The 288,358-nt window shown below is 40.3% G+C and overlaps 2 protein-coding genes and 1 pseudogene across 3 annotated transcripts; 1 reads left to right on the top strand and 2 right to left on the bottom strand.

Annotated features, from left to right (window-relative positions):
- Nucleotides 1-9,451: 9,451 nt before the first annotated feature.
- On the top strand, nucleotides 9,452-10,314 carry LOC131400443 (nucleophosmin-like; annotated as a pseudogene).
- A 48,773-nt stretch (nucleotides 10,315-59,087) lies between these two features.
- CBLL2 (Cbl proto-oncogene like 2) lies at nucleotides 59,088-60,405 on the bottom strand. Its single transcript, XM_058535171.1, is given in 2 exon segments — nucleotides 59,088-60,134; nucleotides 60,136-60,405. Coding segments are annotated over 2 exon segments (1,302 nt in total). The 5' UTR covers nucleotides 60,391-60,405.
- Nucleotides 60,406-78,497: 18,092 nt separating this feature from the next.
- Nucleotides 78,498-263,174, bottom strand: PHEX (phosphate regulating endopeptidase X-linked). Of its 2 annotated transcripts, XM_058535572.1 has the most exons (22): nucleotides 263,057-263,174; nucleotides 257,331-257,399; nucleotides 250,436-250,597; nucleotides 226,990-227,076; nucleotides 226,032-226,258; nucleotides 215,805-215,873; nucleotides 212,764-212,880; nucleotides 209,867-209,950; nucleotides 208,480-208,625; nucleotides 199,252-199,345; nucleotides 196,701-196,829; nucleotides 177,120-177,221; nucleotides 141,371-141,448; nucleotides 132,576-132,679; nucleotides 123,561-123,619; nucleotides 103,061-103,115; nucleotides 98,776-98,843; nucleotides 96,445-96,575; nucleotides 89,759-89,824; nucleotides 88,616-88,720; nucleotides 84,431-84,507; nucleotides 78,498-81,862 (listed from the first exon to the last, which is right to left on the bottom strand). In XM_058535572.1, the coding sequence occupies exons 1-22, from the start codon at nucleotides 263,172-263,174 to the stop codon at nucleotides 81,760-81,762; spliced, it is 2,250 nt and encodes a 749-aa protein (XP_058391555.1). In that variant the 3' UTR covers nucleotides 78,498-81,759. The 2 variants fall into 2 exon arrangements, with proteins under 2 accessions (XP_058391555.1, XP_058391556.1); XM_058535573.1 differs by lacking the exon at nucleotides 84,431-84,507 and having other exon boundaries at nucleotides 81,789-81,862.
- Between the last annotated feature and the right edge of the window lie 25,184 nt (nucleotides 263,175-288,358).

Here is a 288,358-nt window from a genome sequence, read left to right as displayed (position 1 = left end):
GCTCAAAAAAATTAAAAATAAAAAAAGGATTAGGGCATGTTGAAAGGGCATAGGAGCCAACCTGAAAGAGCTTCCAATGGCCAAAGTTGGGAACAACTTGACCAACAAAGTAAATAATGATAGTTTTGGAATATAAACCAAGAATAAATAAATTTTCATGAGTCCATGCTGATATAAATAAATAACTAAATGTGTAAATAAACAGAGAGAAGGGACTGCTCTCCCATGTAGAAGAATTCAAATTAAGTAATACAGAAGAAATGAGGAAAATAGAAAATAACCATTAGAACACCACAGTAGTAATTGCTGCAGGCAATATCCACCAATGGATGCTAAAATTAGTTTGCAAAAGTATAAGAATAAACGATATTTGCTTAGTCTCAAGGTATCTCTCCAAAATATTTAGTAATTACAGGAGAAAAATAGTAAGTCTATAGTCAAGAATACTGGTAGACACCACTTGGCAGATTAGCTGAGTGATCAAGATTAACATCACCAGTAATACACGAACATCATGTACCCTCTGATACGATGTACTGAAAAGGGCACATCACCTCTGCTGTAGCCTTCCCAAGAATGCATAACCTCAGTCTAATCGTGAAAAAACATCAGACAAACTCAAACATCAGACAAACCCAAACCGAGGGACATCCTACAAGATGACTGACCAGCACTCTTCAGAAGTGTCAAGGTCAGGAAAGACAAGGAAACACCGAGGAAATGTCACAGATTGGAGGAGACCAAGGAGACACAATTAAATGTAATATGGGATCCTGGAACAGAAAAAAAGATATTAGGGGAAATAATTGGTAAAATCCAAATAAATTCTATAGTTTAGTTAATAGTACTGTATCAAGGTTAATTTCTCAGTTTTTATAATTGTTCTATGAGTGTGTAAGATGTAATATGAGGGGAAACTTGGTGAAGGGTATATGGGAGCTCTACTGTTTTTGCAGCTTGTCTGTAAGCCTAAAATTACTTCAAAATAAAAAGTTAAAAAACAACAATAGAAAAATCAGAGGTGTAATTCTTAAGCTCCTGTGGCTGTCTTTTCCAACAATGGCCCCATTTGCTCTTCCAGACCCTTGGCACTCTCCTGTCAAGAGGTGTAGTCTATTCCCCCTTCCCCTTAAACCAGGGCAGGAATTTATGACAACTTCCATGACTAGAATAGACACTGCATGACTACCGAATCTAGGTCATAAAAGATGATGCAGCTTCTACTTGGCTCTCTCTGTCTCTCTCTAGATACTCACCCTTGGAACCCAGCCACCATGATGTGAGGAAGCCCAGGCCACATGAAGAAGTCACACGTAGATGTTACAGCTGAAAGCCCCAGCTAATAGCCGAGCCAACAGCCAGACCTCCGAATACGCCTTAAGATAATTCTAGCCACAGCCTTCAAGCTGTCCCATCAGTCACTGAGTGGAGCAGATATGCTGTCCCCACTGAGCCCTGCCCATATTGCAGATTTGTGAGCATAACTATTGTTATTGTTTTAAGCTACTAAGGCTCAGGGTGATTTGCTATGCAGCAAAAGATAACTGGAACAGCTGCCCTAAGCTGATATGATTAATTGCTATTAGAAGATACTGGATTATATCCATTTCATCCCTTAAAACAAAACTTAACTCACAACAGTAAAAAGAGAACTTATAGGTGGTGTGAGTTTGGTAGCATTTTTTGCCATTTTGTTTCTACAGTGATTTATTTTCCAACACAGCATTCCTTTCCAAAAGAGATCAATATGACATGGAGTTACTGGGACATATCCTAAGCGCATATTAGGCTTGTGTTTTGCTAGGTTTTATTCTAAACACATCCATATTAATGTCTACCTGTTCACTTTCAGAACTAAGTCATCCTGTTTGTCAGTGAATAAGGAGCAAAGTGATCAATGTCTTCAATTTCTCCCTTTCCTCTGTGCCCTATACTCACTCTTGAAATTCAAACCTATAATCTCCTGCTTGATATGGATTCTTGCCTTCTGTAGAGCTGAGACGACACAAATAACCATCATTTACTTGCAAAGAAATGTTTTAATAGTCTTCAATAGGATTTTTTCTTAAATTCATCAACTTGCACACTGAGAATTATGCTGAAAATAGAGAAGCAAGATACATCAACTTATCAGTAAAATATGCTTATATCAAAGATACCAAATAATAGGTCAATAATCATTTTAGGAATAATTGAGAACTTCTTTTCCTTACATAGCTCTTAACTCTTAATTTTCACAATTAGGCTAAATTACTACCTGATCTCAAAGAAATTGCAAAATAAATTGTACCATCTTTGAGAAATCAACGTGGAGAAAATAAAGCAGGAATTATCAATGCTTATTTTTCATCCTGATATAATTAAGGAACACACTAATATTCTAGAGCTGTATCTTACAAAATTATTTTGTTCTCATCTATTAGATTAAAGTGAAGCATGTTTCAACTAACTTCTTTGAAGTCACTGTTACCATTAGAGCTCACACAAATCTTTTGCTTCTTTCTACTTTGAGAGCGAGGGAAATAGCATCAAAAAACCATTCAGTTTTGAGTCAGAAACATCTGAGTTTGAATCTTGGCTTTCTGTCACCTACTTGCTATGTTAGTGGTTCTCAAAATTTTAACGTGCATCAAAATCCCTGGAGGGCTTGTCAAAACACAGATTACTAGGGCCCAACCCAAAGGTTTTTGATTCAGCAAGCATGGGATGGGGTCTGAAATTTGTATTTCTTACAAGTTTCCAGATGATGCTGAGTTGTACACGTTTGAGCAAATTACTTCTTGTTTTGAGTCTCAGATTCTACAGCTGAAAAAAATCGGGCAGTTTTACCAATACTGTAAATATTCATTTCCTTTCCCTATATCAGTTAATACCTATGAAACAAGTTCAAGATCCCTTTCCACAATTCTGAAACCCAAACATTTCAGAAAACAGAACTTTTGCTTTTTCTCTTAAGTTTGGTTCAAATTTGTTTGGCAGCAAACCTGGTCTATTAACGGTCTGCGTTTGTTACATGTTGTTTTTATTTTATATATATTTTATTATATATATTGGTTGGTTATTAGGTGCCATGGCCCTACCCTACTAGAGACGTTTTGTATTATGCAGGCTGCAAACCATATTACCTTTCTAAAATGAGGAAAAATGTCTGAATCCTGGAGTCCTGGCTCTCAATGTTTTGGATAAGGAACTGGGGCCCTGTCTTTAGCACTTCAACATATTTATATATTTTCTTTAACTTATGTAACTGTTTTCAGTTTTCTCAGCTTGATTATAAACCCCTCAAGAGCAAAATCCTGTCGTGTGTGGCAACCCCCATAGGACCTAGCACATACGGAACATGAAATATGTGCTAAATAAATAACCACTGGTTTGAATTTTTTGACTCCAATAAGATTTGAGTAAAAGATTGACGTGATTCCATAGTATGAGTTTTGAGACAGAAAGATGAATCAAAAACATTGCAAGGCTCCCAAAATTGCAATTCTGACTATAATCCCCATAATCCCAAATGATTCTAACAAGAGGAAAATGTGACAATGACATTCCTGCTCTTCTTTGCACTTGTCACATCATATCTAAAGTACTGAAACTGGACCTTGTTTCCTCTCACCTTCTTAAGGACCTGTGCCCTGTTACTCCCATATTTCTATTTGACCTCTCTTTTCTAATGGCTCATTTCCATTAGCCTTTATATATGCTCAAAACTTTTGTATCTTAATAAATTAAAGAGCTTTTTCAATAAAAAGTGCTGCAGCAATTAGACATCCATAGGCAAATGAAAAAAAACCAACCCAAACCTTGACCTAAACCTCACACCTCATACAAAAATTAACTTAAAATGGGTCATGGACTTAAATGTAAAATATAAAACTATAAAGCTTTCAGAAGGTACATAGGATAAAATCTTTGGGACCTAGGGCTAGGTGAAGAGTTCTTAGAATTGACACAAAAGCATGATCCATAAAAGGAAAAATTGATAAACCAGACCTCATTGAAATGACAAACTTATGCTTTGTGAAAAGGATGACAAGACAACCTACAGATTGAGGTAAAAAATTTGCAAACCACATATCCAATAAAAGGCTAATATCTACGATACATACAGAATTGTCAAAACTCAACAGTAAAAAAAATCCAATTAGAAAATGAGCAAAGGCATAAATAAACATTTCACCAAAGAGGATATATAGACGGCAACTAATCACATGAAAAGATGTTCAACATTAGTCTTTAGGACAATGAAAATTAAACCCACAGTGAGATATCATTACACACCTATCAGAATGGCTAAAACAAAAAAATAGTGTCAACACCAAATGCTGATGAAGATGCAGAGAAATTGAATCACTCACACACTGCTGGTGAGAATGTAAAATGGTACAGTCACTCTGGAAAACAGTTTGACAGTTTCTTAGAAAACTAAACTTTATTTGTAATAGCCAAAAACTGGAAACTACCTTCAGTAGGTGAATGGCTAAATAAACTATGGTACATCCACACCGTGGAATACTATTCAGCAATAAAAAGGAATGAGACTACTGATACACATAATAACTCGGATGAATCTCCAGGGAATTTTGCTGAGTGAAAATGGCCAGTCCCAAAAGGTTATATATAACATTTTTGAAATGATGAAATTATAGAAATGGAGAACAGATTAGTGGTTGCCAGGGGTCAATGGTGGGAGGAAGGTGAATGTGGTAATTAAGAAGCAACATGAGGGATCCTTGTGATGATGGAAATGCTCTGTATCTTGACCATTGTGGTGGATACCCAAACCTATACATGTGACAAAATTGTATAAAACTAAATACATACATACACATATGCACACACAATTACAACTAAAACTGGGAAAATCTGAATAAGATTAGTGGATTGTATCAGTGTCAATATCCTGGTTGTAATATTATAATATAGTTTTGCAAGATGTTACTAATGAAAGGAAAATGGGTAAAGAGTATAGGGATCTCTCGGTATTATTTCTTACAATTCCATGTGAATCTACAATTATCTCAAAATAAAAAGTTTAATTTTAAAAAATGAAAATAAATAAAGGAAATCATCCTTCAACCCCACCTAATTATCTATTTACCGCCCTATTTCTCTCTTCCTTTTGTCAGCAAAACTTCTTCAAGAATGGGTCAGACTCTGCTTTTATTTCATGACCTTCCAATCACTACTCGATCAACTTCAGTCTGGCTTCTAATCCCAATACTCAATTTAAACAGCTATTGTCAAGATGCTCAAGAATTTCCTGGTCACTAATCCCAGTGGACACTCCTCAGTTCTTATCTTGATTGACCTCTAGCAGCATTTGACTGACGCTCAGTTAAATGCTTCTGCTACTTCTAAGTCTCTTACTTGGCTCTCCATGACACCCCATTGTTCTGGTTTTCTTCCTGCCTCTCTGATAATTCTTCTCAGTTTCTTTTGTAAATTTTTCTTCCTTCTTAAATGTTGATAACATCCACATTCTTTCTGCCCCAAGTCCTCTTCATTTTTTGCTTTACTCGTTCTCACTGATCATCATCTATAGGCCAATAACTCCCTTATCTCTATCTCCAGGCCAGATCTTTGGAGCCCAAACTATTATAACTGCCTACTTCTGTCCTCTCCACAATTAAGTCGTATAAACATATCCAAAACTGAATTGTGATCACTCCTTTCTTCACCACTGATATCTGTTCCTTTTCCCGTGTTCCTTTTTTGGGTTACCCAACCCCAAATCCTAAAAGTCATCATTGACTAGTCTGGTGGTTCTCAACCGAGGGTGATTTTTTTTCCCTGTCCCAGGGGACGTTTGTCAATGTCTGGAGACATTTTTAGTTCTCACAACTTGGGGGACGGGGGACAATGTGTGTTACTGACATCTCATGGGCAGAGATCAGTGATGCTGCTAAACATCTTACAGTGCACAGGACAGCCACCCACAATAAAGAAGGATCCAGTTAGTGCTATGTCAATAGTGCCGTGGTTGAGAAACCCTGAACTAGTCCTTCACCCTGACCACCCATGTCCAATAATTGCCGTGTCTACTCTATTTCCTAAATATCTCTTGAATCCACCCAGTGTTCTCCAGTCCTATTGCCATCACTCTAGGGCTGGTCACCATCATTTCCTACTGGGATTACTAACAGTCTCCTATCTCATTCCCCTTTTCACAGTCTTATCCCTTCTCCTCACTATTATCAGAATGAGCTTTTGAAAATACTAATCTAATCTTGTCACTCCCCTAGTCAAAATGTTTCAGTGTCTTCCCATTGTCCTTAGAATAAAGTCCAGACATGGACAATTCACAAAAGAAATACAAATAGCAAGTAAATATATGAAAGAGTTCAGTTCTTCTAGAAATCAGTGACGTGAAAATTTAAATAAGATATTTTCACCCAATCAAATTGGGGAAAATACAGAGAAACAAGTGTGTCTTTATACTGATGGTGAAGAAATTAATTGATACAAACTTTCAGGAATTAATTTGGAAATATATAACAAGAGCTTTGACAAAGGTCACACCCTCTAACCCAGTAATACAATTTCTAGAAATTTATTCTAACAAAATAATGAAGGGTACAATAAAAGATGTATATAGAAGAAAGTCCACTGTTGCATCATTCATAATTTGCAAACTATTGGAAATAAACTAAGTGATTAATAATACAAGAATAGATAAACCATGCATATATATACAAGTATATGTATATATGCACACTCACACATACACATACACACATATATCATGGAATACTGTGCATATATTAAAAAGCATCTTTCTGAAGAATATTTGATGATGTGAAAATGCTCTAAAGATGATTTTAAGTGAATAAATCATGTTGTAATATTATATATAGTATGACCCCAATGCAATATGTATGCATGAAAACATTCTAAGAACATACACTAAAATGTTAACAGTGTTTATTTTGGAGTAGTAGTGGTTACAATTTTCTTCTCTACACTTTCCCGTAGTGTCCTAACTATGACAACAGACAAACATGATATTTTAAATATAAGTTACTAAAAATATTGTTATATGAACTACGTGTGAATGCACACATGCATGTGTATAAAGGATAAAAAGATGAAGAAAGAGAAAGAAAGCATGTTATACACAGAGGAACAAAGGCATTGTGACTTGAGATGTAATATTCACAAGAAGGTGACAGATTCCATTTGTGATCCAGGAAAAAAAGTGAGGTTGGCAAGCAGGGTAAGGACAGTCAACAAGGTCATCTTATAGACGCTCACAAAGAGGCTGCAAGGGCTGGTGTTCTCATCCAGATGGCAAGCTTTGATGGGAAACTGGATACCAGGCACCTGGACCATGGCGGGGGCAGTACGACAAAGCTTGATTGCCCAGGTTTCCTGTATTGGTTGGTACATATATAGAGATTTTTGCCCTCCATGGTCTTAAGATCACTACTCGTTTAACAATCCCTCTAATACTGCATCCTCACACGCGGAAAAGTCCCTTTGAATCTGAAAGCCCAAATAAAGAAAAAGGCAACGCTATTCACATGCAAGGATGGTGGCACAAACAAAGTAACATTCTCATCAGAACTGGTCCATTCGGCAGGATCAAGAAGTTCACATGCCGTTGCTTAGGCTGGACCATATATCTTCCCTCCAGATAGACGAAGTGCATCAGTGAGTTTTCAAATTAACACTTACTGAAATTTGAAACATCTTCTTTTTCTTAATTTTTTCCCAGTAATATCTATTGACCTTCACAGCTGGTATTCTGGGTAATACACACGTACTTGCAAAGGCAAGAACATAGAGAATGGAGCCAAGAAAAGAGACTGAGAGAGGCAGAAAACAGAGAGAGAAGGGGGTGGGGAGGGGGAGGAGATATAAAAAAGATTAGAATTAGCTATATGAAATTGCCAGTACTCTCATTTATTAATGTACGAAAACAGCAATTTCGCATGGTTCAACCTCAATATAAATAACTATCATCCCACATTTTTATAAGAAAAGAAAGAGAAAGAGAGAGAAAAGAGAGACGTTATACATAAGAATGATCTAGATGTATACGGGTCCTACATCTCCATAATGCTAACTCTGATCATCCACTTTTGGAGATGAAAAATAAGTGGCTCTTATGTACTGGGCCATGATTTAGAGACACACAAGAATGGAAGGAAGGCCTTAAAAAGAGCCACATCAAAATGAATGGCTAACAGGTCAAATGCTAGACCCGTGTCCTCTGAGTTGCCATTCTCCTTTTAGATTCTTAACTTGATAGACTGTTGATTGCCCACTTTCTCAGAGACTGTGCTAAAATCCGCCACCGCAACACGGAGCATTTATTCTTAGTGCCGCCTTTACTGCAAAAGGCCCAGCTTTCTCCTGTGGTATCAGTCAGAGTGCCTAGGTGTCCACGGACTGATAAAAGCACACACTTCCATTTCTGTTTATTTCTTTGTTTCATGGGTGAGGCTAGACTGCTTTTGATTTTGCACTTGACAATTTGGCTTTTGTCAGAGTCAGTGTCTCTCACCTCAGGGAGAGGGAAAAGAGGAAGGTAAATGGCAATAACTTCTTTTCTCTATTTTTCCTCTACGTGTATATTTTTGACACTCCACTTTCAGTTTGTTGAAAACTGATCCTCTCCAGGACCTTGGAATGAGGAACGTGTTCTCATCACCAGGGAGAATAAATTGGGCAGTTGTTCTCAACTCTGGCTGATTATCGCACTTACCTGAGGCAGCTGTTTTATAGCACACATTCTAGACCTCACTCCAGGCCTACTGAGTCAGAATCCCTGAGTCTGTCTTCTTGGTTTAACTCAGTAGTTCTCAATGCCAGGATTATTTTGCCCCCAGGGGGACACTTGGCAAGGTTTGGAGACAGTTTTGGTTGTCATAACTAGGAGGGAGGTGCTACTGGTAACTAGTGGGTAGAGGCCAAGGATGCTGCCGAACATCCTACAGTGCACAAGACAACCCTCACCACAAAGAATGACCCCGCCTCAAATGTCAATAGTGCCGAAGTGGAGAAACTCAGGTCTAACTCTTCAGGTAGTTCTGATGATTCCACAGGTTTCGGAACGACTAGAATTAGACATTCCAAGAAGATGGGTAAGACTGAAAAAGATTATAAATGGGTCATTACAACTTACTGGCAAGAATAGTTGCTAATTACTGAATCTAGCCTATAAGAATATTCCAATTATCTAAAGTCTTGAGGGAGAGAAAGGGTTGACGGTAACAGAAAAAGTCAGACAAACTTTGCCCCTGCTGCTTCTTACATTTGTGTGTGTGGGGGGGGTATATATAATACTTATTTTATATATATTTCTTTGTATTATATATACATTTATATATATTAAAAATACACAGTCCCTGGTGTGATTCCATCCTGCGTGGCTGTTCTAAGGAAAAGTAGTCGTTTATCTCCATCTGCCTTCTCTCCCACCTAAGTGCGTGCCACCACCCCGTGGAAGATTCGATGGATATGGACATGAGCCCCTTGAGGCCTCAGAACTATCTTTTCAGTTGTAAACTAAAGGCTGACAAAGATTATCACTTTAAGGCAGAAAATGATTAAAATGAGCAGGAGTTATCTTTAAGAAAGGTCAGTTTAGGGGCTGGTGCAAAGGATGAATTGCACATTGTTGAAGTAGAGGCAATGCATTATGAAGGCAGTCCAATTAAAGCAACACTGGCAACTGAAAATGTCTGTACAGCCAACGGTTTCCCTTGGGGGCTTTGAAATAACATCACCTGTGGTCTTATGATTGAAGTGTGGTCCAGGGCATGTGCATATTGGTGGACAGCACTTAGTAACTGTGGAGGAAGATGCAGAGTCAGAAGATGAAGAGGAGAAAGATGTGAAACTCCTTAGTATATCTGGAAAGCACTCTGCCCCTTGAAGCGGTAGCAAGTTTCCACAGACAAAAGTAAAACTTGCTGCCGATGAAGATAATGATGACAGAGACGATGATGAAGAAGATGAAGATGATGATTTTGAGGAGGAGGAAGCTGAATAAAGAGCTCCAGTAAAGAAATCTATGAGACACTCCAGCCAAAAATGCACAAAAATCAAACCAGAATGGAAAAGACTGCAAACCGTCAACACCACGATTAAAAGGTCAAGAATCCTTCAAAAGACAGGAAAAAATTCCTAAAACACCAAAAGGACCTAGTTCTGTAGAAGATATTAAAGCACAAATGGAAGCAAGCATAGAAAAAGCACATTGAACAATCCTGGGCACTACTGGTGAATTAAGCCCAAAGATGGGGAGAGAGGAAAAGGAGAGACAAATATAGTCCATACTGAGTATCATCAACAATCCAGACTGAAGTCTTCTATGTTAATCTCAATCCCCTTTCCTGACTTGCCACCCACCCACACCCCCTTCCAGGATGCAAGCAACCTCACTCAATCTCCAAAAGCACTTTCTTTCGACTGCTGTCGTTGAGTGAACCTTATACTTTGCTTTCTATAACCTGTGCGTTCGTCTCACCTCTTTGATCATGTTTTAATCACATTTGTATCTCCCTAGTTGCTCAATAAATATTTGAATGAATAAAAAAAAAACACGTACATATAATCCTATTCTTTAGTTTATGTATGTGAAAAAGTGGCATTATTGAAAGCAAGATGTGTGCAGGTGGCTTGCAGCACATTCAGGGGGAACGAATGTTAATAACAGAGGCAAGGAATGCTTGTGTTTAGTTTTATGCCTTGCCCAATCTTCTTTGTAAAAGTCCAAAGTTTTATGGTGAATACTGAGATTAAAATATTGATTCAGTAGGCAGAAACAGAGAGCCTCTACTATACCTGCTAGATAACAAATGTTTCCCAATGAAAGTGGAAGGATTCGATCATTGTTATTATTTGTTTCAAGCTTTTCACGTGGCTTCTAGGAACAGCAGTTGCTGCTGAGGAGAAACCATCACCACAGGCTTAGAGGTAGCTCAAAAGTCCATCTTTTTTTCAGAGCCCTATAGCTCATGATCTCTCTCCTCACATGCAGGTTCATTCTGGGGAAAATTTATATAAAAAGAAAATAGTAATGTGCCTTATTTCCATATCCATCCATCCCTTTGTTCATTCACATATCCAGTATTGCCTGAGAGTTACTATGTCAGGCACTGTGGTACGTGCTGAGGCTCCAGCAGTGAAAAAACAGACAAGACGCTGCCCTCATGGAATTGCCCTTTTGGTGGGAGAGATGCACACACAAAAACCAAAGAGCCACCCTGTATAGAATTCGGTAGATGGGGCTAAGTGGTATGAGGAGAACTGAAGCAGGGACAGGAGAGAAGGGAGTGTCATGGGGGGAGTGAGAGGACCATCTCATAGTGGGTAGCCAGTGAAGGCCTCCGTGAAAAGGGGAAGTAAGAGCAGAGAGCTGAAGGAAGCAAGAGAACAGGGCTAGCCACATGGTTATCTGGATGAAGGGCATACCTGGCCATGCAACAGCAAGTACAAAGGCCCTGGGGTAGAGATGTTCATAAGGAGGAGAGAGTGACTATCTAGTGGATCTGATTGGTCTCACAATTTTGAAATTTGTTTCATGGGTTTCTGGGGAGTTTGTAAAGCTAACTTGGCTACTGCGACTCTATTCACTCCTTTTCTTTCCACTAGAAAATAAAAAATAAAGTACAGTCAACTAAGGTCAGATAATTGTTAATTATGCAGTTTGCACAAAACGGAGGAATTTGTGCTCTGCATCCCTTTCTGAAAGGAAAACAGAGTGTGGTCCATGGTTAGGGAAACACTGTGCTTCTTGGATAGTGGAGTGGCAAGACGGCATAGCAGCTTCCACTTTGCAAATGACTAAGGGTTTTGGAAAGAGGCAAAGGAGAGCTGAGTCCAAAGCTAGGTCCTACAAAAATGCAAGTGGATAAACAGAGACCAGGACACGTGGCTAGTTGCACAGATGGAGTGTCACCAACCCTGGAAAATTATTCACGCTTTGGAGAGAGTCAAAAACCAATGAGCGTTACTGTTAAAATGAGGAATGTGCTCAAGGCCTGTGAACTCTCTTAATTAAAACATGCTGATACCTCTTCAAGGTGGATCAATGAGCAGGCACCTTGAGGGCCCTTGAAGAGCAGGGGAAAAGCAGCCCTCAAGGAAAGGGCTCCCTTTAAGAGGTCTCCTAAGAGGGAATCCAAAAGATGCCAGAAGAGCCAAAGAAGGCTGGTTCCAGCCCTTTAAAAACTCGAAACAGGAGCAAAGCCTGATCCCTCCCTAGCGAGTGCCTGTTGCCAGATGTGGTCTTTGCATCCTCAAAGCCCCAAGCAAACTCAGTCACCTTATGGCCATGAGATGTCACGAAAAAGAGCCTTGTTTTAGAGTGTTTTTTCTTTTTTCTCTTTTCAGTAGTAGATTTTTCTCCCCGAGATTCACACTTTGTCCAAAAGCTTCTGACTTTCTGGGATTGTTGCGGGGGGGGAGCCTAATTATTCAAATGTATGGATCAGTGGTTCTTAAACTTATGACTGCAGAAGGATAACCTGACAGCTTGTTAATAATTTCAGCGTCAGGCCCCACCCTCCCCCCAGAGGTGGTAAATGTAGGTATAGGATGCATTTTTACACACGTCCAAAGCCATTTTGAGGTTTGTAGGTCAAAAGACCTTACTTGGAAAAACATTAGTCCCTCCCCTCTCCCTCCCACCAAAATATCCTTTTCCTCACTGATAAGATGTTGTTGTTTGGGGAGAGGTGAGGGAGGGAAGTAAGACATAAGACATGGAATTGCCCAAATTGCCTTGTAATTGTCTCAAATTTTGGCTCCTGACTGCAGAAAGTTTGTGTTTATGCTCTTCTCCATCCCCAGATTCAGGCACTTCTTGACCCAGTGCATAGCTGGCTACATGGCATACGATGAAGAGTGGTGACAGGTCTGCCTACTCAAAGTTGTTGTTCCTGGCGACCCACCTAGAATTGCTTTTCACCTGGTCAAGTCACGGCATTCCCCCGAGAGGACAGGGAGGTGCATCAGCCGTACCTTGTAGCTGGCAGAGACCCTTCAGAGAGCACTAGAGGATGCAATCCGGAGAAACAAATTGGGAAGTGCATTATTGCACTCCTATTTTAAGGAGACCAATCAATCTGGTTCCTGTTCTTGCCCAGGCAGTTAGCTTGTATTTCTTTTATTTGGCCAAAAGTAGTGAGTGAGTAGAAAGAGAAGAAAGCCGGGAGTAGGAGCCCTTGGCCATAGCCCCCTGAGTGGCTGTGAGACCTTAGCAAAGTCACTTCTTTTCTTTTCCTCTGAGAAATCAGAAGGTGAATTTAAAAATCTTCTGAAGGCCCTTCCTGCTCCCACTAGCCGTGATTCCACGAACTGAAGAGCGTTTGTGGTTAGCTTTCACCGTGGAGATTAAAACCAAGCACGTGGTGCTCTCCAGGCAGTGGGGGAAACACAGCAATTGGGCCATAGGACACAAGTGACAAGATTAGGTTGTGAGGACCAGGGTATCAGAAGACAGGGCAGAGGAGGGCCTGGGGAGGAAGGCAGAAGAATGTGTACACCAGGGCTTCTCAACCTCGGCGCTATGGACATTCTGGCCCCAAGAGTTCTTCGTCGTGGGGACTGTCCTGTGCACTGTAGGATATTTAGCAGCATCCTTGGCTTCTTCCTACTAGAGGCCAATAGCATCCCTCCTCCCCCACCCCCAGTTGTGACAACTCAAAACGTGTCCAGACATTGCCAAATGTCCCCTTGCAGCAAAGTTGCCCCTGGTTGAGAATCACTAGTTTAAATGAAACAAAACACTATGGCTTTATCCTCTTAATAATTATCCCACACTCAAAAGGAATATATGTAATTTCTACCATTGTACCCTAAAACTATCATTGCCTGAGTGTTTCACTTATTAACAATGCAAATCTGAAAAGTAAAGACCACCCCTTCCCAATGCCAACCTCCAGTAAATTAAGACATGTGTAAATAAAGGAAGTGCCGGGGATGAAAGGGTGAGACTCACCAAACAAGTGGAAATGGAGGATGAGAAAAGGCAGAAGACAGGGCAGAACCTGGGATTATTGAGGGTCATTCTGGGTTGAAAGAATGAGCAGACCCTTGAGGGTGGAGGGAGAGATGTGAGGGTGAGAGAGAAGGAAACCGGAACATACAAAAGCATGAGGAAACTTGCAGGGCTGGAGACTGGCCAGAAGAGTGTGTGTGTGTGTGTGTGTGTGTGTGTGTGTGTGTGTGTTAAGCAGGTTTCCCAGGGTGGAGGTAGAGAAGTCTGTAGGGATGGAGAGTCACCACATTCTGAAGGAAAAGAGACTGGATGGAAAGAAAGAGAACAGCTGAACACAGCAGAGAAGAGAACCAGGGGCTGGAGCCAGAACAAATGGAAGCACGTGCTGAGTAACACCCCAGCACAGAACAGCAGCAAGCAAGACAACAGCAACGCCTGCTACGGAAATAGACTCTGCACAGCCATTACTAGCTCCGCCCACCATTCATTTAACATCCATGAGAATACACTGAGGGTCTACTAAGTGCCAGGCGCCATGTTAGCTACTGGAGGTATAAAGAGAAAATTCTCTGGCCCTGTCCTTAAGAAGATTAAGTCTATCTGGTCAAGTTCATGAAGAGCAAAACAGTCCATGACTGCCTTTCCAAGAGGAAACGCTCTGAGGTTCTCAGTTCATGTTGCTCGGAGGATGAAACAGCATAATCAGGAAAGAAAAGCAGCTCCCAGCACGCTCCCTACCATCTTCACTCGGCTTGAAAACAGCCATAGGGATAAAAGTCTTATATAAGGTTCCAGAAAACCTCTAGCCACCCCTCCCTTTGAAGAACGATGCTCTGATTTACAGCACTGATTTTCAGGGAGACCCTCTTACTGTCAAGTCAGCTGAATTTCTGTGAATTTTAGATGCCCAAGGGTTGGGTTGCTGTTTTGAATTAGTTCCTCTTGCCAAGGGATATAAGAAAAGGCTCCCGAAGGAAGCCTGCAAAAACAGCTCATTACTGTGCAATCCATTCCCCCGCCACCTCGCAGAAGATTCAAGCGGAGAAGCCTTGTTGCCACCGTCTGATAACAGAGGTGGTGGCCTGAATACTAACCAGAAAGCCACAGAGAAGGAAATGTTTTCTGAGAAAATGTGTCTCTTCTGCAGGTAGGAAAACAAGACAAAAAAACACAGGTCTCAGTTCACAAATCCCGTGTGAGCACTGCTGCACGCGTCTTGGGAAGGATTGGGAAGGGTAGCTCTGGGGGTCTGGGTTGGTAGCAGCCGTTTGCAATGCCTCTCTTCTGCGTGCTCACATACGGTGCAGTCAGTTTGCTCAAAGGAGCGCAAACAAAGGAATAAATTTGTTTGAAAGGGCAGGCTTCATTATACTCTAATTAGTGTAAATCTCACCCACAGAGAGGAACCAAAATAAATAGCTATAGTAATTAAAGTTTAGGTATTTTGTTTTGTTTTGTTTAGGGGGAGATAGTTCAGAAGTGCCTGAAAAGGATTCGGATTTGATGGAGTTTCAGGAAAGGATATCTGTATGATAATTTTTCAGAACAAACTACCTAAAACAGCTGGGTGGTTGTCCCTAATCCAGGTCAGTAGAACCCTTCCCCTCTCGGAAGGGAGTACACCATGTTCCCACAAAGGGGTTTTGGAAAACAAAGAGACCAATGTTAAGTAGCAAAGCTCCTAAAAATGTTAAAAAAAAAAAAAAGCCTAAAACAGTGAGAGGGAAGAAAATGAAATCATTAAGGCACTGTCATATTGAAATAACCAGACCAGCAGAGCTGAAAGATCAAAGCTGAATTTATTGCTCATCAGGCAAGGGGAAATCGCATCGTGCCAAAGTGAATTCAGTGAGTCTCCCCACGTCCCCATAAGCAGAAGGGTTGCATAGGGTCAAAAGAGGCATTTTTGTCAAATAAGGCAAGATTCTGAAAAGCATTATTTGATTGGTTAAGGAGGGAATTATAAACTCTCTTTGGGGATTGATCATTGCCTGATTTATGTCACAAAAGCACAGCCAAAATTCTCCAAGTGGTCCAAGGTGTGTTGCATTGAGGTTCTGTCAGGTTCAGAGTCATGTAGCAGCCACCTGAATAATAAAATCCCAAGAAATGGCTAGCAATTTCCAAGTTGTATTTTTCAAGTTGCCCTAATGATCTAACACAGGAATGCAGTAAGGCGAGTCCAATAAATATACACATTTCTTTGACTGACATGGTGATTAATGCCGTGCTTGCTTCCATCTGTGATATATCCACACTGCCTGGCAGGGGAGCCAAACATGCAAAGATCTCAGATGAGGAGGAATCATCAAGTGCAAAGGCCCAGGGGCTGAAATGAGCCTGGTGTGTCTGATAAACAGCAAGAAGTCCAGTGTGGCTTGAGCAAAGTGAGAGAGGAGGAAAGTAATAAGAAATAGATTAAGTAGGGTCCGGATCTGCCCTGGACATGATAGGACATGGACTTTTACTCCAAATGTGATGGAAATGCATTGAAGAATTCTGAGCAGGGAAATAACATAATCTGATTTACAACTTTTAAAAGGTTATACTGTCTGATGTGTGAAGAAGATCCTCTAGGCAAGTAAAAGTCGAAGCCAAGAAACCAATCAGGAAGCTTATTGTGGTAGTCCAGGAGATGACGGTGCCTTAGACTAGGGGGAAGTAATGGATAGGGGTCAGATTTGTGATCTGTTTGGAAGGTAGAGCTGACAGGACTTGATGAGGGATTTAGGGTGGGAAGAAAAGAAGGAAATTAACATGACTTCTGGATTTTCAGCCAGAATACCTTTTTAAATTTATAGGAATGGTGAACCCTGGAAAAGTAAAGGATCTAGGAGGTAATTGGAAGTTTAAATTTGACATGTTAAGTTGGAGATGCTGGTGAGACATCCAAGCAAATATATATATATATGTTTTTATATATATAGCTGAATATATGAATTTGGAGCTCAAATGAAAGGTAGAGGTATAAAGTGGAATCATTAGTATATAGATGTTATATAAAGTTATGGGACTAGCTGAAGCTATTTAGAGAGTAAATATTGATAGAGAAGGTAAAGAGGGGGAGGGAAGAGAGAGGAGGAGAGAGGAAGGGAAAAGAGGAGAGGAGAGGAAAAAGCATAGGACTGAGCCATGACAATATGTAGAGATGGTGTTGTGGTTGTTCGTTTAGATGGAAAATATTACAACATGTTTATATGTTGATGATAGAGAAGGGAGAATGTATGATGCACAAAAGAAGGGAAATAAGTGAAGGAACAAAGTCCTCGGGTAATTGAAAAGGGATGGGGGGTGCCCAAGGGGACAGGTTGACCCTAGAGAGGAGTGGTAAGAGACTAGTTGTGACAAGATGGATGAGAAAATATAAGGTTAAGGACGCTTACAAGTAAGATAGTGGTAGTAGGATGAGGCAGTCTTTTTCTGAGTACTTCTATTTTCTCAATGAATTAAGAAACAAGGTCATTACGAAGAGTGAGGTTTGAAAGAAGGTAGTACTGGAGTTTTTGAGGAAAGAGGGGAAGGTATGAAATAGTTGTCTCACAGAAGGCGAAAGCAAACTGACCAGGAAAATATTACAGGATGATCAAGTAAGCTGAAATTTACAGTCATCAATTTGAAGTCAGGCCAGTAGCAGGATTGTGTGTTTTTGTCCAATGACATTCAGCTCCTCAGATGCAAAATGGGCAGAGATTTGAGTTTAACCTAAGTCAGGAGGATCGAGTAACTTAGAGGCCAGAGGTTTGAGCAGAAGATCTTGGATGTCAAAGTTGCAGGAGAATAATCACCAGGGTAGTAGTGGAGAGGGAGGGAGAGAGCGAGCCAGGGCTAAAATCTTCATCAAGAGAGGGAAGGTTGACTAGGAGGTCAGCAGATGCAATAAAAGGTCCGTAGTAGAATAAAAGGCTAGTAAGATGGCAGCACGGGCTTCAGAGGAGCTTTAGTTTTTGATGGGGAGGGAGGAGCAATGAGGACACAATCCCAGCAGATCCAGAAGTAAGAGCGAGGGGAGCTGCAGGGAAAGCGGTGTCATGAAAGGAGATCAGTGGTTCTCAACAGGGGCAATATTGCCCCCCAGAGGACATTTGGCAATGTCTGGAGACATTTTGGGTTGTCACAACTGAGGGCGTGTGGGGGTTGGAGTGCTGGTGGCTTCCAGTGGGTCAAGGCCAGGGGTGCTGCTAACCATCGCACAGTGCATAGGACAGCCCCACAACAAAGAATGATCCCGCCCACGGTGTCAGTAGTGCTGAAGTTGAGAAACCCTGAGTTAGATCAAGAAGGGAATGGGAAAGTTCATAGGAGAAGCGGGGTTTCCAAAGGGCAGAGTGGAAGGGCTTGAGGAGTGAAGAGGCAGTGAGAAGTTGAGGGGAAGCAGGAGATAATAAAAGCCTTATGGGGAAAAGGTCTGGGCAGTCAGAGGGACTGACTGGGAAGACTGGCTACTTGGTGATGACGGGGGATGTAAGATATCACAGGCTTGGTCCTGAGGAGGAGATGTAAGAGCAGTTCTACTTACAGCCTTCTTCTTTGGAAAGTCGTGGACAGAGGTGAGGCAGGTAGGATGGGAGGTGGAGCGGAACCCCTCGTGTGCTCACCAAGCACAGAATCCCATAGGCTGCTCCTCTGTCCTGCTATCAGTCCGTGGCAGCCAGAGGAGTGGCAGTCTTAACAGGAGCTTAACCTAAGTTTCAAATCTAGTCCATGAAAAGAAGACAGCGTTTTGTTGTACAGTATCAAGATAGATGTCTATAAATGAGCAAAAACTCAAAGTCATAAAATCCTGCATTAAAATGTCACATTTTGAAAATGATGGAAACTGAATACGTGTGGCGTGATTAAAAAAAAAATTTGTAAAGTGTTACTGTGCCAGATGAATGTACCTTAAATGTGTCATTTACATTTTGACAGTTTCAAATGCTCCATTTTTATTCCCTACTTTGTGCTAGAACACGGCAAATTCAGGAAAATTTGTGGCTCTTGGTGTTCAAAGACGTTCCCCCCTATTATCATAGAGTTATCAAGTTGAAGAAAAAGCTACAGATTTCTTAGAAATGATTTTTCCCAAAATAGATGAATAATTTCACCGAGATTTTTTTAATAAAAATAATGTTAATGAATACCCACTCTGTGCCAAGAATTGTGACCCAAGAGAATATAGGACTTTAATTATAGCATTTCTAGCTATTTCATTAAAACAGATTTTTAATTCTCTCGGGCCAAATCAAAAGGCACAAAAGTTTAAGATGATTATTCAAATTCAATTGTAATGTTTTAAACTTCACAAGGATTTTAAAATTTGCCCATAAAGGAAATTTCACGTTTTAAAATGTGCCACTTCAAATTAAAAATATATCTGTGACTTAAACCATTGAATAAGATTTCAATATTAGGTATATTAAAATTTAGTCAACAGTCAAAACACTATTTACAACGCAGATTATTTATTTCAAGTACCAACTTATTAAATCATTCATTCTAAATCCAGATTGTTCAAAGATATTTTCATGATGAACAAATGACCAAATGGTATCGATATAGCTGTTTGACTGACTGAATTAAAACTCCACGCTGGTGATTTTTAAGCGGTCTTCTTAGCTTCCTTTTTTACCCTTGTTGGGATGTATCCTTGGCCCCAAGGGGAGCTGAGATGCACCTTGTGGACAGATCAACACAAATGTAGCAGTACTTCTGGGAAAACATCCTAACATTGATAACGAGTGTAAGGAAAACAGTTGAAATCTCGCTTCAAAACACTGTTTAAGTGTCATTACAGTGTTTTGCTCTGTGTGAATGATAGTGGGTCTGTAAAAAACTGTTTCTGAATAACTCTATTATTGAAGTTGTTCGTAAATTTTGGTGCAGGTAACCTCTTGCTAGGACTACCAAGAAAAGTATTGTCTGTAAGTGAAGTTGTATCCAGCTTCACTGTTGCCACCCAACAAGTAAATCAAGATGGAAAGGGATTGAATTGGCAAGTTAAAAGGAATAAAGTCATTTATTGCTTTAGAGAGGGAAAAAGAAAAGAGCGTGGGAAGGAATGTGAAAATTACTCTATCCATCTTAAACACCTTGTGTAAGACTTTTTTCCTCTTCTTTTTATTTTCCTGCCTAGTGGAAAAGTAAACAAGAAAGAAGAAACAGAGAAGGGGAAGGGGGTGGAGGGAAAAGGGAGCAACAGAGGAGGAGGGAAGGTGGGAGCAGAGAGAGGAGGAGGGGGAGAAACAGATGCAAGGAAAGGAAATGGAGAGGAGATGCTGTGTCATTCTCTCCCACCCCGCCCCCGACAGGACTCCTCCGGTGGCTGATGGAGACAGAGGCTGAGAAGAGGAGCTGCAGTCCTGTTGTGAATGAAGAAGCTATGCGGGCTTGAAATCAAAGCAAAGGCACAGAACAGTAAAGCCAGGAGGAGCTCACGGAGTTCAGCACCACAGCAAGCAGATGAGAAAAAGGAGCCAAAGGTTTCCCTTTCTAAAGATGTAAAAGTTAAGAGAGAGGAAGACCAGGCATCATCATAGTTACCAAATGGTAAACAAAGGAAGTGTTTTAACTTAGGCTGGCGAACTTTACAAGCTGCAATTAAATAGCCTTTTTAAATGTTGTGTCTTTTATAATACAAGTTTAATAAAGAGATGCACCTTTGATAATTATAGTGTAGAAAATGCACAGTTATTCATCTTTTGGAGAGAATTTAGGCAGAAAATACTATCCAAGCTTCAGGAAGACTCTTGTCCCAGCCACATGAAACACAAAGGAGGCATTGGCACTCAGTTGGTATTCAATAAATATTTGTTGAAAGGATCAATAAACAAATTGTTAAAAGGTAAATCGAGGCATATTAAAAAGTTTAAGTTTATTTGAGCAAAAATCGATTTGAATCGAGAACATCCAATCTAGCAGATAGAAAGGAGCTCCGAGGAGCTGTACAAAATGAAAGACTTTTATAGGCAGAAGGGAGCAGGAACAAGGAGGTTATATTGGGCAAGATAGTGGGTTGGTTGTGGCCTGGTCACTTTCCTTTAGGGAACAGCAGGGGTCTATCAGGCAGATTACCTCACTACTGCTGATCAGGCAATTCCTGATTGATTGGTTTAAGATTCCACTTCTGGGAGAGCCGAAAATGTGATTAAATTAAGTCTGGTTTGGTGATGTGGGGCTTAGCATAAGCGACTCCATTTTGGTCCTGTTGTCTTGCTTTTAACAGAATGAATGGATGCATGAAGGAGTGAATGAATGAATGAATGAAAGCTGGTCACAGAATCCTTAAAATTTCAGGAAATTTGTGTTAAGATTGAAAAAGCAAACTCTGGAAAAGAGAAAACCAAAGTTACGAACTAACAGAAGATGCCTCCTCCTGCATTCAAGAGCATCACTCAGCTTTTAATGACATAGTATATGTATATTTACATTGAACTAAACACATGGACTTGACGGCTTAATTTACAGTGTTTTCTCCTCATGACTTCGTTTCTCCAGAAATCTGCTAAACAAGAACTAAATGCCCAAATGTATGTACTGTGGCACTTCCGATGTTGAATGACAATAAACAACCTCTGTGGCATAGTATGATAGGCATTTTCTCCCAGGAAATCTTTCCAGGTTGTAAAACTTGCATCCCATTTGTGGTGCTTGAGACAGAGTGATTTGTCCCCCATTAAACATGCTTTGCAGTTAATCCTCTCCAAAGTGTGTTCGTAAGCCAACCGAAGAGCTCTGTGCATTAAGAGATTTGGTCAATGACCATGTTTTAATGACCATCAGATCACCAGGCAGTGGAGTTCTTTTACCTGCAATTTTCCTCTGATAGGCCCTGCTTTAAATATGCAGGCACTGGGACATGGGCTGGGGAGCCAAGCCAGGAAGAGAGAAGGTGAATTATAAGCACATCAGAGCCTTGGAAATTGGCAAGCCCACTTAATAAGTAGAAATGTCCCCTAGCAGAGGCCATCTGTCTCACATTCCATGTTGAGTCTTTTACTTTTACCTGTTCTGTAAAGTGACAAAATATGGCACAGCAGGAACTTACCACTCAAAGGACACATCTTCAAGAATAAATTAATGAGTCCATCTAAAAAGCTCTCAAAATAATGGATATGAGTCTGAGGAACAAGCAAAGCTGTCCTTACCATGCCCTTGCAACCTGATTTAGCACTTCCCTCACCACACGTGCTCCACCACTACAAAATATCCAGTCTCATCTTGGTCTCCTCTGGCATTATTTTATAATTTTTATTTAGTTTTGGTCAAATAGTCAAAGATCTTGAGTCAGGTGACTTCCGGATTTGAACCCAACACTTTCACTTTCTGGCAATGTAATCTTGGAAGAATGGGATAAAACTAGTACCTCTTTCATGAGGTTCTTATGAGACATGAGATAATGCACGTAAAATGTTTAGCAGAGTAGCATACAATACACACTTACTGGATGTTCACCATTAATAATAACTGCTGTCTATTATTACAGTTATAGCTATCCTATGGAAGTGTCGAACCTTAAAGGTAGTAGAGGTTTAAAGAGCATTTAAAATAATAGCTCCCCATTAAAATACTTTGTTATTATTGTTTAATTTTGTTTTTAGTACCGCTAATCCAGGTCCTACCCCCAGAGATTGTGATTGAATTGATCTGGGTGGGGCCTGGGCACTGGGTTGTTTTTAAGCTTTCCTGTGATCCCATGTGCAGCCAGAGTTGAAAACCACTGACATACCACAACTCCCCTCATTTTACAGATGGTGAGACTGAGTCCAGAAAAGCTGAATTGACCTCCTCAAGGTCACGTGGCTATTTGGTATCATCAAAGAAAAACCAGAGCTAGACAGTAGTTAAAGCAGTAAAAACAGATTTTATTCAGGATTATTATAATATAGGAAAAAGAGATGTCAGTATAGAACCAGGCTCAATTCTGAATGCAGCATGGACAAGTGGGAATTCATAGCCAAGGTGCAGGGAGGGAGTCAGTGGATAGAAAATTACTAAGAGGAAACATCAGGGGTAAGGATGATTCTGGCTAAACTGACCTAACAGGATTCTTGCTGGTCAGGCCAGGGTGACCAGGCATCACCTGGGGCACGGTGGAAGATGAGGAACCTTGAACAGATACCGAGGGGGATCAGATACGGAGGATGGAGGACTCTTGCTAAGCTGATTTAGCAGGGTTCTTGCTAAAGCAAGATTTTACAAGGAAGTGCCCAGATGGGCCTAGGAGAAGGTTCAGGAGACTGACTACAGTTTGGTCAAGCAAAGAATCTTTGGCAGTATGTCTAAGCTTCAACCCCAATATTGGTATTCCTGTCTCCTATTTATAAGCCTAAAATGTCTCCTCAGTGAAGTTCTACCTGGCAAGACATTACTTATCTTCTAAAGTATGTATTTTTCAAGGAGGCTTTAGAATAAAAAGAAACATGCCCAGTCCTTGGGCAATAGGTAGCCCCAAAGGGGCAGCACAGTCTTTGGTCTAGGGAACCTAAGAGTTCAGGAGTCTAGGACCCAAAGATGATTTCCGGATCCTAGCCAGTGAAGCACAAGTGGTCTGGATGTCACCAGAGGCATGTGTCACCGAGGGCTGTCCTGGTGCAGGCTTCCCTGCCTGGTGGTCACATAAATGGCAGTTATGAAATGGACAAGAGAGTCATGTCTAATAGAGTCTGTTTAATATCTAGGTTATGGCTTTGCATACTTCTGTTTCTCTTCATTCTAAATTATGGATGTCTAAGTATGAAATCTAAAACCTTAAACAACATAAATTCGGTTATGCAGCAGCCTTACGCCAACCCAAGCCCATTTCTGCCTCCAGGTCTTTGACTGTGCTGCTCCATCCTCCAATAGTGCCCTCCCTTCTCCTCCTTTCTCTCCATGCAAAATTCTACCCATTCATCAAGGTCCACCTTTGTCTTAACTAGCTCTACCCTGAAAAATTGCTCTTGCCTGTGAACTATCACAAGTCAATATCATACAGTTCAATATTTAATCCAATTTAGAGACTCAATTGTGAGCTCCTAAGGGTAGAGAATTGCAGGAACATTTTTCCGTATCTAATACAACACTAGAATATAGCTGAGCACATATCAGATTCTTGATAAACAACTCTGGTTTGGTTTATTTTCAGTCTATTACTTCTTACAGGGGAGGCAATGTGTGAGATAGCAAAGAAAAAAATATTATGGATAAGCTAGGAATAAAAAAACCTAATGGACAGATAAACATTGTAGGAACAGATTGAGGAGGAACTAATATAATAAGGAGGAAACAAACATGTAAAGAATCAAAACCTCTACTCCAGAGAGCAAAATTGTGCCTCCTTGAGATAAATGGAATGGAAGATGTCCCCTTAAAACCTCGTTCTCCATTCACATAGAAAATTTACAAGGAGAGCGGAGGAAGTGCTTTCTTCCCTTTGAAATCCAGAGGGACAGTTGGTATACCTTCTGTAATAGTTTGGATTATTGTTCAACAAATATTCCTTCTCCTCCCCACCCCCACTGTGGATACACTATACTTCCTTGCCCCTTGATGTTGAACTTCACCAGGTGACTCACTTTGAACAATGGCATGTTAGAAGACTTGATGCAAGCAAGGCCTTAAATGTGCTCGTGTAATTGGGCTTGGCTCTCTCTTTCCAAAATTCATCCATGAGAAGACCATGCCACAACAGCCACTGCTCCTTCAGCCCAGGCCCTATAAAGAGCTACATGGAGCACACATGAACCCAACCCACAACTTGGAGTCAAGTCTTTCCAACCTGCAGCTTGAAGAACAGCCACTTAGCCTTAACCAGCCAAACCACAATCAACTTACACACCTGTGAACAGGAGAATAGATGCTTGTTGTTATAAGCCACTGAGTTTGGAGGTTGTTTGTTATGCAGCATTACTGTGGTGGCAGCTGGTTAATACACCTTACACAGTCTGAAGGGGAACATTGGGTTGAATGTGTTGAAAAGTAATAACCCAGATAAATTCATTATCGGAATCTCACACACCTGATTTTATAACCTACATGACTCATGGCTTCTAAGTTAGAGCCAGCTAGAAACACAAGGTCTATGAGGGAGAAAATATCCCCCTACTCACACAAGCATTTTCTTCAATAGTAGTTCCAGAACTCCCACATAAAAGGAGCTTTGGAGAGATAATAGACCGGAGGGAGGGGTGGCTGCAGAGAGCTTAAATCTCTACTTGCATAACACTTAATTGAGAAATGTCAACTCACCTCCATATCAAAGAAAGGAGGTGGCCAATGACAATTAGGAGGGAGCTCTGAAAAAGCCCTTAGGCTACCCTTTGGTGTCATGCTTTTTCTTCATGGGAACCCATGGAAGGAGGGAAGGTAAGTATCCACAGGTAGGTTTAAACAAGACTCATCTGATCCCAGAACAAGGTACTAAACTAACAATATCCTATTTGGAGGTTTGAAAGAAGCTAAAATTCATAGGGACAAGAGGGAAAGAAAAAGAAAAGGTAAAGACAAAAAGCTAAAGTATTGAGGACCTTAAGATCTCTGCTCAATAATATACCACAGTATCTTTAAACTATACATATAAAAACTCTATATATATATTTACTTTTTCAAAAAGTAATACATTCATGTGATTGAACATTTATATATGTATTTACATATCTGTTTATGTATCTACATATATATATATAGTGAAAACTCTCCCTCCCACCCTGGCCCACATTAGTCTAGTTCCCTATGTCCTAAAACCCACAAGTAATTACTTTTATTAATTTCTCAAATATATTTCCAGAATTTCTTTAGTCAAATAGAAATATGGCACTACAATTTTCTCATTTTTAACACAGAAGATAGCATACTATACCCACTGTTCTATACTTTTTTTAACTTTAATATATACTGGAGATCTTTCCATCTCAAGACATAGAGACCTTGCTCATTTTTTTTAATAGCCACATAATATTCCATTCCTTGATTATTATTGTGGCCTTTTAAACTTCCAATAAGACTGTGTTATTGCTTGAATGATTTCAAGTTTTATATTTCTTACTAACAAATGGTTTGTCACTACATTTATTATAAATGGGATAATAATGATTCGAACCGAAAATGTGCTAATTACAGGATGAGTTTTATGGTGTCTGAAAACAATCTCTGAGATGTCGGGAAACTTAATAAAAAAAATTTCAAGAATCCCAGAGACATCTTGTCAGAAAATGTGAATTTAGGAGTAAGAAACTCCTCTGAGGGAACCATCATTACAAAACAGAAGAAGAGGGGACCCATATGAACGAACCGCCTACAAGATGTGAGCTAAGAGATCTCGTCCTTAGGTGTTCATGTTTTAAAGCTTTTCCTGGGGAGGAAAAGCTCTCACTTTCATAAAATCAAATTCCTTGCTTTTCAAATACTGTGGGTTTTTAAATCTTATATAAATAAAGTTCTTTCTTTTGCTGATTAAATCCTAACCTTCTTTGGTCTTAAATAAATTATAGCCATCATTATAGGTGTTTTAGTTATCAAGTGCTGCATAACAAACTTCCCCAAATTGTAGTGGCTCAAAACAAAGATTTTAATTTCCTCAAGATTTTGTAGGAACTCAAGATAGGCTTGGGAGGGCAGTTCATCTCTGATCCACGTGGTATCAACAAGGGAGGAGAACTGGAGGCTCCCCTTCCAAGAAAACTTCATTAGTCACATGTCTGGAGCTTGATAGTGTTGGTCTCTCTCTCTCTCTTTCTCCCTCTCTTTTTCTCTCCATATCATTCTCCAAGACTTCCCATGTGGCCTGTGCTTCTCACAGCATGGCAGTCTAAGGGTAACCAGACTTCTTATTTGGCAGCTCAGGGCTCTAAGTGTGTTCCAAGGGACAGAGTGTGGAACTCGCCAGTCTATTCTGGCCTAAGCCCAGAAACAACCATAGTGTCACTTCCTCAGTATTCTTTTGGTCAAATCAGTCACCGAGCTTGCCCATATTCAAGGAGAGGGAAGCTAGAGCTCACCTCTTGATAGAAAAAAATATCAAGGGGCCGGCCCGGTGGCGCAAGCGGTTAAGTGCGCGCGCTCCACTGCGGCAGCCCGGGGTTCGCTGGTTCGGATCCCGGGCGCGCACCGACGCACTGCTTGGTAAGCCATGCTGTGGCGGCGTCCCATATAAAGTGGAGGAAGATAGGCACCGACGTTAGCCCAGGGCCGTCTTCCTCAGCGAAAAAAAAGAGGAGGATTGGCGGATGTTAGCTCAGGGCTGATCTCCTCACAAAAAAAAAAAAAAAAAAATATCAAATAATTTGTAACCATATTTAACCTGTCACGATGGGGATATAATCCATTCCATTCCCTAAAAATTTGCCACCTTTTAAAGTTTCACACAGAAATTAAAAGTCTTCCAAATCCCATGTGATCCCACTTATATATGGAATCTAAAAATGTCTAACGCACAAAAGCAGAGGGTTGAATGGTGGTTGCCAGGGGCTGGGGGATGGGGGAAATGGGGAGCTGTTGCTCAAAGGGTACAAACTTCCAGTTATAAGATGAATAAATTCTGGAGATCTAATGTACAGCCTGGTGACTGTAGTTAATAATACTGTATTAGATACTTAAATTTGGCTAAGAGAGTAGATCTTAAGTGTTCTCAACACACACACACAAAAGGTAACTATGTGAGGTGATGGATGTATTAATTAGCTTGATGGTGGTAACCATTTCACAATGTATAGGTATATCAAATTATCACACTGTACACCTTAAATATATACAATTTTACTTGTCAATTATAAAAAATAAATAAAATATATTAAAAATAAAAAAATAAATTTAAAGAAATTAAAAGTTTTTATTACACTCACTTGAATTGTGAGATGGTTTTGTTAATTTGTATACTATAAAAAGCACAAACCAGCATAGTCTTGTGGAGGACAAGGCAGATATGCCCCTATCACATAGCACTGTACTCCTCTTCAGTGTCTCAAAATAAAATCCTCATGACGGATAGCAACTAGACTTTTGGTGGTGAACACGATGCAGTCTATACAGAAGTCAAAATGTAATGAAGTACACCTGAAATTTACATAATGTTATAAACCAATGTGACCTCAATGAAAAAATAAAGTAAAATCCTCACAAAATGTTCCAACATCCAGGAGTAGGGAAAAATTATAACTGTTTGGAATATGAAACAGTATGACATGTGAACTCACCTTAAGAAGTTAGGAAACCTAAGTGGCAGTTGTATTTCTACTGGGATAGTATGATAGTGTGCTTAGAAATACAGGTTCTGGAGAGGGACTACCTGAGTGTGAATCCACGTTCAGCCATTTACTTCCTGTGTGACATTAGGAAAGCTACACAACTTCTTTATTTCTAGTGTCCTATCTATAAATTGAGGGAAAAAATATATATGTATGTTAGGGATGTGATGAGAATTAAAACAGATAATGCATATAAAAACTTAGTATGTGGCATACTTTAAGTGCTCCATTTAGTTAAAATAAAACTGGGTGCTATTACAGATAAGCCCCAAATTCTCAGTGGCTTTACACAGAAGTTTATTTCTCATTCATGAGAAGTCCAGTCAAAGGTTGAAGGTGGGAAAGGATGATGCGCCACTCCAGGTAGTCATTCAAGGTTCAAGGGAAAAGGAGGTTCTTCTACTTTGTTGAACAAGCAGCTTCCAAGATCACTTTGGGTATTGACACCCAGCTATTAGATGGGAGAAGAGAAAGAGTGGAGGATCCCTTAAGAGTGTCTAAGGATTAGGTCCAGATATGGTATAGATTAATGCCATTTACATTCAGTTGGCCAAACAGGCACATGAAAAGATGTTCAACATCATTAACTATCAGGGAAATGCAAATCAAAACTACAATGAGATATCACCTCACACCCGTCAGAATGGCTATAATTAACAAGACAGGAAACAACAAGTGTTGGAGAGGATGTGGATAGAAGGGAATTCTTATACACTGCTGGTGGGAGTACAAACTGGTGCAGCCACTATGGAAAACAGTATGGAGATTCCTCAAAAAATTAAGGATAGAACTACCATATGATCCAGCTATTCTGCTGCTGGGTATTTATCCAAAGAACTTGAAAACACCAATGCGTAAAGATACATGCACCCCTGTGTTCATTGCAGCGTTATTCACAATAGCCAAGACTTGGAAGCAACCTAAGTGCCCATCAAGGGACGAATGGATAAGGAAGATATGGTATATATACACAATGGAATACTACTCAGCCATAAGAAACGATGAAATCCAGCCATTTGTGACAACATGGATAGACATTGAGGGTATCATGCAAAGTGAAATAAGTCAGAGGGAGAAGGTCAAATATCATATGATCTCACTCATTAAGTAGTAGATAATAACAACAACAAACAAACACATAGAGACAGAGATTGGATTGGTGGTTACCAGAGGGGAAGAGGGGAGGGAGGAGGGCAAAAGGGATAATTCGGCACATGTGTGTGGTGATGGGTTGTAATTAGTATTTGGGTGGTGAACATGATGTAATCTATGCAGAAATAGAAGTATAATGATGTACACCTGAAATTTATACAATGTTATAAACCAATGTTACTGCAATAAACAAAAAATTAAAAAAATAAAATAAAATAAAATAAAAACATTCAATTGGCCAGCACTCAATCACATGGTCCCTCCTAGATGCAAAGGGGTCTGGGAAATGTAGTCTCTGGCTGGGCAGCTGCTTTCCAGCAACACTATTATACCATGGAAGGAAAAGCACAAATATTTGGTGGACAGCTAACATATTTACCATGGTGCTCAATAACTCTCAGCTTTTATAACTCATTCTTACAATGCGAAGACCATTTCCCTTGAGCCAGAAACTTAAAAAAAAAACACAAAAAAGAGATGAAAATGCCATCTCATGAAGAGACCTACCACTACTATGTCAGATTATTGCCAGGTATTCCCTCTCCCACCTTTCTCCCATGCCCCACACCCCCACACACTGTGAGCTTTGAATCCCAAATTTCAAATATTTAACTTAATTCTCAGTAGTTTGTTGTGTTTAATAATGAAAGTAAATTCTTCCGGGCCACTTCAGAATGAATCAGTCGTCTTCCGGGGGCAGGCCAGAGATATGAGCATATGGTGGCGTTAGAGAGGAAGGGCAGGAGGCTGACTTGAGGCTAGGACAGGCTTTGATGACAGGTGATTTAGGGCAGGCCAGGAGTTTTCTCATGGGAGAAAGACGTTTTCCCACGAGACAGTGAAAATTAAAACTGTTGGAGGAGATTAACACCTCCTGCTTGAGTGGAACACTACCTAGGGATTCAAAATCCAGACGTATACACCCATTTGAGTAAGTGGAACAAACAGACTATTCCTGCTATCCAAATTTATTATTAAGTCTTCTTAGGGGAAAAAAAAAAAAAAACAACTTCTCCCCACATATGCATTATTAACCCAGATTTGTGTACCCTAGGAGGTCCATGGATGGTCTTCAGGGGGTCTATACATCTCCTGAGGTTGTTTGCAAATGCGTGTATGTGTATATATGCATGTATACACATACACATCCCATCATGGTCACCACTTTCATACATGCTGTTGAAACCACTGTCTGAACCACTGTTAGTCACGTGCCAGAGTTTAGCATGAATTCCACAACGTCACACGGTATGAGTCAAGGAATAGGCTTTACCAGGAAAAGAGAAATTTCAAACCAGGGTCAGGAGAAAGGGAAGCCACCAGTCCCCCATCCTCCCATTTTCCAACAGAGAGACATGCTGAGACTTGGACAATCTGTTAGTCATGCAGCACGGGTTTGTGTTCCTCCAAAGCAGTGGTTCTCAGCTGGGGATGAATTGCCCCTTAGGGTCATTTGGCAGTGCCTGGAGACAGTTTCAATTGTTACAACCTGGAGGGGAGTGCTATTAGCATCTCGTGGGTAGATGCCAGAGATGCTGCCAAACATCCTACAATGCACAGGTCAGCCCCCCACAGGAAAGAATTATCGGCTCCATAACGTCAATAGTGCCGAGTCTGAGAAACCCTGCACTAGAGGGACTTTCCCAATATGGCGATCTCTCTCCAAGTAGGTTCAGACTTTCAAAAGATCTGCTCTGCTACCCTTGCATCCTAGAGCAGGATGGGCATATCGCCACCTTCTGATTTTAGTTCTTCCAAAGAAAAGAGCCTGAGACAAGGCTCCCATGACATGGCTTGCATGCAGGTGGTTTATTGTGGAATGTGATCCCAGGAAACAGAAATGGGGCTACGGGGAAGAGGGAAACAGGGAGGATGGAAAGCCAATCTAAGGGTACATTATTAAGCTGTCGCCACTGTGAGCAATTGGAGCTCAGTCCTTCTGGAGATCCCCTGAGGGGCCGTGTAGAATGTACCTCAGAATTGTCTGCCCTAGGAACTAATATTTATCTACTGACTGCCATTCCCCAAAGGTCAAGGATTTTCCCATGGGGGTTAACTCCCTTCAGGTTTGTACATACCCTCAGGACACAGAGGCCGCAGGGAAGCCTTGGTTCAGCTCATCAGTGTAGGTAAGGTAAGGCGTTTTTAGTTTCCATCTGTATATAGCTGGTGGCCACCACAGGGTATGTGTGGGCCAAGAGGACACGAAGCTGGGTACAAGGTATGTCCAATACACTCAGTTTCGCAATTTATTTTGCAGCAGGGGGCCCTGTGTTAAACACTTCCTACTGCCCACCATTCAGCTCTACAGATAGAAACAAGCAATCAAGCTTCTGGCAATTTTTCTAGCCAAGAGTGAGGCGCTAGCCTGGAGGGAGCCTGATTCTCTTTCCTGGTAATGTTCCATTTCTATCTGTACCGGATGTTTTCCAAACAGCTCCTAAGTGGTATGCTTAGGATGCCCCAACTGCCCAGATAGCATCCTGGGGTGAAGTCTTTCTCTCTATCCTCTGTTCTTAGGGCTCAAGGCTTTCAGACACTTGAGGGAGGAGGGTGGGCCGCTTCAGCCACCTGATGCCACCCCTCAGCGCCCAGGATTCTGCTCTCACAGTGAGTCCACCACTCCAGGATTTCCAAATGGCCAGCTGCTGCATGTCCTAGTAATATTCAGATGGACAATAAAGCCACTGGACCACTGGCCACTCCTGGGCTATGTGGCCTGGCCTGCCCTCTCAGGGGACTCAAGATCACCATGGTCATCCAGTGGCCTTCCCTCATCCCAAATGACCCTGTCTGCACCTCCAGGAGGGATATCTTCCAAGGTGGCCCACTGGACACTCTTGTTAGACAATAGAAATTCTCTTTACCTGATGTGCCAGGTAGGTCCAATTTGTGGTTATCACCTCTATGTTAAAAGACTTAGAACAAATTTCACGGTGTGGCACCATATAGAGAAAGTGAAAACTTACAAGGCCAGGGTCACAAGAGAAGAGAGGGCATAAATGTTCCTCCCTCCCATCAGCTACATGGAGAGGCATCCCAGGGCCAGGGCATGGGTTTGCATTCCAGGAAAAAGACTCTGGCCCTTCGTCTCTCAATCTTAGAGCAAATATGAGAGAAAATGGCCTTGTCAGAGAGGACACAAACACTCTCCTGGGCACCAAGCTGGCTGGATTGGGGTCCCAGCCGTTTGCAGGAATTGCCTGGGACCACGAACTGGCAGGTATCTGGGGCCTCTGAGGGCCCATGGGAAGCTACAGCCACTTTTGTCCAGGTATGGGAGCCACTAGTTCCATGGGAAGCTGAACTCGGGTGCAGCCACTTGCACTGGGAGAAATGGCACTGACTAGGCTGAATCCAGTATTACAGTTAGTAATGTAATATTCTGTCAGAAGTCTCTCTCTCTCTCTCCCCCATTTCTGAGAAACATAGTGACTTATTTCACATATTATACAGGCTGTTTCCACATTTATGTAAATCATATTATTAAGAAACAGATAAGCTGCTTTTTATTTGGCTGCCACATAGTTATCTTCATTATTTAGGGACTGTTATAGCCCATTTACTTTTAAGCAAATGAGATGACAGGATCAGATTTATCTTTTAGAAAATAACTTTATGAGCAAGAATAGAGAAAGGATTAGCAAGTAAATATTAAGTACCCAGACACCTCTGCTGGGAGAAAGAGGGGCCCGTGGGTCCAGTCAGCTCATAGACCATGCCACCCAGAGTGAGCCACCTGGGTCACTGTTGTACAATCCAGCTCCTTGCATCCCAGAAGCACTGCAAAATACTAATGGCTCAGCAATGTCTCAGTGAACTATTTCAGCTAGCAGTTCTAATTTTACTGCAAGGAACGCCCTCACAGTTGTGTTCACCATTCACTTCTCCTTCTTACAACATTTCCCTTGCTCTGCACATATACACCAGCTAAAAACCTCAGCTCCCTATGCTGATTACAGAAAGGAATGTGACTCCAAGTAGACAGATTTCCTAGGCAACTGGCCATATGATCATCCAATCCCTTCAAAAATAACAAAAAATCAAAATAAATAAATAAGAGAGATTCAGCATCATTGCATTAAAATTCCAAAGAAGTAGATGTACTTGATTGCTTTTTACAACCTAGAAGAATCAGAAGGGGCTAATGCTGACTTTCAGTATCGGGCTAGCAGATGCCGGGGATATATTGACAAGCAAAACACTGCATCTGTCCAGATTCTCTCTCCAGCCGCTACTGCATCCATTCATTTCTGCCCGGATGACAGCATGCCTCCTAATGTTTGCCTTGACACTTTTATTTTTCCCAATCAGCTGCAGCAATCCCCTTGCAAAAGAAAATAAAAACAAGTGCCTGGTGAGAAAAACACAAACAAAGCTTCATTGGTCTGGATAGACATGTGCCCTCATCAGCTCTGACAGCAGCCATAGAAAAGGAGCAGCTGCAATGCTTTCCTTCCATTCTTAAAAAAAAGAGAAAGATAAAATTATAATGCCTATTGGGGAGGTTTTCTCAAATAAAGGAGGTAGTAAAAAATATTGCCATTGTGTTTGAGCACAGTTGATTTCCAGTGTGTTTCTAGCACAGACGAAATAAACATAAGGAACTGCAAGTAAACAAAACTGCAAATGTCATTTGGTCCTGAGGGGCGCAGCACCTGAACAGCACGTGGAGAGAATCCGTAATCACGTTTTCCTTCAGCCTGTGGTTAACAAATCAGATAGCGGCACAGGGCTCTCTAGGTATAATGGCGTTCTAAAAATAACTGCCTCGCCTCCTTATGTAACCCGGAGGCAATCTCATTCACTTTCTAAATTTAGAGCCCTCAGCAAAGGCCAGTCTGGTGGGAAGGTGGTTGGTGGTGCCAGTTAGCAGAATGACTCATAGAGCTCAGCTAATAAAAAATTAAATTTATCTCTCTGGAATAATATATGAAGGGATACAGGTATGGGAAGCATTTTTAAGAGCCCCAAATAAGATCAAGTAAGCTCCGTTATTGCAACTGGGGAGGGTGAGGACGACTCAAATTATCTTGTAATAGAAACAAAAATCGTGTTACGTTTATCTGGTCATCTTAGAAGGAGGAATTCTGAAAGCATCAACCTTAAGCTGCTGCTTGCAGACTGTTTATATGTGTGGGTCAGCAACTGGGGTCGCCATGACAATTTCTGAAGCAAAAACAAGATTTACCGACTTTGAAGTTTTCCATTAAAGAGACACACGCTTTCCTTCTCTGACCCTCTCGGCTGTTCCTCTCCTGTATCAGTTCTAACAGCAAGTTTACAAACAGAATACACACACACATTACAAAAGCGTTTCTCCCTCATATTATAGTAGGATGGTTAAGTTAATAAAATCAGCTTTGTTTCTAGTCTCTAATCGCAAATTATTATTTACCCTGGTAAAGCTTCCATTTATCCAGCATGTACACCACCAGAAAATTCTAACAGCCAAAACTGTTTTGCAGTAATGTTCCACAATAACAAATGCTCACAATGGTGGTTGAAGCGTTACAATATCCTGAAGCATCTTTCGAATTATGATAGAAAGACAGTTTTCTGGTTTGAAGGAAATATATTAAGATTCTTTGAAAACTGTTTATCTGTAGATGGATGAGAGGAATTTTCCATGGGCTTCAGGGACTGAAAACCTGAGTTCAAGTCCAGACCCGCTGGCAATTCACTTTGGGATAATTCATTTAAACTTTCTGAGCCTCAAAACTCATCACCTGTAAAAAGGGGCTAATAATAATGTTAGCAAAGTGCCAGAAGCATCAAATGAAATAATATATGCAAGAGTACTTTGGAAATTAGAAACTCCATAAAATTGTTCAGTTTTGTTTTTCATGCTCTAAAGGCTAGGTAGAATATAAAATTTATCAGCATAACCCTTTCAATAACTGTTCTAGAGAAATATACATCATTATATTTAATTTATGCATTTGTACAGTAACAAAATTGGAGAAATATCCACAATGGAAGAAAACATTTATCAAATTCATAACTTGTACTTTTATTTATACATCCATTCCCAAAGCTAATTATTTATTCAAATATGAGCATCCTCCCTGAGTAGAGCCTGTAGGGAAATGAGATGCTGGAAAAGAAAGAAACATAACAATAACAGCTAACACTTATATTGCCCTTATCTTACGCCAAGCACCTGTTCTACGTACTTTACAAATACCAGTGCATTTAATCCTCCTAACAACCTCTGAGTAGGTACTACTATTGTCTTCATTTTTTATGTGTGTAAGGAAGATCAGCCCTGAGCTAACATCCATGCCAATCCTCCTCTTTTTGCTGAGGAAGACTGGCCCTGAACTAACATCTATTGCTAATCTTCCTCCTTCCCCCCCCTTTTACTCCCCAAAGCCCCAGTAGATAGTTGTATGTCATAGTTGCACATCCTTCTAGTTGCTGAGATGCCACCTCAGCATGGCCCGACAAGCAGTGCGTTGATGCACGCCTGGGATCCAAACCGGGCCACCAGTAGTGGAGTGCGCACACTTAACCGCTAAGCCACGAGGCCGGCCCCTGTTGTCTTCATTTTATAGATGGGGAAACTGAGGTGCTGTGAGGTTAAAAATAAGTGTCCTGAGGTCTCTCAGCATCTGAGTGACAGCTGAGAGATTCAGAGTTCAGCCCTCAAGTCTGGGTATTTAACCACTACACTACACTACACTGCTTGGACCCAGAATCTTCTTTTCCCCATGGTGAGGATGCAGCCTGCTCACCCTGAGTTTGATTCAAGATCCAGGAGGTTCTCAGATACTTGTCAGTATTTCCTGTGGAACTTCTTCCTGAATGCTCACATTAGCCAGTTATAAAATATGAAGTCATAGCACAAAATGAAACTCTCTCAGGCCAGCAAGACCAAACCTTATCTCAGAATCAAAAGTATCAAAGGATGCTCTGCTGAGGTCTCCTTTCTACACCTGCAGCCCCTCTCTTCTGTGAAGATTCCCATCCTTGACTAAATAAATCAGGAATTTGCAGCATGGTGTGTGCTTCCTACCATTTCAGAGCTGATGAGGAACTCATCACAATAAGGCCGCCCTGCACTTTGCAAGTGTGTTTCTGCCTCCGCAACATCTAAAATTCACAAGGAAGAGCCCGTGTGAGTAAAGTACTAAAAACAATAGATAACAAAACTCATCTGGGGACCCAGTCCTGTCTCACCTCCATTACTAACTAACTAGGGGTTAGGATTTGACTGGATCATTAATCTCAGAGCTCCTTTGTCACCATCTGTAAACTGTGCTCATTGGAGAAGAACTCCAAAACCTTTATATAAAATTTCACTGCTCTAAAGACATGCACTTGACATAAGCAAACAAAGAAACCTAAAAGTAGAAATACACACATAAGAACAAGTGTGGGTGATTGTAATGGACTTTCTGATTGAGTTTTAGGGCCCTGTTTGCCTCTAGGGCCCAAGAGAAACTCCCAAAAGTGCTTGGACCTTGGAGATGAACAGGACTCTAACACCCAACCAGAAAGTCCATTACAATCATCTCCTACTTTCAGGTGGGTCTGCCAACTCAAAAAAAAAAAAAAAACATTTGCAAAGTGTTAGCCCGCACCAGCATACAATACTCTGTCAGCTACACCATCTAAAATTCCAGCCAGAACCACAGAAGCCACCCATTTAGTGAGCCAGACTTGGAGGGCTTGGTGAGCATTAATGCTTGAGAGAGGGAAATGCAACGGAGAGCCAACTATTGACGCACTGGAAAGAACTGGTGCTATGGTCCCTAAATTCAGGGTAAATAATTTATGAGGGAAGTACAAACACACACACACACAGAATATGGTCACAATTCCCTTGTCTGTAATTACCTATCTAGCTAATTCAACTACAGAGAAAATAGGAAATTACAAGGAAAAAGAACTCTGAGCAGCCAAAATAGATGGCGCCAAGCTCACGTGCAAAGCTCATACACTTTACTCATAGAAAAGAACCTTAGGTCTTCATTCAGAATTTATGTGTTCTGACTTTACATGCTATTCCAACAAACTTTGTTACCTGATTGCCATATTAAAACAAGAAGAAGAAGAAGAATAGCTGTTAGTTTGAAGAGGAGATTAGTAAAAACAGACACAGTGACTGGGGTAATAGACAGAGAGAGAAAAGACTCAGCAACTTAAAAAGGGAAACCATTTGAAGAATCAAAGCCCCTTGATTACATCAGTAGGGCCTGAAGACTCAGCACAACCATTGCTATTCATGGTGATCCTAAATCACCCAAAACATTTAGACCATGTTCAGAATTCTCGAGTGAAGGAATCAAAGAGGATAGAAATACATTGTTAAAAATTTCCATCAAATAATTAAAATAATAAAATGTTGACATGCACACAATTTTTCCCTAAATGAAAAATTTCTCTAACTGGGCCATATCATTTCCTCATAATGTCAGCACATTTATTAGTGATTATCCTGAAGAATTTTTGCAATGCACCATACTAAGAACTTGAAGCAACAGCATGCAAATTTCAACAGTGAGAGAAAATAAAGAAATAGGTTTTAGGGTTTATTCTCCAGGCAAGGTTAATGGAGAGGCTGAATGTGATAAAGAAGGTCATAAATGATGAGACAGGACAGGAAAGAGCATTTACAGTTGGAAAGACATTATCATTTTAGATACAAAACCCCTGAAGTAGTGATAACATTATGAAAGCTCTGAAATCCTAATCAAAATCCTTATCATATGTGAAGAGACGCTATCTCTGAAATTTAAATCCCAGGACCTGTTTGCTTATGATTTCTTGAGATGGCAGCACCAACACCTAGGTTTCCAAGGGATGCTTACAAGTCTCTGGAAGACAACAATCTTCCGCAAAATCTAGTTCCATGCTGTTTCAGTGGGAAGGAATCCCACGTGGGGTGCTTGCTGTTATGCCAGTACCTTTGAAGGTACGTGATCGAATGAAACAGCCAGAAGAGGTTTGGGGTGTGGAACTTGGCTGAACGAATCTTCTTTCTCCACACTTCAATCTGGCCGTGAAGCACTAAACAATATGGTGCTTGTTTTGTGCCACCAGGGCCAGGAAGCTCAACAAATCCTAATATATATACACATTTAGCTGAGTCCACAGTATAAATGCTCTTTATTTCCTCCTAGAGGCACAGAATATTGATTCGACTGCTATCCCTGGGCAGAGAGACAGAATTAAGATTTCATCTATTTGCCTTTGTACAGAAATCCTTTCCATCCAATGGGGCATGGAGGAATGACCTACACAGGCAGGGATTGGTATGTTTATCTTTCTTTCTCAGATATTTGTATTTTCCCTATATATGTGTGTACATACACCATAGCTTCCCCCACGATTACACTGAACCAAAAGAAGTTGGAATAAGGTGATGGAAAATCCCCTTACAGAAATCCCTACTGTCAAACAGCATCTCTTACTGAGTCATTTACTCCTCTAACTGCCTAGAAAACGGCCTCTTCCAGTGAACTAAATGGCATCTCAAGTTGCTTGAGAAATCTAATGCACCTCCTTCTACCAGCAATCTGTTCTCTTTTCATATGTAGCATTAGGCTATTATCCTTAATTCCACGCCCACACAGGCTGTTACCTAGGTAACAACATCCCCAGATCACAGATTGGTCAAGCCAAAATTTCCATTCATCTTTGTGAATCAAATGGGTGTCTAATAAGATCAAATATACCAAAATTGACTTTCAAACAGTTATAAAAAGAAATTGTAAAAATAGCTAGAGTCTCGGCAGTCAAAAGGAAGGTTGACTGATGTGTGCAGGGAGGTGTTTAGATGGTTGTCAAGGCATAACGAGAAGGTCTCTACAGGCCAGCTCAGTCTTCCCAATTCAAGTAGCAACTGAGAAGGTGATGGTAGTTGTTTGGGGGATTGTTTTTCCTGTTCCTTAGAGGAAAATGTGTGATGTATCAGTTTGGGATCTCCCAGAAGCAGATCCTGAGTCAAGGATTTGAGCATGAGAAGTTTATTTGGCAGAGGATCCCAGGCAGGCAGAAAAGGGAAAGAGACCAACAATGGATTAATGAGCTGGTTGTTGCTGAGGGCAATTGGGACACAATCCCACTGGAGACCCTCTAGAGAGAGTATGGAGCACAACTCAGAATTCTCTGACTGATGGCAAGGAAGCTGAGGTATTTATCCACCTATTCCCACACCTTCTTAGTTGAGGATCACTCCCACGCACAAACTCCCAGGCACTTTCAGCAACTTTCCCAACTTCTCTGTACTTCAGTTTCCTCATCTGTAAAATGTGGATAATACTAATACCTACACTGGGATTGTTGTGAGAGTTAAATGAGATGATTTTTATAAGGTGCTTAATACAATGCATACCCTGAGCACTCACTAAATGGGGGGTTTGGGGAAGAAGAGGGCTTGAGTGGGTTTGTAGAATGAGAGTATGGAGGCTGTGGAAAGTGAGATATTTAGTGATAAAGGTGGAAAACAACATCCTAGAGGAAGAAGGCGGCGATGGAATCAGGAATCAAAAGTATTATATTCCCTAGGGAATTCTGTTTAAAACACTCTAACAATGATTTCTTCTATTGTATTATAACTAGTTGTTTAGGGGTCTAAATTCCCCACTAGACTCAACTCCTCCGTGAAACTATACTTGTTGAGCTCAACCTATGTGTCTAGCGCTATTCTAGGCACTGAAGTAGTGAACTAACAAAGTGCTGCCCTCCCAGGGCTTATGGTGGGGTAGGGGGAAACAGGCACAAATAAAGATATAAACAAATATGTGACAGGAAAAGCAGTCGCGAAAGCAGAAAAAAGAGGATGAGGGCACCAGGGTAGGGGGTGAGGATGATCAGGGAAGACTTTGCTGATAAACTGGCATTTGAGCAAAGAACTGAGGAAAGTGGAGGAAAGGGTCACATGGATATCCTGAAAGGAACATTCCAGACAGATAGGATAGCAAAAATACAAGACTTGAGGCAGCAGCAGCATCACTGAAGCGTATGGGGAAGATCATGGAGACCAGCGGGTTGGTCAGTGGGGCTGGAGTGGAGAAAGCAGTGGGGCAGCTGTCTGAGCAAAGGTTCAAGAGGTAGCAGGAGGGTGAGGGCACATAAGGCGGGGAGGGTGGTATCAAATTGCAATGCACAATACAGTCACATGGCGTGCTTTGAAAAATCCCTAATTCTGGGCTGCAGTGCAAATAATTTGAATCAGAATCTGGGGGTAGGATCCAGGCACCAGATCCCCAGGTGATCGATGTGTAGCAAAATATGAGAAGCACTGACCTAGGGCCTAAAGGCTATTTTAAGAACTCTGGCTTTTACTCTGAGAAGGGAAGCCATTGGAGGATTCCGAGCAGAGAAGGGACATGATTTGTATTTGGAAAGGCTCACTCTGGCTGCTGTATGTAGAAAAGACCAGAGGGGAGAAAGGAGCGATACAGCTAGAGCAGTTAGGAGGCAAAACACTGTCCGAATGATTTTCTGTATCCTCAGTGCCTAGGACAATTGCAGACATAAAATTAACATCCCAAAGACATTCCCTCTGCCTGAAACCTCTTCCTCCAGAGGGGTGCATGGTTTATCACCATAGTTCTTTCACAGGGTTGTGAGATAAAACTCAGGACATCCAGTTAAACTTTAATTGTGGATAAACATTGAATAAGTTGCAGTATTACATGAGACAGACTTATCCTAAAAAAATATTAGTTGTTTATCTGATATTCAAATTTAACTGGATGCCCTGTTTTTTTATTTGCTAAATCTGGCAACCCTACCTTGAAGACTTACTCAGAGAAGGCTTTCTCTCACTATCAAAGATGAAAACAAAGCACTCTTCCCCCAGGATTCTCTAGCTCCTTTATCTTACTTCATTTATTTTCAAAGCTCTGATCATTATCTGACGTGATATATATTGATTTGTTTCTCAGTTGTCTCCCCCACTAGAGTGTGAGCTACAGAAGAGCAGGAGCTCTGTGATAGTCACTGTGGTCCCCGCAGAGCCTAGAACAGTGCCTGGCATATAGCAGATACTCAGCAGATACCCACAGAAGGAAGAAAAGAAGGAAAGAGAGAGGGAGGGAGAAAGGAAGGAAAGGAGCAAACATGGGAGGGAGGGAGAAAATGAATAAATATAGGAGAAAAGAAGAAAAGAGTGTATGAAACTACAGATAAGTTATATGGGAGAGAAAAAGGAGTTTAGAAAGCTCAATTCTGATTTTGTTCCTCACGTCACAGGAATTGAGGTTATCTGCTAATACTGTGGGAGGCAGAGTTGGGCAGAAAATTCGATGGGAGAGACAAATGTTTAGAAAGTCACAGTGGGGAAATGGGAAAGCGAGAACACAGTGGAAAACATAAAGAATTGTTAGAGTAAGAAGGACCTACCTGAGGTTGACAAGTATAATTTGTAATGAAGCTCATCTAGGTAGGCTCGCAATTATCTCCAATGGGGCTCAGAGGCCTAGGATTAGGAGAAAGCAGTTTGGGCCAAGGGCTGAGCTTTGAGAGAACCAAGTGACGAAGGAACCCAGAAAATTGATTCATCACATAAGATAACCTAAGATTCAGGCTGGGTTAGGAGGTGAGAGGATCTTGGGGGAGGTTACTAGACTTGCACCTGAGGAAGAAGCTGAAAACCAAATCTTGGTGCAGGAGGTGTAAAATTAGGACATTGTAGTCAGAGAGAAGAATTTGAGAGTATGAATCGTTGGAAGAGGTAAAGTGGTATCAGAGAAATGAATTGCTCAGCCTCTGAAGCTAGACTGTTGAAGTTTAAATCTCAACCCTGCCACTTATTTGCTGTGGAACTTTGGGCAAGTTATTTCATACTTCTCTGCCTCAGTTCTCCCATCTGTAAAATAGGGATAATAATCATACTTACCTCATAAATAGTATTGTGATGATTAATTGAGTTAATGCATGTAAAGCACTTAGAATAGTGCATAGTAGATAGTTTGTGTTAGGTAATATAACCATGGGTGTGGGTTGTTACCATTTAGTAGAAATAAAAGTGATTGCAATATAGGAGGTCCACAGTGAGACAAATAAATCAGATGTGCCATATCAGTTTCATCTTAAGAAAAAGGAAAAAATAACTCCAAGGAAAATAACAGAAAAGAAAAAATAGAAATAAAACAGATAATTAGAAAACAAACTTGAAAATATCATAACAGAACTGATCAGTTCAAGACTTAGTTCTTTGGCTAACAAGTGTTGGTGAGGATGTGGAGAAAAGGGAACCCTTGTGCACTGTTGGTGGGAATGTAAACTGGTGCAGCCAGTTTGGAGAAAACAGTATGGAGATTCCTCAAAAAATTAAAAATAGAACTACCATATGATCCAGCAATTCCACTTTTGGTGTAAATATATGAAGGAAATAAAATCACTGTCTTGAAGAGATATCTGCACCTGATGTTCATTGCAGCATTATTCACAATAGCCAAGACACACAAACAACCTAAGTGTCCATCAACAGGTGAATGGATTAAAAAAAAGTGATATAGGTCCTGGCCTGGTGGCGCAAGTGGTTAAGTGCGCGTGCTCCCCTGTGGTGGCCCGGGGTTTGCCGGTTGGGATCCCGGGCGCACATGGACACACTGCTTGCCAAGCCATGCTGTGGCGGCGTCCCATATAAAGTGGAAGAAGATGGGCACGGATGTTAGCCCAGGGCCAGTCTTCCTCAGCAAAAAAGAGGAGGATTGGCATCAGATGTTAGCTCATGGCTGGTCTTCCTCACAAAAAAAAAGTGATATATATATATATCAAATATATATATACACAAACACAAAGAAGGAAATCTACCTTTTGCAATAACATGGATGAACCTTGAGGGCATTATGCTAAGCAAAATAAGTCAGACAGAGAAAGATAAATACTACATGATCTCACTTATATGTGGAATCTAAAAAAGTCGAACTCGTAGAAACAGAGAGTAGAATGGTGGTTGCCAGGGGCTGGCGGTGGGGTGGGAGAAATGGGGAAACGTTGATCAAAGGGTACAAACTTCCAGTTACAAGATGAATAGGTTCTGGGGATCTAATGTACAGCACGGTGACTGTAGTTAATAACACCGTATCACACACTTGAAAGTTGCTGAGAGTAGATCTTAAATGTTCTCACCACAAAAAAAAAAGGTAATTATGTGAGGTGATGGAAGTGTTCACTAATCTTATTGTGGTAATCATTTCACAATATATACATATATCAAATCATCATGTTGTACACTTTAAACTTATACAATGTTATATGTTGATTATATCTCAAAGCTGGAAAAAAAGACAGTTCTTTGGAAAATTAGCAAATCTATTTTTTAAAGATAAAACAAATAAAATTAGAAATAATGCAGGCCATAAAATACAAGATATTCATATTTTAATAATTATAATCACAGATGAGCTACTAAGAGCAGGGATTTTATCTCTTTCCTCTTTGCCTCGGTTGTGTATTATACTAGTGTCTCGTCAAATAAGTAAATGGAAGAAATGTTTATATTCTTTAACAATTATCTTCTATGATCTTACTTTCTTTTTTAAATTTGAATGGGCTTCCAGGTATGAAGGAATAATTGACAGCAGATCAAATTTTTGCCAAGAAACACTATATGTTTTTAAAAAAACAAGAAAGAAATGAGAGAAAGGAGGGAGACAGGAACAGAAGGAGGGAGGGAGGGACAGAGGAAGGTCTGTTCAAAAGCATCAGAGAGCTGCTAAGGCAAACAAAATGCTAAAAAGGTGAAGCTGCAGAGAAGCGAGCTGGTAATTCTAGCCATGGGACAGCTGGCAATTCTAGCCATGGGACAACAGACTGAGAATACAGGCTTTTCCCAGGGAGAGGACTTCACTAACAGGCAGACAAACAATCAGAGCTTTGATGGTCTAGGGTCCCAATGAGACGGAAGGAACAGAGACCTGAGTCTTGCAAAAAAGAGGATTCATAAATCAGAGGACAGGTCAATAGAAAATATACAGACTGAAGCACAGAGAGAAGTAAAGAATGAGAAACACTAAAAGGAATATAAGACATATGGGAAAAGTAAAATATCTAACACACAGTTGCAGAGAAAAAGGAAAGATAGAATGGGGCAGAAATAAGATTTGAAAAGATAATGTCTGAGAGTTTTCTCATAGAAGAAAAGCACCAACCCACAGATTCAAAAAGCTTAGTATATATACTTCAGGCAGGATAAACACAAAAACAACCAAAGCTAGGCACATCATAGTAAAACTTGTAGAAGTCAAAGATAAAGAGGAAATTTTAAAATCAGAGGTAAAATGATACATGAAGGTAAACCATGAAGATCTATAGCTGGCTTCTCTAAAGAAGTGATAGAACCCAGAAGGCAATGGAAATGACACCTTGAAAGTGCTGAAAGAAAATAACTGCCAACCTAGAATTGTATATGCTGTAAAATATTCCTCAAAAAGGCACATGAAATAAAGATGTCTTCTAGCAAAAACTGAGAGAATTCATCACCAGCAGACCTGCAGTACAAGAAATACTAAAAATAGTTTTTCTGGAAAGAGGAAAGTAATCTCAGAGAGAAACATGGAAATACAGGAAGGAATGAAAAGCAACAAAAAGGTAAATATGAAGGTAAATCTAAATGAGTAATGAATATATACAATAATAAAAATATTTTCTTGCGGAGTTTCAAATATATGTATAATTAAATTGCATGACAACAATATCACAAATGACAGAAAGGGAAGAAATAAAGTTCAACTCTTCTAAGATCTGGCATTGTCAGGGAAGTGGAAAAGGTTAAAAACTTATATTAATCTAGCAAATTAAGGAAGCATGCCGTAGTCTTCAGGGTAAGCATTAAATGAATAGTAAAAGGACATGTAACTAACATGCTAATCAAGGGGAGAAACTGAATAATAAAAGATATTGGTCATCTAAAGGAAGGTAAGAAAGGAGAGAAAAAAGAGTACAAAATAGGTAGATCAATCAGAAAACATATAGTAATATGGAAGAATATATACTCAGATATATCAGTAATTGCATTAAATGTGATTTGTCTTAGTGTAAGAAATCAAATCCCAAATATGTGATGCCTATAAGGGAAATATGTTGACTATAAGTATACAAAAAGGTTGAAATTAAAATCAGGTAAAAATGATATACCATTCAAACAATAACCGAAAGAAAGTTAGTATTGCTATACTAGTATCAGACAAAGGAGATTTCAAGGCAAAAAGCAATATTTGAGATTAAGAAAGATATTTTGTAACAATAAAGGTGTTAATATACCAGGATTAAAAGTCAATAGCTATATGAACCCAATAACACAGCTTCAAAATAGGTAAAGTAAAAATTGACAGAACTAAAAGTAGTAGATACATCCATAATCATATTAAGAGGATTGAATATAATTGGCCATTTATGTACTATAAAAATTAGATCTTCAAAAGTAATATTTTACTTAAAGCATTTTCCTAATCTATTTTTTCTTTTACTCCCTATGTGTATTACTTATATTCTGTCCTTTTTAATAGCTCTATGTGAAATGCTACTGTTTTAAACTAAAAAATTAAATAATAGAAATACATTTAACAGTCTCATGATAAACACTAAGAAATATAATGCAAACAACTCAAATCAAGTGGTAGAGTGGGGTGAGAAAGAAGGGTACTAATTTTATCACTTCTCAAAATAAAAGATTAATAGATACTTTCTGAAAAAAAGTAGAGGATTAAAAGCATTATATGAAGCCATAATTATAAAGCTAGCCACCAAAACAAATAAATCAGAGTAGAGTCACAAATCACAAGAAATAAAACTGACCAAACAATAAAGGACCTTTTAAAGACATAAAAACAAGCAAGTACAACCAAAAAGAAAATGAGTGGGCTTCTGCTTCTGCTAATGACAGATTAGGTAATTTGGTCACCTTCTCCCACTAAGAATCACTATAAAAGTATGACAAAATATTTTTTTAAATCTGCCTAAAGGCCTTCTAATGTTAACAAGATAGAGAAATGTTACCTAGACAAGACTCGGGAGAGAATGGACACTGTGAGATATGAACTCTGTGTTTAGAGTCTCTACTCCTGGGAGTGTTTAATGGTCCTGGTGGGGACAGCTGAGAGGCTGAGAGGCTAAGCAATAGTTTAGTCAACAAGGTGGAGCTAAATGAATAGACACTGGCGTCTGGGAGCCATCAAAAGAGTGGGGGTGGGGGGATGGGGGGCACAAGTCAACCTTCCTCACTTTGGGTTGAATCTGCAAAGGTCTATACCCTAAAGTTAGTGTGAACTGAAAGTCCATGGACTACTGTAAGTCGTCTTCTAATCCTCTCAATCCCTGAAATTGGACTGAGGTGATCAAGATTGCTAGTGTCTCTGGGCATCTGGCAGAAGCAAATGGGAATCGTCTCTGGAGGAAAATAGCATCATCTTAGGCCTCAAATTATTTCTACAAACAATTTTTCAAATACAATGTCTAACATGCAAACAAAAGCAGACAGTCTGGAAACAAGACAACATGAATTAAGACCAGCAGGGAAAAAAAAGAGAAATAGAATAACAAGGAAGGGTGATAGAGTTACCAGACAAACACTTTAAAATAAATATTCTCACAAATTCAAAGAGATAAAAAGCAATTTTGAGAATTGCAGCAGAGAAATGGAAACTATACAAAAGAATCAAGGTCCTTCTCCCAGCACCAAAAATCTACATGTCAAGTCCAAAACAAGTGGACATCCCTTGTAGCATTGGTATGTGAAATTATTGATTCATTTATTGAGCTAGTTTTCTGTATAAGCCACAGTTAGATACTGAGGGAGATAGGAAGATAAATGAAACATTGGCACCCTGCTATCAAGCACTTTATAGCTTATAGCCATATTTATCACACATGTTATCCTATTCAAAAAAGCACTGACTGGCAATGCCCTAAGGTTCTATGTTGTTTTGATATGTTATCCAAAACATAAAGAATATGTTTTGATGCTTAAATGGCCTGGTCCTAATCTATTCCATAGGGAAATTGCTAAAGATGAATGGATGGAAGGCCATCATCACTGTGTGGTATATACAAGTGTTGGTCACCTTAATCTGGAGCCACAATCATTCATACCCCACAGCACAACGACTTCTATCTAAGTATTATAATCACACAGAATTTCAGGTCAGCACCATTCTTGAGCCCACATAAGAAGCACAAGAAATTTGGTCCCATCTATATTTGAAACTGTATTGATTTTGGGGCTGCTGAAAGCAATATATTTCTTTTCAATTTCTTTAAAACAGGAACCTGCTAGGGCCTCCTGAAGAAAATAACCTATTCTCAATGCTGAGAGGATACTTGAATTAAAGTGTAAGTTACTTAACTTCCATGATAAATATCCCTCATAGCAAATATGGCCTTGAAAAGTTTCCATTTGGAGCCTGAGAGGGAACAAAGTCATTTCTTAGAAGCGTGAACTACTTCTCTAAGGCAGATTCATGAACAAAGGGGATTAAAGCTGGTCTGTTAAAAGAACAGACGTTCTACAAATCCCCTTTATGAAAGGACTATAGGAATGTGGAAAATCAGTGTCCTCTTATACCACTCTCCTAATCTATGCTCCTGTATAACCAGGTGGCCCAAAGTCTAACTCAAGGTAACAGTTCTCAAGTGGATAGGTAGATGTTACCTGGGTTATTATGGACACATTCCACTTCCGTTCCATTTCCAGAGTGAATATATAACCACGGCTCCTAACTTTCTGCAATTATAATGATCACGTGTGGTTCTAGCAACACATGCAAAGCAAAGCCAGAAAGTTATCCAAGATAGAACAAAACAACCCGTTGTCCTAAAATAAAAGACATATGAGGCAAAGAATTGGGGGTTTTGTGCTTAGATTGGCCGAGTTATCGTCTCACAACTTCTCTCCCTTCAGGTAAAGAATCACAATACTTGCTATCTCCCACACATTTAAACTGAAGGAAATTTTGTTCTGGCCACCTTCCGTGGATAAGGTGCTGTTCGCCAGGTCTTTCCATTTTGATGTAAGGTGGTGACTAGAAATGTTGGGTGGGTCCTACCTAGTGCACATCGTTCTCCTTAACAACATCTGAAGGGAGGCTTTCAATTCAGGATTTGTAAAGATTTTCAAAATTAAACATTGAATTCACAGTACAGGATAAAGTCAGCTTGATTAATAGTTAATCATATTCTATAAACAGGGCAACTGCAGATATTGGGCGTGCATAGTCACAGAGAGGTTCAGAGGAATTCTGGTTTGACTAGCACTCCTTTCTCGCTAGGAAATAGAGAAAAAGACTGGTTAAGGATAATTAAAGCTAGCAAGACTTTCCTGGCTGCAATTCACTTCCTCTCTCATCATGTTACTGGTGCATTGTCCACAAATACATTTCTGTGCTGCCCAGTGCTGGCCCCAACTGCTCCATATTGGACTGTTCCTGCCCTTATATCAGAGGGGACACATATCGCATTTGGAAAGTATTCTGTTTCCAAATGGCGTCTTATCAAAGTTCAATGTTTAGAATTCACAGCCTTCATCAAATGCATTTCTACTGCTCCATTTCCATCGCTATTTGCTACTGCACAGATCTGTACAAATGAAAGACGTGAAGGCTGTAACTATTCCGCAGTAGAAATGAGTTCTATAATACCATCTGCCAAATCCCTGCAAGGCAAAGCCTCCTATAATGTGTCTGCAGAGGTTCTGTAGATCTCTCCATCTTCAGGCAGGAAGGGAAAAAGTTATGGTTTGAAGGTTGCCTACAAGTCTCCTCATTACTCAGACCACTCTTATCTGTAAGATTGCTTCCTGTTTCCCACTCAGACAGCTCCCTGGAGGCAGCAGCTGAAGTTAAGAGCTGTTAAGATATAGCTATTAAAATGTTACATTTACTTTATTTAAGTAAATGAAGAGGTGAACACCCCTCTTTCGAAACTGGGGACCCAAGATTCCAATCTGGATAAGATTCTGGAACCCAGAGCTGGGCACAAAAATGGGATGGGGATGGCTCTCAACTGGGAAGCACGGAACTGCAGCTGCCTGACAGACTATACTCATGGGTGAAGGTAGATTGAAGAACACACAGACAATTCAACAGAGTCACCAAACCCAAGCCATATGGAGAGGTGAAAACCAATATAGTGACAAGGCAGCTACTGTCCACATGATTGGGCTCAGAAGATAGATGAGAGGCAGATCTCAGCAATCACCTAGGACTCTTACACATAAGGAACTTTTTACAGGACACCTCTGGCCTTAACTGGAGTGAAAAGGGATACTGAGAATGAAAGATGTGGCAAGTTTGATCTAAAACCAGGCTCTTGAGAAAAATTTTAAAAAACATTCGCCTGCCCCTTCTCCAGAAATATATTATTTGATAACATTATTTTTCTTAAATATTTTAATCTGATTTATTTTTAACATATTGACACTTATTTTCATAGATCTCATGCTCTCTAGCTGCCAACTGGGACATATTTTCCTGGGTAATCTCCAGTGAAGTTCAGATTTTACATTCACAACTATAAATCCTGGGGATGGGGTGTCTCTTTTCAATAAAATGCTCTAAATCATCACAAAATTTTCAAACCACTTTCTTCACAAGAAATGACAATGAAAAAGGGAATCCTAGATCTTTCCAAAGAGCCCGTGCATTAAAGCAAAGGCAATATCAATTTCATTTAAATCTCCAAAAGTCAAGAATAAATGTCATGGTAGGCAGGATAATGCCTCTACCCCAAAAACGTCCACATCCTAATCCCTGAAATCTCTGAATATGTTATGTTACACAGCAAGATGGAATTAAGGTTGCTAATCAGCTGACCTTAAAATATGCAGATTAGCTTGGATCATCCAGGTGGGCCCAATATAATCACACACGTCCTTAAATAGGAAAGTTGGGGGGGGAGCAGAAGGTCAGAACCAGAGAGATGGCATCATGAGAAAGATTCAACTAGCCATTGCTAGCTTTGAAGATGGAGGAAGAGGTCGGAAGCCAAGGAATGCAGGTAGCCTTCAGAATCTAGAAAAATTGAGGAAATCGATTCTCCCCCAGAGCCTCCAGAAGGAACTCAGCCCTGCCAACACCTTGATTTTAGCCAAGTGAGACCTATTGCAGACCTCTGACCTCCAAAACTGTAAGATAATAAATTTTTGTTGTTTTAAGCACATACATTGGTGGTAATTTGCTACAGCAGCAAATTAATACGAGTGTTGAAATGCTTTGGGGCATTTGGGACTTCTGTTGCCAGTCACTTTAAGAAAAGCTGGCATGGAAGACAGCACTTGTGCAGTATTCATGCATCTTCCAAATAATTCCCATGTTTCTTAGCATGCCGCTATGGCCAGCCAGTCTTCTAAATGATTTGCCCCCAACACAAATTTCTGGGCTCCACTCCAGACTTTCTGATCTGAGGCAAGGACTGAGAATTTGCATTTCTAACAAGTTCCCAGGTGAAGCTGATGCTGCTGGTCCGGGGACCACACTTTGAGAACCACTAGTCTAGTGGAATAGAAAGGCATGCAAATAAACAATTAAAATACAGTGTGATAACTGGCATGATGTAAACATACAAATGGTACAGTAATCACAGTGCAGAAGCATCAAAAGCATGCACTTGGTTGGAGAAAGGTTTTAGAAAGAAGTGATGTTTCTGCTGAGGCTTGAAGAATGTATTTTTAAAAAAGCAGAAAAGATAAGGAAAAGTGGGGGAAAAAAACAAGGAAAGGAATATCTGGCAGAGGGAAACCTGTATGGGAAGACATAAAGGGGGAAACTGCTTTTTTTTTTTAGGAGGACACTGAAAATAAAGAACTAGAGAAAAGAATGCCCATGGGCAAGTGGTGGAAAATGAGGCCAGAGAGGGCGACAGGCCAGATATGAGGGCCCTTCTGTGCGAAGCAAAGGGATTTGACATTATCCCAAATGCTAGAGCTGTACATTGGTGTCTATAGACAGACTTACATGTTAGAGGGCTTACTTGGCAGCTGTGTTGGATGAGTGAGACTGGTGATGAGACCAGAAGCAGGGAAAGTGATAAGAAGGTGCTTCCAGCAGTCCCCAGAGAAGCGATGAATGCCTGCACCGTGGTGAAGGCAATGGCTTGGATGGCATAGCTGTGAGAGAAGCATAAAGATAGAATCTACAGACCTTGGTTACTGATTAAAGATGGGGAGTGAGGGAGGAGTGTGGAGGGCTAAAGGATGACCACTAGGGCTCTGGATTGTACATTTAGTTGACTAAAGGAACCATTCACTAAGAAAGGAAACACTAGAGGAGGAGTCTGCTGGCTGGGAGATGATGATGCAGTAATGGATTCACTGGAGTTGAGGGCCTGGATTACATCCAAGGGAAGTTGGCCAGATGATAGTTGTAAACTATCATAGTTATAAACAGCTATGAGCTGCTAGTATATCAAAACAAAAATGAAATTTAATGTTCAAATCAAATAAAAATGTGTACTTACAGACCTTTCAAAAATAACAAAAGGAGTTTTATTTTCAACAGATACTTTTCGCAGAACAGTGTGCAGCGTCCTCCCACCCCTCCCTGGCCTAATGTGTGGCCAGCCCCTTTCAGAGCCAAGAGCGTTGGAGAAGAAAAAAGAGAATAGGAGAGGATTTAGTAATTATTTATTTGTGATAAAATACACCCAATGGTAATTATACTGACTGAGGTGGGTGCTCTTTCTCAAAGCCCCTGTTCTGGAGCTGGGTACTACTTTGCTCCTTCTCTCCTATAAATATATATGGACTTGTGGATATGTTCTATCTTTACGCTAGAGAGAGAACCAGGTATGTTGATTGCAATGAAACACAGGCAAAGTGTGGAGTAAATCAGAGTTAATGTTTTCAGTTTTAAGCGACCACATAGATATTGCATTAAGAAGGTAAATAATTTATATATATTGAGCCCTAACTAAAACATATCAAATGCTATTGTATGTTAAAATGCAAATAAGTCATGTGGTTTTAAAAGATAAAAATTAAAAGTTGACCCTCTAACAAATTTAGTTTAATTAATTATTAACAAAAGACAGAGATTGTAGAAAAGGTGGAAACTTGGAAACATTTTTTACAGAGCACCATATAAATCTATATTAAAATGTATACAAAAAAATGGCCAATAGAATTACAGATAATTTTTATTTATCTTTTCCTATACTGTATACATATTCAATAATGAGCATGTATTGCTTTTTTAAACTAAAACACAAAAATTATTTTAAAGCTATTTTCCCTAATACAAAGTAAAAGTATTTTTAATTACGTTTTTAAGTATATTCTAAACTGAAAACCTAAGATTATGCAGACATCTGTCCCTAAAACAGATATTTGCCCAACTGCATCCTCACTGTCTAAAATGCAGCCAAGTGGTATCCAAAGTGATGTCAGTCTTGGCGACAGACATCTAGGCTTATGCAGGGCTGAGGGGCTAATAGCTTGCTCATATGTGATTGATATAGAGAGAAATGGGAAGGTTGGACTAAACAAGGAAAAGAAAGTTTTAGGACTTTGATTTAGAAAGCCATTTCAGATTGTTGAGAATCATGAAAGGATGGGGTTAAAAGGAAGATTTTCCTCCAAGGTAGCCCATGCTAACTTGAGCCTCCTCAGATGCAAAGATAAGGAATATGCGTCATAGTGACTATGGCTCTATATACTCCCTGAATACAGATCTGTCAGTCATAAAGCATAGAGCTAAATCTTCAAGGTTAGAGCAAGCCACCATAGCTCAGCTATTGCACAAATGGCTTCCACAAACTTAGGAGATCCCTAGATACCAATTCAGAAGAGAAAATCTGGAATAAGGATTTATGCTGATAAGCACAAGACTTTGCATATAGTCTTCAGTAATTTGATCACCAAGACTCTAGGAAACACCAGCTGCATATGTAATATCTGCTTAAGCTAAATCTTCCACAATTTGTTCAAGGTTACTTTGCAGTTTATTGAAAGTTAATCATCCTTATAACTTGGATATTAATAAGAAAACTGGGAAATGAATATGTGAAGATGACAAAACTTGAAGAAAATATTTAGTATATTAAAACATTTCAAAAGTGAACTCTTCTCATGTCTTAACATCAGATATTTATAATTCATGCTTTAAAAATACCTTACATTACATTAAAGCAAATTTTAATTGTAAAACTGGACAGTGTGTAATTCTCTGATTACAGGGTGAAAGTGAGGGCAAAAATGGCTTGTATGAGTTAGCTATCGCTGTGTAACAAAGCATCCCAAAACTCAGTGACTTAAAACAATAAGCACTTATATTATTGCTCACAAAACTACAGGTAATCTGAGTGGTTCTTCTGGTCTCAGATGAGCTCCTGTATATGTCTGCAGTCAAGTGTGGGTTGGGTTGATAGCTCTGCTAATCTTGGCTGGGCACTCTCACATGTTTTGAGGTTGGCTGACTTTAGGCTGGTCTAGGATGACTTTGAATGAGAAAAATGAGCACTCCTCAATGTGTTCTCTCACCTTCCAGCAAGGTTGGTCAAGTTTTTTTCTCTGGTGGCAGAGCTCTGAGACAGAGTGAAAGGACACAAGGCCTCTAGGCTCAGAACTGGCACATTGACACTTCTGTCACATTCTATTGGCCAAAGCAAATCACAAGGCAAGCCTATATTCAAGGGGCCAGAAAATAGACTCCACATCTTGATAAGAGGAACTGTGAAGACACATTGAAAGGGTGTAGCTATAGGAAGGAGTGAAGAATCGAGGCCAATTTTGCAATCAGTCTACCACATTCATAAACCAAACAGAAAATCCAAGTCAAATATGAGGAAAAAAGTTAAAACACAGCGAGCAATGGCCAACGAAGTAAGCAGTCCATCTCTTTCCTATTGTGTAATGACGTGATGAAAAAAACTAGTTTCGTTTAGCAGAGAAAAAAAGGGTTCTGCATCCCCACTTCATCCCAACCAAATATGAACTCCATCTATATCACATTTTTACCTAGGTCTGACCTTGAAAGATGCTGAAAATAAAACTGAGTTCTTCCTATTGGAAATAAAATATATCTATTGACTATTTTGTCAAAGAAAAAAATGTATTTTATTAAACATAATGTTGTTGGAACTGTGATAAGATGTGCCAAATTCTGACAGTTTTCAGAATGATTGAGATAAAACTTTGCCAAGAAAATTCCAATACCTGAGGCATTTTTTCCAAATTATCCATTTAATTACCCACTTTTTCCCCTTCCTTAGTTTTCGCAGACACAATTCAAACAGACTGCATTTTCCCATCTGTGGTTCCTGAGCCACTTGAAAATCAAGAATAGTTGGATCCAGAGGAGTAATAAAAATATTTAACATACAGTATGGCATGGCACTGACCAATCAGAACATAATCTGGCACTGGATTTTGCTATGCTGTGAGTCCCACCACCACCTCCATACTTGGAAGAAGGGATGAAAGATGCCTGGCACTTCACCTCCCAGGAGAAGATCACTTTAATGAGACCATTGAAAGGGCTAAATATGTGTTCTCTGGAGTATTAGGGACACTCTAGACTGTTGTCTGGAAAATCTAAGTTGCAGGAGACAAGCTGACTAATTTCTCTGACAGCTGAGGAAGAGGGAGCTGGCAACGCTGGGATTGGCCAGCCCAGCCAGAGATTATTAAGGAAAAGGAAGTGTTCTCTTGGGCCAGATATTGCCCCTCACTAGAGGGAGCCAGTGCGGAGGTCATCTTAGAGGACCCCTGGAGAGATGAACACAACTCAGTGCAGAGAAGCTGTAGGTAGTGCCAGATTCTCAGGGGCTAAAGAAGAAATAAGGAACTAACTGGAAAAAAGATGCATTCATCTTCATCAAGGGAACTACAGGGAGAGAGATCCAGAGCAATGAGAGCAATGCTTATCAACTACAAAAGTGCCCATGAAAGAAAGGGTCAATTCTTAAAACTGTAGTCAGGCCCAGAAAGCACTAACCCAGTTTCAGATACTACCGATCAAGTAAGACCTTTTCTACTTCCCTCACCTCTCCTCCTCCAATCCCTTGTACTCCAACTCTGGAGGACCAAGACTTCCATCTAGTGAAATAGGGGAGAAGAAATAAAAGCAAATATGGGTAAGGCAAGAAGTTGACCACAACATTCTCCCTCAACTGCTAGTTTTCCACCAGCCACAGCTGGGAAAGGGGAGAAAGGCCTCATCCTTAAATCAATTCTAAAGTTTAAACATCTTATCCAACAGAACATTTTAATTATGGACCACAGGGCTTTCTATGATCTAAGAGTGAAGAGAAAAGTCATGAGATGGCCCCAGTTTCCACCTGGGGAAAAACAAAATGTAAAAAGAAGAAGAAGCAAACAGTAGGAAACAAAAATAAAATTGTTTTATAATTACATATCATTCTTTGTCTTTCTTTGATGAACCAGTACAAAGACCTCTCTTGGAGATGACATTCTCGTGGAGGAAACAAAATAAGGAAACAAAAATAAGACAGCGGTTAGTTACATAATAACAGGTAGTGATAGCGCCATGAAAAAAAATAAAGCAGGGTTGGGAGATACAGAGGGATGGTGGGGGATGGTGCTTTTTCCACAGAGTGGCAAGGAAGGCATTTGAACAGAGACGTGAAGTAAGAAAGCCAGCCGTAGGAAGATCCGTGTGAAGATGGTCCTGGTGGCAAAAAACAGGAAGTGCAAAATGCTGAGGCAGAAATGAGCTTGGTGGTCTGAGGATGAAAGAAAAGGCTGTGTGGCTAGAATAGAGGGAGTAAGGAAAGAATGGTAGGTCATAAGCTTGGAAAATTCACTAGGAGTCTAATCAGATACAGTCATGAATAAGGAATCGGGACCTGAAGAGCAATGCAAACCCATCTGAGGGCCGATTTCCATTCTCAAATGATTACCTTGGTTGCCGTGTACAGGAAGGATGGTAGGCCACTGAGAATGGAGACTGGGTGACCAGTGACTAAATATGTCAGGCAGCTGCTTCCAAATCACCTAAGATACTTACTGAAAGGACAGAGTACTAAGCCCCATCCATCCTGCAAACCTGCTCAATTAGAATCTTGTGGAAATAAGGCAAAGGCTGCTATTTTTGGCAGACTCTCCAGGAGGTTCTCTCTTGCTGTCAGAATCAGGAACCACCACCCTGTATTACACAGTGACCATTTTATGGGCACGCACAAAAAAACTTTTTCTCAGTATCAGACTTATGCTCCCCGCGGAATGGACGTGTTTTTATTTTGCCTCTTTGCTGTAACCATATTTCATCCATTATTAACAACGGTGCAGGATTATCTGGTTCTAATTTTTTTGGTTCCAACTTTAACTTGGGTTTGATTTTACTATTCATTCTACCTTCATTTTCCCTTTCCCTGATATTTATTTTTATTTTTTATAAATACTCTTTTTTAGTATTTATGCATCCATTTTATTGTTTTTAAGAATTAAACTGCCACCGCACTGGTCTTCAGAGTAATATAATGCATTGTACACACATTTAATTTAGACCTATGTCCATTATAGCTTTCAAAGCCTCCTCTGATATAAGGTAGGATTCACATTATGTTTTTCCTTAAAGAAAGAAACATTAAGAGTAATTTTGTTATCTTTCTACTCACCACAGTCATTCAAACACTAACTGGATGAGTTCACGCCTAATGCTGTTTAAAAATTTTGTCTGCTACAACATCTGATCTGCTTTGCTGCATAACGTGTATTTCCTAAACCTAACTGAAAACATCATTTTTTAAAAGTCTACCTCTTTTTAACATGTGAAATTTTATCACAATACTGATTTTTTGATCCAATACATCATCTAAGTGGTTTCATGCCACATTCAACCCTAGTGAATTTCAATAAATACAGGAGGGCTCTTCATAGATAGTTGAGAAGACTTAAAGTGAATTTGGCTATTTTTTATTAAACAAAACAAAGAACGGTATTGTATCTTAACGGTAATATTTTAACAGCTTCTAAACTCAGGCAAAAAAAAGGAATCAAGTTGTACCAGTCCAAGTGCCTATAATAATATGATAGAAGCATGTACCACTAACATTTCACACTATTACACTCTGTACTTCTAAGAACAAGGCTTTCTCACTAGAAATATTGCATTAACACTGGATTCTCAAATTGCTAGGTGTGAAAAATCACCTGTTTTTCAAACAAGTGTATTAGTTATTTTAGGCTGGTCAAGGTGAAAATGGCCATTTATATTATTTCTAACTTCAGCTCTAAGCTCAGAGATGTGTTTGCATCTGATCAGCCAAAATAAGAATTTGGTTTTGCCTGTATCCAACAGAACAAAATGATAAATCAGCAATCAGTTCATCCTTTGCCAAAAAGAAATATGTTCTAAATTTATATACTATAAACTATCTAATAGGTTATATCCACATACTAGACATTTCATGTTTATATTATGTACGATTTGGGGAGGAAAAACTTCATGAGGGTTTATTCAAATGATACATAATAATATCTTAAGAATGTCAGTTCATCCATATGAATTCTGTATAAAGTGTAGGTGGTCATCTTAGCAGGAATATAACAAGTCCCTGTGATGCAAAAGCTGATTCTAAAGGCACCTTATAAAGCAATGAAATTCATATAATTTAGTCATTACTTTTCTCTTCTCCAATACAAAGTCATCTGGTAATCTTCACTGTTAACTTCATGCTAAAGTGTTCCAAGTTTAGAATCCTTCAGCAATAAAAGAAACAGGAAAGAATAGTTTCTTATTTCTAGTTAGAGGGAAAAACACTTATCACACAATAATGAATCCCAAGCGAATGCGAGTCGTAACTATAAGAATGCCTGTCATTAATACATTATTCAAATTCCTCCATGGCACTTAAATTGTAGTTTAAAACCCAATAAACAAGAAACCATAAGAACAGGACTAAACTCTACCATGAAATGAGGAATTATACTAAAGTCTATTCAGCCCTAAATATTTAGTTTAAGACAATGAGCAGAGTAGCACACACTTCATCTAAATGACACCATTTAAACAGTGCTATAACATAATGTTACTCAAGACTAGGAAGTGTGGTGCATCGTGTGATTCCAACCATCCTGAGAAAAGTATTAGCAAGTAACAGCATCCCCACCAGCTTGGAGCTTACAGAGTCGATTACTTTGGCCACATCTTTCCAAATGATTTAGTAATGCCTTTTAACATTACAAACATAAATCTATCATAGTACTGGAATTCCAGTGTATTTTGGTGCGTCTGGAGCTGCCTTGAAATGGAAAGGCATCCAAGTGAAATGCATTACACACTTACTATACCTCAAAATTTCAGTGCCTAAAATGTGAAATAATTCTCTACCATTTAGCTGTCTGCCTTGCAATATATTCTAGATTTTCACTTCTAGGCTTCTTATTGTACTTTGGGATATTAGTGGTAAAACACGGTTTTTTAAAAAACAGTATGTGACTATGCTTAAATTCACATAAAAATGGCATTTTTACAACCGTATTGAAATTTAAACCTTTTATACAGGTTAACAAAATATATCCCCCAAAATTAAACAAAAACAATACTTTTGAAAGCGGAACAATGCAAATTTATTTCAGGAACTCATATTACAAAAAGTCACTTCTGGGTCAATTTACCACACTAAGAGAACAAAGTTGTTAAAATACAGCTGTGCTCAACTGAGCCATTTACCCACACTACATTATAGGACTTGAAATAAATCGTAAAGTCAAGATTTAAACCATTTTAAGAGATAAGATCCTAAATGTTTTACAGCTATCTCTGTAAAAGGTGCTTTTCCTTCCCAAAACAATCAAAGTTTAATTAAAAAGTTGACAATATTTAAGTTTTTTTTCCTTAACAGCTCTTCAGTTCAAAATACTATTATCATTGTTAATATGGTCTATATCTTGTCTGATCTGAATGTGATCCAGGAAGTGGGGTTGGGGAAGGTGGAGCTTGCATTGGTGGAGGAGGTAAACGTCTTTTTGATACGTGCCATATACCAGGATTTGTTCCATCTGGTTGTGTAAATGGAGGGCTCAGAGTTTCTTGTTTTTCAGTGAACTGGGGTAAAGAGTTAGTATTATAATGGTTAAAAGAGAATTCACTTACAGGTAGACCACCATTTTGAGATAGAGGAGATCTTGGAGGAGGAAGAGTGATATAAGGTAGCACATGGGCAATAATATATCCAGGGGAAGAAGTTATTGGTGATGGATCAGAAGTCATGGGTGGAGGTGGCACTTGACTACAAACCAGGTGAGGAGTACCTGAATTCTGGAGAGAATATGACATTGGATGGCTTATTGGTGATGGAGGAAACGGAAGTGGTGCATGTTGCTCTGGAGGCATATGACAAGGGTGTGAGACCACCGGTTGACTTTGATATTCAGGATGATGGTGAGCAGGTGCTGGGGCAGGAGATGATGGTTCTTTAGCACCAGAATTTGAATCATCCTGAATAGGGATGATTATTAAATTGCTGTGTTCTCTTGTTGAAATAGTAACGGCTTTCTGATGAACCGAAGGAGGTGGGGGTGGAGAAAATTCTGCTAGAGGAGCACAAAGATCCACACGTGGCTGATTATCATGCTTGTGTGGTACATGTTACACAGGAGGTGGTGACATCATGGTGTGCTGCTCTAGTGGAATATGGCTCATATGGTTCTCGTCTAGCAGCGCTTCAAGGATTTCAGTTGTTGGTGAGGCAATGCAAGGATGAACTTCTTCAAGTGGAGCACAGGTAAGTTTTTCAGCCCTCTTGTGGCGGTGGTTGATAGGAGCTTGTAAGTCTCTTTGAGACAAATATGTCCTCTTGCATCCTTGGACAGTGCTACACATGAAGATAGAACCTCCTGTATACTCCTCAATTTGCAGCACAGGAATACTACAGCCTGGACACATCTTATCTCCATTTTGCTTTTGTTTTGTTTTGTTTGTATAAATTAGTACAGTCATAGCAAAAAGCATGCTTGTATGGAATCATTCGCCCATCGATTTTAATAGGCAAATCACATTTGTCACAGAAATTGACTGGTGAATCATCCTTTTCACCCATAATGTTTATCTTAAAGTCCTCCCAAAGGCATTTGGGAAATTTTTTCTTTTTTCCCAAAGGTTCACCTCCTTTACAGTCATAGTGCCCTTATTTGTTATATTCAAGTTCTTCTTCACCAGCAGGCATCCCGCTCATAGTCCTTGGCGTTTGAGACACAGACTTGCCTTTGCTAACTTGCTTTGAAATGAGCTTTAAATGAATTTGTCTTCAAACATCAAGGCCACCTGATGATCCAGAACTCTCAGGACCTGGTAACCCATTAACAGCTTCAGCGTGATCCGTATTTTGGCTCTCAAGGCACCTGGGAGTGGAAGTCAATGACTTCGCATGAAAAGCACAGCCTTCCTGAGCGCAGGAGGCGGAAGTGAGATCAGATCGCTGCCTCGCCCCGCGTAGCTCTGGCCTCCAAGGGCTTCCTCTCCTCTCCCCTGCCCTATCCCAATACTCTCAGGAGGAAGTCAGGCATAGTTTGGACAGGGAGAGAAAGAGCTTCAGTGTTGAGGTTGCTAAGGCTGCTCTTCATGTGCCATAAGAGAAAGTGGCCTTGAACTGTGGAAAGAGAGACTGATGGGAATGAGGAAAGGGAGTACAGCAGTAGCCAAAAGAATAAGCACCAAGCAGCCCCCATAGAGTGTTGCCTTCTGGGACTGCCTTATTTATTTTTATCCTATTGTATTTTTGTAAACTGCCTTAAATCCCTCAATGGTGGATGTGTGTGTGTGTGTGTGTGTGTGTATGTATGTATATAGGCATATTTACGAACACATATCCCTTTAAGATTTTGTCATGATACAATTAATTTAAAATCACCTTTGTCTGGAGGAAGGGAGCACTGTATTTATCTTATCAAGGAAGAATCATGTAAAAAGTAGTGAACATGGTAATTTCACAGGGGTAGACATTTGCTGTTCTTGCTTAAAGAATGATTATGGGTATTTAGGCCAAATTTCCACAGGTCTTACCTTCCTGCAAGTAGAAACTAGACCACAAAAATAACAACAAACGATATTTACTTGGGTCCACCCCTACCCATAATTGTGGCTCTTCTACACCTCAGGGGGTCTCTTCTGAATGTGCAGACATTTACCCTTTGGCTACGTCAACTGTCAAGTCTCCCAACAAAACACCAGAAAAAACCATTGATCAATCAAAGCAAAGTTTTTTAGACTTACTGCGGTATAGGAGAACACTACCTTAACAGAGTCTGAATAGTGTCTCAGAAGGGGGATGGCAGGAGAGGATATTAGGGACTGGCCAGGTGATTTTAGGGCAGATCCTGCAAGGTGAATTGGGTGGATTTATAGCATGACAGCTATGGATTGGTAGGCACAGTGAGGTGAGAATATTGACGTGAGTGTTGATGGGGAGTATGTTATTCCTGTTAAGTAAATTCTTTTAGTTGGCTCACAGTTTTATCTTCAGGAAACAGTATTTCCTGGAACAAGTAGCTAAGTTTGCGTATTCTTAGAATTAATGTAGGAACAGAGAACTATTCCTAGTCCCATTATTGTTTTACATGGTGACTGGGAATTACGTGGCTTTCATTTTCTCTGGTCTGGCTTGTTGGGATGTTGGTTCTTGGCTACACCAATGGTGAAAACACAACAATGTCCAGATAATCACCAAAGTCACCAGTGCCCACCAATGCCCAAAGTCATTGCTACCCCAGCAAAGAAAAAATATTCACTGAAGCTGCTGCTAAGTCCAAGAAGGTAAGTGGACTTTTTTGCCCTCTTTTCTTTCACTCTATTATATGAGCTACAAAGCACTTCAGACTTAACACTCTGCAATGTGTTAAAGAGATTTTTCTGAAATTGCTCTTTTAGTTTTTACTTGCTCCTAATTATTGCCCCCCACCTCCTGCAAAGACTCAGGCAGTGCAAGCTCATAGTAGCTGGTTTCAGTTTGAATATACAATGTCACTCACTTCTGACACCCTTCCCTAGTTCTTGAACCTTTTCAGTATTCCAGCAATGCTATCCTCTCTTAGGATTCATTCACTCCCAGGAGGCAACTTCATCCCTCATGCAAATAAATTCCTTATGGGCCCATCTCATAGTCTCTCCAAACACACCTAACCTGCCTAAACACTAAAGCGAACACACTTTATTCTCTCCAACCAGGCCTCCCATTACATGTTGATTTAAATTTTAAATAATTTGAAATTTTATTGGCTTAAAAAGAAGCTGTATATTTTAATAAACCAAAGTGGTTCTTACAAAAGCATAGGTATTCTGCCCCTATATAAACAGTGAAGCAGAATCTAAACAAAAACTAAAACTTACAGCATTAAGACATATGCAAATATTCCTGTTTTACAATTACAATTACTTGTTTGCCAGGCTCTTTATGAGGGCTCAATATTTTTTTTTTTTTAGTGATGTGCATAAAATTCAAACACCTTAAATACAAAGGGGAAAAAGTCTGTCAAATATAATGTCCATAACTTATTTTCTCTTCTTTCCTGGAACCAGTGTTTTTCCTTCTGGGACATTTCTCATGTGACAGAATGTTGTCCTTACACATGACCCTGAGTGAAAAAAGCCAGCTCTCTTCCCTAGTTGGCTAAATTTGCTTTTGTTGCTCATTGAGTCTACTTCAAATTATTTTAGAAATAAATTCTAAGTTCAGTTTTTGGGTCATGAAAGCATGCTTTACCACAGACGAGCAATGTTAACTTCTAGTCTAGACACCCCACACCCAGGAGCTGCTCTGCCTTGAGTATTTGCTTGTTTATAGCTGAGAAGCCTGACCTGAAAGCCCTTAATAAATATAATTTGGTGAAATTGTTGATAAGATAAAAGGTATTGACATTCCATTTATCCCCATCAGATTTAAGAAGCTATCTTGCTACACTTGAAAAGCTGCCTTTACAAATTGATCCTTATTTAGTGCCTTTAAACAAAAAGTTAAATGGGCTTCCATCCAGCCACCTCCTTTACGGCATAGAGACTGTCCTTCAATCTCCTTGCTCTTAAAAGTTGCTAGACTTACGTTCGATTGACAAAAGAGAGAGTCAGTGTCTGTCAACCTGTAACAGTGATTGGATATAAAAAGGGTTGGGTCTGGAGATTTAAAAGAAATGGGGCCTTTTGTTTTTTGTATTTTTTTTAATTTTTTGTTTATTGCAGTAACATCGGTTTATAACTCTGTAAAAATTTCAGGTGTACATCATTATACTTCTATTTCTGCATAGATTACATCATGTTCACCACCAAAATACTAATTACAACCCATCACCACACACATGTGCCGAATTATCCCTTTCACCTTCCTCCCTCCCCCCTTCCCCTCTGGTAACCACCAATCCAATCTCTGTCTCTATGTGTTTGTTTATTGTTGTTATTATCTACTACTTAATGAAGGAAATCATATGGTATTTGACCTTCTCCCTCTGACTTATTTCACTTTGCATTATACCCTCAATGTCCATCCATGTTGTCACAAATGGCTGGATTTCATCGTTTCTTATGGCTGAGTAGTATTCCATTGTGTATATATACCACATCTTCTTTATCCATTCGTCCCTTGATGGGCACTTAGGTTGCTTCCAAGTCTTGGCTATTGTGAATAACGCTGCAATCAACACAGGGGTGCATGTACCTTTACAAATTGGTGTTTTCAAGTTCTTTGGATAAATACCCAGCAGTGGAATAGCTGGATCATATGGTAGTTCTATCCTTGATTTTTTGAGGAGTCTCCATACTGTTTTCCATAGTGGCTGCACCAGTTTGCACTCCCACCAGCAGTGTATGCGAGTTCCCTTCTCTCCACATCCTCTCCAACACATGTCGTTTCCTGTCTTGTTAATTATAGCCATTCTGACAGGCGTGAGGTGATATCTCGAAATGGGGCCTTTTGAAATTGCTTGGATTCATGCAGGCCTGCTAGAATTCAGCTGCCTCAAAAAAAAGTCTAAATGATGTTGACGATGAAGAATTATGGACTGTACAATGAAGGAGTATCAACGTGCACAATTAATGCTAGGAAGCAGGTTGAGACATCTCCGTTTAAGCCACATGCCATCTGGCCCAGAAGCAGTCATTCTCCAGAGTGACACCAAAGGTCAGCGGGAGTGAGAGCCGTATGTCCTGCTGCCAGGCTCCTGGATTTTATTTCTCATTGAAGGGAATCTGATCTGTCATTCCTCTGGCTCCTGTGGGCTTTAAATTCACATAATCAACATATCACTGCCAGAGACTTAGTAATAGCTGAGGCAGTTTAAAGGTGAGTGGAGAATAATCACGCTTCCAAGCCAGATGCCTTCACTTCTGCAAAGAAAAAAAAGTCCATCTCAGGTTCCAAAAAGTAAGGCAAATTGCCCTGTGTGAAAAAGACCTCAGCTCTCCTCCCAAGTGTGCTAGAAGCTATATTTTCCGTCCTACGAGGGCTGGCCCTTTGCAAAAATTTAGAGCAGTGATACTCAAAATGTGGTCCACAGACCCCTAGGGATTCCCAAGCCCCTTTCTGAGGGTCCTCGAGGTCAAAACTATTTTCATAATAATACTAAGATGTTATTTGCTTTTTTCACCATTTGACATTTGTGATGATGGTGCAAAAGCAATGGTGGATAAAACTGCTGGCATCTGAGCACAAACCAAGGCAATGGTACCCAACTACTAGTAGTCACTGTATTTTTTACCGCCACACAGTAAAAAGAAAATGCTAGTTGCGCTTAAGAACGTCCTTGATGTCACTCTAAAAATTATTGATTTTGTTAAATCTCAACCCTTGAGTACACATCTTCTTCATATTTTGTGTGACAAAATGGAAAGTACACATAAGCACTTGTGCTGCGTAGTGAAGTACAATGGCTGTCCCAAGGAAAAGCGTTTATGCCATCATTTGAGCTGGAAGATGAACTATCTGCTTTTTTTTGTGGGATACTATTTTTACTTGAAAGAGCAAGTGACAAACTACTGCTACTCAAACTTGCGTATTTGGCAGACATTTTCTCAAAAATGAACAAAGTTAGCCCATCACTTCAAGGAAAACAACTGACTTATTGCCAATGATAAAATTCAAGCTTTTGAATGAAAATTAGAATTTTGAAAATCTTGTATCTGCCATCATGATCCTGACAGTTTCCTGGTATTAAAGACTCATCTGATGAGATCAGTGGTAATTAATAATGAACATAATTTTTTGAAATTGTATAATGAAATGTGTCAACATTTTGAAGTTCTGCATAACTCAGTGAGCCAATATTTTCCAAATGACCAGTGGTTGATGTTATAAAATCATGCATGATTAGAAAACCCATTTAAAATCAAGACAGCAATGGATTTTGGTGTAACAGAGTATGAAAACTTCATTGATATGTTTCAGATTCCATATTGCAACTAAACTTTAAGAAACTACCACTTGTTGAGTATTGATTTAGTTTTAAATAATATTCACAATTATCTGAAAGGCTTTTCTAATACTCCTCCTTTTTCCAACAATATATCTGTATGAACCTGGATTTTCTTCCTATGTTTCACCAAAACTAAATATCACAAAAGACTGAATGCAGAAGCAGATATGAGAATTCAGCTATCTTCTATTAAGCTATCTTCTCTTTAGACATTAACAAGATTTGCAAAAATTTAAAACAATGCCGCTCTTCTCACTAATTTTTTTTCTTTTGGAAAATATATTTTTCATAAAAACGTGTTATTTATGTTAATGTGTAACAGTTTATTAGTTATTTTTAAATGAAATAAATATTTTTAAAGCTTGCCGATAGATATACTCCACGTAACAAAATCTCTTTGGGGTCCTCGATAATATTTAAGAGGGCAGAGGAGCCCTGAGAGTAAAACAGTTGAGAACAGCTGCTCTGGTGATCTGTAATACCTTTCCACCTTCCCTCTCAGAGACACTGCCTTCCCTCCCCACATTCACTGCCCCAAATTCTGTCCCGTCCAAATCAAATTGCCCAAAAGGTCCCAGAACTTCTCCATCTTCAAAATTAGCTGATGGTGACATGGGGAGGGGAAAGAAAGAACAGTATCACTTAAATGCCAAGCACTGAGCCATGCACCTAATATATGAAATCTTATTTAGTCCTCACAACAGCCTGATGAGATGCGAATAATAATAATATGGGGCAGCAGGACACATGGGGAGCCAATGTTATTGCAAGGGTCAGTGAAACCACATGCTAAGAATTACCTGTAGACCAAATAGATAAAAACATCTTACAAATACCACACTGCTAATTTTCAAACACATGTGAGTGTTGCTATACTTAAAACTTCACTGTAAAGCATTATCAAATTCACAAAAGCTTCTGGTCATTATGGCTTTTTTTTTTTTATTTCAATTAGTGAATCACGACACTTGTGGGAGATAAAAATTTTTTGACAATGAAAAGGGAACAGAGGGGTCCTCATTTTTGAAATATATTGAGACTCACTGCACTGTAGCATTGTAAGTACACTGAATCCACAGCAAATTCAGTACGTTCAGGACAATGCTAAGCTGTTTAGAGTGATATCCTTATCTCTAAAAGCCCACTTTTGCCATCAAAGTATTTAAAACTCTAGACAAGGAAGCCAATGCACACATATGAAAGCCAACTAACAGCCCAGGACAGTACAGGGTTGGATGAGGGAAATGGAAAGAAAGTGCTATAAGAGTTCTGGGCACATAGAGAACTTCTGGCCAAGATGATCTTGGATGAACCAAGACTGGATCTGCATCTTTAAAGATAGAATTTAAATGGGCAGAGAAGAGAATGACTAGCCTTCCAAGTCAGGGGAACAACATGGACAAAAACAGATGTGGAAAGCAGGTGTGTTCAAGGGCAATATGCTTGACTCAACAGAGGGCTCATATAAGGAAGCAGCGGGAGATACAGTTGGGAAAGGTGGTTTAGGGCCAAATATTGGAGGGTCTGGAAGGACTAATGAAGGGTATAGACATCCCTATAGGCAATTCAAAATCATTGAGTAAACATATAAAAGAAAGGGAGCAGAGCGTAGTGTAGATTGGCAAACTAAGACAGGAATCAGAAAGTCCTGTGAGGGAGCAATTTACAATTCGGGACTGAGATTATTCAGGTCTGAGTGGGGAAATAGAAGCCAAAAGGAAGGAGCATGAGGGAGACAGTTTGGTGACTAACTCAATGGGAGCAGGCAATGGAGAGGAAGGAAAGAGAGAGGACTCCAAGTTTTCAAGCCCAAAAGACTATCACAAGGTCCAATCAGGGAGGAACCATTTGGCCTGGGGCACATGTGCTTACTCAACATCCGAATACGTTTGGTTCTCTTCCACCAGAAAGTCTGAGGCCTATGTTTAGTGACAGGGAGGAATTTTGTCTTGGTCTGAGAAGGTAATCAGAACAGTATCCTGCACTCACTACTGATCAATTCTTCAGCAGTTTGGGAGACGCCTGCCCCTCCCCACCCCATGACAGTAAGACTTGAATTTTAAGGCTGCAGCTGCCCACTCACTGCCCCAACCCATGTTCAGGCTGCTCCGCTCACTGAGCAATTCTGCTGGCTTCTCTCTGGGCTTTTGGACTAGCAAGACCTTTGGACTTAGCGTTATTTTTGGAGGATGCTACCTTGGATTGGGGGCCTTGGTTTTGTACTGACATCTGCGCTTTCTGACCTGTGACTCAATTGTACTCGGCTTTCCTCCACAGCTGTGGGCAAGAGGCGCCTGCCCCAACTCTCTCTGTTGCTTTCCCAGACCCTGTTTAACTCTACCTTTTCCCCATCAGCTGGAGAGCAAGATCACTGGGCTTTCTGCATAGTACTAGGTCCAGTTCTGAAACATGCTTAGCAATAGTTAAAAGGAAGGGATTCATAGACATGACAAGAAGGAGAAGGACAAGGAAAAAGCTAAAGATGAATATTTTCAGTCTGGAGAAGGGGAAGGAGGGTGGCATGATGATGAGATAATTGTCTTCAGGTACAGAAAGAGCTCTGTTGGAGAGAGAAAGCCTGGCTGTCCTCCCATCCAGCCAAGGGCAAACCAGGGCTTAGTTACAGCACGGGGGATTTACGGAAGATAAAAGAATTTCTTGGACAAATGCGGAAACGGATTTCAGAGGGGTTTTGTGTAATTACCTTTGCAGGAGATGGCTAAGAATAGCATAGCTCCTCCGGCAGCCGGAAGGTGAAGAGCTGTTCTGTGGACAACCAGGAGATGAACTTAGGTCTTTTCTTGTCGCCCCTTTCATACCTCCCCCTCTTCTTCTACTGTAGGAATAGAAATTTCCACACTCTGTTAGGCCCCCGTGGAAGAGCTGTGAACCCTTCTCCAGAGCAAATGCCAATTCCTGATATTTTTAGAATAAAATCAGCTAGGAAAGCTGTTGCCCCAGTGGTCACCAGAGCACTGCGGTGGTGATAATTCCAAAAGCCATAGAGGCAATTTCTGACTAAATGATATCCTAGGCAGACTAAAAATTGTTTCTTTAACTGAAGGGTTGCATGGCTGGTTTTTAATTAGAATAGATTAATACAGTGTTCCCATTTATAAAAACCAAAATTGAAAGGAAGGAAATGCAATGAGGTAATTAAAGTAAGGGAAATATCCTCCAGATCCTCTCTCACCCAAACATAACCCTTAAAAAGAGAGGGGAAATTAAATAAAAATTTGTTATTCTTTATATACCTAGATAATCTCTGAATCTAAAATCTCAAGGGTATCACATAGCTGTATAAGTATCCAGTGTGTATATAAATGTGCATGTGTATATATACATATGTGTATGTTTATTCATGTGTGTATACATATTTTTGTACCTATATAATCATATAAACACATGCACAAATTGTTTTTTGTTTACAATAATATATGACAGTGTATATAGGTTCAACTTTTTTTCTATTTCCAGAATGGCATTAACACAGGGCTTCTCAGATAAATTACCTTTTCCCTCTAAACTGATTCATTTGGCAAATTCAACTAGTTTGTGTGCTAGTGCATAAGATGACCTATAGAATCCTCCACTGAAAAAATATGAAATGTGTCATTGAGTTTTCATTCTAAGAAACAATGGGAAGTAATTGATAAGCTTTCTCTTGTTTGTCACAGAAATATCCTTTGACCTCTGCCACTGTAGAAAGGTGTTAAAGGGGGAAAGACAGACAGGAAGAAGGCTAGATGTGTTTCAGCATTTATCAAATTAGAAGTTCTACCATGGATTTTTTACCAGAAAAAAAAAGCACCATGCCTACGTATCAATTCCAAACCCATCAATTACCAAGTCCCGTCAGGACAACCTTCTCCTCGATAGCTCTCATACCTGTCCCCACCTCTCCATCCCATGCCACCAGCACATCGTATCTCCCATGAATTACTGCAATGGCCTCTTAACTGGTCCCCCAGACTTCAGTCTTATCCATCTCCAACTGGTCTTCACGCCATCACCAGCTTACTCTTAATTAAAGAGAAATCTAATTGTGTCACTGGTTCGATTTAAATTGTTCAGTTGCTCCCAGATGCCTACAGGATCAAGTTCAAACTCAGTAGCATAACTCCCCAAGGCCCTTCTCAATCTGTCCTCTGCCAGACTATCTTGCTTATCACTACTAACCCCTCCTCGGCCACTCTTCAAGCTCTAGCTGTAACAAGCCATTTCTGGATCCTCCCAGTGGGTTCTTTTTTTTCCCCCACCACATCTTCATGCCCACGTCCCACACCAAGTTTTCTGCCTGGAACTCTCTGCTCTCCACTTGCTCCTCTGGCTGTCTCAAATGGAGGCTACAAAATTCAGGTCCAGTTTCATCTCTTTCAAAAAGGCTTCCCAGACAGACCTCACACCTGGTCTAGTCTCTTCCCTACGTTCCTACTACAAATGCAAGATTACCCAAGAGTACCAGCAAAGCAAGAGCTCAAAAACTGTGCAGAGAAAAGATTTTTGAAAGATTTGATATTATTTCCCTCAAAAAGCATCAAAGTAGTTATCATGTGGAAAAAAATCAGAACTTATGTGGGCTTTCTTGTATTTATTTTACTGTTATTTTTTAAAAATTTTATAGTGAAATATACATATATAAAAGTATTCAAATTATTAATGTAAACAGCATCCAGATCAAGAAACCTAGTGTTACCACTACCTCAAAAGCCCCCTTGTGGGACTTTAACCCTTAAAGGGCAACCATTTCCCTGACTTCTAATAGCATAGATTAGTTTTGCATATTTTTATGTTTCATATAAATAGAATCATAAAGTATGTTCTCTTTTGTGTTTGGCTTCTTTCATTCAATATTATGTTTATGATAAACATATATATATACTTGTAGTTTGTTCTTGTTGTTGCAGACTAATATTCAATTATTTACTTACTCTACTGTTGACGGGCATTTGGATAGTTTCCAGTTTTGGACTATTACAAATAGTGCTTCTGTGAACATTCTTCTACCTGTCTTTTGGTGAACGTCTGTGTGCATTTCTGTTGGGTATATACTAGGTTGAACAATATGAAATTGCCAATATTCAACCATTTGTGACCTACTAAGATGGCAACTTAATACCTAGAAGTGGAATTGCTGAGTCATAGGATACATGTATATTTACCTTTAGAAGATACTGCCTAATAGTTTTCAAAGTAGCCATACCAATTTATAATCTCACCTGCAGTGTATGAGAGTTCTGCTTGTTTAAATCCTTTTTTATTTTAGCCATTCTGTACGGAGGGTATATAAATGAATCACATTGTGGCTTTAATTTGCATTTCCTTAAAGACTAGTGAAGTTAAGCACCTTTTCATATACTTATTGGCAATTTGGATATCCTCTTTTATGAACAAGTTCAAGTCATCAGCCCAATTTCCTATTGAGTTGTCTACCTTATTCATGTTTTATTATTATATTGATTTCACAGCTGAGGGCATTGTAATTCTTTCATTGCTTAGCTCTATAAATATTTTTACCCAGTCCTTTTCCCAAAGAACCCTGTGTTCACCTCTATACTATGATATATTACACTGTTGAGATTGTTATTTACATATCTACTTTTCCTTATGAATTGTTAAGTAAGTTTTAAATCGTTAAATAATTGGGAGCTAGAACTCTTATTCATCCTTGGATTCCCAGCCCTAGAATAATATCTAGCAAGTGGTTCAATAAACATTTGTTCAGTTAACTGATATGCATTTAACATTGTATTCTTCCTAAATTTGTGTTAATTTTTTTATATTCCTTTGTACAAAGTTTATTCCAGCAAGCCAAATTGTGTGAAGTAGAGCATTCTGCCCATCTCCACTATCTTACAAAAGAACACTAGTTGCAAAAGTACAAAGACAAGGATCAGAGAATAGCAGTAGAATTTTTCCTATTTAAATAAATTAGTACAAATAATGAGCAATAAAAATCTCATATAATTAAAAAGAAAAATCAAGATCTTAATAGCTTAATGGGCAAAGAAAATTAATTAAATTGAAATTAATAACACCTAGAGCTGATCAGGTTTTACTAAACGTGACAATTTCTTATATTGTTCTTCATTATGCTAGATATTATAGTTGTTGGCTTGCACATCTACTTCCCCCAATATACTGGAACTTTCTTATGGGCAGGACCCTTTTCTGATCCAGTTCTGTTGTAAAATGATGCATGTACCCTCATACATACAACCTGGTTAAAGAGAAGTTTGTCAGTATATTTCAAAAAGCTTATACATGTTCCCTTTGCTCAGGTAAATTCACTCAAATATTTATTCTAAGGAAACAATCAAGAGGAAAGGAAAAAAACTCTACACATTAAGATATTTATCTTTGTATTATTTATAATAGTCAAAAATGAAATCAATAACAAATTTCTAACAATAAAAAAATATTGAATAAAATATGTCAGGGCCGGCCCGTGGCTTAGCGGTTAAGTGCGCACGCACGCTCTGCTGCTGGCGGCCGGGGTTTGGATCCCGGGCGTGCACCGACGCAAGGCTTCTCTGGCCATGCTGAGGCTGCGTCCCACATACAGCAACTAGAAGGATGTACAACTATGACATACAACTATCTACTGGGGCTTTGGGGAGAAAAAGGAGGAGGATTGGCAATAGATGTTAGCTCAGAGCCAGTCTTCCTCAGCAAAAAGAGGAGGATTAGCATGGATGTTAGCTCAGGGCTAATCTTCCTCACAAAAAAAAAAAATATATATATATATATATATATATGTCACAGAAACTCTAAAGAATATTACGCTGCCATTAAAATGGAAGATTACGAAGCACCATGGCTGCATGCCAATACTATTAAAGGAAAAAAATCATGCAACATCATATGATGCTCTTACTAGAATAATACCACATAAGCAACATGGAAAAAGACAGATACAAAAGAAATAATTGGAAATATTAAGGTAGCAGGATTATGAAGGAGTTTCTTTCTTAAATTTTGTTATTGTTCATTCGTTCATCACCTCCCCTGCTACCCTCCTAGACACAGCCACTGTGATCTCTCGCCTGGATGATTGCAACAGCCTCCTAACTGGTCTTCCTCCTTCTCCTCTTGTTCACCCACAGTCTATTCTCAACAAACCAGCATCATCCTGGAAATAATGAGTCAGATCTTGCCACTTTTCTGCTCAAAAGTCTCCAGTGGCTTCCCACGTCACACAGTGAAAACAAGGGTTCTTACAATAGTCTCCATGACCATAAACGATGTGACTGCCACTTGTCCTTCTGACAGCATCTTGTTCTGCACTCTGCCTTGCCTCCCTCTGCTCTAGCCATGCTAGCCTCTTTGCTCTTCCTCAACATGCTAGGGACGCTCCCACCTGAGGGAGAGACAGAGAGAGAGGAAGAGGAAGAGGAAGGAGAGGAGCAAACTGGCAACTGCAGTTAGACGTAGGGAGGTGTAAGCTAGGTGAAGTGATGGACCGTAAAGTGAAGGGCCCTAATTTCCATAGGGTTATATGAAAGACATGCAAAAATCATTTCAGGCAAAGCAGTGAAGTCCCTGAGACCGAGAAGATAGGAAAAAGCTTAGTAAATTTGAGAAACAAAAAGAAGACCAGTGTAACTAGGAGAAAAGCAATGGAGACATGACAGCGGAGAAGTAGAGAGCCAGGTCATGCAGGGCCTTTAGGTCAGGGTAAGTTGTTTGGATTTTATTGTAGATACAATGGAAAGATCACTGAAGGATCTAAAAAACAGAGGAATGACAATGCTGTTATTATAATACTGTTTGTGATGTTTGGGATTAAAGTCGCCAAAGTCCCAGATCAAAATGGAATATGACAGCTAGCATTCTGCCTCATGTGTTGTAGGCAGACCTAAATGACAGTCGATTTTTTTTTCTTATTCTATAGTAAATATTACTTCGTACATATCACCAATGGACCTGGGTGAGAGAGTAGTTTCATTATCACTAGCATTTGTAGAGTAGTTATAATATGCTGAATGCTTTACAACTACTTTTATTCAGTGCTTACAATAAAATTGAGGCACTGGGCTTTCAGTTCCTAAAGAACCATTTATGCTTTAAAAAGGCTTTTGACTGATTTCTTCCCAACAAGCTATGTGCATTAACTCAAACTCAATCTGCACCGGAGCCTGTGTGTTTGTGCAAATGAGAGTTGAAATGTCAGTCTCCAAGGACCGAGCTTGGTTGGCCCTTGTTGATAAGTAAAAATTTCCTCTGGAGCATTTGTGACAAATCCACTCCAGCATTCTCCTAGACGTATTCCTAGGCAACTTTGGAAGGTGGACAGAGATACATTCCTTTCATCTCAAATGAATTCTCCAAAGACTAAGTTATACGTCTTCAGGAGAAATGGAAAATACCAAATGTTCATGAACGCTTGTTTTATTAAAATAACTAAGAGAAAACACAATTGGCTTCTGTGTAAAATAAAACTCCGAATATTCAGCAGTTTAAAGGAAGCTTTAGATTCTTTAGTTACAGATATTGCTGGGTAAAGGCAATAATTCAGTATAGAAATATACCTATGGCAGCATTTCTTTAAAAATAAATTTTTGTTATATTTTCCCATTAGAAAACAAAATGTAGACTTCCAGTTACTCAGATATCGATCTACTCTCCTCCTCACAAAAAGGATACTAAAAATATAAAGAGGTATAAGCCCACATGGGCAAAAATAATAGACCCCGCCTCCCCCTACTAGAAGCAAACTGAAGTACTCTGTAGAATACCACAAGGCCTCAGGCCTTGGAAGCTCTAGGTAACAGTGCATGTCAGTATGTATGGTGGGGTTAAAAACAGATTGCTTAATCTGTAACGAAAGTTACAGGCTCCCAACCACCCACAGGCAGGGTTGCAAACCCTTTGTTCTCTGGAGAAGGTGACCTGGAGACATTCCGGTTTCAGAAGAGCGAACAGAGAGGGCACAGGTAATACAGGGCTGAACACAGGTAAATTTAGGGGGAATCTACCAACTGAACTGGGGGGTATCCTGGCCCAGAAATCGAGGACTTGGGGTCACCATGGCTATAAGTTTGCCTAAGGAAGCATTTGGATACAACTGGATTCAAATCTGGTCCTGCTGCTTGCTAGCTAAATAATCATGGGTACGTTATTAACCTCTCCAAGCTTTGGTTCTCTTACCTATAAAATGAGGATAATAAGAGGTATCTAAGTTATTGTAATGATTAAATTAGGTAATATAAATAAGGCATTTAGTGCATGTCTGGCACATGTACATGCTCACTAAATGGTAGCTAGCATTATCAGTGAAGGGCACGTTCTGGAGAGCTTTCTGAAGGACTCAAGATGGAACTACCATCAAGTACAAATACTTGTAAACTGACCCCTTCCTTCACATTATTTTCTAACAGATAACTATGGAACATAACCTGAAATCTTCAGTTAGTCACAGGTCAAAATCAGGTTTGTGAACATTGTTCCATATGCCCAGTAGAGAATTAGAGAATGGGCTTTGAAATCAGAAAAAATTGACTTTATTCCTGGCTCCTCCAATTACTAATGTGGTGTTTCCAAGTCACACAAGCATTCCTCCCCTGTGAAGTGGAAACAATAACAAGTATTTGCAAGACTGTTGTGAGGATTGGCTATAATGTATGCAACAAGACCCCAGCAGAGTGCCTAGAACTTAGTGGGTGTCAAGAAATGGAAGCCATTTTCATCATGATCATTATTAGGCAAAACAAAAAAAAAATCATTTACAAATGCCAATTGAAAATCTGGTCAATTTTGGAATTAATTTGCTCTGGGCTATTTTTTTTTTTTTTCATTCATCAAATGCCGTTAGGGTGGGAGGGTTGTGTAACTGTTACCAGGGTACCAATTCCGCTGACTTTTCTTCTGAATCAGTTTGGAAATTGACAGAGTATACTTCTAAATGATAAACTCTACTTCTCTTTTTGCCTAGGACATTTGCAGACACTTTAGCCCAACTGGCAGCATAAATGATACTCAATATTTTAGGTAGCTTTTACACTGTGGATTTTAACCTAATCACTTAGTTCTTCTTTCTCTGTAAAATGAAGCCTCAAGCCAGAATAAATTTGAACAGTACTCTTGTGGCTTGTACACAGACACTCATCTTGGTTTCTTGGACTCTGAGCCTCAATTTCTCTTCAAACGGAGAAAGCATAAAACAAGGAAACAAGAATATGATGAGTAGCATTTCTCATCTCATAATCAATAGAGAAGTAAAAATAATTTTCATATAAACTCTCTAAAAATACTAGAAGATACAGCACATATGTTATTTTATAGGATATTTTATTTACTGTCTTAATGGGATATATTTTAAAAGCTTAGAACATATTGTAAATCCATAGCATAGCCACAGAGTCTCATATTCAGTTATCTTCCTAATTGAGACAATTAACAAAACAAAATACATATTCAAATGAAACATGTATCTAAACCATTTAGAAATAATTAAAATTATAGATCAGGTTTTCTTTCACTGATCACAAATTATAGTAATGCTTTTGTGGTGCTCATTTCCGGCCTCACTTTGGTGTGTTTATTAAAGCACGATATTGTCAGATCACAGGGATATCTCATTTTCATTTTCATATCTCCAATTCTAAAGGGAATTAAATTATCCAATTAAGCTGTTAATTAAAAAGACTCCTACAGAATAAAGTGCAGGCTACCAATGGCATTTTAAATTTTCATTGTGCTGCGCTCAAAAGCAATTTCCTAAACTCAGAAAAGCTCCAAGTTATTGCCCTGTATTTCACTTTAGAAGATGTGGCTGGGATTGCTAGCTGATAGCCGAACTCATTTCCTCTTCTTTTTGGGCACACAGCTAGACTATATATCCCAGCCTCCCCTGCAGTTAGGTTTGGCCACATGACTGAGCTCTAGCCAATGGAATATGAGCAGAAGTGACATAGATAACTTCTAGGACTAGACCAAATCTTCTACTCAATATCTTCCATGGGCACTTCCCGTCCACCAGCTTCTTGTAGATAAGCAGGTCTTTAATTGTATTGAAAATGGCAGAATCACAATATGGAAGGAACCTGGGTCCCTAAATCACCAATTGGAGAAGCTCACTGATCGTTAACACCCACTTTGTATGTGATGAAAACAAGAAATAAATTTAAATTGGGTTAAGCCATTGAGATGATCTGTTTTAACAGCTAGTGTGACCTTAATTATTAAAGCAAGCAACTGAGGGGCAGCCTCGCGGCTTAGCAGTTAAGTGCGTGCGCTCTGCTGCTGGGATTCCAGGCGCGCACCGATGCACCAATTCTCCGGCCATGCTGAGGCCACGTCCCACATACAGCAACTGGAAGGATGTGCAACTGTGACATACAACTATCTACTGGGGCTTTGGGAAAAATAAATAAATAAAATTATTAAAAAAATATTATAAAGCAAACAACTGAACTTAAAGAATGTGCAAATAGCTTAAACCTAATTGGAAACATTAGCCTCCTTCAAATTTTGATCAGGTCCACTTAGATATATATATAAAAATTGAAGCAGATTCAATACCTCTTGGGTCTCATAAAATTTATCATATAGACCATAGCAAGAGCGATTCTAGACTTCTTGCCTCCATTCCCCCCCCCAAAGGCCCTCCTTCCTGTCCATGCCCCAGAGACCACTCATAAACTTTGTCGTTTCTATGCATATTTCCTTCTGCTACTACCTAACACATAAAAATTCTTATTTTAAGGATCAGATCAGAAACTAGAGTAAACTCTCCAAGAGGGGCACTAACAGGCCGTACTCAGCCACTTACTACCCACCAACTCTGTATCCCATCTGATGTCTATCTCCTGTACTTGGATGCTATGGCACACGTACTACAGACCGGTACTTTTCCAGATCTTAGAACATATCAGTGCTGGAAAGATGTTTAAACCAATCAACAGGGGGGTCTACTTGCACTGCCAGCCTAACGCCAAAATGCCCCATAGAGAAGTTAGAATGAATTCTATGGTTGCCTCTGGATTTGTCTGGACTCAGGCAAGGCAGTCAGGCTTTCGTTGTCCTGCACCACTCAGTCATTGTCCAAAGGTCGCCAGGGGATATAAACTCCCAGGCACTTCCAGTTCTCTGCAAGTGCATGGGGAAAAGAGGCTCTAGTAGCATGAGGGCAGACATCCTAGAGAGCCATAGCCAATTAGAAAGAAAAGCACACAGAAGGTGAGGTTAGGGTGCCCAGTACAAGGGATTTGCTGGGATCTGGCCAGAGAGCACACTGACAGCATCCACCCGAAAAGAGTTGAATTATTCCTTCTCTGTGCACCAAACCACAACCTGATGTCCTTGTATATCATCACACTTGTCACGAAGTAGGGTGATTGTAACAGTTCACATATCTGACTCCCATGGTAGACCAGACTGTTCATTAAGGCCCAGAGATTGCATATGGTCTGCCTAAATATAGCTAGTTCAGTGATTTAAACGTAATGGGTGCTCAGTTATTGTGTGCTGAATGAGGGACTATAAATTGACTAGATTGTTAAAGCAAGGTGATGGCACAAAGAGATTCCTTGGTTTGATAGTAACTGTAACTTCCACTGTTCCTTTTGCAAGAGCAGCCCTAGTGTGGTTGATAATTTCCTCAGAAGCCTCCCTTTTCCTCATTTGGAATATTATTGCATAAGCAACAAACCACATCTGCTGATTTATATTCTAGAAGAAAATACAATGACCACCTTGCAAATTTCTCATTGTCTACGGAGAAAGTTACCGTATTCAAATCTCACTTTCCTAAGCCAAGAAATCTAGGCTACTACAGTGCTCTGTGTACTTTTTGGGCAAATATTATTGTCTAAAACAGAACTGAATATGTTAACAGATGTAATCAATTTTAATATTTTAAAAAGAGAGGAAACAAAATCTTCAACTTTTTATTGTCCTTAAAATGACTGTTCACATTGTTTCACAAGTAGGGGAAGAAAATACAATGACCATTTAGATCTAAAATGCATAATCCAAGAACACCTTACTTCAAACCAGTGGGGCACAGCCACTAGTGATGAGAATGTTGTTGCATGAAATAATCATATATTCTTCCATAATTTAATATGCAACTGAGACATTATGTTAAAAATATCAAGGAAGCAGCCTATCAAATGCTAAGTGATTACAGAAATACTGATGGAATGAATGTATTTAGAAATGGGGTAATCTAAGGGATGAAGGTTAACGCAAAGGTCAGCAGCCCAAAGAACAAAGACTCTACCCTTCCCTGACTCTGGGATACTTGATAAGTGACTTCAAACCTCTCCACATCTCTGGCACAAGCATAATATGTGTGGCAAGCCATAGTTCCTAGTTGCTTCTTAGCGATGCTCCAGGGCTAAATAAGATAAAATTTATGTGCTATGCTTTAAGCTCCATTGAGGAAAGGCACTGAATAAACTTCAGGATAATTTATGAATCCTGAGCTTGCATTAGTCATGTCCAGGTCCATCTCATAAAAGGAGAAAATGGAAATAGGAAGCCAATGCTGTGTGGTTGGTGAAAAGCTCAACAAACTTTGGGCAATGGCGATAAGCCCAAACAATACCACTTTCTATACATAAAATCCTTGACTAATCCAGCAGAATTTCACAAAAAAACATAAGTCCTTCCAATGGTCAGACAATAGTTCACTGGCAAAACATCTGGTATATGAATCAGAGAAGTATGTTATGGTAGTCGTAGTCTGAGATCTCATATCTAATTTCCTTTTAATTTACCATAATTATTTTTGTAAAACTTTATGGCTCTACTCCAGTGGATGTGCTTAGCAAGTATTGCCAAAATCCTGTCTTCTCTTCAGAATCACATTCTTAAGCCAGCTTCTCCCTACTTTTTTTCCCTTCCCTTCCAGATGCATTTTACCTTCTTCCCTCTACCACTTTCAGTGTCTGCTTTTTTTAGTAATCTGCATTGAAGAGAAGGGACAACAAGAGTGCAATCTGAAAATTTAAACATGAGCATATATTTGGAAATCCAATCCTACTAGAAAATTGTTCCAGCTAGTAGTGATGATTTGGTATTGTTGCTTTGGGTTTGTTTTATTTTAATAATGGCCATCCTATCTACAAGTTGCAGTATAACCAAGTTACATCAAGTAAAGTGAATCAGGACAAGGCAGCCCCATCATTTAGAAACTGTGATGGTCCCAACTGATCACCAAGCAGCTTTTCTAAACCAACAGGCAACTGAACGATTCCCATTTCCAAAGTCAGAACTCTATGATTTATCAAACACTTTCTCTGACCTGCAGAAATGTGTTTATTTGGAGTTTAAAAAGAGAAATCTAGAAGGAAAATGCTATTCATACAAGCATAACAAACCTCAGCTGATTTTAAATGTCCAAGTACAGGAATAAAACAAGGAGTATCTTGTATGTCTAAACCAAATCAGAATGATTCCTCCAGAGAAAAGGCACACATGTTTCCGGCACCCCTAACCTAAAACCATTTGCTTTTAAAAAGAGAAACTAAGATGACATTAGGCCATGGTTAAGAGGAGGAAAAGGTAGCTGCCCTTCAGAAGTTGATCCATTCGGAGAGGAGGTCAAGGGGAAAATCACTCTCCTCTGACCCACGCAGTGTAATTGTTTTCCTCATGATGGTGCCCCTGCATTTTGCTTCCTTCAGAAGTTCCCATGGTTACAAAAGGACATGGCACACACTTATATTTTTAAAAAAGATGACAAATCACAGGGATGCAGAATGGCCTCCTATGGTTAGTCTGAATTTGTCATTTTGCTTTTGAGATTCTCCTATTTGCCCACTTACCCCAGAACTGTATGTACAATGAGTAATGTGAAGGAGGGACGGCTATTTTAAGAAACCAGAAATGCCAGGTAACCACTTTAAGGCCATCACAATTTTATCCTACACACACACACAGTAATAAGAGATGGAGGAGTTCACTGGAAAGGACAAAGTTCTGGCGATCAAAAATATAGTACTGCTCTTTCTTACAGACTCTTCAGAAGAAGACTTGAAAAGTAAAAATTATGTTTCTTTGGACTATGCAGGGAATTTTAAATTCAACCAATAGGTTCTAAAATGTCTTCAATCAAGAATTTTTTCAAAAAGGTTTTTTAAAAGAAAGGTAACATTAACTGAGCCAAAACAGAAGGGCACTTTGCACCCTCCTCAATGTGGTGTTCGTCCCTTTGCACTAAAGGGGAATGAAAGCTACACATTCTTAATGGGAAATTAGAAAATCATTTTCTCAACCCCTGCTCATTTCAGAAACAGGAGAATGCACATAAATGAGGATAACAAGACAAATAGGAATTGGACTAAAGAAAAATGTCTGGCAGACAGAGGTAATCACTGAGGTTTGGGCAGACTAGATCAAATTTTGGAGATTTCATCTCCTAGTGTCTCTGCTGTTGTGTGACTAGGAGTTTTGACTTCTTCTGAGACTTAAAGATATATCCTTTTTTTTCTGTTTGATGAACTCAAATCCTTTACCAAGTAGCGTTTCTGCCACCTTTGTTCATGCTGATTTGAACAGGGCAATCGGCTACATCAGATACAAGCTGTGAGGCACATTTTCATTCAAATAGACTCCAAAGCTGAAGGCAAGAACTTCATCAAAAATTGTACAATGAAGATCCAACATATTTCTAATTTAACTACCCTAAAGTTAATAAATGACGTGGAAGGATGATATATAAAATCTAGCACTGCATCCCACAGAGCAGTAAGACCTCCCAGGTATCCACGCACGTGTCCTCATCATCGAGGGTTACAAGTTTAATAGACTGAATTTTTTTCCGGATACATTCTACTTAGGGACCCTGCAAAGCCGTAGATTAAAATGGTATGTACCACTTAGCTGTGGCTTACACACTAAAATGGACAATAGCAACAATTCAGCAGATAGCGTTTTAACAAAAGTAGCCTAGGGATTTATTTTTGTTGGTTTGGTTTTCTAAAGAAACATACTTGGCTCACTTTTTATATCCCATTTTTTAAGCCCTACAACTTTGAATAGATACTGTTTAGATCCAAGCAATACCCAAATAATGAAGATGCGTTAAAAATAAAAGTCCTCAGGGGAATAGAGGCCTAAAGCAGTAGGCGATGAGTGCTCAGTGCAGCCTCTGCTGGCACTGTACGGCTCTCTCAGGATGGCGTAAACCAGCAGTCCCGCTACCAGAGTCGGCAGGAGTCCATGCCTCTGTTCATCGTGGAATTGGTTGGACAGCTAAAAGCTTTCTGGAATTCTTCAAAGTTGCTAACTGCACCATTGACCCTGAAAAAGATATGTCAAAGTCCATGTCATTTAATTCTGACACATCAACAGGCTTTGGATAAAACTGTAGAACGCATTGATTGAAGGGATGTTGCATTCATTTAATCTGTTTACAGGGGAGACAACTGAAGGCCAAAATGGTTTAATAAATTTCCAAAGAAATTAACAGAGCTGAGACTAAAACCACCACCTCCTGAATGCCAGACAAATGCTCCTGTTAATCTTCCAAATATCTTCAAATTCCTATAAACTGTAGGATTTACAATTCCTATAAATTGTATATAGGGTTGTATGTTCCTATAAATTTACAAATTCCTAAAAACTGTAGGATTTACCAACACTTAGCTTTTCTACTTTTTTAATTTAACTTTTTATGGAAGGTATAACTGATATAAAGTGCACACATCTTAAATGCAAAGCTCATCGATTTTTTCATGTGTATATACCCATGTTACTACCACCCAGATCAAGACATGGGATATTTCCAGCACCTAGAAGGTTCCCTTGTGTGCCCTACCAGTAGTACCTCCAAGGATAACTACTAGTCTGACCTCTATCACCGTAGATTAGTTTTGCATGTTTTTAAACTTCATATGAATGGAACCACACAGTATGCACTTTTTTCTCTGATTTCTTTCACTCAATGTATGTCTGTAAGATTCATCTATGTTGTTGCTATCTTTAAAGCATTCATTCAATCTACACTGATTGAATAGGAATCTCTAAATTCCTATTACGTTTGAAGGCTCATATTTACCTAGAATTTGGTTCATGCAACAATAAACTAATGAATGGTGTCTAGTTGTTATTGATGAGTAATGCTTTACTGGAGTTAGCTCCAAAATATGGTGTTCTTGAAAGTTGCCTGACTGCAGTCGAGACTGCAGATTCCTACTCAGCATTTTGATTGTAACTGTCTTTTGGAAATGGTATTTCCATTGTGTGATTTCTGCGGCACTCAAAATCTATAGTTACTGCAGACATCACTAACAAGCCAACAAAGAAACCTCCCCCTCTCATCTACTTCTTACTCAACTGCATGTTCAAAGGATTGACTAGAGACTCAGCATTCTCGGTCACTATTTCTTCCCTAATGACTTTGTTACCTACAGGCATTTGAATGAATGTAATGGCCTGTATCCAAAAAGTTCCCATAAACCTCTTGTGTTTTAGCTGGGATATATTGGTAGGGAAGCATATTTTATAGTGTGATTCACCATGGGCAAGTGTTAAAGATAGAATTTAGCTGATAATTAGTAAGTATTCTCTGCAAATTATCAGCTGAAATCCAACATTATAGGCAACTAGTTAGAAAAGGAAATTAGTTTCTAAAAACTTATCTGTTGAGTAATTAATCTACTGTGTGGTTTCATCTGCACCATTTGTCAGTGGGAGCACATTTTAGTCCATTAGAGGCTGTCAGCACTCTTGACAGTTTAGCCCAGTGGGGGAGAATTTCTAACACAGTGATTAGATTTTTATGCTATTAGGTAATTTATAGTCAATTTCTGAAGCATTTCTAAGGCAAGGTTTTAGGAATAAGATTTTAAAATATAGGAGAAATTTTAGATGACTTTCCTGCAATATGCTAATGGATTCATTTAAACATTAAATATAAAGATATCCAGATATAATATGTTCTAAGCAGAGAATGAATAAATACAAATTATTATGATTTCTTGGATTTCCCATTAAAATTCTCTGTACCCTACTATAGAAAATTTCCCTCAAACTATGCTAGAAACTTACACATGATAAGTAATATTAACCTTAATTTATTTTTACTTAATATTTTATACATTCTGATAATTAAATAAGATTGTAATTCATAATCCTTTTCCCTTCATATATAAGCAATTATTTCAAAATATGATTCAAACTAAAAGCCAAAATATATAGCTTTTGACTCTAGATATGAATTATAATAGCTAAATATCACCATATATCCTTCTACGTGTTCAGAGCTATTCAGAGAGTGGGCACTCATTCATGTCTGTTGGTTGGCTGCATGAAAGAATAAGAGGCATTAAATAGGATATTCTATAACATAATATAAACCAGAGCTCTACGTGTTTTAAGGCACAGAACATAAGATCTTATTCTTGTTTAAGAAAATAGAGACTTTTTTTGGCCCAGACAAAAAATTAAGTGGTTGGATAAATAAAATATTCCAGTTTACTGAGCACCTATGGACTTCTACCTTTCAAAAATTGGAAGATAACATAAATGGGAATCAATACTAAAGCTATGATTTGGATTCTAAATTCCCTTTGGAGTCTTGTACAATCTCATGGCTCTCTTGATACAGCACTATACTAGAGGTGTGTACAAGTGCTCACCACAGAAATTTAGCTGAGAGAATGCTGATTAAACCAGCTTCCTACTAATGAAAGAAAATATGCTTAGTTTCTGTTTGGCCAGATTTTTTTTTTGTCTGTAAAATGGAGATATCACACTGTTCACAATCCAGGCTTTTGTTCAGATCACCTATTTGCTAGAGCACTGGGATGGCTGGGAAGCAGTGGAGGTGGAGAGATGCACAGTTAAAAACTAGTGTTACCCATTTACCTAAACTGAGGGGGGCTGTGAGCACCAATTTGGACTTGTTCCCGGGCAGCTTCTGGTCTGTAGGAATTGCACCTCACCTAGAAGAGAAAAGCATCTCAATAAATACGTTTCCATTCCAATTACACATTTTCTACTGCCTTAACTGCTCCAAATTATACTGAAGAGTCATTTTAGAATAAATGGATGACAAACAGTTTTAGTAGATCAGATAAAACCCTCATCAGTAGTAGTATCTATTGTTCTACTCCCCAGAGTAGAAGGTTTTATCATTGTGAATAATTCCACAATTTGAGTAAATTACAAAGGTTTCGAGATAAATCAAGAGAAGAGTATATGTGCCCAGGAATCAACCAATGTATTCATTCAATTACTATAATGCTTGGAATAGCCCTTATCAAATTTAACCATACTCATTTGAATCAAGAAAATGAATCAACCATCATTATCGAGTATGGTCGTGAGAAGTTAGTATTTTGCACCCTGGGTGCCTTGCTTGCCTCACCCTAGTCCAGGCCTTGGATATGAGGACACTTCTCCATCTCTTTTGAAGTTAGGCATGACTATACGACTTGCTCTGACCAATGAAATGCAAGCAGAAGTAATATATGTCACTTCCTGGAGGATGCTTTAAAAACCTGGCAGAAGTTTTAAGAGCCTTAAGAACAATTTAAGATGCTACATTAAAGGCCAGTCCACATATCCTCGTATTTCTTTGCAATCCCTGTGATGCCCATGGAAGCATATATCAAGATACAGACTCTAAAGCCAGGTCCTTGAGTAATAACTATGAGCACAGCCCCACTGCTGACACATGTTGGACATGGAGCCTGAATATGAAATAAACTTCCCTTGTGTTGTTTGTTTCCGCACCATAACCTACTTAATTCCTGACCTGAAGTGTGTCTTGAAATATGATCCAGTCTTGAAGTAAGAATAGAACCAGGACACATGAACATGATGCGGGGAATTCCAAGTGGAGGAGAAAATGGAAGCAAAGACATATTTGAGAAACAAAAGCAAGATATTCAGCTTGGCTGGACTGTGTGGTGCACAATGGGCAGCAATGGGACACCAGGGCTGAGAGAGGATGGTGCCAGATTTCTCAAGTCCTGAGCAACAGGATAAAGTGTTTAAACTATATGTAAACATTGTTTTTGAGCAGGAAAATTATAAAATCCATATTTTTAAAAGATTTATCTGGCAAGGGTGTATAGTAGTAGGAGGAAATTAGAGACTAGTTAGAAGATTATTTATGGACACCAGGAAGGGTCTCAATGAATGTCCACTAAATAAGTAGAAATAGGAATGGAGAGAAGTAGAAGGATATCTGAGGGAAAAATTGACAGGTCACAGAAACTACAGGGATACAGGAAGCAGGAAAGGTGATTATGATGCTATTGTTTTTGATGAAGATAAACCGTCAGTCACTGTGGTTCTGAATTTGACTTTGAAGATGTTTTCATAATGTGATTCCTTAAATTCCTCAGAAGCTAGCTAATGTGAAGTTGTTTCTAGCATTCGATTTTACCTCATTTTTTCTTATGTTATTTCTTCTTGTATGCCTACATCACTATATAGCACTGTCTTTGCTGCATATATTATTTAAGAGATTTCTGAAAATACATTATGGTTGTTACTGTTTTCCTGGTACCTTCTCAGGAGAGAAAATAATTTTATTCCCTATAAACAGACTTATTCCAATGTGCAAAATGTTGAAAATCTCCTCAATCCATCAGTAGGAAAAGCTCTAAGATAAATTTCTCATTAGTGATATAAAATAGCTTGCCATTTTTTCCTAAATCTCTTTAGTTTAAAATAAATCAGATACAGTTTGGAACGTTATAAGGAGACATTTCAAAATTATGACTATAATACATTGCTATCAGTTAGTTTACTTCACCTACAAAGAGATATTGTGGACTAGGACGTAACTAAGATAGACGCACTGTAAGTAAGTAAGAACCTAAGTAAGAACTGATGGACCTTGTACTTTGTCCTCTAGAGTAGGGGTCAGCAAACCTTTTCTGTAAGGGAACAGACAGTAAATATTTTCGGCTTTGCAGATCATAAGGACTCTGTTTCGACTGCTCAACTCTGCTGTTGTAACACAAAACCAGCCACAGACAATACGTAAAGGAAAAGACCATGGCTATTTTCCAATAAAACAGTATTTACAAAAATAGACAGTACTCCATATTTGGTCCATGGGTCCTAGTTGGCCAACCCCCGCTCTAGAAAGTTCTAACTATATTGCGTGTGCTCATTTTAGATATCTGACCCAGTACTGACCCAAAAGAAAGTCTCCTTAATTGAACTGTTAATCTTATCCTTTTCAAGCAATTCATCTAAAAATGTCAAGCATCTTCAATATACCCAGCATCTTTGCTGGATTCTATGGAGATACATACAAAGTGTAAGGATCCAGAAGATCAGCTATGGAGATAAAACTAAAAGTCTTCAACATTTTGAGAACAATTAAGTACTCAACTGCTTGGTGATGAAGATAAGTGTCAAGGAGTTGGAGATTTATAAAAAAGAGAGAGAGAGAACAGGAGTCCTTGGGAAAGTTTATGCAAGACGTGGAGGAGGTGGAACTCAACATGGATTCTGAAGGATGAAGATGAGACTGAATAAGCTGAGGGGGAACAGTAGGAAGAGGGTCACATTATAGATGGAAAATCAAAAGCAAAGCCATAGAGACAGTAATGGGCATGACAGTGTGGGGTGGAAGTGAGGACGCCTGCCCAGCTAAGAGTGAGTCTGGTGGAGCTGGGGGAATTCAGAGCTGGTTGGGTAGAGTTGGGTAAGACTGAGGAGAACTTTGAAAGCCAGCTGGAGCTGTTTGGCCTCGATGTGGTAGGCTCTTGGAAGCCACTGCAGTTCCTTCAGCAGGTCAATGATAAAATAAAAGTTGTAGTCCAGTAGCAGGTAAGACAGACAGTGGTGGAAAGATGTCAAAGTCAGGAAAACATATCATAAGGCTATTGGGATAAGCCAGACTAGAAGAGATCAAGGCCTCACCCAGAGATGCAAAAAAGGATAACAGGGAGAAAAAGAGGTTGAATCTGAAGAGCAGTTAAAATGATGAAACATCTAGCTTTTGGGACAGGTGTCATAAAAACGAGGATAGATAAATCAAATAAGACCTAAGAATCCAGGCTTTCTAACCAGGAAGACCCAAAGACTGAGGGTGTATTGATAGAAATGGAAAAAGTAAAAAGAAGTCATTTTGTTGATGACTCCAGTTTTGTTGACAACCTGTTGATAAATGATAATTTATTTAGTATTGTCATGTCAGCTTTAAGAAATAAAAGACCCCAGACAGGTGAGAATCTTTTAACCAGAGTCAACCAAAGAAGACATGAGGACAAATGAGCTTACTGAGGAGTGAATGCAAAGACTTAAGAACAAAAGGTTGTACTGATGAAAACTTTTGTCTAGTTTTGAGCATACAGATACACATCTGCCCACGGTGAAGCCATGTATCAGAATCTTCATCAACCTATCCCTGACTTCTTTGAAAATGAGGCCTACACATTTGTGACATAAACCAGTGCAATAACCAATAACAAAGAAGAATTGGCACTTGCCTCATTAGCCAGAGACTGGAACTCAGAGCTGTGCCTTATTTAGTGCATGTCTTCTTTCAATTTCTGCTCAGAGAGCCCATTGAACTCTCAAAAGAGTGGCATGACTCTCCTTGCCTTTGTTGTTGCTTTTTTCAGCTCTAGTAGTCTTCACATATTCATTTGACAGTTGGGAACATAGCCTTGAGGTTCCCCCCCAGATTGAGAGTGATGGGATAAAGTCAGCAAATGAGGCAAAGGAGAAAGAGAAATGCAGAGAAGGGCAGGACCATGAAAGCCAAAGAACGAGTCACTAGAAATGGTTATAAATGGTATCAACTTCATTAAGAAGTCAGGATATATTAAAGAAATATCAAGTGGGTTACCATAGGGCTGATAACCCACTTGATAAAAAATATCAATAAACTTTGATCAATTAGTTAATTAATTATGTCCCATAGAACATTAAGAAGGTGAAATTTATCCTGAAAGTAAGCAGCAAGATAAAATCTCAGCTAAAATCAATTATGCCATTAAACTTTTGTCCCAAACCTTTTGTCAAGGGAGCAAGCCAAAGTTCCACATTTCATCTTCGATGCCCCTTCCTTGGTCTACTCACGTGAGCATAACTCAGGAAGAAGAGCTGGTTGTTGGTGAATGCGATGCCTGGTAGGAGAGGCTCCTCAGCTCCCTGCCTCTTGTCATCTATCCATTTCCTGTAAGCCTGGTGAGAGAAGCAGAACAGATGATCCTCTGCAATGATGGCTTTTCTCTTCTCTCATCCAGAGCAGAGATATTAAATATGTCCTCCATCATGTGCAAAATGCATCCTGTCAAGTTTTCTTTTAAGAAAACAGACACCTGGAAATGCAAGTCAATGTCATATTGCTCAACAGTGAGGCCAGGTCACCTGTAGAAAGATCTTACACTCAATAGATACCAAAGCAGCTGGGCCAAAGTGTTCACATGTTAAATAACTTCCCCCTCCCCCAACCCAAAAAAGGTTGTTCTTTCTATTCCTACCAGGGAACAAGCCAATCTAACACAATGGCAAGGCCTATGCAAATATATTTTGGGGTCAATGTATTGCCAACTTTTTACTTTGCCAAGTAAGAGGGAAAACTCTCATCTTCAATCACCATCACTTTATAAAATAAAGTATATTTTAACTAGAATAAAGGAAGGATATAACCTCAGAAGAACAGCCTGGTCTTTACATTGAATGCATTTAGCTTTATGAAAATCTTTCCACATAATCCTTATGTTTCTTGTTTAACCACGGATCAGTGGATGATGAAAACATTATTATGGACTCTTACCTGGCCCACTATATGAGAACCACTAGCCTCTGGCCATAATTTAGTAGTTTGGTATTTTAAGAGAAAATTATAAGAAGGGCTAAAGAGAGAGTGTACTCAAGGAAAACTCATATGAACCTAGCCCTGAGGACATTTCTATAGCACACTTTGATATTGTTGTGAATGTATCTTTTGAAAACTATCCTTTCAATACATGATTCTTAATAACAAATATTATTCTTTAGGGTGACTTTACACCCTCTAAAAAAAGAAAGAAATGCAGCTCTAGTAATATAATAGAGTATAATAAAGTCAATGGGGAAATATAATTCTATTTACAGAAATTCACAGAATTTACAGAAATCTAACTCCTCAAGAATATGTCTGTGTGTAAATTGAGGTATATTCAATATGGTGTTTTATAGTTTAATTTTAAAAATCAGAGCAAATGTTGCAGTGCATACCCTAAAAGCTTCACGCAGACCTCCATTATCAGCAATATTTTCTCCCAGGGTCCTCTTCCCCTTCACCTAACAAAAAGAAAAAGAAAAACAGAGTGTTTCACAGCCAACTATCATTCAGCAAGAGGCATAAATATGATAGCAAGAAAAAGTGCCATATTTTAAAGAGAAAATTACATTCAATAAAAGAAGTAGTCGTAATACATTGTGAGATAGCAAACTATCCCCAGCAAGGTGCTCCTGAATATAATGATTTCTATTTTACTATGCTACACATTTCTTTCTCACCCACCTCTTTACTCTCACCAATTTAGCCAGCTCCAATAAAATGTTAACAATATTCTGAGTGACTCTGGTTTAATGGGGAAAAAATAGAAATCAATATACAGATTACTTTCTCTGATTAACTCACATAATTTGAGTATTCTTTTCAGTGTGCTTGTGTTTCCCAAAATTTACCATCCACACAGGAACAAGATTTCAAGACCAACCATCACCATTTTATCGTCAGCAATTTTTAGGAAAAATTAAAAGGAGGGAAGTTCTCATGGGGAATAAAAATCAAATAGAAGTAGCGCAGACCACAAGGTCACAGTCTGCAATATGTATGACAACCAGCCAAGCATGGGAAAGAAATTATTCCCAACATTTGAAGATTGTTTCCTAAACCCTTAAATAGGCTAAGTGGAAAAATATTCTAAACCAATACAGTCTACAAGCCAAAACTCAACTTGGCACTTATTTTTGTACACGCTGTAAGGTAAGACTGGATTTAACATTTTTCAATGGGGGGGGGGATCGAGAGGAGGATAATATTTTGTGGCATGTGAAAATTATATGAGATTCAAATTTCAGTGTCTATAAATCAAGTTTTATTGGCACACAGCCATGCCCAATCGTGTAAATTTTGCCTATGGCCACTCTCTTACTACAGTGGCAGAGTTGAGTAAATAAAAAAATGACCTTAAGCCCACAAAGCCTAAATTATTTACTATCTGGGCCTTAACAGAAAAAGTTTGCCAATCCCCGCATAGGAGGCAGAATATTGCTCGCCTCCAAAGATGTCTATGTCCTAATCCCTGGAACCTATAAAAATGTTACCTTATGTGGCAAAAGGGACTTTTAAATTATGATTAAGTTAAGGATCTTGAGATGGAGACATTAGCCTGCATTATCCAGGTAGCTCCAATGTAATTACAAGGGTCCATGTAAATAGAAGAAAAGGAAGTCAGGAGAGTGAGTGTGTCAGAGTGACACAAAGCGAGAAGACTTGACCAGTCATTACTGGCTTTGAAGAAGGAAGGTGCCAGAAAGCCAAGGAATGTGGGCAGTCTCTAAAAGCTAGAAAAGACAAGGAAACTGATTCTCCCCTAGAACAGCTAGAAAGGAAGGCAGCCCTGCTGACACCTTGATTTTAGCCCACTGAGACCTGAGTCAGACATACAGAACTGTAAAATAATAAATTTGTATCATTTCAAGTCACTAAATTTGTGATGATTTGTTATAGCAACAGGAAATGAATACACCCCGCTCTAAACTTTCAAGCCACAGATCCTACCAACTCTTTCCTTTCAAGCTAGCCCAATCACCCAGGCATCAAGCAATACCAATGAATAAAAACAAATCTTGAGAAAACATTAATCTCTGTAATCACCCAGAACCCTCCTAGCTTCAGTCTCAAAAAAGTTACTACTCCTGCTTTACCTACATTCTTTCTTTTACTACGGTCCTAAAGGGTAAATGCTATTATCACCAACCTCGCTTAACAAACAGGGGATCTAAAGCTCCGAGTGTGTGGCAGATGTTGTTGGTGCCACACCAGATCCCTTTTTGACCAGGAGTGTGCACCCATTCCTGCAACTGCCACCAGCTCTGGAAGATTAGTCTCAGCTCAGGGGAGTCACCTCATCTGGAGATTCCCGGGAGGTGATACCCCACCTCTCAGTAACTGACATGTGGTTAGAATAGCCCAGCCCTTCACCTGGGGCTGAACAATTTCTGTAGTGTAATTCATGCTCCAGAACCCTCTATGGGATCAGGCTGAGGCTAAACTTTTGAAACCAACATGTTTTCCTCATTCTCTTACGGGTCTCTCCTGAAACTACTACCGTAATCAATCATTTACCTAAGAAACCCCTTCTTGGGCTCTGCTTCTAGTGAACCTGACCTAAGACAGAGCGATTAAGTGAATGCCCACGCTTCGCAGGGATTCAAACCCAAGCAGTCTGTCACCAGAGACTCTGCTCCACAATATGCTACCTTCTTAAGTCTCAACTCCTCTTGACTCTGGTGTTTCTGTTTATACCCACTCATGCTCAAATTTAATCTCCTTCCTTGTTCCTCTAAGTTTTATCTAAATTAGAGGTTTGGGGAGTAGCCTCACCCCTCTGGCTCCTCCCACTCTGGACCACCTCAGTAGACCATATGGCCCTAGGTTTGCCTCTCAGGACTCAACAGCTGCTAACAGTCTGCTTCTGTGGCGCTCCATCGGAGCTCCCCTCCACTGCAAAGAAGGATTCAGGCACAAATGACCGGCCTCCACAAAAGGAGCCAGAAATATAAAGCGTGGCCCTTTATATCCACAAAGGAAGCCACTCCCTCTCCTCTGGGAATGAGAATGAAGCTGTTTTCTGATGGCTGAGTGGATTTATGCTGAGATAGGCATGCCCTTTCTATCGCCCTTGTGACAAAGGTACACATTTGTCAGAATTCAATTTCAATATCTGACACTTTGGCCAAAATGAATGTTGTAGAATACTCCCCCCAACACATTGCCTAGGCATAAAATGCACTTAAACTAAGAGAACCAGAGCATGATATGGGGGGAAAAGTATGGATTTTGGAGTCATACCAATCTAAGCTCTAATCTAGACTCTACCATGAGTTTTAATCTCTTTGAGCCTCAGTTTCCTCATATGTAAAAGAGGCTAGTAATGTGTACACCTCTCAGGACCAGTATGACGATTAAATTTGTTTCAATTAAGTGAAAAGTCTAACTCTCATACCTGCATAGAATAATCACCAGGAAATATGCATGCCCTTCCTCCAAGAAAACTGCTCTTGTTTTTTGGGTTCTTTTCAGTGCCAAAATCTTTGGCTTTGTTTTCCCCTAGGTTGGCATACCTATGAGTATGTCACTAAGTATTAGGAATATTAACTACAATTTATTGAGCACTTATTGTATGTCAGGCATCATGCTGGTGCTGTACATTATTTCAGTCATTTAATTCTTACTGCAAATTAACGAGTTCAGAAATAGTTACCCATTTCACAGATGAAGACTCTGGGACTCAGGAATGTTAAGTAACTTGCCCAAGTTTAAAAAACTTGTAATTGGTTGAACCAAGATTTTGCCCTAAGTCTGACTCTAGAACCCTTCCCCTATGCTTTTCTTGAAGCAACATATATTCTAGATGGCTTTTCACAATGTGATAACCCCTAAATTAAATACAGATACACAGAAGCACCCACTTTAGGTCTTCTCATGACACAGCTGTAGATATAAAAAACAAAATATAGGCAGTGAAATGGCTTTCCAGGGCACTGATGAAAGAGCTAGAGACACTATTCAAGGATACAGACTCTGGTTTCTCCACGTGCATAAGGAGTGGTCTCCCTTGTGCTGAATATGGTTTAAGAACCAGGAGAACCAAGTCAATGTTTATCAACATTCCCTTTTAAAGTGCATAGATTTTTACCTAAATTCATCTGGAATGGTGAAATAAACCCCAAGTATAATAGACTTAAGGCATAGCAAGGATGTCGGCGCTTTCGCAGCCCCAGTAAGGTATCAGGATGGAGTACATCCCTAGTTAAGGGATAAAGAGACCCTGGGGAAACCACCTGAAGACACCCTGATCTACTCCAGTTCTGTGTGCTCCCTCGCTTCTTGTAGGTGTTGTGCCCTTGACTAGATGAATTAGGAGCCTACAGTGTGTGCATGAGTGTTTTAGAGGAAGGTCTTCCTGCAGATCCATAATCTAACAACAATTCTTCATTATTGGTCTCTTATTGTCAAATACAATGAGAGAAATCTGTGTCTTATAATTGTGAAAGCAGGGACAGGAAATGCAATGGAAAACTACAAGAAAAAATTAATAGTGGGCGAAGGGCATAAAAATTAACCTGATGAAACCAGCAAAATAAGGAAAAGGAAAAAGAAGTTTCAAAAATGTACAGGAGATAAACTATATAGTTAAAACTATAAAATTGTATTTTAAGACCTAAAACAAACCAAACAGATGGAAAGGCATACCATGTTCTTGAACAAAAAGACGATATCGAAAAAATGTAACTTCCACACATTTAATGTGATTTAACTTAGAATCCCAATGGCATTTTCTTTGCAGATGCAGGGGGGAGAAAGGGTAAAATGATCTTGGAACATACACAGAAGTACATTTGCCTGAAAATGGCCAAGTATATAAAAGAAGAACAGTGAGGAAGAGCTTGTATTGACAGACAACGGAACAATCCATAAGGCCACAGTAATAAGGCAGTGGTATAGAAATCACCAGAGATCAGCAGAATAAAATATATAATCCAGAAATTTATCTCAGTCTATATGAGATTCTAACATTTGACAAACGTTCAATTCAGTGAGAAAAAAATATGTCTTTTAATCAATGATGCTGGATCAATTGGCTATCCTTTTGGAAGAAAATAAGAGTGAACTCTCACATTAAACTCCATAGAAAAATAAGTTTCACATACACTACATAAATGTAAAATAACAAAACAACAAAATCCTTCCCAGAAAAGCTAGGAGACTACATATATGATATAGAATGGAAAGGCAGAAACTATTTTTTAAGAGAGATAGGTATCAGGGCCAGCCCCGTGGCTTAGCAGTTAGGTGCACACGCTCCACTACTGGCAGCCCGGGTTTGGATCCCAGGCGCGCACCAACGCACCACTTGTCAGGCCATGCTGAGGCGGCGTCCCACATAGAGCAACTAGAAGGATGTGCAACTAAGACATACAACTATCTACTGGGGCTTTGGGGAGAAAAAGGGGAAAAAAAGGAGGAGGATTGGCCATAGATGTTAGCTCAGGGCCAGTCTTCCTCAGCAAAAAAAATGAGGAGGATTGGCATGGATGTTAGCTCAGGGCTGATCTTCCTCACAAAAAAAAAAAGAGAGAGAGATAGGTATCTTTGACTATACAGAAATGTTTAATTTTTATATGTCAAAAGATACCATATACAAAGTTCAATGGAGGAGTAATATATTGGGGGGAAAATACTATAATGTGAATGATAGATAAAATTTTAACATCTATAATAGTAAAACAAAAGTTCTCATAAATTGACAAGAAAATAACTCAAGAGAGGGCCGGCCCCGTGGCTTAGCGGTTAAGTGTGCGCGCTCCGCTACTGGCGGCCCAGGTTCGGATCCCGGGCACACACCGACGCACCGCTTCTCCAGCCATGCTGAGGCTGCATCCCACATACAGCAACTAGAAGGATGTGCAACTGTGACATACAACTATCTACTGGGGCTTTGGGGGAAAAAAAGGAGGAGGATTTGCAATAGATGTTAGCTCAGAGCCAGTCTTCCTCAGCAAAAAGAGGAGGATTAGCATGGATGTTAGCTCAGGGCAGATCTCCCTCACAAAAAAAAAAAAAAGAAAGAAAATAACTCAAGAGAAAAATGATCTTTCATACATCACCAGTGGGAATATGAAATATTATAACTTGTTGGTGACAGTAGGAATCTATCCTACAGGGAAAAAAAAATATGTACATAATGAAAGTGTTTATCGCAGCAGCATCTATTGTGGAAAAACAATTGGAGACAAAATGTAACCCCTCAACAAGAGGTTAGTTGAGTATGTTATAGCACATTCACACCTCGGACTTTTAGGCAGCCACTGAAAACTATGAACTAAAAGGATGTGTGTGTTTAGTGTGTGTGTGTCTATCTCTACATGAGCATGGGAAAAAGTGTATCAGGGTGACTAAGATGGATTCCAGGTAGGGAAGATGAGAGTGATGAGAGGGAAAGGGGAAGGAGGGTGAGGTGAAGATAAAAAAAAAAAAAAAGGAACAAAATCTCACACATACAAACAGCATGTATAAAATTTCATTTGTGCCTTTATGGAAATTTATATATGTATATATAATAGAAAATAAACATTTTAAGGGTATATTTCTTTTGTTCAAACTTCTATAACTAAGAACTCTTAACCAATTCAGAGTCATTAGTTCAAATTAGTGAGGTTTTACTTCAATAAATTAAACCTAAGAAGCAGTTTGGAAGAAAATTTTTTTAAATGATATGGAATATAGATTTATAAGAATGTTATTGTTTGTCTTTGCTACAGGGTTTTCTACATTAATCTGAATCTAGGAAAACAAACTAATGTTTAGGCCTGTGATTCCCAAACTTTAGCTTGTATCAGAATCACCTGAGAGCTTGTGAAAAGACAGATTGCCAGACTACTAACCCACCCCTGCCACCCCCACCCAACCCCTTCTTCTCCCCACCCCCCCTCTCCTCCCCACCCCCGAGATGCTGGGTCAGTAGGTCTGGAGTAAGACTCAAGAATTTCCATTTCTACAAGTTCCCTGGGAGGCTGATGTTGTTGGCCAGGGAACCACACTCTGAGAACCAATGGTCTAAAGCAAGCTAATGTCCAAATGAGGGAAATGACTCACGAGATACCCCCTTCACAACAACTGTACTCACATTTAAGCCAGCTTTCTTCCAATAATAGTTGCTATACTGGTTAACCATGCACTTTGTTTTTTCTTTAAACTTTTCTTCTGAGTCAATGGACCACCAAGGATCCAGGTTTCCATTTTTATCATATTTTCTACCTAGCAAAAAGGAAAGTTAAAAGATATTTGTATTATTTATGGAAACTAATTTCTTCATCTTCCCTATCCTTCACCTCGACAAGCCTTGAAAAAGCAGTCCCAGCATCGGGGACCACTCCTAGGAGCAGCTCCTGCCTTCTCTCCAGTGTTACAGGTTAATTGTGAAAAGTAGGGAAAGGAGAAAGAGGTTTGAGGAAGTTCTTTCCTGCTAAGCAACAAAGAGCATTTTAAAAATGAGATTCATCAACTTATGGCATGCACCACTGTTAACCAATCTTGGATTCTTTGTTTTCACCTGATCTGACCCAAAATGTTCTCTGGATTATGAAATGAAATGGCTTCATTCAGAAAGCCCATGGAGGGAGTCAGAGCACCACTACCAGCGAAATTCCAAATGATCCATACGAACAGCCCGGGTGAGTCGTTCACACCCTGCGACCACAACCCCTGACTCAGCCGTATAGGAACGTGTTTCCTCCAAGTTGCCAGGAGCCGAGAGACACATAAAACCTCTGTTATGAATCATTCCGCAGCCACCAGTGTGGATGGAAGGCCCATCTGTCCTGCTTTGACAAGGAAAGTTGCTCTAAAAGGAGAACTTGGAAGAAGAATGGAAATCTCCAAAACATAATGCAAAAAAAAAGATTAGTTATACATGCTTTTTTGCTACAGGCTCACTCTTCATTTTCTCTACACCCTTCAAAAAAAAGTTTCAGTGTATCTGAACTATCTTCTATACTCAAGGTTACTATGGGTTTAAATTTAATTATGCAGAGAACTCTTCATTGGGCTTACAAGCAAGTCCTCTAAGTAAAGGTGTTAATAGGAACAACCCAAAGCTCTTTAGCAAGGCCAGATGACACTACCACCACCCCCTGGGAGAGCACGGAGTCACTGTCCTCCACCCACTAACCAACCAATCATTAAATAGTACTGGGCATGTACTTAGATCTGCGACGCACTGTTCTAAGTATTGGTTACAGAGTGAAATTGCCAGCATTAGATTCTGTCCTTTGAGCGAGAATCCAGAAGTCCTCCAGAAGATTCTGGGGGAGAACTGTACTTAAATTTTCCAGGAAGAAAGGCCCAGAACCAAGAGATCACTACCGGCTTTGGTTTCTTAGCTAACACTCTCCTCTCAGATAAACCTCCTCTCAGACAAACCAAACATGCAAAGACAGAAAGTGCAGCTCTGGGGATTCAAGATGACTACAAGGCAGTTACATTTTAACAGGGAGGGGAGATCAGGGGAACAAAAAACCTAAGTGATTAAGGAAGGGCTACTGTGAGTACAGGAAGAATTGTCCAGAAAGAGAAGAACCAAAAGGTCTCTGGCCCTGGGGTAGGCATCTAGGAAAGAATGTTGGAGACACCATGGACATGGAAGAAAGAGGTCCCTCTATACAACGTTGCCTTGGGCCAGCCAGGTCCCTAAGTCTGCCTGTAAATCACTGCATGGATGTGGATGTGATTGTAATTTGCTGCTAATTCATAAGTTTCAGAGATTTCATGTGGCTTTCCAATAATACTCCAAAGTTACAGGAGAAAGAAATGCTAATTAAAAATGATGATGACTCTCAAAAGGCAATCATTTCTTTAGTTTATGCCATATTCTGCTCTTTCCTTTTGCTTAAATGTCATCACGATACATAGCATAGTCTATATTATGCATTATTAGGAAAGCACAGCCTTTTAAAAAAATTCTGAATATATGCCAGCATAGAGAAAAATAGAGATTGAGCATTGCATAATCCTTGAAATAGTATAAAGGAGCCAGTCAACCAAGCTGCAGAGTCCTAACTTGGCAGCATGTATAATCATCTTAGGAGCAGAGCTCACACCTCCAGGGAAAGCATCTCGAGATGGTGAATAAAGAAATAAAGACAAAGGGGAGAAGCTATAAAGCAATTCCTATAACTATGGTGGCAGCTACAGCAATCCTGATCTAAATGCAAAGCTAATTTAATTGAAATTACAAGGGCTTTTTTCATTCTACCCCATCACCAACGGGAACAATTATTTATTTATTGGAAGCTATCACAGCAAGACATGGGGAAAGGTTTTCAATCAGCAATCATACTGCTTTGGATAATCTTCAATCTATGATGATGCCGCTATGCAAAGATAATAGCAACAATTAACATCCATATAGTCAACATTATCATAAAAGCAGCAGCTTATAAAATGAACCAGTACTTACCATTATTATCAAACCCATGTGTAAATTCATGTCCAACAATTACTCCTATAGCGCCATAACTCAGAGATCTATGGCATAAATATATAATTTGGAGAAAATTACAAGCATGAATCTCAGAGCATAATCCTTTAATTTTTTTCAATGAAAAGCTAAGATAATCTGTTTTCTAGTAATGACGATAATAACAATCTAATAACCACACTCACAGAATTCTAAAAAAAACTAAAACTAAACGCACCCTTCTCATTGAAATGGACAAAGAAAAATATAAATTCTAACATTGCCATTATGACGATGTATGGGCCTTAGCATCCTACCTTGTGAAATCAGGGATGTGAAAGAGATGGGTTCTCAAGTCCCTTCCAGCCCTAAGGTTTCTATGATTCTAAATCTGCTCTAGCTGTAGTTGATATTTATAAACACCCAAAGCAGCAGCAGGGTTTGAAAAGATCCTGTCAGTAAGCATACCATTTATTTTTTATCTGAGAATCTGTTGAAAAATCGCTATAGACTTAGAAGTTAGATTGTTTTCCAAATGTAGTCATAAAAAAGAAATAGAGCAGAGATCAAAAGGGATCACTCTGCTTTCAAAGGTAGTCCCGTTCCTCTGCTTCTGTGACAGACAAGCTCACAACTGAATGGTAAAGACTGTGAAGGCTTAACCAGATTTGGCAAAGGTGTTATATTATTTCTCTTCACCTCTGAAGGAGCATGTGGTAGATTACCTACAAAAGTGACCACCGACAGTTCCACCCACCCTGAATGCATGTGCCCCTTCTCGCATCAGGAGGCAACCTATCTCCTTCCGCTTGAATCTGAATGGGCCTCGGGACTTCCTGTGACCAACAGAATGCAGTGGAAGAGGCCAGGTCTGGCTTCTGAGCTTAGGCCTTGAAAGGCCTTGTAGTTTCCATTTTTTGCCCCCTTGGAAGTCAGCTGCAATGTAAAGAAACTGGACTAACCAGCCCTAGAGAGAGAGGCCATGTGAAGCAAGTGAAAGATGTCAGAAGTCGAGAGACTTCTAAAGGAAGAGAGAGGTCCAGCCAAACCCCAGCCATTCAAGCCAGCCCAACTAGGGCACCAGACGTGAGCGCAGTCATCTTAGATCCTCTGGCCCCAGTTGAGCTGCCCCAGCCAACACCACACAAAGCGGAGACAAACAGTCTCAGCTGAGTCCTGCCCAACTTGCAGAATCATGAGATGATAAGTGGCCGCACTTTGTTACACAGCAATAGATAACCGAAACAGAACATATTAATGATATCTGAAGAAATCAATAAGGGGGCTTCCATATGTGTGTGTCTGGGATCTTCTCTCTCAACTACAAGTTCCATGAAGGCCAAATCCTAATCTGCTTGATCACTGCTAAATGCTCTGTACCTAGTACACAGTAAGAAAGTAACCATTTAACTAATTCATTAATTAACTTTACCATTTCATGCAAGTGACAGATCTACATGTAACTTCTTTTAGTCATTTAACGTGTGGATGAGGATTATAGACAATTTAAAACCCTTGTTATGAGGATTCTTCCTGAGATTTGCAATTATGCTAAAAATATTTCACAATTGGTCCCTGACATGCAACATCAAAGTCACCCAGCAAATAGCCAGGACCCATAAGTGGAAGGAAGGAGAATTTTTGAAGCAACATGTTATTACAGGACATAATGATCCTTAACATGCTAATTATTTGTCTCAACTATACCCAAGCAAGTTCTATAAGATTTAATTTTTCCCCTTGGTGGCAATTCTTTCCTTTGTTATTTCTTTTCTGCAAGGTAATTTGCATTTGAAAAAAATGCTTCTTACTGTTTTTCCATCATTGCAAACTTTCATTAAAGAAGTAAGAGTAAAATTATGCATTTCAATCATAGAGCTATCATAGCAGTGTGGGACAAACTTGTAATTTTACATAGTGCTAATTTTTGCAACAGTAGCTATCACTGTGCAGCCTGTAACATTTCATTTTCCCAGGCCTCTCAGCCCTGAGAATAGTGCTTGGTCTTCTACAACCCTCGGTTGATGCTGTTGACTGGATAAATTTAAGGGATGAACAATGGAAGCTTATAGGAATTGCTCTGTAATAAAGTCCCTTAAGAGGGACCGCTCCAACAAGCTTCCTCTTTGCAAAGGGTAATAGAGAATTCTGAAAATGATTAAATCATTGTAAGTTCCAATTCTCAGTTACATAATCACAATCCTTTGGACAAGAGACAAAGAAAAAGTAATTTTATATGACTAAACCTTACAATGATAAGGTTCCATAAAACTAAATTCACATTTTCCATTTTATCAATGGACATTATTTAAATTAGCATGTCATAAAAATAAATAAATAAACTCTTACAATATTTGTCTGGCTGGCCAGAAATAAGAAGACTCCTACAGAGAAAATCTAGACTTGCAAAAATAAAATGGGGAAGACAATTTTTCCACCTATTCAGTTTCTCTTTTGTTCTCATCACCCAATGGGTTTAACATGTGCACAAGATTTGCTGTCAACCACAAAACAATCGTACTGCCATCTGGAGCAACCATGATCTCACACTGTCATCAACTAAAGGCTACTCTGTGTCTGAATTGGAAATTCACAAAAATCTTAGAGTTGGAAGCAACTTTAAGGTCATCTAGTTCAACTCCTTAGCAGAGGCATGAGACCCCTCTACAAAAACCTATTCAAATGGTTTTAAGACTTCTCCTTGGGCATTTCCAATAACCAGGAGCTCACTCCCTTCTGAGGTAGCCCATTCCCTTTTTGGGTGGTTCTAAATAAAACAGCTCTCCCTAATACTAATCTAGAGTCTCTTTCCTATGTCTTGTATTGGTCTAGTGTAGTCTCTAGCCGAACGCCTTCTGAACCCCCTGAACACAGTAAATCATTCTGCCATCTTAACTTTCCCTCAAAAATGTGGAGACAGTTATGAGGTTCTCCCTCAAGTGTTCTTTTTTCAAGTTCTTTCAACTTTTTTTCTTCAGTTGTGAATTCTAGATCAGCATTTCCCAAAATATAGGGAAAAGAGGAGTTTAGGAAACTCTGGGTTAAAAATATTAAAAAGGGGGCTGGCCATGTGGTGCAGTAGTTAAGTGTGCAAGCTCCGCTGCAGCAGCCCGGGGTTCGCAGGTTCGGATCCCACTGCTTGCCAAGCCATGCTGTGGCGGCATCCCATATAAAGTAGAGGAAGATGGGCACAGATGTTAGCCCAGGGCCAATCTTCCTCAGCAAAAAAGAAGAGGATTGGCATCGGATGTTAGCTCAGGGCCGATCTTCCTCACACACACACACAAAAAAAACATTTAAATAGGTTTCTTTCTTGCAGAACTTCTTGGGAACTTTTATGCTGCTAAGTATTGTGATTCTCCAAAGTAAAAGGAAGGGGAGGAGGACTTGCCTCTATCACTACTTTACAGAATACACACTTTAGGAAATGTTGTCTTAAGCCATTTACGATCCTGATTCTCTCCTCTGGAAACAATTCTGCTTGTTGATGTCCCATAATTAGACCCAACACTCAGGGGAGGGTTAAGCTGACCAGTGTGAGCAGAAAGGATACCCACTCACTGGTTCTGGAGGCTATCCATCCAGAACAGATGGAAGTATGGGAAGCCATCTCACTAGACTGTGATTCCCATGTCTCCAGCATCTCCATATTTCTAAAAGATACTTAATAATTATTCATTGAGCAGATATCTTAATAGAGGATGGATGGATTCACTGAGGACATAGAACTCTTACTTCTATAGCTACCCAGGTTCTATTGCAAGTTTTTGAGCAAGTAAGCTGTAGCCTATTAATGTCCAAGCTCCTTACCTGGCATTCAGAGCCCTCCAATAGCAAACCTCCACCTTCTTTTCCACTACTTCCCTTCATATACCACTTGGACCAGCCACACTTCTCTTTGCTATTCTATAAGCATTTTTTCTTCCTTTTATCACATTGTTTCTTCCATTTCAAATGGCTTTAGACCCATCACCATCAACTCAAATTCCAACAATCCTTCAATGCCCAAATATTTGTACTATGAGTCAACATATAAGTGAATAAACAAATAAAAATGAAAGCTATGTATAAGTTGGCTTTCCTGTCCAGTCACACACCTTAGAACAAGAATTAGAAAACAAATACCTAAAATGGTGAGAGTGGGGCCCACCCACGCCAGGCTCCATGCCCTCTTTTTGCTGAACAACCGTTGGCTTTGTTTTTTTGAATTTATATTCTGTGCTCAGCCAAAGCAGCATGTTTTTCCTTACTTGTCAATAACTGGTTTCTTTACTAATTTACTTACCGAGGATATTCTGTTCCCCAAAAGAAAGGCTTCTGGAGCTCTCCTGCTGGAAACCCTGGGAGAAAGATGAACAAACAAATAAAATTGTAAGGGATGTAGAGAGATTGATTCAGCAACAAGTACCTGGTTCCAGCTGTAGCCTTGAGGTTTCAAAGGCCCATCTGAAAGGTACTCCTTGCGGAGTGGAGAGCTCTTTAAGACATCCAACTGTCTGTAAGATGATATTAATTCAACTCAGTTCAAAATAAGTGCATTACATCAGTTTTAAGGAACCCATTTTGCAGGGACACACTATTGGCAGTGCCCAGCCCACTGTGACCTGAGTTCCTTCATACACAGCATGTGCAGGAGGCCTCCAGCTGACCAGCAGCTTCCCCGATACAGACAGCGCCAGCTTCACGGGCACGCAACCTGTGCAGTCACACAGGACCCCCCACGCAGAAGGACCTTGCACTCGGTGTAATGCTCTGTCACTGTCTTGAAATTCTTAGTAATTTTATCTTTAACTTAATTTTGTAAGTAGAGCCCAAGGGGACAAGGAAGCATGTGTGTGAGCAAAGGAGCCGAGCATGATATGCGTGCTCGCAGTTCCTAGATGCCACATTTGCATACAGCGTTCACCACGCTCTCCCCAGGAGCACAGAACTCCAGTAGACCCACAATGTGTGGGAGTTCAGTGAGACTCCCACGGTAAGCATGTGAGTGCAAGGTAAGCATGTTACATCTAGGACTGAGTAGGCGGGGGCTCTGACAGCCCCGAGAGGCCATTCTTTCCGTTGGAACCAGAATTGGCTCTGATCACCAAAAGAAGGCAATGGCATTCTAAGAAACACGAATAACCAAGGAACCCTATCATATCCTTTCTTACTCCTGTTACTTGCCTGCATTAGCCAACGATTTACACTGAAATTGAAGACATAGAAGGAAAGGAAGAGATAGGGTGACTCATGGTTTCTTTTCCTTTCAGTCCTTCCTTACTCATCAGTAAGCCAAAGACAGAGAGTGTTGGCAGAACGTACATGTACTAAGAAGTGAAATAAAAACAGCTGAGTTAGTTTTGTGCAGCATTTCCACTGTTCTGGTGAGAACAAAATACATATGCATGTACAGCCTACAAAATATAAACTGTATGATTTTGGTGACTCCACCTACAAGTTAAATGCTCTTATATTTACATTTAAAATGGGCATTGCACAATATAGAGATGAATTTGGTAAAATTATGCTAATGATTTTAAATTTTAATTTTTCTTACAATGGTATTAAATAGTAAATAAAACTACCATAACGAGTCTAGAGACAGAGAGGCCGTGGAAGACAGGACAAAGCTTTATATTCTAGGACCTTTAACAGCACTTTCTCCTGCTTTCTGAACAGGGGCCACCACATTTTCATTTTGCACTGGGCCCTGCAAATTACATAGCTGGCCCTGGGTGCAGATGAGTGGGAGAAATGCTTTGCTCTGCCACTGCAACTCACCACTAAATTTTGCACCCTGGGTTGATCCTAGGAGCTGCACTTAAGTTATCAAGCTTGGAAAGCAAGGAATAGTAACAAAAGAGAGACAGAGAGAGATAGAGACACCTTCTGCAATGTCCTTGCCTGCTCCAGAGCCACTGCTCAAGGACCCTTGAGACTGAAAGCTCTTTTACGAGTTAAAATGTTTTCTCTTCCCTCTCTCCCTCTCAACATTCTTTCTACCTCCCCTCCATGACAGGACACTGCGAGGAGAAGTGAGGGTAGGAAAGCAAGTTCTTAATTTAGAAGTGAAATGTTAATTCTATATAACTCGTATATATATTCTATTTTCTTAATAATATCATAGTTTGAGACTTCAAGGTGCAAAAACCTAATTGCAAAACAGAGATGGATCCAGCTAGTAGTTCTCTCTCTTCTTGCTGATTTCACATAAAGGAAAATGCATCTGACTTTGAAGGGGTAATGCCGTATTAATCTCCATAATTTGTACATTTTCTTAAATATCTTTGTTACCTTTACATCAATACTGCATCCATTTTTTTTTTTTTTGCTGAGGAAGATTAGCCCTGGGCTAACATCTGTGCCCATCTTCCTCTACTTTATATGTCGGACACCTGCCACAGCATGGCTTGATAAGCGGTGTGCAGATCCACACCCAGAATCTGAACCTGCAAACCCTGGGCCGCCAAAGCAGAGTGCACAAACTTAACCACAACGCTACCAGGCCGGCCCCCCATCTTCCTCTTTTTTTGCTTGAGGAAGATTAGCCCTGAGCTAACATCTGTACCAATCTTCCTCTATTTTATATGCAGGTCGCCACCACAATATGGCTGACAAGTGGTGTAGGTCCACACCCAGGATCCGAACCCGCGAACCTGGGCGGCCGAAGCAGAGCATGCCGAACTTAACTGCTAGGCCACAGGGCTGGCCCCCTCCATCCTCTTTTTTGGTGATTACTTTTAGTAAGTCATTCTGACTTTTATATATATGCAAATATATATTACATATATATGCAAATCACAGTGTTTATATGAAAATTCCATCTCACACAATATATCATCAAAAAGCAATGATATTCCCTAATAAGAACAATGATCATAAACCAATATGATTTAATTATTAAATCATTATGGCTTTCCTGCTTGGTAATGTGCCCAGCTGGAAGCATTTATGCCCACTGCCAACCTCTTTACAGAAAAACATCTGACACCTGCATGAGCCTCATTCTGCTGCTGTTGCCGTGCAGGCCTCAGACAGCACACTCCCCTGATCAGCTGTATCTGCTCAGCTTGTTGGGGCCATGGAACCCAACACTGATCAACAGAAGAATCTGATGCCCTTAGGACTATTTTGCTAAAGTGAATGGATTAACGGTTTAAGCTGCATTTTTGGAGACGTCAACTGGCAAAAATGACAGATGGAATCCCAACAGGGCCAACTCAGTATCTTATCTCATAAAGTGGATAAGCTGTATTTAGCAGAGGTAGAAGTAAGAAATAATTAAATAAATGGAAAGGGAATTCTTTCTCTAATAGGCTTTTCTTTCTTGCATATCCATTTTATTCCCTTTTTTCCCCCATTTCAGCACTGTCTCACCATCTGTTTCACACCTTTAAAGCTCCTTTTTCTATCAGTGTAGTATATTTATGGGAGGCATTCCTCACAGTGTAAATGTGTGTGTGTGTATATATGTACACATTTACATACACACATATACACATATAGATGAGCGATAGGAAAGGGGGGAGAGGGAGGAAAGAGAAATTAAACTATTAGATTGGCACACATTAATAATTTTGATAATAGGTAATATTGGCCACGGGAGGACATTGGTGGGAGTGTAAATTGTTGCAAGCATTTTGAAGAGCAATTTAGTCATCTCTTAACACTTTAAATGCCATTTTAAAAATTAGTAACTACGTGTTGATATGGAAAAGGCTCTAAGAGATATTCAGTGAAAAAAAATTAAGTGAACAAACAGTATTCAGTCCCGGATGGGGTCCTCTTATGGGTGATATATGTGTAACTCTATGTATAGGTATATACAGTCAGTTCTGCTATAACACTTGTATTGAAAAGGCAAATTTGTTCCGATGTGATTGATATATTAGGGGGAAAACTGGGGCATAACTCCAATTTCACGTTTGCTTGTGTGCAGTTTCGTCCATGAGAAATGCTAGGTGAAAGCAGAAAAATGCACCCAAATGTACTGAGCCACATAGGAATACACAAAATGCACACATCTCAACACGGACCAGCTACCTCAGTTCACCGCATGTGTTAGAAGTCACATCCACCCACATCTGGTGTTAAAATTTTCCTCCCAATTTCAGACAACCCGCCTTCCACCACTACACAATAACTCACAAACTACAAGCCCTCCAACGCCCACTTCCACAAGCAAACTTCATGTCCTGTGAAGGGAAAACACTATATTTACTGTTGCATTTATGTATTTACCTATTTAACACGTGTAAAAACTGTGCTGCCAGCCCTGGTGGTCTAGTGGTTAATATTCGGTGCTCTCAACACTGAGGCCCAGGTTCATTTCCCGATCAGGGAACCACACCGTCTGTCTGTCGGTTGTCATACTGTGGTGGCTGCATGTTGCTGTGATGCTGAAAGCTCTGCCACCAGTATTTCAAATACCAGCAGGGTCACCCATGGTGGACAGGTTTCAGCAGAGCTTCCAGACTAAGACAGACTAGGAAGAAGGACCTGGCCACCCGCTTCCGACAAAATTGGCCATGAAAACCCTGTGGATAGCAGCGGAGTATTGTCTGATATAGCGCTGGAAGGTGAGAGGATGGCGCAAAAAGACTGGACAGGGCTCTGCTCTGCTGTACACAGGATCTTTAGAAGTTAGAATCCACTGGAAGGCACTAACAACAACAAAACTGTGCTATCATTTTTATTAGGCTCCTAGGTTTTGTTTTCATGTGTCACCGATAAAGTTTTTGATTGTTGTGTCCCTAATTTCATTTTTCCCATAAGCCCTGTGGCTTTTATGGCCCAATTTTGCATAGTGCAATGATGTTTAGGAACACATATGTCGCATTATAGCGGAACTGACTGTATACGTACACGTATGCATCTACGTGTATATGTACACACATACATTCCTGCCGGCAGTTCTCAAATTTTATCATGCATCAAATCATCTGGAGGGCTTACTGAAATACAGATTGCTGGGCCCCACCCTCAGAGTTTCTTAGTCAGTAAGTCTGGAGAGGGGGCTAAGAATTTGCATCTCTAACAAGTTCCCCTGTGACGCTGACGCTGCTGGTCTTGGAACCATACTTCAAGAACCACTACCCAATCGCTGGCTCATGCACACTGTGAAGTCATGACTAAATATGTTCATTGCTGCTTTGCTGTAATTGAGAAGAGTGTGCAACAAACTAAATGTCCAACAGGAGAGGAATGACTGAATTATGGTATAACCATATTATGGACTGCTGTGCAGCAAATGAAAAGAGGTAGGTCTTAATATTCTAGCATGGAAAAGTTTCCAAGACATGTTGGAATAAAGCAAGGCATAGATATAGATCTATAAATATCATTTCTATTTTTTAAATAACTATCCTATCAGTGTGAGTACATGTATGTAAATGCACAGAAAAGGTCTGTAAAATACCTATCAAATTGATCACAGTGGCTACCTCTTGGAGTTAATTGGGATTTGGGGTGGTGGGTGGTTAAAGGGGCTTTGGGAATAAATGTAATGTTTTAAATTTTGGTTAGTCAAAGGTAATCAACTTGTGTAATTAAAATTAACTCAAAGAAATAAATGTGTGTGTATTATAGAAAATTCTTCTAAAGGTTATCCAAACATAGTTTACAGGTAACTAAGCTTACATAGTAGTATTTTGTTCTTGCTTTTGTCAATACCAGCAAATTTCATTCCTATTTCAAGCAAAAATACAGATTGTGGTTATACTATTTCAAAGACTAAAATTCTGACAAAAGAAAATACTGGTATCTATATGTTGTAATAACCTCATTATTTGCTAGTAAAAATTTATCTTTTTCAAATCTGCACCTGGGAAAACCACTAAGGCCTGCTTTTGGTTTTCTCCTTGGATCAACCTTTCGTTTTTACTAGTTTCTCATAACTGTCATATCAGTGAATATTGACTAACCTAGTTGGAGTCTTAGCAAAATGCTGGCCATAAAAGACATAGAGTGCTTTTGTTTAGGACACAGTTGTCAAAGAACTGATCACATTCAGTGGGCAATTAACCCAGGCAGGTTCATCTATTTGACGCTTATAGTCATAAAGTTATATCCTGACTGCAGTTGCAGCTTTCCAGGAAAAGTCAAATGCCTTGATGTGTCTGGATTTCAGTACCCATTTTATTATTGTACTATCACATTAATTAGGTTTTTTAGTATAGACAAATCTAGAGAAGAAAACAAAATTAGCTCATTACCACACAGCTCAGACCTAAGAACACAAACTCAGGAATAGCAAATTCACATTGCACAGAGAAATGTGAAAAAAATTAATAATTTCCCTTTCTTCCCACTCCTCTCTCCCCAACCTGGAACTTTCTTTCTACTACTGTCTGCATAGCTTGCTTCAGATATTTACTCAAATGTCACCTTCTCGTTCAGGCCTTCTGTGGGATTTTTTAAAGGAGAGGGGTGTTATCCTACCCCCCTTTCTTGCTTTACATCTCACCATAATACCACCATCTATGATACTCTACATTTTACTTATTCTGTATAAATTATTGCCTGTTTTTCCTCAACTAGAATGCAAGCTCCATAACAAAACAGATTTTTATTTATTTTTGCTATTCTTTCACTGTGATATCTCCAGAGCTAGAACAATACCTGGCACATGGTAAGCACTCAATAAATATTTGTTGCATGAAAGGAATCTGCACTTTGTGAAACTCAAAGGGGTGACTGGGGTTAAGCATTACCTATAATTATGAGTACATCTTGTCAGCCAAAGTCTGAAACATTACATGGTACTATGAGTATTACCAACGTGCTACTTCTTGAAGTTTCCATATTCAATACCAGAACGGGGATATGTCCCATTATTCAAATTCTGGTTTGCATTTTCCTTCTAGATTAGGGACTTTGTTAGTTCCATTCTCTTGCATTCATGGTAGAACTAGTGTAGTTTTGAGGTCAGCACGTTTTTTCCCCAATAAACTTGCAATCAGAATGCATATATTAACAAGACAAAAAGGCCTTCCCAGCTCCATGCCAGTTCCGTCACCCCTGCGTCCTCTTAGCCCTCCCTACCTCCAAGGAATAAAAGTAGGATATTCTCCCTTTTTATGTCTGTGGCACATGCTGGAAAGGGAAAATCAGACAAAACGTTGATTTGGATCAGAGTCCTTTGGCCCTAACAATACTGAACAAATATAATCTCTTTTCCCTACATTTTTTGTATGCTTTCATGTAAATGCCACATTAATTTTAATTTCCATATCCATAAGTGTATGATTCCAAAAAATTATATAGCAACTATTTTGAAAGCATTAACTTCCAAAGTTTTATGTTATTTGGAAGTTTCTGTGGTTTTTTTTTTATATTGACACTTACAGATGGTGATTATTTTAAGATAAATGTAGTCAGACTCACACATCTTTTCCTGTTGTTTCCACGTTTGGTCAGATTTAACAAAATGGGAGGTCTCCAACTTTCACTGCCAGTCTTCAAAACCCACAGCGCCTGCTTCTTCCCTTTCTCGATAGCAAACTTTTGTAAATTTACTAATATGACGCAAGGTGGCTCAAACTCCGCTAAATTTGGGAGCAGTTCATTCTTAAATTCAGTCTCTCATTTGACTCTTTTGAAGGAATTAGCATTATTGAATTTGTTCAGTTAGGATCCCTCCAGCACCCTCTGGGGCAGAAGTGGCACAGACAGGGACAAATGACAAAGTAAGTTTTGTCCAAAAGGTGACAGAGGGGAAAATTCTAAAGACTCCACTAGGGTTGAGAATGTGTGGACCAAAGTACGTGCTCAATTGTTTAATTAAATCTGTTTCCATATTTGTTATAGCTGCTTTCTCCAGAGATATACTTGGGTTTTCCATTGAGTGTGTATCTGTGTCTGTTTTCTTTCACTATGAGCATTTGTGATATTTTTGCTAAGAAGCTGACTATATCAATACACTGTATTGTACTATAAGTTTTGTCCAATAATAGGATGTTTGGTCCTTTGCATTTATTTATTAAAGTATTAATGTGGCTTTACTCTAGTACATGTTATGACAGTTATTTTCAAAAGCTTAAGTGGATGTTTACATTACTGATCTAATCCATTTATCAATGCACATTTCAGAGTTTATTGCTGATGTATCAACATACATTATATCAGCAACATTATTATACTTCTTGGTGAGATTCACTTTTAGTTGCTTCTGCTGACCTATTTCATTGTTTTACTTGTCCTGTGCAATAGCTTCTAGTTCTATATTTCACTAAGTGAACATATCTCATGACTCTAATTTTGGAGATGTTAGTATATTTAAATCCGATTATAAAAATTACTGGGAATAGTTGGGTTTGGTTATGATGATGCAATTTCTATACATAATCATTGACCAGTAACATTTACTGAGGACCTGTGATGTTCTGAGCAACACGGGTAAGCTTTGAACATACAAACGTCCTCAAAGAACCTACAATCTAGTGAGGGAGAAAGGATTTAACCGGAAAAAAAGTATCCTCTTTTGCAAGATCTAAAGAGGAAAGTGAACTGATATCAAAGCTCTCTAAAGAATATTTTTTTAATTGAAATATGTTTTAAACTCAGTAGAGAAAACAAATACTGGATACATGGGAGGGAGCAGATGCATAGAGGTGTTCTGGGAGAGCGGATATCTATACACATGTCTACACTAATGGGGAAAAGATATGGTTTGTGAGATCACTTGGGCTTTGAGGTAGGAATGGTTTAGGACACTGGTTCCCAAAGACGAGCAGCATCAGCCTCACCGGGACACTTCTTAGAGATGCTAATTATTGGGCCCCACTCCAGACCTACTGAATCAGGAACTCTAGGGATGGGGTCCAGAGTTTTCAACAGGCCCTCCAGGTTAATCTGGTGCATGAATCACCAACTATCACGCTAGTTGAGATCCGCTGGTTTAGGTCAGGATAAGGATTCTCAACTCCAACTGCACATTAGAACCCTTTTTTAAAATATACCCATGTCAAAATAAAATTAAAAATATACCCATATCCAAGCCCCTGCCCCAGCACTATTAAGCCACAATCTCTGGGATCGAGTCCTGAGCATCAATATGTTTTAAAAGCTTCCCAGGTGATTCTAATGTGCCAACAAGTTCAAAACTCTTGGTTTAGCGAAAATAAGGAACTGTTTATATTTAACTTAACTGATGTATATAAGCAGCCCTCCTGTCTCTTTCTCCTCTCTTCACTGCTCCTCAACACCATGCATATAACATTGGATTAGACATTTTTATTATAATTTTGCAGACTATACTTTCGAAACTGAAACTTTACATAGCTTGTAAATTATGATTGTGCAAAAGGACAAAAATAGTTTTAAGTGCAACTGCCTTGGAAAATCCAGGATGAATGCTCACTTAAGAGAGAATGAGTGTTACATCTTATTCAGGATTAGTTCTTGTAATCAGATAAGCCAGATACCATTCTTCTAGAATCTAGGGGGCCATCAGTTGGGACATGGAAATTGCTGCAATTACAAAGCACTTTTGGTTATGTTTTTTTGCTGTTAAGGGATTTCTTTTTCATCACTACTAAGATTAATAGTGGCTTTTTTTTTTTCAATTTGGCATCTTGCAGTAGTTTGGTGAATGCCAACCTTCCTCTTTCCAGAAAGTATCAAGTTCTAACAGCTGTGACTCATGTCAAGGGATTCAGCAAGATGCCTTAGCCATCTGCTGGCTTCCTGCAGGTAACCTCCTGCCACCATATCTATCAGCCTAGAACTGACAAGCAGAAAGCAGCTTCTAAAATCTGCCCTCCATCTTGAAACCTTCTCTTCTGGCCCTTCTATTCTTCTTCTGCCATAATTACCTTTAGGCTGCAACAAAAAGAACCATCTCTTCTTTACCAGGGTGACCAACCACCCCTGTTTGCCCAGGACTGAAGGAGCTCCTGGGATGCAGAACTTTCCATGCTAAAATTGGGATAATCCCGGGAAAACCAGGATGAGTTAGTCCCCTCACCTTTACCCAACCAAATTTGACCTCTTTTGCATTTGCTGTATTTTTATAGCTCAGTGGTTCTCAAACTTCAGCATCTAGCAGAGGCTTGATGGTTAAAATCTCATTACAACATAAATTGCTTGGCCTACCTCCAGAGTTTCTGATTCAGTAGGTCAGGGATGGGACCAGGTAATGTCCATTTATTACATCCAGGAACCACACTTTGAGAACCACTGCTATAGTTCAACATCTGTCAGAGAAAACACAAATTTCCTCCCACTCTGAAGCTCAGTATCTCATATTCTACTCATATTCCAACAGGTCCTTTCATACACACAATTGCTGTCCTAGGTATTCAAAACTGACACTAGAGGCAGTGATGGTCAGCCCAGGCCTGGGAATATAGTAGATGCTCAACAAACGCTTATGTGGGTTCATTGATCCATATCTGCATATGAGATATGGTCTCAAGAATGAAAATGTGACGAATATTTTCTCCCATATCAACTAGACAGAAAAACCCTGAGTCTCTTTATTCATAGCCCCCAACAGCATCTTTACAATGCATAACTTGGTAAAAGAAAACCATCTCATTTACTGTTAGTGGAAATATAAATTGGTACCACTTTTCTCAAGAGAAACCAGGTAAGATGTATTTTCAAACCCTTAAATTTCAAGCATACCATTTGACTCAGCAATTCCTCCACATCTAGGAATTTACCCTAAAGAAATAGTCTCAGATATGTACAAAAACTTAGCCACAAAACTTATCATCACAGAGTTTTGTTTTTTTTTTTAATAGTGAAACAGCGTAAATGTCTATTGGCAGGAAATTAAAAAAATTAAGGTGCTTGTATTTGGTGGAATACTATGCATGATGACTTAGGAGAATATGTAATAATGGAAAAAATATTCATGTTACAATGTTCAGTGGGGTAAAAAGCAGTATTATTGGATAAGTCCATATTTAATTTCAATATTAAAATACGTCCGGGTCCGGATCCCGGGCACGCACCGAGGCACTGCTTGTCAGGCCATGCTGTGGCGGCCTCCCATATAAAGTGGGCACGGATGTTAGCCCAGGGCCAGTCTTCCTCAGCAAAAAGAGGAGGATTGGCATGGATGTTAGCTCAGGGCTGATCTTCCTCACATAAAATAATAAAATAAAATAAATAAAATAAGATACGTGTAGACAAACAAGTTTGAGGAGTAGTCAACAAATTATTAATGTCTATTTTTAAATGATATTAACAAGTTTTTTAGCTTATCTAAAAATTTTCTATATTTTCTACAGTAAATATGAACTACTTTTGTAATAAGGGTCAAAGACAATTGATTTTTTCAAGGGAGGACAAGTGAGATTGCGGCCATCAAGATCGATTAGTGAGACTGCTCCCTGACTTCCTGTGTCCCGGCACCACTGCTCTTTTCCAGCTTCCTGTGCTCTCCTCACTCTGCTCACATCCAGTCACTCCCAGTGAGTGTCCCACTCACACCCCACCTCTTTAATCAGATTGACCCAGATAACCATTCCATGCTTTCTGCTGCCAGCACTGCAGTAAAGCTGCCCAGTCCTCTATGTCTGGAAAAAGCATTTGTCCAGCCCCATGAGTGTGTTTTCAGAAGTGCCCTGCAGGTGGCAAATGTGTCCCTCCAGGCATTGGTCCTGGGACTCACCACAGCAATAGGAGACCTCAGAAAAGGGGGGCGGGGGGTGCTGCATTAGGACCTCCAGAGTCCTCGACTAGATCAGGACAAGAACGTCTTAAAATAGTCGTAGCAGGTGTTCCACAACCTTGCTAAGTGCATCATCTGACAATTTTGCAAAGTATTCCAAGTTTGTTCCTGACTTAACTTCAGCTCACTTAACAAAACTTTTTAAATCTCAGAGTAAATTTTGTGAAGTAAAACCTTTTTGGAGAGTACATCTAAATATTCTTTTTAAGGTAGTTTATGGCATCTCTCAAATAACCCCCCTCCACTCTACCCTAATCCAAGGATGCAAGGAGATCACAGGCACAGCCAAAGGACTTGCAGAGAGCAGCACTCTTAGAGGCAGCAATAATGAACTGCTGCTCGATGCCACAGCCCTTTGGGACATGGAATCAGCACGACCTGGGGATCATCTGACCTTCTGACCCTCACCTCCTGGCTGTCTCCACATCCTATATCTTGTTTCCATACCAAACAGAAACAATCCCCCACCACATAGGTGAGGGCATGATATAATAATGGTTACTCTAACGTACATTTGTATCATGCTTTTAACCTTTTCAGAGTGTGTTCACACGTATCATTTAATGTAATTCTCACATTTCTTACCCAGTATTGAACAGTGTAGGGTGAAGATTAAGAGCATGCAATCAGAGAAGCTGGGTTATACTTCCAGCTCTGCAATTTACTAGTCATGTGGTCTTGCAAGTCACTTAGCCTCTCTGAGCCTCAGTTCCCTCTTCTAAGTCAAAGTAAAATGGGCCCACAATGCCAAGTGTATAGAACTACTGTGAAGATCACAGATAATATATGTTAAAGTATCCAGTGCAATGCTTGGAACATTAATGGTTCTCAGTGAAGGGTAGCTACACAGAACACTTGTGATCTCCATTTTACAGGAGTCTTTTAAAGCATCAGTGGGAAAGTTGGAAAACTGCTAGCTGTATTATCACTACACAATTATTTAGGAACCATCCCCTACTCTCCCTCACCACTGTCACTGCCTAAGTTTAGACTCTCCCCATCCTTCTCTTGAACCATCTGCCAACTCCTAACTGGTCTAAGTGGCCTCAGTCTTCTTCCTCTCCAAGCCATGATCTTTAAGAGTAAGACTAAGGAAGCAAAACTTAAGTTTCTTGCCTCCCAAAGAAAACTATACTAGCTCCTTATGGCCTTTTCCTTAATATGGCTTACAAGGCCCCCATCTACTTCCTCCACATATCACCTCCCATCATTCCTTCTCCCCCTCCACCATATGCAGTCTGTGCCCCAGCATTTGTGACCATCTCACCATCCATTCCTGCGCCATGCTCTGCTTTGTCTGCTGCCTTTGTACCATCCAGTCCTTCTTCCTGCATGTCCCAACCTACCTTCTTTGCCTAGAGAATTTCTTTTTCCTTTCAAAGCCAACTCAAACATCACTTTCACTGTGAAGGCAATCTTGACTCCCCCAGATTAATTACCCCTCCTCTGTGGCTCCCAGGATACACTGCACACTCTTCTGTTGCACACTCATCATGATGTCTTACAAATGACTGGTAACAAGTTTGTCTATCTCAACTCTTCAAAAGAAAGGACTCTTAATAGCTAAGATTTATTAAGTACTTACTATGAACCAGTCTCTCTTTCAAGAATTTTATATACGTTACCTCCTTTAATCTTCATGACAACCTTATAGGATAGTCACTACTATTATCTCCATTTTACAGATAATTAAACTGAGGGTTAAAGATGTTAAGTAACTTTAAGATGTTAAGGTTACAAGTTATTAGTGGCCAAGCCAGGATTCAAAATCAAAGCCCACACTCTTAACCGCTATACCATACCATATTATATACCCTAGCACTGAACTCAGTACCTGGCAGGTTGTAATGTCTATATTAGTTAGCTCTTGCTGTGTAACAAAGTATCCCAAAACATAGTGGTTCAAAACAATAAACATTTACTATCTCACAGTTTCTCTGGGTTAGGAATTTAGAAATAGCTTATTTGGGTGGTCTGTCTCAGGGTCTCTCATGAAGTTGCTGTCAAGACGTCAGCCTGGGCTGCAGTCATCAGAAGGCTTGGCTGGACTGCAGGATCTGCTTTCAAGATGGCGCACTCCAATGGTGCTGGTTATGGGGAGGGAGTCTCAGGTTCTTCACACGTGGACCTCTCCAGCAGCTTCTTGAGCAGCCTCACGACATGGTTGCTGGCTTCCACCAGAGCGATCAATCCAAGAGAGCGAGGCAGAAGCCACAATGCCTTTTATGATCTAGCCTCAAAAGTGATACCCCGTTTAGGGGCCGGCCCAGTGGCGCAAGCGGTTAAGTGCGCGCGCTCCGCTGTGGTGGCCCAGGGTTCGCTGGTTCAGATCCCGGGCGCGCACTGACGCACTACTTTGGCAAGCCACGCTGTGGCAGCGTCCCATATAAAGTGGAGGAAGATGGGCACAGAAGTTAGCCCAGGGCCGTCTTCCTCAGCGAAAAAAGAGGAAGATTGGCAGATGTTAGCACAGGGCTGATCTCCTCACAAAAAAAAAGTCATACCCCATTCATTTCCACAGTACCTTACTGGTTACAGAGATCAGCCTTATTCAGTGTGAGAGGGGACTACACAGAGGTGTGACTACCAGGAGGTGAGAATCATGGGCGGCTCTATAAATATTAAGTGAATAAGTAGAAAAAATTACTAAAAATTACTCCGAGTGTCAGGATCTCTTCTAGATAATGAGAAGTTTAGATTAGGTGGTCACTCAAGTTTCCTTCCTCTAGCTCCAAAACTTCAGAAGACTATTACCAAATTGTCCCCAAATAGAGCATCAAGTGGATTCAGGACTTAATTTCATTAAATTCCAGTAGAGGCCGCAGGCGAGTGAGTATTTGCTAACTTGGCTTCCACTTTACGGTTTTAGGCAGAGTCAATGAAGTATGAGAAATTCTCCCAGTTTGAAACACAATTATTTCCTTAACAGCAACACAAACCTATGTTTGATTTCAAGATTAACTCTATAGTTTGATGACAGCATAAGTGCAGCCTCTGGACTAAGGCTTATCTTCTTTAGCAGAGTATCTGTGACTAAACTGGGGCAACCAAATCCCTTGTGTATAACAGCAAAAATAATAAAATCATTGGTTTTTAGCCCTTAGGCCTTGCTTGTTTTCGAGCCAAGGTTTTACTTGCTTAAAATAATTCCTTAATATGCTTTGAGATGTATGAAGATAAAAACTAATACTGAAATCAGACATTTTGTCGATACACATTGATACTGAATATATGGAATGAATTTTATTATAAACACCAGTCCATGTTAGTAAAAATGAAAACGAAATGTGAGCTGTTCACTCCACCACCCTCCTACCCCTGGTACCACCACCTGATTAGATCCAAAGTACTTTGGAAGCTGGGTCAGAACACTCCTCAAGGCTCCCTGGATCCCATCCCCTCACAGTGCTCTACACCAGGGATTGGCAAACTACAGCCCACATAAACAGTTTTACTGGAACACAGCCATGCTCATTTGTTTATGAATTGTCCATGGCTGCAATGACAAAATTAAGAATTTGCACCAGAGACCATATGGCTTGCAAAGCCAAAAATATTTACTATCTGGCCCTTTACAGAAAAAGTTTGCTGATCCCTAGTCTATGCCTCTAGAGGTTTGGCCTGAGGTAACCTGTCACAAGCCCAAAATGCCTATGCAAGCTATATGCTGTTCCAAAAATTTTTGTGGGGGGAATGGGGTTGTTACTGTTTATGTGGAAGTACGACATACGTATGGTAAAGGCACCGATTTTAATGGTAGAACACAATGAGTTTTTACACATGTATCACCAGTGCAACCACCTCCCAGATCAACATAATATTTCCTGTGCCCCCTTCCAGTCAATACTCCCAACAAAGGTAGCCATTATTTTAACTTCTATCACTTAGATTCATTTGCCTGTTCCTGAACTTGATATGAATGGAACCATGCAGTGTTCCACTGAGTATTAAGTCAGTGGCATTCTTACATACTGTAGCATGGAACAGTTTGTTCTTTTTCATTGTTGTGTAATATTCAATTGTATGGATATATCATAATTTATTTACCTATTCTTCTGTTGATGGACATTAAGTTCTTTCTAGATTTTTGCTATTATGAATAAGCTGCTATGACCATTTGTGTCCCTGTCTTTTGGTGGGCATAAGGATCCATTTATCTCATCAAGAGTGAAATTTCTTGGTCATAGGAGAGTATCAACAAACTGCCAAACACTTCTCCAGATTGGTTGTACTTTTTTAACACAAAAAATATTGTTTTAATTTATGAAATATTTTGAGAGCAAAAATCCAAAATATTTCCCCCCCAAATCTTCATATTCTGTTTCTCTTGTGACAGACTGGCTGTCCCAGGGACTACTGACAGGCCAGTTTTAGATACACAAACCCTGACCTTGGTAGTCTGCTGGCCCTTTTCAAATTCATCTCGTTAAATCCTCACCAAAAACTCTGTGGGCTAAGTAACCTCAACATGTGGCAGATGAGGACAATAAGGGTCACGAGGGAGCAATACCTTGACCAAGGTCATACAAGTAAAGCAGTAGCACTCAAGGTCTCCCATCGAGGTTCTCACTGTTTTCCCACTAAAAGCAGGAAGACCAGTTTTGCAGCGATCACGAAGTTAGGGAAGCACAAGCCTAGGCACCAATAACTTCAGCTCCTTGTTTTCCTCTTATATTTTTATATTTAATTATATTTTCCCCAAATATAATTAAATTCCGCAACAGCTCCTGAGTATAACTCCTCGTACAGCAGGTTTAAATCATTATTATTCCTCATTATACTCTGTGTCTGAAGATATTGCTACCCAGCTTGACAGGGGTAGAAAAATAAGAAGCTATAACCACCTTGCAAAAATCTAACAATGAAAGATGGTCACAAATCATAGGGTTTCACACAAAGGCATGGATTTGCAAAAAAACCTACAGGTTTTCTATTTTCTACACAAGTCTCTACTGCATGCGGATGCAGACTTAAGCGGCATAAATCAGAAAATGATAATGGGAACTGAACGAAATTCTCATACATCACGTTACTAAGTATAGTTACATCTTAGATGTGAAACCCAATTAAACAGATGGCCACATGCTGTCAGAATCAGCCCCTAATCAATAAAGATGTTCATTTTAGAAAATCACCTCAATTTTTCATTTCTTCAGTGAAGCAAAAAGAAGGCAGTCAGGGGCTGGGGGAAGTCCCAGGAAACCCAGTGGGGAAATGTATAAGAAGGAACTCCACCTGTCTTAATTTGTAGTCCAGAAAATCAGAAAGGAGAGAGAGAAAAGAAAGTCACCCAAAGGATTCCTTGTCATCTTGCCTGGGAATGTAATTTACAATGAGAGCAAGCACTGGTCATCAGGAAAACAGAAACAGCTTGAATCTCTTAATTAAAATACTGCTTCAAATTGTTCATTCCAAACCCCCTCTGCTCATGAGCTTTTGAGAAACCACTAGGTCACCCTGAAATGGCTATTTCTTCAGTAAACCTCTGATAGGATCAGCTCTTCCTAGACAAGAAAAAGTGTGAGCAGGGGTGAATCCTGGAGGCAGAATTACTATTAGACATACTTAAATCCCCAAAGGAGCAGTAAGCATTCACTGGCACTGGAAAGTGCGTGTGGACACATTAGTGAAGAGTCTATCTCAATGCCTTTTCTTGCATAAGAGCTGATCTATTACATTCACTAGATTGATGAAAATTAAGTCTACTAATGCCAAGAGGTGATGAAAATGAGAGTTGATGAAAAAACTCCTGTACTTTGGAAAACAATTGGTGTTATCTGGTAAAGTTGAGTGTTTGCATACCCTACAAAGCCAGTAATTCCACTCCTAGTATATACCCCAAATACTTTTTCAGAGGAGATGTACAAGAATACTCAGAGTAACACTGTTCATAACAGCAAAAGACTAGAGAGGAAACACATAAGTTTGTCAACAGATAAGGTCTATAAAACAGATAAGTAATCTGGAGTACAGTCATGCAATGGAATATTATATAGCAGTGAAAATGAAAAAACCTACTGCTACATGCTACATGAATGAATCTCAAAAACATGTTGATTGGGGCCAGCCCAGTGGCATAGTGGTTAAGTTCACTCACTCCTCTTTGGTGGCCCAGGGTTCGCAGGTTTGGATCCTGGGCACGGACTTACACGCCGCTCGTCGGGCCATGCTGTGGGGTCATCCCACATATAAAATAGAGGAGGATTGGCACAGATGTTAGCTCGGCGACAATCTTCTTCAAACAAAAGGAGGAAGATTGGCAACAGATGTTAGCTCAGGGCCAATCTTCCTCACCAAAGATGCATGGTGTACATGCACTTTGCACTTAAGATTGCATGCAGTACCATACCATTTATATTATGCTAAAAAAATAAGCAAAAATAAACAATATATTGTTTAGGGATATATAAGTGGTTTTAAATTTATTTTTTAAAAATAAGAAAATGATTAACACAAAAATAAGAACAGTGGTTACCTCTATGTTGAGCAGCACAGACAGATGCAATGATATCAGGAATGTTCCAGTTGTTGGTTGGGTGGTGGGTTCATAGGCATATATTTATTTTATCATACGTCTTCTTATATACTTTACTTTATATGTTCTAGCATGTTATATATATTCTTTTGCATGTACCAAATATTAAATAAAACATTTTCTTTTAAAATGGATAAAGAATTTTCTATTGCCCAACAGGTTGTTCCAAATAATTATAATTCATATCATATAAATATAATTCATGTTATTATACATAGTAGATATAATTAATATCTCAAATAGCATATGTTCCTCTGTAAGACGTGCAGCTTAGTTCTCATCTTGGAGCTATATCAAAACATCATGTTGTACATTTTAAATATAAACAATTCTTATTTGTCAATTATACCTCAATAAAGCTGGGGGGAAAAAAGAAAGCAATAGTATTTTCATGACAATAATGAATATTTTATAGTAAGGAGTGACATTAGAAATATTCAAAATATGTAAAAACTTATCTGGTTATATAAATTAATGTAGAAATCAAAAATTACCACCATCTGCTGGTTTTCCTTCTGTACATAACTCAGACCAAAGCCCTGCAGAGACTGCCATTCCCAAAAGTGGCCACATGAGGGCGACTCTAAGGAGATGTGCCTGGTGGGAGTGGGCAGCCACAGCCTTCCAGCTGTCCTCTCTGGCCAGGGAGTCCTGTTGGGATGAGGGCCAGCATGAAGGACCTACAATGGGCAGGCAGGACACCTCACTGAGAAGGTGGCATTCAAGCAAAGATTTGAAGGAAGTGGGAGCGCAAACCAGGCAGATCCCTTGGGGAAGTTTTTGAAGGTAAACACAGCCTGGAGCATGCCAGGAGGGAAGAGTGTCTCATACTCCAGGAACAGAAAGGAAGCCAGTGTGGCTGGAACAGAGGGGGGGTAAAGGCAGTGTGATAAGAGGCCTCTGGGCCATTGCAAATAATTTGGCTTTTATTCTGAATCAGACAGGAAGCTGATAATGGGTTCTAAGCAAAGGAGGGACATGAGATGACTGTAAAACATCTTAAAATGGCTGCAATATTGTATTTAGAATAGACTGAAGGGGGATGAGGGCAGAAGCAGGGAGACCAGTGAGGAGGCTATTACAGGCATCCAGCGGGGAGATGGTGGGCATTGTCAACGGTGGCAAATGTTTATAAATTTCATCCCTTGCTTTCAACAAACAGCACAGAGATGTGCTTAAAACCATGAGATTAGATGTTATCACCAAGGAAGGGGGTGAAGATGAAGAAGAGAAAAGGTGCAGAGGGGCTGAGAAACCAGCAAGGGCTTGAGCAGGAGCAGCCCGCCCTCCCCACAACAGGTCACCGCCAACCTGAACTAGGTGTTTGTCATTCTCGTGAGAGTCTTCACACTTTGACTACATATGAATGTACCTCTAGGCAATATATAGAATTGTTCTGCATGCTTTTCAATTTTCTTTATATGGTATCATACTCAATATATTCTCTCAAGTTGTTTTTTTCCCCACACAACCTAATATTTGTGAACTTCATCCATGTTATTACATGTCACTCTAGGTCGCTCATTGTTCACGGCTATATGGCATTCCTTTGTGTGAACATGCCACATATAATTCATTTTCCAGCAGAAGGACATACAGGTTATTCCCCTTTTCCTGCTATGAGCATTCTCATATGGGCCTCCCCACACGAGACTTCTCTAGGGCAGTGGTTCTCGAACTATGTTAGAGTCACCTGGAGGGCTTAATAAAACAGATTTCTGAGCCCCATGTCCAGGGTTTGTAAACAACAGGTCTAAGGTGGGACCCAAGAATTTGCATTTCTAACAAGTTCCCCCATGATGCTGTTGCTCCACAGCATCTCAAAGTGTGATTCTCAAAGTGTTGGACCACACTTCGAGAATCACAGCACTGGGATACATGCTAAGAGTGCAGATGATGGTCACAGATACGCATGCACATCTTTGGCTTTTCTAGGTGTTGCCAAATTGCTCTGCAAAGTGGGTGAACCATTTTACATTTCCACTAGCAGTGAGTATGTGTCCCTGGTGCCAATGCTTGGCACTGTCTGATTCTTAATTTGTGCCCATCTGATTTTTAATAATTTTTTAAACTTACCATGGCATTTATAATTACATGTACCCAAAACATGTAAATACAAGAAACTCAAGGCTTTACATCCTAGTGTTAATTAGAACATTTCCAAACTTTTCTTATATACAGATAGTTCCCTCAATTCTATAATCTGCCCATTTACTTGCCTGTTTTTCCCATCAATCCTAGAAATAAACAAAATGATATGGATAAAATCAGTAAGATCATTATGAGAGGAAAGTGGAAGCTTGCTCCTTTTCATGGCCAACTTCATTGTAATTTTATCTATTGTAGTTGATTTTTTTTTTTTTTTACTCAATGGTGATATAAAGCTTTAAAAAAAAACTTAAAAGGTAAAGGGAGTGAGGAAAATTGGGCATATGTGTAGGGAAACAAACTACCTTCACCAACATACCTGATCACTTTTGGGGGAAAATAAAGAGTGCCCTACCCGGTCATGGGAAATCATGGTAATGGGAAAGTTCCCTCCATCTTCTACCAGATTAACAAGGAGACCAGAAGCCAAGTACTCACGGATCTGGTTGGTGGATGCACTGTAGAAGGCGTTGACAGTCGTTGGATTTGTAAACCACCTGTAGAAAGGGAAACAAACACCACCAAGTGATCATCACTATCCAGGCAGGAGGGCAACAACAAACACAATGTGTTGGGATTTATTAGCAAATAACCAGGGAACAGTGGGGACATGGGGCATGTGGGGAAATTATCACCTCAGTTTAGGGCTATTGCTCTGATCAATGAACAATCTCATCCTGAATTGAACATAGTTCAATGAGAATATATTAGCATGCCTGGTTATTCGCTGTTACTAACTTACTGGAAAAAGCTCTGAAACAGCTTTAATGAGAAATTCTAGAAGCTAAAGGGCTCTCCCTGCAGATGGAAACACAGCAACAAGCTTGTTTGCCAGGCCCTGTTCAATGGGTCCATGGGACAGCTGAGTTTCTATGCTGCTTCACCTCTGACCTGTTCATTAAGAGGTTTTGGATTGATGACAATACAGAGGTCCATGTAAAGAGAAACAAAGTACACCCATGCTACCCAGAGGATCTGCCTACTCTGGTGGAAGTTTACTGATTTAAGCACCAAAAGATCAAACGACTCGTCCTGCCTCTATCAGAAACTAGCTGGATTGTGTTGGAACAGTTGCCTACCTTCCTGGGGTTTAGCTTTAGCTATAAAATTAAGGTATTGCATTAGGAGATTTTGAGAGGACCTTCCAGCTATGAAGAGTCTACACTCCATTTTAAGCGCATAGTAGGTTACTTAGATCTGGGTTCAGCAAAATTTTTTTCTGTGAAGAGTCATATCATAAACATTTAGGCATTTTGCAGGCAAAGAGGCAAAATCAAGGATGCTATGTAGGTATTTGTACAGTGAGAGAAAATGTTCAATTTTTATTGACAAAATTCAAAAAATAATAATTGAGTACAATGTTTTATAATACAGGCCCATTAATGAGAAGAATGGAATTCTTTGGGGGCAGGATAACATTTTGTTTAATTGGGGTTCAAAGTTAGTGCTTCCCATCATAAAATCAATGGCAAACATTTATCTCTAAAAATCATTCTTAGCTCAAGAGCCATACAAAAACAGGCAGCAGGCAAAGTTTAGCACACAAGCTGTACTTTGCCAACCTCTGACTTAGATGGCTGTGAGTTTCGGCCACTGTGCCTTTATGATTAAAACCAAGCAATTTGTCTTAAGCTAAATTCCTTAAAATAAGCTTGTATAAATCCCTTTTGAGAACAATCATTTCGCTAATTAATGTTTAATAGGATAATTACATCAGACTAACAATTTCTGTTAGACTAATATGAAACTGGCAGGAAACCCAAGTGTTGATTCTAGTTTGTCCACCCATACCTTCTCCCCACCTATAAAGAAGTCCATGAATATGTCATTCTATTATTATTATTATGATGATGATGAGCTAACATTCACTGAGCACTTACTATGTCCTAAGCACTTTCTATTCAGAGGTTCTTCCCCATAGGGAATTATTAGCCCATTTCACACATGAGGACAATGAGACTTACAAGCATTATATACTTGTACAAGGTCTGGTCTGTCTGCTTTCAAACCCGTTCTCTTAAGTATTATATTACACTGGAGACATTACTGGAAATCAAGAGAGTGTCCCTTCTCTTGTCAAAACTGAAACCTATATGAAACCCATTTCCATAAATGTATATCCTTTTGCTTCAAATTTAGAATTAGTATTTCAATAAGCCCTAATGTTTAACACAAACTTACTGGCTGGCCTACTTTTCTGAGGAAGTAAGTGATGGGAAAGCACCATTATTGACCAAATGTCACTACCTGTACTAGGTAGAATTATGGTCCCAAACAAGATGTCCACGTCCTAATCCCTGGATCCTATGAACAGGTTACATTACGTGGCAAAAAGGACTTTGCAGATGTAATTAAGTTTAAAGACTTTGAAATAGGAAGATTATCCTGGATTATCCACGTGGGCCCAATCTAATCACAGGAGCTCTTAAGAGCAGAAAACCTTCTCTGGCTGGAATCCAAGAGATGCAACAGAGAAGGAAGTCAGAAGAGATGCTGGCAGAACAGGAAGTCAGAGAGATTCCAAAAGTGAGAAGGATTTGACACGCTGTTGCTGGCTCTGAGATGTAGGGGCCATGTGCAAGGACCACAGAGAGACCTCTAGGAGGCTAAGAGTGGCTCCCAGCTGATAGTCAGCAAGTAAGTAGGGACCTCAGTTCTACAACCACAAGGAACTGGATTCTGCCAACATTTGAATGAGCTTGGAAGAGGATTCTTCCTGATCATTCAGAGCCTCCTGCTAAGATCCCAGCCAGCTGATACCTTGACTTGAGCCTTATGAAACGCGGAGCTGAAAAAGCAGCCAAGCCAACCCACACTCCTGACCTACAGAACTGTGACATAATACATTTATGTCGTTTTGAGTTGCTACGGTTGTGGTCATTTGTTACAGCAACAACAGAAAACTAATACACTACCCAAAGAACCAAGCATTTGTATGTCTGTTGTTTGGGTCAAGAGGGGAGAATCCAAGTGCCTCTCAACTTGGCTTCTAAATGACACCGGACTTAAACATAATATGTAGCAAAGATTATGTGTATTCCTAGAGCTCATCCTTTGTCTTCCCATCCCTCCCAACTCCCCTCCCTTTAGCAACAAGTAAACTTCCAAAACACTAGGGTAAGAGCCACACAAGGAAAATGTTTCTAACTGCTGATGGACAAAGGTGGATAAAACAAAGAAATCAAACAACCAGATGGGGCCTCTGAAGCGTCGGCAAGAATACCTAAAACATCTTACTTCAGACACACAGTCTCACCTTTCCTGACCTCCCAGAGCTCTTGCTGACTCTAGGGCATGTTTGGAGCCTTGATTATACCCAGAGCTCAGATTAAGTGGCTGCACCAGTAGATTCTACCAGTTGTGGATGCTATTATTTCTTCTTACTGGTCAGTGCCCACACCAACCAACCGTTAAATATTCTGTCTAGCACCCTGATTATATCCAAGTTTATTATATATTTAGTTTCATTATTCTGTAATGTAAGACTACCTGTGCTGGTTTTAATATGTGTTTGCAATTTTTTTCCACTCCTCCCATTAAGAGGTGGAGTCTAAATTCCTCTCCTCTTGATCATGTGCTAGCCTTGGTGACTCGCTTCTAAAGCATAAAATGCAGTGGAAATGACATGGCATGACTTCCAATGCTAGGCAGTTAAAGCCGATACAACCTCCCCCTGGTGCGCACACGTGCACCCACCCTTCCTCTCTCTTTCTCAGGAAACATGCCCTTGGAAGTTTATTGCTCAATCAGCACGCTATAAAGAAGCCCAGTACACATGGAGAGGCCATAGCAGGACTTCCAGCCAAAAGCCAGCACCAACCACTAGAAGTCAGAGAGGAAGCCTCCCACGTAACTCCAGCCCCAACCACTATCTGACTGCAGCTACATGAAAGACCATGAGCAAGAACCACTCAGCTGAGCCTAGTGACCGCCAGAGCCTCGAGAGAGAAGAACAAAGAATTGTTGTTTTAACCCTCTAAGTTGTAGGGTGGCTTGTTATACAGTAGATAACTGAAACACTGAAAAGTTGCCTGTCCCCAGACGAAGTCCTACCCAATAGGTTGAATTTTCCCATAAAAATGTTTCATTTGCCCAACACAATGGTTTTAAAAAGTGCTGAATTGGAATTCCTTTAAACGAGGCAGGCAATCACTAGTTCTCCACAGTCCTCACAACTACCTATCATTTACACCTGTCTAGGTCATTTGTTAACTGATTGGGCACTGACGGCATATGAGTTTGTACAACTTATCTCCCAAAAAGATTTTAAGTCCTTACGGGCTAGGACTATTATCCAAGTAGTATGTGCTGAGCAGAAGATCACTAAATCTATTTAAATAAATTTACTGCTATGTATACATCTACTTGAATAAATAAAGAATGTCATTCAAGTGCTTTAAATTCTTCTTACTATGTCTTTAGGGTTTTCCTGCAGTCTGTGTTTGGGAAAGGATTTAGTGGATAAGGTAGGAAGAGGTCTCATATAGATTTCAAATCCCAAAATATATGGGGATGAAATTATACTGGACAATGGGATACATAAAAGGAGTGTAATACTGAAATACAACAATCTAAAGGAAAAGACATTAGTACCCTGATTTCTGTGGACCATATGAAATAGATATATGTCAGGCTCAAGTTTTACATTATACCTATCAACTCTTAAAGATAGCTCAGGGAATATGGAATAGAAAAACCATCAAGTATTAATTGATTTCTAATATCCCGTAGATTATATCCTTCCCATTCCATGCTATAGATAGTGCTTTTGCAAACAAAAATTCTAAGCAGAACCATAATTTGTATAGACATTTGATGTACTTTTACATATTTTTCAAAAGATAGAGAAAGAAAATCCAGACATGTTTAGTCACAGTAGAAAGAGAGTGAGTTAATAGGGAAGCTGGCTTAAAATCATTTCTGTCAAAGAAAGGGGATCCTGAGGGAAAGAAATTACTTTTGATTCAAGCCTAGCAGTGAAGTAAATCCTCTATTTTTAAGCAAGCTGATGAAGTGACAATTCTGAGAACCAACCCCTAAATATGTACCTTCAGGGATGACCACCCAATTAATTTCATTCTTGCTGACATTTCCCATCGCGTTAGAAACTTCTTAATGCACATTAGTGCAGCTAAAATGGATTCTATGAGAATGAAAGATCAAGGGTATTTATCTGCTATACCCACAAAGAAGCAAAATGTTATTTCAGGGCTTTGTGGAAATATAATCATGATGTGCTGTTCAAAGTAAACTAGTGTCGTGGAGCTACTCCAGAATCATCCCCTCTCGATTAACTTATGAATTTTCAAACCTAAAAGATGTCAATTAAAGCCAATGGGTATCATGAAGCTAAAATTCCCTATAGTGCCTGAAAACCACCAGCCTGAAATTTCTTTTAAAAAATGGACTATCATATCACTTACTGTGCAAAGAGGACCTTAAATTTCTTAACGTTGCTTTCCCTGAAATAGACATATAGTCTGAGGAAACAAGAATTTCTAGCATTGTACTGATTTTCATTCCTGGAGAACTTTTCCAGAAACATTAACCAATTTAATGTCCTTGTGAGAAAGGTATTTTTTTATTGATGTTTTAATAGTTTATAACATTGTGAAATTTTGGGTTGTACATTTTTGTTTGTCCATCACCATATATATGTCTCCCTTCACCCCTTGTGCCCACCCCCTACTCCATTGCCCCTGGTAACCACAATACAGTGAGAAAGGTATTTTTCATTGACAGAGAAGTAAACTACACAAATCACAGTTTGCCTAAGCTCACAAAGTCAGCCAGCATTTTTCTAAGGCATGAATAAAATATCAGAAATACTCAAGGTCATTAGAATCTGACAGTGCATCAGTATTTTAGGATGATGCTAAAGATGACACATTTAGGAGCTTTTCAATTAGCAACCCGTGCCTTGCTACACACCTAAATGAATAACAACATTTTGAAATTGAAGAATTAACTTGGTAGCATCTTCAATACGGAGGAGTCCCTGAGAAGACCCTGAAAATTCACAAAAATACTGGTGAGATTCTTGAAATTTCCTCAAGTTGCAAAAAGAAGAGTTTGAACTAATCTGAAGTAGATCTGAAAGGGCAGGATGATTTACAAAGATCTGTGACTCCTATACTATATGTAGATGCTCACCGGGATATTGGAAACCATTTGCTGAAGTCGTTGAATTTGAGAAGCTAGTTTTAGAATCCTAAGTCTAAAATTTCTACCAAATAACTTAGGCTGAGAATGAAGCAGGAGAGATGGACTGAGAGATACTGCAATGAGAGAAGAGAATCAAGGACAATGGAGCAGATGGCTTTAAACCAGTTATCTGTCATTTCCAAAGAAGTTCTAAACCCTTCTGCTTTCTTCATCTGTGCTTTTGATTGGAATCAGGAATGCGTAGGGGAGTGGTTCAGCGTTAGGCCTACTCCTTAGTAGTTCAGCTTAGGCCTACTCCTTAAAGTCAAACACTTTTAACTAACTTTATGGGTGTATATTGTAGAAAGGTTTGAAGGGCAGAGAGCAGGGATGGCTAAATGGGAGTCACGGCTAAGAGAGAGAGGTGGTAACCACAGCTTACACCAAGGGAGGGTATGAGGACTAAAGTTCCTAGAGGCCAGAACCAGAACAAGGAGTTGGAAGGGAGAGTAACAAAAGACCCAGAGAGCATAAAAAGAGCCAGCCAAAGATCTGGAGACCAGAACATCAGCCAAGGTTAAAAAGTGGGCCATGACAAAAAAAAAGTGAGTCTTGGAAGCCAAGCTTCCAGCCACTATGACATGAAAAGGTCAACAAATCCTTTCCACAAAAATCAAGTATAAAACTGGACATAACTGCCAACAAACAACCATTTTAGAGCTCTAGGAATTGATCAAAGGCAAACAACAAATTGGAAAACATTTAATTTTGAAAAACTGCTAGAGCTTGGGAGTAAGTAGAAGAGGAGTCTGTGGCCTTCTTGCCTGGGACTGCTCCCATCCCTCCCAGCTTGGTCAGTGAGAACTTAGTTTTATCAGGATAAGGCTGGCTGGAAAATCCATAGCTTTGCTGCCACCAGGGGTGGACTCAATTGGGGGTGGGGGTGAAAACCTGCAGCTTCATCAGCTAAAAGTGGCGAACTTGGTAGAAAACAAATGAGGAAAACCCACAGCTTTGCTAGCCTGAAGTTATGGGTCCCACTGGGGAGAGTGATGGACTAGCCAGAAATTTAAAAGAGAGAACCTGGAACTGAAAGAGTCATAGAAGGGTGAGATAAGCTCTCCACACATCCTTGGTTAACTGGGAAATTAGGCACATGTGCAGGGGACACCTGAGAGAGCCCGGTGGAAAGTAAACACCAAGGCCAACTGAGAACTAGTTGTGACTTAGAATGCACTCCCAATCTCCCACAGATCAATTGGCAGAGGGCAGAAGCCCTACAGGTTCAAGGTGTTTAAGCACAAGCTCTGCCCTGATCCCCAGCTGAGCACTAAGCTATGCAGACACAGGGACACCCACTAGGAAGTGAGGCTAAAAGATAAAAATAAGAATTAAAAACATGAGCAGAGACATCCATGACCACATTCTGTAGGGGAGACAGATTCTGCAGTGTAAGTCCAGGAAAGTTACTTTTAAAAAAGCCTCAGAAAAATAAACCAGAATCCACAGTTGCTACAATACATTATCTAAAATGTCATTTTCAACAACAAAAAATTATGCTATGCACAGAAAGAGAAACGTGTAACAGAAAAAAAAAGCAATCAATAAAAATTGACTCTAAGTGAGCCCAGATGTTGGATTTAGCAAAGACTTGAAAGTAGCAATTATAAATTACAGTCACCCATCACTTAACGACAAGGATACATTCTGAGAATGCACTGTTAGGCGATTTTGTCATTGTATGAACATCATAGAGTACTTACACAAACCTAGATGGTATAGCCTACTACACACCTAGGCTATACAGTACAAATCTTATAGGACTATCATTGTATATGCAGTCCATTGTTAACCAAAACGTCATTATATGGTGCATGACTGTAGTCCAAAGAATTAAAATGAACTATATTCAAAGAATTAATGGAAAATATGATGACAATGACTCAACAAAGAATCACAACAGAGAAATAGAAACTATAAAAAACAACCAAATGGAAATTCTAGAGCTGAAAAGTATAATAATAAAAATGAAAAATTTGTTAGATGGGTCAACAGCAAATTTGAGAATGCAGAAAAAACAATCAGAGAATTTGAAGTTAGACCAATAGAAATTATCCAATCTGGAGAACAGAGAGAAGAAAACACTGGAGAAGTGGACTATAGCAGAACAGAATCAAAAGTGCCAGCAGGCAGAAAAAGCAATCTAAACCTGAGCTGAAGAAGTTCTCAATTGTAAGCCTCTTATTCATTTGTAAAACAAGGATAATAAATAGTACCTAGAGGGGCCATCCCTGTGGCTTAGCAGTTAAGTGCGTGCACTCCACTACTGGCAGCCCGAGTTCGAATCCCGGGCGCACACCAACGCACCACTTGTCTGGCCATGCTGAGGCCACGTCCCACATACAGCAACTAGAAGGATGTGCAACTATGACATACAGCTATCTACTGGGGCTTTGGGGGGGAAGAAAAAAAGGAGGAGGATTGGCAATAGATGTTAGCTCAGAGCCGGTCTTCCTCAGCAAAAAGAGGAGGATTAGCATGGATGTTAGCTCAGGGCTGATCTTCCTCACAAAAAAATAGAATAAAATAAATAACTAGTACCTAGACCTTATAGAATTGACGAGAGGATAAAACAAATTGAAATATGTAAAGCACTTCCTGGCACACTGTAAACACATAATAATTGTTAGCTGCTATCATCATCATCATATATATTTTGCTAGGGAAGGAAATCACGGCTGGCCCTGGCCCCAAAAATTCCTGGGGAAACTTTCCTACCTGTAGGGAAAGTTTCTACAGGCAGCTGGGAAGAAGAGGAATAAATCATAGCTGCTATTGGAGGCAAATAATAGAGCTATCAGTTCCTTGACACTTATTACCTCAACAAACACCTCCTAGTTACTTCATAATTATACAATTACTTCTACATTTGTAACCATACTTTATTTTTAAAATATTTGTTCTTTTTTAAAATCTTCAAAAGTTTCTGAGTGTGAAATTCTAGAGAAATTTGTTTTCTATAAATATATTCATAACTAGATCTAGAAATGATTTGAACATCTGCATCCTAATAGGCCGTCTTTTGCTATGTTTTGATGCTGCGGGGGGGTAACTATAATTCAGTTGAAGAACTGACTCATACAAAACCAGAAATAAGAGTTGCCAAAACATAACACAGATGTTGCCAAACCAAGATAACTGGTAAGCCAGCTACTCTGACTTGAGGGGAATTACAAAGTTTGATCTAAAGAGACTCCACTTCCCACCAACATATTTATCTATTTCACTTTTTTTTTTGTTGTTACTCACTCTGTTTTTGGAACAGCTTTTCTCAGCCAGAAGAAATCAGACTGTGCTAAATACTTGCGAGTTTGCAGGACGTTGCCAAAGTAGTCAGATTCTGAAAACTTGATCTGAATAAAACAAACCACAACCATCATTGTTCTAAGTGCAGATAAGAGATGGCTCTGAAAAAAAACTTGAGTGCACAAATGAGAGACCAACGGAGAAGCTGCACTCCTCACAGAATCTCTCAGCCGTCACCGGTTAACCCAGTATTCACAAAGCCATGAAATTTAATCTCAGTGATTTTCTTTTACAATAAAAAGCTCAAAAATCAATATGGTCATTTCTGGATCACAGTGAAAAACAAGAGAAGCTGCAGTAATTTACAATGCATTTCATTTCCTTTATAATTGAAAAATCTACTTTAAACTTTACAGAACATATTATCTTAGGTTTGAAATTTCTTGGCCCACATGAGTCCTTCATCTTTTCTAAAATGTGTACTTTATTTATTTGTCACATAGGTTCTTCTGATAACATTCAGTTTAGTCAGCTGACACGTCATTTAGCTTATAGATGATGATTTAGTCAAATGTTAAAATCCAATTTACTGTAATCAGCATTTGTTCATGAAGGAAAAAAATGAAGGCGATTCAGAGACTTATTTTCCACCCTAAGCACAATAGAGTCACTAGAATAATTATTAATAGAATTTATCTATTAACACAAAAAATGCTCTGATCACTAAAAATTAATAAAATTATAGAGGCAAATCATAGATTACAGCTTACATGGAAAAACAGGAAGTTGATGGCTCACAACAGTGTTGCCTATTAAAATAGGGAAACAGACATAATTGATTCTTGAGTTCCTTTGTTTTTTCGGAAGGAGAATGGCAGACAGTTTCAATTCTATAGGTACTCTATTTACAAAACTAGCAGTACTTAACCTAAATGTTCTAAATAATATCTGTGTAATAGTAAAAGCAATGGCTTTTAGCGATCTCTAATGCTTTGGTTTTAACATATTATTGTGGCAAATAAAATAAGAAAAATACACATTTGAATAAGCAAATAAGCAAGAGTAATCAAATTCTTATTAGCTGTAATATTTTTATAAATTTAAACCATGATACTCTTTTAAAAGAAAACATTAAAATATAGCAAATAAATGTATATGAAACCCACAGGCATTACATTACAGATATGAATATACATACAACTTGACAGTTGTAGACTTGACAGTGGACTATTTGTCGGCCAATGTCTGACTCAGGTTTATCTCTTCCCTAACATATATAGTGGGTACTCATTATGTCTGTGGAGTAGCTGTTGTTATTGATTAATCATAATCTTTCCAGGGGGCCAGGCCAAAATATAAAGAAAAGAGTAAAATAATTAAAGGCACAAGGAGAAAGGCAAGAATAAAAGTACCAATTCCTAGCATCCTTGGTGTTCTACTTGTCCAACAAGTTACAAAGATATGACTTTAAACTGTCCCTCCCTTAATCCTCTTAGGGGTGTGGCTAATAAATAAATCATGGTACAGTCACATAATGGTAAACAATACAGCACTTTAAACAAATGATCTGTATGCGTGAACATGAAATAAGCTCAAAAGCAATGCTGAGTGAGTAAGGCAAGTTGTATGTACAAGAGAATTTAAAGTTTTAAACCATGTAAAACAATACTATATGTTGTTTATGGATACATACCTATGTAGCAAAAGCATAAAGAAGTGTATGGGAATGATAAACACTGAATTCAAGACAGTATTTATATCTAGGGAAGGAGGTAGCAGGGAGGAAGGACATTAGGTTTACAAGAGATTCCACAAACAATTTCCAATGTATCTGTTTTATTCATTTAAAATGTGTGTGTGCATGTATAAAGCTAATATGGCAATATGTTTAATATTTGTTAAAGCTAGAGGTGTTCAAAATATGATTTTATATACTTTTCCAATGTTTAAGATGCTTCATAATAAAAAGAAATCTTACAATCGATTGTATTTTAAGATAGACGTTTATACTCAGCCTCAGAAGAAACAAAGTAAGCTCCTTGTTTTAGGAAGCAACCTTAACTAGCCATCCTAATGCACTCCTGAATCATATATTTAAAAGATGTGTCCACTGTTCAATCCTTAGCCTTTTTTAGCTTTTGTCCCCAAGACAGCTCTGCCAGAACTTTCAGAATATGATTATAACTGAAGAAAATTCAGATATGTTCTCGGGTTAAAAATACTTTCCGGGAAATTCTCCCAAAGGAATTTCCTTCAAAAATATCAACTATTATTTTTGGTAATATCACTGGGGTCAGTTGTTACTTTTAGAAGAGTTTGCTAATCGTGATACTTTCCTGTTCCATTTGAAAAAAAAAAAAAAACTTGACATTCAGGTTGTTCTACAGACATTACATGGAAAACCACCTAAAAATTTCCTAAAGAAGAGTCCCAAGTCTAAAAATACTTTAGATAAGTTCCTACCACAGCTATGAAAACAGTCATGGGGAGCAAAACTCAGAGGAAAGTAATTACAATTTGCCAACAGTTTATCTATGCTTAGAAGGACAATTATAAAATTGTTTTAATTATTAAACTGAGACTATTTGCTATTTCTTAGCCCAGTTTAATTGATCTATTCCATTTATTTGATGGAAATCACAGGTAACAGGAAACAAATTTTACTTTTTCCTGTGAGACAGGCTAAGTGTTCTGAGGTAGGGAGGGTCCAGCCATTGTCATTCCCATACGATAGATGGGAAACAGAGCTAGAGAGATTACGGAACTCGGCAAAGCCATACAGTCCAAATCACCAGGCTCCTACTTCATTGTTATCTTCATTGGTCCTAATAAGAAAACCGGTGATTCAACAGAAAGAGTACAGGGAAGGAGGAGGAGAAGGTAAGAATTATGGGTAGAAGAAGCAGCAGTGATGAAATAAATCATGGTACACTTTACTTAATGTCATACAGCTGTTAAAATAATGGTAATGAAGGCTATGGAAGACAAGGAGAAAACATTACATTAACTTTCAAGGTCAGTGTACAAAATTATATATAAGCGTCAATTACAGCTATACAAAAATAGAAAGACAAAATAACACACTAAAACTGAAGCATGTATTATTATTTTCGAGAACCAATATTATGGGTGCTTTTCTGTTCCTTTTCTCTGTTTCCCAATTTTTCCATCATGTGCTGATACGTCGATAATTTCAAATTTCAAATATTATCAAAATTATTAGGCCCTCAAGTGAGAAAAAACTAGGAAGCCCAGCAACCACTGGGAAAGTTCCACTTGTTGTAGAGATAGCAACAAGAATGAATGTGCATGAATATTTTAAAACCACTTGTAATCTTCCAAAAAAAAAATGGTTAAACTCTGCAAGGGACAATAATTGGATTGAAAGCCTCTTGTCCTTTCAGTTACTGGTGAAAATCGAGGTCAAGTTAATAATGACTTTCAATCAATTCCATCTCCTGACTTTTCAATTGAGTGACCTTTTGAGAAGTAACTGGGCCTCTCCTGTCATTTCCTAGGAATAGCTGTCCAGATCATAAAATTTAGGGGAATTAGAATTTCTCTTCTTGGAAGTCCTACTCTGGATGCCAAGCACCAAATGCCACAGACTAAATGGAAGAATAAAGCTACTACCCCCCCAAAGGCGAGGAACAAGTAATAAGGGCAGAACAAGGAAATGTGTTCAGCTTCTCTATAGGATCAGTAAGTACATGTTGATAAGACACTTCATAAGCCAATAGGAAGTATAGATTCTAGAACACTTTTTGTTTAAGTTAAATCCATTTCAAGATACTCAGAGTTATATCCAAATACCTAAAAGAAAGATTTTGTTAGGCACCCAAAAATTTTCTAAATACTTAATGGAATCCAGATTTTATATTTATGTTTTCCCTTATTTAAATAGCTAATATGCAAGATTGCTGTGTTTAGATAGCTTTGCCCATAAGTAGTACGTGTGTATACATATATACATATGTACATACAGGGGTGGTGTTCAAAATGTTTAACAACCTACATATATGGTACACTGTGGAAGATGCAGTTCCCACAAGCAGCCACATAAGGGTGACTCTGAGGGAGTGCCAGCTAGCACAGCAGCCGGAAACCGGAATCCCTGTTGCCACCACCAGCGGTAAGGAGAGGTCCTGGTCTGCTCTGGCCAGTGGAACACTCAAGATAGAGGCCAGTGTGGGGGAGTTACAGAGGGCTAGCTGGCCACTCTTGGCTCTCCAGGGCCATGGTGGCCAGATCACTTGAGAGAGCTGAGGACAATGTACTATTTTTTTTAACAAATAGTACAGAATAGTTTCAATATTTTAACAACGTGTTTTTCTGGAGCATTCCACCTAAATATCACCATACTCTTGCGTAGTGGCAGTAGCACTTTCTGTCGTTTATACACGCACAAAACATACAGACAAGTGTTCCACTGGCTAGAGCAGACCAAGACCCACCCCAGAGAATATTATGTGGGTTCACACATCTATGTATCTCTACGTGCATATTTATATGTTTATGTATGTGTGTGTGTATCATTCACAGAAACATTGATCTTCTCTGAAATTCTCCTAAGTAAATGGAGGCCAGCTGTGATTCTGACTTTAGCCCCTACTGCAATTCTCCATTGGCTTTCACAAGAATGAGTGAAGTGCCTAATGGTACCAATTATTTATCTATTGTCTCTCAGCTATATGTCTACCCTTTAACTCTGTTCTATAAGGCTGGGGCTGGGAATCTGAAAACTACGTTTCCCAGGCTCTGTTGCCAGTTGGTTTCCTGCCAATAGGAGGCACTGGGGGAAATCAGCAGGTAGCAGGAGGGGAAAGGATGCTGTGTTTGTTCTCTTTCATTCTCTCTCTCTACTCTTTCTTCTTCTGACAATGACTCTGGAAGAATCTTCAGTCCCTCCTCCACAGCTCCAGCTCTGGAGTGCTGGTTCCTCCTCTGCTCTCCTATCATCTAAGTGATGATACCGTCACCTCCTCCCCTTTGTGCCCCTAGACACAGGAGTGGTAGCTGCTTCCTGAAGTTATTAATCTCTGGTTTACCCCACCTTCTCAATTTTTGCCTTCCAACCTATTTCCTGTATTAATATCCTCTCTTTGAAATATCTAGTGTGGGGGCCGGCCCCATAGAGTAGTGGTTAAAAGTTCAGCATGCTCTGCTTGGGTGGCCCAGGTTCGCAGGTTCAGAACCCGGGCGCAGAACTACACCACTCATCGGCCATGCTGTGGCGGCAACCCACATATAAAGTAGAGGAAGATTGGTACAGATGTTAGCTCAGGGCTAATCTCCCTCAGCAAAAAAAAAAAAGAAAGAAAGAAAGAAAAAGAAATACCTGGTGTGGTTTTGGCTTTCCCAGCTGATACAGAAATCTTTCCAAAAATGGTATCAACTCACTCTTTTTTTTTATTGAGGTAACATTGGTTTTTAACATTATATAAATTCCAGGTATATGTCATTATATTGCAACTGCTGTACAGACTACATCATGTTCATCACCAGAACTCTAGTTGACATCCATCACCATACACGTGCCCCTTTCGCCCTCCCCCTCCTCCTTCCCCCTGGTAACCACCAATCTGCTCTCTGTATCTATGTGTTTATCTTCCTCAAAAAAATTAAAAATAGAACTACCATATAATCCAGCTATTCCACTTCTGGGTATTTATTCAACTCACTCGTGAGTCTATTTCCATCAAGGATCAATGAAGAAACACTTTAGAATGCTAATTTGAAAATGGACTCATGCCTACCTTTTTAGGCTAACTAGTAGGCTTTCCTGCACAGTACTGGGAGTGCACATAAAGGGCATTTCTTTTCTTCTTGCTCTTGTCAAAAACTACAGAAAGATTGTTGTTCAGAAATACTTGGCAGGGCATCTCAGTTTACCTTGTCATCCTCAGAGGGAAAAACAAACAATGTTTCTCTAATCCTTCACATTTGCCTATAAGTTCTTTTCCATTTGTTCTTATCTCCACATGAGGTTCAGTTTCCAACCTTTCTCCTTGACCTTCATCTGATCCATTACCTAATCTCTATCCTTGTTCCTTTTGCGTTTTGCCTGATGAATCATACCTTCACTTGCATCAAATGAAGTAAGCTGTTTTTCATTTGGAACAGCCTCTCATGCTCACAGCTTGTATTACCAGACATTTCTCATAGGCCCTATAGTAGTCTTTATCTACATGTTTCTCAAAACTGAAAACACAGTCTCATTGTGTACCAGCAATACTTTAGTCCTTTTGCTCTTAACCTCAGTGTCACTCTTACTATCTATCACATCAAGCATCCTTTACCTATTTTCAGGTTCGGTTTTATTCGTTTTTCCTATAAGTTTCTGAACACAAATGTATTTTTATTTCATGTATTTGGATTTTTTTCACTGTCTGTTTTTTAAACTGTTAGAAACTCTTGGGTGTAATTGTGTCTGCTTTGGCAATGTGTCAGATGAAAGCCATTTCTTCACAAAAATGCTTAAAGATCTTGGTGTCTAACGGCTTCAGTTCAGACCCTGGAGAAACAAGGAAACATACCCAACACTGCATCCTGTTTGGCATCTGATTTCTTTTCACAAAAGATTACTGCATTCAGTGAATCCTTAAATTTTGGGCATTCACTTTAGACCACGGCAGACTGCCAACAAAACTTGATCAACTAAATATTGTGAGTGAGCTCTGAATGCTATCTTATTTGATTAAAGCTTGAGACTGTTCCCTCTGTATAGCTTTTAAATCAATTTGAGGCACCTGGATACTGCTTGAGTTAATTCATGATGACTTTTCCAAACCAAAATAATCTACTGTCATAAGTGCAAATTGAAGATGTCATAACTAACACTTAGATTGTGCTTATTGTGTGCCAGGGCCAGTTCTAAATACTTTAAATATGTTAAATTATCTGATCCTCACAGCAGCCCTATAAGGGAGGGATTATTATTATCTCCATTTTGATATGAGGAAACTGAGGTACAGAGAGGTTACATAACCTACCCTACGTGACACTGCTAGTAAATGGCAGACTGGCGATTTAGCTCCAGGCGCTTTGACTCCAGGGTCCATGTTCATACCCACTACACCAAACTGCCTCTCCAACCTTCTCGTCTGTATCCTTGACTTGGAATATTTGCCAATCACATGTAATTATCCAGGTTCTCCTTCTAAGGTACTTTGTGCCGTGGTGATGCTCTTCTTAGCAGTAACAGTTCTCACACTGATCCATAAAGTAATAGCTACCATTTATAGGGAGCTTACTTATGCACCACACATTATGCTAGGTGCTTTTACCTTTATATAACCTAATTTAATCTTCCCAACAATACTAAGACTTGGTTATTATTATCTCCAGTACCCGGATAACCAAAGGGAAGCTAACTGGAGCTAAGTAACCTGCACAAGATCAAACAACTAGTAAGTGGAAGATGCAGAATCACTCCAGAGCCTGTGTTGTTAACCACTTGACAATATGACCGTCCCTCTTCTCTTCTCCCTTCCCAACCAGCTCTGGGAAAGCGGCTCCCAGCAATTCTTCAAACCCCCTCCTCTGTTCCTCCAGTGCAGCTGTCTGACAAGGACCCTGCAGAACCCTTTCTCTGACTACAGGCAGAGCTTCCTGGGCCCAGATTTCAGTCCTGGCTCTGACACTCTGCATGGCACTGAGGAAATCACTTAACTTCTTTGAGTCTCTATGTCCTTTTCTGCAAAATGGGGATAAATACTGTCTATTTCACAGGATCACTGTGGCCCTTAAAAGATAATGTACATGAATGTGTCAAGTGCATCAGTATTTTTAATTATCATAATAATAGTGAGATTTTTCAGCATCAAAACAACGTATAGCAAGATAAGCTGTCTGAGCTTTGGGATATGGTGAAGCATAATTATGTTCCTCCGTAGCAACTGGATCAATACTTTGGAAGGCCGTATCTTGGAGTCTAATGGAGAAACTTTCTAACTAAAGCTTTCTCTCGCTTTTGAATAATCTTGTAAAATTTTGATTTTCCTCTACAAAGCTAGGATTGCTTTCATAAATGTAACTTGTCAAACTATAATTTTAGGAAAGAGCTATACCTCAGAACCATAGTTATTTAAGGAATTCCAAAAAACTACTTTTTCAAGAAAATCTAGTGAATGGTAAAAACAGGGGTTTCTGTGAGGAAGAAAAGTTCTTTATCAGAACCATTTGTAGGAAAGGAAATAACAGTGGTTGTGATTAGAAAGGCCAGTAATTAATACATCTACTAGAAAATACATGTCCCAAAATATTGGAATAACAGAGAATTATAACTGTTCCTCCATCAGCAACTTACTGCAAATATATAGGCCAACTCACAATAAATTATAGAGTCATACGTATATGCACTTAATTTTCCAAAACACTCATAAAGTTTAATGAAGTTAACTCCCAGCAGGCAGATTTATTACTAGTCATTTAATATGAATGAAGTACATAAAGACTGTTTAACAACAAACATCATGCGTTCACCATTAGAACATGCCTACTAGTTGTAAAATACTCAATTTGCTTAATTCTTTCCTTTATGATCAAATTAGACCGAATCCAAGTCCATTTGCTTTGGACCCACTCAGCTATGCATTCTTTCTGACACCTCCCTTATTTTGAATCTTCTAAATCTCATGATATGGCTGGCATATTGAGGCTCATATCTAGCCAAGGAATGAATCAAAAGTGGGTGCTTTCTGGCACCACCAGGTTTAATTGTTTGGACTTGGATTAGCTGAAAGGCACGAGGCCAGTAAAACTTGCCAGTAAAAAAATACAGTAAATTTAGCACTTACTGCCTTGAGGTCTTCATTAACATGAGTATCATTCATTATAAACTCAGGATAGCCAACTTTTGCCAAAACAGCTCTTGCCTATAAAAAGGAAAAAGAAAAATAATGTCAGAGTTTCAGCACTTAAATCATTAATAATCACAGGACGTAGGAATGCAACCTTCATCTGAAAACTCTCTTTAATGAATATCTGCTACATGCAACCCACTGTGAAGGGGAAAAAAAAATTAAGTTAGTCCCTGCCCTCAATATACTAAAAATATAGTGAATGTAGCAAATAAGTACGTAGTACAAGATAAATAAAATAAAGGTTTTAATAGAAATAGACAATATTATCAAAGTCCAGAGCAGAGACTATTTCTTCATGAGGAAAATGCTTAATGGGGAAGGTGACCAAACTGAGTCTTAGAGAAGGGTTGGGATTTCAAAATGAAGAGTTGAGAGGAAGGACATTCCAGGAAAGTAAGCAGCAGGGACAAAGACAGGGAGGCGGAAACAAAGAGCATTTTGGAGAGATGGTGAGCAGCCTGCTGTAGCTGGACTAGGAAGCACAAGAGCAGAAAACAATACGGGAAAACCAGCTTAGGCCAGATCACAGGGATTCCTGAATGCCATGCTAAAGAGTCTATTATTCTATTTTATAGATAAGAGGAAACTAAATATTTTTAGCACGAGTAAAATGAGATGAGTCACCCTTCAGCGAGATTATCCGTGCAACATTGTGAATGATGGCCAAGACGCCAGAAAGATTGGAGGTAGGGTGTCCAGACTAATTTAAGATGCGTCATAACCATCCTTTAAGAGACATACTAATTATTCCCTGTGTTTTGCAGCATATAGGGAACGGATAAAGAAAAAAATCACCCTAGGCACATATAAGGAGCCTCCACAGCAGGGGCTGGCAAACTATTTGGCCCCTGAGCCAATCTAGTGTCTCCCTCCTCATCAGTTTTTATAAAGTTTTATTGGAACACAGCCATGCCCACCATTTACGTGTAATCTATGGCTGCTTTTGCACTACAACGGCTAAGTTGATAGTTGTTACAGAAACTCTGTGATCCACAAAGCCTCAAATATTTAGTACCTGGCCCTTTATAGAAAAACTTTGCCAACCCTTGCTCTAGAGAAACTTTACAGTTCCACAAGAAAATTTGTTTCTCCTCTCTCCCCAGACTGCGGATTTCACAAAAACAAAAGAGTAGTTTATTTAAAGAGTAAGTACATTGTCGGGGGTCTGCCCCAACCCCCTCGGATCCCTTTGATCACTTCTGTACATGCCTCCCCAGCATTGATGTTCTTTTTCTTTTCTAATAGCCAGCACCTGAGACTCTTTGAAGGCCTCCTAGGGCACTAGAGCACCTTGCCTGCACTGAAAACAGTTACTTCCTGGGGGGTTATCTGCATTCGGCCCCTATCCCCACGCCACTCCCACCCAGCAGCCCTCAACCAGTGACTGACTGTAGCAGGAGAATGAAAGCCCAGCTCCTTTGCCTCAATTCAGGACACAGTGTGAGGGATAATTTGCACGCCCGAGTTCCCACAGGATCAGGCTGTCCGAGACTTCCCCTGAAACCGTACCCTTGCCCGTCTCTCACCCTCCCCTATGTGGCATCCCCCACTCCCCTGCTGGTTTCTCTTGGGAGCACTTGTTGAATAAATCATAAATCACTTGCACACGAATCCTTATCTCCAGCTTTGCCTCTAGAAGACCCAAAGTAAGACACCAGGCAACCCCAAACACGTTGGTTTTATTCCAGTAAAGCAAAACCAGTGACCTTTGCACATGGCTCTTGGTAACGAGTTTTTTCCTTTAGACCCTTTCAATTTTCCTCACTCAAGAAATAAACAGAATAAGGTAGTACGTTTTCCTTATCTTCCTTGAGATAATTCAGATATTAAATATCAGCAGATACCTGAAACTCCAGACTCAGAGAGGAATTTACAAGTGCCATAGGACACCATCATAATGGGTTTTGCTCTTCCAGAGACTCAAATATAGCACAGATCAAATTCTGCCTTCAAAATCCCGTGAATTACACTGAAAGCCTGATGTGACCCAGATAGTAGATAACCAACCAGAGGTTACAACCCTCTCCCACCACCAAACAATACGTCATATGTCTACAGTTACCTTGTTCCAAGATTGTTCTATTTCCCTCATTGTATTTAATTCCTTACTGTATTTTATCAGCTCACCACAAATCACATGCATAACTATAGCAAATAAAGAGCTCCAGATAGTTTCCAAAAAATAAAGAAATATATAAGCTGAGTCATCCACAATTGTTTTCTGAACACTAATCTTTCTGGAGCATGCTGGTGAATTATGCATTGTTTTTCAAACCTCACGCTCTGGGACCCCCACTGCACTATGGAGCTTCACAGAATATATTACCTCCTGCACTGTATATGCAGGTCACTGAATCCTTTCTTATTATTTATTTAGCAACACCATGACTTGAAAAGAGCCAGAACAGATACACTAAGAATCCCTATTCATCTCCCAAGGACACATAGATAGAATAAGGTAATAATACTAGTAGTAACATTGCCAACTTCTGAATAGAGTGCTCTTCTTCCCAAAATGTGCTGTGTATGTATGCTTCTATTCAAACTTAAATGCTCCTCCTGCCAGAGAGTCTGCTGTCAATTCCACATCATTCTACCCCACTCTACTCTACATTCTCCCCTGAGAAGCTTCAGAACTACATCTCCCAAAATCCCATGGGGCATGGCTCCAGGTTAGACTCTGCTAACGAGAAGCACTCATAGAGATTTGAAAGTTAGAAGAGAAGGAGACATCATTTATTCATTCACCATTGGTAGCTATGTGCAGGCACAGGGACATCTGCAAACAGCAGATATAGAGCTTTGCCAGCAGCTTCCAGGCATTCTCCTGAGAAGACTCATTCTGTGTTTTCTTGAATGAACTCTAACTGATAAACCCTGTAAGCCAAATAGTGATCACATCACTTTTTAACTTTTTCAGAATGGGAGAAATGAAGCACCAACAGTTTGATGGTTTATTTAAGGGCAAAATATTAGTGAGGCAGGCCTGAAATCAATTACCCCACGGGTCACCTGGACAAGAAGGAAAAACAAGTCCTACTGCAAACACTGAGAGAACAGTTGTATAAATAGATCAGAGACTGCATATTATGCCTTGCAAGAAATATTTCCTAGGCTGCTTGTGGCTGATCAAAAACCCGAGTTTTCTGTAACCAGTGCATGTACCTCCATCTCTTGTTCACACAAACCTCTAGAAAGGGGCTGCACATGACAGCTGGACCTCCTTCTTCAATGGAGGAGGCTCAAGCCGCTGCTGATCGTCACTACCTCTGTGACCTTAGGCAAAGTACTTAACTTTTCTGAAGCAAATACTGCCTATTGTCTACCCAATATCTATTCTCCTTTCCTTCCCTCACTATCTGACCCCAATTCTGCTCAGGGTGACAAGGATCCCAACGAAAAATAGCTGCATTGCCCAGCTTCCTTTGCAGCTACAGCTGGCTATGGGATGAGATCCCGGCCAACCACATATAACAAAGTCCTTGTTTCACTTCTAGGAATCCATTTTAAAAGAGGGCAGACTCAGCTAGCATGTGCTTTCTGCCTTTAGTCCAGGGTTTCTTAACCTTAACACTGTTGACATTTGGGGCCAGATAATTCTTGTTGTGGGAGCTGTCCTGTAGACTACAGGATATTTATCAGGATCTTTGGCTTCTACACACTAGATGCCAGTAGCAACACCCCCTCCCCAAGTTGTGACAACCAAAAATGTCTCCAGATATTGCCAAACATCCTCTAGGAATAGAATTGCCCCCAAATGAGAACCACTGCTTTAGCCTTTCCTATTCTTCCTTCCTGTAATGCTGATGCAATGCCAGAGGTAGAGCAGACATCTTGTAACCACAAGGCAACAAACATGAGGAAGAAATCTACACGCTACAGATGCTGGAATGAAGAGTTGATGGAATCTGGAGCCTAACATATCAAGCCTAAACTGCCTCCCTTTACCCTCCATGACATGAGGAAAATAAACCCCTTATTTGTTTGAGGCACTACATGTCATGTTTTCCATTAGCTGTAGCTGAATGTAATCCTAACACCTTCTCTTTTTCATCAGATGTAGTTAGAGAAAAAAAATAGCACCTACTTCATAGGGCTGTCTGCAAAGATCAGGACAACATTGCACATAAGGCACTTTTTTATGCCTTGATCCAGAGTACATGATGAATAAATGTTGACTACAGGCTACACAGAGAAAGTAGAAAAATGACTTCTTCCAAGAATTTGAAATAACTGTTGTATGCCTGTTTGGAGGGTCTTTCAGGGGTGCCCAGGCCAGATGACATCTTTAACCAAATACCTGAACTCCCCTGTGAGATAATGTCACTCTCTTTAGTCATAGGTCCAATTTCACGGTGCCACACAAAGTGGCGAGAGAGAAAGGCCGTTGAAGCAACTCTGTGATCAATGGGGAGACAGATGTGTGCACGAGATTCTTGGAGCACGATAGAAGATTTCCTGAGCAAAGTCAGACTCTAGGAAAGAGCCAGGGGAACCCAGGCTATTCACAGTCCCAAAAAAGTCTGAGGATTCTTTTGGGTCACTATTTGCACACCTCAGAAAACAGACACAAGAAACATTATGAAAGCTTATTCTAGAAAAGATCAAAGAAAAAGGTTGCCTTTAGTATTTGCCATCTTGGTTTCCACCATCCCCCCTTTTCTCTTTCCTGTATCTGTTCCTCCTAACACCTACCAGTCCCTGGGTGTTTATACCACTTGCTCTCCGATCATACCCAAATCAGCCTTTCCTTGTCAATACACTGTGCTCCAAAGTCATCTCCCCCTTCCCTCCTCCATCTATCAAAACTGTTATTCCCTCAAGGCAGCTAATTCATGGGGGCTTCAAACTAATTTATAATAAAATGTGAGTGACTAATAGCAATCTAATGTATTAACCCTGGAGAAATATCTGCATTTAAAAGAGTAGTTCATTAACCAAAGGGATAAACACAATTGTAAGGAAGGTTTTTGTAGCTGAGAGAACCTTCGTTCTGGTACTACTCAAATTAAGCCAATGGGGCCGGCCCCATGGCTCAGCGGTTAAGTGTGCACACTCTGCTACTGGCGGCCCGGGTTCGGATCCCGGGCGCGCACCGACGCACCGCTTCTCCAGCCATGCTGAGGTCACATCCCACATACAGCAACTAGAAGGATGTGCAACTATGACATACAACTATCTACTGGGGCTTTGGGGGAAAAAAAAAAGGAGGAGGATTGGCAATAGATGTTAGCACAGAGCTGGTCTTCCTCAGCAAAAAGAGGAGGATTAGCATGGATGTTAGCTCAGGGCTGACCTTCCTCACAAAAAAAAAAAAAAAAAAAATTAAGCCAATGGCCTATTCCACGTAATCACCTTTGTTTTCCCCACAAGGAACACAGTAGCAGGCACATAGTAAGTGATCAATGCTTAATAAATACTGATTCATATAATGAGTATTTTAGTTGATAAACCCACCGTGATCAATGTCAACAATAGTATCAGAAAATATGTAAGGTTATAGTCTAACCAAGAACATCATCCAATGCTGTTCACATCAAGGCACATTTTCATCTTACCAAAGGAGAAAAAAACCGGGGGGAGAAAAGAGAGACTTTCTGAGAACCTAGGGAACTTTCTGGAAAATAGAGCAATGTTTAAACTCCATTGGAATTGATTCTGGATGACAATGAAAACTACATTTTTTAATATAAGCTATTTCAATCAATCAACAAATACTCACTGAGAATATACTCTAGCTCAGGATTCTCTTCAGTGCTAAAGGAGCATAAAAATATATAAATGATCCATGGCCTCACTGTATTTTTATAAAGAAACTGAGAAAAAACATTCTATGACAAATTGCCATTATTGTGACTAAAAAGTATCAGCAGTACCTTAATTTTCTAAGCCTCTTTGTTCTTCAGTTTCCTCATCTGTAATATGTGGATAAATTTACTTATAATACCAATACAGTGAAACAGAGAGTTCAAAGAAGTATTTGTATAATAAAGGAATTGGGATAGGAAAACTTAGATTACCTAGATCAGGGGTGAGCAAACTTTTTCTGCAAAGGACCAGATAAAAAATAGTCTTGGTTTTGCAGGCCATATGGTCTACCACAACTGCTCAACTCTGCTATTATACCTAGGAAAGCAGCTATAGATGACACATAAATGAATGACTGTGGCTGTGTTCCAATAAAACTTTATTTATAGACACTAAAATTTGAATCTCATATAACTTTTATGTAACATGATATATTCTTCTTCTTTTGATTTCTTTAAACCATTTAAAAATGTAAAATCCATTCATAGCTTATCAGGCATACAAAAAGAGATAGCATGCCAAATATGGCCCAAGAGCCACAGTTTGCTGGGCTGACATAGACAATTCAATGAGGGTAGATTGTTCATTGAGTTGCCTCAATTAATGTCAAAGAGCCTAGTACACAGTAAGTGTTCAACAATGCTTGTCAAATTGATCCATGCTGAACAGTGTGTGAGATGTGCGTGTGCACGTGCATGCTACTTTTTATTTGTTTTTGTTTTGCTCTTTGCTATTACTAACACGTACATGCAAAAAATCTTAATTGTTTGGGAGTCTATTCCTTGCCCTAAAGTCCCAGGGTTAGAACTTTAAAAATCCCAATTAATTTCTGTGGAAACAACACAGAGTTGATAAAGATTATTACTTTGAGAGAGACAGAATAGCTATCACAAGTGAACTCAGAAAAACAGGGAACACTGAAAACTTAAAACACAACATGATTTAAACTCTCAAGTTACCCCTCCTTCCCAGAATTTTCCACAAGGTACACTACAACTTGATAGTGCTGGTGGGAAGGACAGAACCAAACACAATTCTGCTTTATTCGGCTGTGAACTCTATATTTTTACACAGATGACCAAACTGATTTAAAGATTGGTTAGGTTGACTGCTTTACTCCTGAATTTTCAAAGCCACTTAATATTAAGCTGACCGGCAGAAAGCAAGACGGAAAGCTCATTTGTTTTAATCCCCACTGACTTGGCTATTTAAGAGAGTAAGGTAAATTCTCAAATGTCTTCCATGTATTACATCAAAGGAATTGCTTTAATCACTTAATTAAACAGCTTTGTGTTTCCTCTATGTAGTTAAGTCTCTTAGCATATTTTTTCTTTTTTATTAATTTAACCAACACAGGAAAAAAAATGGAACAACTGATGATCAAGCACCCTTTTACAAACAATTTATAGTGCGACTTTCTTAAGCTTCCAAGGGCTTTGAAAGCTTCAGTCAGGCTTAACCACGCCACGGCCTCATTTTCTCTGATGAGTTCTGTAATAACTATCAAACATCAATCAAAATTCTGAGCTTTAAGCACCCGGAAGTTCAGGAGACTATACATGAATTACACTATCCTTCAAAAACAATGGCAGTTTCCATAATGCCAAACAAATGATTGACTAGTGTAGATGCCTTGGCTGAAGATATTATCCTAAGCAGACCTAATGGTATTGATGAAAATTTGCCTGGGGAACAAACTTTAATATCCTTTGAGGCTATCTGGATCCCACAAATAATAACAACGCAGTTATCTGACAAATCAAATTTTATCTTCTCGATAAGAATGGCACTGATTTATTATGAGTCTTCAAAAACTTTAATTCTGAGAATTGTTTCTGGGTGTGGTTCTCAGGCTTACGCATCGTGCTGGGGTGGAGGATAGATAAGTGCCCGCATGAATCAGCAGGCTTTATAACTGCAAGTCATAGCTCTGATTTTAAAGAGATGGAAGACAGGAATGCTCAGATTTCAAGTCTTCTATCCTTAACCCTAAGTAATGTCCCTGTATAGCAGACAATCCCCATTTCTCTCCGATATGGACAACGTTCTAGGAAAGTTCCAAATATTCCAAATTATAAACCAGCTCCATCCATCCATCCTCTCTCCTAAAAATACCAATTCGATGTATCTTGGAAGTGGGCAGTTTTCCCAGTTTGAAAAAAGAAACTACTCAGGCACAGGTAAATTATAATTTAGCCATAATGGCACTAAACATTTCCCTGGTGTCTTTGTGCTGGTCCTCTCACTTGGGTGAGCATGCACCCAACAGAGTTCAAGAAAGAAACCAATGTTTGGATTTTCTTAGCAAATAGATGGAGCAGGGAATAGCAATAGAGTTAAGAACCCAAAACCATCCCATGATTTATCCATAAAACAACACATCCCCCTGAGGATAGGAGCAATATTACCTTAAAAATAGAGGCCACTCTCGTGTATTCCCTTCAAAAAGGAATAGGAGAGTGGCCAGATCATATAATTATTTTAAAATCAATGTCTTTTTATTACTTTCAATTATAAGTAATAAACTGCTCACAAAGTTTTTGCAAATAGAACAGCTGCTAGACATGCTCAAATGAATATACTAAGCCTCAATTAGCTAAATCCATTTATCCAGACGTAGCCAAGATGCTAAAAGCCCAAGAGCCGGGAACAACCCTATATTATAGCTAGGCTTTTATATAGGCCAAAGTAAATATTTTTCTCTGTACCACACACAGGGCTCTACATCAGGGGTCAGCAAACTACAGCCTGTAAGCCAAAACTAGCTCACCACCTGCTTTTGTAAATAAAGCTTTATTAGAACACAGTGAAGGGATCCAGAATATTCCACTGTGGCAGAAGAATTACTTTCAGCCAAAGGCATCTGAGAATCAACAGATGCAGGAAGAGACTTTCTCTGCACTCCCATTATCTGCCTAAAAGCAGAGCCTTCCAAAAGAATTCCACTGTCATAAATCCCCCTCAAGGGAGGTTTCCCGTCCCAGGGGGAAATAGTGACTCCAACCACCAGAGATGAGAAGTCAGCACCAGGATGAAAAACTGCATGAAGAGACCTTACTAAAACAAACCTTACCTTTCATTAGTTTCCCCCAAATATTTCTCAGTCAATTCTCACCATTTATTGTCCCTTGAAATCCTAATTCCCTCATCTTGTTAAGATGATGTGTAAGACCCAAACTCTCAATGCTTCTTTGAGCTACATTTTCTGTGAGCCCCCACCTACTTAAGGGAATAAGCTTTGTCTTTTCTCTTGTTAATCTGTCTTTTGTCAGTTTAATTCACAGGCCTCCAAACACAGAACCTAAAAAGGGTAGAGGAAAAGCTTTTCCTCTCCAACAACAGCCATACTCATTTGTTTACGTATTGTCTATGGCCACTTTCATGCTACAGCCACAGAGTTAAACAGCTGCAACAGAGACCATAGGGCCCACAAAGCCTAAAATATTTACTATTTGGCTTTTTGCAGAAAAAGTTTGCCAACACCTCTTCTACATAAGAGGTTTCCAAATTTTTCAAAAATAATAGTAAAGATAGCAGGGGAAAAACAAGGAACAAAGGTTAATCTTTCTGGACAATTTCATCAAGATACAAACATGTGATTAAACTTGTAATAATGCTTCATGTTTTGTTGAGGTTAATACCTGAATTTTAAAACAGAGCCAGCATACAAATATCAACTAGAAATGGGAATTAATACCATGGAAAAAATCAATGCACTTTTTGGGAAAAAGGAAAAAAATGCATACGAATTATTAAAAATCATTTTCAAATGTCAAGATTCAAAGGGCTTAGAAATGCACACGTAACATCTAGTCCCTAACACCTAACATTTCTCAGATAAATTTGTCAGCTACTTCATCCTTTTTCAATTGTTAAATTACTTAAACAGGAGGCAAGTTGGAGATTAATTTAAATAAACATATCCCATTCTCTCAGCAACAGTTCAACTGAGTGGGAAATGTCGTCATTCTTTCCGTTAAGGTCTACCTCTGACATGAACAATTCTTTACTAGCCTAAAAAAACTTTTGAACTACCTCCCTCATAATGTGGGGGGAGAGATCAAATGAGATAACTTTGCTGAATTATTGAATTAGACAAATGTGAATTGTCATATCATTTTTTTAAAAGAGGAAGATGCTATATAGGGCCCACATAAGCAATGCTCATCCATATTGCTTATTCCTTTGACATTGAAGTCTTCTAGTTCAGGGCTTCTCGAAGCTTTGTTCTTGGACAGGCAGCATCAGCATCACTTGGAAGCTTATTAAAAAAACATGCACATTTGTGGACCCACCTCAGACCTACTAAGTCAGAATGCCTCTGAGTTGCAACCTAGGAATCTGCATTGTAACAAACCTTACCATAAGGCAGGGTTTCTCAACCTCGGCACTACTGACATTGGAGCCAAATTATTCTTATTTGTGGGGGTCTATCCTGTGCATTGTGGGATGTTTAGCAGTATCCCTGGCCTCTACCCACTAGGTGCCAGTAACTCTCCCCCTCTCCTTCCCAGTTGTGACCAAAAATGTCTCCAGACCTTGCCAAATGTCCCCTGGAGGTACAATACCACCCTGAGTTAAAAACTACTGCTGTAGGGGATTCTCATGCATGTTCAAGTTTGAGACACTCTCTGCTCTAGATTGTGGTACTTGTCAAGGTTTCTGGACCCACTTCTGAGAACACCTGACATTGTATTATCCATTCATGAGAAGAGGACTCATCCACTCCTTCAACACCCTTAGGCATTTCACTAACAGTCACCACTATTATGCCATTAGGAACACTCTATGGAAAAAAACACCATGAACTTCTCTCCTACCAATTTTTGAATGTGCCTCAGGCACTTGCAGTTCAACCTAATTTCTGGCCAATGCCACCTAAATCTCCTAGGATGATAGGGGCAAAGAATTAATCAACAATTAGAAAATGTTTTGCAACTATAAGTCACGATACAAATACACCCCAAGATCTCAGAGATGTTTAGATTAAAAGTTCTAGGAGCTGGCCCGGTGGCACAAGTGGTTAAGTGCGTGCGCTGCGCTGCGCTGCGGCAGCCTGGGGTCAACCAGTTCGGATTCTGGGCACGCACCGACGCATCGCTTGTCAAGCCGTGCTGTGGTGGCATCCCATATAAAGTGGAGGAAGATGGGCATGGATGTTAGCCCAAGGCAAGTCTTCCTCAGCAAAAAGAGGAGGATTGGCTGATGTTAGCTCAAGGCCGATCTTCCTCACCAAAAAAAAAAAAAAGTTCTAACAACTGAGCAAACAAGCTCTCGGCTGCCATGAACACCCATAGTACCACTGAGGCCCAGAAGCAGGGAACACAATCCTTGGGGTGTGGGGGAGCAGGCGGCAGTGGCCCTGAGCCCCCATTCGGTAGGAGACCCCACAGGGCCACTGCAATCCCAAGGAGTGACCCAGGCTTGGACAGGCACAGCTGACAGGGATTGTGGCAGCGGGCTCAGATTACACAGCTACTACCCTCCCACAAGTGGCAGGAGGCGGAACCTGCATCCAGAAACTATCACTATGCACTGGCACAAATCCACTCCATCAAATAGTATAAAGAAATTTATTAATACTCCAGACCAGAAGGAAAAAGACAAACACCCAGAAACCAATCCTGAAGGCATGGAAATATATGATCTAAATGACAAAGAATTCAAGACAGCCATCATAAGAAAACTCAATGAGCTATAAGAGGATTCTGAAAGACAGTTCAATGAAATCAGGAACCAAATTACTGAACAGAGGGAATTCTTCACAAAAGAGATCGAAACTGTAAAGAAAAACCAAACAGAATTGTTAGAGATGAAAAACACAATGGATGAGATAAAGAAAAATCTGGAGTCCTTACACAATAGGGCTGATAATATGGAGAACAGAATTAGCAATCTGGAGGATAGGAACAGAGAAATGCTTCAGATGGAGGAGAGAGAACTTAGACTAAAAATAAATGAAGAAATTCTCCGAGAAATATATGACTCAATTAGGAAATGCAACATAAGGATTATAGGTATTCCAGAGGGAGAAGAGAGGAAAAAAGGAGCAGAGAGCCTGTTCAAAGAAATAATAACCGAGAACTTTCCAAACCTGGAGATGGAGCTGGAATTACATGTAAAATAAGCCAACAGGACTCCTAATTACATCAATGTAAAAAGACCTTCTCCAAGGCATATATTAATAAAGCTGGCAAAAGTCAACGATAAAGAAAAAATATTAAGGGCAGCAAGGCAGAAGAGAATAACCTATAAAGGAAGCCCTATCAGGCTTTCAGCGGATTTTTCAAGAGAAACCTTACAGGCTAGGAGAGAGTGGAATGATATATTCAAAATTTTGAAAGACAAAAACTTTCAGCCAAGAATACCATATCCAGTGAAAATATCCTTCAGATATGATGGAGAAATAAAAACTTTCCCAGATAAACAAAAGCTGAGGGAGTTCATTGCCACAAGACCCCCCCGACAAGATTTGACCAAGAAAGCCCTCATACCTGAAAAAAAAAGAAAGAAAGGGTTTACTAAGCCTTGAGGAAGCAGATAAATAGGCAGACAACATCAGAAATTGCAACTCTCTATCAGAACAGATTAGCAAACACTGAATTATAACTCTAAAGATAAAGGAAAAGACAACATCAAAAATAAATATTATCACTTCATTTTAACCACAAATTCACAACATATAACGTAATAAGTTGTGACAACAACAACATAGAAGGGGAAGAGGAAAGGGATGAAACCTGCTTAGACTAAGGGAACACGAGGCTATCAGGGAATGGACCATCTCATCTATGAGATCTTTTATACAAACCGCACGGTAACCACTAAACAAAAAATCAGAATAAAAACACAAATGATAAATAAAGAGAAAACCATCATAGAGAGCCACCAAACTGAAGTAGCAGTCCAAAATACATGGGACAAGAAAAAAGGCAAATACATAACAACTGAAAAACAAGAGATAAAATGGCAGAATTAAGCCCTCATATATCAATAATCACTCTAAATGTAAATGGATTGAATTCGCCAATCAAAAGACACAGAGTGGCTGGATGGATTAAAAAACAAGACTCGACAATTTGCTGCCTCCAGGAAACACATCGCAGCTCTCAAGACAAAGACAGGCTCACAGTGAAGAGATGGAAGACAATACTCCAAGCTAATGGCAAACAAAAGAAAGCAGGTGTTGCCATACTTATATCAGACAAAGTAGACTTCAAGATAAAAAAGGTAATGAGAGACAAAGTGGGGCAATATATAACGATAAAAGGGACACTCCACCAAGAAGACATAACACTTATAAATATATATGCAGCTAACACAGGAGCACCAAAGTACATAAAGCAACTATTAACAAACCTAAAAGGAGATATCAACAACAACACAATAATAGTAGGGGGCCTTAACACCCCACTTACATCAATGCATAGATCATCCAGAAAGAAAGTCAATAAGAAAATAGTGGACTTAAATGAAAAACTAGACCAGGTAGACTTAATAGATATCTAGAGAGCACTCCATCCAAAAAGAACGGATTACACATTCTTCTCAAGCGCACATGGAACATTCTCAAGAATAGACCATATGTTGGGAAACAAGGCAAATCTCTATAAATTTAAGAAGACTCAAATCATAACAAGCATCTTTTCTGACCACAATGCTATGAAACTAGAAATCAACAACAAGAAAAAAAGCTGGGAAAGTGACAGAGATGTGGAGACTAAACAACATGCTACTGAACAACCAAAGGATCATTGAAGAAATTAAAGGAGAAATCAAAGAATATCTGAGACAAATGAAAATGAAAATACAGCATACCAGCTCCTATGAGATGCAGCAAAAGTGGTCCTGAAAGGGAAATTCATAGCAATACAGGCCCACCTTAACAAACAAGAAAAATCCCAAATAAGCAATCTTAAACTACGCCTAACTGAATTAGAAAAAGAAGAACAAACAAAGCCCAAAGTCAGCAGAAGGGGGGAGATAATAAAAATTAGAGCAGAAATAAACAAAATTGAAACCAAAAAAAAAAACAGTAGAAAGGATATATGAAACAAAAAGCTGGTTGTTTGAGAAGATAAACAAAATCAACAAATCCTTAACCAGACTCACCAAGAAAAAGGGAGAGAAGGCTCAAATAAATATAATTAGAAATGAAAGAGGAGAAATCACAATGGATACCACAGAAACACAAAGGATTATAAGAGAATACTATGAAAAACTATATTCCAACAAATGGGACAATCTAGAAGTAATGGATCAATTCTTAGACTCATACAACCTCCCAAAACTGAACAAGAAGAAATAGAGAACCTGAATAGACAAATCACGAGTAAAGAGATTGAAACAGTAATCAAAAACCTCCCAAAAAATAAAAGTCCAGGAACAGATGGCTTCTCTGGAGAATTTTACCAAACATTCGAAGAAGATTTAATACCTATCCTTCTCAAACTATTCCAAAATTAGGAAGATGGAACACTTTCTAACATATTCTACGAGGTCAACCTCACCCTGATACCAAAGCCAGACAAGGACAACACAAAGAAGGAAAATTACAGACGCATATCGCTGATGAACATAGATGCAAAAATCCTCAACAAAATATTGGCTAACAGAATACAGCAATACATTAGAAAGATCATACACCACGATCAAGTGGGATTTATACCAGGGACACAAGGAGGGTTCAACATCCGTGAATCAATCAATGTGAGAGACCACATTAACAAAATGAGGGATAAAAACCACATGATCATCTCAATAGATGCAGAGAAAGCATTTGACAAGATCCAACATCCATTTATGATAAAAAAAAACTCTCAACAAAATGGGTATAGAAGGAAAGTACCTCAACATGATAAAGGCCATATATGATAAACCCACAGCCAACATCGTACTCAACAGGGAAAAACTGAAAGCCGTCCCTCTGAGAACAGGAACAAGACAAGGGTGCTCACTCTCGCCACTGCTATTCAACATAGTGTTGGAAGTTCTGGCCAGAGCAATTAGGCAAGAAAAAGGAATAAAAGGAATCCAAATAGGCACTGAAGAAGTGAAACTCTCGCTGTTTGCAGACAACATGATTTTATATATAGAAAACCCTAAAGATTCCATCAGAAAACTAGTAGATATAATCAACAACTACAGCAAAGTTTCAGGGTACAAAATCAACTTACAAAAATCAGTTGCATTTCTATACTCTAACAACGAACTAACAGAAAGGGAACTCAAGAACACAATCCCATTTACAATTGCAACAAAAAGAATAAAATATCTAGGAATAAATTTAACCAAGAAGGTGAAAGACCTATACAATGAAAACTACAAGACATTATTGAAAGTAATCGATGATGACATAAAGAAATGGAAAGATATCATGTACATGGATTGGAAGAATAAACAGTTAAAATGTCCATACTACCTAAAGCAATCTATAGATTCAACGCAATCCCAATCAGAATCCCAATGACATTCTTCACAGAAATAGAACAAAGAATCCTAAAATTCATATGGGGCAACAAAAGACCCCAAATAGCTAAAGCAATCCTGAGAAAAAAGAACAAAGCTGGAGGCATCACAATCCCTGACTTCAAAACATACTACGAAGTGATAGTAATCAAAACAGCATGGAACTTGTACAAAAACAGACACACAGATCAACGGAACAGAATTGAAACCCCAGAAATAAAACCTCACATCTAACGGCAGCTAATCTTCGACAAAAGAGCAAAGGACATACAATGAAGAAAGGAAAGTCTCTTCAATAAATGGTGCTGGTAAAACTGGACAGCCACTTGCAAAAGAATGAAAGTAGACCATCTTCTTTCACCATACACAAAAATTAACTCAAAATGGATCAAAGACCTGAAGGTGAGACCCGAAACTATAAAACTCCCAGAAGAAAATGTAGGCAGTACACTATTCGTCATTGGCCATAAAGGGATCTTCTCGAATTCCATGTCTACTCGGACAAGGGAAACAAAGGAAAAAATAAACAAGTGGGACTTCATCAGACTAAAGAGCTTCTGCAAGGCAAACGAAACCAGGATCAAAATGAAAAGACAACCCACCAGCTGGGAGAAAATATTTGCAAACCATATATCCGACAAGGGGATAATCTCCATAATATATAAAGAATTCACACATCTGAACAACAAAAAACAAATAACCTGATCAAAAGATGGGCAGAGGATATGAACAGACATTTTTCCAAGGAAGATATACAGATGGCCAACAGGCATATGAAAAGATATTCAACATCATTAATTATCAGGGAAACGCAAATCAAAACTACACTAAGATACCACCTTACACCCATGAGAATGGCTAGAATCACCAAGACAAAAAACAACAAATGTTGGAGAGGATGTGGAGAAACGGGAACCCTCATTCACTGCTGGTGGGAATGCAAACTGGTGCAGCCACTGTGGAAAACAGTATGGAGATGCCTAGAGAAATTAAAAATACAAATACCTTATGACCCAGCTATCCCACTCCTGGGTGTTTATCCAAAGAACTTGAAATCAACAATCCAAAGAGGCTTATGCACCCCTATGTTCACTGCAGCATTATTCACTATAGCCAAGACATGGAAGCAACCCAAGTGTCCATCAACAGATGATTGGATAAAGCAGCTGTGGTATATATATACAATGGAATACTACTCAGCCATAAAAAAGACAAAATCGTCCCATTTGCAACAACATGGATGGACCCAGAGGGTATTATGTTAAGTGAAATAAGCCAGACAGAGAAAGACAAACACTGCATGATCTCACTCATATTTGGAATATAAACTAACACACGGACAGAGAGAACAGTTTGGTGGTTACCAGGGGGAAGGGAGTTGGGGGGTGGGCACAAGGGGTGAAGGGGCACATTTATAGGGTGAGTGACAAACAATAATGTACAACTGGAATCTCACAATGTTATAAACTATTATGACATCAATAAAAAAAATGTTCTAACAACTTTTCTCTCAGTAACTTGGCAAAATCTATTTTTAAGTAGTTTGAGGCAATCTAAAAAGCCACATTAATACAATTACAGTTCACTGAAAAATTAGCACGCAATCCAGTTTGAAAGCTAAAATCAGTCATAGTAGGGTAATATTCCATTTAATTATAAAGATTAATTCAACCTTCATTTATTTGTGCATGTGTTTGGTCTTTTCATTTTTCACAGAATACCCAAGATTCAAATACCATCTGGTAGAATTGCCGCACAAGTGTCAGCAGTATCTATTAGAGTCGCGGATTTCATTTCAAAGTAGGATTGATAAAAGCACAAGGGGAGGGAGGGAAAAGAGTGAGGTGGAGGCAATAGGGACTCAATTAAAAAATGAAGTCTGCCACCAATCTGACGGGACTGCATCACTCGCTCTCCTTCGTTCCCTGCCACGCCACCTGCACCAACGGTCCCAAATAACAAGTCGTGCCATCCCCATTTACTGTATTTTCTGAAACAGCCAGGTGAAGATTCAAGCAGTGTTGTGAACAACAGTGTGAACTCTAATTGACTTACATCCACTGTGTTTTTCAAAAGGTATGTTACAACTTCCTTAAAATATGGCCTTAGTCACACGGTGATTAAGATTCTCCACTTTTTTCATCGTAACATCCATTCAATAGTCCACCTTTTATTGAATGACTACTAAATTGCCAAATAAGCACTGCAGACTGGAAAACATCTTTTTAAATTTATATTAAGTTATAACATACACAAAATACACAAATATTAAGGGTAGGAGTCAAAGACTTTTTTAAACACACACACACATGCCTGTGTTAGTAGCTCTGAGACAAGATTTAAAACATTTATAGCACCCAGAAGGCTCCCTTGGGTGCCTTGCCAGTCAATAACCCCTCCACCCCCAAGATAACCACTATTCTGACCTCTGTCTCCAGAGATTATCTTGGCCTGTTCCTGAACTTAAAAAAAAGAGTATGTACTTTTTGGTGTCTGGCTTCTTTCACTCAACAGTACATCCATGAAATTCATCCGTGCTGTCGTACATAGCAGGAGTTGAGATACACAGTTTAATAAATTGCACTCCTGTCATCAAGGAGTTCACAGTCAGCCACATATGGAGAATAGGATGCCAAAAGAAAAAAAGCCGGCTAGAACAATGAAGAGGATGGGATGGGACAGGATGTGAAGCAAAGGAAAGGACCCTGTGAAAAGGTCCTCTTCAAAGAGGAGATGTCAGAGCTCAACAGAATTAGTAACAACAGAAATAACATTTTTAATAATAACAAAAGTAATGCTCTTCGCTGAACCCCTCCTATGGACCAGGTACTGGGCTAAGTGCTTCACTTCCTCATCAGGTCTATATTTTACCTTAACTCCACTAGGTGGGCACAGATCATCTCCAATTCACAGCTGAGGGAGCTGAGACTCAGAAAGGGGAAGTAGCTCTCCTCAAGTCTCACAGGCAATAAAGGCCAAAACCAGCTTCTTAACCCAGATTAATTTAGCCTTAATCCGACTTCAAAAAGCCCATGTTTTCCCAACATACATCATCTTTTGAGGGATGGAAAAAAATATTCTATTATATAAATATTATTCATTTTTATAAATCCAAATGAACTGAATAATGTGTAATGCACAGACCACCTCTGCATCAGTAACCATATTCAACATGCCAAGGCAAATAACATTTTCAGCTATAAGACTGACAAGACACATGCAGACAGAGTTTAAGTATACTTTTAAGAAGTTCTCTGTCCCTCCCTAAAAACCATACCACTGAGCTTTTGGTTCTGGGCACCAGTGGGACTAAAGTTTGACTGAGAGGCCCTGGCAGACCAAGACTTAGCCAGGAGGGGAGGTCAAAACAGAAAATGAAAGACAAGAAAATATTTGCAGTCTGGAAATATCAGAACATCTATTTTTCAGACTAGTCGAGGTAATGAGGTAAATGAGATTTCACCAAAGGGAGGTTCCAGGGAATGGGGCCCCAGGGAGAGAAGGTTGTCAATCTCATGGAGGAGATCCACTGGCAAAAACCACCCTGAGAAATGGAGACTAGCACGAGCACCCCTGGCCCAAGGATTTCTGGCCCTCATCCTCTCATTTCAAAAGAGGAATAATATCTCTCCCTTAGGGACCTTTGCACTATCATAATGACAAATAAGAGCTAGTTTCAGTTTTGAATCAATTAAACTCAAAACTTTGCTGAAGCTCAACCTTCACTGGCTCTGGAGTTAGAAATGCAGGAACATACCACAAGCAGCAGACCAGGAACATTGTACATTACTCCAGAAGCCCATGAGATGGAATATGGGCCTTCTGAGCAATGAGTCCTTGGTTTCGAATTTGGGTCCCCCAAAACTGACAACTTGATCTTGCATTATCTGCTTTTAAGAATATATTATCAGCAACATATAACTTTCTGCTGCCATAATATCCATACATATGGGTATCACATATGTCAATGTGAATTGCATGGATCCAAGTGCCTTGCTGCTCTCTGCCTCTCAGAAAGCAAGAATACCAGCCTCCATCCCTTCAGACTAAACTCCAGAGGTGAGTGGTGGAAGACAGATAAAGGAAATGCAACCCAAAGCCACCCTCTGCCTGCATAGTTCAGACCTGGTTATTTATTCTGGGATGCCTGTGCACCACCTTTTGGAACAAGTCCTAGTTCTCTTTTGATCTACCTCTGAAAAGGTAGTCTAGGGAAGGAAATCAGACAGGCCATCTATACTCAAGGCAAAGCAATGAGCCACAGCCAAGGGACAACACTGGCTGTTTGTAAACAGCAGCCTAAATGTCATCATCAATTATTCATCATTCAACAAAGCCACTGAGTATCCTCTTACAAAACCACTTAATTCTTACTCAAGATTCAGCCCAACAAGAGAGGAAAGCAACAAGGTGTTGGTCAAAAACTTGAGACTAGGAAAGCTCTAGACCAGGTCAGCAAGCCATGGTCTGCAGGCCAAATTCCAGCTGCTGACTGTTTTTGTAAATAAAGTTCTATTGACACACAGCCACACCCATTTGTTCCTGTATTGTCTATGGCTGCATTCCTGCTACAACAGCAGATTTGAGTCGCTGCAGAGACTACATGGCCTGCAAATTTCAAAATATTTGCTATCTGGTTCTTTACATGACAAGTTTGCCAAGTCCTGCTCTATACTCTCACTACTCAAAGTATGGTCCATGGGCATTAGCCTCACCTGGGAGCTTGTTAGAAAAGCAGAATCTCAGGCTCCAATCCAAACTTACTAAGAATCTGCATTTTAACAAGATCCCTGGGAGACTGGCATGCACGTTCAAGTTTGAGCGGCACTGTTGTAATAGGACTCTGCTTCTCAAACTTGGCTGCTTATTGGAATCACCTGAGGAGTTCTGTTTTGTCTTGTTTTGTTTTGTTTTGTTTTGTTTTGTTTTGTTTTGTTTTATATACTAACGGCCTGCATCTGAGGCAACTCCAGGCTGGAAAGTTTGCAGGAGCATCCAACTCCTCCTCACAAGGCCATGTGGCACCCCACATACCTCTTGTTCTCATCAGATGCTGATAGAGTACACTCAAGCAACCAGTGGTTAGGAAGGGTTTGGGAAGAGGGAAGAGGAGGGGGAAGAGACTTCCTCCTTTTCTACCCTGTCAAGTTTTCAAAAATGTTCTCTCTGATAAGCAACTTTTCTGTGAGTAATTTTCAATAGAATTCAGAAATTACTTGGGACAACTCACAGGACCTCATTAGAACACGACTTACTACAGATCTATATAAGCTACTCTGCCAAACCTTAACTTTCATTTTCAAAAGCCTGGAAGAACAAGCCAAATTATTCCATAAGCTTGTAAATTCATTTTATAACTTAACATCGGAATTAAGCAAAGGTTCTGTCCTGCAAGCCTAAAGGACACAACCTCAGGGCCGTCCTTGACTCTGCTCTGCTCTAGGACAGGTCCATTTGGCTCATTAGTTTAATCCTTACAAACCCCTGGAGAAGGCTCTCATTAGCCTGCATGATGACTTCAGTGCTGGGAACACTGGAACATACCAAAGGCAGCAGATCCATCCCCTTGACCTCAGGTCAGCAAGGACACAGAGTGAAGCATGGCCCTTTCCTACGCCGAGAGTCTTGGGCTATAAAAGTACAGGAAGTCAGCGTCAGGGGTGTCTATACTGAAAATTAAGTTTATTTACTAAGGAACTCAAATGTAAAACTGGAAAAAAATGATTTGTCCACTAGGATGGGGTTGGGTCCCTTACAACCTAGTCCAGTTCTGGGCCCTGAAACCTAGTAGGAATTTCTTACACCTATGAAGGAAGGTCTCCCAGCCTGAGGCTGAGTCCTTTCCCCATCACAGTTCAACAATAATTAGGTTCACTCAAATAGTTCTATAAGTAAATGTACTCGTTCTTGAGCTAAGAAAAAAAAAATCAGTCAATAATAGGAAACAACCTAACCAACCAAACAGGAAAATAGGAAAAAAAATTAATGAGATTCGGTGGTCAGGTGTTAAAGAAAGGGGGTAAAGATAGTTTGAAATTCTCTAATGTAAACAGTGAAAAACTGAACACAGATGAGAGAGGGAAAGGATACAGATTATAGGTAGGTGGTTTCCAAAGATGGCTGCTGACAACGTCTCCCCTCCCCATATGCTCACACTGCACCTCATGTCAAGAGATGGAGTCTTTCTCCTGCCCTTGAATATGGACTGGCCTTGTTCCTGGCTTTGGCCAAGAGGATATAGCACAAGAAACATTCTGGGACTTCTGACTACAGACCTTAAGAAGACCAGCAGCGTCTGCTTCCTCCCTCTTGGAACTCTTAGCTCTAGCTCCCCTGTAAGAGTACCACACTCCCCTGCAGAGAGAGAGGCCACATGAAAAACACTGAGGTGGCAGACACAAGTAAAGAAGCCACCTCAGATGTCCAGCCATAGCCACCAACTCCCTGAGAGAGTCCAGGTGAGACCAGCAGAAGAGCCACCCAGCTGAGCCCCAACCAACCCACAGAATCATGAGAAATAATAAAATACTTGCTGCTTTAAGCCAGCAAGTTTTGGGTGGTTTGTTACGCAGCAATAGATAACCCAAAAACAGACCACTGCAGTAGGTGAGTCATTCTACCTGCGTGAAGAAAATTAAAACCTGCTCTCTTCCCTCTGGCAATCCCTGACTGATCCAGAACCAAAACAAACAGCACAAAACTTCAAAATCCCCTATGAGGAATCAATCCTTCCATAAATTCCATCTAAAAAGAAAGAAATTTTGTTCATTTGAAACGCCAAGGATGATGATATTTAAAATCAAAATGAAGTTCATTTTGCAAAGTTGTCAGCGCCTCTATAAAAATACTTTGTTCATGCCATTTCTTCCTAGCACTGCTTCCTCCAACTTCTCTAACCCCAAATCTTCACCTTTTTGCCCCAGTTTCTTTCATTCTTTCTTCTCTTGGTATCAGGCTGTTTCTCCAGTTCATAAGTAAGATTCTGTCAGAAGTGAATCTGCTGTCACACCCTTAGCCTGCCTTTACCCAGCTATGCAAGGGTCTAGAAAATGACAACTCAGAACACCAGGTTAAATATAATTTCTCTCTCTTCACCCATTTTCCACTATCTGCCTGTCGGGCCCTCGGGTTATTAATGGAACCGACATTCCCGTACAACTGACTCAGCAGGACCAGCAGCCAGATAAGAAGGGAGCCGCTGACAGCAGCAGACACAACCCCAGAGATAGCAGATAAGCAGACACATCGTGGCTATTAGTTTCATCTTGGGCCAAAGAGGAGGAGCATCACAAAATATACACAGAGAACTCGAACATTCCTAATGGACTCTTTTCCTGTGAAATTAAAAATCAATATATCAAAACTGAATCTTTTTATTAAACTAAACCAAATATGTATTTTTAAGTGAATTCCTAACATACTCAATATGAATTTGGACCAAAAAAGAATAAAGACAGGCATTAAACCTCCCCTACCAATGCCATGAATAAAAGTAATAAATATTCTCCATAATTTTTAAAAAGCAGCTCTCTGCTTTGGGCCTCTGGGGAATTTCACTCTGAGGCTATCTCGGCATTTCCCGATTGCTTTCAAAGTCCTACCACCAACAAATCCCTCAATCCAAAGTAATTCCTAATATACACTTAACAACTAAATACTTTCACAGTACCACATCTAAACTATTACTGCTTGCTGATATTGTCAAAATTCTTAAATATTTACTATTACAAGTTTCATCTTTTAATATAGTTCCATTGTTCCACATTGTTCAAATTAGTTCTATTCCTCGACACTAGCATTATTTTTTTTAATGTATGGAATGGCTGTACACCAGTTATACACTTATTTATATTTCTGATGATCAACAACATTGAGAATGCAACACTGCAGAAGTTTTCAAAAACTATAGAGTATATATTACATGTATGTCCACTGACATGAGCTAGTGCCCCTTACAAATGAGAATTCACATCAACCCCTCACCCATATGTCTGCAAATTTGCTTATCACCGAAACTCTGTATTTCAAGTTGGTAAAGAGCCTCTCTCCTTCCCCAAGACAAAAAAAAAAAAAATCAAGATATTGCTCGTTGGTGGAAGAACTAACTAAGGCATTGATTTATAAATTGTTCAAAACAGTTTATAATTAAATGGAAGTTAAACATTAAAGAGGATATCTTGTTGTGACAGGAAACAAAGACGTTGTCAAAAACAACTAGAGCCATGTCAAAATTCCCTAAAGGAAGAGCCTCTAGTTGGCCAAAATATGACAATTTGAGCTAAAAAGGAATAATGACTATAATGAATTTAACAAATCAAATACACAAAATTCCCTGAGTTCATCATGATATTTAAAAAAACTGCTTTGGCCCCTTTGGAAGTACTAGGGCACCAACTCATTGTGAAAATTAACAAGTAAAGAGAAATAAATTTATGCTGCCTTTCAGCAGTTTATATCAGTATAAACTATATGTCAGCATAATCAAGTGGTTGATGAAAGAAAATTATTTTTTATGGAAAAATTCCAGCTAATAAATGCAGAAAGAATGATAGACTTTGAAAATCGCCAGTTGCAACTCCTAATGAATTCATGTATCTATTCAATATTATCAATGACCACAAAAACTATTAAAACAGTGGTTTTTAACTCTGGCTGCACATTTGTATCTCCTGGGGAACTTTAAAATATGCTGATGCCTGGGTACCACCCACCCCTAGAGAGTCTGATGTCATTGGTCTGGGCTGTGGCCTGAGCATTAGGATTTTTTAAGCTCCCCGCGCTATTTGAAGGCACAGTCAAGAAAGAGGACCAGCGCCTGAGACAAAAGGTTGATGGGGAAGTTAAAATGGCAGGATCAGGCCGACAATACCTGAGCCCACCGATGGACCTCTTCAGTGCAAGTGGGACAACCTGACATCATGTGCCTCTTGGTGCGCTGCAACAAGAAGCACACAGCACTGCCCATGAAGTCTTCTTGCCAAAAGAAAATTGAACCTGAATCTAATCAAACCTCTAAATTTAACTACCAATTTATAGGAAATGCAAGGAACAGAAGAATATGTTAAAAGACAACAATAGGATATAATCAGCTAAATCAAGATTGTTGAGAATTCTATCAGACAAATGATACAATTTCTAAAACAAATTTCATGGATAAAAGGGGAGAGGAGCTCTTAAAATTTTAAAAGCCTTAAAAGATGGACCTATTAACTGCAATATGTTTGGATACTGATTTGAACGAACCGTTTAAAAAGAAGAAACATTTTTGAGATAATTACAGAAAATTGGTTACTAATTAATGAGGTATCATTGTTAATATTGTTGGGTATGTTAAAGGTATTTTTAAAAATCCTTATCTGTTGGAGATACATAATGAAATGTTTATAGTAAAATGATGTCTGGAATTAGCTTTAGAATTCTCAAGCATAAAAACAGGTGGGATGGGGACTAGACGAAATCAGAATGGCAAATATTGCTCACTGGTGAAGCAGGGTGATGAGGACCTGGGGGTCTGTTATGTACATTTTTGTTCACGTTTAAGAATTTCCATAATAAAATGTTTAAAAATATTGAACAGAGTCAAAGTTAAGTTAATACAAGTCGATTTTGTACCTCCACCCCCCAAACAAAAACAATGTAACTGGCATCAACTTTTCTTCCCCAATTTTAGGAGACTGTAATGGAACATTACATTATTTGGTGAGGAAGAAGTAAGAGGAAACTTAGAAAAGAATGAACGTCACCTTACTAATACTGAGCATTTGCTCTTTGCTAGTCACTGTACATATATTACTTGTTTAATCCTCCCAAATGCTGTGAAAACAGTAGTATATTTCTCATTTCATGGGTGACGGAACTGAGGCTCCCAAAAATGAGCATCTTGCCTACGAGTGTGGTGGAGCTATGACCCTTACTAAGGTCTGCCCAACGGCCAAAGAAGGGAGTGCCAAGCCATGACAGGTTCTGAACATACAAGAATAAACCAGCCAGCCACAATTCTTCCCCTTACTGGGGTCACTTCAATTCAGTGATCTATATTTTGGGGGTAGAGTTTTTTAATTATGAATAAACACTATGATGCTATTTCAAAAGTTATGAGAATACAGGGAAGACCTCACTATCGGAAATGCTAAAAGGGTTTATTTTGTTATTCTCTTTCCAAGACTATAAACAGGGAAATGGATTAAAAAGGATGAGAGGATAAATGTTACAACATGGATGAACCTAGACAACATTACGCTATGTGAAAGAAGCCAGACACAAAAGGCTACATATTGCAGGATTCCATTTATATGAAATATCCAGAATAGGTGAATTCACAAAAACAAAAAGCAGGTTGGTGGTTGCCTGAGGCTGGTGGAAGGAAAGAATGAGGACTGACTGCTTAATGGGTATGAAGTTTCCTAGGGGTGATAAAAATGTTTTAGAACTAGATAGAGGTAGTGGTTGCACAACACTGTGAACGTACTAAATGCCACTGAATTGTTTACTTTAAAATGGTTAATTTTATGTTACCTGAATTTCACCTGAATAAAAAAATAAGAAATAAAAGGATGAGAAGCTAGAGGAGGAAAGAACTATGAAACAGAAATGGTAAAGATTTGAAAGTTGTTTAGAAAAAAGACTCAACAGGATTTGAGGACTTATGGTTGGCTGGGAGGGAAGATTGAGATTTCTGGTTTGGAAGTCTGAATAGCTGGCTATACCCCAGGCAACCAGGTAACCTGCACTGATGAGAATACAGGCTCTTAGGAAAAATGGGAGCCCAGTGAATGTTGGTTCAGTTTCATCAAGTTTCCACTTTTCTAATAATAAGAACAATAAAACAATAGATAGGTAAATCAAGGAATACTCTAAACACAGTGTAACTGGATTATATCAAAGAATTGCTAAATATCTCATGACCTCCTTGCAGGCAAAATGGAGAAATCAGGTGACAGTTCCATAGAGTTGTTCCAAGTAGAACAACTGGACTAAAAATCTATTGGTTAGTGAATTGGTTAGCACCTAACACAAGACCTGCCACAGAGAAGGTTCTCCATGCACCTGCTCAATAGATGAATCTGTATGGAGTCTCCAAAGGACAAGCAAATAGGCAGATCCCAGTTCCATTTGGTGAGCATGGTCATTAATAACCCAGAAACACAATCACACCAAAAAGTAGATTTATCAAACTATGAATGATATAGAGGTGGAGACAGCTGATACACTGCATGACAAAGGAGATTTTTAAAGGTCTTTTGGGATGCTATTCTACAGAATTAGTCCTAAATTCGGGGGGAAAGCATTATGCACAAGGTGTTTATCATAGTAATATCAACAACAGCACAACCTAAATACCCAACCATGGAGAAATGTTTACATAATCTCCTGTACAACCATTGGACCAACCATGCATTAACAATGAAAATTCTTTTATAAAGACTATGTAGTAATAGGAGAAATGTTTATAATATAAATGTTTAGAGAAAAAAGAAGGGGGGCCCGCCTGGTGGTGCAAGCGGTTAAGTGCACGCACTCTGCTGTGGCGTCCCAGGTTTCGCCGGTTCGGATCCCGGGCGCACACCGACGCACTGCTTGTCAAGCCATGCTGTGGCGGCGTCCCATATAAAGTAGAGGAAGATAGGCATGGATGTTAGCCCAGGGCCGATTTTCCTCACAAAAATAAAAAAAGAAGGAATCAAATTTATATCCACAGTATTATTCAAGCCTATGCGTAGGGAAAAAACTCAAGTAATACATCAAAATGTTAGCAATGGTTATGTTTGGGTGATGGGACTAGCGATGACTTTTTTCTTTCTACTTTTATACTTTACCTTCCAGATATTCTTTAATGAGCATAGATTTTTATAACAAAAATAATAAACATACAGAAGATCCAGTAATATATATCTTTTAAAGGTCAGAGCCATGAACCAAAGCTAAATGGATTCGATAAGAATAAATGTAAAGTTCTGCAATGAGGGTTTAAAAAAAAAAAAAAGAAGCCAAGTTTAGGACTGGAACAACAGGGCTTAACAACAGTTCCTGTGGAATTAAAAAAAAAAGACCTAGAAATTAACTGACTGTAAATTCATTATGAGCCAACAGTGACATGGCTGAGGGGAAAAGATAGCCATAATCTAAACCTCGGATTTCTTAATATAATTTGTATGCAAAACAAAGGCTGTAATAATACTCCCATTGTGCTATGTGAGTTGGACTATATCTAGAATATTGTGCTCAGCTTTGCACTTGAGCTTTAAAAAAAGATGTTGAAACCTGGAGAGCAGTCAGCAGGATGAGGCATCAGAACCGCAGCAGAGAGCAGTGATTCCCACACTTTGGCTGCATCAGAATCACCCGGGGGGCTTATTAAAATGCAGATTCCTGGGTCCCCTGCCAGAGTTTCTGATTGTATAGATCTGGGGGCGGGAGCAGGAATCTGCATTTCTAGCTAGTTTTAGGTGATGTTGATGCTGCTAGTCTGAGGACCACACTTAGAGACCCACTGGCATTGAGGATAAAAGCAGACTTTGAAACCAGACTGCCAGGCATGGAGTGCCAACTCTTCCACCTACTGGCTGCGTGACCTTCCTCTCTGTGCTTCAGTTTCCTCATTTGTAAAATGGATTAATTTGACCTACCTCACATAGATATCATGACATTGAGGTAGTTAATATTTTCAAAGCATTTAGAACATCTAGCCCAGCATATAACGTTTAATTTAATGAGGAACACTAGATATGTTTCCTCTGAAATAGAAAAATATTTAAACATCTTCAAATCCTGGAAGGGCTTTTATGCGAAAGACATATTCTGCATAGTTCCTAGGAAGAGACGTAGAGTCAGTGGGTGGAAGTGACCAGGAAGGAGCCTTTGGAACTACATCAAGAAGGGCTTTTCAGCAGCTGGAGCGACAATGGAGTAAGTGGCTGGTTGGGCTCTGAGTGTCCCAATACTTACTCAGAGCACCCCCTTGTAAGAGATGGTGAAAAGGGATTCCTCTAAGGGGTAAGACAAAGTAGTCACTTAATAAACATTAGCTAGTTCTAGTAACACAGCCTGGTTGTGTAAGGGGATAGTCACATGTAATTACCTAGAGTTCTCAAAGTGTTGGCCTCAGACCAACAGCATCACCAAAAACTTGTCAGAAATGCAAATTCCTGGGCCCCACCTCAGAGCTACTGACTCAGAAACTCTGGGGGTGGGGCCTAGAAATCTGTGTTTTAACAAGCCCTCCAGACGGTGATGCATCTCAAGTGTGAGAACCAGTGACCTATAGCATCGCCCAAAACAGTATTTCCATGAGGCTCTAGAACACCAAAACTTGATTAAAGTAAGCTCACTCCAATAAAGTATCAGGTATAATATGCCATTGATAAGTATATGCACCAAACTCCTACTTACACCAAATATTTGCCTTTGTGTTTAAAGTATATTTGTTGTTGGTGCCATCGAGATGATTCTGACTCCTAGTCACCCTGTGTACAGCAGAGTAGAACCCTGCCCAGTCTTTTTGCGCCATCCTCTCACCTTCCAGCGCTATATCAGACAATGCTCCACTGCTATTCACAGGGTTTTCACAGCCAATTTTGTCGGAAGCGGGTGGCCAGGTCCTTCTTCCTAGTCTGTCCTAGTCTGGAAGCTCTGCTGAAACCTGTCCACCATGGGTGACTCTGCTGGTGTTTGAAATACCAGTGGCAGAGCTTTCAGCATCACAGCAACACGCAGCCACCACAGTATGACAACCAACAGATGGATGGTGTGGTTTCCCGACCAGGAAATGAACCCCGGCCACGGCAGTGAAAGCGCCGAATCTTCACCACTAGACCACCAGGGCTGGCTTTAAAATATGTATCAGAAAGATAATGCTGAGTTTGTTCAAAACCAGAAAACTCAAAATCTACAGAGGAAAGCAATGTTTCCCCTGCGTCGCCCTCTCAGCAGGGGCTGCTATTAACTGCCCTGAAGGGGCTGCGGGGGATGCGGTGAAGAGAAGCACAGTGTCTGACATGGAGCATCAGAGCACCCAAGGGGTGAGAGGGACCTCAAAGACCATGGTCTTATGTCACCCACCTTCCTAACCCAGAGAAAAACACAACGCCCTGGATACACACACGGAACCTCACTTCCCATCTCCCTCCTCTCCCCAGCCAGTGAGGCCGAAGTTTCCCCTCTCCTACAGGACAGCAGTTTGGAAGAAAACAGCTGAACACACTTAGTGAGCCTTTCTCATGCTCCAGGTGCTCTTCTAAGTACTTTAGGTATATTAACTCCTCACAACAAATCTCTGAGGTAGGTACTAATCTCCCCATTTTACAGAGATGAAGACTGAGGGTCAGAGAGGTTAAGTCATTTCCAAAGACTCATACAGCTAATAACAGGTAGACATTGGCTCTGACCCTAGGCAGTCTTTCTCCAGAGTCTTAACCTCTATACTGTACTTCCATTGAGGCCAGTGAGGGAGAGGAAATACAAATATGAAGGCCACTACCTCAGCCTGTATGCGCTAGTGAGAGAGATGGAGAGACATGGAGCCAGAGAGTGCCAGCCAGCTCAAGATGGCAGCATGTGTGAGGCAGGGATCTGGGGGGGGGGCAAGGATCCCACAAGATGGTTTGCATGCTGTTTTGTCAGTTCCTGTGTGTCCCTGGGTGAGCACTGGAGAGGATGCAGGAACCGGGGTGACTGCATTCTTGAGAAGTTATGCAGACAGGCTTGAATCTGTAACAGGGAAAGGCAGGAGACAGTTTGACAAAAGCCCTTCCCTTTCTTGTCTTCTACAAAACAATTTAAAGGGAATACGTGAGATGAAGCAAGAGCAAAGATACCAAGGGAAAGTGACAGCTGGATGCAGACTTGCTGGGATTAGTAAGTAAGGAAGAGCCAGAGGAAGCCTTGCCCACAGGCTGTGAGGACACAGGCAGTGACAAGGAAGAGAGAGGGGGCACAGTGGGCACTCCCCAAGTCAGGCACCCCCACACAGTATGTCTGGGCTCCTTAGAGTCTTCCCCCACTGGACTCCCAGGACCACTTTGTGTCTTCATTACATTAACTTCTCCCCATCTGCCCGGCATCCATGTCATTGTTGTGCTCTCCTAAGAGCATGAAAGCCCCTGCAGAAAAGGGACTGCAGCTGATCATCTCCGAATCTGCAGCTCCTGGTCCAGCACCTGGCACGTTATCAGTTCTGGAAACGTTTCTGAAATTGAATTTGCTGAAGTGGTGCTGGCATCCAGATGCAGTGAAATGTGTTGTCACCTTAAGGCGAGGAAGGATGGGAAGAATGCATACCCCAGGGGCTGTGTCCTAGTTAGGGAGCCCCCAGGAGCAAACCCCGAGACAAGGATTCAAGTGCAAGCAGTTCATTTGGGAGGTGAAAGAAACACCAACACAGGTAGGGGACTGGGGACGTGAGCAGAGAAAGACAGGCAGTCAACAAAGTGGATCTTATTGAGCCAGCTGTCGGTGTGAGCAACTGGAGCTTACCCCACTGGGGAAACTTCGGGAGCCTGTGTAGAACACTCACCCAAGGGAGAAGGGGCCTGGGGCATATACATGGCAACTCTCATCAGTCATTGGGTGTGCTCATTCCCCAGACCTTTGGGCCCTCTGTGTGAGTGGCACAGTGGGCTCCGGTGGAAAGAGAAAGCTCTTGGACAAAATGCAGGTGCTGGCAGCTGGAAGTCAGACAGGTGTGCAGTGAAATGGTAACTGCAAGGGCAGCGGGCCCCTCCCTCAGCTCAGCAGCTCTGGGGTGGTCCCGAGAATTTTCATCTCTAACAGTCCCCAGGAGGGGCTGCTGCTGCTGGTCTGGAAGCACACCTTGGGAACCACTGGGCTCAGGATGTGGGCAGGGCACCAACACGGTACAGACTGGATACCTGGGGAAAATCCAATACTTAGGGTTGGGCAGAGGTTGAAGATAACGGAAACCTAAAATATGCTGCTTTGACATGAAAATTATTTTGAGCTGAAGGCAATTGAGAACCAGCAGATACAAGAAAAGTTCCTGCCCTCCCCTGATTTGCCTAAAAGCAGGACATAAATTTTTAAAGTTGTCCTTCCTCCCCTCTCTATCTGGAAGTACAAAAGTGAATCACTGGAGACAACTTTAGACCCTATCAGCCTGGAGACAGCGCCAGAGGAATCCATATCCAAATGCAACTAACTAGCCTGTATCTACCGTTAGTTTCCCATATATTTACCTTCCCACAATCTGCCACCCTTAGAAATCTAAACCTGCTTTCCTTTGTCTTGTCATTTCTCTACAAATTTATTGTTCTTGGTTAAAGATGCCATATAAGCTGGAGTTCTAAGCCACCTCTTTGAGTTACTCATTTCTCTCATGTATGTATGGGATATACGTGTTAATGAACTTCTGTTTTCTCTTGTTAATCTCTTGTTTTCTCTTTTGTTACACAAGCCCCAGTCAAGAACCTAGAAGGGTAGAAACGATTATTTTTCCTCCTCAACAGAAACAAAGCCAAAGAGGTGAGCTACACTTTTATTTGGCCTTCTGCAGGAAAACTCTTCCCACCTTGCCCAGAGCCTGTGCCTGGGAGTCACGTGCCTGTGGAGATGGGGACCATGCAGCAGACTTCCTGGGAACGCTCTGTACCTGCTGTGGCCAAGGTTAAGGCCACTCAAAGCATCGCATCTTTAGAATGCTGCCTGCCTAGAAGTTCACCGGGGTCTTTTTCTCTGGGGGTGGCCTGGCAAGCATAGGTCCCAGGGGCAAAGAGCACAAACAAACAAACATTTCAGAAGGAATCCAGCTTTTGGCTACCGAGTCAAATCGAGCTGAGGAAGCCGCTCCTCCTAATCAGACACAGAGCTCACCAGCACGAGCCCTGCTCCTACCACCAGGGCAGCCGAAGGCAGCGCTGCGTCCCTTCCTGCTGGGCCTCAGAATCATTACATAGTGACCTTGAGATCCTCCTACTTTGTTCTGGAAAAGGCAAATCTTCCAAAAGACACCCCCCAAAATAACTGGTATAGCCTTACACTCATTTAACAGCTATGATAACCAGAAAAATAACAGGCCTCCTATTCTTTGCTGCTTGTTTACAATGAAAGCATATGCTTGCAGGAACATAGAATCCTAAACAAAAATTGGTGCTTATTTCACCATACTAAATTTCCAGTTGAAACCGACACTGTTGGTTTCACAACACAAACACACTCAGGACGTCTTAAGAGATGAGAGGGGAAAGGCAGAGAGACAGAGATAACAAATTTACCCTTCACGGGAGCAGGGCCATCCTTGTTTATCTTTTACAGTGATCACCCCTAGTGAAGAGTATGACAAAGCCACATCCCCACGCTTCCATTTTGAGACTGAGGTCACCGTCACAAAAGCCAAGGTGTTAGGCCTCAGCCCACCGCAGGTATCCGGACCCTCCCCATTCAGGAGGCAGGTCACTACGGATTGCTGAGGTCAACACCCCTTAGGAGGCGCTGTAATTAGCTGCAGTCCAGAGCTTCACAGTGAGGGAAAGTAAAGCTTCTCCCCCTCGCAAATCGGAACATTTTTCCAGCTTTCCCAATGGGTTGCCAAGTGACTCAGCATTGGCCCAGTGTGGGCACTATTATTGATGAGAAATCTTCCGCCTGGGTGATATACTGCATACAACACATGCCCAAAGAACAGTGCCAAGTCATACCAGGAAGAGCAGGCGAATTATTCACCTCCACTTCTAATGCAGGCAAATCTTGTCTTAATGCAGGGGCTCCTCAGTATCAGAAAGACAAAGCCCTAAGATTGTCAGAGATTTCCATCTAAGATTCAAGGAATTATTAGGCAAAGCCTTTACTTTCTTGTTGACTATTAAAAGGCAATCAAATTGAGGACAGCAGAGAAAAAGGGCAAGAAAAAAATAATTTTTCAAAAACAACCCGAGAGCAGAAAGCTGCATAAAAGCCTTCAGTATGCTAAATGTTGTCTTTGTGAGTACTACGAGCTCCACCCAGAGGTCATTTCCAGAACTGCACGTTCATTTAATTTGGAAAAAGAAAAGCTGCGTCTTCCGGGGTCCAAGGCCTTGGAGAACTGCTGGAAATTCTTGGACAACATTCCTTCTTTCTTGCCTTTTATTAAAGGAACTTCTCTGAACTCTGAAATACAGGATATACTCAGGGAACCTGATGAGATCCAGGAGGACAATTGCCTTTGATATTTGCACCTGTCAAGGAACTAGTTGAGTTCCTTGCAAGTCGAACTCAGCTCAAAGAAAGCAGTGTTCAAAGAGTACTTTTAGAAGAAAAAGTGACTGCTCTCATTCAAATAAAATATGACTGGAGAGCAACTCAGGGGGCAAACAGGAACGTGCCTAATATTAGAAAGACTAAGAATAATCCTCCTTCAAGAAGGACCCATGGGCCACTTGCCTAGAAGGCCCAACTGTAAGGCACCCACTCTCATATGCAATTCAGAAGATCTCCCTGAGGCAATCACCAGCCATACTTCCAAAAGAACTGGCTGCAGTCTCCAGAACATTGCCCTGGCATCCGTTCATTCATAACACGCACATACCCCTTACCACTCCACTCCACCCTCCACACCGTGGCCCTCAGTCCACAGGAGGTCAGACTAGGATCAAGAGCCCCCAATGCACTGAGGTCTCAACTGCCTAGCGCAAGACACATTCTGTTCCAGATCTCACAAGCTAGCTCAGCAAATAAGTGAAGCCTTCAAAAAACAACAGTGTGTTGGTTCCGAAAGTTTCATCTACCATCTGGAGAGCTTCTCCTCACAGCCAGTGTGCTCCTGCTTTCCTCAGCTTGCGCCTTACATGGCTTAAGACATTCTTGAAGGGAAAAAAAATCGAACTTAGCCTTTGTCTTCCTCCAACACCCTCCACCCTCTGGCCACCCAAGTTCTTTTTTCACTATAAACAATGAACAGCCTTTTCATGTCTATTGACAAAAATATCTATGGCAATGTTTATCCATTTCAGGAGTATTAAAGCTCTAGAAAATATTCATGCTAAACCTCTGTACATACTCATTTCAACAAGGCTAAGCATTCCCCAAATGTTGCCCCCTTTTTTTTTAATAGACTTTATTATTTAAAGCAGTTTTAGGTTCACAGCAAAACTGAGCAGAAAGAACAGAGAGTTCCCATATGCCCCTTGCCCCCACACATGCGCAGCCTCCCCCATTATCAACATCCCCCACAAGAGTGGGACATTTGCTACAACTAGTGAACCTACACTGGCACATCATAGTCACCCAGAGTCGATAGTTTACATTAGGGTTGACTCTTGGTGCTGTACATTCCATGGGTTTGGACAAATGTATAATGACATGTATCTACCATTATAGTATCATAGAGAGTAGTTTCACTGCCCTGAAAATCCTCTCCCTCTTTGTTTCTTGACCATAAGACAAAAATATTTGTGCTCAGCATGACTCAGTATGACTCAAAGCAGTGTTTCTGGGGCCTGCCTGGCAATAAGAATCACCAGGGAGACTGGTTAAATTCACAGATGTTCAGACTGCACCCTCAATCCACTAAATAGGACTTTGTTAGGGTGGGGTCCAGAAAGCTAGAGAGCGTCCAGGCACCCCAGGTGATTGCTATCATCAGGAAAGTTGCAAAAATACCTCTCTAAAGACGAAATGCTCCTGATTTCAGAGTCTCCCAGCTGCCGAGAAGCATCCGTCAAGAATGTAGCTTGTGTTCCCTACTCACTTGAGCTCCACCACCATCAGAATACCTAGAAATCAAGATGGGTCCCACTCTTTATTTTCCAACAGCATGGCTGCTAATACTTCTTTCGCTTATTCCCTTATCTTGTCACATAATGTCGGAAAATTTTACAAGGCCTAGCAAGTGTCCAGTTCTATTAGGAAATATCTTTGTATTCCTACACAATGGTTTACCACAGGTCTGCAGTTTGTAAGCAGGCTATTTGGATCATTTGTGCAAAATGATGGGTTAGGAAGTAGATCTGCTTGGTTACAGGAAAAGAATTGCCCGAGGACATTTGCACATATCGTGCATGGAGCAGAAGGACACACAGCCAATATGGGTTCTTCTTCTTTGCACCTTGAGGGCTCTTCTGCCAGCTGCTCCCCATAGCTCCCCACTGCTCTGCATTCTGCCATAGCCAATGATAGTTGATGGCAAAATTCGCTGGGCAGCAAGCCATGTGGCTCTTACAGACGGCAATTAGGAGAGAAGGAAAGGCTGAATTACAAGGTGTTTGAAAATGAAGTTCGAAAAAGAAAAAGTCAGATGTTATTTTCTCTTACCTCCTGGTGATGAAATCTATGTATTCATTCCAAAACAGACACCTGACTCCAGGGTCATTCAGAGTCAACAGCTCAGTCAATATAAAAATCAACTACACAGTCAATGTTGAGCATGAAAATCTGTTAAACCACAAGTTGTATTTTTTTCATCAAAAGGAATCCTTACCTTTTCTTTGGCTTTCATTTTTGTTCCTGCGTCCATCCACTCGTTTTCTTTCTCTAGCATGTCAATAAAGGCCCAACGAACACCCTCAATCAATTCCTCCATCTACAAGGAAATACCCCAAGAGGCAGGTCAAAACCAAGGAGCTTCAGACAAGGTTTTCTGGGCCATAAGAAACAGTTCATTGCTAAACATGGTGAGAAAGAGGTTCCTTTCAGCTTCACTCCATGCTGTGGCAACATTTCTTTGCCCAGGAAAATGTCTTTTTCCCATACCATTAGAAGATAACTAACCATTTCTTTCCATGAGAACAATTTGATGGCCCAGTTATAAAAGGATTATATGGGGAAAGGAATTCGCCGTAGGTTATGACTAACCAATAACTTGCATGTAGTTACTGAATTAGCCCATCCCTATCAAGGTAGCAACTAATTTCAATAATTTAATAAGGGTTTGAGAGAGACAAGCAAAGGCGTGGGCTGTGTATTTCAGTCAGGTATTGCAGAATAAAGTGAGTGAACAGTTGAAAGAGATACTGTGAACAGAGAAACAGGCAGAGAGAGCCAGCACCCCAAAGAACATTACCCCAACATAAATCAGACTTATGTCAGGACTCAAGTCCTTCCCAAATTTAGTGCCAGTGGTTAAACCAAATGCTTGCTGTTCTCTATCATCTTCCTGCTCTCCTCTCCACTCACTCAGAGCTCAGAAAAGTCTCATGTTATTTCAAATCTAAAATGGTAGGTCTAAAGGGGGCTGCTACAGAAAGGCTGTCTTCTGAAAGACCTATTCCAACGTGTTTCAACAGTGAGATCACACCCACATTGATGGTGTGTTTGCCCTGGCTTTTCTTCCAGTGTTTGTGGTCAGCAGAGAGGACTGGGGGAAGAGAGATGCTGACACAATTTCAGAAGCCCACACAGAGCAGTCTGGGGAGGGCCTGCCTGTTTATGGGTGCAAACCCCTTGAAATTCCATCCTCCTGCAGAGATGCTTCCATTTTCCTAATGGGACACTCAAGAAAGAATAAATACTAGCTTTGGCACCAGAATTAAAGTTTTCATTTGAGATTTTGGGGTTGTAATTCCATTTTTAGCACTAATTCTACAAAGAAAGAAGTTTAGATGTTTCCTTGGTTCTATAATGAATTGTCGGCATGAAGCTCAAAATAATTTTTTTCTGTTTAATAAGTTTTCAGCTATGTTTTCAGTTCAATAGCAGTTGTAAGGGAACCAGAGCTGTAAATCAGTGGGCTGGGTTCCATCGTATGTAAATAAGAACAAACAGCAGATGGGGGGGGACTTTACAGCTATTTCTTCCCAACTTAGCAAAAACATTAAAAGAAAAGAACTCTCAATTTGGGATCGGGGCATGATAAAAAACATGAAATGACAGAAGAGCAAAGTTCCTTCAAAATCATTAAGTCAGTGGTTCTCAACCTTGTCTGCACGTTGGGAATCTTTGGGGGAAGCTTTAAAGAATCCTAAGGCCTGAGCATCAGAATGCTGATGTCATTGTTCCAGGGTGCAGCCTGGGCATTGGGAGTTTTAAAAGCCCCCCAGGTGATTCTAATGTGCAGCCAGGGTAGAGACCCACTGGTATAGGGGAAGCTACTTATTTTACAGATAAGGAAATTAAGAGTCAAGGGAGTCCATGATCTGTTCCAGCTCTCACAGCTAGGAAGGGTCAGAGCCAGGACCTGACCACAGAGCTAAATGACAGTCATGAGCTCAGAACTCCTAGGAACAACAGAGGCGTCCCTCATAAATCAGAGGAAAGTGCCAGGAAAGTAGAATGGAGCCAACAGAGAGATGCAGAAGTGGCCATTTCAAATAGAAAACCCACACAAGGAGGGTGTTGAAATGACAAGGAAATCTCCAGGAACTAGACCTTTAGCCTGTGCAGTCACCAGTACCCCTAAGTCTTTACGATCTCATCACGCAGCAACACACATCAACCAATCCATCACCTTCATATAAAAAGAGAAATAAGGGGCCAGCCTAGTTCTTAAGTTCGGTACGCTCCACTTCAGTGGGCCGGGTTCGGTTCCCGGGTGCAGACATACTCACCGGCAGCCATGCTGTGACAGTGACCCACATACAAAATAGGATGAAGACTGGCACAGATGTTAGCTCAGGGCAAATCTTCCTCAGCCAAAAAAAAAAGAGAGAGACAGAGAGAAAAATAATATCTTCCAAAATGAAGGAGGGGCAATAGGGATGGAAAGAAGTGGGTGGATTGATTTGCAAGAGATTCAGTGACAAAATCAATGGAACCAGGTGATTAATTTTATGTGGGGAGGGGAGGAAAGGGCAGGGAGAGTCAGATTAATTCCAAGGCTTTAGGCGCAGGCAACTAGGTGGATGCTGCCACCATTTTCTAGGACTCTGACTGTTGGAAGAGAAAAAGGGCTTGAGATAGAGGCCAGATCTCAGTGGGAAGTGGAGACAGCAAGTCTGGACAACCCAGGCAAGGAGTTTGTCTAAGAAAGAGAGAAAAGAAGTATAGGGTACAAATGGATGTAGGGATCAGAGGGTTTGGAGTTTGGGATGTATGCATTTGCTTGTTGCTTCTGGTATTGCTGCTGTGGTGGTGGTGGTTGACTATGTGAGAGATTCAACTGTGTTTAAATATCAATGGAAACTCATCAATAAGGAAAGAAACAACCTGATTAAAAAATGGCCCAAAGGGGGCCAGCCCCATGGCATAGCGGTTAAGTGCGTGCACTGCCCTGCTGGTGGCCCGGGTTTGGATCCCGGGTGCGCACTGACGCACCACTTGTCAGGCAATGCTGTGGTGGCATCCCACGTAAAGTGGAGGAAGATAGGCATGGATGTTAGCTCAAGGCCAGTCTTCCTCAGCGAAAAAAAAAAAGAGGATTGGCATGGATGTTAGCTCAGGGCTGATCTTCCTCACAAAAAAAAAAAAAATTGGGCCAAAGACTTGAACAGACATCTCACCAAAGAAGATATACAGATGGCAAGTAAATATATGATAAGATGCTTCACATCATTTGTCATCAAGGAAATGCAAACTAAAACAACGAGATACCACTATATACCTATTAAAATGGCCAAAATTCCACAACACTGACAACATCAAGTGCTTTCAAGGATGTGGAACAACAGGAATTCTCATTCATTGCTGGTGGGAATGCAAAATGGTACAGCCATTTTGGAAGACAGTGGCAGTTTTTTACAAAACTAAACATACTCTTACCATACGATCCAGCAATCAAGCTCCTTAGTATTTACCCAAAAGAGTTGGAAACTTATATCCACACAAAAATCTGCACATGGATGTTTATAGCAACTTTATTCATAATTGCCAAATCTTGGAAACATCCAAGATGTCCTTCAGTAGGTGACTGGATAAACAAACTGTGGTACATCCAGACAATGGAATATTATTCAGTGCTAAAACAAAATAAGCTATAAAAGCCATGAGAAGACATGGAGGAACCTTAAGTGTATATGCAGGGGAGGAAGACAATTCCTCTACCCTTCTAGGTTCTTCTGACTGGTCCAAGAATTAAACTGACATGAGAAAGAATAACATGAGGAAATCAAACAAAGTTTAATAACATGTATATATGGGAGAGACCCAGGAAAACTGAGCAACTCGCCCGAATGGCCAAAGCTGCCGCCTTAAATATCATCTTCAGCTAAAGACAAAGGAGGATGTTGGGAGTAGTAATTTGGGACTTCAAAGGGGAGGAAGGCAATTTACATGGAGATAGAAATGCAAATGTTTGTTAAACAAGTGTTTGCTGGGCCAACCCAAGAGACACATTTTACATTACACTACAGTTATCTTATGGTATTAGCTCTTTCCTGGAATGGGCCTTCTATCTTAAATTCTTTTAGACAGTTAGGGGGAAGGTCAATGTTTCTTTCAGAGTCTTTTGTGCTTAAAACTAATCATGGCAAAGAGACACACTGTGGGGTAGCCAATTATGATCTCCCACACATATTACTAAGCGAAAGAAACCAATCTGAAAAGGCTACATACTGTATGATTATATAGCTACAACTATATAACATTCTGGAAAAGGCAAAACTATGGAGACAATAAAAACATCAGTGGTTGCATGAGTTGGGGGCAGGGAGAGATAAATAGGCAGAGCACAGAGGACTTTTAGGGCAATGAAAATATGCTGTATGATATTATAAGGATGGATATATGTCATTATACTTTTGTCCAAACCCATAGAATGTATACCACCAAGAGTGAACCCTAAGGTAAACTATGTACTTTGGGTGATTACAATGTGTCAATATAGGTTCATCTTTAGGGAAAAAAAAAAAGTATAATTCTGGTGAGTGATGTTAATGGGGGAGACCATGTATGTGTGAGGGCAGGGGTTTATAAGAAATCTCTGTACCTTCCTCTCAATTTAGTTGTTGAAGGGGAGTATAACAAGCCACCCCAAAATATGCCTCTTTGGCATAAGGATTACCTTAAGCTGATTATTTTTAAGAAAAAGCCGAGAGGAAAAGCTCTGAAAATCAATGTTACCCTCTTGTAAGAGACTTTTATATTTATAAGGGAACTCTCCATTTCTAAGGGTACCACTCCCTGTACCAGGAAGAGGAGGAGGACTAAATCTTAAGAAACTCAGCAATGGAGAAGGCAAGGACTTAAATCTGCACAAGAACCCTACCTTTGTTTTACTGTGCTTTTCCTGAAGACCTCCCACAACTGGCTCCCCCCACCACCCAACATCTCCTTTTGTCTTTAGCTGGAGACGGTATTTAAGGTGGTGGCTTGGGCCATTTCAGAGAGTTACTCAGTTTTCTGGATATCTCCCATGTATACAGGAGGTACACATGTTATTAAACTTCTGTTTTTCTCCTATTAATCTGTTGTTTATTACAGAGAGGACTCAGCCAAGAACCTAGAAGTGTGGGGAAATTATGTTTCTTCCCCTACATTATAAATCTAAAACAGCTTTAAAAAAATTAAATCTTTTTAAAAAAGGCAAAAAAAAAAAAAAAAAAAAACAATGGAAAGGATCCAGTGAAGAGGAAGAGGTTGAAAATACAGGAGAGAAAAAAGACAAGAATGGTTCCTGAGAGAGCAAAGGGGGACAGGATCCAGAGAATATTTGAAAGGATTCACCTTAGACATGAAACAGGATTATGAGAGGAGAGAAGGATAAAGTGATGGACAAGACTGCAGAAGAATCTATAGATTAGATGGTGCAAGGTTGAGAGACCTAGCACAATGATGTGTCTTTTCTCCGTTGAAATAGGAGCAAGATCTGCTAAAAGGGAGATTTCTCTAAAAAATTCAATTTCTTCACACACAGCTATATGCCTCCTGGTAACATGAACATATTGGTAGGAAAAGGGGTACTTACATGTGAGGGCAAAGAGAGCAATGAAAGGCTTCCTCTCAATACCCTAGCCAACATGCAGCGATAATAGAAAGCACCTAAAGAACATGGAAAAAGCTGAATATATCCAAGGAAAATATTTATTTGCAGTAAAGAATATGAAAACTAATCTGCTTTCATTATGGTTTAAAAGAAATTAATCAAGTAAAACAAACATAAGCACTCTCCAAGCCAAAGAGATCTTGGCAAATAGGTACTTTGGAATTTTTGGACTTCCATGGTGAATCTTAAGGTCATTTCGTCCCTATGCTCTTTGGGGCATTTTTATGAAGTATGTACTTATTATTAAAATGGGTCTGAGTGCTTCCAGATACTTCTTTCTAAGCAGCGTGGTTTCGTAGGACCCTCCCTGGCCATTAAAATGGCTATCGAATTCATTAAAGTTTTAAGCATTTCGCAAAGATTTTCAAAGCTCTCTGTCTGTAACCTGCTGATTGGCATTCCAAATGAAAATAAAAAGGGCAAAAAGACTTCAGCCCTTGGCGGGGATGAAGAATGACAAATAGCTGACTCACGTGCAGCTTCCTTCCTCCTCTTCCTTTCTTTCTCTCCCCCTCCCCTGCCCCCACCACCTCTGTCTGCCCTCAATTCATGCTTTGATAACTCAGTCTCTTTGTGGCCCTCTCACAGCTGTCAAAACCCAAGTAATCACTCCTCTCTTTGCTTTCCCATTAGCCTCAGCTGGTCTTCGCCCTGGTCCTCTCAGGCACCACCACTCGCCACCCCAGGCCCCATCTCTGGTTCCCAATTTTTTCTTTTATACAGACTTTACAGATTTATTGTACAACATTTTCTGTGAAATGGTGTTGAACTACCCCAGTCTACCTCAAGAACAAGGGAAATCTTTGAAGGTGATTAATGTCATTGGTTGGCAAGTCAATGCAAATAAGAGAAATAATGATTTTAGCATGCTGGAACTAGGAAGATAAATCACTGAACACTTCTGATTTTTATCTTTAGACTACTCTACAGCATCACTTAATAACATCACCTTCAGTCAACTCATGTTCCCCAAGGCAGCAAAAGCCTGCTATAAGTCTGGTGGCGTAGCGGTTAAGTTAACGTGCTCTGCTTTGGCGGCCCAGGGTTCGCAAGTTCGGATCCCGGGCACAGACTGACGCACTGCTTGTCAAGCCATGCTGTGGCAGTGTTCCATATAAAGTAGAGGAAGATGGGCACGGATGTTAGCCCAAGGCCAATCTTCCTTAACAAAAAGAGGAGGACTGGCAACGGATGTTAGCTCACAGCTAATCATCCTCACCAAAAAAAAAAAAAAAAAAAAAAGCCTGTTACAATTTTAAAATAAGAAAAAAGAGAGAAATAGCATTTCTTCACCAAACCTTGACCTAATGCTACAATCAGCCAGTATATAACATTAATAGAAATCACTTAAAGTGGAGTCATTCACAGAAAATATTTATTTAGAGTCAAAAATCAAAATACAACATATAAAAATTAATTCAAGTGTTATTATGGTAAAATCTGCCACATTCAGGATACAGGCTCTCCAGGCAAAGCAGTATTTTGTTAAGCATCTATTTATTTCAGATTTTATGGACCCACACTATGAAAATATAATTCATTTGGTTGGTCTATGGGCAGTTATTAGTTCTTTTCCTCAACCAGCGTTATTTAAAAGTGGGTTCCCCTTTTCATTCTTTGCACCCCAGGATTTTGCCCATAGTGTTCTACATCAGACAACAGACACTGATGAGTCACACATGCATATGCATGCACCTGTTACCCTTCTATCAAAGGCTTTTTTTTAAATAAGATTCTCCTATCTTAGTAAATTATAAATTGTCTCACTTGCTCCTCTTTTGACCTCTCCTTACCCTCTCTCCCATCACATAGACATTAGGAATTTTGTGTTTTGTATAAATGGGACAAGATAGTTCTATTAATGCATCTGAAGGGACATATGCCAATACTACTTTGAGAAGAGGGGGTCAAGTCACCCCATTGTCAGTTGTAGTTTCCTTCAAAGCTTTGTCTCTGAAAATAAAGAAATCCTACAGGGTCGGCCTGGTGGCATAGTGGTTAGGTCTGTGCAGTCCACTTCAGTGGCCCGGGGGTTACAGGTTTGGATACCGGGCTCAGACCTACACACCACTCATCAAGCCATGCTGTGGCAGAGTCTCACATACAAAATAGAGGAAGATGGGCACAGAGGTTAGCTCAGAGCCAATCTTCCTCAGCAAAAAGAGGAAGATTGGCAACAAACATTAGCTCAGGGCAAATCTTCCTCACCAAAAAAAAAAAAAAAAGAAAGAAAGAAATCCTACAAGGCTAATTCAGATCCTACCTCACATCCATAAATCCCAAACACTTAAACCCACACTTTCAGTCCCTTCTGAGTTCCTGTTAGGCTTATAATCAGAATACAGGTGTGTGTTGAATTACCATTTATATTTATTTGGTGTCCCCAACAAGATCTATAAAGCTCTGAGAAGGGGAAACATGATTTAGATCAAATGAGATCATGAATATGTAAGCAAACTAAAAAGTATTCTGCAAATCTAAAATTGTTCATTTTATGATTTCATATCCCATCCTGTTAGTTTTATGATTTCATATCTCACATGATATGATTTTTCACACAATATGATTTCATATCTCATATAATACATATAGCAGATGCTCAATAAATACAAGTTGATTTATGCTTTTCAAAATCTCCAGTGGGTATCTAGCAAAGAAATGAAATAGAATCAAGTATCTTTTATATATGCTAATGCATAATAGTTATTCCAGCAGTTATTCCAAATATAAACTTTAGTAGAAATCAAACGACTCAGTAAGTTAGCCCAGTCTATTCTGAGATTGGTGATGCCAACATGATACAGGACAGACGGCTAAAAACGGTTTAAATATATATATACTATATAGCTGATAGAAATAATTATAGGCTGATAGAATTCTAAAAAAAGCAGCAGCCAAAAAAAGAAAAAATCTTCAAGATTGTGTGCATTAATCTTAAAATAATGTAATCTTAATAAAATTCATAAATGAAAGGCATAATGTTGAGTAGGTTTTCCTCTTTAATATATTTAGAAATTAGAAGTAATATCTTATAAAAGACAAGAGTAAAAAGACTCCAGTCTTCCTACTGGTCTAGAGCAGGGCAAGATTCCATAAGTTGTAACCACTTGGTTAGTGAATATGAAAAATGGAAATTATCAATAATTTGTGTGGTTGACTCTGGACAAATAGGCTGCAATTTGAGGAAAGTTCCTAAAACTTTTTTTTGTGACAATTGTCACTTTACTAGAAATGCAGACGTGAAATAAATCAATGCACTAATAAATGTTAAATATTCATTTATTCATTACTTATACTGTATTTATTAAGATGAGTTTGAATTAGCTCCCAATAAAAAAAATAATAATGGAGTCAAACTAAGAAGTAAAGAAGAGAAGCAAATTGAGACGGGAGAAGTGGTCAAGCCAGATAAACTAAGGATAGTCAGAAAACCCGGAGGTTTCTGGCAGCCAAGAGAGCTAATAAAACAAATTGTACCAGTTTGTCAGGATTAGCAAACTCGCATAGCTATTAAACACACTGGCAAAAGAAAAAAGGAATACCAAGTTATCTGTGCGCTAGTCATGCTGTAAAGCATGTTAGTATGGTCGTGCAGGAGTTGAGCATGTTCTTTTAGCAAAAAGCATAACTCTGGGGTAGAAGTAATAAGGGATAAAATCATATTTACTGGATATGAACATACAGACTGTGTTCTAATTTTATAACTAATCTTTTCCTCTTTCCCACTCTGAGAGGGAATGGATCCGAGACCCCGATAATATTTACAAGTCAACCAGCCTCATAATATCCAGACTTTGGCTGTGGGTAAACTCCCCCCAGCAAGTAACTGCCTGATCACTTCCAAAATTCAGCTCTGTTGGAGCTTTCTTCCAGTGAATGAATTTCCAATACAGGGTCTTGGCAGGCCACAGGTCTGACCAGATCTGCTTGACAAGACTGTGACCCTTATCATGTGGCAAAGGCAACAGTGTTCAATGCTATGCAGAGATGTAGACAACAAACAAGAAAGGTGGGCCAGATGTGTCATCATTGTGGCAGCACACTCAAGGACAAGGGCAAGAGTAGTGTCCACACTTATTTCAAAAGAATTCCCAATGAGCTATCCAAATTACTTGTTTGCTGGATGTCATTTTACCAAAGGTTGCCTAAAAAGAGCTGTCAGGATTGGAATCTGATGACATTTGTTGTAACAAGAATTAGCCCGTAGAGAGTTGTGAAACCTGGACCTGTTATATAAATTATATTTGGCTCCTTGAGTAGTTTCATGAGACTCTCCTATGAGCCAGATTTAGCAGTAAACGCTAGGGCAGGCTGGAATGTGGCCAGGGCACCAGCATTAAAAGGATCTTTAGCCCAACTGAAAGCTACTACACGGGGTGTGTATGGAGGACTAAGAGCCAGGACTTTTATGGTATGAATTCTCTATGATTAATCTTAGGCACGGCACACAGTAATAAGAGCAGCTAACATTCACTGGGCACTTACTGTGCACCGGGCATTGTGCTGTCTTCTACGTGGATTATCTCCCTCAGTCCTCACCACAAACCAACGAGGTAGGTACTATCTGCATCCCTATCTGTGATTCACTGCAATGATGGCTTTAATTCTACATCCCTTCCTTTATTCACACCCTTTGCTATGTGACTTTGCAGTTTCTCTCACTAAAAAAGCAGAATCTATCTCCCCGCTCTGTCAATCTGGACTGGCCTTGCGGCTCGCTTTGGCCAACAGAATGCAGACAAGACATTATGCCAGTTCTGAGCCTAGGCCTCAGGAGGCCTCATGTGTTTCTGCTTGCTCACTTGCACCTCTGCCATCTCTATGAGAACATGCCTGAGCTAGCCGGCTGAAGAAGTAAAACAGCGGGGGCAGAGCCGAGTCATCCTGATCACCTCTGCTGAAGCCAGCCTAGACCAGCCAACCCCCAGACCAGTTCAAGAAGCCCAGCCAAAATAAGCAGAGCTGCCCAAGGGACCACCAACTGACTCCAAAAGCATCAGCAATTACTGCGTATTGGTGAAGGCCACCAAGGTTTTGTGATTGGTTGTTATGCAGCATTACCATAGCAACAGAAACTCATACACCACTTATAAACAGAAGGCAGAGGCACAAAGAGGTTAACCAGCTTGCCCAAAAAGATAAGAGCAAAGCTGGGCTATGAGATGCTATTGCAACTTTGCAGAAAATCAGATATAATTTCTATATAAAGTCAATATTTTCCAACTATTTAAAAGTTAAAAAGCCCTTTAAAACTCAAATCATTTTGGTTTGTCTTAATTCAGATAGGTCTTTAGCAAAAACTCAGAGAAACTGATCTTGATATTATAGCTGATACCGTTTACTAGACAAACAGAAACAGAGACACTCGGTAGCCAGAAAGAATATCCTTTCATTGCATGACTCATGTTGAAGGAAGTTTTATCTTTATCTGTACAATGGCTGTACAGAGAACAACCATCATGAGTAGCAGCATCTGCAAGAAACGAAGAACTTCTCGTATGAGGGCACTGCTATAACACATGACACTGACTTTCAAGTGACTTCTGCCACCAATGTTAGAGTTACATCTCATTTACTCAACCACTGAGAGAAACGGTGAGCAGGGGAATTGAAGAACTTGAATATTAATGGCAGTACATCAATTCAATTATCTTGGCTCACTAATGAGGTGAACTCCTAGTGTGTGGAGGTTGCAAGTTCAAACTCCACCACTGCAATTGGACCCAAGTGGGTACTTAAGTCTTACGGCACCAGCTGCAGCAGTATGGGGTGGGAAGAGAAACCTATTCTTGGGATAAGAATTACTACTGGAATTGCTCATGCAGAGCAGCTCAGAAAGTTGGAAGATACTGTAGGTCATCTATGGCATTACTTGAGGACATGAACAATGTCTTTACCATAAAGGGAAAAAGAATAAGCTACTAAAGTGCAGGAGAAATTAGCGAATTGTTTTACACAGTAAGTTTTAATTCTTCCCTTAATAAAGTCTAAATGTGAAGTGTAATAAAAGATTTCTTCCTTTTTAAATTAACCTTCTACACACAGAATGTTTTAATGTATAATAAGGGACTAGTGACTTGTGCTTTGATTTGAGGGTTGACAAAGACTCTCTCCTTGACCAAATCTTAGTCAGTTTCTCTAAGCCCTATTCTTGACTAGTCCTCAAACTTGGTCCCCATCCTGTCCTTGCCAGGCCCACATAGCCTTGTTTTAGCAAGAATCCTGATAAGTCAGTTTAGAGGAAAACCTCCACCCCCTTGATATCTGACACCCTCCATATCTGGTCAAATTCCTCATCTCACACTCTTGATACTTGAGCACCCTGGCCTGCCTTCAGCAAAAGTCCCCTGACCCTTGATGTTTCCTCTCAGTAATTTTCCATCCACTGACGCTCTCACTCTGCGTATTGGCCATAAATCCCCATCTGTCTCAGCCGTATTCAGAGTTGAGCCGGATCTCTCTTCCCTACTGTGATAGTCTTGACACCTTGGGCAATAGTCCTGAATAAAGTCTTCCTTACCATTTTAGAAGTATCAGAATAATTTTCTCTTTAACAGGGTTCACCCTACAACAAAAACACAGAAAATCTGAGGGAGTGGCAAAAAAATGGCTATTGGCAGAGTTGAGATATATGAATAAAGATAAGTAGTTTGGGGACACTGAAATAAAATGATATGGTTTAATAATTTAGCTCAGCCAAAATGTTTAAATGGGAACTCCAATTTCACTGAATTTTCTAGAAACTACAGTTAAAGCAGAAAGTTCCTTTTCTTTTTATGCATGAACACTTAATAGAAATTGTTCTTTGATGTATATGTTCACATTTCCACCTTAGTAACTAAAGAATGGTAAACATTTAAAAAAGACTTTTTTGATGAGAAATCTTAGAGCCTTGGGTCACCGTTCCAAAGATCAGGGATCACTCTCAGAATTATTTATGTAGAAAAGACTGGAAATTGAGCTCAGTGTGTGGACTGAGTCAAAGATATACCTCGAAAGTTGCCCTTAGATGAAATCTCTGATAATCAGCTTGTTTCTTATTGTTTCTCTCTTCTGAAAATTATGTGAACACAAAAATGTAATGTCAACTGGTTGGATTTGAATTGATTAAACTTTCACTGTATTTGCCTTTAAAATATTGAAATACTAGAAGCAAAATCTATTCCAACTGTTTCCTACCTCTAAAATGTTAAGAAATAGGAAACGGGTGCCTTTTATTTTTATAAGATCTTGATATACGAATAAACAATTTCCTGATAAGGATGAATTCATTATAGAACAAGCCACTAAGAAGTCTCCTCATTATGACTAGTCTCCTCATTTCAGTCATAAAAATGGTGAAGATTTAAGTGTTTTTCAGAGAGAAGCAAGGGAATAGATCACTGGCCTAAAGCTAGATTGCCTGGGCTTGAACCCCACCTAAACCATTTTTAAGCTGTATGACCTTAGGGAATTTACTTCAACTGTCTGAGCCTCAGTTTCCTCATCTGGAAAATCGGGGCAATAACAGCAGTTATAGAGCCATTGTGACAATTAAATGAGTTAACACATTGAAAGCACTTAGACGAGTGCCAGACATCCAATTAAACCTCAGTAAAAGTTAGCTACTTTATATTCATGACCAGATTTTTAAAACATTTTATCCTGACCATCACAGTCACACTAGGCCCAAGGTGATCATCTCTTCCCTTCCCAGCCATCATCAGGATCTTCACCTCCCCTCCATGCATGTGGATATCTATCTGAGGCATTTACTCAGACAATACAGATATGTATAAATTATCATTAGTAATAAAAAGGAAATGGACAAGAAAAATAAAAAGTAATAACTTTAGACATCCTTCTCTTCACAAACACATACCGCTAAACATCTCTCATGTCATTCAGGACATAAGCATACAGATTAGGGATTGTCACAGTGGGATGAGAGCATCATCTCTATTTATAGTGACAATACATCAAGGATTCTCTGAGGGAGTCCCACTTTCATATCCTGTGTATAACTTTCCACAAAAGCAACTTGTTAAATGTTTAGCTAATACACTGCATTTTAAAATTATGCATGGGATCCGGCCCAGTGGCACAAGCAGTTGGGTGCGCACGATCCGCTGCAGCAGGCCAGGGTTCGCCGGTTCAGATCCCGGGCACACACCGACGCACCACTTGGCAAGCCATGCTGTGGCAGCGTCCCATATAAAGTGGAGGTTGATAGGCATGGATGTTAGCCCAGGGCCAGTCTTCCTCAGCAAAAAAAAAGAGGAGGATTGGCAGATGTTAGCACAGGGCTGATCATCCTCACCAAAATAAATAAATAAATAAATAAAATTATGCATGATCTTCTTCTAAATAAGATAAAAAATTAAAGAAGTTCTCTGACAGACATGGTTTTGATTTTTGGTTCTGAAGACTGGAGAGAGAATGTTAGTGTACAAGGCACAAAATGGTATTCCCAGGACATACTTAGTTTGGCCTCCAAAGTATTGACCAAGATTTAAAATGTGGGAGATTTCACATAAAAATCCATATTTCTGACTTCTCTCCAAAAAAACAGAAACCTAGCAACCCTCTGCAGGCATCCTGCATGAATGTAGCCTGAGCTGAATCCTGGATAGCACATTCATTCCTATTCACCACCTCTGTGTCCTAGACACCGAAGCCCAGGGGCAATTACCACTCATCACTGCACTTGCCCTGGGTTTTGCTGACACCTAGCCAGCTTTACTTCTGTGTGTTATTTAATGTTCCTCACTGACTGTGAGGGTATTTGAGCTTGGAACCCCTGGCTTTCACCTTGACTGAGTCCTTTGCACCTTCCACGCACTGAACATCTTTAACTTGCAGACTCCACCCCACCCAGTCTCCGAGCCAAAGAGAACCAAGCCTCCAAGGTGCTTACCTCAGAGCAGGGTCCGGAATTTGTCTCCTCCTCTAAGCTGGTATCCCCGAGAACCTGAAACATCCTCACCAACAAGCAGCTTGACTCCAACCCCCGCTGCTGTTCCCAGGTCATGAATCCCAGTGTTGCTTGAGTCCTTCCCCTCTGATATTAGAGCCCTCTGTGAAACTCAGCTGGTCAGGGACCGACAATCCCACTTTCCCGTCCTGGCTACTAGCATCCCCCTACACAGGGACTGAGCCCTGCCATGCTAAACTCAAGGGATCCCTCTTCAATTCTTCAGATGGGCACTGTCCAATGTAGAAACCACACATCCAATACGGTAGCTGCCCACGGCAATGCAACACCTGAAATGTGGCTAGTCTGAACTGAGATGTGCTGTAAGTGTACAACACACACGGAGTTTCAAGGACTTAGTATGAAATAAAGCATATAAACTATCACATTTCTATTAATTATTTGTTGAAATGATAATATTTTAGATATATTTGGGTTAAACAAAATACATTATTAAAATTAATCTCACCTGTGTCCTTTTACTTTTTAATGAGGCTACTAGAAAATGTAAAATTACATATGTGGCTCATATTCAAGTTCTAATGGACAGTGCTACTTGAGGTGACAAAGACAGCCGCTGTCCAAAGAGGTCTGCAACTCCCCACTCTCACTCCACTGGCCTGTCCCTCAGGTACAAGTAAGGCTTGCAGCCACTCCCACATGGGTTAAGGCCCTTTCTCACTATTGGAAAGGCAGGAGATTGTTCCACATAGCCTCTTTAGGTGGCTTGCTGTTGAAGGAGTCTCCTTTTTCTACATGCTATTCTTCCCATTTCTAATTAAATTTGTAAAACCCCCAGAGTTATGTGTGAGTGAATGAATGAGTACATATATGCGTGTGTCTGGTGCACAGGCACACTGGCATATGGGAAGACATAAGGAAACTAACATGAAATTGTGTGTTTTCCCAGGTGAAAAGGAAGAGAACCCTGGTAGGTTGGGGGTGGGGGGAAGGATGCTTCCTCCTCTACAAAGAAAACTCAAAGAGAGCTACTCTCTCCCACTCTCTATAACAAAGCGTGCCAACCAGAGGCATGGGCCAACCCCACCCTCAAGAGGCTGTAGAAAGAGAGATACTGAGGAGAAGCAGGAAGTCCCTTGGAGGGACCTAGGTACCAGTTTTCAAAAGAAACCTAAATAGTTCAGGGGCAAAAAAGCAAGCAGCAGCAGCCTGGAGGCCCTCACACAGGGTTTGGCACAGGGAATCAGGGAAATTATCAATGATCTGAAAACCGAAGCGGTTACTTGCACTAATGCAACAGGCTTTAGTAAACGAAGTACTGCTGTCCAAGTTAACAGCCTGCCCTGCTCACACCAATCAGCAGGGCTGGCTTTTTTGGTGGTAACTGTTTGCAAACAAATGAATGATGCAAAGACCTTGCTACTCCAAGTGTGGTCCCTGGACCAGCAGCATCAGCATCACCTGGGAGCTTGTTATGCAAATTCTTGGGTCCCACTCTAGACCCAAGTTAAAAAGATCCTTGTTAAAATCCAATGAGATTTTGCATTTTAACAAGAAGATCCTCATGTGAAACCTGTACATGTTAAAGTTTGAGAAGTAGCTGAAGTCTAACCTTCTGACTGCATTTAGTTTCTTAACAACCACTTTTTTTGTAAATAAAATAATGGCAGCCTTCTGTCTGAGTTAGAGTCTCTGGAATTTGTTCCGTTGGGGATCTTTCTGTTTTTCTTTTTCTTTGGGCTATAGCTAATAATACAGAATGTTTTTCAAGTAAATCAGTGGTTCCAGGTGGTTCTTGGATGGGAGCCGTGTAACAAGGCTATAAAAAGCCAGATATTTCTCTTATAAGTTTCCAACTTAAGTATTCCCTGAGGCAAATAGCTTTGGTTTAAGGGAGGCAAATAATTTTATGTAAAAATAGATGAGTATCTGTGTAACTAGCACACTATCTCAATGTCCCATGTACATCAAAATAAGGAGGGAAATTGCCAAAATCAACTTTATTTTAGAATCTCACACCATGACACATGAAAAAGGGACTTTCACACCAAAACTGAGAAAAACAAAGTAATCCACATACCTTTCATATTACATAAAATTCTTCTACTGCCAAAAAAATTCCTGCTATGTTAAAAAAAAAAACCTCCATTATCCCTTAATTGTTTTTATATCCTTCCCAGAGCTTATAATGTTACCACTGTGATTATCTGATAAATTCTCAATCCATTTACTCCCACCAAGGAGTGAAAGAAAACACACAATGGGAATATTGAGTATTTTGAAATAAGACATTAATTCTTCAGCAGGATTATTTACAAGAAGAGGACTTTCAGGTTCAAATATAAAGTCTCACACTTGGCAGAAAATTCTCCAAATTCTCCAATTTTGCTGTCTCCAGACAGCAAAAATCCAGGTAAATGTATTTAGATTTATGGTATTCCAAAGCAAATTCAGCATATAATACACACTTGTGTCATAGCAATACATAATACCAATCATTTGAACTATCATGACTTAAGCTTTTTTATATCTTCGTCTTTAAATTCAATGTTTATTGATGACCTGCATCCAAGCTGCTCATATATTCATATCTGACTGACTACAATGGATTGTTATTAGAGAAGCGGAGCAGATTTTGCCACCCCAAAATATGCCTCTTTGGCATATTGATTATTTGGGGCTGATGGTTTTTGAGAGGCTGCAGACACAGGAGAATCTCTGAAAACAGAGTAGAAGTTACCCCTCTGTGAGAGAAATAAACATTTATAAGGGAAATCTTCATTCTAAGGGTGTCTCCCTCTCTGAAGCCGGAAGAGAGAGATGACTAAATCTCTAGAAACTCTTATCAGTGGAGAAGGCAGGACCAAAATCTGCCTAACAACCTTACCCTTGTTTACTATGCTTTTCCTGGTCACCTCCCATAACCATCCCCCACCACCATCTTTTGTCTTTAGCTGAAGATGGTGGCTTGGGCCATTTCTGGGAGTTACTCAGTTTTCCTGGGTCTCTCCCATGTATATGGGAGGTATACATGTTATTAAACTTCTGTTTGTTTTTCTCTTGTTACTCTGTCTTTTATTGTCTTTTATTAAGGGGGGTCTCAGCCAAGAACCTAGACTAGTAGAGGGAAGATTATTTTTCCTCCCCTACATTAATAATGTGTAGATATTTTGCTTCATGCCATTTGTAAAATATAATTCTTCACCAAGAAAATGCACACTAAAAAAAAAACTGGCTAAATCCAAATTTCTAAATCAAAATACCCCCTCTCCTCCAATGCAGCTGAAACAGATGGGGAAGAACACACTGCAAGGGGGAGGAGTCTTAGAGCAACCTCCACTCTCACCTAGACCGTTACTGCCTCCAGGCAGCCATACTATATTTCCTCAGTTTACTCACTCTCCCACTCCCCTGGACAACTATTTCACGCTTCTCCTCTCTCCTCCAACCCTGACCTCTGTCCTGAAATCAAGACTCATATACCCTACTGTCTCCTTGACATCTCCACTTGGAAGTCTGATAACATCTCAAGTTCAACATGGGTAAAACTAAACTCCTGATCTTCTCTTCCAAACCTGGTCCTCGCACAGTATTCCTCTTCTCAGTTAACAGCAACTCCATACTCCCATTTAATCAAACTCAAAGCTCTTACCCTCAGATCCCTCATGCAACCTGTCAGCAAATTATGCTGGTTCTACCCTTCAGAATGTATTCAGAATCCACCCTCTTCTCACAATTTCCACTGCTACCACCTAATCCAAGCCACCCTCATCTCTGGCCTGGGCCCTCTAATAATCTCCCAGTCGGCTTCCCTGCTTCTATTCTTGACCCTCCCTATAGTCTCTTCTCAACACAGCAGCCAGGGTGACCCTCTCAACATAAGTCAGGTCACATCAGGCCTCTGCTCAAAACCTGCATTAGCTCCCCACTTCACTCAGGGTAAAAGCCAACATTCTTACAACAGCCTACGGGCCTTACAAAATGCCACCATCCCTGTTACTGCTCTGACCTCAATGCCTACTTCTCTCACCCTAGCTCACCCTGCTTCAGCCATGAGGACCTCCCTGCTATTCCTTGAGCACTCCAGGCACATCCCTGCCTTAGGGCTTTTGCACTAGCTGTTCCTTCTGCCTAGAATACCCTTCACCCAGATAGCTGCCATGTCTAATTCTCTCATCTCCTTCAAATCTTTGCCAAACGTGATCTTCATAGTAAAGCTTTCCTTGACCATTCTATTTAATCCTACGACCCACCCCACACACCCACACCTTCCAGCACTCCTGATTCCTCTTTACCCTAATCACCTTTTTCTTTTTTCCAGAGTCCTAACACACTTGTTAATTTATGCACTGTGTTGATGTGTTTATTGTCTGTTCCCCCATTAGAATATCAACTCAATGAGGCCAGGGCTCTTTGTCTGTTTTGTTCTCTGCTGCATCCCAAACGCCTAAAACAGTGCCTGGCATATAACAGGTGTTCAACAAATATTTGTTGAGCAAACGAATGAAACTAAACCTCAGCTTTTGTTAGATGTATCTGGCTGGGCCATTAATGTCATTATAGCCATTATAAATAGCTACAGATCATACGTACATGGAAGTTCATTACACTGCTCTTTCCACTTTTGTCTATGTTTAAAAATTTCTAAAATAAAAAGATTTACCTGTATGAAAACAATAGACACAGAGTGTTTTCCGTGAGATAAATGTCACGTCTCTAGTTTTTAGAAAACAGTGTAAGGAGAAGAGAAAAAAACCCTGCATTTTATTTCTATTTCTAAGCCACTTAATAGTTGTTAAATATGTTACAAATCACCTCATCTCTAGGTCTCCAGCTTCCTTATCTCTAAAACAAAGAGGCCTGACTGGAAAACCTCTACTTTTTGTGACTATAACAGTTCAAATATCCAATCATAAAATTATCTGGGCCCTCTTTTTTCCTAAGCATTAACTTCACACCATTAATTTCTACAGGAGAAATCCTAACTCTATATGGCATGATTTCATGCTTGTTTTCTCACTTCTAAATCTTGTTAATTTTCATGACTACATTCTACATCTGAGTTTGAGTTTTTAGTTAATATAGTACTGCAGGAATTCCTCTTTGAAGCAAAACTGTTACCTAGATTCACTGCTTGACGAGCTAGAAGGCTGATATTGGCCTGTTGACCATATCCATGTCAGATCTGCTTAGACTGCCACTGTCTTTACCAGCTGGGGAGCAGCACTTACCATCTCCTTCTTATCTTCCTGGAAGTGCACATCCACAAACATTTTTCCAACAACATAAGGGAGGGCACTTTCGATAAAGTTGACACATTTGTCCCACTGAGGCAACAAAGTTGTGGTCCCCTGGATTACCTGTGGAAGATAATTGATCCAGACTGAGCTTCAACTGGATGAAACCCATGGCTGAAAAAATTTCAAACAACCTGAAGAAAATAGTCTACAAAACACTGCTCACTCCAACCCATATACATGTGTCAGACAGTAGAGCCAAAGGTGAAATCAGAGGAAGAAAAAAATTCTGCCTGTCCCCAGTTATATTTAAAACTAAATGAAAATATTTTGACAGTGGAGAATAATGTGTTTCTCCTTTCCTTCCAATTTTCCTCATTAAACAAAGGATTTGGACAATAGCATAGCTTTTCTGCAGTTAGGAGGGATGTGAGGGGATGCTGTCCAAGTGTCCAGAGAGTATTTAGTATCTACTGAGAACTAAAGTTCCACCAAGAAAGGTCTAAAATCAATAGGTGATCAAAGTTCTTGCCCAGCAAGGGCTTCCTTGCTCTGGGTAGTAGACTCACAAGGCAGACCAGGAGAACACGGCCCACCACGAACAACCCAGGAAGCATATTTACATTGCGTCATAGCAAGGAACACACCAGTAACCAAGTAAAAAATAGATGTAAATGTTTTTCCCATCTGTCCCAATTAAACCATTACAAGAAAACATTTACAAACAAGTAAGGGGGTTCCAAAGCACGACTTGAAAGACTTATAGGTTTTCTCTTGGGGATGAAAGCAAAGAAATAAATTCTGTTTAAGTTGCCCTTGGAGGTTGGGAGTTGAGGGCACTCAAATTGCAAAGCAAAGGCAGGCAGTGAGGGAGGGAGGCCCTGAAAATGATGGCTGGAGGTATCCCTTGAACAATGTTAGACCCAAGTTGTTGGTACAGGGAGAATGGGATTAACACCTAAATTCTTCTATTCTTCCTCTACTTTCTGGTAACACAATTCCTCTCAGAGGCAAGGAATGAATCTATTTTTAAAACCCCTAGAGAAAGAGATCCTACAACCTCCCTTGGCAATTCAATATTATATTTAGCACTTTATGCTCAAGAAACATCCCCTCATACCTAACCTCAAATTTTCACATGTTACTTCTTACACCTCTCTCTCTTATTCTCTTCACAGTGGGGATGGAAAGCAGCTGGGTACCATCTTTTATGTGATCCATAGGAGTTAAAAATACACAAACACACACATATAATCTACCTGTTTTGCAGCTTAACCCTTTGATACAACCTCAATATATATAGTTGTTTTATGCTGTTCTCCATAAAACTCAATATTCTAGTGACTTTAAAGGGCCTAAACGTATCCAAAATAATTGTGTTATTCCTCAAGAGTAATGACCCATTAAGAATTTTTGTACTTACCAGCCTCTCTAATAACTAAAACGTCTGTTAAATGAAATCACAGCTCATAAAATTCCCCATTCACTTAACTTCAAATGGAGAAAAAAATAAACAAAAAAATATTTTTTAAAAGTCACAAAATCCTGGGGGCCGGCCCAGTGGCGCAAGCAGTTACGTGCGAGCGCTCTGCTGCAGCAGCCCGGGGTTCACAGGTTCGGATCCCAGGCACGCTCCGATGCACTGCTTGTCAAGCCATGCTGTGGTGGCATCCCATATAAAGTGGAGGAAGATGGGCATGGAAGTTAGCCAAGGACCAGTCTTCCTCAGTAAAAAGGGGAGGATTGGCAGATGTTAGCTCAGGGCCGATCTTCCTCACAAAAAAAAAAAAAAGTCACAAAATCCTTAAAATGAAAAAAAACAAAACCAAAAAAGGCCACGACATCCTTAAATCCTCTAGTGGTGGGAGAATTACTCAGACAAAAGTCTCTGAAACAAAGACAAGAATAACACCTATGTAAGAGGAGAACAAGAATGGGAGAGAAGCACAGATCAAAGAGCCAGGTGAGGGAGGCGAAGAAAAGTGTTTCAGGCAGTTGAGCAAAGTCTCAGAGGAGATTAGATTTCGGCCTCTTTGGCCTAGCAGAATTAGGATAGATTCAAAGACTGAAGAACAACATAAAGTTAAAGAGAAACTCTATCCCTAAGTTAAAGATGAAACTTTACCATCTAATACATATATCATGCATATTTTGAATATTCAGAATACTGAAACTGAAAGATCATAACAAATATATCACTAATAAATATTACAACTATAATAACAGTGACCCAGTTAAAAACACTGGGGGGAAAATGGGAAGAAGTTGATAAAAGGGGGAGAGTGAAAACAATGTGATGGTCCCAAGTATTGCCCTAAATATCTTTATATAGCCTCATTAAAGTAGAGCTTGAGTATACTGTACTGCATGTATGGTTTACCTCAATAAAAAGAAATAAAGCAAAAAATAAAAAGTAGTGCCTGGGCTGCAAAACTTCCCCTGTCCAATCCCTAAAGGTGATTTTTATTAGATTAGTTAACATACAGACTGTTCCGGCACGTAAAGTTATCCAGTGACGTAACGTTGCAATCTTCTTAAAACTTACCCTTGAGAATTCCAGCCACCTATACTGAAAGCGCCTGCTAAGGTTTGGAATTCTGGAATAAACCATCCTCCACACCAAATAGTTGGCAATGGTCCTGTTAACAGAGAGAGATGCATATTTATTGTATTTGGGTTGATATCTGATGCTCTGCAGAACACCTAGGGAAAAACTGTTGGCAAAGCTCCACCTTTTGCTCATACAAAACGGCAGAACTTTCACTTGAGAAATGACGTAAGATGATACAATGTCAGTGAGTTCAACCAAAATTGGCTTGCTTTTCACCACCTAATACAGATAGATGAAATGGAGATTTCGGCTCCAGGCCTCTGCATGAACATTTTGCTTTCCCTCTCAGGGCGTGGAGTCCACTGTTGCCCAGCCTTTCATGTCTAGAAATGGTCAATACCTTTGAATTATTAGGTGACTTGATAAAATGCAGATGAATTCTTACCTTTGGAAACGAACAGCAACATAATGGCTAATATCAATTATTTAGATTTGCACCCTGCTTCTATACTTGCTAGGTATGTGAGCTTGGGCAAGTCACTTAAACTTGCTGATTTTATCTTTCCTTGTCATACAATGAGGATGATCCCTACCTTACAGTGTTATTGGGAGGTTAAAATAAGTTAACAAAATGCTTGACAAAGAATAAATTCCAGATTTTCTTGTTGTCGTTCACTTCCAAACATATATACAACCCTATACGCTCATGTAATGCCCATAACACATATTTTTTAAAACCCATTACATTTTGTTAAGTGTTGCCTTTTTCTATAAGCAAAAGATGCCCTGACCTCAGAAGGATGTGCGATCTGAGTTAATTTATAACTCAATGGTGATGATGAATTTTTAATGATCCATCCTCTCCCAGCTGTGCCATTACCATGGTGACTAATAACACACATTCCTGAGATGGCTCTCAGGTCAGCCAGCCATGTGAGAGCAGTGTGACACGATGATGGTAACTGGCTCATCAAGAACAACCCACACCCTCATTTGCATGGCAACCTAACCCAGTGGACATGCACTCCTAGCAATAAAATATTTTTCAGCACATACACCCAATATATGTAGAGTTATTTGAATTTAATAGAGATATACTAAGGGACTAACATCAGTAATGTTTTAACAAATATAGAAATAGAAATTCTGCAAGATAAAGTGAAATAAAGATATTTTCAAAAGTCATTAGTTAATTCTTCAAATACCATTAGTTAATTCTTCAAGACACATTATCCACATAGAATTAGGGTAATACAACAATGACAGTGGATGTAAATCCACATTTCATATAGTCTTCTTGACTATTTCAAAACATTTTGGACCATATCCTTGTCAGATCTGGTTAAACTACCCTTGTTTTCACCTTCTCATCTGGCTAACCAAGAGAGCATATGAAAGTACAAGAACGGCCACTTCTGCCATTTTCTTGCCACCCACTTGTGCTTAGTTTATTAGTAATAGCTTCAATTCCTGTTTCTCTGCAAGAATTTTTAAAGCCATTTGTCCATTTTTTTAGGATTAAACCAGATAATAAAATTCATAAATCTATAGTTATATATAGATGACTCGAGATTATTTTCAATATATTGAATGAAAACAAACCAGTCAGGGTGACACTCCCCCCCATGTGTGCCATACAGATCAAATGAAGGGTCCATGGCATCTATCTAGAACTCGATAAAGCCTACTTATTTTTTCAATAAAAAAATAAAGATACATAGAAGTTCTAAAATTTTCTTCTTGGACCCAGTGGATGTTGTTGGGGTATGCGTACTACCCCTTGAAGACCACTGCTCTCATCAGCAAAGTCTAGCCTTCATCCATGCTCTGTTGAGGCCACTATAATAAATGTGCAGTTTTAGGTCATTCTTTTGGATCTTTTGAGTTCACATCCCTACTCCTGAGCAAGATGGGAAGTGTTCGCTGAGCACTTACCATTGACCAAGTATCGTTCCAGAGTCATACGTAATGTAAAAACTAGGAACCCAGCACCTACATTCAGAGAACTTAGAGTCTAGCTGGGGAACACAGGACTTCAGATTTCAGCTTGTTCATGTAATCAGGTGTTTGATTGAAGGCACACACGGAAAGTACATAAGAGATCCTCCTTTCACTCAATCAGCACACCCTGAGCACCCAGATGTGTACTAATAGTTCTAGGTACTGGCGAGATGGAAAGGTGAGGAAGATACATTCCCTGATCTCCTGAAGCTTTTAGCTGAGCAGGGGAAATGAGGCAAGTGTATAAATAATGATTTGGTAGACCCTAGCACCCAAAGGTACATGCCAGACACTTCACCAGAAGGAGCACACACCCCAAACTGAGGGATGAGAGTAGGCTTCATGAGAGGGGCAGGGCTTGGGCTATGCCTAAACGATGGAAGGCTTAGGGGTGTGAGGCAGGAACAAGAGCTGTGGACAAGCTAAATAATGTAAGAATAGCTTATGTGTTGGAGGGAATGGTGAGCAGGATCGTCACTCTCTGAGGCAGGAAGAAAGGCCAGCTAGAGTGCAGAGACCTAGGCAGCAATCAGGGTCCAGTGTCGAGAACGTCAATGGGGCAGAGCCTGACGTTAACACAAGGTCTGTATGTTCCTCAACCTTAAAATCCTGCTTGCCGGGTGTGACAGCTATGCTGGATCCACAGGTGCAGCTTAGAAGGAGGTCCACAGCCGGCAGATATCCCTACATGAATTCAAAAGATATTCCCTCATGGAGGCAGTGATGATCCAGGTTAACTGGGGAGACAGTTAGGATGGGGCCTGCTGGTGGTGGTAGAAGAGGCATTCTAGCGGAAGTATGCTGAGGTTTTAGGAGTGAGGGCCTTTCCAGCTCCCTTGAAATCATACCATGTAGGCATCTCACATTATCTACAACCCCCACAGCACCACTACAGGAGAGATGTTATTGTATCCATTTTACATATAAGAAAACTTGAGGCCTAGAACTATTAAGTAACTCCTCATGATCACATGGTCAGTGGATCTCCAGCTTAGTGGAAACACTTAGGGAGTTTTATAAGTCCAGATGCCCAAGCTACTCCAGGCCAATTAAATCAGAATCTCTAGGATGTGACCCAGCATAAAGATTGTTTTTAAATTCCCCCCAGCTAAGTCTAATGTGGGACCAAGTTGGAGAACCGGTCTAATAAGTGATGGAGGCTAGACTAGACCCAGATGTGTCTAAGTCTCAAGCCTGTGTGCTTTTCCCCTTGCTACACAGTGATGAATTAATCTCTCTAATTCATTAAAGGTTTCCTGGCCAGTTATGGAAACCCCGAAACACTCTGACAAAGGCACTTCGCAGAAATCTGTGGGTATGAAGAAAGAATAGTGCATGAGGCCTTCGTGGGCAAGGCATTACTAAGACGATAGCATAACAACAAGCCCTCTGAGAGCTGGAAGACGGACTGTGGGGAAGCTCGCACAGCGAGACAATGGCGCTGATGAGCTGCTCCAGTGTGTTATAAATATACTGACAGAATGCTGGGGAGCACAGCTTTGGAGCGCTAACAGGAACAGATTACCACGCCATGAACAGATCTGACCATAATGACTGAATCACTGCCACCTAATGTTCAGATACATCAAAAAACAAAACAAAAATCAGACTCAGCAATAGTCCTTGAAAATAGAACATAATATCTTTTTTTTTTTTCAAAAAGCATTTTCAGCAGTACGGTAATTTCCCCAAATGGCAATAAATAAAGTAGAAGAAAGCAAAGCATCTCAGGAGAGAACCCACCACTAAGAGAACAACATGAAATCATTTCCCAAAGCCTCTGACTTGGAAGACTTTTTTTTCAGAAGTTTTGCTGCCCCTTGTTCTCAATTAGTGACAGCTGACATTTGCACCACATTTAAGAGATCATAAAGTACCTTCTCCGACCCTCATGGTGAGGTTATGGGGTGGTTATTATTATTACCCCTATTTTCAGATGAAGAAAACGCAAGTCAGCGGCCAAGGGACTTCCAAGGTTGTGTCAAATCCAGGACTAACATTTGGGTCTTCAGGTTCCAGAGCTTGCGTTTGCTCCTCTCTGTCATACTACCTGAGATGAGCCAAACAGGTTCTTCTTAAAGGTTCTCAAAGCCAAAGAGATCTTCCTAAATCCTAGAGGCTGACTAGAGGTATGCCTAAGGCAGTGGTTCCCCAAGTGTGTCCCTGCACCAGCAGCTTCAGCACCACCTGATAACTTAGAACATTCCTGGGCCTTACCCTAGATCCACTGAACCAGAAACTGTGGGGTAGGGCCCAGCAGTCTGTCTTAACAAACCCTCCACGGGGTTCTGATGATTACCAGGTTTGAGAACCACTAGGAAAACTCCATCGCCTCATCTTTCTGCACAGCTAAACTAGGACTTCCTAAATCCTAGATTAGTGCCTCAAACTTGAGTGTGTATACAAATCCCCTGGGGATCTTAGGAAATTGCAGATTCTGATTCAGTAGGTCTGGGGCGAAGCCTGAGAGTCTGCATTTCTAAGAAGCTCTCAGGCAAGGCCTATACTGCTGCTCCCTGGGCCATACTTTGAAAAGCAAGGCCCTAGATCACCCTCAACAGCACTGAGCCCGTAAGAAGTACACATAACAGCATGTTTTCCAGGTAAGCCTTTAAGAGCATCTGTCTATGGCCGGCCCCGTGGCTTAGCGGTTAAGTGCGCGCGCTCTGCTACTGGCGGCCCAGGTTTGGATCCCGGCACGCACCGACGCACTGCTTCTCCAGCCATGCTGAGGCCGCGTCCCACATACAGCAACTAAAAGGATGTGCAACTATGACATACAACTATTTACTGGGGCTTTGGGGAAAAAAAAGGAGGGGGATTGGCAATAAATGTTAGCTCAGAGCCAGTCTTCCTCAACCAAAAGAGGGGGATTAGCATGGATGTTAGCTCAGGGCTGATCTTGCTCACAAAAAAAAAATAAAAAAAGAGCACCTGTCCAACAAAAATCATCTCACTTGAATGTACATCGTGCTTGCTTTAGACGAAAAAGAACTGAAGACAGGAAAGATCAAAGAGGCTTGGCAAAATCTCAAGGGTTTGCCTTAGGCCAGCCAGCTAAAAAAAAAAAAAAAAAAAAAGGTTCTGATGCAGATGATCTCCGTGAGGCCAGACCTTGCCAGGAAGAAGATCCCAAGTCAAATTCCTCTGACCCCATCCTTTATCAGCCTCTCCCTCTCCCATTCTTGCTCCTCAGATCAAATTAGATGGTGAGTGTCTGGGGCAGCCTCAAGTCAGGAGTGGGGAGGAGAGCTGAGGGGCGCAGAAAGGGAGGGAAGTCTGCAGCGTCCCTCACCCAGCAACGTGCTAGCAAATGTTTCACAACTGGTTTGCCAAGAAAAAAACTTGATTTGTAGCATTTGCCAGTTCCCATGGTGTAAACGCTCCCACCAGAGTTGATTTCAAGCTATCCACATGAGATCACTCAACATGGAGCTGGGACGAAATGTACATTACTTGAGGGACGCAGTACATCACTGCACCCCACTCCCTTTCCACTTTGAACACCAACTCCTTTTCCCCCTAGGCAGCCTCCAGCCCGGGCCCCCGCATGGCCCTGCCCTGGCCACCTACTCCCTTGAACTGCAAGGTCCAACGCGGTCTCCAGCACCACCTCTGGGGGATCTCAGCGCTCTAGTGCCATTCACTACCTGCCAGAGAGTCAGCACCACTGCCCCCTCAGCCACTCAGTTAGCAAGAGAGGCCTAATCCCACCAGGCTGGCAGGGGGCTCGTGACATAAAGGGGGAAGCAGCAGTCCAGAAATGAGCAGCTGATACCACCCAGGATGGCTTTGGAACCCTGAAAATGGTAGGAGCATTGTCTATCTCCAAAAACAGCAGTGAAGTGCCTGAAACGTCTCTCTTTTCCATTACAGGGACATGTACGGAAAAGAGACGAGACATAGAATGAGGGTGACCTGGTTTAGAATCTCAGCTCTGCCTCCTCTTAGAGGTGTGTCCTTGGGCAAGTCACTTAACCTCGGCTTCTTCATCTGTAAAATGGGAACAACATATAGTTATTGTAAGAATCAAAAATAACTGTTAACCATAATGGTGGTTAACACCATCGTGACCCAAGTGCAGTTTCCAGAGGCAGATTCTCCGAACAGAGGCGCAGCAGAGACACCCAACTTGAGAAGGATTGGCTGACTGTTTCTTCAATGGTGCCTCTAGGGGAGAGGTGGGAGGGTGCTGTAAACAATAAGCTGAAGCTTTTCCTCTACGCATCCTGAGCCAAACAGGCCCCTCAAAGCCTCCCCAGCTCTCTGGACTCCTGCCTCAAAGGTAACATCCAGGTTCATGCTAGTCCATCACCCAACGCACTCAACGTCCCCTTTTTACCACTCTCTCCTATCGGGAAAACTCCTCCTTAATCCTTTGGGGTTCTGCTCATATGTCACCTCCTGGATAGTGATTATAGGGCATCTGGTTAACTTCTAGAAATTTTTAGGAAGCATCTACTATATAAGAAGTACTGTGCTAGGCCTTGAAGTTACAAAAGCAATTACAAGAGTGCCTGCCATCAGGTGCTCACTGTGTCATGGGTGGGAGGAGGGAGTGAACAAGAAAAGGTCATTTCAAGAAAACTGGATAAGTTCTTTGATATTTTCTTCCTGAGCACACAGCTAGACTATATTTCCCAGCCTCTCTTGTAGTTAAATGAGTTATGTGACTGAGTTCTGGCCAATGGAATGTAAGTAGAAGTGACATACACCACTTCTAGGCCTTCCTACAAAAATGTTCTGTGCAATCCGCCACTTTCTCTCTTTCTCCATCTACCAGCTGAATGGAGAGGATTCCAAAAACCCAGAGGGCAGAGCCACAAGACAGAAGGAGCCTGGGTTCCTGGGTCACTACTTTGAGGAAAGCCACCTTACAGGAACACCCGTGTTCAACTGCTCTATGAGCAGAGAGTACAATTTTTATCGTGTGAGCCAATGAGAGTTTAGAGGTGCTTGTTACAGCAATTGGCAGGTCCTGACTAATACAGTAACTAGGGGCACCCAAGGGGACGTTTCCTTGACTGCCCTTGTAATGCCACAAAAGTGAGGATCAAATATGATTAGCAGTATAAAAAAACTTACTGTGCTATGCAAGTAAAGTGTTATCAATCTTCTCAAGATGTATACAGGGCCTTGAAATCTCATAAGAACACACAAAATACAAGTTGTTTTTGATGAATGGGTTGCTGAGGAGTAAACTATGTGAAAGAGATTTGTTTTTTGTCTTTATTTAAAAATGAAGTTTCATATGTACATAATGTCTGGGGGTAATTTTTCTATTTATATTTTCTCCCACTGTTGTTCACTATGTTTACATTTGTCCAAGTTATCATTTTGACAAGAACCAGATCAAAATCTCCCTCCAATCGCAGTCTTTCTTGGTCCGTTTTGTTATGACAGGTCCTGCAATTCTCAAGTATAATCATCACCATAGAGATGATTTTTCTAATACAGTAAACCAAGGCCCAATCTATGCCCTGGTTGTAAATTACACTTTTTTGGAAATAAAATTAATACCATTTCCAAAATTACCTACTAATTTACAACTGAAGTTTACACAGACACTAGAAGAAACCAACTCAGGCGCCGAAGAATGCATAGATAGCATGGCAAACTCCACCTTTCAACAGAAGTTACCACCAAAGTTTAAAATGTGCTGAGTAACTCAACGGCATACGAGAAGAAAAAGATCATTTGGGTCATATTTTTATAGTATTTCAGAGCTAGGGTATGTATGAGTAAGTCTTCTAATGCAGTGAGTCCTCATAAAAGCTAATCATAAGACTCTCCTGGGGTGCTTGTTAAAACATAGCTTCCCACGGGCCGGCCCCGTGGCTTAGCAGTTAAGTGCATGCGCTCCACTGCTGGCGGCCCGGGGTTCGGATCCTGGGCACGCACTGACGCACCGCTTCTCCAGCCATGCTGAGGCCGCGTCCCACATACAGCAACTAGAAGGATGTGCAGCTATGACATACAACTATCTACTGGGGCTTTGGGGGAAAAAAATAAATAAATAAAATTATAAAAAATAAATACAGCTTCCTGGGCCCCACCCCAGATCTACTGTATTGGCCTCTATAGAGTAGAAGCCTCGGAATCTGTATTTTTGCCAAGGGCCCAAGGGGGTGCTGCTGGCATTACTGATCCATGGAGCACACTTTGAATAGCAAGGCTCTACCCCACACATACACTTACCTATCTCTAGATTCCATTTTCACTTAGAAACTTTTCAAAGAGTCACTACTTATCTCTAAATGGCAGAACTTTAAGTGAATTTAGTATTGTTTCTTCTCTCCCTTTTCTGTATGCTTATTTTTCTGTATGCTTTCCTCAATGAACACATATTGCTTTTATTATAAGACGATATCATCTTAAAAAGAACAGCAGCTCTTCAAAGGTGGCTGTTTCCGTAGGTGGGGATGGATGCTCAATTTTATTCCTAGGACTTTTGCAGGTACCTTTTTTTTTTTTTTTCATAACTCCTGGCAACAAAGCCTTGTCTAAGTCCAAAAAATATATATGATTTTTAATCACAGCCTGGCAATTAGCCTAGTAAATTATCTTTTGTAAACTAGTTGACCTCTCTTTGCTTCATTTTCTGTAATCAAATCTGAATGGCTTTATGAAGATGCCCAATTCTTTTTCCCGGGCATTTTTAGGATTTCCCTGTTTTATAGTGCTAAAGTAGCAAAGCAACAAATTCTAAAACTTTCTTTAAAATAAGAAAAACCTGACAGTTCCTGAAGTTGTTTCATCACTGCTATTTTTCTACAGCTTTCACAGTGGTCCTATGTCTTTTCAATATAAATACTTTTTTGGCCACAGTGACTTATTGGCTAAAAAGAAATCAGAAAGAAAAAAGCAGCAAAAGACCAAAAATGAACTGGAAAAAAAAAAAGATGTTCATAGACAAATCTTAGAAAAATAACATTATAACTAGTTCCAAAAACTAATAAACAATTTAGGCTTTCAGAGAGAAAAGTATGGAGAAAGACCAGAAATAAGGGGCAAAAACATTGTGTATCTGTTGTCATCACAGCAAGTAAATTACACCAGAGGAAGGTTTTGGCCAATTTGGCACAATGGGTGCCACAATTCTTCCTAAGACTCTTGATGTAACTTTCTTTAAAAACAGTTTTCAAAGAAGGTGAGAGAGAAGGCCTTACAATTTAAAAAGAAAAACAAAAGTCGCAGTAAAACGCACAAGAAAGCTCTTACTTCTTCCTCTCAGAGCCCAATATCCTAAATAAATCCTTAAAGTACTGTGGGACACGGACCACCACATTCTCTGAGGGGCCAATGTCTTTCAGTTCAGGGTAGAGTCTGGCATCGATGACCTTCTTGATGTAGCCCAGCCAGTCAAACTGAGGAGAGAAAAACAGTGTAAGAACCTCTGTTAAGCAGCAAGAAAGGAGAAAGGCAAATAGAGTCGGTTGAACATAATCCATTGCCTAGGATTTCAGACCAAATAATTAAAGATGCAACTGCTCAAATCTAGAAAATAAACACCTGATCACTGCCACCCAGACTTACTGTCTGAACCATAAATGGAACGTATGTTCTGTACCGTCTGCACAGGGACAACACACACACACTCACCCGGTAACATGCACGCTCGCTCCCCTGCCCTCTAGCACTCTCCCTCCTCAACTCTCCCCTCCTTCATTCTCTCCCCCTATTCCTGTACTCCTCCTCCATCCTATGCTCTCCCCCTCTCTCCCTTCCTCCCCTCCTTCTTGCACTCTCCCTCCCTCCTGCACTCCCATCACCCCCCCTTTCCTCCCTGGACTCTCCCTCGCTCCCACACTCATTCACTCTCACGTCCACACAGACACAGATGCCCTAGTACATTACCGATCTTCCCTCTGGCACAACCTTTCTTACGCAGGGGGAAACAAGAAGCAACAAAAAGTAACATGTGTCTCCTCTTCAGGGCATCATTTTTAATTGGCTACCCCAAAAGTCATTTCCAACCTTTTTCTTTTTTTCTTTTCTCCCTTGCCTGCCTGCACTGTGGAAAACCGGTTACTCACTTGCCCAGCCTCCCCTGTAGGTAGACATGGACATGTGCCCTAATTCTACTCAATAAGAAATAAAGGGAAGACATCTGGGGATATTCTGGAAAGGCTTTGGTTTTTCCTGGTAAAAGAGTTAGACATGGCCATCACTGACTTCTCCCCCTTCTTGCTGCCCTGATAACAGATGTGATAATATGAAGCTGTGGTAGCCACTTTGCAACCCTGAGTTATCAAACATAAGGTCAAAAAGCCAACACACTAAAGAGAGTGGAGTGGAAAGAAAGAACTTGTCTTTGACAACATTGTTAAACAGCTAAACCAACAGCAACAGCCACCTATGTCTAGACTTTTGTCACGTAAGAAAACGGGCTTTAAGTTTTTAAGCCACTCTTAGAAAGGTTTTTTGTTCTGTATAACAGAAAGCATCCTGATGCACAGACAAGGGAAATTTTATGTGATGATTGACAAAGATGATGATAACCAAAAAGACAGTAGGTTTTACAAGGCAAAAATTTACACACATATGAAATACGATCACTTGTAAAACGATCAGTTAAAATAAACTTTCCTGGATCGTTTTCACTGACCTGGGGAATCATAGCACTCAGTTGGGAAATGTTCATTTTGTTGTACATGGCCTCACTGGTTCGGTTTTCATGTGGAATCATTATCTGTTGGAAAGACATTTTGGTTATTTTTTCAAATGAACCATTTCTTACTGCATGACTACTTTCTACATGTGCCAAAATATCTGCATAGTATCAAAGTTTTTCAAGAATTTGGTGTGGTGCTGAACCCGGGAGAGAGAAAAGAAAGACATCACTTTAGGCAAGATTAAGAAAATAAAAAGAAACTTTCTTACCCTGTTCAGTATGAAACATTGTACTCAGTACAAAAATAACCACCAGGAGTCCCTTCCTCACCTATAATGTGGATGGACAAAATCTATTACTGGCCCAGTTTTGACAGCCAAACTGAGGTTGGATAATTGAGACAAACATCCCACCTTCACCTGTGGTGTCCACATAATGACCTCAATGTTTCATGAGCCACAGACTACCCCTTCATCCCCGTGGGCACATTTTCGGGGAAAAGCACTAAACTATCTGGACACCACCACCACCCATGATCATTCTGTCAACAGTTCATTCCCTCACTTCCCCTCTTCCCCCTGGTTTCTCTGGCCTTGACATTCTCCTGGCCCCATTGCTGGGGAGTATGGGTTCAGTTACCTCCTAGACACATATTTCCAAGTCTACATCTCCAGCCCTGACTCTTCACACTCTTTCCATTCCCAATATGCACGCTCTTGGCCATTTTGCCAACACCAAATTGAAGCTTCTAGCCTCCGCCGTGTTTAATATAATCTAAGAAGAGCAGCAGTGATCATCTTCCTCATGGGCCATCTTAATCATTTCCGTGGACAAGCAGTAGCTCCCCACACCCACCCCTGAACCTTATCATGATTTTGCCTTAAGGCCGTCCATCATCTGATTCCCTTGCATTAAACGTGTCACCCTCAACCTCCCACAGGCCTCTCCTACCCTTGCACCCCCATCACCCCCATGGTTCAAACTATGATTCAAGACTTTGCCTAGATTCATTTTCTCTGTCAAGCCTTTCCAATTAAACTCCACTTGGCTCCAATCACAAGGGCCACTCCATCAACAAGACCTCCCCTTGTGTACACATCTCTCTAGCTGGGATCAGTTAATGCAACTTCCATGGCTGTATTTACAACTTATTTGTGCTCAGCTAGGCTATCCTGCCTCCCCAGGGAAGCCTCAGAAGTTTCCCTAGGACTCTGTGTCCCACTAATTTTGAATGTCCCCAGTGACCTGGGGTGTAAGAGATGGAGATGAGCATCACTAGCTGGCCAAAAATCCATGCACCATGAATTTTTCAAGGCAAAGTCACAGGGGACTGAGTGGCAGACATCTGTCCCTTCTTTTCTAAATGCTTTGGTGCCCTTAGCTTCTCCCTCCTCACCCTCCACAGGGTGTATCTTCATGTATCTTACACACAGCTCCCTGGCTCTATTTGAATCATTGCCTCAGAGAATGTCCACACTCCTCCTCCCTCTACTGAGGCTCGCAGCCCCAGGTTGGAACCCTTTGGCCTCCAAGCTGTTTTCAGCACTCTGCCAGCTACTCCTCCCCATCCCATGGATTTGTCACTTCATTTAGCCTCTTGACAATTCCCTGTCTTGCCTCAGCCCAGCTGTTCTTAGTTCCCTTTTGGTCCAAATCCCTGGCTCAGGGCAAGACCTTCCCCAGTGTATCAGAGCTTCAGTCCAAGTTAGAGCTCTGGGTCTCCTATTTGCCTGGGAAGGGAATCCAGATGGCCTCTAGACATGGCTTAGAGGAATAGTCTTTGACTCCAGAACATCTGCAACAGTCTTCACAGGTGACACACAAGAATGAACTTTTTGCACTGCAAGTGCTTTGGAGAGAGGTACACGTGTACATCACTGCAGCTGAGAGAGACTAATTCTTCCTGACCCTTATCCATCACCCCAACTCCATACCTCAACACCCCACTACCACCTTACCAAACACAAAACCAAGCAACACTTGGACTCGCAAGCACTTCAGGATTTTTACCCATATCTGTTATAAAAGACTACCAAGCTATATGCAAGAGTTTCTTGACAAAAGTATCTCTTTTTCTTTTTTCCACTACAAGGTCTCTCCAACAAGCAGATCTCACTATATTTGTTCCCTCTGGTCCTGGGAATGTACAGGGATTTTACACTTTGGTTCTTCTAGAAAAAAATGTTTTTCTATGAACAAAGCTAATCATTTAGGATTTCTCATTATTCTCCTTCAAGTTTGTTCTTATACCTTTTTGTCTCCACCATGAGCCTGAAAGAATTTGAGGTGATTTACATAGAACACAGTATATGACACAAAGACATTTGTTAAAGGGGGGCAAGAAAAGAATGAAAAACAGGGTTAGATACAAAGCAGCACTAGAAAGGCAGCTAAAAATGCTTACCAGCATGTCCTATACACTTTCGATATCAAACTGTATATCCAATATGGGGGGTCAGATTTCCCTAAGCCCCAATCTTAGGTCAGACTGACCCTGAGTGGGAATGGTGTAAAGAGTAGACTAGATTAAAAATAACCCTCCACTCAAGCCAAATCAATAAGGATTTATTAAATATCTATTCTTCTGTTGGAGCCACACAGAAGTTTCTCTAGAAAATATAATCAGAGGGTCTCCCTGATGCTGTTCTTTGGCCACAGCTGAGCAGCATATGAACACTGAATGGGCTCCAACTAGAGAAGTAGAAGGAATGAAGAGCTCTTCTTTCTGTCATGGTTCTTCTTCCTGTTACTTCTCAGAGAGGATGCCATTAGTTCTACCTTGGACCCAAAGGACAATACCACAGCATGCTATTTTATATATATTTGCATTCAGGATATACTGTGTTTAAAATAAAGAAAAGCAAAGAAAGAGATTTTAGATTAAGACTTACCTCAGCTATCTTAATTTCCAACCTAAGCACTGACTTCATGTCATGCTCCGCTCGGGAGCTATTAGCTCCCAAAATCACAGCAGTATCCACCATGAACTTATAAAGGGCATCTCGATACTGTAAGAGATGAAGAAGCAAGTGACCATGGCAACAGCCTATGAGGAAGTATGTTTCAGGAACATGGAAGAGCCGAAACAGCAGGTGGAAGTAAATGCCCTTCATTTCCACTCTGTACTCAAAGTATGCTACAGGCATTATGCAACACCAACCTCCCATCTACCACCTTGGGAGAAAGAAAAGTGATGGCTACTTGGGTACTGTTTCCAATGAGAAATAGAGATGTCCAACCACCAAGGATCAAGAGAAGTAGTTTTCTGGCAACCAGTGATATTATGGACACAGGAAACGTCTCCAAACAAGCCCAGAATAGAAAGTTAAAGGTCAGACTCCTCTTTCCAGGCAAGTGGGACTTTAATAAAATAATGGGAAAGAACTGTTGCTAAAAGCATGAGGCATGATCCATGAAGACTGCTGGGAACTGTGATTTACTCTCTTCCAGCTCAATTTACCCACCTTCACGCTAAGAAATAAAAGAACAACGATTGCAGCCCTATGCCTTTCAGTTTTGTATGGATTTTGCAAAGTTCTCCTCACTAGGCTCAGGGAAAAAAGAAGGGAAAGAAGAGAGGAATGAAGAGAAACCTAGCAAATAGTAAATATCAAATTTCCTCCTTGCATGTTCATAAACCCATTTTCAGGCAATTCATATGTCACTAGAGGGGGGACTTTACTTCGTGTAAATTGAGGAATCTCGTTGGGGGTCACCTCTCCTTTCAGATATATTTGTGAGAACTCAATACACCAGGTATTAAATTATCTCATAGTTATGCTATGGGAATAAGATCTCCTAATGTACACCTTGATTCTGTAAGCTATTCTTACTATGATCATGACCTCGAGACCTATACAGTGCTTGGCATATAGTGGGCCCTTAATATTTCTTGACTCAGTAAGCAAACTTTGAAAATAGTCTTAATTAGAAACAATGCTTTGCAATTCCTAGTTCAATTTAAAAAATATGTATTCTACCAATACATATGCAAGATGTCTCACTAGGCATTCTGTGCATATGGAGGGGTACAGATGAAAAATTAAATAATGCTTGAGTCTGGTTCTCAGTGTGTAATCCAGTAAGAGAGATAAACATGTAATTACTAACTGTAACATTAGAGAGACAAAAATAAGTTCCTTAATAAAGCTCCTAAGTGCTTGGAAACTCAAGAGCTGGAGAATTCCAGCCTGGAGAAGTCTGGGACGTAGCATTTGAAGGAGACAGGTTCGGGAGCAGTGAGGAGTCCCCCTGGGAGGTGTGCGAGCTGCCTTTGTGGGGAGGAGAATAAAAGTAGCAGAGACAGCAAAAGTGATTTGGGATCAGGTCATGAAGAGGCCTTGAACTCCCTCTAAGGAATTTAGACCCTAACTTATGAGCAAAAGTATGCTGAGAGCTGTGCTTTAAGAAGAGAACTTAGGGCCGGCCCCGTGGCTTAGCGGTTAAGTGTGTGCGCTCCGCTACTGGCAGCCCGGGGTTCAGATCCCTGGCACGCACCGACACACCGCTTCTCCGGCCATGCTGAGGCTGCGTCCGACATACAGCAACTAGAAGGATGTGCAACTATGACATACAACTATCTGCTGGGGCTTTGGGGGGAAAAAGGAGGAGGATTGGCAATAGATGTTAGCTCAGAGCTGGTCTTCCTCAGCAAAAAAGAGGAGGATTAGCATGGATGTTAGCTCAGGGCTGATCTTCCTCACACACACACACACACACACAAAAAAAGAAGAGAACTTGTCGGGGCGGCCCGGTGGCGCAAGCGGTTAAGTGTGCGCGCTCCGCTGCGGCGGCCCGGGGTTCGCCGGTTCGGATCCCGGGAGCACACCGACGCACCGCTTGGCAAGCCATGCTGTAGTGGCGTCCCATATAAAGTAGAGGAAGATGGGCACAGATGTGAGCCCAGGGCCAGTCTTCCTCAGCAAAAAAAAGAGGAGGATTGGCAGATGTTAGCACAGGGCTGATCTTCCTCACAAAAAAAAAAGAGAACTTGTCAAAAGGTGCTAAGGAGGCAATGAACGATGGGGAGGAGATAACAGTTAAAAGGCTACTTGCTGTAGTCAAGTCACAAATTAACAAGGGTCTGACCTAGGGCAATAAGGATACAAAGCAGGCACCAGGTGAAAGTTGCCTAGCATCTTGGCTAGCTTCCTGCCCTCCAGAGCCTTCCAGATATAGGGTTTAGGGACTTCCATTGTGAGCCAGCACTCCAAGTTCCTACATTCTCAGGCTGGGCTAGAAACCAGAGAGCTCCCTGGTCGAGGGTGACCTGGGTCTGATGCTCCTTTGGAAGTTCAACAAAGTTTCCAGAATGAACTGAAAGGGTCAGGAATGAACCAGCTCTAATCCAATCTCCAGGAAACTACTAGGTTTCCAAGCCAACCCAAGAAATCTAACCTGATTGATCCCACCTGGTTCTCTTTAACCTTACATTAACCTGGGGCACCTGTTAAAGCAAATTCCTGGGCCCCACTTCAAGTCTACTAAATCGGACTCTCCAGGGCTGCTGCCCAAGAATCAACATTTATTAGAAGCTTCCCAGGTGATTCTTAAGCAGTACAACTTGAGAACCATTGGTCGACTGGGTATCCCTCCCCACACTGTACTTCTACGATGCATAGTGAGCTCTCTGCACTTCTGAGGAATAGCTACAAGCTCATTTCTTGGTTACCTCATTTGGGTGTGCTGTCTCCCCAGCTCAATCATGAGGGCGCTGAGCACGGGGACGTGTACAGCCTTGATGCCCAGACTTCCAGAACATAGGGAGTGCCGTTTATCGGCCTGAATAAAAGGCCTTTGCTTCCTGCATTGGGAATATGATCATCAAATAGCCACACTGCTCATTTCCAGCAATGAGTCAGGGGTTTTAGAATAACTTATGAACCAAACAACAGGCTGATAAGGCACAGACTTGAATATGAGTAAAACTTACAGACTTGGCTTCTGTGCTATTATCAAGGTAGTCTTCCCTCACGGCTAGGGAGAGCGTTGCTTGGTCCAGCTGTTGAAACAAAAACAGAAAGCATTCTGTTTGCACTGTAAATTCTTATGTACCATGTCAACAAGAGTCATGAGATCTGCATCCCAGCCATATTTTGAGCTTGTGTCACCATCACAAAAACAATTCACTGCATTCAGAGCTACATGTAAATAAGCACTTCAACAATGATAGATATTATAAAGTATCAGACCCACCCCTGCTTCCCTCATTTATGGTTTCTAACCCTTTTGAGGTTCTATCCAGTACTGAATAGCATCAAAGCTGTTTGATTTGGAATAGGTCTTAGAGATGATCTGGTTTTCCCCCTTATTTGATGGGTAGAGAAACAACAGCCAGAGAAGTGATATGACTTTCCCAAGCTAACATGGCTGGGCAGAGCTCAGAGGAGAATCATTGTCTCCTATCGCCAGATCCAGTATTCTTCTCATTGCAGCATTTTGCAAAATGCCAATCTGGATGGAGTCGATTAATGAGGTTTTCCACCTCCCTATCCCTAAAATACTGTGTTGCATTGATTTTTTTTATTTGAAAGGAATTAAATGATAATTTTGTTTTGAGAAATCTTTGCAAATTTTAGAACTCTCTCTGGAAAGTTTAGGATAGGTGATAAAAATGCAAAAAATAATCAGACAGCTAAATAATTAGGATTATTATTATGGAAAAGTCTAGCATAATTTCTTGAATTAAAACATTCAGCAACTTAAAGGCAATCAAAGGGAAGAAGATAGTCTGTTCAAAGAACGTGCTAGAACAACTGGACAACCATATGCAAAAAAAATAATCTCCAGCCATACCTCACACTTATATAAAAATTAACTCAAAATAGATCATAGTAACATAATACAGGCTATTTATTACAAACCCACAGCCAACATCATACTCAACGGGCAAAGTTTGAAAGCCATTCCTCTGAGAACAGGAACAAGACAAGGGTGCCCAGTCTTGCCACTCTTATTCAACACAGTACTAGAGGTTTTGACCAGAGCACTTAGGCAAGAAAAAGGAATAAAAGGAATCCAAATAGGCAATGAAGAAGTGAAACTCTCACTATTTGCAGACGATATGATTTTATATGTAGAAAACCCTAAAGGATCCATTGGAAAACTATTAGAAATAATCAACAACTACAGCAAAGTTGCAGGGTAAGAAATCAACCTACAAAAATCAGTTGCATTTCTGTATGGTAATAACGAACTAACAGAAAGAAAGCTCAAAATGATAATACCGTTTACAATTGCATCAAAAAGAATAAAATATCTAGGAATAAATCTTACCAAGGAAGTGAAAGACCTATACAATGAAAACTACAAGATATTATTGAAAGAAATCAGTAATGACATAAAGAAATGGAAAGATATCCCATGCATATGGATTGGAAGAATAAACATAGTTAAAATGTCTATATTACCTAAAGCAATCTACAGATTCAATGCAATCCCAATCAGAATCCCAATGACATTCTTCACGGAAATAGAAAAAAGAATACTAAAATTCATATGGGGCAACAAAAGACCCCGAATAGCTAAAGCAATCCTAAGAAAAAAGAACAAAGCTGGAGGCATCACAATCCTTGACTTCAAAACATACTACAAAGCAACAGTAATCAAAACAGCATGGTACTGGTACAAAAACAGACACACAGATCAATGGAACAGAATTGAAACCTCAGAAATAAAACCACACATATACGGACAGCTAATTTTCGACAAAGGAGCTAAGAACATACAATGAAGAAAGGAAAGTCTCTTCAATAAATGGTGCTGGGGGGCCGGCCCGGCGGCGCAAGCAGTTAAGTGCACGTGCTCTGCTGTGGCGGCCCAGGGTTCACCTGTTCGGATTCCGGGCACGCACCAATGCACCGCTTGTCAAACCATGCTGTGGTGGCATCCCATATAAAGTAGAGGAAGATGGGCACGGATGTTAGCTCAGGACCCGTCTTTCTCAGCAAAAAAAAAAAAAAAAAGGAAGATGATTGGCAGATGTTAGCTCAGGGCTGATCTTCCTCACAAAAAAATAAAATAAAATAAAATAAATGGTGCTGGGAAAACTGGACAGCCACACGCAAAAGAATGAAAGTGGACTATCTGCTGTTGCCATTCACAAAAATTAACTCAAAATGGATCAAAGACCTGAGGGTGACACCTGAAACTATAAGACTCATAGAAGGGGCCAGCCCAGTGGCGCAAGCAGTTAAGTGCACGCTCTTTGCTGCGGCGGCCCGGGGTTTGCCGGTTCGGATCCCAGGTGCGCACAGACTCACCACTTGTTAAGCCACGCTGTGGGGGCGTCCCATATAAACTAGAGGAAGATGGGCACGGATGTTAGCCCAGGGCCAGTCTTCCTCAGCAAAAAAGAGGAGGATCGGCATTGAATGTTAGCTCAGGGCTTGTCCTCTTCACAAAAAAAAAAAAAAACTCATAGAAGAAAATATAGGTAACACACTATTTGACATTGGTCATGAAGGAATCTTTTCAGATGCCATGCCTAGTCAGACTAGGGAAACTAAAGAAAAAATAAACAAGTGGGATTTCATCAGGTTAAAGAGCTTCTACAAGACAAACAAAATCAGGATCAAAATGAATAGACAACCCACCAGCTGAGAGAAAATATTTGCAAAACATTTATCTGAAAAGGGGTTAGTCTCCGTAATATATAAAGAACTCACACAACTGAACAACAAAAAGCAAACAACCCGATCAAAAAATGGGCAGAGGAAATGAACAGACACTTCACAAAGAAGATATACAGATGGCCAATAGGCATATGAAAAGATGTTCAACATCACTAATTATCAGGGAAATGCAAATCAAAACAACACTAAGATATCACCTCACGCCCGTTAGAATGGCTATAATCACCAAGACAAAAAACAACAAATGTTGGAGAGGATGTGGAGAAACGGGAACCCTCATACATAGCTGGTAGGAATGCAAACTGGTGCAGTCTCTATGGAAAATGGTATGGAGATTCCTCAAAAAATTAAAAATAGAAATACCCTATGATCCAGCTATCCCACTACTGGGAATCTATCCAACGAACCTGAAATCAACAATCCAAAGAGGCTTATGCACCCCTATGTTCATTGCAGCATTATTCACTATAGCCAAGAAGTGGAAACAACCCAAGTGTCCCTCGACTAATGATTGGATCAAGAAGATGTGGTATATATATACAATGGAATACTTCTCAGCCATTAAAAAAAGACAAAATTGCCCCATTTGCAACAACATGGATGGACCTGGAGGGTATTATGTTAAGTGAAATAAGCCAGAAAGAGAAAGACAAAGACCACATAATTTCACTCATATGTGGAATATAAACCAACACACGGTCAGAGAGAACTGTATTGGGGTTACCAGGGGCAAGGGGGGTGGGAGGTGGGCACAAGGGGTGAAGGGAGACATGTATATGGTGATTGACAAACAAAAACGTACAACCAAAATTTTACAATGTTATAAACTATTAAGACATCAATAAAAAAAATGGATCATAGACCTAAATGCAAAACCTAAAACTATAAAACTTTTAGAATAAAACATAGGGGAAAATCTTTGTGACCTGGGACTAGACAAAGAGTTCTTAGACACGACACCAAAATCACAATTCATAAAAGAAAAAATAAATTGGACTTTATCAACATTCAAAACTTTTGCTCTGTGAAAGACTGTTAAAAGAATGAAAAGACAAGCTATAGACAGGAGGAAAATATTTGAAAATCACATATATGACAAAGGACTTCTATGCAGAACAAATAAAGAGCCCTCAAAACTCAACAATAAGAAAACAAACAACCCAATTTAAAAGTGGGCAAAAGATCTGAACAGACACTTCACCAAAGAAGATATGCAGATGGAAAATGAGTGCATGAAAAGATGTTCAACATTACCAGTCATTAGGAAAATGTAAATTAAACCCACAATAAAACACCACTACACATCTATTAGAACAGCAAAAAAGAAATAACGATAACACCAAGTGATGGGAAGGATGTGGAAAAACTGGATCGCTCATACATTGCTGGTGGGAATGCAAAATGGCAGAACCACTCTGGAAACCAGTTTGATGGTTTCTTATCCACTTACATATGACCCAGCAATCCCACTCCCAAATATTTACCCAAGAGAAATGAAGACTTAGGCTCACACAAAAACCTGCATGTAACTTTATTCATATTCACAAAACCTGGAAACAATCCAAATGTTCCTCAACTGGTAAATGGATAAACAAACTATGATACACAATGGAATACTACTCAGCCATAAAACAGAGTGAACTACTGATACATGCAACAACATAGGAGAATTTTAATTACATTCTGAAAAAGGCAAAACTACAGAGATAGAGAACAGGGTTTGGGGGTGAAGAAAGTGGTTGACTACAAAGGGGCAACACAAGGTAATTTTGGGGTGGTGATGGAACTATTCTGTTTCTTGATTATAGTGATGATTACGTGACTCTATGCATTTGTCAAAACTGCTAGACACATGCATCACAACAAGTGAACTTAACTGTATATAAATTTAATAAATATTTTCTAAAAGTTCCAGAACCTTCTCTAAATCTATGGCTGTTCTTTCTTGAATATCAGCAATTGCTTAAAGATCGAATAAAATTAATCCCAACAGATTTTCTCATTTAAATCTGATTCACACATTAAAAAGTTGTCAAATTAATAACATACAAAATATAAATAAATCAAAAATTAGTAGCATCTGAATAAAAACTGGATCCCACATGCCTGTATCATTAGTTTATATGACTTTAGATTGTTTTGATCTATCTCCTCTAGTTTCTTCTTCATCTGACTATAATCTCAAATATTTTCTTTTCTTAATGCATAAAATCTGTATAGGATCATAGTTTTTCATGAAAATCTCCTCCATATGCAACAAATTCTATAAAGGCCAAGTTAAGAGTTAGTGATGTTATGAAAAATTTAAGGAAAAACATTGCTATTGTTTCAAGGGGGAAAAAAGATGTTTTCATAACATCCATCTTGTCTGTCTGTATTGCTAAAATCCTCAAATTATTGTGTTCCATCTTATTCTCTAATTGGCCCAAAACAACCAAGTCACAAGCCAGCCTGGCTTCATCATACTGCAATTCCCAATCGACCACCATTTCTTCCAAAAATTAAGTAAGCCAGGATCATGAAACACAATATTATGATTAAGATGCTTTGGCTTTCAATTAGATTTGGAGCATCTTTTGAGCTTCAGTCTCATAAGAAACTGTGTAGACAATATCAAGAAAGCCAAAGCTTCTCTCTGATGAAACAAAGTTAAATCCACTTATTGTAAAAGTTTAGATGATTCAATAAAGTTACCAGACCTTTTTTAAACCTTCAGATTGTTATGGTTTCTAGGGAACATTTTAAATACACCAAACAGATGGAATAAGCTCAGTCAATTAAATCTCATTAGAAACATACAAACTCTTGAGGCAAAAGACTTTCTCAAGAGGCCAACATTAGGACACTGTGTTATTTGAGATTTTTTTAGTCCTTGCATTTACAACTGATCTGAATGTTGCAAGTAGAAAATAAAATGTGTGCTTAGGAAATCTGATACATTGAACTGAAATATGATTTTTTTTTCTCCAACTGCAATAAACCTCAGGTTAGGAAACAAAGTAGTAATACAAAAAGAAACATCTGATACATTATGATGTAGGAAAAGGAAAAACAAAGAAATGAAAAACTTCATTTCCAAGAGAGTCTGTCCTTGTCATCCTTATGGATTTTGCTAAGAGTCAGACAAATGCAGGCCACTGAGTGATGACGACTTTAAGTCACTGTTTCAGTAACACATACTGAGACAACCCCGGCCTTCCAAACACTCTCTCAGGATCACATATATTCAAGTCTTTTATTCCCCCTTAAATCCTCATTCTTATCTTGGTACATAAAATAAACCCAAACACATGTAGCAAGCCATGTTTTGGGGCATTAACTTCTGTTGTTTCTTATATTTTTGTATTTCCTTTCTCCCATTTAAGCCTATGGCAAATCTTGTGCCATCTCGCCACAGGGGAGCTTTACAGAGGACCATTGTGTGGGTCTGAGAAACCCCTGCTTGCCGAACTGCATGTCCTTGGCATGGGGATACCTCTGCCCATTGGAAAGGTGCCTTTTTTCTTCACTCAAAGGCGCCACCTGCTCACACAAGGGTATGCCCACAGTGCTGTGCCTTCCCAGAAGGAATCCTTTTTCTTATCCCTATGGGTTTGTAGGATTAGAAAAGCTAAGAACATTGAGGAAAATAGAATGTGATGGAAAAGGAAGTCTAAGTACATTGAGGGAAGAGAGTTGAGGGTAAGAGAGTTCTCCCAGGGCAAAAAGAAGATCTCCTAGGCAGCCAAAGAAGTCCAAATTTCTCATGAGCAGAGGGACCAGTCAATATCCCTAGAAAGTGGCAGGATCTTAGAGGGAGTGAGGGGCCCAGAGCCCCAGCAGCAGAGAAGCACACTTGAAGGGGCCACATGGGCTGGGATAGTGGGTTTCAACACAACAGTTTGGAACAAGCTGCCATCTTGGCAAAGGGGAGCAGTAGTAAGTACACGAGTAGCTCCTCATACTTAGAGAGTATTCTATTTTTTTTTCTAGTAACTATTTTCTGCCTGGGAATTTCCTTTGCATTTCTGGATACTATCTGAACCAGACATGCTTAGATACATCTTTTTTTTTTTTTTTTTTTTTTTGCTGGGAAAGATTCGCCCTGAGCTAACATTTGTTGTCAACCTTCCTCTGTTTTTTTTCCCCTCCCCAAAGCCCCAGTACATAGTTGTATATTCTAGTTGTAAGTCCTTCTAGTTCTTCTATGTGAGCCACTGCCACAGCATGGCTACTGACAGACAAGTGGTATGGTTCCGCGCCTGGGAACTGAACCCAGGCCACCAAAGCAAAGCACATTGAACTTTAACCACTAGGCCATCAGGGCTGGCCCAAGAGTATTCTATTATTGATAGTTCAGTGTTTCTAGGATCAGTTTAATTGAATATTAAGTGTGCAAGGCAAGCTGTTAAAAAATAGTTACCATGTTCCTCTTCCCCATGTTTTCTGTAAGCTGGTATTAAAACTAGAGGCTTGGGCCGGCCCCGTGGCTTAGCGGTTAAGTGCGTGCGCTCTGCTGCTGGTGGCCCAGGTTCGGATCCCTGGCGCGCACCGACACACCGCTTCTCCGGCCATGCTGAGGCCATGTCCCACATACAGCAACTAGAAGGATATGCAGCTATGACATACAACTATCTACTGGGGCTTTGGGGGGGAAATAAATAAATAAATAAAATCATAAAAAAAAAAAAACTAGAGGCTTGATTAGATCCAAGTTCATTTTTTTTCTTTTCTTTTCTTTTAGCAAGACATCAGATGATAGTGAATGCTTCCCCCTGCATGGTATCAGGAGGCACACAAAATCTGGTTGTCCCACTTTTAGCACTACTACCGTTGATATTTGGGTTCACTTGATGTCAGTCTGATCTCTCTATCATGAATTTCCCCAACAACCGTTCACCTAATGGTTTTAGCAGCTATTGATGCTGGTTGCCTTGATCCTTTATTTCATTAGGGATTTTAAAAATGGTATCTTTAATTCTATTATTTCTCCTGCATTTTGTAAAATGTGATTCTCCTATAAACAAGAATTTTCCCTCATCAGCTATTAGGTTACCCTGAAATCAGTCAAATCTAGAATGTTGTAGATAAAAATAGACATACAGATAAAAATAGACAAATGCACCTGTGATTCCTATTTGGATCCCAAATCAAAGACCAATTGTTTAATTTTTTTTTTTTTTTTGTGAGGAAGACCAGCCCTGAGCTAACATTTGATGCCAATCCTCCTCTTTTTTGCTGAGGAAGACTGGCCCTGGGCTAACATCTGTGCCCATCTTCCTCTACTTTATACGGGACGCCGCCACAGCATGGCTTGACAGGCGGTGCACCCGTGCGCGCCCGGGATCTGAACTTGTGAACCTCGGGCCGCTGAAGCAGAGCACGCGCACTTAACCGCCGCGCCACCAGGCCGGCCCCCTGTTTAATTTTTTAAAAGGATATGTTTGAGACAATCAAGAAAATTGAAAATTAACTGGATGTTAGATGTTAATTGTGGAATTATGATTACTTTTTTAGTTGTGACAATAGTCCTTTCCATTAGATAAACACTGAAGTATTTATCAGTGCAATGATGTTATATTTTGGATTTGCTATAAAATTCTCCAGCCTCCTCCCAAAAAGGAGTGGTTTAGATGAAACAAGAACAGCTGAAAGTTGCTGGTTGTTGAAACTGGGGTGATGAGCACATGGGAGTTTGTTCTACTATTCTTTTTATTTTTGTGTGTATTACTTTCTATAATAAAATGTTTAAAGAAATAAATTCAGTTCTCAGACTAGGTCCAGAAATTGGTGAAAAATGGAATGGTAACCCTTTGCAATTACTTATCTGTTGTGTGAATCAAGATCTTCTATCACTCAATAGAATGCATCAACTTAAACTTAAGTTTGAAAGATAGTCTCTAGCTTACTTCAAAACACCACTTAAGGTGTTTGGAAGGATATCATAATAGTTCTGGAATTAAGAATGATAGTCTTAAAACCTGGCTTGTTAGTTTTTTAAAGTGAGTAATCTATAAACATGAGACAGAGGTCAATTGGACCATCACCATCATTGTGTCTTGCATAGCATGTCTAATCCTGATAGCATGAGAATACATCTCAGTGCCATGTTGTTGTTCCATCATCCAACACAGAAATATAGCTATCTCTGGAACTAAGAATTTTCTCTTTAGTAGATGAGAATTCTTTCAGTGACTTAAGATTTTTTTATTGAGATTTCCATTGTCTAAACTAGAGATGGGCAAACTATAGCTGGCGGGCCAGCCCACCCCATAGCCACACCCATTCATGTACAGACTGGCTACAGCTGCTTTCCCAGGTACAATGGCAGAGTTTAGTTGAGACAGAGACCATATGGCCCACACAGCATAAAATATTTACTATCTGGTCCTTTACAGAAAAAATTTGCCAGTTCTTTGGTATAAATCAAAAAATAAACTCCGGGATGTTGATTTTAAAAAGTTGACTAAATGGGGCTGGCCCAGTGGCGTAGCGGTTAAGTTTGAGTGCTCTGCTTTGGCAGCCCAGGGTTTGCGAGTTCGGATCCCCGGCGCAGACCTACACAATGCTCATCAAGTCATGCTGTGGCGGCGTTCCACATAGAAAATAGAGGAAGACTGGCACAAATGTTAGCTCAGGGACAATCTTCCTCAAGCAAAAAGACGAAGATTGGCAACAGATGTTAGTTCAGGGCCAATCTTCTTCACCAAAAAAAAAAAAGTTGACTAATATCAGGAGAGGGTAATACACTCTAAAGATTTTATACTTCTCCGATTTGAATTTCAATATATCATTAATATTTTCTGGTTCAAAAAAGGACAGAACTGGGGGAAAAAATTAGTGGTTCAATAAAATTTTCATTATTAGTCAAAATAACTGTGGAATCAAAAAAAAAGGCTCAAAACACAAAACAATTTGAGAAATGTTATTTGAATTCTTGCCAAGCTGTTTCATTGATGAATCTTTCATTATTGGCAGTTTTCCGACAGTCGCCTGATTTTACCAATGTAATAAACTACCTCAGGGATGTCCACGTGGCCCATTCCTTTATGTTAGAGATGTTTGCTCTCCCAACAGAAAATGCAACCAAGCACTTAGAACAGAACAGGTTTTGCTTTATCTTTTGAAAGGAAGGAAGAGAGATTCAGACTGAACTTTACAATGGAATTTTAGGCATGTACGCAAGAAGATGTTAGCGAAAGGGGGACAAGAAATCATGACACGTATTGTCTCCTTTGTCAGGGGAACGAGAAGGTGAGGAGAAAAGCAGAGCTGAGAAAGTCTTTGCAGCTCTCTCCCATCGGAATTTAGGTGCCCCACACATGCTCAGAGTAGATATTTGAGGGCCAGATCACAGATCACTTGAAACTCACTCAATGCCTTCATGATTTACATTCTGCAAATCTGGGAGGGGGAACTATTCTAGATCCTAATGTTTAACAGAATTTTTACCTTATCATTTCACTAAGGTGGTATGAGTCTCTTTCACTTAGCCCAAAAGGCTAACCTTGGACTGAACAAACAGAGTGGACGAGTCCTCACTATACCTTCAAGATGTGTTCGTTGGATGCCTTGTCATCAGGGGACACATACAAACGGATGAACACAGAATTGCTGTATTGACCACGAAAGGTTGCAAGCGTCTGCAGAAGGCTGAACTTTCTCTCTGACCAAACCCCTTCAGGACCGATACTAGATTCAAGCACAGGCCAGCGAAAAGGTGAATGCCGCAGGATGTGTAGCAATGGCTTGGCATCTGCTTTTTCGATCGCTTCTGAAAGGGAGCAAATATGAAGGGAGAGTTAGAATTGCAAACTGGATCACCAAACTAGAATGCAAGTATATCTTCTCAATAGAAAATTTCCATGAGGCCCCAACTTAACATTTCAGCTGTTAAGCGAAGGTGGGGTAGATTGAGCATAACCACAGAGATAGAACTACCTATGACTCACAGTTCAATGTGACTGTCTAAACCTGATGTTCTTGCCAGGAGAGCTGACTAGGGAACCTGCTGGATATTCCCTACAATAACAGATGGGCTCATCACATTGAGCCCAGCCAATGAGTGATGTCAGACTGGTAATACTCTGTGCGAGTAAGGAACAATCCTAACTAAAGGAACCTGCTCAATAAAACCAATCACTCCTCAATAAAAGTGAATTAATGCTTCAGACTCTTTCATCATCTTTTACTGCCCTCTTCTAGCTCACCAAATAACGCCCCACATCCTAAACAAGTTAATACACTTCCCAAAGGCACCGGCTTTTTCCTGCAATGGCCGTGAGAAAGCGAATCAGGTAAAATGGCAAGTGTCTCTTCTAATTCCAATCAGATGCAAGATGCTGAGACACACCAAAAGTACCCAACAAACATGTCTGTTAGGATGACAGAGACAACACCTTTAAACGTTAATTCTCAGTAGTTCTCTTCTTCCTTAATCAATATCTTTAAACATTAATAGAACTCTGAAGAATAAGAGAGGTAAATATTTTCTTTCTTACTCACTCTCATTCATGCAAGATGAATAAAGGATTTTGGCTTTCTGTATGGCTTCGGTGTCCCGCCTTCTACTGATTGATTTCTCCAAAAGTGCTAGGAAGGTGAAGAAAGGAGTCATTATTATCCACCCACACTCGGCTGGTGCCGAGGTGGAGGTCATTTGATAATCACAGTCTTGGCCTCCAGAAAATAAAATGTAAAGACAGACAACCCTGGAAAAGACACATCTATAAAAGATATGCAGACAGCAGAACCAATTCCAAGTTGCTTGAGGTTCAAATAAAATAAATTTAACATTCTCTTCTCCAAGGTTCTCCTAATTTATAGAAACCAAAAGTTCAATTTCCAAGTGAGACTGGACCTTCTGCGGGGGTTAATGTTTTCTGACACCTACACAAAAAGAAATAGAATTCTTTTATTCAAGAACCAAAAATAACTGAATTCTGTTCCTTGTTTCTGCACTGAGTAATATTCTCAAGGGAGGCAATTTCACCAGGGTCGGGTTTCTTAAGATTTCTTCACAGGCCAGCCTCTCAGGGAGGTCACCTGGAAGAAATTTCCCATTGAAGTTTTATTCAATGTTGCGTAAGTATTCTCTGTACATGGAAGAAGTTGTTTAGACAGGAAATGGAGAGGTGAGATTGAAAAGCCTACTCAAATTGTCTGAAAACTTGCCCATTTACACATGCGAAGTCCTGGCCATTTAAATGAGGCCATGTGTATAAAATGGTTGCCAGCATAGACATAAACCCACCTGGAAAATGACTTTCTATTTATAAAATCACTGATGCTATTGTTTGAAGGTAGAAAATGACAGTTGTCATAATTCATTAAATAAGGAAAGAGGAAAACCAAGACAATAAAAACCACCATCCCCAAAATACAACATCTTGGATGTACTTGAGAGTTTCAATTTACCAACACGAAGCCAAGGCAAAGAACCCCTATGAGGCACTGTGGCACTGCCTACATCGAGCTATGTCAAACTGCTGCTGTCGAGACATTTGGGGTTTATTTCTGAAACAATCTAGCAGCCTCCACGTGATGGTACAACAGATGCTCCTACAGTACTCTGAATAGCTTCAAGACACAATGTACAGTGCTAATCAAATTAATAAATAATTACATATTCCCTGAAGAGGAATCTACTTCTAAACTATAAGTTCTACACTTCAAAAGAAATGCAACTGGAGCTCCTGTCCAGTTTCTTATAAGCACCTGTACGTCAAACAAGTCCATATAACTAGAAAGATTCAAATAAAATAAATTAAGCTAACTTGGATGTGGGCATTTTCAATCATTCCAACTTTTTTGGTGTTTCTTTCTTGTGTATTACCATAGCAATAAAAGCAGGATACCTAGCCCCAAGGATAAAGAAGGGAGATTTTTTTTTTTAATAAACAGAAAGCTCTAAAACCATACCCACATACATTTCTGTTCAAATCAGATCATGTGCCTTTCCGATATATTGCTTCCACAGTCACTGGATTGTTGGGGAGACACATTTGGAAGTAAATAATCCAAATTTCATTTAGCGATGTAATGTTATTCCGATGCTATAAACACTCCACAGGCTGCAAACATGAAGGCCCTGCAGACCAAAAACTAGCCACGGGAGCAAAAGAACTTAAATTATTAAATATGTACCTGAGTGCACACCCAATGCACTCTGTGTACCACGAGAAGGGAAAAAGAGGACATGCATACGCTAAGTAGGGCAATCCCAAAACCCTAACCATGCACAAATGTCAATAATTTGTATATGTCAAAATCCTGGTTTCTGTACCAGAATTTGGCTTTTAAAACAAATTCAGCTATCATGGCATCATCGTCATATCCTTTCCCTTCTCCTCTCATCCTCTTGGTACCCAAGCAGGCAGGAGAGCATTGATATGCAGACAGTGATGTGGCAATCAGCTGGCAGCATCCATTTTATGTATCTCTGTATCTGAATTAGTAGTAACAGGAATAAAATCTAGCCTGGGAGTCATTAATGAGCAGAAAACAAAGCCTGCCTATCAAAGGCAATTACTCAGGTTATTAAAATGTCCCTCAAGCACTGAGAAGGGCTCATGGGTCACCCACACAAGGGCATTCCCATCATAATCTGTGTTGTTTCTTGGAAGATTTCTCAACCTCCCCCACCAATCCAGGCATCCCTAACCATGTTACAACAGAAAACGAAAACTCCAATTCCTAAAAACCTATAGTGCAACAAATCTCAGACTTTAAAATTGGTTTCAAAGTGCTTCTGATCATCAAATTTGAACATTATATCTATTATACAAGTATTTTATTCTTCTCATTATGCTCAAATAAAATTGGTTTTACCAAAAAAAGGCAACATAATAGACACGTCAAGGGGATGGGCTTTCAATCACAAAGATGTGGGCTCCAGTGGCAGCTTGCTGCTATTTTCTAGCTGCAACTTGTAGTTATTTAATCTCTCTAAGACTCAGTTTCTTCATCTGTAAATTTGGATAATAATAGTGCCTACCTCCCAGGGTTGTGGTCAGGGTCAAACGTTTTAATGCACAGAAAGTCCCTACTTCAATGCCCCGACACATGATAAATGATCCATCAATGGTGGCTTAAGCAGGATTACAGGCTGGGTCAGCCATACACAAAATTGTAAAATAATCAAGCTTGTTTCTAGTGCTTCATAAATGTCTTTTCCTCCTCCTTTCTCAGGATATTGGTAGCCAAAGGCCTTTTGCTAACCCAAGACATTACCACTCTGTATGTAGGACTATTTCACAAACTGGACCCGCCCTAGTCACACTGCAAAGCCCTATGCTCTCAACATACCCTCTGCTTCCATAGTAGAGGCAATGCTCCATGATGAGAGAGGTTTCACAGTCAATGTTAAGCTCTGAAAATATTTTGCTCATATGGACAAGAAGGCATTTTCTTTTTTTATGTAAACTTTTTCAATGAAATTATAACATACATACAGAAAAGTACACCCATCATAATTTGAAGGATTTTCACAATGTAAACATACCCACATAACCAACATTATAACCAGAACTCCAGAAGCCCCTACTGCTCCCTTCCAGTCACTATCTCTGATCAAGACAACCAATATCCTCTTTTATGAAGTGCTTACTCAAGTCTATTCCCCATATTTCTATGGGGTAATCTACCTTTTTCTTATTGATTTGTAGAAGTTCTCTATATGTTCTACACACAAGTCCTTTGTTGAATATTTGTATTGCAAAATTTTCTCCCATTCCATAGACTTCATTTTCTTGATGATTTCATGTGATAAATCAAAATTCTTTATTCTAATGTCACCCAATTAGCCCTTTTTTTTTCTGTCTATGGTTAGCATATTTTGTGTCCTATTTAAGAAATCTTTGCCTGCCCTGAGGTCATGAAGACAGTCTCTTATGTTTTCCTCTAGTATCTTTATTGTTTCACATTTAGATCTACAGTCCATGTAGAATTTGGTTTTGCCCGTGATGTGGACAGTCATGCCTTTGTAACACAAGCCTGGCCTCACAAGGAATGAATCATATGAGAATTTTAATAAAGAAGGTATTTTTGGTCATTGGGCCTCAAATATAATCACCAAAAAATACTTTGGGTGCATAAAATTGGCATTAACAATGGCCGTTCTCCATTAGATCAAGTACTCTTTGGAGCAGGGGCCGGGTCACACTCATCTTTGAACACCCAGGGCCTAGTGCTTGGCATGGTTGGTGCTCAATGCACGTTTGCTGAGTTGAATTCCTGACAAGGAAAGTCTGAGCGAGTTTTTCATCTAACTAAAAAGGAACTGTGAGACATTGGACTGACTTCTTTTATAATTTATTTTTATAATTAGCAATGTCGTAATTATGCTAACATTCATAATCTCCTTTTCTCACATTCCAGTCTCCATATCATACAACGAAATCCAAGACTTCATCTGTTTTCGTGAACACTGGTTTTCAAGATACCTAAGTTTTATTTTACCAACAGTCTCAGCTTAATCATCCACTTCCACTTCCCTGCTCTTCTATACTGGGGGGAAAAATACTTAGTTGGCATTCGACTGCCTTTAAGCTCAGAAGCTAGATAGAACTATCGATTCTACTCACTCAATTCACCTCTCCTCCTCAGACGGGGCCTTTACTGAGAGCTCTGCAATAGGAAGAGGGAATTCCGAAGGAAGAAGGACAAGACTCCTGAGGACTCCGCAGTCCCCTGATAAGTCAAGGGCTCATAACAGTCACACGCAGCTCAGGCCAGTTGCTTGAAGTTTCTGCAATAGTTAGGATCTTCCCAACTAATACTGCTTTCACAACTCCCAAGCACAAAGTTTGAGGCCTAGGAGCAAACACCTACCAAGAACCTCAGTGTTAAGCTGACGTCATTTGAATGAGATGGCTCTGCTCGAGAGCACAGGAATTCTTTCAAAACACACTCCTTTGATGGGTATAGAGTTTCATTTTTGCAAGACGAAAAAGTTGCAGAGATTGGTTGCATGACAATGTGAATATACTTAACACTGCTGACTATATACTTAGAAATAGTTAAGATGGAAATTTTATGTTATGTGTTTTTTACCACAATCACAAAAAAAGAAAAACGTACTCCTTTGTGTTCTTTTTCCTGACCCTGCAATCCTTCTATGTGCCTGTTCTTAAGGGGATCCTCTAGCTACTTGTTAAGAGACCAACGAGGAACGCTGGAACTGTTTGCCTGATGTGCTTCACGGAAACAGCAATTGCATTCTGAAACCTTCATATCAAATGCCATCAAGGTGAATTCTCAATTTCATGCAGATTATGCCAACATTTCTCCCTTAGAAATCAGGGGGCATGTCCTCTTAATTCTAGTGAGAGAAAAGACACGAAAAATCAAAACTTTGGAAAACCAAACCTACGTTTTAAGGGAAGGCATGCCCTTCCACACCTACATAACGAAGAAAATGTTCTCTAGACATATATATTTTTTAAACCTATCATATCATGGCCTGGTTTCTCCTTTAATGGTACTTAAAAGCCACCTTCGATGGCCCATGGCTGAATGTCACCTCTAATCTTACTATTTTTAGTCCTTGCTGATTTTCCAGGCTACAGCCTTCGATTTGGTTTCTAGGCTCCTCAGTTTATTTACCGTTCTGAGAAATTTCATTTTTCCAACTAAGTCATGGGCTGTGGATCCCATAACGCTCACCTTTTCACACAAATTGCGCGACACTCAACTCTGCAGTTCCTCAGCCCCACAGCCACTCAAGCATGGGATCAACTGAGGCTGTCTGACATACTGAAAAGACAATAAGAGCAGACATTTCTCATTCCTCTGGAAAACTCCCACCTAAATATAGGGGGAGAAACTGCCAGAATTCTCTTCTCTATTCACGTTTTATGATCATCTTATAAATGATAATTGTTGGTTGGCATCAGCTTAAGAAAAAAGGGCAGAGATTATTTTAGGGACATTAAAAACCTCTAACTCATCAATCTAAACCATGGGTTACCAAATAAAATAAAAATACCACTTTTTAACACAAACGACCTCTTTGTCCATAATGAAATCCATTTTATACAACTGCCAGACACTACAGAAGTCTAATAGAAGGTAACTCTTATATTATGTTCACTTAGAAGTGCATTTATAAGGATTACACTTATCAGGGTTACGCTTCAAAATAATTGAATTAAATTTTAACATTACTCTTTGATAGCATAGCATTACAATGAATCTGCCAATATGATATTTTAACTCATAAAAATAGCTTTCCTATTTAGATAATTTGTATCTTAGCAGATAATTCAATGTAAGGCCTGTGCTGAACTTAAAGTCATTAAAATCCATCTTCAGTTTTTTTCCTATAGTAAAAACTCTAATTACATTTTTTCCTGCCTCCTATTTCTACCATCTTAACATTACAAGGAAAAGGTCACGTACAGTTATACACCCCCTGCAGTGGTCTTTCCTGAGCAGTCGTGAGACATCCAAGGACCCAACGGTGACGGTGTTCATTTATTAAGCACCTGCTCTGTGCCAGGTGTATTGTACATGACCTCAATTAATCCCCCACCAACACTAAGAGGCATGTATCATTAACCTCACTCTGAAGGGGAGAAAACTGTAAGAACTTGTCCAAGGGAACTCAGCTAGTAAGTGTTGAGCTTGGATTTGGAGCCAGTTCTCTGACTCTTGCTCATTCGACCCCCCAGTAAAATTCCGCAAGTTGCTTTCCTGTGTGAGAACAAGGCCCCCAAGTGGCTAGGCTAGAGGCAGCAATGCCCTCGTGGACTTTCTTGACACATCTCTCAATCATAACTGGAAGAAAGGCCTTCCCTGGTTACACTGAGACTTGTTTTTGCAGTGGTGGAGTGACCCTGTGCTGAGCCATCTACCACGTTTGCTTTGTCACCCTATTTGTGACCAGGGACACACACTCCTGAGGCACCTAGCCAGAGGTGGGAGGCCTGGTGAAGTTAGAGCAGAACAAAGTTAGCTGGTCCCTAAAGTTTGACTTCACATTATGCCCTACTCTAAACCAGTGGTTTCCAAACTTGAGCGTGCATCGGTATCGTTGGAAGGGCTTGTTAAAACACAGTGTTGGGTCCCTCTGCCAGAGTGTCTGATTCAGTAGGTCTGGGATGGGGCCCAGGAATTTGCATTTCTAACAAACTCCCAGGTAATACTGATGCTGCAGGTCGAAGGAACACACTTTGAGAACCACTACTTTAAAGCAACAGCACCCACCAGCCCTCCTTCTTTCCCCCAACTTTACTGAGGTATAGTTAACAATTATCACCAGTCCTTCTTGATGCCTATGATCCCAGGATACATCATCAGCCCACATTGCCCCTTCCCCATTCCTCACCCCACCCAAAGTCAAATAAGGAACTTTGTCCTTTCTTTGCTGATATCCTCACTCTGCAGCTCCATTTTAATTCAATGTCAATATTCTTCAAGGAGAGCACTACTTTGTTTTGTTCTGGAAACACTCTCCTTGCAATGGCCCATTTAGGTCTAAGTTAGTTCCTCAGTTCTGCAAAAAACAGCTTTAAAAATGTTCTTTCTTAAAGGTGAAATGCAATAAGAGTTTGAGGTGAGGGTCGATTCACTGGTTCAAGAGAAAAGCAAACCAGCACTATGCCGGAAGACTTCTAAAGTGAAAAACAACGCAAGGCAGCTATTTTCAACTCCAGTTTATGCCACACCCTACGGAGAGGAAGAGTGGGATAAATACTGCATCCATGAAATCCTAAAAAATCTGAGCTCCAGACTTCACAATTCCTCCCCCGTCTATGACAGCGGCATCAAAACACTGTAAACATAGGTTTAAAAAGCCACTTCCCAACTAACCCCTGTTTTCACTCCCACCTTCCATGAGGAGGTGAGAACAGCAGAGGTTCTATTCCTGGCTGTTCAAACCACAGTGTGTGGCCCAGGGAGGCTGTCCTTCTAAAACTGGGTTTCTGATAGTGAGGGGTTAGGAGCTGGGGTCACTTTCCTTCTCTATCCAGAATCCTCTCCTCCCAAAGAGGGGAAGCAGTAGTACCTTTGGCACAAGCACAGGACCCAAAGGGGCAAAAGGGCGGTGGGACGAGAGCCAACTCCCACGCCCACCGGCCGCTGCTGCAGCTTCCCTAGTGGATACTGCTGGGTGACTAGGGGTGCTTGGCAAAGTATCTTTCTAAGTTCAAAGAAACCAGGGGCTACAGAGAAGAGACAATGACCCTTCACGCTAACCTGAGGAGTAAAAGAGAGAAAAAGATACCCAACAATGCTTAGGGTTTTCTGTAACAAGGAAGACAAACTCTATCTTCATCTGGATCCCAAGCTAGAAAACAGATCAGCATGATGGGGCTTTCTGAACTAGTCTCCATACATCAACTCCCTCCTCCGAGCCGTTCTCACACACAGCCAGTGTGCTCTGGCAAAATGCATCACTCACTGTGCCCCTCGACATGACATTTACAAATGGTTTCCCATCTCCTGAGGACAGAGGCTAAAATCTTTACATGGCCTACAAGGTCTGCCTGCTCTGGCCCCTCCTTTCTCTCCTGTTTTATCTTTTGTCCCTTTTCCATTCCAACTCTGAGCTCCAATCACACTGGGCTTCTTGGGTTTCCTCAAAGGCACCAGCTAGAAAGAGTCTCCACTCATGCAGCTCTTTCCACCTGGGTTAAAATTGGAAACATTTGAAATGTCAGACCCATAATCTGCAGGGGACAAATTATATGACTGGATTGGTTTGGGCAAGTCACATAATTTCCTTGACCTTCGCTTCCTCAGATGTAGGGCAAAGACAGAAATAAACAACGATGGCCGACATCACAGAATTAGAGTGAGGAACCATAGAGAAAACAAATGATTTACGAAAGGAATAAAATTAGTAACGAGAAATGCTTGGGGAAGTGAACGTATGAATTCAGAATAGACAGCAGATAGTAAAAGCAGTTGAATTTTGAACTTAATCTAAATGGCCACTATAGGACGTCTCTGGTTAGTGACACAGGCAAACTTGTGAGTATACTAACACATATTTGATATTTATGAGAAAGGGAAACTCTCTCATAAATATCAGTTCTCACACCTATCTTAACTGTTGATGAAAATAAAATTCCTTTCTCATTTTTTAAATTAAAAGGTCCATACATGTTTTAAAAAGTATCTCTCACTGTGCAAATATCAACACCACTGAGGCTTTCCAAACAAAAATATCTTGTTTGTGACAAGCTATTATCCAACCAGCATATAATTAATTTTCCTGTTACGGGTAGTGCCTTTTTACACGGAATGTTCTCTTGACACTTTCAAGCAAATAGTCCGTCATTACTAATTCATTAAGCATTCACATAGATGCTATTAATCACAATGAACTAATGTGGTATTAATGGGTAGGTTATTAATCTGCAATTACATGCAGATTTCCTAATAAATTCAAGCTGCCCAAGTTTTTTTGTGGAAGATGACAAGGGAAAACAAAATGAACAAATCTTCCAGAAAACAAATTAAGGGGAAGAAATATACCTCCCTTCTTGTTTTCTTTTTATCCTAAGAAATCTTTGTATTTACCTAATACAATGACACTTGGAATATATAGATTTTCATCAAAATAATAATATGAATAGAGGAAAAACTAAACCACCCATGCACCCTGGAGAGGTGATGAATTTCTTCAGTGACACACTGTGTCCTTAGATGTAGTAAAGCCTGGCTACTCAACATGTGGTCCCCGGAACAGCAGCATCACCTGAGAACTTGCCGGAAATGCAAACTCTCGGGTCCTTTCTCAGACTTATTGAATCAGAATCTGCATTTTAAAAAGATTTCCAGATGCTTCATGTACACATTAAAGGTTGGGAAGAATTGCATTAAAGCACACTGGAGCGGAAGAAGGAATTGGGGGAGTGTTGCTTATACACCATGGTATATGAAAGCTTAGGTATGCTGAGGAGGGAACATCATGCGAATCTCGTTGAAATTGTCTCAAGTACATAAACAGGGTGGATGTGACAAGCAGTTGGGGAGCCTGGATTGTCAGAAATACAATTTATATCCCATATTTCATCCATTCTAAGCAGGACATTTTTTCACATCTTAACATCTCTGAAATTGGAATCCATCTTAAAACTGTCAGCCATGCACAGTCACGATGTAGTTGCCATTGGCTGCCCACGCGTGAACTTGATCTAGCAGTTCTTACTGCCTTCGAATGAGTTGGTTGCATGGCTAGTAAATTGTCACTTAAAGTATCTTCAGAAAGATTTCACTACGATCTGGCAATGAAATGAAAACTTATTGCATATCCAAAAAGGCAATCTTGGAAGAAAATCCCTGAGACAATTGAGAGCGCTTTTTAAAGAAATGCTGAATCACTGCTGTTGTTGATGAAAAGAGGACAATGTTTTGTGAGAAAACAAAAGCATTGAAGCATGTGAAGAAGTTTTAGGAATACCTTAACCAATCTCTTTTGCATGGGTTTTCCTTTTTAATTAATGCTAAGGAGTAATACATGATAAAAATTAATGTCTAAGTCTAAAAGAACTCTTTCAATAAACATAAAATAAAAATCTCAAGTGTTAAAAAAGCATTGTGTAGCAGCTTAGTCTTCCTTAGTATACATGAAATAATGGTGCATCTTACAGTTGACAGTATGTTTGATTTGATGAAATATGGTATTAATTTAGTTAAGGCTATGGAAGACTCAGCAGTGTTTGTTCTTCTGCTTAATTTTAAGTCAAATAAATATAACCAAAAAAATTGCATGTAACTATAGCGTTACCACTACAGAAGACCCAGTATTTTTCATTCTGGGAAATAATAAATTTCTCCGGAATATTAAAGCTGTGTTTGGATTTAAATAAAAGAAGGCAGTACGAAAATTATTCCAAATGACTCCAAAAGTACTTTAAGGACAACTGAACCTCCGAGAGAGATGAGACATTTTAATTCCTGAATGTTAGGTTTCACATCCAGGTCTCAGGGGCAAAAATACAAGTTTGGCCAAGTGGGAAGGCAGGCGTGAGGCCTCTGGCGAGAGCAGCTCCATGGGCGTCCTGCCACACCGTGGGCTGCGCAGTCTTCAGACCTCAGCCAGAGCCACAATTGCCTCCTCTCCTCACCCAGCACTGCCCACGCGTTCCCCACTAGGCGGTGTTTCATTCTGGCAACGACCTACAGCTTTGAAACCCCAACTTCCTCTTCTCCACAGCTCGGAGTCTCCAGACTGACACCAACACCTTTGACCTCAATTAAAATAATAGAATTTTACGTATTAATTTACTTGCACTGGTATGTATCCAGAACAGTGTGTAGATCAAGGGGGAAACAGAAATCTCATTTCTTTTTTCACATTCTTCCAGAACTTGGCCAAAACTTTGAGAAATGTAAATTGAGAGAAATTAATAAATTAGTTAGGGCATTGCCTGGCATTCTTTAATGTCAACTAGCAAAGCATACTGCCAGAGCGGTTATTTTGAACGGTTCTCATTTCAGAAAACTCACAGAACCTCCTCCAATGGACAGTGGCTACAGTTTTCTACTTGGTTAGTTGGATATCACCCCTGAGTAGGTTCTCAAACTTGGCTGCAGATTAGAATCACCCGGGGGGAGGGAGTGGTTCAAAATCAGGAAGACCAGGCAGTACCCCAAACCAGTTACTTCGGAACCTCTGAGAACGGGCCCCAGGCACCTGTGGTTTGTTTTTTTGTTTTGTTTTTGTTTTGTGAGGGAGATCAGCCCTGAGCTAACATCCGTGCTAATCCTCCTCTTTTTGCTGAGGAAGACCTCCTCTGAGCTAACATCCATTGCCAATCCTCCTTCGTTTTTTTTTCTTCCCCAAAGCCCCAGTAGATAGTTGTATGTCATAGTTGCACATCCTTCTAGTTGCTGTATGTGGGACGCGGCCTCAGCATGGCCGGAGAAGCGGTGCCTCGGTGCGCTGCCGGGATCCGAACCCGGGCTGCCAGTAGCGGAGCGCGCGCACTTAACCGCTAAGCCACAGGGCCGGCCCCAGGCCCCTGTGTTTTTTAAGCTCCCCAGTGATTTCAGTGTGCAGCCGGGTGTGAGAAGCACTCTCTAGAACTGCCCTGTCCAATACAGAAGCCGTAGTCACACGGAGCTATAGAGTGCTTGAAATGTGGCTGGTCCACATGGAGATGTGTTCCAAGAGTGAAATGCGTACCGGATTTCAAAGACTTAGTAAGAAAGAAAGAAAAATGTCTCATGAATGAGTTTTTATATTGATTACATGAAATAACAATATTTTGGATACACTGTATTAGATAAAACATAATTTCACCTGTTTCCTTTTTACTTTTTTAATGTGGCTATTAGAAAATGTAAAATTACATGTGATTTGCAGTTGTGACTCACATTACATTTATATCGAACAACACTGCTCTGGAAGGTGCCTTTATAGATCACTAACTGTGTGAATACGGGTGAATTACTTAACCTGTCTAAACCTCAGCTTTCACAACTGTAAAACAGGATAATTCCACCTTCCTAGTTTTCAGGGCTTTTACCAGGCACTAAGGGTCAAACCATCTGAATTCTAATTCTAGCTCCATCGCCAACTAGCTGTGTGATCTTGGACTGGTTATTGCACTGCTCGGTGCCTTTGTTTCCTCATTTGCAAAATGAGAATAAATCATATAGGCTTGTTGGGAGTTCAGTTTTAGAGAGTTCAACAAATGGTAACTAAGGGTATTATTAAATAAGGTCACTTCTATAAAGTGCCTGGCCTGTTAGGCCCTTCTCTGTGTGACGTACTCTTAGGAATTTTTTCTGAAATCTGTTCAAGTCTCACTTCACAGTAATGAGTAGAAATAACCCCCGTTAGTAGTCAATTGGGAGAGAAGTGGGGATTTTGCAACACTGTAAAGATGCTGGACCCACCTTCAAGTCCTAATTGAAAAGTTCTCAAAATTGAAGGTGAGGGAGCAGCTGAAGCTACCTCATCAGGGAGTTTGGAAATGCAAGGATGAAATTAACAACTCAGTTTGCCCATGCATTTTTGTGTGGAACCAACTTTTTAATTTTTCTAGCGCCTGAGTTTTGCCGTTGACCAATTAGGAGTACAGTAAAGGTAAGTCACTGACCCATTTCTCGAAGACTCAGGTTTCAAGGCCCAGGAAATCTGAGTCATCTGCTTCTGCTGTGAAATCTGCATGAGCCTTGGAAGTTCCTGCAAAAATCCCATATTCTCAGCTCCATTATTATTCTGGCTTCTGGCAACCAACAGCAGGAACACGTGGGGACTTGGAGGAGATTCAGGAATCATAACCACCAAAGCTCACGTGGGTGTGCCTCTAAACTGTTACCACCCAAGCCAGCTAGGATTTTTCTTCTCTGTGCGAACAGTTATCGTCTTTCAGGAAGCGGCTTTTCAAAAATATGCAACCCTTCCAAACAACTGCAAAGTAAAATACACTTATACACACCAACCATGCAAAACAGGGCCTGGGTGTGGGCAGGTTGAGAAGTGTCACTGTGGGTGTGTATATGTCTTTCTCAGGATGCACATATCCTGTGTCATTAGTCATGCCAAAAAACTTATATTTAGTCAAAAGAACCTAAATTTAGTTGACAATTTTCTAAAGTAAAATGTTTCTTTCTTCCTACAACATTCAAGCTAACTTGCAGGCAACTTTTCATAACGTGTTGCAATATTTACACTACAAAAATGCCCCCTCATCTGCCTTTCCACTCCTTTTTTTCAGTCAATATTCCCATGCATAGCATTTCCAGGCTGCCGCTCCCCTTCTCAGAAACCTCAGCATTCCCTGCCACAAGTCAAAAATCTCACAGATGGACTGCGACATCCTTCACCCGCCCATCTCACTCCTGTCATCTCTCACCAACAGCCCTGTTCATTCCTTCCTTCCAACAAAGCCAAGTTATATTAATTCGTTCTTCTCCTTAGAATTTCACTCACAGCATCTCCAGATTTATAGTCCCCCTCTATCCCTACCCTTCCAAGTTCAACCAAGACTCCCTGTCTTCAAGATCAGATGACAAGCGAGCTCTTTCATACACCACATAATATGTATTTACGAATAAAGACTCTACTTTGTATATTACTATTTTCAATCATTTGCACTGTTTGTAAATATTTTTAACTACACCACAGCAAAAGCTGTATCATCTCTAGTTGGGCATTGACCTTTAACTCTGTTTTCACAATAGGCATGTAGCAACACTCAGTACTTTCATCTATAAATGTATTTATTCCATGGCATAAGTAATCCCATGAAGCCTGTACTTAATCAGTTCAAGGCTTGGCATTGGCACAAATCTCCAAACACGAATCTCTGGTTTCATCTAACATCCTTATAAACACATATTAACCGTCAGTAATGTGCTCATTACCCAGATATTCTAGACAGTGGACATTCAAAGATTTGGGTATGAGTGGACCCATGGGGCCATGTAATAGCCAACTCCACTCGAAACACCTGAATTAGGATGCACCAAAAGGCTCGAGGTAAATAAAACTACACCTTCTTGAGGCCTGTCCCAGCAATCTTTACATAGGCAGGGGTTCTTAATCATTTTTGTGCCATACATCCCCTGGGCAGGCTCTTAAACCTACAGACCATTCACAAAATAATGTTTATAAGTGCTTAAGATAAGAAACATAGGTTTACAACAGAAACAAGTCTATTCTGAAACACCATTAACAAAACAAAATTTTACTGTTTGACATCACAATATATGTGTTACTTCATTAACTCATTAAAGAATAAAATCTAGCATGGGGTCTAGCCACTACTATTTTGAAGTGGTGACGTAGGTAGATAACATTTCAAGATACCTGCAAAAACTGTATTAAGATAGAAAAATAACGATGATTCCCATTGGCAATCAAGTCACAGCTAACACCAGAGTTTGTTGCCTACGCTCATAACTAAAGAAAACGCTCGAGTTCTGTCAGAGGTTAGTGAAAGTAAAAGTGCATTTTTTCCCATTGAAGTCCCTGAATTCTATCAACAGCCCTCTTGAGGGGCTGCGGCCAGAGATAAGGATCCCCTAGGGATGAGGGAAAGAAAAGAGAGAAGGGAAATCGGTCAACAAAGAAGTGGCATCTAGAAAGGATCTAGAGAAGCCTAAGATGACACTTTTCCTTATTTTCACCAATTCCCCTTTCCTCTTCTCTCTTTTCCTGTAGGAGTGATTTAAAACTCATGTTCCCTAGTGAAGGTGCTGTCTAACCAACTAGACTGTCAAGACCTTCCAGGGTTTGGGGTCATGACCAAAGTCTGGAAATAGAAGTTGGGAAGACACACGAAGGTCCTAACCTATCATTTTCACCCCCAGGCTTGCCTCTTTCAGAATCAGCCGCCTTATTTAGAGGCATGTTAAGACTTTGGGGAAAAATTAGATCACAGTATTTTACTTTAATAATGCTGTTAAATTTTCTTATCAAAGTTGTAATTTTTATTTGGCTAGGAAACTAACCTTTGTTAAGCATCTACCAAGTGTCAAGTGTTTTTAAAATGTTAGTTTAATCCTCATTAAATTGACAGTAATAACGGATGCCATTTGTCGAACCCTGTGCGGAAGACTTTTGACGCATCTCGTTAAATTCGTCCAACGGTATCGCCAGATAAGAAACCGAGGCTCAGAAGGAAGTGGCTTGCCTGCGGTCACATAGCCAATAGGTGGCAGAGTCTCAATTTCTTTTCAGAGCCCAGACTTGAATACCATCCTGTGAGTTCTTATTTTCTTTGTAATTTACACAGATCACACCGCCAGGGAGTCTTAGAGCCCTGGGAAGGGCTCGAGCCTGTCTCTCTGTCCACTTACCTGTCCTTCCTTCCTGAGGCCTAGAAGACAAATGGAGAACTGACAGTTACTCTTCCCCTCCCCTAAGGGGCAAGCTCTGCTCTCTTCTGGAACAGCATACAAAGCTCCAGGCACAGGAAGAGGAGGAGAAAAAAGAGATGAGAAAGCCACCCCTCCCCATTCAGCCAACCAGTCACCTCGCCACAGCATCCAGCCACTCAGAGAGGGCACAATCTCTCTCTCCTTTCTTCAACAAGTATTTACTGAGCACCAACTATGTGCCAGGCACTATGCCAGGTGCTGAGTCACAGTGAAGCCCAAAATGGACAAGATTCTGGCTCTCAGGGAATTTACCATCTGCTGGGCGGGGGGGGGGGGGCACACAAGTAAGCAAGTACACAAACAAGATAATTTTAGATGGTTATAAGTGCCACAAAGGACATTAATAGCGTAACAGGATAGAGAGGTACTGGAGATGAGAGAACTATTTTTAGTACAGGTGTTCTTTGACCCTTCTCCATCACTGAAATCTATCACTGAAATAAATTTGAATTTATCCCCAGATAGCTCACCTTTTTAATGGCCTCTTCAGGGCTCCAGAACAGCACTGTCTGATAAAAATATTATCTGAGCCACATAATCAATTGTTAGTATTCTTGTGGCTACATTTAAATAAGTAAAACAAAATAGGTGAAATTATATTTAATAATATATTTTATCTGACCCAATGTCTTAAAATATTATCATTTCAATATGTAATTGATGAAATAAACGATCAATTTATTAGTGAGATATTTTACATATTTTTTAAATGAAGTCTTTGAAATTTTGTGTGTATTTTATACTTACAGCACATCTCAATTCCAGCTAGCCATATTTCAAGTGCTCAAAAGTCACATGTGGCTACAGGCTACCATATTGAACAGTGCAGCTCTAGAGTCTTGATTACAATACCTATTGAAACATTTTGTAATGTGCACATTTTTAATTTCCACATAAGTAGTCTTGGGGGCCTTATTAATCTCTCCACTTCTGTATCTTCCTGTGTCTAACACAATGCCTCTTGCTGGATGTCAATGAGGAAGTGCAAATTCCAGTTGCTATTGGAAACAATCTTACAACCAAACAGACTTAGAAAGAAGCATGAGACAGTGGATGTCAGAGTAGAGAGAAAGAAAGAAAATGTGATCCCTAATGACATGGTTCAGCTGCTGGATCAACCCTTACCTGAAGTCCACATTACTACTAGACATTTTGGTTATGTGATCCAGGCAAATTTTCCTTATTGTTTAAGCCAATTTGAGTTGGGGTTTCTGTTACTTGTAACTGAAAGCAATTGGTGCCAGGAAAAAAGCAAATGCTCAGTCAATAGTCTTGAGTTCATAGATTAATACAGTCAAAATGCTGTGCATTTCAATCTATTTGAATCAAGTGTATTTCCCCCAAATTCAAGAGCATACAACTCAGAATGAATGTAATGAATAGATCTGGTTCTTATCAAGCATATCCAACTTATTTTAATATTAACCACTATCCCCAAAGAGCTACATTAAAGCCACAGGGGAAAAGATCAAATCTTTTTTTTTCCCCCCAAAGCCCCAGTAGATAATTGTACGTCATAGTTGCACATCCTTCTAGTTGCTGTATGTGGGACGCGGCCTCAGCATGGCCGGAGAAGCGGTGCATCAGTGCACGTCCGGGATCCGAACCCGGGCCGCCAGTAGCGGAGTGCGCGCACTTAACCGCTAAGCCACGGGGCCGGCCCAAAAAGATCAAATCTTAAAATCAAATGCTTGGAGCAGGTAAGAGTCAAAAAGTAAGACAAGGACATGCAGTGGGGTGGAAAGGGACACAAGAAGAAAACCTAAAATGCTGATTCTCAGAACTACTGGAACACAAGCTTGTACACATGGTGGCCGTTCTCATGGCCTCTTCCTTCAGCTGTTTAGAAAGAGAACATATCCGAGAGCTACATGCACATTTTTCACAAAGCCTTCAGGAAGAAATTCATTTCTATATTTGAAGTGAATGTCTCCTAACAGGAAATTGCTAAACTTTTTAAATTGGACAACTTCTTTCCCCTTCCTCACACTCCACGCACCCACACCCCAACCCCTGCTCAAATGGTATACTGAGATTAGGAAAAGTGTGAACAACAAAAAAACCTTTCAGGTAAAATCATTTCACTTCACATTCTAAAAGCCTTCCACACAGGCCCAAATCTTCACACAGCACCCTCTGCGCACGCAGGACTGATGATGACGTGTGTATAATTTGTTGCTTCCTGCGTGGTCCCATGGAAAAGAGCCAGCCTGGCCAGAAAAATAGGAATCTGCTTGGAGTGGGTGCACCCAGTTTATGGTGCAGATTCACTGAGACTTACAGGGGCTGAGTTTTCACCAGGAATAAAAAGCCCACCACAAAGGCTAGCTGCTCTTGGCACTTCACCACGGCATCCGCGTTTTGTTTTTTTCCAGTCTGATATCATTTGTTTCAAAGAACTTAATGATGTCAAGGCTCAATTTGGTGCATCATTACACTATGTGCATCGTATGAGGAAAATGACACGATTCGCTATGTCTTCAGTAATCTGAACTTCCTAACTATCAAATGACTTCACAGGAGCTGAACAAGATTATGGAGGGGATTATTTAATTATGACAACTGTTTGAATCTCAGCCAGCAGGTATTTACAAATAAATAACCGATCTATGAATCACAATCATCTTTGTCCGCTCATTAATGCGTGGACCCTACATCATCTTATTGTTCTGCTGGTGTTGTCTGTGCTTGAACACAATAATATACTGCATTTCATCAGAAAATACTGGCAAAGACTGCGATTCCATAATAGAGATGAGCTGGCCCTCCCTACCCTGAGTCATCTGTCTTCTGTTTGACACAAGTGTCCTATCTCACTCATTACTTCACGTTTCATAAGTGCTCATTTGCAAAATTTTCATCTGCTCGTTCATAAGCAACGCACGCTGTGTCATCTTCACGGTCACAGGAAGACAAATTTGGGAGGTTTTGTAGGAAGGAAATTTTAAGACACTCAAACACATGACTACATTCAGCCTTTTAAAAAAAAAAAAAACCTGCTTCTCAGAGAGAACAAGAAATAATTTTATTTTCCAAGTAGAAATCTGAGTCTTATATGCCATTTAAAGAAAAATTTTATGAAGCCAGGTTGCTGACTTCAATAGAGGGCAATTTTTCATCAGCCAGGTCTGTCAAATCCATTTTACCTCACAAATTGGACAGCCATATCTGTGTGTTCTCTATCAGCCATAAGAAAATGGTATTCTTTTGATTGGTAGTATTGGATTTTATTTTTGGATGTTCTCTCTTTTTATTAAGGGTGAGGAAAAATATCTAGACAGTGTTCAATATTTTTGAAAGCACATGATATTTACAAAGGATAAGCCCAGAATAAACCTTAAAGCATTTGATAGACATTACTTCATGAGTCTTAGAACTCTCTTTGAGACAAAATGGAGGAGCAAAGGACAAATATCTATCGAGGGCCTGCTATACACCAGGAACTGGACTGGGTAATTTATACGGGTCATCTCCTTTAGTCCTCACAAACCCTATGAAATGGGTATTCTTATCTCCATTTGAAAACGAAGAAAACTGAGCTAGGTGAGATAAGTCATTGGCCAAAAGTGACACAGAGGAGAAATGAAAGGGAACCAGGATTCAAATCCAGCTCTGTGACTTCAAAACTCATGCTCTGAGTGGCTTACAACGAGGAAAAAATCTGGAAACAACCTAAATGGCAACACAGGAATTGATTACATAAATTGTAGTATATCCATACAAAGCAGTCATGGCAAATGACGGTATAGATCTATTTTTATTGACAGGAAAAGATGTTAACATGTCAAGTAAACAGGGTAGATTATAAAAATAGAATATATTATATGATCCCTTTTGAAATATACATATAATTTTATATGTATACTTGCATTTATATGTTATGTTATATGTTATCACTAGGTGGTGGGATTTGAAGTGTGTTTCTTCTTGTTATTCATTTATAGTTGGTATACGATGAGCTTGTATTACCTGGATGGTTGGATGGATAGGTAGATAGACTGAGAGATACGTAGATACATAAATAGATATAGAATATATAAAAAGATATAGATAGAGTTTACAGATCTAATGATTAAAAAATAAGAAAAGCTCTATTTATACACTTCAAGAATATCTAATGGTCTGCAACATACTTGGAGAGTTCAGAAAAATATCTACAAATCTATCTGTATATCAATATCTATCTATACATGTATAGATATATTATTTTCTATTTATATGTATAAATGTACAGATATAGACAGAGAATGAGAATATCTATACATTTATAGACAGAATGAAAGAATAATATGATAAAGCAAATGTAGCAAAATGGTAACAATCAGGGAATCTGGGTAAAGGGTATATGGGAGTTCCTAGTGCTATTTTTCCAACTTTTCTGTAAGTTTGAGTTACCTCAAAATTAAAAAGTTTAAAGAATACATATTTTTATATTTCAAACACATAACATCTGGTACAAAATAATACTAATTTAGGGGCTGGCCCCGTGGCTTAGCGGTTAAGTGCGTGCGCTCCGCTGCTGGCGGCCCCGGTTCGGATCCCGGGCGTGCACCAACACACCGCTTCTCCGGCCATGCTGAGGCCGCATCCCACATACAGCAACTAGAAGGATGTGCAACTATGACATACAACTATCTACTGGGGCTTTGGGGAAAAAAAAGGAGGAGGATTGGCAATAGATGTTAGCTCAGAGCCCGTCTTCCTCAGCAAAAAGAGGAGGATTAGCACGGATGTTAGCTCAGGCTGATCTTCCTCACAAAAAAAAAAAAAAAGATAACACTAATTTAAAAGAGACCCTACTCCACCGTTTCTCTCCTTCTTGTGCTCTCCCTCTTGGTACTTGAAGCAAGAGCCCCATAATCAATTTTTGAATTCATCCTTTAGAGTGCTTATCACAGAATAACTTGGGATTTAGTGGGTTGTGTCTTTCCCAGAGCAGAGAATTATATGGGAAGCCTCCCATTTTGTTTCATAAGGCCAGCACAACCTTAATAACAGGAGTTGACAAACCTAGCAGACAAAAATCCATGGAGCAATGTGAACCATAAATATAGACACAAATGTATGAAACAAAATACTAGCTTATTCAATTCTATCAATGTCTTAAAAGAAAATAATAAACCATTCATAGGTAGAATTTATTTCAAGATTATAAAGTTAGTTCAGCATGGGAAAATCTAGAGAAGTTATAAGAGATACTCCAGGGCCGGCCCCGTGGCTTAGTGGTTAAGTGCGCGCACTCCGCTACTGGCGGCCTGGGTTCGGATTCCGGGTGCGCACCAACGCACCGCTTCTCCTGCCATGCTGAGGCCGCGTCCCACATACAGCAACTAGAAGGATGTGCAGCTATGACATACAACTATCTACTGGGGCTTTGAGGGAAAAATAAATAAATAAAAATTAAAAAAAAAGAGATACTCCATCTGAGTCTCGATAAAAAGTGAAGAGACATTTTTCTTGAGCAATGCCTTTTTGTGAACTAAGAATAACAGAACACAATCAAGAATACCTATTAGAAACAAAGAAAAAAATATATTGGGAGGAAATACTGGAGGCTTTACCACCCAAGCCAGGAATAAGAAAATTATACCCATTATCCTTGCTGTTATTCAACACTGTTCTGGAGGCTCTAACCAATATAGTAAAAGGAAAAGAGAGGCAAAAATTATAATTGTTTCTTAATTTTATAATTACCTCTCTAAAACAACCCAAAAGAAGCCACCAAAAGGCTATTAATTAATAAGACAGTTCTAATCAGAACTTATATAGATATATCAAAGCTTTACACCAGGCATCAAGAGTTGGCAAACTTTTTCTGTAAGGGTCAGAGAGTAAATACTTGAGGCTCTCTAGGCCACACGGTGTCTGTAGCAACTATTCAACTCTGCCACTGTAGCACAAAAGCAGCCATTGATAACACAAAAATGGATGAGTGTGGCTGTCATCCAATACAACTTCATTTGCAAAAGCAGGCAGTGGGCTGGAATTGGCCCACGGGCCATAGTTTGCTGACTCCTACTTTATACCACAAGAAAACAGTTGATGGAGAAAAGTTACCATTCAAAACAGCAACAAAATATATAAAGACCTAGAAATAACTTTCTAAAGGGTGATTCTGCTGTATGCATCAAAAATTAAACTGTGAATACTCTTTCAACATAACAATTCCGTTTCTGGGAATTTATCCTAAGGACACATTTAGATAAGGAGATAAAGATGTGTACACATGGATATTTATTATAATGTTATTTATAATAAGAAAAGATATCCCCTGACATAATCCATGTCTACGAGAAATACATCAGTTTTTAAAGCAGGTGACAGAGTAGTATGCATAATATCAGCTAATTTTTTAAATATATGAGTGTGTGTACGAGGTTACGCATATGCACCCATACATGCAAAAACACCTGGAAAGATAAATACTCAATTGCTTCATTAGTAGTTATTTCTAGGGGTGGATTTATGGGTGACTTTCTTTTTATTTTTTGCATGTTGTTTTTGCTCTTTTTTTATTGTCCCAACTGAACTTGGAAATAAAAATTTTTCATTTTTTAAAAGAAGCAAGCAAACAAAAAACCCCTGTGCTGCTCTGAACAATTTACTCTTATTTCTATGAATTTTGGAGGAGTCCATATACAGTATCCTTCTCAAAGCACATCAATACTGATTTTAATTTTTACAATGACATCCCCAGAAAGTTCTTTAAATTACTGTAACTGCTTCATGCTCTGAAGATACGAATCTTTTGACTATAACTAATATAAAAGGAGCATCTATCTGGAAATCTTGTCTTTTTCTTATCCTTCAGTGATATTTCTGCGTGCATGATTATGTGTGTGTGTGCACGCACGCATGTGCACATCTCTCTCGAAGAAGAAGAAAAGAAGCCAGAGAAAGGAAAGAGAAAATAGGCAAAAACGGTAGGTGAAGGACCAACATGAGTTAATATCTTACAGGGAAATAAGTATTAGTAAATTCATTCCTCAAGATCTTATTTATGGTTCTATAGCACAGGAATTTCACCTGTTGGGTTAGGGGAAAACTCTGATATTTTCGAAAATTCTCATTTATAAGTTATAATTTATGAAGACTAAGTTTGGGCCTCCTAGTAGAAAATATAAGTCCATATGATTTATATCTAATTGTGAAATTTAAACACATTTTTCCTTACAATTGTCAATAGGTATCTAATTATTTTGCCAATAGTTTCAGTTGTTATAATGTATATATAAATTGATACATATTTCATTTTCATGTACTTAAAATCTTGGGGAAATGGAGATGGGGAAGAAAGAAAAATGATGATTCTTATAACTTCTCAGAAATTCTTTGTAGGTGTTACTGAACACCAGTTATATGGCATAACTCACAGTTATCAAAGAGAAAAACACACATACTATTTTCGCCTCCTCAAAACAATTACTACCTTATCTGGCCTTGAAATCGCCCTACTTTCCTCCTGAAGTGGCTTTCTCCAATAGCTCAGCATAAAAATTAGATCAATGCAAACAGAAGATCCTCTGGTAAATGACATTTCCAACTTTTGAAGAGTTTGTGCATGCACATGTGTGTATGTATGTGTGAGCTTGTCGTTGCTAGAGAGGACGTGGGAGAAAAGACAGTCTCCCCAGAGCCAACTTAGAAGTTAACAGGAACAATATGACAAACACAAGGTCATCCAGAGTTCTCAAAAGTGATGTCAAAAGACGATGAGGTGTTAAGTACATTTTGTAAGCCATGAAAATCCAGGACACAATGACCCAGTGATGAAGTCTGCTCTAAACACAAGAGACAAATAAGTATATTGATAACATAATTTTCATTAACTACTCCTTTGCTCCCAGTCTCAATCAAATGCTATTTATCCTTTGGCAGAACTTACTATTATCAAGTGTGAACATAATGACCTATGCTAGGCTTGCACTGAGATCTGGGAGACGAATTCCACAACTTTCCTTTCAATCTTCCACTTTAAAAAATCTTGGAAATGAATTTAGTATAGTTAAAAAGCGAGCAGTCATGCTTCCAATCCAAAACTATGTTTTTCTTGTCAAATATTGCTCTCTGTAAAGTGCATCACCAAACCCCAGCAGAAACTTACCCTTCAACTTGAGGTCAACATTATGTCTCAGCCAAGGATAAACCCCATAGCTTGGCATATCTTCAGGAATTGGATTATTGTTTATCCAGCCATCACAGGCGAACCGGAAGAAATTATCACAAGGGTCCACAGACAGATTTACTTTACTCAAGATGGCAGCGGCTATTTAAAAAGAAAGTCACAGGATTAACGACAAGCGCTGAACACTGTGTACTGTTCTCTTCCAAATTAATTTCATACAATCAGTTCCCAAGCCTCGGCTTTTATATTTCCCCTTAAATGACTCCTAGAATTAACTTCACTCTATTAATTTATTGCATTCAGAGTGAGTGGATAAAAGTTTGGAGGTATTATTGTTACTGTTTTTTACAGGACTGCCCCTAACATCTGTGGGGCATGGCACAGGAATACAAATGGAGTGTATGGTAAATTGTTTGTAAAGATGCATGCGACAATTCCTTCCATCCCTCTCGTCCTTCTGCAAGGTGACTTTGCCACTCTTCCCATCAAGCAGGGGGGAAGGATAAAAACAGGGAGGATCTATGTTTCCTGCCTTGAATCTGGGCTGGCTTTGCGACTCGCTTTGACCAACAGAACGTGGCAGAGTGACTTCTTTTGAGTTTCCAAGCTAGGCCTTATGAGGCCTTGCACCTTCCGTGTTAACTCCCTTTGAATGGAGCTCTGAGACTGCCCTTTGAAGAGGCCTCCTAGAGGAAGTAAGGCCACACGGACAAGAACCAAGCTAGCACCAACTGCCAGACATGTAACTGAGTCCACCATGGACCTTCCAGGCCAGGCGACTGTCCAGCTGAATGCAGCTATATGAACGAGCCTAGGCAATATCAGCAGAGGAATCCCTCCCGAACCCATGAAATCATGAGAAATACTAATCACTCTTGTTTCAGGCCTCTAAGGTTTGGGGGAGTTTGCTCCACACAGCAAAGGCTAACTGAAACAGAGGCCCACATGCCATAACCTAAATATTTAAAAGATATATTTACAATATACCTTCATAAAGACCTGGAAGGCCAGGTATGAATCCTTGAGCCCCTTGGCATTCAGTACAGCTCTTAGAGGTAGAAAGCCCTGAAAGGGACCCACACAGGCCCTGACGGGAGGCTTGGGCCATCTAGCAGGGAATTCTGGGTTGTAGGAGAGGGCTCCTGACTTGGCCTCACAGCCTCCTTAACTAGGGGAAAGACATGGCCAGAGGAGGGCACAGTGAGGTGTTCTAAATGTGGGGCCCAGGGCAAGAACCCCTCTTGCCCAGGTCTAGGGGCAGAACTGAGTATTTGTATAAGTTAAATTATTAAGTTAATAATTGTAAGGACATGACACACTAGACTTATCTACCATTTTTTCCTCTTTTATAAGCCCACACACAATTACATATGAAAGACAGTCAATAGGCAGGAAATTTGTACATACTTAAATCTGTATCCATGAGCTTTAAAAAAAAAAAATCTTTCATTACAAAATGAGAAGGTTCCCAAATTCCTAATATTGAACTCCAACTCTCTTCCAACCGTCATACAATTGCTGGCTACCACTCTAGCACAAAGATATTTATCAATTGATTTAAAAAAAAAAAAAGGCAACCACTATTTTTAATGACATTGGCAAGATGACATTCTGGGTAATTTTCACACTTTAATTAATGCCAGAATACATTTCTGTTTGAAGTAATGAAAACTCAAATGAGTTTTTAGCTAAATATGAATTAATTGCCAAAAAAAGTGTAATCTGCATAAATTTAGATATGCATATTACAGTTTGGTTACATGTGTGGTTCTTCTAGGTTTAAAATAAGGATATATATTCCTCTAGCCTACACTTTCTATGAAAATTTCAAACAGCTTTTTGTCCTCAATGAATAATATACAAACATCCTAATTTCTATAGGACTTCAAACTCCCCACCATTTTCAAACCTCCTCCCCCCCAAAAAAAAACAATCAAAGCAAAAAATTGGCTTAAAAGTTTGATAAATTTAAAATTGGGTTACTATTTTCATCTTTCAGAATAAATTCAGTTGTCTCCAATCACATTTTTATTTACTGCTACTATTTTATCATTAATATTTAATATGCAAATATGCTAGGACACACAAAATCTTCATTTCAGTTTGTATTTATAGTTATTTCTGGCTGTGCAGCCACAGAAGGAATCTGCTATGTGACACCTCAGGGACATGGATCAGACAAGTTTCAGTCCCACACAATAGTTACAGTCACACAGAGGAACCCTCACACACGTTTTTATTCACATAAGCACACTGTTTTCTGGCCACCTTCCCAAACCTCCTCCTGTCCCCAACTCTCAAATGTATCCTGTCCATCTCCTCAGTCTTCTTGCAGGTACCTAGAAAACTGCAAGATCAGCTCTGACCTCAGCTCTGATGTTAAGTGGGGGAATACTTCACTCACACTGAATTTGGAACTGAGCCCGCTGAGTGGGAAAATTCTAGCTTCAGGCTCCCAATCCATCATTCACGATTCACAGCTGGGCACAGGGATGCACTTTCTACAGGGGAACTGTGACTTCATACCGCAAAGGACCATAGTTGTCAAGACACCAAAACTCCTTTCCCCCTACTCAGATCCAAAGAGAAAACCCAGAGTGTCTTGTTTTACTAAAAGAAACATGATGATGAAAGAAACCTGTGAAACGCCAGGCTACGTGTTCCCTCAAGTCATTGCATTTAAGGTCAATCGTTATCCAGTCTCCAGCCACTGTTTATGTAGTGGAGGTGGAGGCACCACCCTGTATTACCAGCCTGAGTTTTTTTTTTTGTGAGGAAGATCAGCCCTGAGCTAACATCCGTGCTAATCCTCCTCTTTTTTTTGCTGAGGAAGACCGGCTCTGAGCTAACATCTATTGCCAATCCTTCTCCTTTTTTTTTTTCCCCCAAAGCCCCAGTAGATAGTTGTATGTCATAGTTGCACATCCTTCTAGTTGCTGTATGTGGGACGCCACCTCAGCATGGCCAGAGAAGCGGTGCATTGGTGCGCGCCCGGGATCCGAACCCGGGCCGCCAGTAGCAGAGCACGCACACTTAACCGCTAAGCCACGGGGTGGCCCACCAGCCTGAGTTTTTAAGTTGAATCAGGGCTCAAGGGAGAGGGGGGTGGTGGTAATAATAATAATAAAGTCATTAACAGTGAGCCTTTCCTCTGTGCCAGGAACTCTGCTAAGCCCTTTTCAGGCAGTATAGCCTCATGACAGACTCTGGAGCCAGACCACCTGGGTTTGAATGCCAGCAATACCATGGAATAGCTATGTAACCTCAGGCAGGTTACTTAACCTCTCTGTGTCTTAGTTTCCTCACGTGTAAAATGGGGATAATAATAGCACCTCATAGGATTTTCATGAAAATTAAACCAATAAATACATGTAAAGTGCTTCGAACAGTGTCAGACACATTGCCAAATAAATACGGTTGCCAGATAAAATACAGGATGCCTAGTGAAATTTGAATTTGAAATCTGAATACTGTTATAGTATAAGTACATACCAAATATTGCATGGGACACACACAAAAACAGCAGTCATTGCATATATGCAATTTACATTTAACTGAGCATCCTCAATGTATGTATGTAATTAATTCTGGCAACCATACATATAAATTTTTGCTATTACAATTCCACAAACACTTATCTGAAACTCTTGAGGCCAGATATGTTACAGAGCTCATAGATTTTCAGATTTTAGAAAAGTAACACAGTGCATATACCACAGATTATATAATACCTCCAGCAATGTCTAGAGTGGCACTCCTGAAGCAGGCACATTACTAACACTATAGAGAATATATGCATACTCTTATAAGTGGGATAAACAAAGTCTAAAACAGCCTCACATGAATTATGTACCACTTTTGCTACCACAGGAATGGATGTTGGGTCCAGTCTTGCCAACTGAGAGTTACGATGCTCTCTGGGTTTGGGGTTAAGGATTGGGCATTGTGGACCTGGATTATTACTACTACCACTATCGTTATTTTCTTCTATTCTCACAACTAGTATGATAAGTAAAAACTGTTATTCCCATTTTACAGATGGTGAAACTGAGGCTTCAGATGGTTATTTATTTAGCCCAGGATCACGGGCCTTATAAGTAGCCAGATCATGCTTCAATCTCATGTCAGCCTTTCTGCCCTTATCCACTATTATTAGCATCTCTTTTCCCTGTTTCTTTGTATTCTTTTTCCACCTCTCATTTGGAAAGAGGGACTAGGATAGAAGGAAATAGACACGAGGAGGAAAGGAGAGTTATGGAGAGAAGGCATCTCACAAACGGTTGGCACCTGCTCAGAAAAGGTCCAGAAGGCGACGAAATACTTCCTTCCTCTGCAACGCACGCGGCGCCCACGCACGCACGTGGCTTCTTGTTCAAGACCTTCCCTTGGCCATAATTCTGCGGTGTGTACTCAACAGCTGTCTTGCAGACCCCTGAGCATAGTGAGGTTCATGTTACACTAAAGAGGATTGTAGCCTTGGTGAGCCTTTCGCTACAGACACAGCAAAAATATTTTTTTCAATATTAGCCATTCGCCGATGTGAAAATTAAAGACAGCAAGGCAAAGCACACTAGCTGGCAGGAGGCGACATTATCAAATGTCATTCTGTAAGTTTTACTCTTGCATGATTGTGATTCGTAATAAAGAGACAAAACTAACAAAGTGGCCCTCTGTACAAAAAGTTGACCAAACCCAAATTGAAAATTTGAGTTCAAAAATTTCAATTTCGCGCATCTGCAAAAACCCTACCACAACAAAAGCACAAGGTGACAAACTCTAAAACCTGTCCTCTGATCGTCCCACCTGGTGCCCCACCCTACTCTAGGTCATCCTCCCCACAGGAGAAAACCCTAGGTCACCTGCTAAAGCTGGGAACAGGAAAGGACCCGGGAACTCCCGAATCTTTCTCACCCTCACAGGGACGAGATCAAGAAATTGAAAGTGTTGTCTAGTCCCTAGACTCTAGTAGGTCTAGGGTTATGAAAAAGGGCAAGACAGGACCAGGGTCAAAGAGTTACCTGGCATGGCCTCATGGCACAGATAGAGAGGAGCCAAACATGAGCTTGAAGCCCAGCCCTGCTGCTAACTCAGGATGTGACCCCGGGCAAGTTATTTCGTTTCTAGAAGCCTGCATTTCCTCATCTGTAATTGGGCCTGGTGATAGCACCGACTTCATGGGGTTCTTATGTAGATTTTATGAAATGGCATGTGTAAGTCACTTAACACATCGCCTGGTTAAAAAAATATATAGATCACTTAAGGATGGGACAAAAATGATCTGTAATAACAGAATTATCTTACCCATTACCTTTGTATAAGGCCTCAGAGTTTAAAAGCTCTTTCACCTAAGTCTTTCCCGTCTCAATAAATGCCACCACCCAACCACCGCGAAAAATCTAAGCACCATCCTTGGTTCTCTGCATTTTCTCACAGCCCGCATCCAAGCCTTCAGCAAGCCCTCTATCTCCTAAACCCTCTAGTCTCCATTTCCATCTCTCGAATTCAAGACAGCGTCCATCACCTCTCACCTGGCTTACCAAAATAACCTCCTTCCTGAGCGACATATTCCCTTCTTGCTCCCCATGGTCTCTTCTCCACCCAGAAAGACTCCCCTGAGTCTAGCTCCCCACAAAGAGATCTTTTTAAATGCTAATAAGATCATGTCTCTCTCTTTCTTAAAACCCTCCAGAGGCTTTTGAGCACACTTAGGAAAACCCCAAACTCCCTGGCACCTAGGTTCCTCACTGACTCTCATCACCTGTGCTCTACCCCTTACCCAGCAAGCTCTTCCCATTCCTCAAGTCCGCCAAGCTCTTTCCTCTACGGGACCTTTGCCTCAGCTGTTCCCCCCACCCGGAAAACCCTTTCCTCCGCCTTCACACAGCACATCCCTTCTCATCATTCAGGGTCACTTCAACGTCATTTCCTCAATCAACCTAGCCATCCTGTCACTTGCCATCACATTATTCTATTTTAATATTTTCATTTTCTACATAACATGTACCACCAGCTGATATTTTTCTTGTGCATTGATTGCCGTGTGTGTTTGTCTTTCTTCCTTTACCTGGTCATTTTACTTCACTGCTGTATTCCCAAAACCTAACTCGGTGCCTGTAGTGCAATAAATATTTGGTGAATTCATTCATTAATCTCTTAAGGCCAAGAGGAAAGTGAAAGGGCCGTGTGCTTAACTTTGCCTATGTCTTTCCCTTTGGAAAACACATTAGTGTCCCTGCCCACTTAAAGAACGGGAGTGGGGGCTGGAATCTAGGTCCCGCAAATCTAGGCCCTAACCCTGGTTTATGGAGGGAATCTAATAGCTATGGCAAAACTGCGGCAACTTTAAGCACTCATCTTCGCTTTGGGGTACCCACTGATACACGGCCTGGTCGCTTCAAGAAAAATGACTTGTAATGTGGAATAGAAGAACCCAAAGGGATGCCAGGTGACAGTGGAAGCATGCATTTACAGAGGGTCCCTCCTTAGATGCAGACAGGTCAGACCACCTGACCAGAAGATACAGAAAAACTGCTTCAGATAAATAGGAATCTATATCCAGCTGAGGCCATAGGAAGGCCGATGGTGTCTGTCTTTGGTCTTAAGAGAGGCCATTCAGCCTTCCGAGCCCCTTCCAGATTTCCTTATAATGATTTGAGTACCACACAGCTGTTTTTTGCAAGGAAAAAGAAAACAGGAAAACTATACTCCACGACTTCACACCGAGACTTGAAAGTAAACTTAAAATTTCATCAAAATTACATTTCATACTTGGTAAACCTCAAGCAGACAGAATACTAAAAATACTACCTGTTTTCTCTTCCGCTTCCCAAGGTACCATAATTATAACTTGACACAGGATGGGAAACTGACTTACCAGCTTCGATGCATTCTGGCTTCAGGCAGTACTCCTGTTTAGGTTGGAGACTTAAGAAACCTTGACTCACTGAAAAAACAGACCAAAATAAAGAAATGACTGGCTGGTAGCAGACCACCATCAGGTAACCCACCGTCAGACACATGCGCAAGACATTTGGTATCAGTTCATCCTTCTCAGGATTGACACTGAATTCAAAAATCCGGTTGGCTCCATATCACAGAACCAGACTCTGGTCACTAGCTAAGTAACCTTGGTGAGACTCTTGGTTGCTCTGAAACTCGGTTCTCTCGAACATAAGACGAGTGGCCACAACTAGACCAGTACTTTCTCAGAGTGGTGTCTGGGGGCAGCCGCATCACCTGAGAGCTTGTTAGAAATGCAAATTCCTGAGCCCCAACACAGACCTACTGAATCAGAAACTCTGGGGTGGGCCCAGCCCTCTGCATTTTAACAAGCCCTCCAGGGGATTCTGAGGCACTCTCAAGTTTGAGAACCACTGGGCTAGATGATCTCTGAAGTCTCTTCCATCTCTGATTATCTGTGGTTTAAGTCTCATAATTTCACTCTTTTTGTTTACAATTACATTCTTGTTTTAGAGATGGGAAAATTGAAACATAAACTACGTCATTTGGAGCAAATCCAGAATGGAAAGTGAAAGCTAGCATGTGTGGCATTTAAAATTCTGTATCTTATCTAAACCATCCATACAGATATGGCCCCAAAAGACAGAGGAGGGGGTAAGAATATGCTGTATATAACTCAGTCATCTAGCAAGAAAGTCATTATCTGCCTGCCCATACGCCACACGCCCTCCTCCCACCAGGCCCAACCTAGTTACCAGACAGTTGCAGCTTTGTGGCCCAAGCTTCCAACTACTTCCACCAAAACAAAACAAAACAAAACCCTTGTGAGATGGAAGCAGCTTTTCACCAATGGCTTAATTTCCCCCATCTGGCTGCAACATTATCTAAATGGATTTCTGCAGGAGTACGGAAGGGTGCCCTATTTGTAAACTCCAGGTAGCACCTGGGCATTAGCAGATGTGAGTTGAGATTTCAAAAATATTCTTCGTAGCCGAGGAAGTTGTGGGGAATTCATTATTGCTGGACTCTGTGAGCAGAAATAAGGAATCATTTGGAGATATGGCTATGGGGAGATGGATGGTGGGGAAGAGAGGCCAAGGCCTTTCATGGCCTCCTCAACCGAGAAGCAGGATCAGGAAGCATGGTGGTACCTTTATTTCTGCTAGAGATGGAAGACCTGTACATCACTTGCCAGTGTGGCGATTTGTATTATTTATTAACCCACATTCTGAGAAGAGCCTGCTTTTTCTTTGTTCTTTTCTCTACTGCCATCCTCCAAACAGCCTTTATACTTGTGTTACGTTATAGATTCAAGAAAACTGCTTGTGAAGTATCTCAGTCCTATTTTTAAGAAAATTATCTTAGCAAAAGGTGTGTTTTGATTTCTTTAAAAAGCAAAAAAAAAAAGTTAGGAAAAATATATATGAGCAGCATAAAGATTGGTATGGAACAATTCAATATGCCTGGGTGGTGGAACCATGGGGGAGATTTTCCTTCAGTCTACTTCTATATGTTTGCCAAATGTTCTTTTTTTTTTTTTTTGTGAGGAAGATCAGCCCTGAACTAACATCCATGCTAATCCTCCTCTTTTTGCTGAGGAAGACCGGCCCTGAGCTAACATCTATTGCCAATCTTCCTCCTTCTTTTTTTCCCCCCAAAGCCCCAGTAGATAGTTGTATGTCATAGTCACATCCTTCTAGTTGCTGTATGTGGGACGCGGCCTCAGCATGGCCAGAGAAGCGGTGCGTCGGTGCACGCCTGGGATCTGAACCCGGGCCACCAGTAGCGGAGTGCGCACACTTAACCGCTAAGCCATGGGGCCGGCCCGCCAAATGTTCTTTAATGAGCATGTGTTATTTTTTATAATGGAAAAATAAACTTTATTGTAAATAATATTCTTATGATTCTGGACAATACCTTCTTGATACTAGCCTTATTTTATTTTAGAAAAAAGATAATGAAATAGTTAAAACTTACTCCTTTCAAGGTACAAACTTCCAGTTATAAAATAAATAGGTCATGAGGATGTAATATACAGCATGGTGATTATAATTAATAATACTGTATTACATATTTGAAAATTGATAAGAGGGTAGATCTTAAAAGTTCCCAGCACACAAAAACAGAATGTAACTATGTGTGGTGATGGATGTTAACTAGACTTATTGTGGTGATCATTTCACAATATATACAAATATTGAATCATTATGTTGTACACCTGTAACTAATATAATGTTATATGTTAATTATATCTCAATAAAAAAATTTTAAGGAATTCCTTTCTGGAAAATAGTTCTTGACCCAAAACCTCTAAGGAAGCAGAACTAAAATCAAATATCTTTACCTGATGATGAGTAAAAGGAAGGTTTAAATTAAATTAATTGGGACACAGGCAGACCCAACTCCTCAAGGAAGAGCATTATATCCATAGGGGGTAATCTTAAGATCCTGCAAATAAATAAGGGTCAACAAGCCCAGATAATGTGAAGATGTAAGTGAATGAAAGTGACAACAAAGAAAATAATTTTAATATAAAAAATGAAAATGTTACTTCTTACTGGTTAGGAGCTTTTAAAGAAACTTAAAGCAGTTTGGTTTCTCATTTTAGATTTCTGTATAACCAGCAGAAATGACCTCAGAGGGGCCGGCCCTGTGGCTTAGCGGTTAAGTGCTCGCGCTCCGCTGCTGGCGGCCCGGGTTCGATCCCGGGCATGCACCGACGCACCGTTTCTCCGGCCATGCTGAGGCCGCGTCCCACATACAGCAACTAGAAGGATGTGCAACTACGACATACAACTATCTACTGGGGCTTTGGGGGGAAAATAAATAAATAAATAAAATCTTAAAAAAAAAAAGAAAAAGAAATGACCTCAGAATGCAGTGGAGTCATCCACAGATGGAGAACATGAGAATGACCATAAAGTGGGGGTCAGCACAGCACAGCCCACGGGCCAAGTCCAGTCCACCACTTGTTTCTGTACAGCCCACAAACTAAGAATGGTTTTTACATCTTTTAATGGTTGGAAAAAAGTCATAATAAGAATAACTCTTCGTGACACATGAAAATGATCTGAAATTCAAATTTCAATGTCCAGAAATCAAATTGTATCAGAATACAGCCATGCCCATTTGTGTACATATTGTCTATGGTTGCTTTTGTGCTACAACAGAGTCGAGTAGCTATAACAGAGACAGTATGCCCCAGAAAGCCGAAAATATTTACTATCTGGCCCTTTACAGGAAAAGTTTGCCAACCATTGCATTTGAGAAACCGATTGTGGAGAGGAAGGGTGGGGGGAAGGAGGAGGAGAAGAAAGGATGCTTTAAAATAAACTAGCTGTAGGCATACAGTTCCACCTGACATCTTAAATCCTAGTGCCCTAGGTTCTCTGAGACCACCCCAAGGCCAGTGGCAATCACTCTTACTGTAGAAGGACTAAGGTTTAGAAAAGAGATTGCCCCAGAACCTAAAATACAAAGAAGAGGTAGAGAGGAACGCTAGAAATTGCAGACAAGTGACTAAACGTGGACAGGCAGAAAAATATACCACCAAGTCAACCCAGAAGCACCTGGAAGAGAAGAGGACCTTAACCAGAATATTGTCGTGAAGAGCACTGCCTGACAGGTCCCAGGAGATTTTCAGACAAGGACTTTGCCAGGTGCAGGGTGGAGGTGGGTGGCAGAGCCTGGGGGACTAGTCAGTGAAAACGGAAGGGGAGAAGGGAGGAGCCTGAAATAGTGCAGAGACATTTGACAAAAATACCATTTATGTTTTAATTTGAGAGTGTGCGTTTATTTTAAAGCAAATATCTCTGAATACATACACCCAAATGGATGTGGTCACCTGAAGCAATGCTTCTCAAACTTTAATTTACAAATGAATCACCTGGGGATCTTGTGAAAATGCAGATTCTGAATCAGCAGGTCTGGAGTGGAGCTCAGGCTCCCAAGTGATGCTGATGCTCCTGGTCCGTGGACCACACTTTGAGTAGCAAAGATGTAGAGAGGCCTTATTCTCTAACATCATCATTAGAGATCCTCTTAAAGATTCATGGTGAGAGCTAGGTTATTGGGCACATTGGAAAGTTATTTTTTCTATTTTCCTATTTCATATGGGTAAGGCCTCCTTACCCATAATAGCATTGCCTGGCTTGATGAACTTTACTGTGCTCTAAAAACTTTAGAGCTGATCCCAAAGAATCATCTTCTCTCGAAGAACAAAGGTTTGCTGCCATCAAGAATAGTCCAACTAATATGTTACAGCCTCAGAATGTACTAATAACAGTGGAATTTCAAAAAAAGTTTCAAGCAGCAGTAACATCATTAAAAAGAGTACATATTTCTACATAAACAATAATCATTTAGATTTTTAAGTTTGGGAGTGTTTGCAAAACACAAATAGTCTAACTTTGTAGTCACTTCCCACATAGTATGTAGTCCCTTGGCATGCCCATATCATCTTTCCTCTAGTTTTGAATGTCAGGATAGGACGCTTGCCTAAACCCCAAGTACCAAGAAATCTCACAACAGTTTTCGAGAGCCGCAAATTCAGTTGCAGGAGTAGGAGGTTTAGCTGTACCAGAAAGCGACAAACTCATCTAATTTCCTAAATCTTCAGCCACAGAAAACATGGAAAGATGGTTTGCTCATTTTAGCAGAGTTTTCAACCACACAACCCTAACCCTTTTCAAGTTTAATTACTGGTTTTTCCCTGCCAAGATAAACATGGCCTCCTGCATCCTGTATGTGCCAAGGAATGTTTCCAAGCTTGCTACATTTCAAACTGCACCTAGAATCTCCTAAGTATAAGGCTTGGTCCTACATCACTTGCAAGCTAATGAAATAGTACAAGCTGTATGAGAAAAATACAAAGGGTAATAGTCAAGAGTTCAAAACATCTAAAATTTTAAAATGTCCCTCTCCCTTTCTCAAGAAATTTTATTCTTTTTTATAGGAATATGCTTTTATCATCATATATACTCTCTGGGTACATCATTCTCACCAAGAGTCATTAAAATAATTGAATCACAATGTTTTCAAATCTTGGGAGGAAAACCTCTGTTTTCCTTCACATTAATTTTTCAATCTAACAGAAAGGCAGAATTAAAATTTTCTCCCACCAGAGTCACTGTATTAGAAAGGAATTGAAGAATACCATTAAAGGTGAATTTTTACAGACTGATTTGTATTTTGTGAGTTAAATTTCATGATTCATTCAGGCAAACATTGACAAAAGTCAAAGGGAAAGAAACTCCAGCATGGTTTTGATCACAATGTAAAGTCTCTCCTCACAAAACAAATGAAAGTATCTGACTGTGAATTCATAAACACTCATTTTGCTAAATGTAATGCATAAAATAATGTTTGCCCAGTGCAACCAAATCCTCCAGCCACCGGAAACCACTTTACACCCATTTAGTATTCTGGACTAATGCGTTTGGTACTTGGGTGTGTTTATTTATTTAGCCTCCTAAAGAAAAGGCTTCTTTCCACCTGCATATTTAATAGAAACTAAGGATGCACCACCTACTAACACAAGCAAACAGCCCTCCACCTGCATCCTGTCAAGGTTGCCAGAATAAAGCACAAAGAAACGTCACTGCAACCACCCAGTTCCCTGGCCTCCAGCGCCCCACTTACCCAGAAAGAGGATCGTGCCCAGCACCAGGGTGCCACCAATGGACACGACCAGGGCTATTCGAGTGCCTCTGTTGGCCGTCTTTCCAGTCTCCATGCTGCTCCCTGCTTCTGCCTCCATCAGGAAGGACGCAGAGGCCACACAAGAAGAAAGTTGCTTTTCGTGGTTTGGTGGCTGGTCTCAAGAGTCTGTTAGGCGTTGACATCCAAGGTTCTCTTGCTCTTCTACTAATGGAAAGCTTAAGAAAATTCCCGTCAGGAAATCTGCCCTCGCTACCCTTTCTCAAATAGTTCTTCACAAATGAAATAAAAGAAACCCAAAATATTGGTTGCCTTGGCTTTCCCCCTGACCAGACAAAACAAACAGTGGTTGCTTTATCTTGGTGCTCTCCCCCCAGCAAAGTCCCTCTCAACCGATTGTTTGGCAGGCTCTTCTCTCAGGCGTTCCGATTGTACATGTTTTACTATGTTGCTGAACAGATGTTTTAGCTATTTAAATGTATAGTCACTTGGGGAGGAGAAAATAATTGTCTTTATCAAAACTGGATTCTCGTCAAACTCCCCCAAACCATGATAAGTTAGGTGGCGGGGATTCTCCGGACCCACTTCAAGATCTCAATGAAGCACGTAATTCTTTTGCAATAATCATTCTGCTTGCCTGAATTGTCCTCATCAGAGATATTCTTTCAGTGTGCAAGTCCCTTTTTAAAGCCTTCTAAGAGTTCCTGGGATATCCTGGAGCATTTTATTTTAGGAACTTTGTGTATGACAGCATGTGCCAAAAGTCAGAGTCATAGTCCAGTGCAGTGCAAAGTAGCAATTAAGACAACCTACAGAGGCTGATGGTTTGGACTAGAACTTTTTTTTAAGGAAGAAGAAAAAGCACTTCCCCTCTGTAGTACTAAGAATTGCACAAAAGATGGGTAAGTGTTCAAATTAAGCTTATTAGCACCCACAAAAAGACATGGTAAAATATTTTTTTCCCTGCATGTTTTGATGAAAAGTGCACCTGTGTATTTTGTCCTCCAAGTCCCACCAACGCAGCCATTGGTTAGTACGTTTTTGTGTTTACATAAAGCACCCATTTCAGCAGATTCCCCAGGATGAATTCAAAGGCAATCGGTTTCACTGGAAAGACCGATTAATGACTGGGTCTTTGATTTCTTTGCTTATGCTAACGATTTAAATTATGAAAATATGCTTTCTTCATGGGGAAGGGCAACTGATATTCCAATCTATTGAAATGATATAGATTTTATTATCCAATGATATAAATATCACTAATTGGCAACACAATTACTACCTACCTGTTTTTGTTTGATTGGAGGTCATAGGACAGTGGGAGTGGGGGTGGAGGATTCAGCTACATCTAGAAATCAGTAGAGCACTTTTCTCATGCAAAACTTGTGCCCGTGGCCCTGAGAGTCACCCCAGAGCTCAGCAGAGACTGATGAGCCCAGTATAACATGGCCACACGTTCATGGTCCTGTCTGGCTTGTTTCCATCAGACCTTAGACACTTTGCATGGGATTCTCCCAAGGTTTTAGACTTATTCCACAACACATCCTACCTTACTTTCTGCTCATTTCATGTTGCCCCTGAGTCAGAAGAGCATAAGCCTTTGTCCAAATTATGACATCATGGTATGTTGCAGATATTATGTGCTCATTGGCTGTTGGTGCTATTTGGTTGCTGTTGTTCCATAACACATCCTAGTAGACCTTTGGCTCCTAGGATGGGATTCTCCCAAGAGTTTTTGGACTTGACTCCATAATACTTCTTAGACTGTGAGCTCCATGAGGTTGGGAATCATGTCATCAAGTTCGATGCTGAAGCCCCAGTATCTACAGTTCCTTGCCCATAAGAATGAAGGGAGAAATAGGAGCAAAATCATCCAAGTTAGCACTAGCCATTAGCTCTTAAAAAGCAGCTTCAGGAACCTCAGATGCTGGCGTATGAGGATTTTTCAGCCTCTTAATTCCTTCTGAATGCTCAAATGATAATGATACTTCACACGGGCACAGCACTTTCATATCCCATTTTAACCTGATGGTAAACCTATATACTTGATAGCAAAGGTATTTTTATCTCTGTTTTGCAAATGAGAACACTGAGACCTAAGGACTGGCCTCAGGTGACATAGGAAAACCAGGAACTGGATAGATAGCAAGGGGGATCCCTGCCATACACTGCTGTGTCTGCAGCTTGATAAAGCTCCCTGTGCACAGAGGAGAGGACATCCACACCAGCACAACACCAGGACCCACTTATTCCCCCTTCCCCTCCTTCCACAAATCTCCTCACATCTTTCCAGGTCCAGACTGACACGCAGTGGTGGCCATGGGTGGCCAGCTGGAGTAGCCTTCACCCTCCTTGGACTGGCAATTTCCCCAGAGGTGAGGGCAATTGGGCTGTCCCGGAAGTAACAACTATCCATCACTTAGTGACATGAATTCATCCCTGAACACTCAACTGCTAAGTAAAAAGCCATTAACCAAAAAAAAAAAAAAATACTTACATTAATTGTAATAGGAAAATTATGATGCATTCCATCCCTAAGATATGCAAATGCAGATAGAAAAATGTATTAATTGAACAATGAAAACAAGTCTATAAAAGTAATAAGCTACTTTCAAGACGTTGAAAATAAATTGTTTGTATAATGTAATGTAATGAAGGTTTATTTTACTCATCAAAGGAATAAAGGAAGATGAGAATGGTGGGAATTGGTAGAGGAAAGGCTGCAAGTGAATCATTCGTTATAAGGTGCATTCTTCATTCTGTGCCATTTTTTGGCTTAATTTTTCAACCTTTTGGGAGATGATGATGATCTTTCACTCAAACTTCACTTAAAAATAATGTTGTCGCACAGAAAAAAAAACCCTTTAGGGCAAAATAAAGAAGTTCAAAGCACAGAGAAATGAGTGCTCACAAAAGATGAACACAAGGGTCTGCAAACTAGGGCAGGTGGACCAAATCTGGCCCACCACCCGTTTTTGTAAATAAAGTTTTATTGGAACAAAGTCACGCCCATTTGTTTACATATTGTGTATGATTGCTTTCATGCTACAAGGTCAGAGTTGAGTAGTTTTGCAACATCGACATTATGGCCTGCAAAGCTTGGAATATTTACTCTCTGGCCCTTTACAGAAAAAGTTTACTGACCCCTGAACTAAAGAGTAGTAGAAGATGCTGCCTCTCCACACCCCCTCCATGGCACACATAAACAAAGCAAAACGTTCATCCACACTTGACCTGCTTCTCAAAATCATTCCATTCCTTCGATGTTCTCTGAATACAAACTATTGTGTCAGGGAAACTGGTCAACCTGTCTTTGCCTGAAACTGTAATATTCAAACGACACCATATTATTTAGTGTGTTTTGGGGTGAAAAGTCATTATTCTGGGATAAAAAAGGTTGGAGGAGTTGTCCAAAAAATTTTTATAATTTCTCAAGTGCTGTGAAAATTAGTGAACTGAAAAGTCACTGTGCAGGTAAGTCTGTTAATAATCTGGTCTGCACCCACCCAATTGTTTCAGTTAAGAACCTCCAGGGCTATCTTGAGCCTTAACCGGAATCGATGAATCAACACAAGTTTCTTGAGCATTTCTCAGGGGCCTGGCCCTCTGCGAGAAGACGAAGAAGCCATGCCAGAGATTCCAGACTGGTAAACTGGGCTTGGGCAAGTAAATATGCAAAACCCTTGGCGATTTAGGGAACACTAAAGCATGCAGGCCTGGCCATGAGGTCAGTAAGTATCCAGGGAAATAGAAATCCCTGAGCGTTAGATTTGTTGGGGAGACTTCCAGCAGGAGGACCTGCAAGAATGGACGGCTTGAGGGAAAAAACGAAGGCTTCTGGGTGGGCCAAAGCCCACCCTGAGATGGGACTTGCCTGGGCATTTACAGCTCTCCCTGTGGGACTCACAGGTAAGAGTATTTATCCAGAGATAACTGAATCCTGCAACCTCAGCCCAACTTCAGTGGCGGGGATGATGACTGAAGCCGAGTCTTAATGCCAGACATGAGTGCATCTGGTCATTATTTGGATGTGCGGAGTCCTCTGTTTCAGGCAGGAAAATCCCATGTGGGCCACAATTTCAGTGAGAAAGAAGGAAATGATTTGAATCCTGAAAAATGTATTCATCCATCCACTGGAAGGAGGAGGGAGGGAGCGGAGGAGAGGGAGAGGAGAGCTACATGCTGAAAACTCAGAGCTGGCGGGGCTCTGTTATTTGTAGGCAAGTCCTTCAGGCTAGGGAGGGTTCAAGTCCCAGGCCTTCCGCTAATGAGACTCATTACTTACATTGTATCTGATCTTTTTAAACATCTTCCTTAACTAGGTGTTCTATCTCCTTTTGCAGATGAGGAAACTGAAGTCTGGAGCTATTAAGTGATTTGCCCAAGGTCACACAGCAGGTATTTGTCTTAAGGCCTGAGGGGTTTCAAATTCCAACCTCTTTTCTCTCTGCCATGCTACTTGATAAATTTGCTTATCTACCTCTGGTAATTAGTGAAGGTAGGCATAGCATGTCAGAATGACACTTGAGCAGGAGGAAAAGCGATAAACTGTGCCTCCTCTAATTCTCTCGTTGAAAAGCCTAATTGTCAGGTTTTATTTCCTTAACAGGAACAACAGCCATCATTTTAATAGCGGGGGAAGGTTTTCAGTTGGGGAACAAAAATAGCAATACACAAACTATCTCCTGATTTGTGGCTGCTAGTAATTGAACATTAGGAAGGACATATAAATTTGACAGGCTATCTACCCATGTATTGTACTTGTTCGTTTCTGAGACTAAAGTGGGGTTTTATTCCTTGATATTCACACCTCCTTGGCCATACAGCTACTATTTCTTCAACATGCACCCACATTATGTGTATTATTATCAGGCCCTAGAGCAGTCCTATGAAAAGGAATCTCTTGCTGTGTTTTACTGATAAGGAAACTGAAGCTGGCAGAGGATAAGTAATATTCCCAAGGTCACATGATGGGTAAATGACAGCCCAGTTGGAACTCAAATCTATCTGGCTCCTGTTTTGAAATGTACCTGGGATTTGTTTTAATGAGGTACAGTAAGATGACAGACACAGAGACAGCCTTTGAAAGAAGAGTTTATTACTCACGGTTTTCAAGAGGAAGGGGCATGCTGCGCAGGGCCACATGCAGAAACACCAGGGTCTATCAGGCGGCAGAAGGAGTGAGGGGAAAGCATGGGCAAAAGCCTTAATTGTGGGTTTTGAGGGAAGAAATTGGCAAGGCAGGCTAGGCAGCTGAGCAGGCTTAAGATTGGTAGTTATAGTTAATTTTGGCAGGTTCTGGTCTATAGGAGATGTCTCTAGTTGTCTAGTACCCAGCCCTGGGATGATTTAAGTCAGGGGGATAGTGTCCTGGTCTGCAGGAGCCTGATAAAAGGAGGGGGTTGGGGTATGGACTCATGAGATTAGTTGGATTATGCTTCAAAGGCATGCTGGAAGGCAAGTCATTTACTATCTCTAGGAATTAGCTAACCCTGGGAGGGGCAGTCCCTCCCTGGATCCACAAGGCCCCAAGATGTCAAAGAATCACAAAACAAAAAATAAAAAATATGGTTAATACAGCTCCAAAACCTGTAAGACTTTTTCCAAAGCATTCCACTGCATAATACTTTTTAATAACTATTCATCAGCTAGAGCTTACATGCTACATCCTCAAACTGAGCAGACCCACACTGACCCTCAGACTACTAACCTATAGAAGTTGTATGCCTTTGATAAATTACAGCCAACTGTTCAAGGATGGCTTACTCAGACATTCCTGGAGGCAAGAGGCACAGAGAAGTGATTTTCAAATTTGAGTGGTCAGACAGTGGAATCTCCTGGAGGGCTGGTTAAAACACAGTTTGCTGGGCTCTACCCCTCAGGTGTCTGATTCAGTAGGTCTGGGAGGGTCTGAAATTTGTATTTCTAACAAGCTCCCACATGATACTAATGCTGCTGGTGTGCGGACCACATTTGAGAACCACTGGCGTAGAGAAACCATTGAATCTCTTTATGATGTATTAAGGTGAACTGAGGAACTAACAAAACTAAACATTCAACTTATGTAGTGAAACCAGGGATGACATTCAAAATGTTTAATAACCAGTATGGTGTGGCACTGACCGGGGGACTGGGGCCAGTTTCTGTGGCCACCGCTGTGCCAGGCTGTTATGACTTTGTTAAATTAACATTTGTTAAGTGGAGAGCACAGGGTGCCGGATGGTGAGCCATGGTTCAACAAAAGACCACAAGAAAAATTAAAAGAGAAGTTTCTTACTCAGGTCCTGGAGGCAGTAGACGACACACCTCGAGGGGCCACACGGGGAAGTCAAGACAGAGTGCAGACAGAGAGAGAGGCAGGACCTGGGGCACAGGCCTTTATTAGGGTCTGCCGGTGGAGTGCTTTGGGTTCCTGGGCTAAGGCCAGATTGGTCAATTCAAACCAACAAGAGTGGAGTTTTGATAAGCTCCCCAGGGGTCTTATCTAAGGGGCGAACAAGGGGAAGGCCCTGGGAGGCGAGGAGACTGTTGATCACAAGGGCCGTTGTGGGGAGTCATATCAGAAACTCATATTTGCTTGCGTCTCTGCGGGCTGTTACCTAGGGCATGCACTTGCAGGAGGGGTGAGTGGCAGTTTAAGGCCCCCCACAGGCTACTTGGCCAAACCAAGTGGGTGCTGAGGCAGCAGTACCACAGAGTAGCTTAGCTAACTGCTCCACACAGGCACTACCTCTTAGTTGCTGGATCTGGAGAGTTCAGGAGAGGGACTGGAGTGGATGAGGCTGCAGGGGAGGAGGTATTTCAACATTTAACAACAGCTGCAGCCACACTGGTGTGAACCAACTGATTGCAGTCCTGAGTCAAATTTCAAATGGACTTTTGTTGGTGCTTAAAACCCTTCAGTGGCTGCTGTCAGCTTTTAGGAAAATGTCAAAATGCTTCACCTGGACGTCCTGCGTGAGCGAATGCATGCAATCCTCCAGGCTCATGTTGGATGGCTCCTCCGTTTACACCCCACCCCCCAGTCATTCTAAATCTCTTGAAGTTCCCAAACTCACACAACTTCACCCAGCCTCCATGCCCTTAGAAAAGCTTTCTCCTTTTGCCTGGAAAGCTATTCCCTCAGGAAACTCAGATTCATCTTTCAAGACTCAGCTCAGATTTTGCCTCCTCGGGAAAGTCCTCCTAGACCCCTCTTCTTATCAAGGTCACAGGGTGACCTGTCGTATCACTTAGATTCTAGTATAACAATCTCTATAGAAATTCGCCCCAATAGACTACAGCTAAGTTGAGGGCAGGCATTTACCATACGGCATCAATTTTAAGAGGGACTTTTTCTTCAAGCTTTAACGACTCTAGAAGTAGGATGTACCTCACACCTGGTGGTGTGGCATAATTTGACACTTTTTCTTTCTTAATGGTACATAGTATCGTGGTACATCTTATGATCACTAGTATCTTAGATTCAATGAAATAAGCTTTTTTCTTCCCTGTATCCACAACTCCTTCTGCAATACTGAGCATGTAGGGCATGCTTTGGCTCTCAGCCCCACTCTGACCTTCTAGCATGTTCAATGTGAAGCCTGCAAACTACCTTTTCCAGGCCCCTTGCCAGCTGAGTTCCTCTTAGATTTTGACAATGGGAGGCATTGGCCTGCTTTACTTTTTGTTTACTGCTCCTGGTTCTATCTGTGGCTCCAGCAGGCAACTGTGGGCTCCTACAAGAGCAGGGGCAGAGATGACAGCAGCGGAGGCATATGGCTGCCGGTGACTACAGACTCCAGGAGCATCAGCAAGACTGTGGCTCCTGGAGTGCCACTCAGCAGCAGCAGCACACACAGGGGTGTGCTGTGGACTCAGGTCAACACCTTTCCTCCTCTTGTGTTAGTAGCAGTAGCAACTTTCTGTAGTTACTGGACTCTGGATAACATGGTCCCCCGCTTTGCTCCTTCTGCCTATTGGTTCCAATACCTTTGGAATCAATTCCGTGTGTTAAATACACTCTTTTTGAAATACCTAGACTGGTCTCTGCTTTCCTGACCAAACACTGACAGCTACAGTTCTCTTCTCTCTCCTTCTCCTGTAACTCGTAGTGGCGCCATTCAGGTTGCTGCACATTTCCATGCCGCCAGGCAGTACAGCATGGTGGTGACAGTGGTGAAGTGCGTGGTATCTGCGACTGAACTCCCTGGGTTGGATTCCTAGCACTCATTGCTACTTACTTCTATGTGACCTTGGGAAAATTGCCTAATCTCTCAGGGTCTCAATTTTGCCATTTGACAAATGGAGATAATAATAGTCTCTATCTTATAGAATTATTATAAGATGAAGTACTTAAAATGGTGCCTGAAGAAATGTTAGGCATTATTGCTGTGCTTCATAGTATTTCATATGTTTTGTCACCCACAGATATACCGATAGATGCTTCCTATTGTTTTTTTTTTTTTTAATTCTTATGCAGGGCTGTCTATGCCTATGGGAGGTATTCAGTGCCGATTTGTTGGAGGAGGGAAGGAGGAAGGGAGGAAGAAAGAATAAAATGGAAAAGAAAGGGATAGAGAAGGAAGAGGAAGAAAAGGGAGCAGGCCAAGGCAGGGCGAGGCCTTGAGGGCTCAGGACAGCAGCTACTTTCCAAAAGGTATGAAATTATTTCCATATTTTAAGAATCAGTGTAGCCATACATTTGCTTACCTGCAGAACACCAGCCTGGCTCCTTTCCTCATCCGTGATCTTAAAGTCAGACCAACTCCTGCTCTTCCCCAACCCAAGATGCACAAATTAACTCTGCTAAAGGCATTGCTGAGGGTATTCTCTCTGCCTGGAAGATATGTCAAAATGGTACCTGTGCTTCATATCTGGAATGTATACAGAGCAGGTACAAAGCAATAAGAAAAGACAGATCACCCAATAGAAAAAGTGGACCAAATACTTGAAGAGACATTTCAAAAAGAGGTTATCCAAGGGACCAATAAACATACAAAAAAGGGCTCAACTCCATTAGTCATTAAAGAAATGCAAATTAAACCCACAACAATGTCTGCTCTTCTCTGGTCCCTTCTCTTGCTCTTCGCCACAAACCCTGGTCACCCTCCAAGCCTAGTTGGTTGTGTTCCTATGGGTAGAAAGAACAGTCAGATGTGACCATACACTTGTCTGCTTCCTCCTGTCTTTGAGCCACCTGAGGGTTGGGATCATGATCTGGACATCTTTATATCCTGGGGACCTGACACAGAAGTCACTTAAGATTGCAGGATGAATGCAACTGGAATCCCAATGAGATGACAGAAGTCGGCCTGAAAAGGCTAGGTCCTGAATGTAATTCGGCAGCCAGGATGAAGGGAAAGGAATAGAGAGGAGGAATAATGGACCCTTTCTCTGAAGTTACTAGAAATGATCAAGGACAAGAGGGAAATCACTTCTTTCAGGATAGTGGCCGAGGAGTCTTGTTCATGCCTCCTCTGCCGTAATAACTCACTACTGGATTCCTTAATGTCGAGTGCTCTCTGGGTGCACCAAGCCTGGTTTTTATCAAATGAAGACATATTCCTGTTCTCTAGAACTCTCTGCCAATAGAATACTCAGTGGAAAAGAAAGAAAAAGGATGGATGCAGATTAAATAGGGCATCTTCTACAAATGGAGGAAGGGAACTAAGATAAGATTTTCAGATTTCAACTGGTTATTTTCAGTTTTGTAATGCATTTGGAAGTTTCTGACTCTAAAAAGAGCTTGTTTGACACAAAATAACATTTGCCATTATTCTTCCAAACATCGCTTAATGAGTACTCACTGGTCATATTTTTTTTAAATTATGATACAGTTCCTCAAGCTCATTCCTACATTGTAGGATCTGAGTGCAAATGCAGGTCCATCCACTCACCATTTAAAGCTGTAAATCAGGCTACAAACTGTTAACTACATTCTGTCCTCTAACTTGTAAATATACCTCTTATCCACCTGGAAAGCCGGGTTCCAATTCAGAATTCTCAGTCTCTGTGAAGTTCCATGCAACTTGGCACAGGGCCCTCAGCCCGCCCCTTTTTTCTGTTCACACCCTCACCCCCAGCAGCACCTTGACCACCGCAGAGCCCAGGTAGAGTCTTCCATCAGGATGATGGAAAAATAAACTGAGAAAGAGACCCCATGGGCCCTGGAAGTGGGCTCTGAGCAGTTTGGATAGGAAATTTCAGGTCTCGGGGATACAAACTGTGTTCTAGAAGGGGCCGCAAGCACATCCCATTGGCACCGCAGAGCCCTCACCCAAGGGTGAGGGGCACAGCTGGAGGAGAGCCAGAGTGAAGCACTCTTGAAACCAGGACCCAGCGCAGGGCCCCTCATGCCCAGTTCTAAGGACAAAACTGTAGCTTTCATCACACAGCTTACCATTTAAATCCCTCCACATCCAACCTACCCAAATAGATTTAAACCACAAGACTTTTTTTTAAAAGAGAAATATAAATCTCAGGTGTTGGGGATGAGCTACCAACTGCAATTGAGGGCCTTGACAGCTAAAGCAAAAGGAAAAGACCTCAGTTAGGCGTTCTTAAATAAAGTAATTTATGTAAGTTCATTTGTTTAAGGGGACAATGTTTTTCAACATGTCGAATTCCAGGAATGTTTTATTGTGTTAGTATTATATAAAATTCATCAGGTGATATATAAATTTCAAAAATGCAATACATTATACAAACAGGAAAGATCGTTTGTCTTCCTAAGGAGGTGACAAATACTACATTACACGATAGACTGCCTCGCTGATATTACTAGCCATGAATTCCATTTGGAGTTTACTGCTCATCTCAAAGGTTTAGCATTATTTAACTATAACTCCCAATCATAACCACTCAGACGATCGATTCTGTTTAATCACCGATGTTCCTGTAATGGTGAAAAGGCTGGATTATTTTTGTTTGAAGCTAGCACACCAAGTCCCATGGTATGGTATAATTAAGAACAACTGTTTACTTTTTCTTAAATTCAACACCCCTCACCCCCACCTCAAAAGCTAGACATTAAAGTACTAAATATAATGATCTTGGTAAACCAAATTGCTATGTCCCTGGCAGCCCTTCCCTGCTGTTTCCCTTAAACATTTCTATCTGAAATGATGATGAATAAAAAAAGAAAAAACAAGAAACCTGGAAAATATACAGCTATCCTTTCACTGTATCTTCTACCTAACCATCAGCGTTTCCGTTCAAGTGCTGAAAAACACTCCCTCCCTCCTTCCTCTGTCCCTTTTTGGCCATTTTAGATTGTTACTTGCATTGTTTCAAATGTCTATGCAGGATCATGAGACACCAGCCCATTATTTTATGTCTGTCAGTTAGTCTCCCCAAGTAGATTGGGGGACGTTTTTGAGGGCCTTCAGTCATGTTTGTTTGCTGGGTAACCCCACCAGGGCCTGACACATGGAAGTACCCATAATGTTATTGAATAAATAAATGATCACCTTTTTGCCCTCACGAACTACATAGTACTGAGAGTTATTCTGGCATAAAGAAGATCAGAATCAGTCCCCCATGGAAGTGAATTAACCCAGTGCATTACCACTATAAAGTTTAGAATCTAAGAATTAGAAAGTCTAGATATCAGATCCTGGATGATTCCATTCAAATCCCACCGGGTAGGGAATGACATACAGAGAATGCCCAGACCTCAGTGGCAAAGACAAGGCTGACAAGGCATGCCCTTGTGAAATCTTTTTTAAGATGTACTTTGTTTTAATTACATTTTATAATCATCAGGAGACTAGCTTTGGCTATGCTTTGAGAAACGATACAACATTGCACTTAATCCAAGGTTATTTTTTAGAGGTGAAATTGAAAAGACATCAGATCCTGGAAATGCTTAGAAGGGAATCGTTCTGAATGGGGCTGGAAGAAGTGATCAACACAATATGGCAGCTAATGCCTTTCTTCTCTTCTACTTTCAGCTCTGCTCTTTTAAATGTTTTAACACTGTCAGCTGCCTCTGGTCACTTTTGGGAATAGATGGGTTATAAAGTATGAATGAAGACAGATAACCATGTGGATTTTGTTGCTTAGCTGAGCACAATTTTGTGGTCATTAAAAAACCAAGTAATGTTTCTTTTTTAAGGTGGTATGTGGGGCCTGGCTTAACACATTTACTAGTATTTGAATTTTTCCCAAGATACGGCTTTTTGTGGTGGATTTCACATGCTGAAGTGCTCTGTCCACAAACTTAATAATCTTCTGTAGAACTACCACATTTGATAAAATATTTGATTCACAGCATCTTCAACAATTTGTTACAAAGCAGTCGTTAGCCCATAACTGACCCCACCTAACTTGGCTGTTAATTTAAATGTTTAAATGTTTAAAAATAAATTATATAGTGGGCCATCAGAAAATAAAATTTCATCTAGACTATGATCAACATCTTTTTCCTTTTTGTAATATTCTAGAATAAAATATAATCCATTGGCACTCTGTAGCCATTTGTATATCTTTTTTAAAATACATTTTTGGCATAGCCCCATCAACTATCACTTTCTCAAAGTCCAAAAAAGCTGTTGGACGCAGAAACAAATCCATGAATAAATGAATAACTTAATGTAGGACAATAAGTGCATTTCAAATCATTGGGGAATAAATGGACAATTTAATTAACGATGTTGGGACAAGTGGTGATCACAATGGAAAAAAAATACCCTCACAACTCATAGCATACCAAAAACAAAAACAAAAAACAAAAAAACCCTTCCTCACATCCTACCAAAGAAGGGAATGCCAGATAAATGGAAGACCTAATTATGAAAAGGGACAAAGTTTAAAACACCGAAAAATACATATATCTGTAAGAGAACGTCAGGCTAAGAAAAGGTTTCTAAAACAAGACACAAAAAACACAAACCATGAAGCAAACAGACTGACAAATTTGACTACAATAAAGTAAAAAATCTCATGTGCATCAAAAAATACCATTAATAAATGAAAAGACAAAGCATAGCTAAAGCTAGCCTTCTGATGATTATACAATGTAATTAAAACAAAGTGCATCTTAAAAAGCTTTCACAAGGGCAGACTGGGAGTAGATACTTGTAACAATATAAGGAACACAGGATTATTATCCTGAAGATGTAAACACAATACCTCAGTAAGAAAATAAAAGCCCAACAGCCAAATGGACAGAAGACCGTCATTTCTCCAAAGAGGAACACTGGCTGGCCAATTAACTTATAAAAATGTGCCCAACCTCATTAGCAATCAGGTAAATGAAAATTTAAACCACAAGAAATTACCATTTCACACTTCCAGACTGGCAAAAATTTAGAAGTCTGACAATGCCAAGTGTGGGCAATGGAGCAACTTCAACTCTCGTGCCCTGATCATAAGTGTGTAAATCGATACCCCACTTTGGAAAGCAATTTGGCAACATCTAATAAAGTTGAAGCCTGGAGAAGCAAAGATGTGGGAAGATACTGGAGAGATGTTTTGTTTTTTTTTAAACGAGTCTACATGGAGGTGCCATTTCTAAAGGAATCACAAATGTAAAGGCCAGCAGCCAAGCAGTGGTGGGTAGCAGATAGGAAAAGGATACGGTTGTAGGTCTCCTCTGATAAATTTTGCCAAGTACATTTCTAACTTCTGATGACTTTATTTATTAGCCCCTAACATGCAGTAATGTATTAAAGGAGTGATGTTTTTAAAGGAGCTCTTTGGCACATAACAAAACCCCATAGCAATGTGACTATTTTCCAACTTCTTCAATGCTTTTTTCCTAGTAACATTATTGTAGCATTCTGATTCCTCCATGAAAGTGTTGACATTAGTTTTCCAAATCTTGAAGGCCTGTGGGTTTTGGCCTGGTTAAATGCATTTGTTCCATGAAAGAGAAGCTGGTCATCTTTTTTTGGTTGTTAATTTCTTTCTCCATATGTCAGCACCTAGTTGAAACATCAATTAGTTATTATTCTTACTGTTACGTTGAATCACCTGCTAAGTGTTTTGTATGTTACTGAGTCTTCCATACCCAATCTACCAGATACTTTATCTTTTTGATGATTTACATTTCATAGTATCTCGTGGATCCTTTCTATTTTCATTCTCTTTTTATTGGGTACTAACCGTGTGCCTGCTAAACTCGGGGGATGCAAAGCTCAATAGGGCACACTCCTTACTCTCTGAGCTTACATAACATGAATATCTAACCTTAACCAATTTTAACACCCAAGTGAAAGATCACCCAATCCCACCTCACATGGGTCCTTCCAGGACTCTAAAAAATATCTAACCTCTTTTCTGCCCCCATTTAATTCTCGTTTAATAGAGCCAGAAATTGGAGGAAAAAAAATTGAGCATTTGGGAGAATTAAAGTAGTAGGTCTTTAAAAATTAAATAAAACCAATTCTGTATCATTGTTCTTGGTGAATGTAAAGACTGAAGAGGGCATGACACTTAATATTCTTTAAGATTCCACCACTTGATTTCTTTTAAAGGCAGCAGTGGCTCAACATAGTAGGCAGTTTGGCTGCACTGGTATCAATTCTGATTCTGCATAACTCATTTTTGAAAGCTGATACTTGCTGGTAAATAATAAAAGCTAACATCTGAACACTGACTCTGTGCCAGGCACCAATATAAGCATGGATTCTTTCATCTGATCCTCACAACGATCCAGAAGGAGGTTGCTATAGGTTGTGTGTTTGTGTCCCCCCAAGTTTATATGTTGAAATCCTAACTCCCAATGTGATGGTATTAGAAGGTGGGGCCCTTGGGAGGTGACTAGGCCATGAGGGTAAAACTCTCATGAACAGGATTAGTGCCCTTATAAAAGAGACCGCAGAGACCCCCCTTGACCCTTCCACCTGGTGGACACAGTGAGAAGATGGCTGTCTGTGAACCGGGAGGCCGGCCCTCACCAGACACAGAATCTGCCAGCGCCTGGATCTTGGACTTTCCACCTCCAGAACTGTGAGAAATAAATTCCTGTTGTTTGTAAGCCACCCAGTCTCTGGTATTCTGTTACAGCAGCCAGAACAGACCGAGACAGAGGTGCCGTTATTATCCCTATTTTACAGATGCACAAACAGAGGGCTGAGGTCTCAGAGCCAGGAAGTGGCAGAACTAGGATTTGAAGCCAGTGGTGCGGGCCCAGAGCCTATGCTCAAAACCACTTTTACATCCTGCATCCCATGAGTAATTAATATTTGCAGGAGTTGGCATTACTTGTCCCAAATGTGATAAGTAAATGGTAACATCACTAAGTATGTGTGAAGCACTACTGACTTTTATGTCTGAAAATTTAGAATGATTTCTCAAGCCAGTCTTGATCCTACTAGTAAAGGCAAGGAGTAGGGGCCAGCCCCGTAGCTTAGCGGTTAAGTGCGCGCACTCTGCTACTGGCGGCGTTGGTTCAGATCCTGGGCACACACCGATGCACCGCTTGTCCGGCCATGCTGAGGCCATGTCCCACACACAGCAACTAGAAGGATGTGCGACTATGACATACAACTATCCACGGGGGCCTTGGGGAGAAAAAGGGAAAGAAAAAAAAAAAGCAAGGAGTAGAGAAAAGGAACAATGCTGCCTTTTAACTCTTGACTTCCATGACCAAGGATTGAATACAGTTCAGTCTTGTGTTTCAGGCTCCCTAATTACCAAGAGAATATGTTCACCAAATGGCACCTTTCTTAAGTTTCCAGAATGATGTTCCTTCCGGGAAGCCACAAACTTTGGCATCTCATGCCAATGTAGGATGTCTGTGCAATTCACAGTACTATTTTACTTATGAGGTACCTGTTAGTGCTTTTGGTTTTTTCCTTCAAAGATTTACCATCTCTTTGCCAATAAGAGGTCATCTATTGACTGCTTCACTCCAACTGCGATATAGGGCTATTAGATTCACTCTTCACACATTTGTCAGAGTCAAAGTGGACAACCTGTGCTGCTATCTCTGAGTAAGACATTTTCCTCTTTCCTTAAACACCATGAATTCTGAACAGGGGGCATTAAGCACTCTTTGGAGTTTACATTAAATTCTTAAGTCAGATATGGTAGATTGACTTATTGTTCTCAATTCTTGACTCCCCTGTCAACCACATTCTGACCATGGCTTTGTGGTTAGACAGAGTGTGCTTCCTTGCCTCTCAGCCTTGGGCTTGGCTGTGCAATGTGCTTTGACCAATGGAATGGTGACAGACATGGCACAGTCAGAGGCTGGAAATGTGCCTGCATCATTGTGCTTGCCCTTCCACACTCCTATCTTTCACCATGAGAACATGTCACAGCTAGCCACTGGGCCAAGGAGGATGAGAGATATGTGGAGCAGACATAGACCCAACACACAGCTTTAGAGCAAAGCCCAACAGAGCCCAGCCACCCCACAGATGGGTAAGAAAGAAACACTTGTTGCTATAAGCTGTTGAAATTTCAGGTTTGCTTGTTATGCAGTATTATTGCAGTAATAGCTGACTAATACATAAACCCTCCTCCTTCAATAATTTTGAAGACTATCTGTATTAGTTTTCTGGGGCTAATGTAACAAAGAACCACAAACTAGGTGGCTTAAACAACAGAAATTTATTGTCTCACAGTTCTGGAGGCTAGAAGTCTGAAATCACAGTGTCAGCAGGGTTGGTTCCTTCCGAGGGCTGTGAGGGAGAATCAGTTCCATGCCTTTCTCCTCAGGCATTCCTTGACTTGTAGAATGGCGTTCTTTTTTTGCCAACACATTGTACCTATTCCTGGATCCAAATTTTCCCTTTTTATAAGGATACCAGTCATATCGGATAATGGCCCACCTAATGCCCTCATCTTAACTTGATCATCTGCAAAGACCCTATTTCCAAATAGGGTCACATTCACAGGTACTGAGGGTTAGGACTTCAATATCTTTTAGGGGGACACAATACAACCATAACACCATCTCAGATGTCTTTCTGATGGGGGGAATAAGACTGGAAGGGCCTGATGGCTTTTGGGTTAATGGAAAATCTGCGAGTTTATCTGTTTATATCGCTGTAGCAGGGGTAAATAATATCAGGTTTTGTTGTCTTCTGAGTGTTGGGTGTTTTATAAAGCACTTGTGGTAAATCACCTCCATCCCTACCCATCCCTTAACTAAGACACGTGTGCTTTCTTTATAACCTTCACCTTAATAAGTCCACACTTGCTCCTTTGTCCTTCTATTTCCAGCAGTCCTCACAGTGCCCTGCTGCTGTGGGCTGGTGTTTTATGCTTATTTTTCTTTGCTGCTTAAGAGGCTGCCCACATGTTCTTTCCTCTACACACTGCCCTGAATATATCCCAAACATTGTCTTCTGTGACCCCCTACACAGAGGCTGTGGCAAAAATGGCCAGTAAGTGCTGAAAGCTGTTCCAGTACAATTCAGAACCGAATCATGTCATCTCTAATCCTTTCTCTTATTATTCTTTGTATTTTGAATAAACCTGCAGAAGAACCAAGCATGAATCGAAATTTGTTCCGGTTTTACTCTCCATAGAAATAAACAAACTTACCTAAACCCGTGAAATCAAAGCACAATCCAGGCTTCAGTAAATTGCATGTTTAGCTTAATAAAAAGTATAATCCCTTATCCTTGTGTTTAGAACCTGCTGGCCGTCAGAGCAATGTCTGCACACTGAATGGGGTCTCCATATCCTTTCAGAATTGCGGGGAGGACTTGAAAATTTCTGCACTGTTCATTGCTTCAAAGTCTCCACTAATTGGCCTCCATCCACTACCAGTTTTATAATTTTTCAAATGCTGGGGATATAAATGCCTTTTGGGGAGCACTGGGAGCTTAAAATCCAACCCAAGATTCATCATTTATCCAATTGCCTTTTAAACAAAATCCATAAGAACATTTCTAACCCTTGGAAATCAAACAGGAACTCATTTTAGCAATTACTACGGCAACATCTATTGCTTTCGAGGCTGCTTGTAACAATAAGTTGATATTTAAAACATTTCAGTTCAGCAGTGGTTCATGCAATAGCTTTTTTCTGTGTTTTTCTGCAGTGCCACCCATCTGATTTTCCTCTTAGCAGCACCCTAGCTCAGTACTACGCAAAGCATGGTCCACAGATGGGCAGCATCAACATCATCTGATTAGACTGTGAGAAATGCAGACCCCTGGCCCGGGCCCAGACTTCTTGAAACAGACCGTGTCTTAAGGAGATCCTCAGGTGATCCTTCTGCACACTCAAGTTTGAGAAGCACTGCCCTAGTTTTTCCATTCGTGTTTCTAAATAGCAGGACTACTGTTCCAGCTGAACCTTTTAAAGTCCTCAGCCAGTTTTCTTGTAAAACTAATTGAATAGCTTTTTAATGTGATCCTATTTTCAAATTTAAAATATTACAATACAAGGCTCTTTGCCTTAAGCAAAAAGAAGGCTTCAGACTCACTCTTGCTCTCCTTTCCTCTCTCCTGCCACATACATCGGGGAAAGAAAAAAAATAAAACCCTTCCTGCCCCTCAGTGTCTTAGCAGACGCTCAGGAACAAACAGCCAACAACAAAGAAACAGTAGGGTCTTTGAAGCAAGATCTTTGCCTGAGGCCTTCTGTCTCTAAGCCAGCAGGACCCACAGGAACCCGAGTGCGGACAGAAAGCCAGCTGCCGCACCATCCTCTTACTCTTGCTGGCATCTCCCTTTATTTCTCCCGCAGCGGACATCACGGGCAGAGCCCCACTCCCCAGCCTTCATGATCTCCTGCGGGAGCCCTCGCACGCACGGTTTCTTTGTGTAGCAGACAGTCAGAAAGCCTCCGAGACATAATTTAGCCGCTAGAACTTCTGCTGCCTCATGAACATCACATTTTACTGTCTCCTGTGCTGGATCTTAAAAGCAGCACATGCTTATTTGGGTGCTACACAGGTCACTGGAGCCTGATTCCTCTTAGGTTTTTGATTCTGTGTCCAAAAATCTTATCATGTCCCTCAGGCGGACGGGAGACAAGTTGTGTCAAGAGCATCCCTCTCTTCATTTTTTTCCATTAATGCTTAACGTTTTACTTGGAAATAATTTCAAACTTAGAGAGAAGTTGTAGTAAGAACTTCAGTAAATAGTGATACAATACTTGTATGGAAACTACCGTTAGTATTCCAATTTGTCAAATGATGCAATAATGCTCTTTACAGCATCTTTGCTCCAATATGGGATCCAGTATAGGGTCAGGTATCACATTTCATTACCAGTCTCTCTAGCCTCCTTTAATCTGGAAACCTTTTCACACCCTTTCGTCTTTTTTGACATTAATGCTTTTCAAGAATACAGGCCTTTTTAATAGAACGTTTCTCATTTGCGGGTCTCATGTTTCCGCATGATTAGATTCAGGTAATGCATCCTTAGCCAAATACTGCATAGGTGGTGATGGAGTACAGGAGGCACACGATGTCCACCTGCTCCTTGTTGATTTTGATAACCTGGTCAAGGTGTTCAATTTCTCCACTGTAAAGTTATTTTCTCTAGCAATGTGTGGTAGGCTGAATAATGGCCCCTATGGATGTCCACATCCTAATCCCAGAACTTCACGTTACCTTATATGAATGTTACTTTATATTGCAAAAGGGACTTTGCAGCTGTGGTTAAGGATCTTGAATTGGGACGAGCAGCATAGATCATCCAAGTGGGCCCAATTAATCCCAAGAGGGCCTTATAACAGAGACGGAGGAGCAGTCAGAAAGGGAAGGCAATGTGACAACGGAAGCAGACAGATTTGAAGGTGCTATGCTGCTGGCTTATCTTATATTTGAGATTGGAGGAAGGGGCCAGAAGCCAAAGAATGCAGGTGGCCTCTAGAAGCTAGAAAAGGCAGGAAAGTGATTCTTCCCTAGAGCTTCCAGAAGGAACCAGCCCTGCCAACACCTTGATTTGAGCCCCGTAATAAGACTCAGACTTCTGACCTCCAGAACTATAAGATGATAAACTCATTCTATTTTAAGAAACTAAGTTTGTGGTAATTTGTTTGAGCCACAATAGGAAACTGATATGCAACTCATAAGCAATCTGTGGGAGAGACTTGAAAGCCACAGAAATATGTGCCTTGTCAAAATTTCCCCCAAGATTTTACATCAGTGAATGATTCTTGCCTGTCTTCACTGCAATTACAAAACACTAATTTTTCAACTCCAGCACGTCCTTCCCCTTAACCAGTCGGCACTCAGCAGTCTATGCTAAGCGCCTTATCTATTTGTATACTTGTGTCCCCCGTTTATTTGTATATTTGTTTTCCATACACCCTCATGACTTCCAATTTTTTCAATGGTTTATAATTCATTACTATGCTTAATTATTTTAGTGCAGGATCCCTTCCAGATTTATCCAGTGGGAGCCAAGGGCCAGGCTCAAACTAAGCACAAGCAACCAGGCTCAGAGTCTCCTGGCCTTGCTGCCTGGCCTCCACAGACTGGCACCGGACCGAGCCGCAGTCCTCCGTAGGCTGGCCTGGGCCAAAGTGGAGGCCTGGTGCAAGATTTCCACCCAATGGGTGGGGAGTCACCGAGCGCAGAGACATTCAAGAGTGGTGTAGTTGACAGGTGAGCCCAAACAAACAGGAAAGAAAAAGAGAAGACTAACAGAAATGGCCAACACCAAAATGGCCACAGATCCTTCCAGTTTTCCAGTCTGAATGCTGTACACCTTCCTGAGTTTCTGCTCCTCTTCAGCTCTTCAGGGCACCAAAAGGAAATCCAAAAGATGCAAACCCTGGTGAAAGGACCCATTCACCAACACGGTGCTTTCACCCATATTGGGACTACACCCTTGCTAGGGCGGGGTGGACTTTCTTGTTCCTTCGATGCGTCAAGATGCAGTGACTTCTCCCTGTATCATCAGACTGTTCTTCCTGAACATGCCCAATCCTGTGCAATTTCTTCACACCTGCCTGTTTCCTCCATGTTCCACTTGGAAAACGCAATTCTAAGAATTCCCTTTTACAGTGCACTTCAACTTTCTATTACATGCACAAAGCATTAGACAAACGTGAGCCAAGAGGGACCTGGTGGCGGCCTTCAGAGCTTACATTCTAGCCATCTGTTGAGTGGACTTGGGCTGAAAGTCTTGCTTCCCCTGCCCCCACCACACTTCAGTTAAAAACCTCCAGCTCTTCCCACACCTCAGAAACCACAATCAGGTGTATTCTTTCCCACCAGGACACACTGTCTCTTCAGACATTAAACATTTAAATGTATATGGACTGAAGGCTGGCCCCGTGGCTTAGCAGTTAAGTGCACGCTCCACTATTGGTGCCCTGGGTTCAGATCCCGGGCACGCACTGATGCACTGCTTGTCGGGCCATGCTGAGGCAGCGTCCCACATACAGCAACTAGAGGGATGTGCAACTATGACATACAACTATCTACTGGGGCTTTGGGGAGAAAACGGGGGAAAAAAGGAGGATTGGCAATAGATGTTAGCTCAGGGCCGGTCTTCCTCAGCAAAAAGAGGATGATTGCAATGGATGTTAGCTCAGGGCTGATCTTCCTCACCACAAAAAAAAAAAGTATATGGACAATAGATATGAGATGAAGACCATTTAACAAGACTGAAGAGAAAAAATAGAAACATGAGTACGAAGGGATCATGCAGTGACTGCACAGGATATATTGGCAGAAGCTCCCCCTTAGCAGTGGGAGGAAGGACGGGGGGAATTTCAGGTAGCAAATTTAACTCGGACAACTGAAAGCAGGCAAAAGCAAAGTTGTCTAGACAGTAGAGGACATGGAATATAGTCCAAGGAGCATTTCTGTCCCTTTGCAATGAACTTAGAGCTGTCAGAACCACTTAGTGAGAACCTAAGTTACCAACATAATCATCAACCAATAGGTAAGACTGTTTTAGAACTAAGACAAGAAAAAAGGATTTCTTAATAGGTGGAACCAGGAACGCTCTCTAGTTAACTCCAGGGTCAAGCCCACATCTACAGAGACCTGCCCCTCGCCCGTCTTTACAATCCTGGGCATTCGTGTCTAGGCAATAGGGTGGGGCAACCCCCCAGTTATCGTTTTCTGGATACTGGAGGGCTTCTGTCAAAATATAGCTGGCTTCTTTAGCTTGCTTTACCCAGGAGAGCCCCTGACTCATTTATTCTGTGACATTCCTGTGCAAAGTCGCATAGAGGGGCCCGTTCTCTAATACATCATAAAGGAATTGCTCACTGAAATGATGACCACGTGGTTGGTTATCGCCCAGGGACACCGTCTGCATTAATGAGCTGGCCAGGGTGTCTCCAGGACCCCGGGTACAGGAGATAAACATACCTGTCCAGTCACATTTCTCACTGACTTCCCGGGGAAATCCATCCAAGAGGATTCCGACAGCTCTCCAGAAGCACTCAGCTATTTCTTGTCCATGTTTTATTTCTCGTTTTTGAAATAACGAGTAAAGCAGAAATCAGTGGAATGACAGCACTAGGTAATTGAGATTTTAAATAGTTCTGGCCGAGGAGAAGTGATCTGCCAGGATTGATCTGGGGTTCTGACAACAGGGTGAAGGGACCCAGCTACCCTTCCCCACTGCCTAAGTAGGTGAAACAATGGACGCGAAAACTGTAGATCAGGAGTGCTTAACCTGGGGTCTATGGACAGAATTGTGTGTGTCCCTGAACTTGGATGGGAAAACATTTCTATCTTTATTTTCACTAACCTCTAAGAGAAATTTAGCATTTCCTTTAAGCATGACCGTAGGTGACAAAGCATGTTAGTACTGGCCGTGCCTATGACTTTGTCAACCAATCATATATTGGTTGCTGCAGATCTTATATTTATACTCATTATTACTTCAAAATTATGGTATTTGACCCACCACTAGATCCAGCTATGTGACATTATTAAAGCACAAATATTAAATCATAAATTTGAGAAACAAGGTCACTTGTTTCCGTATAATCGTATCTACTCTGTGTGTTAAACATGTTTCTGATGAGGGGCTCCCAGGTTTCACAGGCTGCCGGAGGAGTCCAAGGTACAAAAGATAAAGAACCCCTGATGAAGGCTTTCTGATAGCCAATTCAGAATGCTGGAACCTAGACTCAGTTACTAGCCATGGGACCCCCAGGACATCTCAAATTTTGACTGCTGGTCTACTCAGTGATATTAACATCGAATTCACAAAGTTATTTTAAGACTGAGCAAGATAATATAAATGGAAGTGGTTTATTAACCCAAAGCACAGCAATGTAAAAGATTTGGTATAAAAAAGCATTCAACAGGGTACTAGGAGGAGGTTAAGTGTTTCCTCAAGGCCACAAGCTCGTATCAAATAATGCTGCCTGCTGGCCTCCAGAACACTACTACTCGAAGTCTGTCCCAAGACTGCGTAAGGAGCTCGTGCTACCATGTCAATCAACACAGTGCTTCCTTCAGAGTCTCACTAGAACAAAGAAGTTCAGCTGAAGTACACAAAGTGCTTAGAACACAAAGAGCTGGTTGAAGGCCCACAGTTGGAGCAGCACTGCTCGAGTCTCGAATACAGGCCAATGATAGAGAACATCACACCCATGTCTCCTTCCCTGTCCCAGGAGTCACGGGAACAGAATGAAATTGATCATTTTACTGAGACAAATGCAGACTCGCATGTCACCAATAGTGAACGAAAGCAAGGAGGTAAGCATTTCAACTGCAAAGTAAGAAGAGCAGCAGTTTTTATTTATTTTTGATGAGGAAGAGTGGCCCTGAGCTAACGTCTGTGCCAATCTTTTTTTTTTTTTTTTTTGGTATGTAGGATGCTGCCACAATGTGGCTTGATGGTGGTGTGTAGGTCCATGCCCAGAATCCAAACCTGTGAACCCCGGGCCACCGAAGTGGAGTGTGCAAACTTAACCACTATGCCACCAGGCCAGCCCCAGCACATTTTTGACATCAGCACTGCTCTAGCCCAGTAAAAACACTATCAACCTAGCCTTCCTCCAGCCCAGAGCACCATTAATCAAGTTTTTAAAATATTCAATCACATTTTCAAGAGAAAGCAGAATTTCCTTTAATAAACCAATTCTTGATATCTGCTGATGTGTTGAATGGAATTTAAACTGCAGCCATATTTGTCTTGTCTTTAAAGAGTGGTTGTATGATACAACAGTATTTCTATTTCAGATTATAAAAGAGACTATATAACACTACAGCCATTAAAGTAACAATGCTTAGATCCTACAACATTTCCTGAAAATGCAGCCAAAGTAAAGGTTGTTTTTAGTTATCGGAGTTCAGTTTGCATACTTTTAAAACAATTACAAAGTTGTTCAAAAACAAACATTATCCTTTCTCCAATACAAAGAAAGGAGTAGGGTCAGAATTTACCATTATAACCCCCCAAAAAAATATTTCCGTTCCTTTCTTCCTCCCATACCACATCCCTTATTCTCACCTGAATGCATCTTCCATGGTCTGGGACAACCTGATCCACCTCATGTCTAACTCTCAGCTCTTGGCAGGACCTGTGTGTCACCAGATTCACTGGTGGATTTAGACTCGGCTTCAAGCTAGTCTTCAACTATAAAGTCATGCCCACATATTAATAACACCATATCCAGACACCAGAGATACTTGGTTTCTTTTCTAAAATGGAAAAAATCCAATTCTATTAACCCCAAATGGTGTTCTAACAGTAACAATACCATCACTTTTAATCTTACACAGTATACACAGTCTTTGCAAAGCATTACAGAAGAGTTTAAAGGGTGGGTAGGATTCTTAATGTCTACCAAAGCCGTTCTTAACCTCTATGCACAAGAAAAATGTTTGCTGATGGCCAATCTAGTTCTAACAAGGACTCGAACTCCTTTAATTCTAATGTTATTCTTTCTCCTCCCATGCCAATCTAAGAAAAAAAGTAAGCATACACTCATTTCTAAAGAATCTCTGTTAGATACCATGAGCCTATCTTGGGAGGAAGAATATTCTGGGTTGACACTAATTCTATCTCAAACCAGACACTGAATATTTCATTTTTAATGCTTTACTTACTGCAAATTCACCCTAAATGAATCACTCCACTGATAAAGCATAAACCCTTTATAAAAACAACTGAATAACTCAATGATGTCTAACGATCCAAGTCAGTATAACCTCACCTTTCACGTAGACTGTAACCCACACACAGACTACCAAGTTGTTAGTTACACGTACTTCCTTAGGTGAGTTCAAGTTGCTCCTGTTGTGGGCCTCTCCACAAACGATCATGTCTCTGCGCATCCAAAAAATCTTAAAAAGTTTCACAGCAGCAATCTAAAATGATCTTTATTTCCACATCTAATACACCAGTAAGAGTAGAAATAGAAATAAGCTTTTGACTTTCAACTTTACAGTGAGGCCAAATCTTTTCC

The sequence above is a fragment of the Diceros bicornis genome, chromosome X (assembly GCF_020826845.1).
Source record: "Diceros bicornis minor isolate mBicDic1 chromosome X, mDicBic1.mat.cur, whole genome shotgun sequence".
Lineage (NCBI taxonomy): Eukaryota > Metazoa > Chordata > Mammalia > Perissodactyla > Rhinocerotidae > Diceros > Diceros bicornis.
Note: the sequence above shows the minus strand (reverse complement) of the source record. Positions and strands in the feature narration are given on the sequence as shown.

Excerpts from the sequence above, each read along its gene's own strand:
- PHEX (XM_058535572.1), bottom strand. The coding sequence starts at position 263,174 with ATGGAGGCAGAAGCAGGGAGCAGCATGGAGACTGGAAAGACGGCCAAC. Across the intron at positions 215,874-226,031 it reads CCAACGAACACATCTTGAAG|CTGGACCAAGCAACGCTCTC; the intron begins GTATAGTGAGGA and ends TTGTTTCAACAG. Across the intron at positions 96,576-98,775 it reads ACATGGGTTTGATAATAATG|GTAGAAAATATGATAAAAAT; the intron begins GTAAGTACTGGT and ends CCTTTTTGCTAG.